This window comes from Gymnoscopelus microlampas (genome assembly GCF_963454915.1).
Source record: "Gymnoscopelus microlampas genome assembly, chromosome: 6".
Classification (NCBI taxonomy): Eukaryota; Metazoa; Chordata; class Actinopteri; order Myctophiformes; family Myctophidae; genus Gymnoscopelus; species Gymnoscopelus microlampas.
The window spans coordinates 47,395,916-47,684,273 of record NC_139943.1 but is presented as its reverse complement, the minus strand read 5'-3'; the positions used below and the strand labels follow the sequence as shown (position 1 = coordinate 47,684,273).

The following is a 288,358-nucleotide window of genomic DNA, read 5'->3' as shown; positions in this document are numbered from 1 at the left end:
CTAAAGTGCATACTGTATGTTCTGTATTCTGCATATTGTATGTTCTGCTTTGTGCTGCTTCTAATTGTATATTTGATCTGATAGATTGTTCTTACTCTGTTGCCTTTTGCCATGATGATGTCTGCTCTTACTTTGTAGTATGGTTTCCTGTCTGCCTTGTTTACTGTTTCCTGTCTTGTCATGCTTACTCTTGATTAGTTATGTTCTCCACTTGTGTCCTGTTGTGCCCCAGCCTATCCCTGTGTTGATTGTAGCTTGTGTCCACCTGTGTCCAGTTAACCCTGTGTCTATATATACTCCCCTGTTTGTTCAGTTCTTTGTCAGGTCGTCATTGAATGTTAGTGTGTTCTGTACTATGTTTTGGCCTCAAGCCATTCTGTATTTTGAGTACTCGTTTTGACTTCCCCATTTTATGGGTTGTCTAAGTTTGGTCAATAAACCTCCAGAACTTTGATTCCTGCCTTGTGTCGTACTGCTTTTGGGTTCTCCGCACTCGCACCCTGACAGTACGACCTGACCCGAAATGGACCCAACGGACGACGTCGCGGAAGAGGAATTAAAGAAGGTGTTGCGATACATCCAGTCAGGTTTGGAGCTCAGTGTGCAGCCCTCCGCCAGCCTTGACCAAAGAATTGAAGCATTGAAAGGGGCTCTCCGAGTGGCTTATTCACGTCCGAGCGTAGCTGATGAACTTGAGGGGACAATTAAGGGGTTGTGGGCTGCTCTGTCCAGTGCACCTGTTGAACTACGAGCTGCTAGCCTCCGGCCTACTTCCCTACCTGCTCCTCAACCAGCCAGCCTGCCTGATGCTAACCATGCCAGCCTTCTGCCTGCTAGCGACCAGCCTGCACCCCAGTCAATCGGGCTAGGGTATGTAGGCCTCCTGCCGGTGTGCACAGGACCCGCCTCTGTCGACCCCGTGTTCCCTGAGCCGCCCTACAGTGAGACTGCATCAGTCCGGAATCCATGGATTGGGTCTCGCTTGGCCATCGTCAGGGGGAACCGGGTGAGGGGGCGGCATCGTCATCGCTCACGCCAACGACCCCCACCGCGGCCCAGCGACGGAGGCGACGTGCCTCCACTGCGGCCCAGCGACGGAGGTGGTGACTGTGAGCCTCCACTGCAGCCCGGCGACCAGCGTGCACCACCGCCCGGCGACCAGCGTGCACCACCGCCCGGCGACCAGCGTGCACCACCGCCCAGCGACCAGCGTGCACCACCGCCTGGCAACCAGCGTGCACCACCGCCCGGCGACCAGCCTGCATCTCTACCCTTCGACGGTGAACCTCCTCAGCTGCCCAGCAACGGTGACGCCGAGTCTCCACTGCTGCTGCCCAGCAACGCCGAGGTACTGCTGGTGCCGAGCGGCGTCCCGCCTTTCCCTGCGCCGGCGAGCCACGCCGACGTTCTGCCTTTCCCTGCGCCGGCGAGCCACGCCGAAGTTCTGCCTTTCCCTGCGCCGGCGAGCCACGCCGACGTTCTGCCTTTCCCTGCGCCGGCGAGGCACGCCGACGTTCTGCCTTTCCCTGCGCCGGCGAGCCATGCCGACGTTCTGCCTTTCCCTGCGCCGGCGAGCCACGCCGACGTTCTGCCTTCCCCTGCGCCGGTGAGCCACGCCGACGTTCTGTCTTCCCCTGCGTCGGCGAGCCACGCTGACGTTCTGTCTCCCCCTCCCCTGCGCCGGCGAGCCACGCTGACGTTCTGCCTTCCCCTGCGCCGGCGAGGTCACGCCGACGTTCTGCTTTCCCCTGCGCCGGCGAGCCACGCCGGCGTTCTGCCTTCCCCTGCACCGGCGAGCCACGCCGACGTTCTGTCCTCCCCTGTATCAGCGAGCTACGCTGATGTTCTGTCAGAAATCGGGTCGGCCGATCCTGCCGACAATCTGTCTGGACTCTGGTCGGCTGTCACTGCTGATGAACTTTCTGTATTGCCACTGTTTGTCGCTGTCGAAACCAACCCAGCACTCCAGCCGTTGGACTCAGGGCCCACACCCCAGTCAGCGGGTCTTGGGCCTGCACTCCAGCGGCCGGACCCTGGGACTGCTCTTCTGTTGCCCGACCCTTGCTCTGCACCGCTGAGGCCGGTCTCTGTCCCCGACCCCAGGTTGGTTCCTAGCCCTGTTGTTAGCCCCATTCCCAACCCTGTTGTTAGGCCCATTCCCAGCCCTGTCTGTAGCCCAGTTCCCCAGCCTAACTCTGTTTTTCCTCCCGTCACCCAGATAGCTGCTCTCCCTATTTGTTTATCTGCTTGTCTCCCCGTATGTGTGTCTGCTAGCATGTCTGCTACTCTGCTCGCCCGTCTATCTAATCCCCCATCCACCAGTTTCCCTTTCGACCCTTTTACCCGCCTGCAGTGTCTAACCGCATGTTGGTCCGCCTGCATGGCTGTCTGTCAATTGATCTGTATGTGTCTCGGTCTGTCTCACCTTTTACCTGTCTGCTTGTCTGTATGTATGTCTGCGTGTCTGCCCTCCTGTCTTTCTATGTGATTCCGGTTGTGTGATTGTGTGTTCTGCTGTCTCTCTGTCTGTCAGTGTTTTCTCGTTCTCTGTCCGGTTTTCAGCATTACAGCTAGCTGTCTGCTCGCCGGCTAGTCTGTGTGATATCTGTTGCCTGTGTTTCTTTGTCTGGTTTGAATGTGCTTGTCTTTGTATTTGTCCTTTTGAATGTCTGTTTTTTGCTCTGTCTGTCTTTTCCTGCTTGTCCCCCTTTCTGCCCGTTCTGTGTTGCCCTGCCCCTTAACGGTCAGTGTTTTTGCCCTTCCCTATCCAGTAGGTTCTGTCCTGCCCTGTACAGTTCTGATGGCCCAGTAATTTTGCCCCTGCCCCAGTCAGTTCTGTTTCCGTTTTTTGCCCTTTTGCTGCCCCAACTTCCCTGCCACTGGCTCCCTCCTCCTGGCCCCCACCACCCACCCTTGCTTGGTAGTCTTGTGGGACGTCTGGAATCCGTCCCTTGGAGGGGGGGTACTGTCACGGTCCGCTCCTCGGGCCGTGGACTTTGACTTTATTATTTAGAGCTTGAATGCCCTTATATGGTCATGGACACTTTAGGCCGGTTAGGCCGACGTTATTATTTAGACCTTGAATGCCCTTATTGGGTCGTGGACACTTTAGGCCGGTTAGGCCTAAAGTGCATACTGTATGTTCTGTATTCTGCATATTGTATGTTCTGCTTTGTGCTGCTTCTAATTGTATATTTGATCTGATAGATTGTTCTTACTCTGTTGCCTTTTGCCATGATGATGTCTGCTCTTACTTTGTAGTATGGTTTCCTGTCTGCCTTGTTTACTGTTTCCTGTCTTGTCATGCTTACTCTTGATTAGTTATGTTCTCCACTTGTGTCCTGTTGTGCCCCAGCCTATCCCTGTGTTGATTGTAGCTTGTGTCCACCTGTGTCCAGTTAACCCTGTGTCTATATATACTCCCCTGTTTGTTCAGTTCTTTGTCAGGTCGTCATTGAATGTTAGTGTGTTCTGTACTATGTTTTGGCCTCAAGCCATTCTGTATTTTGAGTACTCGTTTTGACTTCCCCATTTTATGGGTTGTCTAAGTTTGGTCAATAAACCTCCAGAACTTTGATTCCTGCCTTGTGTCGTACTGCTTTTGGGTTCTCCGCACTCGCACCCTGACAGTTGTCATTGGTAGGCAGGTAGACGGAAATGTCTCAATGCTTTATACAGCCACTATGCTTCATACTGCTGCTGCTGCTGCTGCTACTGCTATTAATTCAGTGCTTATTTAGGGTTCATTGCGTTCCAATGCTTCATACAGCTTGTGGTTTTGCTGCTGCTCCAACGTTTCATTATTTCATACATTTCTCAATGTTTGTCAATATGTCAGTACTTCTGCTTCAATGCCTAGTTGCATTGACCCTCACAATTGCCTCATGCTGTTTTAGTGTAAACCACAGATGCTAGCCCAAGACAAATTCCTTTTCTGTAGGCCTACATAATTGGCCAAATAAGGGGTAAATAAAGAAAGAAACTAGAAAAAGTGCTCCTCGGAGCACAGCTCCTAAACGTGCGTCGCACGGGGCAGACCTGCCATTACGTTAGTTACTGGAGTTACTGTGTAGCTACACATAGTTCTCCACAAGACACACAAGCCCACAAAATACACCATCTACACCATCGACTAACTGAGCAGCAATGTTAACATTCAAACTAACGTTCATTGTTGACAAAGTGATTTCACAGCTGCTTCAGCCATGACAACCACGTTAGCGTTAGCTACATGCTAACGGTAAAAGTAAAAGGGGAGGCATGCGTTAGACAGACCTTTTCTCCGACTATGTGGCATCTGCGTGCGGTTAGGGTTAGGGTGCGGGTTTGGTTCGGGTTTAGTATTGGAAACGTCGGAGCGCTGCGCTGTCGGAGGAATGCGGTGTCGGACTAACGTACTGCACCCAGGCTGCAGTGACCTAAAAGTCTTGACTAATGTAAAGAATGTTTATGTCCACTACTGTGATAGCGTTCGTTGTATTTGAATGATTGGTGCCCAGGGGTGCTTAACATGAGCCGTTAGCATGCGGCTAACGCTAACGGACTAAGGGTGCAATACGTTAGTCCGACAGCGCATTCCTCCGACAGCGCAGTGCTCCGACATTAAACAGTAAACCCGAACCAAACCCGCACCCTAACCCTAACCGCACGCGGATGCCACATAGTCGGAGAAAAGGTCTGTCGGATTAACGCATGCCTCCCGTCCAGCTCAGCTCGCACAACTATCACGGAGCCCTATCGTTGTTGCGTCCGACTGTGATGGCGGCAGCGAGCAGCTGTGTGAGCGAATATTCGATGCTGGCGTCTGGAAACTGCCCTCCGCATCACACGACCAATGAGAGTTAGTGCTTTTTATTAAAAAAAAAGAAAGAAAGAGAGTTAGCGCTTTCGTTGTTGCTAAGATACGGTGTATGGCCCATAGCACGTCTGCCCCATAGCTTGTAGATCTCTCGCACATGATTGGCGTAGCCTGCGTTGCCAGCTTTTTCGAGCACATGATTGGCTGTTAAAAATGTGAGCAGTTTTACGTTTCACGATCAGCCTGGAAGTAAATTGCGAGCTGAAATATATAGCACTTTATGAGCGCTTTCGTTGTTGCTGAGATACGGTGTATGGCCCATAGCACATCTGCCCCATAGCTTGTAGATCTCTCGCACATGATTGGCGTAGCCTGCGTTGCCAGCTTTTTCGAGCACATGATTGGCTGTTAAAAATGTGAGCAGTTTTACGTTTCAGCGTTTCAATTTACTTCAGCCCGGAAGTAAATTGTGAGCTGAAATATATAGCACTTTATGATTATTAGAAAAGGAGACACATGTGAAGGTGGAAAAGAAAGTAGAAGTACTTATATACTTTTGCATGAGCGATCTTTGTACAGTAGCAAGTTGGGAGAGAAGTGGACCAGTGCTTTGGCCGCGAGTTGTACCTAAAGTTTTGGGTTCCAATTACAAAAGGGTCCTCCTCTCTGATTGGTGTGGCAAGATACTTAATCAGACAGAAATACATACACCAGCAGGTAAATAGCCTGGAAACCAGATGAATCTGCCAGTGCAAATCCGCCCCTTGGAAATGCAGGTTCCACACAGAGATTCCAAATATTAGTCTGGACTAGCAGGTACAGTACGTACATGAGGCTAGACATACGTTGCAAGGTGGTAACACTTTGGTGTAGGTCCACATTAGCAGCAGGTCTGTATATGAGATTAGACATTAAGGTGCAAAAGTGTTCACAACACATTGTCCGGGTCACATAGAATGGTATGTTTTGACTCCATTTTTCGGGGCTCTCAAATGGTCGGGGAGGGCATTCCACAGGCGTGGGCCAGTGGAGCAGAATGCCCGGTCGCCCATGTAATGGTGCAGAAGTTTGTTCATGGGGGCAAGGAGAAGGTTGGTGTTGGACGAGCTTCCGAGTGGGGGGTTGTGGTTTGAGAAGTTCTTTGAGGTAGGGGGAGCATTGCCGTGGATGCACTGATGAGTCAGAAGGGAAATCTTGTATTCAGTCCTAAAAGTGATGGGGAGCCGGTGAAGTGAATGGAGTGGGTGTGATGATGTGGTCAAAATGTCGCACTCTCATCAGTTGTGTCAAGCCAGAAACAGGATTGTGTCCAATCTAGACACAGGATCTAAATGTCTCAATAGAAGCAGGGAGAGCAAATGCAACCACAAAGGAGCGTGGAGGAGGAAGCAGTTCAAATCAAATGAAACTTTATGTATAGATTACATTTACATACAACAAAATACGAGTAAAACAGGTAGTTAGTTGAAGCAGAACATATTTTAAAGCAAAATAAAATAATAATAATATGGGCCAAACTCCCTTGTGGTATTTGTCACTGTATATAATAAAAAAAAAAGAAAAGAAAATGAGGCCTGGACTCAAGGCCTGGGACCACTTCCCAGGCAGGCTCTCTAACCAGGGAACATGGAATAGTTTTATGTATATACTTATTTATTTATGAACAAGTACTGTACATGCTGTTTTTCTACAACTGTTGTCCTGTACCTCCATCAAATAAAATGAAATGTAACTAGAAAAAGTGCTCCTCGGAGCACAGGTCTCCGCCAGGTCAGGTAGGTTATTGTGGCCTTCTGGTGGCGCTATAATAGGCCAATGTGAAAAGGTAGTCATTTCTTCTTAGGCCTTGCACGGCAATCGGACACTGCATTCATGATTTGAGGCATTTTGTTCAAAACAATTGTTTTGCTAAATTAGACCTGCTGGTGGCGCTATAACAGGCCAATGTTAAAAGGGTGGCATTTGCTCCTCAACATATTGTGAATGTGGGTGCAAAGTTTGACCGCAATCGGATGCTGCGTTCATGATTTGCGGCATTTTGTTCAAAACAAGCCACTACTGCAAACTTTAGATGTAAATCTTAGCCAATCAGGATGGAATATGAAAAATCTAACACATTCGTCTTGATCACATGACTATAGAGATCATGTGTACCGATGTGCGTGAAATGTGGATAAAATCGGAAGGAGTAATAAGAAAAATCACACCCTGTGTGAAGGAAGCGGTGCCTTTGGGGCGGGGCTTAACTCATTTCAGTTCGTCCCTATTGGTGGTCTGAGTCCACTTACCAAATTTGTACTTGGTAGCATGCTGCAAACTGGAATGATGGCTGTTTAAAGGCCAGCCAATGGGCAGACAGAGGGGGCGGGGCTTAAGTAATTACAGTTCGTCCCTATTGGTGGTTTTAGTCCATGTACAAAATTTGTACTCCGTAGCATGCTGCGAACTTGAGTTATGGCTGTTTAAAGGCCAGCCAATGGGAAGACAGAGGGGGCGGGGCTTCAGCAATTCATGCTCGTCCCGTATTGGTGGTCTAAGTCCACATACCAAATGTGGACTTGGTGGCATGCTGCAAACTGGAATTATAGCTGTTTAAAATCCCGTGCTCATCCCGTGCTCATACGGGCGGACGGACATAACATACGCTGGGGGTCCCTGGACCCCTCTTTGATAACTTCAGCAATTCATGCTCGGCCCTATTGGTGGTCTAAGTCCACATACCAAATGTGGACTTGGTGGCATGCTGCAAACTGGAGTTATAGCTGTTTAAAATCCCGTGCCCTAAACGGGCGGACGGACATAACATACGCGGGGGTCCCTGGACCCCGCTTTGATAACTTCAGCAATTCATGCTCGTCCCTATTGGTGGTGTAAGTCCACATACCAAATTAGGACTTTTTGCCAGGCTTGGAACTGGAGTTATAGCTGTTTAAAATCCCGTGCTCTAAACGGGCGGACGGACATAACATACGCTGGGGGTCCCTGGACCCCGCTTTGATAACTTCAGCAATTCATGCTGGTCCCTATTGGTGGTGTAAGTCCACATACCAAATTTGGACTTGGTGGCATGCTTCAACCTGGAGTTATAGCTGTTTAAAATCCCGTGCTCTAAACGGGCGGACGGACATAACATACGCTGGGGGTCCCTGGACCCCTCTTTGATAACCAGTGGCACGTGTGGCCAATGAGAGGAGAGATGGCATAGGCAATCTCCGAGAGGAGAGATGGCATAGGCAATCTCCAAGTGTGTGTGTGTGTGTGTGTGTGTGCGTGTGTTTGTATGTGTTGCTTCTTTGCCGTGCTGACATAACATACGGACGCTCATACGGACGCTCATACGGACAGAGTCAAGTGTAGAGCGGTTGGCACCGCTAAAAAACATGTTTTACATAAGTCGGCCTCCTGGTGGCGCTATAAAAGGCAGATGTGAAAAATGCAGGGCAAAGGTTTTTCCTTGACCTCTAGGGAGTGTGCATACAAAGTTTTACACAGATCGGTGCAGTTATCTGTAAAAACACGAATCGGCCTGTTATAGCGCCACCATGAGGCTGATTTGAAAAAAAACAAATGGTAGTTCTTCCTCGGCCTAATGGGAATGTGCGTGCAAAATTTCACGGAAATTGCATGCTGTGTTCATGATTTGAGGCATTTTGTTCAAAACGGAGCACTCCTGCAAACTTTGGAAGCCAATCTTAGGCATCAAGCAGAGACATGCGATTGATTATGGGCACATTTCCAAATAATGGTGACTCAACCAGACAAAAATTCGGTACAGTTTCCCTTGAGATTCTAACTCCGATTTCTGTGGAAGTTCTTGACATCTGACACTGGGAATCATATATCATACTGTTTCTCAACTAGTGGACGATAAAATAAAATAAAATACAAATCTTCACTTTCCTACATTACTAAATGCATGGTCAGGGACCACATGCAATACCTTCACCTTAATCTAATGACAGAGGTTATAGTAAGCAAAACAGCCTTTGTTATGAGGTATGTTTGTATTGAATTTATGCCCCTTAAAGGTTTGGGTGTGAAGCAGACAAGATTTAGCTCTATTTCAAGCAAAAGCAAAAGCTAGTGAATAGACTAAGTAATTGTCATTTTCAATAGCAAAATAAATTACGTGAAATGATCTAATTAAATCTACAGTATTGGAATGGAAGTGGAAGATTACTGAGCTACACAAATTGATTTAGAAGTAAAAAAAAACTCCCTCCAAACTCTTTGAATATACTGGATGTGTCAAATGCAGATATCAGCATAAAGTCAGCAGAAAAATGCATCATTACCCCCCCTCCCATTAACCCCAGCCCGCCACCCCACTCTACTTGTGCCGCTCAGAATTTTGGGTTGCATGACACCCCCGCATGGCACCATTCCAGGACCATGTATTGCCCAATGCCCACAGTTCCTGGGAATCAGGTTAAAAGGGCGTTAGGGTTACACCCCTCTCTCTCCTACCATATAAATATGACAGGGAACAGCAGCCTGTACACATCTCTCAACATTACTAGACCTCGACACAAAAAACTCAACTCTAAACCACAACAATGGCAGACTACATTAATCCGGTGAGTAAGCATTTTCCACATCTGTTATCGTTTTTTATATATATATATATATATATATATATATATATATATATATATATATATATATATATATATATATATATATATATATATATATATATATATATATATATTATTGGTATAATATTTATATTATACCACGGTTTTATACCAAGATTTATTTGATTAGACAATAATTATGTGACACAATTCACTCCCCTAAGAAATTGGTGCTATATTACCTAATGTGAGAGGACAACTGAACTGATTATGATGATGATGATGACGATGCTGTTGATGATGATAAATGTGTCATTCCTCATGTGTCCACTAGGGCTTGCCATTCAAAGCCAACATGCCAAGGGGTTTTCCCATTGGCAGCTCCATCTTAATCCAAGGCAAGCCGAACAGCGATGCTGAAAGGTGCATAGATGACATATAAATATCTGTCTGTCTGTCTGTCTGTCTGTCTGTCTGTCTGTCTATCCATCTAGAGATATATAGATGGATAGTCACACTATATTACACATCACCCTTGTGCAATGTTAACAATACCACCTTGTGATTGTGTGAACACTTCTTATCTGCGAGAAACGAGAGATGTTTATGGTATTAAGAAAAAAAGCACTGTCTGTTAACCTCTTTTCCATCTTTTAGAATCGCAATTGAACTTAATTTCACCGGGGGCGTCGCGTTTGTTATCAGCGTGAGGTTCGACGAGGACGTAGTGGTGCGCAACAGTCTGTTGGATGGGAAATGGGGTAAAGAGGAGAGACAAGGACCCATGCCCTTCAAAAGAAACAAGGCATTTTGGATACACTATAGCTTAATACCCAATATTTAATTTGCGCTTGAGCTTGTACATTGGCTATTTTTTGTCCCTGTGACGTTGTGAATAGGGTTGTCCGATATTGGCTTTTTTACCGATAACCGATATACCGATATTGTCCAACTCTTAATTACCGATACCGATATCAACCGATACCGATATATGCGGGGATTATTGTGATTAGGGTAAGCTCAAATTTCATATCACACACACCATATACAGTAAGAACTCCTGTAACTTATTTATAAAGCAAAAAAAAAAAAAAAAAAAGTTTTTTTTTTTTTCCAAAAAACGATACCGATATTTTCCCGATATCAATTTTTATGCTAATATCGGCCGATAATATCGGGAGGCCGATAATATCGGACATCCCTAGTTGTGAACACTAATACCATCATGTGTGTTTTATAGTTGAAAATCAAGGCTGAACTTGAAAGCTTCAGCGTCATGTTCAACAATGTCGAAGTCTTCAACTACCACTACCGCTACCATGAAATGGATCGCATCGACACAGTGGAGGTGCGGGGAGACCTGAAACTTATCTATGTGGATACAGACGCAAACGACCAATCATGATGACATCGTCTACAGGAGTATCATTATAAGCTTTGTTCTATAACTTTGTATGATGCTAAAGTTTTGTTATCATTTCATGATTTTATGAATGGTCAATTTTAGCATAAAATATTAATTGATTCTCAAGAATAAAGTCTATTGCATCAATAATCAATCTTAGAAAGGCTTTTCCCCCCCCTCATCAGACAACAAAATGGGTTATGTGAAATATGTGAAACTGTTTCTGCTTCACTCCTAGAGTGGGTTAGATCTTGACTGAGTTGTTTAGCCCCACCCAGAAAAACTGCTCTCATCAGGAAATGCCCAAAACAGGGCTCTTTATATAGAACAAAGAGTTAAGTATGGAACCAAAAATGTTCTATTCTTTGATACATGTAAGGCAGTGGTTCTCAAAGTGGGGTCTGGGGACCACTAGTTAACACATCGGGTGCCAGCATTTTTTCATAACAACTTACCGTGGGTGCCAGCATTCTCCCCATTGACTGCGCTTTGCTGTTTAACGTGTCCGCGTGCGTTACAAGCAAATCCACGCAAAAAAAAGCATCGATTCATGTTCTGCCATGAGCCTGGCTACAGGCTGGAACCATAACATTACCCTGGCGAGTTACAACGGGGGGGGGGGATCGCGCATCGCGCATGACCGTTTTTCCCCACAGGAAACAGATTCGGAGATATAGGCGTTTCAAAGTAGGAAATAAAAAAAGTGTTTCCGGTGAGCGATCTGGCACTTCCTTCGCAGGATTACAATGGGTGCTCCCAGAGCTGCTCTAGCCCCGCCCGCGTGGAGAAAAACGAAAAAAACAAAAAGACTGAAATCACGGTTCAAACCGTGAACGGCACCGAAGCTTCGGAACCGCCACTATGTAAACACACGGTTCAGACCGTGTTTGGCACCCGATGTGTTAATATATCATCAAAATTGGTTCAAGGTTCAAGGAGTTTTATTGTCATTCCATACAAGTACAGAACAAAATGTGTTACCCAGGTCCTGGTCAAGGCAGAACAAAAATAAACTAGAAAAAGTGCACAGGTCTCCGCCAGGTGGGGTACGTTATTCTGGCCTCCTGGTGCCGCTATAATAGGCCAATGTGAAAAGGGTGCCAACCGTGCCATTTATTCTTAGGCCTTTCACGGCAATCAGAATTTGAGGCATTTTGTTCCAAAAATGTGTTTTGCTAAATTAGACCTGCTGGTGGCGCTATAACAGGCCAATGTGAAAAGGGTGGCATTTCTTCCTCGGCCTAGTGGGAATGTGCGTGTGAAATTTCACGGAAATCGCAAAATGCGTGCATACTTTGAGGCTTTTTGTTCAAAACGGACCAATCCTGCAAACTTTGGAAGCCAACCTTAGGCAATGAGGATGGAATATGGGAAATCGGACAGATCCGTGTTGATCACATGACTGTAGAGATACTGTGTACCGATTTGCATGGCGTTTGGATAAAATCTGTAGGAGTAATATAAAAAAAATGGGTTTTGCACAAATCGACCTCCTGGTGCCGCTATAACAGGCCCATGTGAAAAATATGGGGCAGAGGTTCTGAATTGGCATCCAGGGAGTGTGTGTGCACAGTTTCGGAGCGACCGGGCCAACGGTGCCGGAGATTAGCTGGTAACGCACGGACAGGACACACGGACACACGAACACACGGACACACGGACACACGGACGGACGGACGGACAGACAGACAGACAGACAGACAGGGGGTAAAACATACTCTCTCGCCATGCCTTTCGGAGACAATACAGTAAGTATTCTGGTCCACTTAACAAACATCTTGTGGAGAACGCTGAAGCATTACACACTATGCTGTTCTCTTTTTTTGGTCTTCTTTTTTTCCCCAAGATGAATTTTAGGCATTGGAGCACACTCGGACAATTCAAGCTTTTTTATTCAGAGGATGCAGGCAAACAGAGTGACATTTCGATGTCAAATTATCTTCGTCAGGTCAGCATGACCTTCCTTCTACACATACTGTACCAGTCCTGCTCCTGAGATGCACCGGACCAGCCTGAATTTGGCTTGAGGCGCGGTGGAACCCCTTTGTGCATGAATTTTAGGCATGTCATTTTTACTTTGTCAGGACAAGGAGGAGAGGCAAAAGGAACCTGAGTTTAATTTTACTGAATTGCATTGCATTACATCAAACTGAAGAGAACAGACTTGTAAAATAAACTTGACAATGATAATATTTCCCCCTCGGCCATTTTCCAGCTCAACAGTATATATGTTATTTTAAGGGCCAAATTCCTCACTCTGCTAGAAGAATGCACTGCTACATACTGTACAGTGATGCTTGTATGCCAGTTTGACATTGCATGCTAGAGATGACAGAGGAATTGTTTTAATCACATACGTGGAATGTGATGCATCTTTATCTAACCAACCGTAATGTGTCCCTTTTCTTCTCTGTCGATTCCAGTCTTCATGCACTTGCAATTGTTCATCCATCTCTTTCTCACATTCTCTCTCTCTCTCTCTCTCTCTCTCTCTCTCTCTCTCTCTTTTTGGTCTTTATTAGTGCGATCTGCATCCGACTCGCTGAGTACAACTGCAAAACTATTGCCTTGCCTTTTTTCATGTAAATAAGTACACAGATGTGCACAAATACACACGCACGCACGCACGCACGCACGCACGCACACAGTGAATGAGTCTGGGTCTGAGGTGATTATGTAACTACAATACAGCGGTGGATTCTTACGTCATCTTCCCTGTGTAAGTCATTCATCATCAGGTCCATTCAGCTTCAAACCTATCACTGATTCAGTCACACACACACACACACACCCATGTGATAGTATCCCATATCCTATGTGGTCCTATTAGACCAGGGGTCATGCAACTTTGATGATGGAGAGGGACACTATATTTTCCACACTCACTCCAGAGGGCCACATTGCATATACTGTCGGGCAGACACCTCTTACTCCGTATTTTAACCTTTTTTCGTAAATTAATGGCGTACTTCGCCATTCTATGTCACACCGATCTACAAGCTCTTACAGATCTGCTATTTTTGCTACTTTTGAATTGGAATCCTGATTTTTTTTTTTTTGCCATTTTTGAATTGGAATCCTGAAAAGTTAATTTTTTATTTAATTTCAAATGCATTTAGTTATACTTATGTTAACTTTATGAACTTAATTACAAATACATTGGACATTGAAAAAGACAATAGAATTGTAATACTAGTCATAATAAGCTACTAATATAGACTGTATATATTATATAGAAGTAATTAAAGCGGGTCATGTTTGCATGTTTGGAATTGTAACAGCTGAAATCAATAACATATCAGTATTCCCCGATATTAACCTGCGGGCCGCATTAAGTGAAGGTGGGGGCCGTACGTGGCCCCCGGGCCGCCAGTTGCCCATGTACGTATTAGACAATAGATGTACAGTATGTATGTCATTCTCGGTGGGGAATGGCCTCTGCCAGGGCTGTGCAGTGTCACCTACTCTTGTTTTTGATATTCATGGACAAGATCTCAAGGCGGCAGTTGTGGAAAAGGTACACGGTTCGGTGGGCTGAGGACTACTACATCACTGCTTTTTGCAGATGATGTGGTCCTGATGCCGTTATTGGTCTGTGACCTCCGGCTCTCGCTGTATTTGTTCGCAGCCGAGTGTGAAGCAGCTGGGATGATTATCAGCAGGAAACCGGTGGAATGAGACCCTTCCCCAAGAGAAGGAGTTCGAGTATCTCAGGGTCTTGCTCACGAGTGAGGAGGAGAGGATGGAGCGGAAGATTAGCCAGAGAATTGGAGCAGCAGGAGTGGTATTGTGGTCACTGTACCGCACTGTTGTGATGAAAAGAGTTAGAAGGAAAAGCTCTCGATATACCGGCCAATCTTCGTTTATACTCTCACCTATGGTCATGAAATGTGTGGGTCGTGACCGAAAGAATAAGATTGTGGATACAAGCGGCCAAAATGATTTTTCTCAGGCGGGTGGCTGGCTGCTCCTTCACGTGGAAAGGAGTCAGTTAAGATGGTTTGGAAGTTGGAAGGGGTATTCCATCCAGTTATCATCATGTCAAATCCTCCCCCATCCTTGGACAACATGATGAGATAGATAGTTTGTCAACTAGAGGAACTGGAGGACAGACAACCCCCCCACCCCCCTTAGGAGATCAGAAACGTCTCACATGCTAAGAAGATGTAGAGGGCTTTGCTTTTCGCTGGGTAGCTTAAAAGGGCTAGTGTACCCTGTGGCCACTTTGTCACTTAGGGGGTTACTTAAGGCCGGGGCCTATTCACTAACATCCCCCCCTTACCCTTTGGGTAAACTATCCCTTTTAGCTGCAGATTGTTTACAACATTGTTGTTTACAACATTGACATTCACCGCCTCTGCTTTGCTATTCATCTCTGTCAGAGACAGACACAGACAAACGGACAAAGAGAGTACGCTCTCATCAACATCTCTTGGCTCATATTCATGTCGCGCTCTGTTTCACTTCAAAGACTGCCATGCCATCTGATGTAAAAAAAAAAGGGCTCATGCTCAATTTCGATTCATCACTGTCAAATGAACCGGAATTCCAAATCTAGTACTGAGCCATTTGGTATTTATGGCAGAGGATGAGGATTATGTGATGCTGATCACGGTAATGAAATGTGATACAAAGCAGCTCAAAGTGTTCTACATTAAAGAGTGAAGAAAACAGGAAACATAATCAAAGGAAACAACCATGAAAAACAAAGTACTTTGTATTAGAAAACAAAAACAAAAATTCTTAAGTACAGCACAAGTGGTTCCAAACTTTCTTGGGGGCCAGCACCTCATTATCCAATAACCCCCCCCAACCCCCACCCCATCACACTGACCCAAATTAAATGAGGTAATACCAAAACACACACACAAACACGCACACGCACGCACATGAAAATAGCAGATCTACAAGCTCATACCGTAATGCTCACAACGCAACACATTTGCCTTTGGGTTCTTTAGGGTTCTAAATTCTGGATTAGCAGCAAAAACCTGCCCCAGGTCCCTCCCCAGGAGATTAAGAACAAATTAATATTGATGCCTCCTGATGATACAAACATAACTGACAACATAGAAAACTTTGCAGATTACAGATACATTTGAATGACGGTTTAGATTGATGTGCGTGCGGCTTCTTAGAGACATGCAGACATCATGCATCGTGGTTACATTGTAACATATTGTATTATAAACTGAACACAGCATGGTACTGTATAGTGGCCCATGAAAACATAATACTTTACTGAAGAATAAACATATTTACACATATACCAATTTATGTAATGATTCATGAGGCATCAATATTAATTTGTTCTTAATCTCCTGGGGAGGGACCTGGGGCAGGTTTTTGCTGCTAATCCAGAATTTAGAACCCTAAAGAAAAGATTATCATTGAGACGACCCTCTGCTGGGGCTGATTGGCAGGGTGCAGGTTGCAGGTAGGGGTGTCACGATTCACTTACCTCACGATTCGATTCAAAATCGATTCCTAGGGTGCCGATTCGATTAAAATTGCGATTCTGCGATTAATTGATATTCGATTCTGCGATTTATTGCGATTTTCTACCCCAAATCACTTTGCTTTAATTATACTAGAACATTAGATCATGTCAGGCAGTCTTTCTGACATTGATTTCAGACAAATTGCCAGTGAAAAAGGTACTAACTTATAAAAAATAAATAAAAAAAAAACATTTTTTTTTTCAAAAAATCGATTTTAATATTTTGAATCGATTTTTAAAATCGTGGCATTAAGAATCGCGATTTATTCATGAATTGATTTTTTTTGACAGGCCTAGTTGCAGGGATCGTCAGGGAGAATGGAGCACACCTGGATCTATAAATAGTTGACTTTTTCTCAGCAGGGTGCCTCTGTTCACATGGTTACTCTCTTGGTTAACACCATATAACCTCCATGCTGCTCATACATGTCCATCCACACATTGCTTACACACTGATACTCTCTACATTGACTGATCCTGTGGTTATTTTGAGTTTGCTATACTTTATGGGTTAATAAAGACGTTTTGGTTGTTATGTGTCTCATTGTTATGTGCCTGTGTCTCCCATAAATGTGAACCAGCTTTTCGCTTCCCAGTACACTAGCAAATTAATTCAAGTGCTTTACAGAGAGCGGGGGAACAGATGATTTATTGTCATCGCCTGTCTGATTAAAAAGCGAATGCCTTCGTCTTGTTTTAGCTAAACGTAGGTGACACAAGTTGCAACAGCGTACCATGGTGCTTAGGAACACATAGGAGAAGATCTGCCTCCCTATCGCACGCACGCACGCACGCAGGCACATGCCTGCCTTTAGTAAGTATTCTCATTGTAGCATGGGCTCCTGGACCATTGCGATCTGATTCTATACAACATTGAAAACCTCTTTGCACGCTCCCAGAGGAACAGTGAGCAGATTGGGAGTGGAGTCGCCCAGACAGACTTGCTGTGAACACGTGCATGGTCAGCACCAGATTCAGAACGGTAATACATACAGTAGTTGTCCAACTAAAACCAGTGTGCGCCTGATGTCCCATACTCACAGACGTCCCTTCACATCTTAACAGTGAACCGCAACAAAATAATAGCCTTAAGCTATGTACTGTAGGTCTACACCATAGCAATAGTCGTGACAAACCAAGGACAACACACAACGCTCTACATGCTTCGATTAGTGAATGGGTCAGCCCCACCCCAGATGGAAAGCAACAGGCCATGTGTGTTGCGACCAAGCAGCGTGTCTTTTTTACAGAATAACGTTCACAACAGAAAGTGAAGGAGTGAGACGGGGGAATAGGAGAGAGGGAGGGAGAGAGGGGGGGAGAGAGGAGCTACTGTACCTCAATGCTCCATAAGTTGTTGTTTTTTTCTTGCGTGTTTTTACCCATCTGCTCGAGCCGGATGTATATTTTCTACTGAAGCTTACCCAAACCCGCCCGACCCACGGGATTATGGTTTGTGCTGTGCATCACTACAAGGGACATAACCTATGTGAATGTTAGTGTGTGCATGTGGCGCGGGGCGTGCGCACATGCGTATGTATGCATTTGTGCAATTGTGCAGTATGCTGTACACATGGGTGCTGGTTTAATGTGCAAAGGTGCATAGGTAATGTCTGGGTGTTTATATATGCATGTACAGTATGTGTGTGTGTATGCATGGTCTGACGTGTGTGCGTGCGTGCATGTGTACATGTGTGGTACTTACATTAAGGTTTTGTCCATGCGGCTGCCCATGGAACCTACTATCTCGCCAAGAGTGCAGAATGCCTGGCCCAGAAAGTCCTGCACACACACACGCACGCACGTGCAGGCGCGCGCACACACACACACACACACACACACACACACACACACACACACACACACACACACACAAAGAGATTAGCTCTTTGACTGCCAGATAATAAAACAGTTTGCTAATCCACAGCCAGCGATTTTTAGTTTTCCTTACCTTTTCAACTAGTCACAGAATATTTATCTCCAGTATGATTGATCCCCCGATCGTTGCTAAACACGGAGGGTTTCTCGTTCGCTTGTTATAGGCCGTTCAATATAGCATGTCTCGTCAAAAATGCAGAGGAAATCCAGGGAAGCGAGAAAAAGCTGTTTGTCCAAATCGAATAACAAGGAAGTGAATTGTGGAAGAGATCTTGCGATCTCGTGATCTCCTGGAACTGTGTGGCTGAGAATGAAATGGTCACTCATGTATTAGCTGTATGAGCCAGTCACTCATGTCTAGCGTAAAGAAAACACAAAATCTCGTCATTCTTGTCATTGGCAGTCAAAGAGTTAATGTGAGAAGAAAAACATTCATTATTGTCTCCGCCAGGCCGAAGGCGTGGCCGAGAGACTATGTTTTGCCCCCTGTCCGTCCATGTGTGTGTGTGTGTGTGTGTGTGTGTGTGTCCATCTGTCCGCCTATCTGTCTGTGAACAGAGCAGAACCTCTGCCCTAAATCTTTCACATCGGCCTGTTATAGCGCCACCAGGAGGCCGATTTTTGCATAACACATTTTTTGACATAACTCCTACAGATTTTGTACAAACATCACGCAATCAGAGTGGTATCAGGTGACTTGGAAGCTACAGCCAAGTACTTAATTTGCAGTACTTACTGCAAATTAGATATCTGGAGAGAGTGTGCCACTAAATGTTATCTCAAAGGTTAGGTAAAATGAAACATTGCCAGAATATTTATAATTAGAAGTGCTCTTGAAATATTGGCAGAGGCGCTTGTTTAATATCATTTTGATTACACCTGCATAGGCTGCATATCCTGTACACTAGCATCCCTGAGATATTGAAATTAGTTAAGTTGATCTTAAAACTCCATCCCAGACTACATCTTCATCCTCATTGTATTAGCCTCAATTGGTTCTGAGTGGAGAGAGTACCAGATAAGATATTAAAATAGTTTGCCTCGATTACGATTAGTGAACAATTATTAAAAAAAATAATAATAGTGAAAGTAGCTGATCTACAACACGGTGTGATGTGATGCGTTGTGAGCTTGTAGAAGAAAAGTGTTGATTCATTGATACAAAATCTGCTTCTCAATTAATTTATTTACCTACATACCGAGCAATATTAAGTCTGTTTTTGTTTATGAATACTGGTTTCGATATTGTCGGTTAATTGCCAAGCCCTAAAATGTGTATGCTTATTGTACCCAAATGTCATTGAAATTACTTTTCTGAGGTTCGTGATGTACTACACAGTTATTCCACAGAGGAAGCTTCACTGATGTTGTACCATGTAAATCCTTTTATACTCCTATTCCAATTATGCGGAGTGGGTCGCCCGCGAGCGTTAAGTTAATTAGCTTTATTGTTTAAGTCCTCCATAAATAAGAGCTGGCTGAATAGCAGCTGCACTGCACCTAATCATAAATAGTTGAGTGTAAACAAAGACTCACAACTTTACAAGTGTACCACTTCACTCCACTTAATACATTGTTCTCAAAATATTCATCCAGTCTCTACTGTTGCAAATCCAGCCCAGTGCAGCAGTAACACAACATCACAGTTTGTAATGTGTTAACCCATTTAGACCTGGAAAATATCTGTGCCATTGGATTTCTTTGGCTATTCAAAAATAGCAGATATACAAGCTCATAGCGTGGTATTCTGATCTGCAAAATATTTACTTCCAGGGACCCCCAGAAGCAAAGAATTGAGTTACAAATGTTAACAAATGTTCATGATTTTTCAAAAATAGCAGATCTACAAGCTCATAGCGCGGCACTCGGTGCCGCGCTATGAGCTTGTATATCTACTCTTTTTGAATAGCCAAAGAAATCTTAAAATTACAGAGATGCGTTCCCGGATTGAATGGGTTAAAGGTGCAGTGATATTTTTTGTTAAAATAAGTGTTAAATAGCTCTATATTCTGATAGTAATCATCACCATAGAGTGTTTGTTAAGTAACAGGGGTCTCTCCACCTCTTTAGTAAACAGAAAATTTCAGGTTGAGATACTGCAACAATTTGTTCATAGATAACTCTCTCCTGATTGGATGAAATTGGCAACCCACCTGAAAAATGTAATATCACTTAGCCTACCTTTAACCTATAATGATATGACCCAAATAGGGACGCCAGGGTAAAAGTGGCAACATTGTTCACAATGTGTCACTTGTGAGCCTGTGGCTTAGGCTATTTTCACTATTTGTAGTACAACAAATAGGTTGAAGTGGTTAATTGTCTAGAGAAAAAAACAACACAACCAGGTGCTCACAGGAGAAGTAAGCCTTGCCGAGCCATGTGGCCCATAGGGCAGGGGCCTATCTCCTGTTTCTGTAGCATGAGGCGGCTTGATGTACAAGTATATCCCCCAGCCTGGCCAGCCATGATGTACAAGTACACCCCCTGGACATGACCCTAGTATGTCACAGGGACTTACCCCCCAATCTAACCCTTGATGCTGTGTGCCAAGCAGGGAGGCATTGGGTTCCATTTGTAGTCTTTGGTATGACCCACCCGGGGAATCGAACCCCAACCTCCCAATCTCAGGGCGGACGGACACTCTAACCAAAAGGCCACTGAGCTAAAGAACATTTTTTTTAAATACACTGGGAAGATTTTTTTTAAATGTTTGGTCCCTGAGGCAGACCAAGGACCAGATGGGGGGATTGGGATTTACATCTCCACACTGGCCTGGGAACGCCTCGGGATCCCCCAGGAAGAAGTGGCTAATGTTGCTCAGGAGAGGGAAGGCTGGAGCTCTCTGCTGGAACTGTTGCCCCCGCGACCCGACTCCAGATAAGCGGTTGAAGATGGATGGATGGACATTTCATAGTACATTTTCTAGTTGTAAAACTTAATTATAAGTCTTAATGAACTATAAATCTCCAGCTGGGTGTGTGATATAGTTTTATGCAGGCCTCCTTCAGTTTACGCTAACAGCGTCTGTAAATGGACGAAGTAAACATTTATGTAGTGGTAGATTAGTGCAGTTTTGAAGAGGATGAGGCATGACCTCAACATGTAATTCTTTGTTGCTATTAACATATGGGCCGGCTAAATTCAACACTGAAAATTGTTTCCATATGTCTCATTTGTGCACAGTTAACACAGTAAAATCCCCTGTTTACGTCTAGATTTAAATTAACAGTGAGGATTTTATCTGTGTCTCTAATTAAAAAACAGTGTTCCATTAAGTGAATACAGCGTTTTATGGTAATTTCAGAGGCCTTCAACTATCAGATGAGCAAGATGTGCTGTACAATATGTTAATTAAAGAATACATTTCCAGTATCAACTAGGACTATCAACTAATATGCTGATCATTTGGGAAACGAGAAGAAAGATTAAAACATGATCACCCTAGAGCAGAGGGCTATTTTACAGAACCACATTACCATTGCTTCATTTATACATTGGCAGTGATTTTAACCAGACAAAGACAAGTCTCTGCAGGACATTGGGAAAATACATCAGTGAATATCACTGAATTTCACTGGCGGCTCTACTAGATAGTGCACATGCCGCATACCTTAGGACCAGAGCCAATCATACTGTGGGATAAAATTGGGCTCATTATTTCTTGGCTCTCTTTCTCCATAATTCACATCTCTTTCCTCTATACTAATAGAGCAGGAATTAGTTTAAATAATCCATGAGAATACAAAACTACAATAGAGACGTGAACAGTGTCATGACTTCAAGGGACACACAGTTAACCTCATAGAACCGAGGAGGATCCACAGACCTTAATGAGACCTCACCGGCGCAATCTCTCTCCCTCCGTCTTTCTGAGAGGCTCACATCTTCCCCTGCAGGCATGCGTGTACAGTATCTGCACAGGGTATAGGAACCGTATGTCGGGAGAAGAAACATCTGCTGTTGTGGGAGGACGACGGCATCCTCCGAGCCTTGGAACTTATACAGTAGCTGTCAAGTGAGATACTGTAAACGAATGCATTCATTCGCTTCGTGTTATTTATAGCCAGGATGTGAGAGAGGAGAAAGATCTGTATTCCATATCTCAGATCCCCCACATCCTCGGTGATGACAGGAAGCACCCAAGCGTCCCCCAGTCCTCATTCTGAGAGCAAATCGCTGCACTGACAGTGTTGGTTTGTGCTCAGAGTTAGACCCCAAGGGCATGATGGGTTGGGGTCTTTGACTGAGGGAAAGCAGTATGACTGGGGCTGGCATTGATGATATAATGTATGGGTAACTATATGGATTGAACTCTATATGGGCCAAGGATCAAGTCCTGCAAGGCGGTGTGTGTGTGTGTGTGTGTGTGTGTGTGTGTGTGTGTGTGTGTGTGTGTGTGTGTGTGTGTGTGTGTGTGTGTGTGTGTGTGTGTGTGTGTGTGTGTGTGTGTGTGTGTGTGTGTGTGTGTGTGTGAGTGTGTGTGTGCCTTCTCCTTTTACCAATGTCTTGGGGAAAAACAATGCAATGTGTGGGGAAACTGTATGACCAGAACTTGGCCACTTTCTGTGTGTGCAGAGGTTGAAATCTGATGTCTACAGCTGAAGGTGGTGAAGACAGTGGATAGGAACGGAGATGAGCAGCAAAAAATGGAGCTGGCCAGTAATCATACTCTGGGGCCTGGGGTATTTTGGTGGCTAACAGAGCTACAGTAAGTTGTATGAAGGGAACTTTGAGACATGGCCTCACTGTCACCTTGTTGTGTTTGAAGTGGAAGGGTGGTCTAACGATCAGAACACCTAATCACTCATGTTTACTAATAATAGGCTCTATGCACGGCAGCCATATTGGAAAGAAATTGGGCCTCTTCCTTACTTCCTTCACAAGTGTTACCAATGATACTAATGAAGGCGCTGTTCCATTTAGTGTACAAACCTTTTAAATTTAAAAAACCCCATAACTCTGAGAGTGTACAAATGGGACCAAATAGACCCTTACGGGTCCATTTGGTTCCATTTGTACACTCTCAGAGTTACACACACGTAATTAGGGTCCATTTGGAACCCCCTCAAGGAACCATGAGGGTTCCTTGAGGGGGGTGCAGCTGGAGTTGTTAGTGTGCTTTCTCTGGAGAAGACTTTGGCTCTTTGTCCTCTCCAGACTGGCTGGTTTCATCAGAGAGGCTCTGAACTGTGTCAGCCTGTCTGACAGCTAGCTGTCCCTAATGCCACCTGTCCCCGTGTCTGTAGCACAGCTCTGTCTTTGTGGACCTTTCTGTGTGATGTAGCTTCACATGAACTGGAAACATTCAACAACGTAATGTCACATTAAAATAAACACTAGTCTCTCAACACTAGTGAACACAAATGATGTTTTCTTAAAGTTTTTAAAGCTAATATAAGTTGAAATAGAAAAATATACATATATATATATATATATTACAAATATAATATATGAACCCATTAAGACCTGAGGCCGATTCTACAAATGCCTTCTAAACCAGTAGTTCTCACACTTTCAAGATTTTTCAAAAATGTAAAAAAATAGCAGATGTACAAGCTCGCAGCGCGGCACGAAGTGAGCTTGTATATCTGAACTTGGAGATTATTTTTTTTTTTACATATTTTAAAAAATACCAAATAAGTCTGTAGTACCCCTAAAATGCAAGTTTTCTCTTGTCTCACCCCCTTGGTTGCCAAATTGAATCTCAGATAAAACTGTTAAAATTACATTTAAATCTACTTTCTTTTGCATTATTTTGTTCATAGATGTCTCTTGTAGATGTGGAAACATATGTTTTAATTAACCTAATATTTTAAATAAGTATTATTATGCAAGCAACCTGTGTCCCACAACTTGCATGCAACCCTGTTACCTTAAACCTTTTAGCATGGTAAAAGAAGAAGAAAAGTGTGAGTCACATGACACACTAGAAGTGACATCATCAAACACTTTCCTAACATCATGGGTAGAGCAAAGGCATCTCCTCTCTTCTATTATTCATATTTTTATAACATTGTCAGCCTTACTTGAATGTCTCAACCTACCTCACGCAACCCTGTTATGCATATTTCCAGAATAAGATAAATACTTGACAAAAAAAGATTTACTTATTTATTTATGTGAGTTTGTCCTCTTGGTAAATGCTAACATCTAGCTAAACAGATAGCTTCTATTCCTGAGAAAAAGCTAACATTAGCATAGATTTGCAATCCTGTTACTTGCAGCCCTGTTACTTTTACTTGCAGCCCTGTTACTATAACACATATAAAACATGTAATAAAAAATACCTTTGATGCCTGAGCTGAGCTAATCAAGCTTTTGATAGTATATTAACTATTATTGATGAATATATAACAGAAAATTGTCAAATAGAAGGTTTTTTTCCCAGAAATTCGGAAGCCCAAATGTCCTCCAATTCTGGAATGACCCATATGCAAGCTGAATACATTATAGTGTAATAATAAATATATGCTGTAAAACAGGCTGTATGATTGGTAACACCTTAGTGAACCATCTTATGTATGTGGACGATTTGGCTATACTTTCTCCTGCTGGGTTCCAACAGCTGCTGCATACATATATGCTCTCAGTATGGTGTTGCATCTGATGTGAAATATCATTCTAAAAAGAGTGTTGTTGTGATATTCAGAACGAGAGGGGATAAAGATCGTTCCTTTCTATCTTTTTTATCTGTCAGCCAGGTCAAACGTTGTCAAACAGTGGTGCAGTGGTGATTTTATCTTTGGTGGTACGCTATTTTAATGACGTCACGCGCACGTCGCTTAACACCTACACTACAGGATTTAGCAGGTCACGCAATGGACCAATTGACATACATCCAGGCTCATTCCTACGTTAATTCACAATGGTGACGCTCAGCTCACGCGGCTTTTGTAAGGGTTGTTTTTGATCGATGCATGTGCGCGCAATGAGCAATGCAACACTGGTAACAAAGCTAAGTATCTGGGGCATTTTCTAACAGACCAACTGACTGATGATGATGATGATGATGATCTGTATATACTGTAGGCAGCGCTGTACATTATATGCTCAAGCTAACATGCTGGGTTGAAAATTACACTCTTGTTCAAATGATGTGAAGGTAAACCCAGGGGTGTAGTGGAGGGCAGTGGCGTCCCCGAGATTTACACTTAGGGCAGGCGAGATCCCCCCCCCCCCCCCCCCACCTCTATTACCCCCAAAGAAGACATTTCAACTCAATCGAAAATCGGCGATCGAAAACCGGCGAAAGTGACCGTTTTTCAAGATGTTTTCGCTATTATCTCTGGAACGGAAGGTCCAATCTGCGGTCCAATCTGGTCAGTTCAAAGATTTTTGGATGCGTGACTTTGAGGACATTAAGCACGCAATGACACCTTTTCGGGTTATTTGTTTTTTTTAGGGGAGGCAAGATCTTAGTTGGGCAGGCGACCGCCTACCCTGCCTCTACAGTGGGTACGCCACTGGTGGAGGGGGGACGCGGGAGAGAGGCGCTCCCTCACTTCTCTAACTGCTGAAAAATATATTTTTACATTTTTATGAATTTTTATTTTATTTTTAAAATGTTTAAAGAAACTATTTAAATGTTTTAATGATTTGCACATTTAAAAGCAACTCATTTGTAACAACAGCATAATATTGGGTTGTCCAGGTGAGATTTAGAAAACCCTGTGGGGTTTACAAAGTTAATCTCACCTCATTTAACAAATACAGGTCAAATACATTACACCTAGCGCGGCGCAGAGGGGCGGACGGGGGGCTTCAGAGGTGCGCTCCCCCACTTCCAAAATTAGCACTACAACACTGGGTAAACCTCTTCAGAGCATATTGTACTCCCCTGTACACTGCCCCCCTGTGGGTTAACTTCAGGAAGGCAAGCAGAAATACAAGCTCAAAAATACATGATGACATCATTGCTCCCCCTATAAGCGGTGAGGCTCGGCCTTAGAGCTCCTTCTTACCCCAAGCACTCTTCCTCGCTTATGCAGCCAAAAATGTGTTTCAATGAGTCACACATTATAGGTCAACTATTTGGAAACTCCCATGAATTACCCAGAAGACCATGCAACCAGCCAGCTCTGGAGGCACTGAATTCCCTCTACAAGGGAAAAACTCCCCTATGGGAGTACCCTATACCGGGAGTTCACACTTAGAACCGAATGTGTCAATGAAGGTTGTCAAACCTACAGAAGCGAGCAAAGGCAGCAACTTGCTGCTGCACATAATGTCCTGTACACTGATGCCCTAAAAAAGGGCCCAGGACGTCACCATTCCCCAGCACTTTCATACCCGCGTGTTCCAGAGGCTTGGAGATGACATCTCCAAGCCAACACCAATGGTAAGTCTCTCGAGGGGATCAGATAAAACCGGAGCAACCTATCAGAAGCTTGCTATGGTCTGAAATAGGCGTGAACTACAGTAGGCTTACACACAAAGGTGATGATGCTGTTTCAGATATTTTGTACACACCAAGCACAAAAACGCTAAGAGACAAAACACTATCACTGAATTCAGCATAAGCCTGGAGGGGAGACTGAACCGGTACTTCACATTTCCTAGAGATCATTAGGTCTTACGCCACATATCACCTAAGACCATTATCACCATTACATGATTAAGTACAGTATCATGAGCTATACTGTTACTATATATGAACGTTTCAATACAAACAAATGCAGTTTTTTATTTATCATTATCATTACTTTTTACTTTATTGTAAAGCCTGTATCACTGATTATAAATTAAGCTAAACGCTAACAACACATTTTTCACAGCCACTTATTTCTATGGGTTGTGGCCTTGTGGGACCATAACTTCCAAAACATTGCATCATACTCTGGGGCCTGGGGTATTTTGGTGGCTAACAGAGCTACAGTAAGTTGTATGAAGGGAACTTTGAGACATGGCCTCACTGTCACCTTGTTGTGTTTGAAGTGGAAGGGTGGTCTAACGATCAGAACACCTAATCACTCATGTTTACTAATAATAGGCTCTATGCACGGCAGCCATATTGCAAAGAAATTGGGCCTCTTCCTTACTTCCTTCACAAGTGTTACCAATGATACTAATGAAGGCTCTGTTCCATTTAGTGTACAAACCTTTTAAATTTAAAAACCCCCATAACTCTGAGAGTGTACAAATGGGACCAAATGGACCCTTACGGGTCCATTTGGTTCCATTTGTACACTCTCAGAGTTACACACACGTAATTAGGGTCCATTTGGAACCCCCTCAAGGAACCATGAGGGTTCCTTGAGGGGGGTGCAGCTGGAGTTGTTAGTGTGCTTTCTCTGGAGAAGACTTTGGCTCTTTGTCCTCTCCAGACTGGCTGGTTTCATCAGAGAGGCTCTGAACTGTGTCAGCCTGTCTGACAGCCAGCTGTCCCTAATGCCACCTGTCCCCGTGTCTGTAGCACAGCTCTGTCTTTGTGGACCTTTCTGTGTGATGTAGCTTCACATGAACTGGAAACATTCAACAACGTAATGTCACATTAAAATAAACACTAGTCTCTCAACACTAGTGAACACAAATGATGTTTTCTTAAAGTTTTTAAAGCTAATATAAGTTGAAATAGTTACAAATATAATATATGAACCCATTAAGACCTGAGGCCGATTCTACAAATGCCTTCTAAACCAGTAGTTCTCACACTTTCAAGATTTTTCAAACATGTTAAAACATAGCAGATGTACAAGCTCGCAGCGCGGCACGAAGTGAGCTTGTATATCTGCATTTTTTGAATAGCCAATGCTAAAATCTAAAATTATACAGATTATTTCCCGGTTTTAATGGGTTAATATAAGAAGGGAGACGAGTTTGGTGTTAAAGTATATGCAAGCTGAATACATTATAGTGTAACAATAAATATATGCTGTAAAACAGGCTGTATGATTGGTAACACCTTAGTGAACCATCTTATGTATGTGGACGATTTGGCTATACTTTCTCCTGCTGGGTTCCAACAGCTGCTGCATACATATATGCTCTCAGTATGGTGTTGCATCTGATGTGAAATATCATTCTAAATAGAGTGTTGTTGTGATATTCAGAACGAGAGGGGATAAAGATCGTTCCTTTCTATCTTTTTATCTGTCAGCCAGGTCAAACATTGTCAAACAGTGGCGCAGTGGTGATTTTATCTTTGGTGGTACGCTATTTTAATGACGTCACGCGCACGTCGCTTAACACCTACACTACAGGACTACTACAGTTGGACCAATTGACATACATCCAGGCTCATTCCTACGTTAATTCACAATGGTGACGCTCAGCTCACGCGGCTTTTGTAAGGGTTGTTTTTGATCGATGCATGTGCGTGCAATGAGCAATGCAACACTGGTAACAAAGCTAAGTATCTGGGGCATTTTCTAACAGACCAACTGACTGATGATGATGATGATGATGATCTGTATATACTGTAGGCAGCGCTGTACATTATATGCTCAAGCTAACATGCTGGGTTGAAAATTACACTCTTGTTCAAATGATGTGAAGGTAAACCCAGGGGTGTAGTGGAGGGCAGTGGCGTCCCCGAGATTTACACTTAGGGCAGGCGAGATCCCCCCCCCCCCCCCCACCTCTATTACCCCCAAAGAAGACATTTCAACTCAATCGAAAATCGGCGATCGAAAACCGGCGAAAGTGACCGTTTTTCAAGATGTTTTCGCTATTATCTCTGGAACGGAAGGTCCAATCTGCGGTCCAATCTGGTCAGTTCAAAGATTTTTGGATGCGTGACTTTGAGGACATTAAGCACGCAATGACACCTTTTCGGGTTATTTGTTTTTTTTAGGGGAGGCAAGATCTTAGTTGGGCAGGCGACCGCCTACCCTGCCTCTACAGTGGGTACGCCACTGGTGGAGGGGGGACGCGGGAGAGAGGCGCTCCCTCACTTCTCTAACTGCTGAAAAATATATTTTTACATTTTTATGAATTTTTATTTTATTTTTAAAATGTTTAAAGAAATGATTTAAATGTTTTAATCATTTGCACAATTAAAAGCAACTCATTTGAAACAACAGCATAATATTGGGTTGTCCAGGTGAGATTTAGAAAACCCTGTGGGGTTTACAAAGTTAATCTCACCTCATTTAACAAATACAGGTCAAATACATTACACCTAGCGCTCCCCCACTTCCAAAATTAGCACTACAACACTGGGTAAACCTCTTCAGAGCATATAGTACTCCCCTGTACACTGCCCCCCTGTGGGTTAACTTCAGGAAGGCAAGCAGATATACAAGCTCAAAAATACATGATGACATCATTGCTCCCCCTATAAGCGGTGAGGCTCGGCCTTAGAGCTCCTTCTTACCCCAAGCACTCTTCCTCGCTTATGCAGCCAAAAATGTGTTTCAATGAGTCACACATTATAGGTCAACTATTTGGAAACTCCCATGAATTACCCAGAAGACCATGCAACCAGCCAGCTCTGGAGGCACTGAATTCCCTCTACAAGGGAAAAACTCCCCTATGGGAGTACTCTATACCGGGAGTTCACACTTACAACCGAATGTGTCAATGAAGGTTGGCAAACCTACAGAAGCGAGCAAAGGCAGCAACTTGCTGCTGCACATAATGTCCTGTACACTGATGCCCTAAAAAAGGGCCCAGGACGTCACCATTCCCCAGCACTTTCATACCCGCGTGTTCCAGAGGCTTGAAAGGAGGCTTGGAGATGACATCTCCAAGCCAACACCAATGGTAAGTCTCTCGAGGGGATCAGAAAAACCGGAGCAACCTATCAGAAGCTTGCTATGGTCTGAAATAGGCGTGAACTACAGTAGGCGTACACACAAAGGTGATGATGATGTTTCAGATATTTTGTACACACCAAGCACAAAAACGCTAAGAGACAAAACACTATCACTGAATTCAGCATAAGCCTGGAGGGGAGACTGAACCGGTACTTCACATTTCCTAGAGATCATTAGGTCTTACGCCACATATCACCTAAGACCATTATCACCATTCCATGATTAATTACAGTATCATGAGCTATACTGTTACTATATATGAAAGTTTCAATACAAACAAATGCAGTTTTTTATTTATTATTATCATTACTTTTTACTTTATTGTAAAGCCTGTATCACTGATTATAAATTAAACTAAACGCTAACAACACATCTTTCACAGCCACTTATTTCTATGGGTTGTGGCCTTGTGGGACCATAACTTCCAAAACATTGCATATACAAATTACATCTACTTCCATTCCCTTAGTGACAGTAAAACAAGTAATAACTAGATAAAGTGCTCCTCGGAGCACAGGTCTCCGCCAGGTCAGGTATGTTATTCTGGCCTCCTGGTGGCGCTATAATAGGCCAATGTGAAAAGGGTGCCATTTATTCTTAGTTCTTTCACGGCAATCAGACACAGCATTCATGATTTGAGGCATTTTGTTCCAAAAATGTGTTTAACTAAATCAGACCTGCTGGTGGCGCTATAACAGGCCAATGTGAAAAGGGTGGCATTTCTTCCTCGGCCTAGTGGGAATGTGCGTGTGAAATTTCACGGAAATCGCAAGCTGCGTTCATGGTTTGAGGCAGTTTGTTCAAAACGGACCAATCCTGCAAACTTTGGATGGCAACCTTAACCAATGAGGATGGAATATGGGAAATCGGACAGATCAGGGTTGATCACATGACTATAGAGATACTGTGTACTGATTTGCATGACGTTTGGTTAAAAACTAGGAGTAATGTGAAAAAATGGGTTTTGCACAAATCGGACTCCTGGTGGCGCTATAACAGGCCCATGTGAAGAATTTGAGGCAGAGGTTCTGAATTGGCATCCAGGGAGTGTGTGTGCACAGTTTCGCAGCGACCGGGCCAACGGTGCCGGAGATTTGGTGGTAACACATGGACAGGACGGACGGACGGACACACGGACGGACGGACGGACGGACGGAGGGTAAACTAGAAAAAGTGCTCCTCGGAGCACAGGTCTCCGCCAGGTCACGTACGTTATTCTGGCCTCCTGGTGGCGCTATAATAGGCCAATGTGAAAATGGTGCCATTTATTCTTAAGTCTTTCACGGCAATCAGACACAGCATTCATGATTTGAGGCATTTTGTTCAGGCCAATATAACAGGCCAATGTGAAAAGGGTGGCATTTCTTCCTCGGCCTAGTGGGAATGTGCGTGTGAAATTTCACGGAAATCGCAAGCTGCGTTCATGGTTTGAGGCAGTTTGTTCAAAACGGACCAATCCTGCAAACTTTGGATGGCAACCTTAACCAATGAGGATGGAATATGGGCAATCGGACAGATCAGGGTTGATCACATGACTATAGAGATACTGTGTACCGATTTGCATGACGTTTAGTTAAAAACTGTAGGAGTAATGTGAAAAAATGGGTTTTGCACAAATCGGCCTCCTGGTGGCGCTATAACAGGCCCATGTGAAACATTTCTGAAGGTTCTGAATTGGCATCCAGGGAGTGTGTGTGCACAGTTTCGCAGCGACCGGGCCAGCGGTGCCGGAGATTTGGTGGTAACACACAGAGAGGACGGACGGACGGACGGACGGACGGACGGACGGACGGACGGACGGACGGTAAAACATACTCTCTCATGGGAGTATGCGAGAGAGTATTTGTCTCCGCCAGGCCGCCATGCCTTCGGCCTGGCGGAGACAATAACACTGTTTGTTTACATCTGTGTATAATTTTAAGTACTGTAATGTATAGAACTACATGTGATTTGACTTGCAGAGGAGGCTGGTGCTGAATTCATTCTTGTATGAAACACATACAATCATGAAACTTTTTAGAAAGCGGGGCTTGGGGGTATGATGTGCGATTCAGCTCACACAAAACCTCAGCACATCCTTTCACATTAAAACTTTTATGATGCAGCCAAGATCATTTTGTTCCCACTTGCGTAACTGACACCTCTTAACTGTCAGACTGATGTTGGGATGATGAACAGCAAATCAAGCCTCTATTGGTCTGAAGAAGACAGACTCCTTGGCTGTGTGGTATTTCTGTGAATGTGTTACTGATTAGGGAGCGGCTACTGTATGACACCCCGGCTACACCAAAGAATATAAAGTATGGGTGCCTTGTGCGCAACCCGTGAAAAGATTATCACGCATAAATTCTGCTACACCAGGAAACACAATTGCACACAAGTTGTTGCAGGACTCGAGAAACATTGACCATTTATGAATATGTGTGGGTCTTGATAGGCTATATCATAGCCTTCACATGTTAGTAGGCTATTGATAATAATAAATAATTTGTTCTAATAAATGTAACTTTTATGCAATCAGAGAATCTTTTATAAACATCCCTTGTGCCGTTTAATCACATTCACAATCAAGCAATTTACTGGTTTGGCACTGCATGTTGCTTATTATTTCTTCCTTATTGAGAGAGAGAGGGGGGGGCCTGTCAATTACAGTTTATGGAACACATTTATTTCTGGCGTCCTGATAGACAAGATGATTAGGCTATTACTCCTGTAGAGAATGCTCATGTGATTTGATCAGTTTGGAGTCTATGGTTGGGATGAACTTGGGAGCTTCCCCAGTGTGCAGTTCTCAAGCTGCTTGGCAGAGAGGAGAATGGAGAAAAGCAACAGTTTGCGGGAGCAAAAAGCCTTCATATGAATTAACTAATAAATGAATTAATATCAATTTCAAATTGATTAGGCCGACATCATTTCAGCTTGTTCAGTTAACATTTTGCTCGATGAACAAAGTGATAGTTTGCATTCTGCAGTGTTTGATTCTTCCAATTGTTTTGAGGAGTAGAAACAAAATAGCTTTCCTGACAATGATCCCTGAAAGACATACTGAACTATTCAATATATGTATTTTTGGAAACAATATACGCGCATATGGGGAATACACACTATATAAAATAGACTAAAAATAGGCTCACAATATCTGTGCGTCTATTGTAGCCAGTATCATTGACATCAATTGGAGCTTCCCAAACTCACAGTACGTGTGCAGTAAATTCCACGCATGTACACGCCTTGTGTAGCTCAGCCATTAAGGGAAGAGGAGAGGATACTCACATGTTTAGAAAGATTGTCGCTCTTGGAGTCCAAATCATACCTGGGGAGATAGTAGACAGACAAGGCACAGCATTGATTAGTGTGCGTAATGTTCCTTGTCTTTCTCCATGTGTGCATAATCCTGCTACTGTATGGTACAGTATATGTCTGTTGTATTGTCATACATTATATCCTTACTGCTCTGTATTAGGGGAAATAAGCAATAGTCAATAAAGTAGACCCTAAAGTAAACAAAGCAGACAACCTACCAAAAAAAAACAACTCCACTAAAATCTTGGAATCTAAATTTAACTCCAAACAGCTGTGAGCTCATTTCAAATATCAAAACCAAGAGTCATTATTTACAAAACTTAACAGGGCAGTCGGTCAGTATGCAGCAGTCGGTTCAAACTGACCGACATCTTCAGAGCACCATATTCACCATTTTAAGGGGGGGAGGGAGGTTATTATTAATGCCAGAACTGATTAAATAATGGATTAACAATAATTATTCACTTTAAAATGAAATTAAGCTACAAAGTGATTTTTAACACAGAAGTGGAGACTTTGGCCTACGGGTGGCACTAGAGCAGCGGTCTTCAAAAGGGTGTTCGGGACCCCTAGGGGGTCCTCAGAGTTATTACAGGGGGTCCGCCAAATCTTTGTGTTATAGGATTTTTTTTTACATTAACCACTTGAACACTGGCATCTCTATTCTGAGGCGTTATGAGCTCGTAGATCGGCTATTTTTGGCAAAGAGGTTTGGAGTAGAGGGAAAAAAGAGCTGACTAAGTACAGAGTGATAGGTCAAGTTTAATAAGTATTGACGCTTTAAGTGGTTAATGTCTGAAAATATACATTAATAAAGAAGATACAATCCGTCAGTGTTAGCGACTAACACTAACACTGACGAAGGCCTGCGTGCCGAAACGCGTCTGTTTGGTAAACTGCTGCTGCGGATTACTAAAAAAGACTCCTAAGACTTCTACAGAGAATTTGGATTGTATCTTCTCTATTACGTATTATCCGAATCTCCACCCAGTATATTTTTGAACGTTTCCACTTCCAGACAGTCTTCAAGTTGAGCGAGCCTTTTCCCTTGAAGTGAAAATACACATTAACGTGAATCCAACATACACTGATGATAGAGCTGTCCAACAAGTCTATGAAGCTATCTATGAAATCTATGAAAACATTTAATCTGCAACACAATTGTATGTAGTGGGGGGTTACCTGCTTCATCTCCCTCTCAGCTAAGGGGTCCTTGGCCTGAAAAACCTTGAAGGACCCCTGCACTAGAGTCACCCAAATCAGAAGGGTTCATACTGCAATTAGATCACGAAAGATCTTCTCTGCAAAACTGATAGAGCAACAGGAAAGATCATGGGGTCACTCAAATGCTTAAGGCTAATCTTCCCAGGAGCATGAAAGTGGTCAGAAGGCTTCATAGGAATCTGCCCATTAGATTTGGATTAATCTTGTATGGAAGTGGAACGTGTGGCCTAATGGTACTGTAGTACTAGATGGGTCACCAAAGTCAGTACGGTTCATCCTCCAGGGAGCATAAAAGTGCACAGCAAATTCCAAGGCAATCCAGCCAGTATAGATGTCATAGCTGGGGCTAAACCCCTGAGTACAGGCTTCTACAGTAGATCCTACAGTCATCCACCTGCTTCGGTAGCAAACTCTCGGATCTCCAGGTAGCCTCTGCAAGTACATGCATGCGCTAATCTGTTATGCCTGATTTATACTTGGCAGCGCATTGCCTTGCACCTAGAAAATAGCAGATGTACAAGCTCACTCACATCGCGTCGTTGTATATCTGCTATTTTGGGTGCGCGGCGCGCCACTGGCACGCAACTAAATATAAAAAAACAGGCTTTACTCTCAGCGGTTTCACGTGTGCATTAATGCACCTGCACGAGCGCGAGTGCGCTGACAGTGCAGTGGAGTGTGTAATGCAAGCAAAAAAACAAGCCTGCACTCTTCTCCTTCCACAGACAGCGTGTCATGTAAGATAAGGAGAGATGCTCGCACACTCCGAGACACAACACTGAACACTCCATCGTCGCACTGCCAGATCAAAAGACTGGCGGACGAGTGGAGGGAAGAGTCTGCAGCAAATCCAATCGCATGTTTGCCCACAAATGTACGGTAACTAACTCCACGAGAGCAAGAGAGACGAAGGGGAACACACTTCCTGTTATGCAACCAACCGACGGTGAAGTGGACAGGTGCGCCTCATGTTCCATTCTCCCGGCAGTCTCCTCGTCTTGACTCAGTAACGCCCCAAATGTTCATAAATGATTCATTTAGGCTCGTTTAATAAGACAGAAGATGCACAGGCTCACCCCCCCCCACACACACACAGAAATAAAGACACACTGGAGAGGGCTTAGCAGAGAGCATGTCCCTCGGTGCCGTGTACTGTATAAGTGCACAGTTGTGCCGTGTGTGGGTGGCTGTGTGGGAATGTACCACACACACAACCACTGGGATTCGAATCAGTGTGCATGTGCAAGTGGATGACATAAGCATGCTTATACAGAGGGACAGTCTTGATATCTCTTAGTGTTGTTCTGCGTGTGCGTATACGTGCGTGAGTGAGTGAGTAAGTGAGTGCATGAGTGAGTGCGTGAGTGAGTGAGTGCGTGCGTGAGTGAGTGAGTGAGTGTGTTAAATAAATCGAGCCTCAAATAATTGTCGACTTCGGGAGGGAAGGGGGGCAATACATTGTACATATACGTCTGTATTTGATTAGTAGGTGTGGCTAACACTAATGTCAATTCAACCAAAGCAGTGTGTGCTGACAGTCTTTGATACACCGCTGCGCAGCCTACAGTACACTACGTTACGTCACTTCTGAATGACAGTGACATCACTGCGTCCAGGCCATTTACAAACTGCTATTTTTGAAGGTCGCGGAACTGAGGCACTAGTGGGATTAATGTACCGGTAGGCTACATAAGTCATAATGTCATGTTTGACAACATTCAAGTAGAACTATCAGGAGGCATAATGTCGGTCAAATGATGGGTCACTCTGCAACAGTTTAGCTTTAGTTTTCCACCTGGCCAAGTCAGATGACCTCTGAGATGTGGAATATTAGTTCACATACTCATACTCACATCACCGTAATAATCCTAAAACGGGAGCGAAAATATATTTTTTTTTAAAAGTGGGCCCAGCGGCCCACTGGCCTAGCGGCCCAGCGGCCCAGCGGGCATTTGCCCGGTACGCCAAATGGCCAGTCCGCCGCTGCCGTTTCTAACATTACATACATTATGTGCATCATGTTCTATGTGTAATATTATAACAGTTGAATATAATCGAAAATCGGCCAATGTTTAAGACTGAAATTCTGTTGTAATTTCTGAAACCAGTTGATAGCCCTATAGTGTATGTGTGCGTATTTCTGTGTGTGTGCGTGTGCGCGTGCGTGTGCGTGTGTGTGTGTGTGTGTGTGTGTGTGTGCGTGTGTGCGTGTGTGTGTACATGTGCATGTACAGTATGACATCATTGGACCAGGTATTGTTATGTTCTGTAATGGTAAGGAATCGGTTTGTCTATATAGGCCAATGATGAGTAATGACAGGGAGTGACGTGCACACAGGGACAAGGGGAGAGACAGTCAACAAAGGAGCACAGAATATTGGCACTGGTTCCATTTCCTAAAGGTTTCACAGACACATTGACTGAATGATCAGAGCGGTGTTGTACATGGTTACACAAATCAGTTATGAGCATTGCCAATTACTCATTCTCTAAGGATTACCATTCACTAGAAGACTTTGAAAAGACTTACGTAGGTCTCTATTTTAACAGCGGAACTTTGTGCCATTGTGCCATTGTGCATGGTCTTAACTTGTCTCTGATGTCATCAGTATATGCCCACTCGGATCGGCGGTTCTAGACAACCGGATATGGCCATATAATGCAGTATATGCCCATATACTATATATATATATCTGACTCAATGCCGGGCACCACACTCCCTCTGTGCCTCGCTGATGTCAGTTCTATATATGGGTATACCCATATATGGGCATAGCGGTCGAATTGGTGGTTCTGGACAACCGGTTAACGGCACTGTCAGCCCATTGATAGGACTTGCTATACTGTAGGTGTGGCAGCGAGGCTCGCATTGTGGTGGGACGGAGCCAGCTGACTGCATTTTTGCCCTGGTGTGGCTTTCAGTTTGCGTGGGGGTACGTGCTGGTGAGTTGGGCTAGGGTCTAAACCCCCTTCAAATTCAGATTAATATAATAAGTTAGAAAAAGGCAGAGGCAGATCTTAGGAGTAAACATAAATACAGATACAAAAAGTGTTCGCATCATAGAGTAGACACACATGCCTCCCCCCTTTTTATTGTACATTTTTATATATTTTTAGTTTGAAAGTTGAATTACAGAGGCGGATGCTGGTATACTACCATCTATGTACTTAAGTAGGCCTTCACTTATTGGTATGGATACACCCATTTATTTTTGGTTTATTTTGTTCTAATTTAGTTTATTCTGTTTAATTGTATCACTGGGTGCATACAAGGTGGTTTTAATGTCCCATGAACGAATTGGAATAAAATTGTAAAACAAAAAATTTAAATAAAAACGCCCGTCGCTCAACAGCCTTTATCCCTAAAAACCCTTCAATGGTGTGAGGCTGTTATAAATTCCCTTCTCTTTTGTCTTGAGTTTCATGTTACGTTTGTTTTGTTCAGGCACCATTTTGGGCAGCTAAGTTTTCCACTTCAGTCAGGCCTTTAGTTAGCCCTGCGCGTGTTGGGGTCCTCAGTGTTTACATTGAACTCACGTTGAGACGGTCCGCAGCGTCTCACGTCCCTTTATTTGTATGAGTGCGTTCATGAAGAGTAAGTTACTACTGTATTGCACAACTTGTATTAATGCTTAATGCTGCTATGTATGTGTAGAGAATGTTGTGTAGGGTACATGACGTTTCTGAGGCCATATGTGTGTGCATTTCTGTGCTGCTGAGTTGGTTAGCTCACATGCTAATTTAAGCTAGCCTGGCCAGCTAGTTGTGGTCAGTGGCTATTCTATTAATTGTAAAGTCATTTCATTACCCTGTGAATTGTTTGTACATCTTAACTAAATGTTAATTCATATACATGCTGTACATTATTAGTGATGTAGCTAATTCTTTTATTGTGATAATTATTTCCAGTAGAAATAATTGTACATTTGTTATTTTATTCTGTTTACAGAACTACCACTCAATACAGTCCTTTGCTATTCATATCATCATCCTTCATCCAATCTGCCATTCCCATGTACTGCTGCAATCTTTATATAAAGACAAACAAAGTAATTCTGGAGTCCACGTCTGCTCTTTTACCGGAGTAACTGTCCTGGGTGAAGAGGTCCCAGCAGAAATATTTATAACAAAGAGTAATCTCCAATATTGGTCCTTCGAGCCGGATTATCTTTATCCACGACGGTACCATGGACTCCCAGAGAACATTAACAGCAGCCGGAGATGCAGCACAACTACAGGGAAGACTGCGACAGTTTCCAGCACACCTGCAAGCCTATAAGGTTAGCTTGCCACAGTCCCTCATGCCTAATACTGCCTCTTCTAAAGACGACAGCATGAAGGCCAGCGTACAGCAGCTGCGGTCACTCAGCCTGCAGACCGAGTTTGCAGCTACAGGTGACCAGCTACACACCTCGCCCGGGCCATCTACCTGTCCATCTACAGTAGGAGCAGTCAATAGGACAGGTGAATGGAACATGGCATCATGTGCTATTAACATGTCTAGCCTGCAGAACAGGCATGAGAGACTCCAATCACCAGCCCCCTCAGAACAGAGCTGCTACAGTCAGAGCCTAACCGAACACAGCTTTAATACTAGCAGCTCTGGTTACCCCCAAGCAACAACAGCCTCAATGTCAAGCCAAAGTCAACAGAGCCACATGTTGGCTCAGTCCCCACCGCCTACAATGACCTTTGTACCACTACTCAGAGCAGCACCTACATCGCCACCCCCCACCACAACGAGTATGGTCATGGCGCAGTCTAACTACCAGACAATGCAATCTGTGGGCCACATGGGTCAGTCAATGTCGACAGCTCCAGGGTACCAGCCTGCTTACCAGCCGAACCAGCCTGTGTCACCAACTGCAGACATCACGTGCGGTAGTGCCATGGCGGGCACACAGACTCTATATCAGCCTATGCCAATAACACCTGCACATCCAGCAAGTCACTACGCGGCAACTCTGCCCGCACAATCAGTATACCAGACAGCAACGGCGCTGCACCCCGCACATCAGTCACCCGCTGCTCCTGCCCTCGTGCCAGTAGGTCAGCACCCAGCAGCGACGCCTCAGCAGCATCAGCTCACCCTAGCCATGCCACAGTCACCTGCTGCACATGCCCTTCAGACAGTAAGCCAGCACCCAACAGCTATGCCTGTACAGTACCAACCATCTACCTGGGTAGCAGCACCTTCACCACACCTACCGGCAGCGGCCCTGCAACCAGCGCACCAGTCTTCACCAGTCATCTCTGCACAGCCAGTGTATCAAATGCCTGTGTGCCAACAGAGCTACCAGTCTCAATCGGTGTATCAGCACCAGCCTGCTCCAGTAACACAGGCGACCTATCAGCAGGTGTCTCCAGCATATGGCCCGGTACCGTCCCAATCAGCATTTACCCTGCCAGCTCAGCCAGCCTATCAGCACGTGTCTCCAGCATATGGCTCAGTACCGTCCCAACCTGTATCAGCCCAGCAAGTCCAATATGACTATCATCAGCCCTATCCTGCTCCTGTCCTTCAGCCCCAGCCAGCTCTAGTAACTCAGCGAGCCTACCAGCAACTGTCTTCAGCACCAGGGCCAGCACCGACCCAGCCTGTAGCAGTCCTGCCAGTCCAATATGCCAGTCAGCTAGCCTATCAAATCCATCCTGCTCCAACACCTGGCCCAGTGCCATATCAACCGGTCCAGTATGTTCCTCAACCCTTTTATATGCCACCACAGACGCCATACGACTTCCAGCCCCACAGGCAGCCAGTTCCCATACCGCAACTCCCCAACCTGGTGCATGATAGTGAAAGAGAATTCACTGACCTGAAGATGGCGCTGGACCATCTACTCAACCCCCACACTGAACTCTCTGAACATTACAAGTACCGTGTGCTCATGGAGCACCTGGTTCTGGATGAAGCCAGGCTAATAGCCCAGTCCTGCAGGCATTATGCACAGCCCTACACCGCCGCCATACAGGCCTTACAGCGGCAATATGGGCAGCCACATCAACTCGCACAAAGCGAGATTGCAGCCATCCTGAACTCTCCTGATCTCAAAGCAGGAGACTCCAGTGCCTTCCAGAGCTTTGCCCTTAGTATCGAACTGCTAGTAGCAATGCTGACGTCGCTGGAAGGGCCTAACGGGATGGAAGTGATGTCGACCGGCCATGTCGATCGGCTCCTGAGTAAGCTCCCCAACCAATCGAGGGACAGCTTCGTGGAGCATCTACAAGCTCAAGGTCGCCTGAACACAAGCAGCCTAAACCCGTACAACCTCCGAGACCTCTCAGAATGGCTCAAGGCGAAAGCTGAAGCTCAACGTTTATCTGCAAAAATGGCACAGCGCCATCGGATTGATGTGCCACAACCCCCCAAGAGAGACAAGCAGGTTCCCACACACAGGCCTCACAACCGGCCTGTCTCAGTTTACCACGGTGCTGATGAGCTGGAATCGGACAGCAATCAACCTTCAGAGACATTCAGGTCAGAGGCTAAGCAACAGTGGTCCAAGAGAATGTGTCTGTTCTGTAAGAGCACCGAGCACTACCTCTCAGAGTGTCCAAACATCGGCCAGCACTCACCAGAAGAGGTTGAGAAGTGGATAACAGACGGCAATCGTTGTCGTAAGTGCGGTCGCACCAACCACGAGCAAGACGCCTGCACCCTAAAGAAAGCATGCAGTGAATGCCAGGAGGTTCACCTCAGAGTTCTCCATGCCATAGCCAAGCCAGGTCCCCATGTCTACCTCATCACACCAAAGGATCGTGCCTCACTCACCAACTCCCAGCAAGGGGGGAAGGTGTACCTCAAAGTGGTGCCAATCCTCATAAGCCATGGAAGAAAGTCACTGCACACATACGCAATCCTAGACGATGGGGCTGAGCGCACAATAATACTGCCAGCTGCAGTCCAACGCCTGGGACTTAGAGGCAAAGCTGAGACCCTCTCTCTGCGCACCATCCGCCAAGACGTGGCTTGCCTCACTGGTGCGTCGGTCAACTTCAATGTGGCCTCCCCGATTCAGCCTTCAAAACAGTACCCGGTTAAAGGCGCCTTCACCGCAGGTCGACTGGCCTTGTCAGAGCAATCCTACCCGGTTACTTCACTCCAACAGCGTCACCGTCACCTGCGAGGCCTCCAGCTGCAGAACTTCAGTAACGTGCAGCCGCTACTGCTTATCGGGGCAGATTGTTCCCACCTGATCACAGCCAAGGAGCCTGTCAGGTTCAGCTCCAGAGGTGGACCCGTAGCTGTTCGTACAGCGCTCGGCTGGGCAATCCAGGGTCCGGATGGTCTCCCACCTCATGCTACTTCCTGCTACTTCACATCACTCAAGCCAGCACAAGATGACCTCCACCAACATGATGAAGGTCTCACACAGCTTCAGTGTGAACGCGACCCGCTAGCATTACAGTCCTGTTCAGACCAGGAGATTATGAGCACCCCCGAAGCATGCACCAACGGGGTGAAGGACAGCGATACACTCCGGAATGCCACCACTCTGCTCCGTATTAAGGATGTGGCATTAGTGAGAGCAGCTCCCAAAGCAGTTATGCTCAGGCTCTGCAGTACAGAGAGACAGCTGCTTAAGGACAAAGCCAACACGCAGACCCGCGGCAAGACCCTACCGGAGCTAGCGGCACCGAATCGGTGGCTCCACGGATCACCACTCCCTCGTGATATGCCTGACAAATGGCCATCACTTACCACCTCCACAGAGCCAGAAGATGAGCTTAAACAAAATATCTTCAGCGGCCTCACACAGATAAGTCTGGCACCTCAAATACCAGACGTCACGCAGTCCAAAGGCTGCACAGTCCTGGCCAAAGTAACCCAGCAGTTCCCTCACGGGGCGGCAGCTGAACCCTCCTCACTTCAGTCTAACCTCAGATACAATGCAGTTCCCCTGCCAAAGGCCAGTCGAGTGGACTGCTTTCCAGAAGAGGTACAGCTGCTCAGGGATACGAAACCAGAGATGAATCATGTGACACTGAACAGGCTCCTGATTGGGCGGCGGGACGCCTTCCTGCCACAAGTAACCTACACTCTAGACCCACTCACCAGCACTTACCTGCGACCAGTAGCATACCTGGTTCAATTGCCAGACGTTTTTAAGGACAATTCTGACACAAGGACTGAGGTACCACCTTGAGGAATTTATTTGTCTTTACTTCATAGCCATGCTATTCAGGGGGCGGCTGTTATAAATTCCCTTCTCTTTTGTCTTGAGTTTCATGTTACGTTTGTTTTGTTCAGGCACCATTTTGGGCAGCTAAGTTTTCCACTTCAGTCAGGCCTTTAGTTAGCCCTGCGAGTGTTGGGGTCCTCAGTGTTTACATTGAACTCACGTTGAGACGGTCCGCAGCGTCTCACGTCCCTTTATTTGTATGAGTGCGTTCATGAAGAGTAAGTTACTACTGTATTGCACAACTTGTATTAATGCTTAATGCTGCTATGTATGTGTAGAGAATGTTGTGTAGGGTACATGACGTTTCTGAGGCCATATGTGTGTGCATTTCTGTGCTGCTGAGTTGGTTAGCTCACATGCTAATTTAAGCTAGCCTGGCCAGCTAGTTGTGGTCAGTGGCTATTCTATTAATTGTAAAGTCATTTCATTACCCTGTGAATTGTTTGTACATCTTAACTAAATGTTAATTCATATACATGCTGTACATTATTAGTGATGTAGCTAATTATTTTATTGTGATAATTATTTCCAGTAGAAATAATTGTACATTTGTTATTTTATTCTGTTTACAGAACTACCACTCAATACAGTCCTTTGCTATTCATATCATCATCCTTCATCCAATCTGCCATTCCCATGTACTGCTGCAATCTTTATATAAAGACAAACAAAGTAATTCTGGAGTCCACGTCTGCTCTTTTACCGGAGTAACTGTCCTGGGTGAAGAGGTCCCAGCAGAAATATTTATAACAAAGAGTAATCTCCAATAGAGGCTTTTAAACCACCTCAACTTTCCTCTCCTGAGCACCAGTGGTTGCATATGCTTTGCCCATTGGGAACATTGTACATTTATATATAGGAGGTCTGATCAGTTTGTTTCATGGGCTAAGCCTCATACCGGCAAGCCCATTAGTAACAGCTCTCCCACTGGATTGTGAACACTATTACCTTAGCCTACACCAGCAAGGGGCACTGCACTTTGGGCAATTTGCCTCTCACTCTTACAGGATTTTATTTATTTTTATGTCACTGCGTCATCCCAGGCACATACTGTCCTGAGCATGAGCTCTCAGTGCATTTGGACTTCTTGGGTTGGCAGTCGGTCTTTGAAATAAGCCTCCTTAGCAACATGGGAGTAAGTGTATACCCATAGTGAGGCACAGAAACTGTTTGTGAGAGAACTTAAGCTGTTTTTTTCTATAACCTCAGTTCCGTCAGATAACTCACAAATAAATTAAACCAACATTTTATTACAGAGAGTGAATACAAGTGTGAATATAATATTTTATCTGGGCGTTCAGGCTCTGCTACATTTTTCTCCCTGCTCGGCCACCATAATCAAAAGGATAAGGCAAAAAGGCTTACAACTGGTTTCCATTGCGGTCCTTAAACACAACACACACACACACAGACACACACACACACACACACACACACACACACACACACACACACACACACACACACACACACACACACACACACACACACACACACACACACACACACACACACACACACACACACACACACAACACAGCCACAGCTGCCAACAAAACCACACAACACAAAATGGATGAATGCTTTTTCTTACAGCATTTTGAAAGTCCTCCTTTAGGAACCATCTTAACAATCCACCTTAACAGTAAGACCATTCAACTCATTCTCTCTTAACGGGTCAACGGTCAACTGTGTTTCTTATAAACTCTCTCTCCATCTCCCCAGAGCGAGAGAGAGAGAACATGTGAGCCTGTATATACAATCTCTGCAGTGTAAATAAGTTTGGCTCTTCTGATTGAACTTCAGCCAAGTGACTTAATTAAGTGTGCCTGCCATGCAATGGCAAAACACTTATTGTAATCCGCCATACTTAATAATAATAATAATAATAATATTTATACATACACATACATAAATCATTTATATTACACTAGGGGTTAGGTTTTTAGTTTTATTTCATTTAAAAATATATATTTGTTTTGACCCCGCCAAAATCGACCACCCAAAAAAACAGTTTCAGTCAATTTGGAGTCGATTGGTGGTACTTTGTGGTGACACTATTGGGTCCATAACATTTCACTGAGTTAGGGACTTTAAAAAAATAAATAAAAAGTTATTTTTGTTACCCCTCCCCCCGCCCCCTATTTGGAGGACGCTGAACCGAATGAGCTAGGTCTCGACTTTGTACGATCTTGGGTAAAACAATACATTCATTTATTTGAGCCTACCTCTCGAACACAAGGTTGACCAGACTTAAAGAGCTGCAGGCACACTTAAAACTTCTAAGACATTTTGTTTCTAGTTTGCAATTGAATTGCTCAGAAACAAATAACGGAAAACCTTTTGTGCACGACTCAATTGGTTCATTGATATCTGATTCTGCACACAGGACCTTGTCATGCCCTCAAAATATATTTCCCTTTAGTTGTATTATGCAGATTGATTTATGCTTTATCGCACCGATGCTCACGAGCAACACTGCCGTGCAGTCATAAGTCATGCTTAATTGTTACTCCTTGCGTGCTTGCCGTCAACATCAGAGTGTGAAGGAAATGTATTCAGGTTGATGAAAAGGACAAAAGCCAATAGTCAGGCATGAATAGCACAGCGGATTCTGGGAGGGCCTTTTAAAGGGCTAGTTCACAGAATTCGGGGAATATTATCCCATTTGCCACACTTGGTTAGGCAGCCACTTCACCCAGGGGTTTCCATTGGCTTCACTGAGCATTTAGAGTTATCATTTCAATCTCCTCTTCCTTCAGAGGACGACCTGGAAAGCTGCCAGTTAGGGGGTGAGATTTAACGGGATTTCCAGGCATGAGCAGCTTCCAGGGGAAGGCTTAGTAGCCCGATGTACGGACTGGAGTGGCTTCAGGGAGGGGTGCAGACAGAGGAGGAGAGAAGAGGGAGGCCACTTAATGGGTCAGTAGTTTGTCCAGGAGGTCTGCGGTGCTACATGGAGGCTGGTGCTGACTGGTACTGTCTGTGGATTGCTCCAGGGGGGTGAAGGGCTGACTGGAAGTGCGTGTGCGTGTGCGTGTGCGTGTGTGTGTGTGTGTGTGTGTGTGCGTGTGTGTGCGCGCGTGTGCGTGTGCGTGTGCGTGTGCGTGTGTGTGGAGACATGGCGGCAGTATGGAGTGGTTGTGGGGACATCAGCCCAGGAGATAGTAATAGGCGCTGATGCTCGCCCACTCACAATGAACCCTACAGAAGAGGTTTTCACCGGTCCAAAATGACAGACCAGAACCCTAAAGGATCTGTGAAATTTGTTCAGAGAATAGAGATCCGATTGGATCCCTTTTACTTCTCCTTCTCTTTTTTTTTTTTTGTGTTTGTGCAGTACTGTCTCTGCATCTGGGAAGCACGGGTGAGTGGGAGGGTGAGTGGGAGGACGGGAGGGAAATGAGGGGTACCTATGTATAGAGGATATGCGTGTGACATCATCATCAAACCCGGAAGTTATGCAGGAATGCCTACTGAGTGTCAAAAAAATACTTTCTGGCATTGACAGCCCATGCATCCAAACAGAAAAGTCATATCTGATTGCATTAAACAACATTAAACAATGTTAAACTCACTTTGCATGTTGCTTTGCCACTCGATTTGCCACTCGATGTGCCATTCACTTTAAGCATGCGCATATCCTCTATTACATACTGTACATGCCTACATTTTAAGTTTACAAATGAAGTCCTCACATGGGAGGAAGAAAAAAACCTGTAAAAAAAAACAATACACAGCATTTGATTTGAAAAGGGCCCATTCCTTTAAATATATATATATTTACAGTGCGCCAGTAAATCTATTATTTTGTGCAGGTATAATCTGATCCTATAGGTTTAACCTAATCATCACGCAAGTTACAAAGCTCTTCAAGTGTTTCTCTTCTGACCAACGCTGGTCATGGGTCTTATCTGCGATTCACTTATGTCTACCTACCACTCACTCTCACTGTCTTTCTCTGTCTATCTGCTTTCCCCTATCTGTTCTGGTCTCTCAAACCCATCTGTCTCCCCCCCCTCTCTCTCTCTACCTGTCTCTTACCATTCCTTTCTCTCACTCCCAGTCCTACCCCTCTCTCTCCATCTCTGACAGCCTCTCTCCCTCTGTCTGTCTCTCCCTTTCATTCTCTCTCCATGCATCTCTCTCCATCTATTCACATTTTTATCTTCTAGAACACAAGTAAACACGTGTTTATCACATTCATTGTAGCACGTCCACAATATATGAAACCACAAACACACACACACACACACACACACACACACACACACACACACACACACACACACACACACACACACACACACACACACACACACACACACACACACACACACACACACACACACACACACACACACACACTCAAACAGCAAGCCATCTCTCCTTGACCTAATGTCTGCCCTCCCTCCCTCTGGTCCGCGGCAGTGTTCCTGCTGACAGGCTAACAGCTAAACAAACAAAAGAGCCTATCCATATTTCATGAGTTATTTCTGTGCTCAGCTCAGTGGAGATTATTTAAACCTCCACCTGGAGTGAACCCTGAGATACTGTGAGGAAATCTTGATTACAGTATGGACTTGGTGAGGTAAAAAGATATTGGGGATATTATATGTATACTTTTAGACGTATACATTTAGCTGGCGTTATGGATTTTCTTGAAGATTGAAAACATTTTCACGACGATGGTAACTGAAAACAGTGCACTGTTGTGTTTTGTAAGTAGACAATAATCGCAAATGTAACAATATGTTACATGACATTACAGCTGGGTGCTCCCTCGACCCTGCTTGTCAACAGGAGCCAGTCGTCTATGTAATTGGCGATACAAATCCCTCGCTGAGCCAGCCTCGGTGGACTTTTACACCTGAGGACTGAGAGCCAGTCCGACGGGTAGAACAAAGTATTTGTATTGTCTTCCCCCGAAACCCGAACCTCAGGAATTTCCTGTGGGGTGATATACAGGAATGTGAAAGTATGCGTCCTTGGGATCCACAGAGGTGAAATAATCTCCTGGATGCACCATCTGAAGCAGGGTGGCACACGTCAACGTTTTTACCTTCACACTCGCAGATAGCGATGCAGAGCTCATACTGAAGGTCCAAAAAGGGATGCGGACCGCCTCATTTCTTAGGTACGAGAAAGTACCTCGAGTAGAAACCCACTTGGGTTTGATGAGGACCGGGAAGTATCTCGTCAGCCTCCCTGCTGGCATGAGAGAAGATGGGCTTCGCTGACACCCGCGACATTGCTGCGAATTGCAGTCTGTATCCACTTGATACCAAGGAGACCGTAAGACTGCCACATCTGTTTTCTGTCTGGCAGCGGGCTGAGCGGCTCCCAGGACTTGCCGGGAGGCGCTATTGTGCCTCTAGAGCAGTGGTTCCCAAACTTTTTAGCTCAAGACCCAAAACAGAAATTAGAAGGAAGCTGGCTAACACGTAACCTAGCTTTGAGCAATGAGAAGTTAACCGATGCTAGCAATAGCCTATCAGGTTACAGAGGAAAGAATAAGTTGCTTTTGACAGTGTGAAAATTACTCATTTAAGAACAATGGAACGATGTCGCTGACAAACATTCTACGTCCCAGAAGTTTCCACTAGCCTTCTTAGCAGGACAGTTTAGCTACGCAGCACTGGAATGGTTCTTCTACAAGCACAAGCCATCATGCCAAATGAGCTTGCACCTGGAAGCTGTTATAATGACTGAGAGTTTCAGGTGGGAGTTTTCGCCAGCTCTCGCATACAAACGGGAGGGGCGAGGAACTTCTGGGCTAAAAACCCTGTATTTGTGATGAGTCCCGTAGCAAACAGAGAACCAAGATGCCGTGCCAATAAAGCATAAGAAGCAGGTATGTGCACAGTGCACTTTCGCCTTATCTTATGGTTGGGAATGTCAAAGCTATTGTGTTTGTGTACACCCGGAAGCTAGGATATGAGTTAAGGTGTAGTAAATCAGTTTACATTTTTATTTTTATGTATGTACGGTAAATACGGTATGTACATACGTACATAAATACACATACAATACAGTTAGTCTGTAATACTTACAGACAAACTGATCTAGCCATATAGCCTAAAAGTGACTAATTCTGGAAATTATGCTACTCTGTGCAAAAACAAGCCAGAGCCCCCCCACACGCACACACACACACACACACACACACACACACACACACACACACAGACTGCCAGAGCCAAAGTGAGACATATTTAGCTACTACCGTTTGCGTTCAAAGGGAAATGTTGGCGGAAAGCATGTTATGAAAACTAGTCTTTTATTTAGAAGGGAGAAGACTTTACAGCTCCCCTCAACACAGGCCATGAATATTTCAGTCTCAATGCAACTTTGCACTGCAGATGGCAGCACTATCACCCACGCCTGTCAAACACACACACACACACACACACACACACACACACACACACACACACACACACACACACACACACACACACACACGTGATCACATGCATATAGCCTAACCACATAATCCGGCAGCCCCTGAGGTGGGGTATGAAATTTGGTATGTAGACAATGTTACTATCGATTGCTATCGATAGTTTAAGAGTGGACAGGGAGACCACGCCATTGCTAGATGCAACTGTCTTGTTGGCACTGTATGTGGAAAGCTGTTATGATTATATATTAGTAACCATTATACAGTAACACATTTCCCAAGCCTGCATCATTCATGCATGATTAAATGCTGGGTCATCTGTCATTCACCACTAACTGTAGTTAGTTATTGTGACTGTAGTTAGTTATTGAAATGTGGACTTAAAAAAAAAAAAACATTAATATTTATAAGCCAGTTTTGCCCAAATGAAAATGACTGACATGCTATAAATTGAGTAAAATATTTTGAAGCTTAATTAGTTATTTATTATTCATACATTTCTATCCCCAAATTATTAAAGGTTTAAAAAAAGATATAATCAATTTATCGGAGGGTTGTGTAAATTGTTCTACCATTGGTGGACATCACTGCCGTGCGCCAAAAAACAGATCTACAAATTAACAAAGCAATGCATGGCGATGTGACGATAGCTTGTAGATCTGCCCTTTTGGTCTGGTTTTGATCTGCTGTTTGTTTATCAACAAATATAAACCTATGAAGGGTTTGGTATTCGGGCGGGCACGTAATATAATCGCCACGTATATATAAAGGTAACACTGTCCATCTAAACAACATTGCAATGATGTTTCTTGGTGTAAAACACTGCTTCTTAGTTTTAGCAACCAAACTGTTGCTTGAGTCAAGTCAAATATGTTTTATTTGGTCACGACACAAGTCTCGCGGCTTGTGCGAGTGGAGCTGTGCATAATATGCGCATATTAAAATTATAATTATAATACAGTTGGCTTGGAAATCTTACGGTATCAATACCGTGGCATTTGATACCGTGGTATACCGTACTGTAACCAAGGTTACGGAGATTGTTTCTGTATATCCTAATAATCAATGATAGATTAGCTGGTTCTGGTGAGTTGTCACACTCGGGGTCGATGACGACGAGGGACGGCGAGAGATATATGCTCTCTTGAGTCTCATAATGATAAAGTGAGAAGCCTTCAACGTGAGCAATGATTCATCTGCAATGATTCTTAGGGCACGGTGGTTTATATGCTATGGGTGGTGTCACAAGTGTGACATCACGCTGGCCTCGTGCCTGAATTAGGTGGCTTCAAGCTAGGCATGAGTTACTTCACAACACGTACCATGCTTACTCAGCACCAAGGTCAGCTCACAGTTCATGTTGTTCAGAACCATGGACAGAGCTCACCTATCCACTGTACTACTCATTACAATGGACAGTTCACAGTTCATGTTGTTCAGAACCATGGACAGAGCTCACCTGTCCACTGTACTATTCAGCAACATGGACAGCTCCACTCTGCTCAAATCTAGCACATTGCAACCCACAGTACTATTGTGACTAGAAAAAAGCCCATTCCCCCTCTCTCTCTCTGTCTCTCTCTTTCTCTCCATATACATACATATATATATATATATATATATATATATATATATATATATATATATATATATATATATATATATATACATTTATATACATTTATATATATATATATGTTGTTTATTTTTATTAGTAGTTAGTAGTTTGTTTACAACCAGAATATAGGCTATTATTAATACTGTGCAATGAATGGGCATTGATTTATTCACAGTAGTGGCTGTTGGATATCATAAGCGAACTGTAGTGCAGAAGAGGTTGCTGCAGGCAGCAGTTCTGTGTCTGTCACAGTCAAACAAACTCCGGTGGCCACATCATGTCTTATCCCCGCCAGTCATTTATGCTCGTCTCCTCGACTCGAGTCATCTTGGCAGAAACGAATGCGCTGAAACATGCTCGGCAAGGGGTCACAGACGCACTTCCACACGAGAGAGCGACACAGATAACATTTTTTTTTTAAGAAAACACTGGAACTTGTGCAACGCGAAGCTGCTCTTTAGTTCACTATGGGGACGGGGTTGCCTGCGTGTGACAAAGTTTTGCTCATGTCACATTCTTTGTAGTTATGCTGTGTCCATGCACAGTGCGTGCACGCACACACACACACACACACACACACACACACGCAGGGCCGGACTGGGACAAAAATTCAGCCCTGGCATTTTGGTCCGAACCAGGGCCGTTTTGTCAACGGGGGGGAGGGGGGGGGGGGGTTTCACTACCGGTGTGCTGGATAAATGGACGCGTTACGAATTATAAATGTACGCACACATAAACATGAGCAGATATAAATTCACCCAAAAAAACATCCCCCACCCACACACCAACAGATATAGGCTATCTGTTTACTTACAGGTCAAAGCGTAGATTCTGTCTCTCTTCAAAAAAGTAGTCGAGAATGAATTTACGGACGAAGTCTGGGTTCAGAGTGTTGTCTATGACCTCTGTTCTGCCAAACTAGAAGAACATAAGACAGAGGAGAGACATTTAAACAATGGTTCCATTCAACACTCATTCCACATACATAATACAAAACCTGTGTTCCATGTATTTGTTAAAGGACATATTAACCACTTGAACTCTAGCATCCCTATTCTGGAAGGAACATTTGCCAAAAATAGCTGATATACAAGCTCACAATGTGTCACAGCACAACACATTGTGAGCTTGTAGATCTGCTATTTGTGGCGAAGAGGTTTGGTGTAGAGGAAAGAGCAGACCAAGTAGAGAGCCAAAGGTCAAGTATTGAGGGTTTAAGTGGTTAAATATAATTGAAATAATGAAAATTCACATTAACATGAATCCAAATATTAATAGAAAAGATAATGTGTAAAAAAAATAAACGAAAATATGAATTCATGAAACGCTGATGATAGTGCTGTCAAACAAGTCAATGAAATCTATGATATCTATGAAAAAGTATATCACAGACAAAATATTGTATAAAAACACAATTTTATACAAAATAGTGGCGGTTCATCTTTCTCTCAGCTAAGGGGTCCTTGGCCTGAAAAACGTTGAAGACCCCTGATCTACAGCATTTACCGCACAGGGTCACATATTAAGTTATATACCGGTATTCATTGTTTTTTTTGTTTTGTTTTTATTTTATCCCACGATTTTGTAACCCTTTTTCACCCGGTGCCAATTTTCTAGGTGATCCTGGGCGCTACACTCCCCCCACCAGCCTAGGGAGCCCAGGGCCGAGCTCATGCCTCCTTCAATGCATGAGAGCCAACTGACCTTCTTGGGGGGAGTTTCCCCGGTAGGACATGGCGCGTGGAAGGAACACGTTATTCCAACTAGTTCCATTCCCCTACAACATCAGGCGCCCCGGCTGACCAGGGGGAGGCAGTATAGCGACCAGGATTACTGCATGTTTTTGTGAAGGTATTAACTACCCTACCCTAGGATACACGGGGAGAACATGCAAACTCCACACAGAGTAGGCCCTTTCGCCAACCCCACCTAGGGTATGGGCGCTGATGACGCGGAGGAGAAGACACGCCCCCAGCGTCCCCGGTGGGAATGGAACCCAGGACCTTCTAGCTGTGAGGCGACAGCGCTACCGACTGCGCCACCGTGCCGGTATTCATTGTTGAATATATATATTCATGCAGAGATTAATTGCTGATATTTTGAGCTAAAATATCAAATTATTCTTTTCTTTTATCACTGCCAAGATTTATCACTGCCTTTCCTGGGTTTCAATGTAGAATTTTCCTCCGGGACCAATAAAGGCAAATATCAATAACTTCTTCATGGTGATGTTATTGAATTGTTATGGTGACACTAGCTGAACTACCTTGATCTCGTGCTTAGTCAAAAAGATGACAAACCAGCTTCAGGAAATTACATTCGATTTTACGGCAAAACACTGTGCACATTTTACAGGCGACTGTGGTTTGTGTTAAATTAATTAAACCCCCCCCCCCCCCCCAGCTTCTCTGCTGTACTCACCTCTCTCCACTCCCTGTTGGCTATTCCTTGAGTGTATAGCACACAGACTGTTGAATAAAAGAACAAGAGAGGGAGAAAGTGAGCAAGAGATGGGGAGAGTGGGAAAAAGACACAGAGAGAAGAGACAGAAATAAAGGAGATAATTAGACGGGGGACAGAGCGAGTACAGCGGGAGGGGAGAGAGAGAATGTTATGGAGAGGGAAGAGAGAGAAAAACAGAGGCAGAAAGAGAAACGGGAGGAGAAATAAAGGGGACAGAGACAGAGAGACGAAGGAGAGAAAGAGGGGAAGACATTGATTAAGAAGTAGTTAATAGTGAAACAGACAATGACCCAGAGTGTGGCCTGAGGGCGTGTTCTCTCTCAGAGGTCCAAGAGCAGAGGAAAAACTCTCCTAATTAAATGTCACTACAACTCTGCCTCGCACTGCCATGATATTTGACAAGGAGCTGGAAGGGAGGAAGTAGCACTGAGCTATCAGGGATGAAGAATGGGGGTGGGAAAGCGGAAACGGACTTTAGAGGGGTGTGTGTATGTGTGTGTGTATGTGTATGTGTGTGTGTGTGTGTGTGTGTGTGTGTGTGTGTGTGTGTGTGTGTGTGTGTGTGTGTGTGTGTGTGTGTGTGTGTGTATGTGTATGTGTATGTGTATGCGTATGTGCGTGCATGTGAGAGAGAGCAGTGCTGGTGGGGACTGTGCTGTGTGGATCACGAGGAGGATGTGAGTGTGTAGTGGACATGCTGAAGAGTCTTTCCTATTGACATTCAAGAGCCACAGAGGAAGTGATTTTTTTTTTTGCAAGGGGACACTGGCAAGGACCCAGCAAGGCAATCAGTTGGCACTAAAATGGCATTTTGTTGACTTTCATTTTCATTCATGCAGCCTTCGCTGTATCTGCAGGCATCTGACACATGGTGACAGCTCAGTCTCCTGTGGTTTGCCTCCCTCTTTGAAGTGTTCAGGGGGCTTGGGTCAGTATGGACATGGACATTAATAGTGAGCATGTTGGCTGCTGTAAGGCAGCTGCAACCACGCATTCGTTGTTGTCCTGCGAAAAACAGCCAATAACTACCTCTCATATACTATATCTCTGCTGTCCGGCAGCAACCGGCTAACTCCAAAATGTTCAAAATGTTCAATGATAAGTACAGCTAAATGGACCTCCAGGCTCACAATGAGGTTGGAGGTCAAAAGGGGCCTGGAGTCAGAAAAAACAGCTAACTCCCAGAATCACTTTAATAATACTTTTCATTGATTCAATATCCTGCTACCATAATTGGCGGCCACACTCATGGAGTGTACACGAGTGTATGGGGCCAGTCTCCAAGCAGACACATGGCCCAACTAACTCCACATTTTCCCCCAAAATTCCACAATATTCTGCCTGTAACAACAGCTGCTTCCCATACCGTTACTGTACTTGCACGATGTACAATTAATATGAAACGCATTATGCCCCAATACTTATGCACTTAACTGGGATGCCCATGTGGGCTATAAGTGGGTTCTACCTGGGCCCTATGTGTATTCCAACCAACCAGAGTGCAGTGGCCATCACTCCAAATGTTGTGACGTCAGGGCTCTCAATATTGCACATTGGGGGAGGAGGAGGGGCGCAGGGCGGGCACACAGGTCGCTGTACCAATGGTAGCCCACGGATGTTTTCTCTGGAGATTTAAAATCCGCCCCTCTATGCCACATATCAGACGTGCTACAGGGTCTTTACCTAATGAAAGAAATGCAAAAGCGGAAAAAATTTAGTTAGCTGGTTTCTACCGGACAGCAACGATATGTACTGTAGTGAAGGCTTTGAAGGAAATTCATTGTTTTGTGAGGTCACAGTGACCTTGACCTTTGACCACCTATTTCTAGCCCGTTAATCCTTGAGAGTCCCACTTTGGCCACGCCCCCATCTCAGAAAACGGCTGAACTGAGAGGGCTTTCAGACTGAATAATGTAGTGAAGTGTCAGGCCATTATATGGATGAGTGAGTTCAAGTGCTTAAACGTCAAGCATAAAGTTATTTTTAATCTGTCCTATAAGGGAAACGGATATTTGGATATATAAGTTATAAGTTTACCATACGGTATCTTAGGGGGAAATATTTACATATTTACGTACCGTAATATCAATATGACATAAATGTAAGGTGCTGTAAAGTAATAACATTGTAATTCAGGGGTGCCGTGGATGAAAAAGCTATTTTCAGGTGTGACCTGAGCTAAAAAAGGTTGAGAACCACTGCACTAGACTCACTGTGTAGATGTATGATCATTATTTGACGGTAACTGAATGTAATTACTGTAGAGTAATTGGGAAATGAAAACAGGATACAGCAGTTATTATTCTCTACTGTAAATGCAGCTTGTCAGTAGGACACACGCATTCACTCGCGTGTGTGCACGCACGCACGCACACAGCCACCAAAACCATGCAACACAAATCATGTTTTGTATGGATGCCATGTCTTACAGCATTTTGAAAGTCCTCCTTTGGGAACCATCTTAAAGACGGGGTGCCCGTGGTGGGGTGGTATTATGGTTATAATAGGAGGAAGATTTCTTTTCAAAAAAGTGTACAGAAAGTGTTAAAATTATGTTTTTATGTGGACACGCCTCCAGTTCATTAAGTATACCTGGTTCTCACCTTAGCACCTCCTCCAACACCTTAGCACCACCCACCTGTCCTAGTCCCTCCTCCTCCTCATGCCCACACCTGTTGTGTTATGATAATGAGGGGGAGGGTATAATTTTACTGTGTCATTAAAGTGCTGTTTTTATATTGGCACGTTTGACCCTCAAGGTTTCAGCCTCCAGGAAGAAACTCAAAATAGTCAGATAAGACATAAAACACCATAAAAAAACAGCAGGGGGCTTAATGAAGTTCTATCAACCTCATAGACACATGAAAAACAGAAAAAGTGCAAAACCAATGCACCACCTCTTTAAACATGCACCTTATCAGTAAGACAGTTCAGTTCAGCTAATTCTACTCATTCATTCTAAGTGATAACCTTCACTAACTCTGAGAAGCAGTGCCACCCTTTAGCTGTCCTTGATGTTAGCCGGATTCTCTCAAAAGCATTCACGAGGATGCTTTTGTACAGGTTATGATATGGTTATGTAATTAGATATGAATATCGGGAAATTGGGGAGTTACTTCCTTTTATGATAAAATATTTGATGGTTCCTCAAAATTGTAGCAGCCATAACACCAATGACAAAGAAATAATAAAGAATAACAACAATACCAGGGGTGGGCAACCTTTTGGGGCACACGATCACTTAGATGTTTCCCAAGGCTGGCATGATCACCCAGTGCCAGACAGTGAAAATCACCATTGCTTTTATGTCTTGTTATAGGATTCTAATATGAATAATACAAGCATAGAATAAGTAAATATAGTAAAACATAACAAAGAATGAGTCAATAACGTTATATGAATAATAAGAGTACAATGAATGATAACTCTCTGGGGAGAAAAGTTGGTTGCACATGAAACAATAATGATTAATAATGGCTGTTTTTGATCATCTCAACTGATCACCTCAATAGCCCAATCTGTGCAATTGGTAGATCAATGGTAGATCAGATCTGGTAGATCAAAAAGAGGTGGTTGTCTCTTTTTTGATCCCTTGCTGTATATAGCAGGTGTGTGTGCAACTTGCCTGAGCTCAGCTGTGTGAATGTAATGTATGGGCTTTTATCTTGTGATGAGTCGCTGGATGACACATGGTGTCTGCGTGTTGTGCGGGGGAAAGCAATACATCAATAAGAGTCCTACAAATAGCTACAGAATGTATTCCCTTCGCTCAGGACGCTTGTCTATCCCCACACATGTGCACAAACTCCTTCTATTCATTATATCGATGATGAGTAGAACTGGGGCCTCATGATGGGGTTGCCACCACGACTCTTCTATGGATTATGGCTGTGGACTGTTATTACTGTTGTTATTGTTATTATTATTGTACACACACATTGTTGCTGCTCTCTCTCTCTCTCTCTCTCTCTCTCTCTCTCTCTCTCTCTCTCTCTCTCTCTCAGTGTCGGTGACAAGTCTTTTTACACAGTGCATGTGCATAGCCTACTCTTCTCAGGAGGCTTGTACACTGAATTAGCAAAAGGAACATCCATTTTCCATAAAACATAACACAGCTGCCACGTGGTTGGTTGTAAAACAACCCTGAAACTCTGTTGTTAACCTGATCATCTTTGTGACTTTACATTTGGACATGACTAATAATCATAATGGACTATTATGCAAAATATGATGATACTCAAATAATAATGTTCCATGAATCAAGTAATTATTGTCAATAACACACTAAATAGGCGTAGAAATATACATGAGACCAATTAACTTTCGAATCAATCTAGAGCAAAGCTAGTTATTTCCCTAATTCATGTATTACATTAAAGTTAATATGCACATTGCTTGAAGCATATTTCGATGAATCTCCGAGACTCTAACCACATCTCAAGTTAGCATCTCTACTTTACTGACTTCACTGACAGTACATTATGCTAGCACTAGCATTACATTACATTACAGCCGTTTAGCAGACGCTTTTATCCAAAGCGACTTACAATAAGTGCATTCAACATAGGTAGGGAACGAAACTACTAATCACCAGAAGTATTAAGTGCATTCTCTTCTAAAACAAGCAATTAAGAGTATACCTAGTGCAATATATCAGCTACCTACTTTCATAAACAGATGAGCCAAAATAGGAAAATCAAATGAGCAAGAGCTAAAACAAACTAGACGCGTCGCAATTCCGGGGAAATTGCAAAGTGTGGTTGCGCCGACGCGGTCGGGACTCCAGTGATACGCCGGGAGGAATACCGTCGGAGACTGCGCCAATTACATCGTCGCGTCGCTCCCGAGATCGCCTGCGTTTCATTTTGAGAGGATTGATCCCCCAAAAATCATGTTTTTGCATCAAACGGTTACATTTCGAGCATTCGTGGCGCCCCCTATGGATCAAAGTAGAAATGCTTTTGGGGATTGGTTTAGTATACCACCCTCGACATGTGATTCAAATTTGTGATTGACCGGACGTTTCGTTCGTGATTTGTGGCGTTTTTGGTCAAGCGGGCCCCTCCCGCTAACTTTGGAAGCCATTTACGGACGGACGGTACGGACTATCAAAATTCCGCTTGGACAGGTTTATCGCATGGGTCCATAGATCACGTGTACCGATTTGTGTGAGATTTGGAAAAAAATTGTAGGAAAAGGAGCAAAAAGTGTGTTTTGAAGAAAATTCAAAATGGCGGAAAATCTATCCTGACGCAAATGGGCGTGGCCTATATGGGGAGCTGCGTAATGACCCAAGGAATCTAGGGAAAAAGATATTTTGATTTTACGACCTACGGTTCAAGAGTTATAGGCCAAAAGGTAAAGTGGGCTGTTATAGCGCCACCATGTGGCCGACTGGTGTGATTCTTTTCATAATAATTTTGCAAAAAACTATTAACCTCCCCTCCAAATCTTGTAACTGTAGCCCTTACGGTTTCCGAGAAAAAAATACTTGAATGGGAGTTTTTGCAATTCCCATTAAAGTGGATGGGGAAATTTAATGCACAAATAAATCAATATCAAAAAATCTATCCTGACGCAAATGGGCGTGGCCTATATGGGGAGATGCGTAGTGACCCAAGGAATCCAGGTGAAAAGAAATTTTGATTGTAGGACCTACGGTTCAAGAGTTACAGGCCAAAACGTAAAGGGGGCTGTTATAGCGCCACCATGAGGCCGAATGGTGTGATATTTTTTAAAATAATTTCAGAAAAAATTATGAACCTCCCCTCCAAATGTGGTAACTCTAGCTCTTACGGTTTCTGAGAAAAAAATACTTGAATTTCATTTTTTTCACTTTTCCATTAAAGCGGATGGGGACATTTAATGGCACTAATAAATTAATATAGTCTGGTTGCCCTGTTGGGCAACCACACTAATAAGTGTATTGAATAAACAAGATCCAATAAGACAAGAGCTCGTACAACTCATTGACAACAAGTAGGCAAGGCAAAGAGGAAGGGAAGTGTTTCCTGGAGAGGTGGGTTTTCAGCCTGTGGCGAAAGATGGGTGGAGGAGGAAAGATGCAGTGGGGAGTTCATTCCACCACTGTGGGGCCAAAACAGAAAAAAGCTGTGACGTGTAGATCGGCCAGATCTAGCAGCCATAAACTAACAATTTACAGCTAAGTTATTTGATCATCATCTCTCCTTCCTCTAACAGGCTGATAATCATTATCCTTTCTTTAAACAAAAACACAAAAAAAGAGGATTCTCTTTTTTTGTTGATCTGGGGTACAAGGCTATATTTTTTTTTTATCAGGTGTAAGTGGTTTGTGTTTGTATGTGTATGAATGTGCGTTGTATAATAATAATGTTGTAATAATAATTGTTATGTAATAATGTAGTAATAATGTTGTATAATTAGTGTGTGTGTGTGTGTGTGTGTGTGTGTGTGTGTGTGTGTGTGTGTGTGTGTGTGTGTGTGTGTGTGTGTGTGTGTGTGTGTGTGTGTGTGTGTGTGTGTGTGTGTGTGTGTGTGTAGACCATATGTGTGTGTGTGTGTGTGTGTGTGTGTGTGTGTGTGTGTGTGTGTGTGTGTGTGTGTGTGTGTGTGTGTGTGTGTGTGTGTGTGTGTGTGTGTGTGTGTGTGTATGCATATACAGTATGTGTGTGTGTGCAGTATATCTGTGTGTGTCTGTCTGCTGAGGCAGTCTAATCCTGTGTGACTGGGTCCAGTGCTGTCAGCAGAGCCCAGACATGGTCGCAGCACAAGTGCCTGCTTGGATAAATGTACAGCTGGCCTGGGCCAACCTCTAAAGCTACGTCCCAATAAGATACTGCTGCAATGTACTGTATAGATCACCAATAGGCTCTATGCACAGCAGCCATTTTGGAGAAAAATTGGGCCTCTTCTGACTTCCTACATAAGTGTTACCAATGATACTAATGAAGGCTCTGTTCCATTCTGGTCAAACAGAGTCAGGGTGCTGATATTGTGCATGTTGGCTCACTAGAAATACTAGTGGGTCTCAAAGTGTGGTCCAGGGACCCTCATGGTTCCTTGAGAGGGTGTAACTCTGAGAGTGTACAAAAATGGAACCAAATGGACCCGGGTCCATTTGGTTCCATTTGCGCACTCTCATAGTTATGGGGGTCCTTGAAATTAAAAAGTTTGAGAACCATTGTGCTACACTAAATGGAACAGAGCCTTCATTAGTGTCATTGGTAACACCTGTGAAGGAAGCCAGGAAGGGGCCCAATTTCTGTCCAATATGGCTGCTGTGCATAAAGCCTATTGTAACCATGTTTTGAGTATGAAGAACAACAAAATACTGTATACCTACAAATGCCTGTACCGTATGTATACAAAAATTGTATTTATGATTGTGGTGTTAATGAATACTATTATCCCATAATGCAGATTCATGACAGGAAAAGGTAATTAATCAACTCTTGCCATCAGGAGCGCTGTCTCTGCCGTGTGTCATTTTAGATTTCTTTGGCTAATCAAAAATAGCAGATATACAAGCTCATAGCGCTTCACTTCGTTACCGCACTATGAGCTTGTAGATTTAATTTGTGAAATATATAGTTTAAAAGCGAACATTTTAACTCAAACCTTTGCTTCTGGGGCTCATATACGTTTTGGGGGTCCTTGACATGAAAAGGTTTGAGAACCACTGATATAGTAACATGATTTAGAAGACATTTGTAGAATCGGCCTCAGCCTCCCCTCAACCCACAGCCACTCAACGGCCCAGTGGTGCATCAAAGCCTCCTCCTACGCTCCGTGGACCTGGTGCAGTCCAGGCACCCAGGGGACGTTGTTTTTGCAAGAAAAAAAAGATGCAGACGGGGCAAACACGCATCCAAGAAAAGACACTCAGTTGGACACACAGCTAGCCCAACAAACGGTAATGAATATATCCTATATAAAGAACTGACTAATGATATCACTGTTGTCCAAAGTCCTTTCTTTTCTATCTAAGTAACACTATAGTGGGGTTAACTCTTTTAGCCTAAAGGTAGACCTGTTTGAGCGTTTCCAACAAATTAAATTAAAGCACTTTCTCCTAAAAGCCCTGTATCAACTGGTGCCTCAGTCAATCATTTTAAACCCAAGAGTACCTTTTGCCCTAATGCATCATTCCATTAACACTTTTTTGTAGACTCTTAGAACAGGATATCAATGTTAATGAACAACCCTTTGGGTGTCTAGTCATTTATCTCTGGGAGAGGGGAAAAAAGCCTTTCCTGAACTGCTTAAGGACAAAGGTCTGTTTTTTTAAGCCTGCTCATAAAGGCGGTGACCTAGTGCAGTGGTTCTCAAACTTTTCAATGTCAAGGACCCCCAAAGTAATATGTATTTCGGCCGCGGGCCCCCATCGGAGAATAGTTTGTGCCAGGGAGCAGATGTCCGGCTATACCCGAGGCCACAAATATCGACAAGAAATACGTCTCAGTTGGCAAATTCTATAAAACATTAAAGAATGATCCTATTTTGTCATTTCATAATGAGATTCCCACCCTCATGTGTATGCTCTCTCTCTCACTCACTAACTCAATCGTTCATTCTCTCTCTCTCTCTCTCTCTCCCTCTCCCTCTCCCTCTCCCTCTCTCTCTCTCTCTCTCTCTCTCTCTCTCTCTCTCTCTCTCCATATACAGATCACCTGGTTTCCCTCATTCATGCTGGTGAGGCAGAGATGAGAACTTTGTGACGAATACAACCCCTGGCATATGCAAATGACTCCTGATTCACACATGGACAGTCTGTGTGCAGTGAGAGTGAGAGAGTGAGAGTGTGTGTGTGTGTGTGTGTGAGAGAGAGAGAGAGAGAGAGAGAGAGAGAGAGAGAGAGAGAGAGAGAGAGAGAGAGAGAGAGAGAGAGAGAGAGAGAGAGAGAGAGAGAGAGAGAGAGAGAGAGAGAGAGAGAGAGACAATAGTGTGTTTGAATGTGCACCAAGTGGCTGTGCATGTGTGCTATGTAGTTTGTGTTTGTATGAAGGCATCATACAGCATACGTTTTTCAAACAATGTTTTTTGTGTGCAGCATGCTTGTGTATATGTGTGTGTGTCTGTTACAATGTACTGCATGTGTGAGACTGAAGCACTGTACTGTACACTTATACCGTATGTGTAGTGTGCATTAGAGGTCTACAAGCCTGATGGGCCCCAACCGGGCTCATTACAACTCGTCATCCGTCGCAGAGCGGTATTCACCAGTGAATTGAACCTGATCTACGTTATGTCATTTACGTTAGTTACTTTAGTTTCTGAACATCAGGCTGATTGGGAATGAGATGTGTTTTGTTAGAGGGGGCGAGCGCTCCCCGACGCATAAACAGTGAATGAGGCTCATATAAGGCTCATTAAAGTATATAGTTACCCGATACGCCCATACTGTATATATAGGCAGGACCATGGCCACATCACTCTGACTCAGACATAACCATAAACAAACCTGATATACCCATACATAGGCAGGACCACAGCCATGCAACTCTGACTCAGACATAAGCATAAACAAACCGAATACAGCCATATATAGGCATGTCACTATGACTCAGACATAACCATAAACAAACCCCGGAAATAGGCATGTATGTAGATCCGGTTATCCAGAGCTACAGATCCGACCACAATGCCCATATATGGTCATGTGCATAAATGGGACCAGCCCACTTTAAACTCAGTGAGAGCATCAGAAAGGGTCAGAAAGGACTTGAGGGAATGTGGTGCTGATGCAACCAATGTGCCCATGTATGGCCATGCCAATATACAGGATATGGGCATATACTAATGACATCAGGGATCTCCATATATGGGCACAAAAGGGACACAGACAGAGAGAGAAGTGAGGGCCACGTAGCGGCCCGAACCTCTAGTTTCAGTAAACACAGTCACAATACAGAATATTGAATTAGTAGGTAGGCCTAACATTTTTGGGGGTAACAGAGAGAGCGAGGAAGTGTGTGTGTGTGTGTGTGTGTGTGTGTGTGTGACACTGGCCACACTGAGACAGAACGTTCTCGCTGGCTCTGCGTTCCTTGCAACACAGGGGAGATTTACCCCTCCCCTTGCCACATAAACTTAACTTGCCCTGTGAAAGAGAGAAAAGGGAATCTAACTATGTAAGGAAACTGTCGCAATACATGAAGCGATGGCTCTCAACAGCCTGTAGTGTGGACGGTGGAGGGAACGGCGTGGTGGATGCATCTTGTTGCTACACTGTAGTAAGATACTAAGATCCATAAAAAATATCACACACCTAACACCCCACAGGTATTGTCGACTTCGACCGGCAAGTGAGAAACCCAAAGTGGGCAAGTTTAGGCACAGCTGACAAAGCGGGGGAAATGAATTGATCAGCGCCAATGTGTCTGAGGCTCTGACACACGAAAGCTTGTGAAAGATGTATTACACCAAACCCACATCACGTCGATAAATCAGTGGAATTTTTCAACATGAGAGGTGGAATTGCACTGGGACCAATATCGGTGGCTACTAGAGCTGTGAAGAGGTGCGTATATTTTCCTCTCGGATGCACGGTTCGACTCAAGTGTAAAATGACTCCTCTTGTCAAACCCCCATTTTAGAAAATGTACCTATGATTACAGCCAACGATGAACTAATATACAGTAGCTATATTGTATTTAGTATAGCAGTCTCAGTCGGTATACAGTACGTGCACGCATGTGTTTAGTCAGTGTGCGCACGTGTGTGAGTGTCAGTGTGAGTCGTGACCCGTGAAGGAGGGGGGTCGTGAGCCATGGCCAAGTCTTTTTGGGGTGTCGCTGTCGCCAGCCAAAAAGGTTGAGAACCACTAGCGTATGGGACGTGTGTGTGGCATGCAGCATAGAGTGACGCGCAGAGATGTATGGGTGTGTGTGTGTGTGTGTGTGTGGGCATATAGAACGTGTGCATGCGTGACTCTACAAGCATACATGTCGGCATGGTGTGTGAAACCGAGCCCATCATGTGACAGTAAACATACTTACTTGGGTCCGACTTGGAAAATGTGTCTCTATCCAGGAGGTTTCTGAAAAAGAAAGACAAAAAAACATTATGTAATACCAAATGATTTCACATTTCCATTACCTGCAGTGCTACAGCTTTCACTTTAACATATCACAGAGAATGTATATTGCAAAGTGCTATTCTAAGTCAAAACTGATCACTTCATTAAACGTCACTTAGATTAAGCTTCATTCCCTGTTCACTCCAACTATTGTTTACCCGCCGTTGCGAGTCATTTATGTGTTAACATCAAGCGGACTGTGAAAATCCAAATTAGGGCCCCCATTCATATTTCAAGCATTACAGAGAAAACAGATGGGCTGGGACCTATTTTTCACTCTTCATACTCCCTGGGCACCAGCAGCAGCAGCCGTGGTTGAGGAGAACGCCATCAAATTTACATGACTTCTCCCGGCTTTCAGCAAGAACAAGGCAGAAATGCACCAAGGAGGAATGCCACCGTCGAGCAGATGCCCCACGCCAATGAGACATTTGTGCTGTTAACGAGCATCGGAGGAGATGACATTAAATATTCACACGAATGTGACAGTGTTTGGAGAGCCAGGGGGCTGGGAATCAAGGAATCAAGCTGTTGGGAGGAGTTGGGGGTTGGGGAGGGATTTCAATGCCACCACACCACATCCCGCAAAATGGAGGGGAGCTGGGCCGGATATTGCTTGTGCCGTATGCCCCCCACCAACAAAAGAGAAAAATAAAAATGTAAGTTGAATTGAAATGCAGTATATGCGCCTGACACTCATGACAATTAAATATGACTCTATGCACAATATGTCAAACATTCAGGGTCATTCATACCAGGGTCCCCAAGGGGTTCGCCCTCTCCATTTTCACACCTACACCAAATCTCTTTGCTGAAAATCTATAATCTTATCTACGTGTTGCGTTGTGAGCTTATCTGCAGCTTGTAGATGTGCTATTTTCGCAGAATGTTCACCTATCATGGCTTGCCCAGAATAGGGACGCAAGGATGCATGCGGTTAACCAAATGAATCTATGATGTGCTAGTTGAGTTGTAATAGTTTTGCCGCAGGCTAGATACATTATCATGACACTGTGTGAAATTATATCTGATGTTATGTAAGCTAGTTGGACAGAAAACTGAATATTTTCCCTGGGGACCGGATTTTGGATGAGGATGAGATTGTTGGTGGGCATGGGGATAACACAGTAGGTGAGATTGAATTTATTTGGCATCCTATCTAATGGATGACAACAATTAACTTCCTAGTAGGATAGAAAACCAGCAGTAGTACAAGTTGTTGTTGTTGTTGTTGTTGTTGTTGTTGTTGTTGTTGTTGTTGTTGTTGTTGTTGTTGTTGTTTTTTAACCTGAAGAACAACCCTGGGTTTGATTGACCATACTGTAAGTCTTGTGACTGTAGAGTCACTGGTTACAGATCAGCTGTGAACAGTGGATGAGTCAGGCTAGTACATAATCCATAGATGGTCCAGTGGAGCTGATCTGTGGCTGAACTCTACTAGACAGCTAGACTGCACATGTTGTGCAGGCCTGCTGGAGACACAAAGAGAAACAGAGAGAGATGGAAAGAGGAGGAAGGTTTGCATTCTCATGCTAGCTGACGGGGAGAGCGAGGGTGCTGCTGACAAGCAGCCAGGGTCTTTAGGCGGCTGATGGCTAGCGATGTGTCTGGATCAGGCACCCATGTGGAGCTGATCCCAGCATGCCCCAGATGGTACGCCACTAAGCTCAGCTGGCTGAGGCACGCAGCGACAGCATGTACACCCACCGGCCCTTCCCTGGCTACAGACCTCAAACGTGATAGTAACTAATGGAGCTGCACCCCCGCACGTAAATACTCACATGTGCCGGAATCTCACACACAAACTGAATACAAACACACAAAAAGCTTTAGTACGAGACATGCATTAAAAACTCAGCCTTCAGGTCAGAGTTGTAAATAAGAATAATGGTCTGCCTGGTTAAATAAAAAACACATACAACACATGAATACTAAACACAACCAAACACAACACACTACACACTACACACACACACACACACACACACACACACACACACACACACACACACACACACACACACACACACACACAACCCCTGCCTTAAGACTGGAGAATTATCTGGAGGAGCGTGAAAGTGTGGGAGATGTCTAGCATGTGAAGAGGCCTCTACCTGTCAAATTGTGTGATAATGTTGACAAAAAGACCACATCACCAAAAAATCAAAGGTGAGAGAGTAAAGTTGCAACAAGGAACGGGAGGAGGAGAAAAGCCAGAAAGGAGAGAGTGAGAGAGAGAGAGAGAGAGAGAGAGAGAGAGAGAGAGAGAGAGAATAGGGATCAGTCAATTCTCTTGTGCAATTAAAAGAGACTGCTGAATTTTCAGAGAGAGGGAGAGAAAGAGAAAGAAATTCATTTGAAGCACAGTCAACAGGGTGGCGGGTGGAGAGTGGCGACAGATGTGTGGTATATTCCAAACTAGAGAAGGGTGAGCGGAGGCACCCACGGCAAAGTGGCAAGGTGTGTTGATTGCGCTGGATATATTATCAGTGGGTGTATTACAGGTGAATGCAAACATGACCAAAGGATGCAATGCTGAGCAGGTGGTGTAAAACGATCTTAGGAAGAAATAACAAGCGCAGTGAATACGTTTGACTCTGGTCCTAATGAGTGTTTCTCAGTGTAAATGCAGCCTATTGTTTTTTTTGTTTTTTGGGGGCTTTTTATGCCTTTATTGGTAGTACAGTAGGTAGACAGGAAACAGGGAGAGAGAGATGGGGAGTGACACGCAACAAAGGCTGTCGGGATCGGGACTCGAACCTGCGATGCGCTGTCAGGCTACATTGGAGCCTTGGTCCCCGGACCGCTAGGTCAGCGCCCCAGGCCAATGCGGCCTATTGGATATCTGCAAAATGACTGCTCCTCAGGTCTGCGTGGACATATATGTAAAAGAATAATAATAATCTTGCTGGGGGAATTCATATCTCTCTTTTAACTGTGAAAAATAAGCAAATACTCCATCCACACTCCATCCAAGTTTCCAACACAAGTTATTCCCTTTTCTCTCCAGGCAAGGAAAGCACCATCGAGATGGGAAGGAGCGAACGAGGGATTTGCTACAATGGGTAGTAAAAATTACATTGCCCTGACCTTGTTTACAAATACGGATAGTGCTATAAATTTCAGTTTTATTTAGTTATTATCGTATGTCATTTTATTTAGTGGTACTGGTGATAAAATGACTGCCCCTATATGGTAGACTGCAGACAATCTTCTCACTCCATCTCCAATCCATTGGGCAGCAATGCTGTATCATCCAACCAGTAAGAGATGGTTCGAATGTTAGTGGCCCAATAATAGAGACAGACATTTTAAAGTGACAACCCCCCATTCATTTTAGATTTACAAAGATGAGCTTTGTGTTTTATAATCCCACCCACACGAAAGAAAGAATGGTAGAATCTAACCGTTTGAACAATGCTTTAGTAATAGAAACGGTTATGTTCTGGAATATATATAACAGCCGCGGTTAGAAATACCATCTTTACAGCATTAACCCTCCCCAGCAAAGACAGAGGAAGTGTTCTCCAAAACTGGATAGTATTCGTACATTTATCTATCAGGGGGTCACGTGGACATATAAAGCAGGATTTTGGAGACATCTATGTGCAGGGTGCCACTCCGCCAACTACATGTGCCCCACTATACACCAGTAGACCTGGTCCAAGCAGGCAGGAGGCAGACGGCACAAATCGTTGTCATAAGTGTGATCATTGCGATGGCATCAGGATTGGTTTTCAAAGCAACGGCCGTAGGTTTGTTAGTGCTGATTTTCTCCACTGTTCTAACCCATATATTGAATTTAGATTTCCCCAGACGTATCAGTACCAAGCGGAGATCTAGGCGTCTACATGCATGAGTGCTACATACGTACGTTGTCTGTGTATATATAGCAGCTTTTCCAAAAGCGCTTTACAGTATGCATGACATTCACCCAATCACACGCACATTCTCAGTTACGGGTGTACAGCGTCTTACTCAAGGACACTAAATGCTTGGAGGAGCTGGGATTTAACCCAAGCATCTGTGTCATTTTAGAAAATAGAAGCACATTATGTGCAAATCTTTATATACATTTTTAAAGCAAACATTTTTAACTCAAATCTTTGCTTCTGGGGAACAAAATATTTTGAGATGCGGGTCCGCGGCCAAATACATTACATACAATTTTGAGGGACCTTGACATGAAAAAGTTTGAGAACCACTGATATAGCAACATAGAGCCACAGTTCCAACCGCTATGCACATATATGGTCATGTGCATATATGGGACCGACCGACTTCAAACTCGACTAGCGCAAAGGCAAGGACTCGAGGGACTGCAGTGCCCACAACAGAGTTGTTCGGATATACAGAACCGCAGATCCGACCGATATGTCCATATATGGATATTCAGTTGTCCAGAACTACCTATCAAACCAAAATGACAAAGCCCCCGACACTCAGATCGGCGGTGCGACGTACTGTAGGTGTAAGGGCCGCATAGCGGCCCGAACTCTAATGTGTATGCTATGCAGTAACTATATGTCACTTTTATGGAGACCAGAGAGCTGATAAGATAATGTGATACAGTATGCAGCCCTTGTCAAGTGTTCATTTAAAGCTGCTATCCGTAACTTTACTGTCCTACCCCGAATTAGAATCCTGGTTTCCCGCATGAGAGACCAAACATCTACCGCTCTTCCAAGAAGCAATCCCCACTTGGTCTGGGGAAACATTGAGCTCAGTAGCTTCAGGCAGTACAGTAACAGTAGCATAGGTGCCCTCCCCAACACCAGGGTCTACATTTCTCAATGGAAGAGTAGGGACACCACCTCCAACCACTGCAGATGTGCCAGCTACAGGTATACAGTATATAGTAGGTTATGTTAAAGACGGGGTGCCGTGATTTTCAGTGACCCCCCCCCCCCTAAAACAATCATCAGGTATTATGGTTATACTAGGAGGAAGATTTTTTTCAAAAAAGTGTACAGAAATTGCTAAAATTATGTTTTTATGTAGACACGCCTCCAGTTCATTAAGTATACCTGGTTCTCACCTTAGCACCTCCTCCACCACCTTAGCACCACCCACCTGTCCTAGTCCCTCCTCCTCCTCATGCCCACACCTGTTGTGTTACGATAATGAAGGGGAGGGTATGTTTTTACTATGTCACTAAAGCGCTGTTTCTCTATTGGCACGTTTGACCCTCAAGGTTTCAGCCTCCAGGAAGAAACTCCAAACAGTCAGAGAAGACATAAAACACCACAAAACCACCACCGGGGGGCTTAATGAAGTTCTATCAACCTCATAGACACATGAAAAACAGAAAAAGTGCAAAAACATGGCACCAGCTCTTTAACATAGAGCCACTCTACGATAAAGACTGGTTAAAATTATGTTTTATTCATTAAAATATTATCTGTATAGCAGGTTTTACTCTGATAGCGTAAAATGTACCTGTATTCCTGTAACAATTTCACTTTATGAACACTCAAGATTACTTGTGTTTTCAGTGTGTGAGAGCACAGCTGAGGCAGAAGAAAACCTAACCACCTGCAGACCTTGATGTTTTGCGGCTGAAGGACACACACTCCATTAGCAGTAGTGAGACCTCCAAGCAGAGGGAATTTCATTCCGAAATGATAGCCACATCTTCAGTAACTAATCCTTTTCAGACTTAGAAAGGCTCCTCTTGATCCCACTTCTCTTTTCACAGGTATTTCTTCACTGGCTTTAAATGTGAAGGGAGAATGAGAAATGTACTTTTGGACTAAATCACTTTTGCTGTGGAACTATCGACAGCATGCCAACTCGATAGTCCTCAATTTGTTTTTATTCTGTCAAATCGCTTTTTAAGGACAAACAACTGTGTTGAAATCCGTGACTGGCCTTACTACAGTATGTAGCCTTAGATCTATAGATAGATATTTATTCCCAAAGTCAGTCATGGTTTGACTGTATGCCAAAAAAAAACATTTCTGCTTTATTGTACAGCGAAGTAATAATGATTCATATACTGCAGGTGTCTTCATGGTGCAATACCAGCTGTATTTTCAAGGCCAAGGCTGCAGTCCCTACACCCATATAAGCTTAAAAATAGCCAAAACAGACACATATTCTCCTCCCTCATAAACCTACTCTAAACTATGGTTCAAATGTTTACCTTACATGCATGTTTTTGCTTTTTAAAAATATATATAGGTGCCATTTTAGGTGCCAATATGATTGAAATCCATGCACTGTGGAACCTTATTTTAACAACTTAAACCATATACTGTAGTAACAGAAGAAGTAACCATATAAATGTGTTGTGAGCTTGTACATGTGCTATTTTCGCCGAATGTTCGCCTCAAGAATAGGGATGCCAGGGTTCATTCATGTGAGTTTTAATCAAGGGCCAAACATAGTAATGAAGAGCCTCAATCTACCCGATAGACACATACTACAACCCAGCACAGAACACCCATTCTCCTTACAAATTGAATGGGTCAATTGGCTGGGTCTGACTGAAAGTGATCAATACAAAGTCCTTTGATGGATGTTAGAAAAGTGAGAGACCCACGTTCCCTGTCCCAGGCACTCCTTTCAGACAAGGTGTGCCAGTGCAGTTGTTGTTTTCACCAGGGAAAATAAAAGTAGGTTTTCAATAAATCAGAAGGCAGAGAAATCCATTTCTCTCTCTCTCTACATTAGCGATGTGTTTCTCAGAGCGAGAGGGGAGGCTTAGCAAAGCTGAGACAAAGTCACGACATCAGCGGCGCTCTGTCCCCGCACCACCCCCATTTATTTTGGAGCGTAGAATACTGCACCAAGCAAGGAGCAGAGTTGTAATCTGGATCCTATAATGTCTTGCATGTCTCTTCCCATTTCCCTTTCCTGTCTAAATTAAAAAGCTGATATGATGAACAACCCAGAGTCTTAGGTTTATATAGGGCTTGAGGCTCTTTTGGATGGAATTAATTAAAACATTAGTTATCGCCTTACCGTTACTTGTCTAAAACAACCTCTTCTTTCAACTGTCCATCTAACTAGATCTGTCTCTTGGAAGCTTAATATAACAAAATGTCTTTACATCAGTCACCAAGAAGTCCCACAGCATAGCAGGTAAGATTGGCTGTAGCTTTTGTGTGAAAGTGATGGACCCGATCATCTCTCTGGAGTAACTAGTCAAAGCTACGGTGCCTTCCTGGATCTTTAACTAGGCCAAATTTGTCTTTAAAAACTCATTAGTGCAGCCACTTACCATAACCCCCAGTGGGGACCTCACAGTTATCTCTCAATACAGCCTGGTGGGGGTCCCCATGCGCCCTTATACCGTGGTAACCTGGGAGAATCTGTCCAATTTGTACCTGCCACCTGATGCTGTTGGTTTAATGCTCTCTGCTCCGATTCACTTAAAGGCACATTTCATCAAACAAATAAGCACTTGATTGATGCTCAAAGATAGTGTAGCAGTTATGGATATGGAACCACATATGTACCTCGTTCATCTTGACCTAAATCCTGTTAACAGCTTTCTCACTGCTTTCCGACTCAGTGCCCATGCTGCCTGGCTTAAATAATGAAGGCAAAACCACTATGGGGACAGGACTGTTCGCTTTGAAATAGTTGATTAATTCTGCACATTATCTAACGCATTTCCCAAACCATAAGCTATCTTGAACTAACTCATCCATACAAAAAGAAACCTCAAACATACATTTCCAAGTATGTTTAACAGAGCTTCGTGAGATGATGAATGATGATAAATTACTAAGTTACTTATTACAGTAATTTTAGCTTTTATTAACATTACAACCAAATGTCTAAAGACTGAAGCACTTTACTCTGCAGGGCAGCTTCTTTTTTATTACCCATTGCATCCAATCCGTCATTTTCTCCCTCTAACATGGATGGCTTCTTTAACGCCAGGAAAGAATTAGGTATAGGTAAAATTGCGGTAATATGATCTTTATGTAAAGGGGGCATTTGCATTTTTTGAGCAGCTTTTGCTTTAGGTATTTTAAATCCGGAACTTGGTGAGGGAGTATCTGCCTGGATTTGAAAGGGCAACCCCTGGTAACTGTATGGGTGTTTCAAGCTGTGCGCAGGTTCAGACCAGATAATATCCCTCTTGTATAACAGACTGCAAAGTCTGTGTCACCCAGGTATGACTTGGATAAAATCTGACATTTGGAACTCCAGTTTAGAGCATGTCCATACTTGCACTTTAAATGCTAGACATTGTCTAATCCATTTTAAAGTACTTATATATTAAAAATGTGAGTCTGTCGAAGCTGACCTGCGGCACAGCTTTGCTCTGTGTACCAAGCTACAAGGTTTCTGGGTCGATATCTTCAGCTTCTTCTCAAGAATATCTGAATTACAGATACAACCTGAGACTTAATAATCTTAATAATAATCTAGTTTTAATAATCCTGGGAATATCGTATGTATTGAGATAAAAGACACAGCAACATCTCTTGTCATATGGACTGATTACAGCTAAACTCATTTTAATGTGTTGGAAAGTGAAAGAGGTGCCTTTTGTTTGTTTTTTTAATGTGTCTTGTCTTTTTTTTACCTGGAACTTGTGACCTTTGTACTGTTTATATTTCCATTTCTTTGTATTGAAAATCAATTGAAAATCAAGTCTAAAGACTGAGGAAACGTCAGTCAGAGTTAGCCTAAAGCAAAGAGAAAATATTTTCCATTGTATTTATTAGATTATGGAATCATTGGCGCCTGAAGTAGCATGATAATCTGACAGCCCTTCAGGCAATGTACTGAAACCTCATAAGATGCAACAGTGAACAGAACAGACAGATCTCTGACATTTTAAAAGACAATTCCAACAGGCAGTAATCCAAAGGCAAATAATCTGATTAAGGGCTAAATTACTATGTACTGTATCTCTTACTGTTGGTTTTCCCTCCTACTAAATACCATATGAGTCACATTCACCCTTTCACACACCCATTCATACACTGACAGCAGAGGCAGCCATGCAAGGCACCAACCATATCGGGAACATTAAGGGGTTCAGTATCTTGCTCAAGTATAATGTACATTGTCATTATTATGGGAGGAGCTACTGTAGGATCAAACTGGATAGGACAGTGGTTCTCAAACCTTTTCATGTCAAGAACCCCCAAATTGACACTTATTAACCCGCGGACCCCCATTTGAAAAGATATGCCAGCAGGGACCCCCATAAAAGAAGATCTTTACGGCTCTAGCAGTGATTCTCAACCATTTTAATTTCAAGGACCCCCAGTTTGACATGCATTAGGCTACGGACCCCCATTTAATGATCATTTCTATCTCTGGGACCCCAATTTATATTGTAAAATCAATGTTAATTTAACTCTGAGTGTGTACAAATGGAACCAAATGGACCCGTAGTTACAGACCCATAAGGGTCAGTTTGGTTCCTAACTATCTACCATTTAGCTGGGGACCCCCTGGAACTCCCTCAAGGACCTCTGGGGGTCCCCGGACCCCACTTTAAGAACCAATGAGATGGGCAACTGCTCCACCTCCTGAGCCACTGCCTTCGACTAGGGAGTTCATTAAATTGTCCTTGTCAGCTGTCTATTACACCAGGTGTGTTCGAGCATCTACAGTGTATGTGGGAAGGCAGAAATTCTTCACTACTAGAGGACCCTGAAGAGCAATAAACATTCTGCAGGAGACACGAGGTAGCATATACCTTCCTATGAATCTGTCTCTTTGCTCTCCTTCCTCGAGGAAAGTGAGCTATCCGCCGTGACACATTGACCCATGCCTCTCAGCAGGTCAGCGTCCCGGCTCCAATGCAGTCCCATCGCAACACGAATGGGGAATCTCACTTTCAGCTGAAACAGTGCGACTTGTAGTAGTTTATAATGGCATAGGCTTATATTAGGGTTGTCCGATATTGGCTTTTTTACCGATAACCGATATACCGATATTGTCCAACTCTTAATTACCGATACCGATATCAACCGATACCGATATATGCTGGGATTATTGTGATTAGGGTAAGCTCAAATTTCATATCACACACACCATATACAGTAAGAACTCCTGTAACTTATTTATAAAGCAAAAAAAAAAAAAAACGATACCGATATTTTCCCGATATCAATTTTTATGCTAATATCGGCCGATAATATCGGGAGGCCGATAATATCGGACATCCCTAGCTTATATATCACATTTCCCAAGACATTGCACTTGTAGATAAAAGAAATTAAAAGGCTTTAACAAGTCTTAACTTTATATTCAAGTCGCACTGTTTCAGCTGGAGGTGAAATTCACCATTCTAGTGAATGCAGCACCTTAGAGGGCGGGCCAAAGAGTACACCTTCCATATGTCACTGATCACACGACCCCAACAATCAATTCTAAAGTTCTAGGCAACATAGAAGGGGGGGGGGGGGGGTTCTTATTTCCACACAACAGCTCTAAGGTATATTATGACATGGTTCAATGTTGAGAATGAGTGGTATTCCCCTTTAACCCATCAAAAGGATCCCTGGCTAATAAGCCAAATATGTCTTAATACATTATAATTGCCCTCTATAACTAAAATGTCAAATTAAAAACACCTTAAATATTTTATTTAGTTTAGAAATAGTTAATCTTTCACTCAATAGTTGATGATGTAATTTGTCCTTGTGTAGTCCAGCCCTATGGAATGTATGGAATGCACATGTGCTAATAAAACATATTTAAAATATTGTTTTGATGCTCATACAGTATTAACCTTGGGAAGTATTAAGTTGTTTTTTAGTTATCACATGCATTCCATACTCCACAGGGCTGGACCACACATGGACATATGACATAAATAATAAAGAAAGAAAAACATCACATGGACGGGAGCGGTCCCTATTGAGTGAGAGACAAACTATTTATAAAATAAATAAAATATTTATGTAGGGCAAGTATAATGTATTAAGGCATACAGTATACGTCTTATTAGCCAGGGATCCTCTACAAATGTTTTCTAAATCCTAACAGTTTTCTGAAAAACGTATGTTTTCTATATCAGTGGTGCTCAAACTTTTTCATGTCAAGGACCCCCAAGATTGTATGTACTTGGCCACGGACCCCCGGATGAATATATTACATTTTGCACATATTTTCACGATTTTTCAAAAATAGCAGATCTACAATGAGCTTGTATATCTGCTATTTTCGAATAGCCAAAGTATAAAATATGGCTAAAATAAAAAATTACACAGATGCTTTCCTGGTCTAACTATCTACCGCACGGTGCTAATATATTATGATGACGGCCATGCAGACAATAACTCTAAACATCTTCATGTGTATGCATGTTTCACAGCACAATAATGTCTGCTTTCTTACTGCATCCCATGCACTTGCGCACCACAGTCAAAAAAATATTAAATAATATGAACTGAAATCCGAGACATGTCGGAAATCAAATATCTCTTATAATAGAATATCTGATATTTCTCTCTGATCTATCTGATAGAGCCTGAGTGATTTGTTTGAATGGTGCCTTCCATCTCTGTGTGCAGGCAGAAGGATGGGTAGATGTAGAAAATGAATATCAAGTGCCAATGTACCCAACAAGCTGCCTCAAGCTCTTTGTGTATGTGTATGTGTATGTGTGTGTGGCGTGTGCACGCACAAACAATGACTGGACTTGTAGATTTCCTATTCTGTGTTTTACGCACATCATAATGTCTATGCCAAATGGTTTGACCCACCAAATAAGAAATGTTTTGAAAATCATGAAAATATTTTCTTACAAATTATTAATGTGACTTTTTCGAATACCAACAGCCACAGCACAGTAAATGTAAGATTGATCTTATTGATTCACCTGTCAGCTACAGGTATCCTATTTAAGATGGCTGTGGATGATATAGAATAAAGAATTGTCAAATATCAATAATTCTCCATTATAATGTATTACATGAGATTCATAAAAAAAAAAAAGACTTTGTCATACTGTATGTTGGCAGTATCAAATCCAACAATAACATTTTGTGACCATCACAGACTCATGTGCACTTCAGGACATTACTAAACACCTACAGTAGACAGTACATAACACAGCGGATGAAGACACACACATGCTGCGTGTGCTGGGTGTAATTCCACTCCCTTATTGACCCTGCATAGAAATCACACTGGGTACAGAGGCCCACCTGTAAAGAGCAACTGTTTCTGATTGTTTCTGTTCTAAACTATGCTGCCCCGTGCCCCCACCCCGTTGTCTAGGTCAAACACAATGGGTCATAACGTGATAAACATCAGGGCACCCTGGTAGCTCAGAAAAGTTAGTACACACATAGCCATAATGTCACATTTGCTGCCAATTCTCTAACCCCCTCTATCCTGTCTAGACTCACAAGTCAGTCTTCTCAAAATGCTTTTCTCAATAGAGCGTCGCAGTGATTTTTTTTAATTTTATATTTAATGATATGATATACTATATTTAATAAATACACTTTGTTTTGCCGTTTTCAAAAAAGTTTTTTCACAGAATCAAACGTTTTATGGTCATGATTCACCAGGATCCTGGATAGCTTGATTCTAGGCTTAAATTAATTTATATAAATATCTTTGTAAAAGTCAATGGGAAAAATGCATCGAGTATTTACTTCCGGCACCAGGAAGTGGGCGGGAACTGCAACGCTCTATGGAGAATCTCACATCTTTCGTTGCTAAAAATTATACGTATATAATATACATATATATATATATATATATATATATATATATATATATATATATATATATATATATATCAAAAATGCATTGCAGAAACAATCCAAAGTCCACATGATTGGTTTCCAAAGCAGTGGGCGTAGGTTTGTTAGAGGCTGTAGTAATCTCCATATCGGTAGGCAGAGATCTTCGATTGTCTGGCAATGTGAGGCTATTTCTGTATAGTAGCCACCCCCACAAAGAATGAAAGACGAGAATATGACCCATACAGTATCATATCCTCATATTCTATTCAGCCACACTGTCACACAATCAAATTAAGACTGAGGCTAAGAGCAATAGGTATTACTAAAATATAGACATGGTAAAGTCGGAGCATCATGGTCTACCCACAATATAGTGATGGCTATGTTCACACCCTTTCGCTCCATTCCGATACACCATAGCTGTGCGTGCGTACATACTGTAAGTGTGTGTGTGTGTGGGGGGGGAGGGATGCTCCAGCAGCTGATTGGGGTTATCTCCTCTCATTGATTTACATTATTAGGCTGGAGCTAATCAATCTGTCAGTTCGCTTCCTGCATGAATAACCCCAGGTGACATGTCTGGCAATAAGCCAGGATTTACTGACTAAAATGAGGAGAGTCTTTATCGGAGGAAAAACATCAGGGATTATTTGTGTTCTCATAGATATTATCCACAGAAGACATGGGATTCCCAAGATTACGGTCATTATGATGGCAGAGAATTAGATCCAAGTTGTTTAGAGAAGAGAACCCTGATTGGCAAAGGGTAGTACTACTTTTTGACAGAACAAATCCTATTCAGGCAGCAGGCTACATTAGATGTATTCAATAATTAACTTCAGGCAGGCGCTTGCGTGGTAAAGTGCTGCCCACCCATTGTGGGTTTGGAACCACCGTGGTGCATCCGGCTTTGTCGAGCGTCTATACACGAACACAATTGGCCCGTGTTCGGGGAAGGGATCAAAAGCCGGGCAGGGAGGGTGATATTTGTCTACTGCACGTATTCCTACGGGCTGGGGCGTCACCTGTCAGCAGGGAGTGTTGGGCGGGATGAGTACGTCCTCCTGGTGGGGGCTCCTCTGGCAGGTGAGTCAGTAGGATACAACAGCAGTGACAGTGACAGCAACACGCAAAATGTGTGTGCATGGGGACTGGGGAGGAATCAATTGGCATAACACTAAAAAAAAGGAGATAAAAAAGGGATAAAAAAAAAAGAAGAATTTTATTTGGGGACTGATCTCCTCAGAGGGGTTGTGTGAGTCAGTAGCAAAGATAATGCCTGTAGCCTATATGGTTGAATATTACAGATGAATGTCCTCTCCACTTAAGCCTCACTCGCTTTTTTTACCCTCCCCCATCCATTTTGCATCTATTATTTTTGTGTTCCCAAAGCTATAACAACAGGAGAATAATTTCCTCTTGTTTGAAAAAAAGGGGGGGGGATGGGCTCTCAGTTGGAAGCATGCACCCCGGGCTGGGAACGATGATGTGCACAACGGCGGAGTCTCCGATGATGCACCGCTGCTGGGTACCACTAACCACACTCTGAGAGATGCATTGCAGTTTAAAGCATAAATGATCAGCAGCCTCCCTCTTCACTTTCTCCTCCCTGGCAGTTTGTCTTAACCCATTAAGGCCTATCATTTTAGATTTTTAGCTATATAAATGTAGCACATTGGTTGGCTATTCAAAAATAGCAGATATACAAGCTCGTAGCGCGTCACTTCGTGCCACGCTACGAGCTTGTAGATCTGCTATTTTTTTTTAAACATGAAAATTGGTGCAAATCTTTGAATATATATATTATTTTAAAGCAAGCATTTTCAACTCAAATCTTTGCTTCTGGAACAACATATTTTGAGATGGGATCCACAGCCAAATAGATATGATTTTGGGGGTCCTAGGTCCTTCACATGAACAAGTTTGAGAACCACTGTACTCTGTACTGTAGTGTCCAGTCAGTGCCACTTATTGTATTTGGAGACCATGTACCAGGATGTAAGTCACACAGGTGTATGTGATTAAATGTGATTACATGCAGGCAGGTGTAACTTGATTATTGGAACCTCATACAAGCACAGAGAGTAAAAGGAAGTCCTGTCTCCGAGTCTGTGAATTAATACTTTGGATGTAGAACATTACAACCACTGACATTAGAAACATATGTTTTTCCATATTTTGTCAAATCTGCCTCAGGTTTTAATGTCTTAATTGACGAAGGAAAGGGGACGAGTGGAAACGCCAAAGCTGTCACACAAGACTCACATTCCTTTACTTAACACATGCTGAAGGCAGTGGGACAATAAAGTCTGAGCTACCCTGGCTTTCACCAAAGCGCACGGAATCAACAGCATCCTTATTGTGGGGAAAGCTTTCGCAGAAAATAGCAGACCTACAAGCTCACAACATGTAGCAGGGCAACACGTCGTGAGCTTGTAGATCGGCTATTTTCTGCTAAAGCTTTCCCCACAATAACAGAAAACATAAAATACATTACAATAGAGCCCTAAGGGACTCTGGTCACCCATATGTGTGGGAAACGAATCAGACCAAAGACTAATATGTTGAATGACATCCATTCACAGTCCACAAGCCGCATGCTTACATTCATTCACAAAGCTTATGGTTGCGCGTCACAGCGCATGAATCCCAGACAACATTTTGGCGATCTACTCTTTTTATGAACCGAAGATGATGAATTGAATGAATACACAGGACCCCAATGGAAACAAGCCATAGTGCTTTCTTGGGTTTAATCCTTTTAGCATCCTTTTGTATGGAACTGTATACGGTGCCTTTTTATTTTTGCAAACGGTTCATTAAGAATAATCAAATCAAATCAAATCAACCAATCAATCAATCAATCAATCAATCAATCAATCAATCAAATAAACCAAATCAAATCAAATCAAATCAAATCATATCAATCAAATCGATTATTCAATCAATCAATCAATCAATGGCTACTATACGGTAACTGCTTTTTTTGGCAAACAGTTAATAAAGTAATCAATCAATCATCAATCAATCAATCAATACTAGGTAACTGGACACTTACTCACCTACAAGATACAGAGAGTTCAACTTTGGTGGCAGGTATGGCAGCGGTGAACGGGTCGAAGTCCCCAATACACGCCATATTTATTCAAGGTATCGTCGAATTAAATCTCCCTCTTCTTTGCGGGTCCCGTTTCCAGTGGCATGAGATGGAAGAAATAACGTCTAAAATAACAGTTCTCTCGCTCTGTGTGTCGGAGAGGATTCAGAGGAATACCAATGTGCCTGCTGCGCTCTGCGCGTCTCGCTCCAAGATCAGTGTTGCCAGATTGTGAGAGAGAAACAAGCAACCAGGTCTATGAAAACAAGCCAAAAAGAAGCCACTATAGGCCACATTGGCGCCTAACCCTATACGTCGGCTATTTGATAATAATTGTAATAATAATAATAATTGACAATGAAAATTGTGGAATATTTTCAAATCCAATCTTGTATGGGGGTCTCTGGCACAAAATATTTTCAGAAGGAGGGGTCTTCGGACAAATAGATATTAATTTGGGGGTCCTTCGTCCTTGACATGAAAATGTTTAAGAACCACTAGGAACCATTTAAGAAACAAGCCTAAATAAGGAACAAACAAGGCCAAAAAAACGATTTATAAACCAATAAACCAATATTTACAATCGACTTTACAGAAAAACAAGCCCAAAGTCGCTTATAATAACCAGACGTGGCAACACTGTCCAAGATGCCTCGCGCTCACATGCTTATGCTATAGTGACTGAGTGACGGAGGAGGGAGCTGTGTGTGTGGTGGTTGGCCCATAGTGTTAAAAGGGATGGCCTGGGCTTGTGAGGAATGGAGATAAGAAAAATGTCTTCGTCCATTAATTAACGAAGAAATACTAATGTGTAGCCAATTAAGCCAACAGAGATAGAGAGAGAGAGAGTGTGTGTGTGTGTGTGTGTGTGTGTGTGTGTGTGTGTGTGTGTGTGTGTGTGTGTGTGCATGTGCATGTTTGAGTGTGCATGTTTGTGTGTGCTGTGCATGCATGTGTGTGCATGCTTGCGTGCATGCGCCTGTGCGTGTGCATGCATGCATGCCTGCGCGTGCGTGCGTGTGCGCGCGTGTGTGTGTGTGTGTGTGTGCATAGTCTCCTTCCAGCCTTCTGACATCTGGCCTGGTGAAGACAATAAGCTATTATTAAAATAATAATAGCCTACATCTCGCCTAGGGTAATGGACCATGCATAAATCAGACACAATTATGTAGAAGGATGTAGCTATTGGATTATAGTAATTTTTCATTAGCCTATACAGCAATTTACAGTCATTCCACAACATGTTTAAAAAATAAAGCAGGCGCTTTTCTTAACAATAGCCCCTTCTGACAACAGGGTATTCACCCAACTTCATGTTGGCAGTCTCGAAATGATCGTTGTGTCAGGAGGCAAAGTTGATATTAGTTTAATTTCACGCTAGCTCACTCTCAGTATACCATTGCTGGGGGTTTAGACAGCTGCAAATGTGATGCAACTTAAAGCCAGAAGAGAAAGGGCCACCTGAGCCAACCCCTCAATTAACAAGTGACAGATTCTTGTACCAGGCGTGTGAGTTAAAATAGCCACACCTGCCTGCGTCACCTTATGAGCAATTTAATCGGTCGATCAAGCACCTGTTTGATTAGTTGAGGTACGGTCGATGATCTATCTGTCAGTTTGTGTTCAGAGGGTAACTTGATTGATTAGGTCTGTTAACCCACCATGCACAGATAGACAGCCTGTACAAGCGCCTACCCAGTACCTACCCCCCTACCCCTGCCCTGCCCTGAACTAAAACAAATAATTTAGAAAAGCATCAAGGGAGGCATGCATGATGGTAGCCTCACTGGTAAACCCCCCTCCCTCCGGTGTGTCGCAAGCTTCTTCCATTTGACAGAGTCAGGTTAGCATGATGGCCCTCCCCACCGGATGTTTCAGTCCATTCTATGTTGTCATTTCATGGTTAACTCACTTAACCTCAATCCATCACAACGGCAGGCAGTGGCTATACTGCATGTATTGTTTGCCTTCTTGTTTACATTTAGCTAAATGTTTGATCAACATCAGCATAGCATGTCTGATATAACTTAAACTCAATTAAATGTAATCAGATGTGGTATTCAAATTTAGTTTGAAGTATGTAACATGATGCTATGTGTTGCATGCCAACATAGAATGACTTTGTATAGTCCATTCAGCCTCTGGGCCTCACCTCTCCCGCCGTGACCAAGACACAGTCCCACACATACAGGACCTTTTGGTCCAGGTTGTTGGGAAGGTGATTTGTTTCTAAGGTGGACCTCATCCAAGGCCATCACCCGGCATTGGTTCATCTTTAGGATTTTCCTGTTCCTGTCTGTTCAAATGTCTGCACCTTTCGTCCTCAAGAACATAGTGAAGACTTTCCAGCGACTAATGTATTTTGTGCTCAAAGACCTTGAGGTCCTTTTGGTCTACCTGAATGATATCTTACTCTAGCACCTCTACGATAAAGCATCTATTTATCTTCAGAATTATGTCTCAGTTGTCTCTGCCTTCAAAATGGCAGTTTGGGCTGGTGTTCATTGACTTCCTCTGGCATCGCATCACCAATATGGGGCAATGTAGCTGCTATCAAAAATATCTTCAGTTACGGACTTGCTGAGGCCCGTTAGGACAAGGGATCTCCAGGTTTTTTGGGGGATGTTGAATTTTGAAAAAAGAAAAGAAAAGGGAAAGCGCTTTAGATTGTGATCTCTATAGAGGCCCCTCAACATGCGATTCTAAAAATCTAGTAAGGCATAAATGGCTGTGCCTAAATGGGGAGTTGGGTCATAATCCAAGGAATCCAGGTTTTCTTTATTGTATGACCTACGGTTCAAGAGTTATAGGCCAAAGTGTAAAGTGGCCTGGTATAGCGCTACCATGAGGTGATGGCATCTACTGTATTTGGGATAGTGACTGTCGTTGTACCCAACTTGTATAGTGATGATATTATCACTATGCATTCAGAGACCACTATAAAATGGAGTAGGGAGTGATTTCGGACACAGTCATTGCCTTCATCTCCCAGGCGAAGTAACACCCATAATTACACCTATCGTTGCTGCTGATCAGCAGCTCCATTAATACACAAAGACAGCAATGAAGTGCATAGATCCATGCTTGAAAGATTTTAATGGGGGCACACAGGCTGTTGATAGATTTAATTTAAATGTTTAGTTTTCACTCTGGGTAAACGTTTTACCTAGTTGGCTGACATACCAGATACGGATCATGGGCATACAATCAATGATGCAATACAGCAGGTAAAACAGACTATTTTACCCGCCTTATTGCATCATTGAATTTATAATAGGGTATACTTTCAATACCGTCTATTAAATCTACTGTATTCATTTTACAATTATTGCCACAAGCCTGGAATGGCACTGTTATGTGAACAAAACTTATATCATGAGAAGTTAGAATTAAGTCGATTTACTGTCTATTAAATTCTTTTTTTTTTATTATTTTAATTATTTTTTTTATTATTATTATTATTCCATTAAATATTAAATCTATTTAATGGAAGATAAATATTCAAATTATTGCCTCAAGCCTGGAATAGCAATGCTATGATCAAAACTTAAGTATATTAGAAGTTGGCATAAAGTCCATTGATAAGCTTCACTACTAGCCACCAGCCACAAGCATCTGAATCTCAGCTTAAGTAATAATCAAGATAGCCACACATTCTGAGTCATCCTAATTGGTTCAATACCCCTCTGAACTCTAGCCTCTGGAAGGCAGAAGGCAGGTGTCTGTATGATAGACACGGCATATAAAACCAATATTGACATTCCTTGCACTCTCCCATGGATACTGTGCTTCTCTCTTTCTGTCCTGTTTGTGTGACTGGCAGGCAAAAATCTAAAAATCTAATGGTTGCAGTAACACATTCATGCTCCCCAGAGGTTGAATTCTAAACAGTGGAGTGACCTCATGACCTTTCCTCTACTGTAGCTCCGCCCTCAGGCAACAATTCCAAGTTTTTACACAAGACATCTCAATATAATTGGTCATGGTTGATCGTGGGGACCGGCTGCGAGTGATAATGGTCTCCCATTGGTATTGTCTGCCTCTGTGTCGCTTCTATTAGTATACTGTAGCTTGCTTTCCTCTGTACCCCCCCCCCCCCCCCCCCCCGCCTCTGCATTGGCTAGTGACAGACGTTTCTGTAACAGATTTGATATTCTTTTAGAGTGCAGAATTACTTTTGTTTTACTTTTACCCAACAAAGTTTTCCTGAGGGTATTGCTTTGATATAGTTCAGCGTCTTCTACTTTGAAGTAACAATTATTAATCATGATTAATCATTAATTGGGAGCTTTTAAAACTGCAGTATGCTTTCATTGTAGTTTCCCCAAACCGCTGGGGTTGAATTTGCACTCCAGCTCCAACTTATATTAGAGAGCAGAAACCTGTTGGCTAGCTAGTTGATCTACATGTATGCCATCTTGTGTTAGGTGGCTTTGATTTGGTCTGTTCCAGTAGTATCCATTATTGAAAGATACTGAAAATTCTATTTCATGCATTGGAAACTGATTTGTCAACCAGGGGCTCAAGTAATATCCTTAAAAAAGTACCATCATTTGTGTCATCATATGTTTTATTTTCAGTGATTTTGTGGGAGTAGTGGTCAGATTTTTAAACAGTATATCACTTTTTTTATGTATGTAATAAAAAACAGATCAATCTCAGACCTACCTCAATACTTTCCCCTGCGCTTTCACTAATGTATACCCTTGTAATCATAGCCCACAGCTTCAAGACAGGTCGATAAAACTCATCCAAAGAAAGTCATGAGAGGGTCTCCTGAGACAGGTTTATAAATAACAAAACAAAATCATTAAAAATGTACAGATATGTTTACGTGTTTTAGAGAGCCTTGCATATGAAGGGGCATTACAGTCACAGCAGTAAAGTGGAGGAGGTTTTGAATGATGGCCGTGCATGGCAAATATCCACAAGAGCTGGGCACTCATTTATGGCAAAAACATTTCCTTTCTTCACATGTTCGGGTTGTGAAATGAGTGCAATTCATGCATAACGTAATGTACTCCTGCTGAGTGAGAAAGCAACATGACAGTTTGGCAACTGCACAGAGAAAAAACAAACATCTGATACAGGACTGCCTCCACACACACACACACACGCGCGCACACACACACACACACACACGCACACACACACACACACACACACACACACACACACACACACACACACACACACACACACACACACACACACACACACACACACACACACACACACACACACACACACACACACACACACACACACACACACACACACACACACACACACACCTACTTTTTCTATGATGCCCCAGAGCATCAGCAAAAAAATGGCATAAACTGCCTAGATGCCATGTGTGCATTTAATGCACATGGCATCTTGGCAATTATTCCACTTTTTTGCCAACTGAGAATGTACACTATACTCCATTCTAGTCATGAAGGCAGTCCTAGTATAGGTAATACTTCTGCCATCTTGTGGTCATTGCCACTCACAGCCACAATCTCTTCTGGTCACAGATGTAATAGCATGGATGTCACTTGAAACTGTGGTTCTCAATGCCACTCGTAGTGATCCAACTACAGCTGATTTGCAAGTCCACCAAGTGGTGATTGTGTTCCCAGGTTTAAATTAGTCTGTGATTAGATTGTGGTTTGGCTAGAATGAAACCAGAGGTGCTCTGTATTATATCCCCAGGACTGGAGTTGAACCCCACTGTCGAAAGTCATGTACTTCAGAGTGAGTTTTTAGATAAGAAGCAGTGAATAACAGAAAAGCAGCAAAGGAGCTACAAATTATTTTTTTCAGATTCTGGTAGCAAAAAAATAATAAATTAGCTTCCATGAGGCTAGAATTAGAAAATGCAACACTGACTTTTCATATTGGTACAGGTGCTGCAACATCAGAATTTATTGCTGAGGCTTACCGAAAATGCATACATTAAATAGTTACATCCCATCACATTTACTGGTGCACAAGACTGACAGAACCTTTTGACAGGTGACATTTATTCTCACCAGGCATCTGACATTAGAATCGGTACAGTCAACCATTTTGGAATAGCTGCTAAAACTCCAGAGGGAAAAGAGGGGAAGGTTCATCCAGGATATGTTGAGTAAGTAAGTTAGATCTCAATGATCAAAAGAACAAGATAGGCCATTAAAACATATAGGAAATGTTCTGTTCAAAAGCATCCATCCGTCTCCGTCTCCACCAATTCTGAACCTCTCGGTTCTTGTGCAAGACTGGGGACGGTGATCCCATAAGACATTCACTCAAATATGTGTTCAGTGTTTGTTGAATAAGTACAGTGACGGCAGTCACGGCACACAAACTTAATTAAAGACAATTTTGATTGTCAATTTTAAGCAACTGCTGAACTCAAGGAAGAAGAAACACCATGTACTGTATAAGAGAGAAAATCTTGTGAGTGGCTTCTTTTTCTTTCTACATAAAACCGCTTTTGATATTTTGAAGGGGAAAGGGGACATTGGTTCTGATTAAGTGGCAGAGAAAACAATCCATACAATTACTATGAGATTGGGGTTGTGGAGGCCAGCTACTATGGTAGGAATTGAATGATTGATTGAGAAAATGAGATGGCAGAGAAAATAAGAGTTGAATTTTGTTTTGCATAGATAGCGGGGGTATACCCCGCTCATATATTTAATTCCTTCAAAAGTATGGGTATGTTTTTATCGGTATGTGTTGAATGGTATGCTATAGCACAGCAGCTCAAGCAGCCAGGTCTACGTCAAACAAGCCAAAAAGAAGTGACTTGGCCGCATGATCACACACACAGGGGGCCCCCAGACCCCAGCATAATGTGTTACTATACAGTATCGAAATCAGTTTTAACACTTGAACTCTATATACATCGACTATTTTAAAATCTACCAAGCTCTGGTCTGGACCGATATTTGAAGGGGAAAAGGGAACATTGGGTCTGATTAAAGCGCAGAGAAAACAATCCACTGAGATTGGGGTTGTGGGAGGCCAGATACTAACCCTGCTATATGCAAAAACACACTCAAAATGTCTCAATTCTGGATATGTCACGTATATATATTATACGTACAATGAATAGCTAAAATAGCCACAATAAAAGATCTCCTGCAATGTACAACAGGACCTAGATAAGTCTTCTAGCTTAACATAGTACCCTGTGACCAGAGTTTTCTCAGATCAAAGCCCTCCTATTGAAACTCCAGCGGGACGATAAGAACACCAGCCACTGAGGACACTCCTTAATAAGAGCTGGAGGTGCTGTCCACGTCACCTTCCTGCATGAATGACAATGAAGGGGAGATGCAAAGGGAGGACAAAGACACCTCGTATGATTTCTCTTAAGGGTCCAGCATTATGCATGGCACACTTGAGACTAGAAGCTCTTGTTACAACTGTGCAGAGGCACTTTACACAGTTGTCCTTGGGTTCCTGCATGGTTACTTTTTTGACCAAGACTGTCCGCGAGCGGTGGCTCAGTCTAGTGGAAAGAATGTTATATGGTAGTTCCATACTTTTTTCCATTGGAACCTCGACACTCAAAACACTTCAGCTATATTTTTGTACCCTTTCCCTGATTTGTGTCTCTTTATAATTATGTTTTTATTTCCATGAAAAGGTCGTTGGACTTCATGGTAAAGTAGAACTTATTTGCTGACAACCCAGCTGTTCACTGTTGGACTGTGTGATGTGCCATCCAAAATCATGCCCAATCAAATGACGATTGGTGGACTGTTGAGTGATCTCAAGGACATTTCAAATGAATGTGCATGAAATTGACCTACATGTTGAGTGTTTCATACACCACAGTGTAAAGTGTATTGAAATTATGGGGTCATTTCTTGCAGATCTATGATTAGTCAAAAAAAAAGAAGAAGAAAATGCTAGCGTGCACATGAATACAATTACATGAAATAATAACACAAAATATGAGAAAAAGTCTATTAAAACATTGTTGGAACAAGAGTGCCATTTGTCAAACTTGACACCAAACTGTTTACAATGATGGATTATGGCTTTGTAAATCTCATACCAGGCTTCTGATTGAATGAGATTAAATAATTATACAGTGTAAGCTAATAGAATTGACGTATTTACACTTACACTTTTGTCATTTTTGCTGACACACTTATCCAGAGTGACTTCAGACAAGTACAATAAGAAATGCAAGGTCAAAACCCATTACAAAATGTTAATCACAGGCTCAGATCATGAGAAAATATCAGTAGAAGAAAATGTTCTACATTCAGTAGAACCGTTTTAGGAACGACAAGGAAAATACTGGCATTCTAACCTTGTTTTCATGATTGGTTGGCTACCAGCAGTAGAATACAAAAACAGAGCAAGGACAACAGAAGGCGATTGCTATCGAGAGTACCAATGGAATTTTTACAGTGGATTTTGGATAAGAAAATCAACTGCGTAGCAAACAAAGGCTTACAACTTATCCTGTTCAACAAGATCATCTCCACAAATTAAAACACTTTATACGATATACAGCAATTATTCAATATTTTAAAAAGCATAATGACTTCAAAATTCACAGTGGAGATATTAAACAGTGTAGTTTATGTCACAGAATAAAACGGGATATTCATCAGTGCAGTGCACAGGACAGCAGTGATTTGTCCTTTAGCTACACAGACACACCGTAATGTCCTTGACCGACTGCTCTTAGAGGACACCAATGGGGCTGCATACCTCTGTGTGTGTGTGTGTCTCTCTCTCTCTCTCCAGAGCAAATAGTCATGAGAATAACCTTGTTGAAAGTTAATTCAACAAGGTACCATGAGAACAAGAGTACCATGCAGGCACCACATAAATCACGCACACTTTCACAATCATACACAGTTAGCACATGTAACCCACTTAACCAGTTGGCAGCATGCAGCAAGTCATAACAGAAAAAGATCACTCAAATGGTGCGCAGAAGAGAAGGGTGCAACAGACGTGAACAAAGCCATCCTGATGAAACAAACAGATACACTGAACCAACCCCCTTTGTACCTGGAGCTCCGAGGAGCCTCTCTCATCCAGTCTATACAATAGATTAACACACACAGGAGAAAAGAGGCAGACAGACAGTTCATTGGAAACCAGTGACCTACTGGGAACACTTGTATTCGATACTGTCAAAGGCTGGGTCAATAACAGATTGACTGGTGTTGTCGGCAAATTGGCTCATAGTGTGTGTTATTGAGCTGTGTGTACAATAAGGAAGACATCACTTGACTGTAGCCTGGAAGGGCTGATGAGGGTTACAGCAGGACTGTACCAGTGTCAATCATTGTCTATTATTCACAGCTTCAGCCATAGACAATTACTGTTAATGGCTTCATTTTTAAAGTCCACATTTTGTTTGCATTTTCTCTGAAGTCATTAAAATGTTACTAAACTTGCCAAAATAAATTGAGTCAAAGTAGGCTAAACAGCATGGTGTGGTTATTACGTTTGAATTGTTTTCAAACGAATCCATGCATTAAAGTAACAGCAACATAACATAACATAATAACATAACATAACAAAACATAACATAACCCTCCCATGATTTTACCCTTTCTTTAGCTCTCACTTAGTTTCCATTACATATTGCAATCGCATGAGTTGGGTCTTCCTGTGATAAATGTTTTCTACACGTAACTTCAAGTAAGAGACAGTTCTTTAATGTTTTGTAAACCTCTCCTCCTACACCTAGCCGCCGCCACGAATACACAGCTTTCTGTTGTTATTATCTCTTTATTTATTTATATTATTTATTAATATACTATGTCACTATGTGTTAATGATTCATTCGCGTGTCACATATATAGTAACCTATCAATTATACCTCTCACCTATTATGCAGCTCTTCTGATATTTAGTTATTGTTGCTATATCTTCAACCATTACAAGCATATTACATCCAAAGTCAGGGTCTGTGAGATATTCTGATACTCTTGATACAATTTGCCTGTGTGTCAGACCCAAATTAAAAGGAAACATCCAATTTTGTTCAGTTATTTGGGAATTAGCCAGACAGCCATCTGCCAGTGCCCGTCCGATAGACTTTGAGTGTGACACGCTGCATGTAGAAAAATCTATGCCAGCCTAACATCAATCTCACTTATCTCTGCTCCTTTAATACTCATTCTGCATTGTCACAGTACAGCAGCATACCTCACCTCTCCAAACATTCAGTTGCCACTTAATGACCACTGCAACCAACTTAATGAACCTTCTCTTTTTTTAAACGATTGACAACCTTGTCAACACGATTGATAGCTTGTGTAGCCTATTGTATATTTGTACTATTTTTAGATGTAGACCATAGCTATCCTATAGACAGTATCTCTGCTGTCGGTCAGAAACCAGCTAACTCCAAAATGTTCATTTATGAGGAAATGAAAAAACAAAATATTCTTTTTTCAGGAAATGAAATTGTCGAGGCGCACCGTTACTCTGATCCGCACCAAAGTTGGGGCACGAGGGGCCAACTCAGCAAACTGTGTCAGGGGCCACACATTGTCGAGGCGCACCGTTGCTCCGATCCGCACCACTTCGCACAAACGCTGTCCGTGGGTCTGCCATGAGAATAGGCACACCAGGGGGCCATGTTGTACAACCCAGCTTATTACTGCTGCCAGGCACACGTTGTCGAGGTGCACATACAGTATATAGTTACACCAACAAAAACTAAATTGCACACACATGGGGTGCTACAGCAGTGTTACAGCAGTTTTAAACATTCAAATGGCCTTAACTCGGTGACCATTGCTCTCCGTAGCACAATATAGAACTACATTTGAAGGCCGCATAGCAACCAGAAAATCTAGTACTTATATTATAGGTACTAGATTAGATATGTAAACTAGGTTTACATATTTCCTAATGTAAACCTAGTTCACTTGTTCATCAGTTGTCAATCACCTAAATGATAACCCATGCATGCATGTCCATTGGCAGTGCTGCCACGATTATGGTACTGTATATCTAACAATTTACTGGCTGAACTCTGCTTTCCGCCTGCTCACCATAACCCCATCCAGGGACCACATCACACCAGTCCTCCGTGACTTTCACTGGCTCCCAGTCAAACACAGAATAGATTTCAAGATACTGATCACTACCTACAAGACCCTCGACAACCAGGCTCCCCGCTACCTTACTGAACTCCTCCAACGCCACGCCGCCTCCCGCTCCCTCAGGTCGGGTGATGCCAACCTCCTGGACATCCCCAAGACAAAGAAACGAACCTGGGGTGACAGGGCCTTCTCAGTTGCCCCCCCCCCTCCCTTTGGAACTCAGTCCCAGCTCACATCAAAGATGACCCCACCCTCACCACGTTTAAAACCACACTCAAACCCCACCTTTTCAGACTCACATTCCCTACCTAATCATAATCCTCTTTAGTTTTTGGGTGGTGCAACCGCCCCTACATGTGAGGTTTGGACATCGACCCAATTGCACCCCCCCAACCCTGCGCTGTGATTGGCCACCATTGTACCCCCCTAACCCTGCACCGTGATTGGCCACCATGACTCTATTCAGGACTGTGATTGGCTAGAAACACATGACACATGTGCATAGCCCTATAAATAGGACTATGCACTTAAAAAAACACTTTTATGTTTTTTTTAAGTGAATCACTTCCATCACTGTGATGACCACTGTGACCACACCGCCCACTTCACAACTTTTTTTTTCCCACACTTTTAACCTTTTAACAACTTTTCCCCTGATAAAGTTGTTTTTATTCTGTTTCTGAAAAGCGACTTTGACTACCTAGAAAAGCGCTATATACATTGTATGTATTATTATAATATTATCATTATTATACGGTGTGTGCCTCAGTGTGCCTAAAAGAATGTACTCTCATGTATCTGTACAAAAGATAAAGAACACCTTGAAACTTAAACCGCGAAGTCAGAATCATCAGAGCTTCCCTCCACACCCATCTCCTTCTCTGAACACTGAATAGATTTTTGATCTTTTAGTTCAAGTTTCCTGGCTGTTGTGGATTTTGTTGACAATCTCTGTTGCCCAGAAATGGTTGTGTATTCCCCACTGTAATATTTTTAAAGTGTTTTATTGTGCATTCAAACTGAGACTGAACAAACAGGCTGTCAATCCTACCATATCAGAGTCCTCGCTCTCTCTCTCTCTGTAAGCTCCCTCTTGTCTTCATGGCCATCGCCAGGGACCTCGTGTTTGACAGCGCTGAAAGTTTTAAACATGCTCAGAGTCAACAACATTATCCATCAACTTTCATTGCACAACACAATATGGACACTCATTAATATTTTGCAAGCACAAAACAAGCACAATGGCCTTTGATGTATTTCCAGACACTCTCCATTACTGTGTATGTTGCTCACAGTATTTATGTGAATAATACATAACAGCCTCACACTGTTGCCATCAAAGGAGACTATTTGGAGATTAGCTGAATACTGCAGTGCAAGAAGGTTGTCTGCATTTACCTCTCGGCTCAGTTTTTTTTGCACCACTGTGACTTTTGACATGATAACCTACGTCTGTGGTTTTCAAAATGGGGTCCAGGGACCCCCAGGGGTCCTTGAGGGGGTCCCCAGATAATGATGGATAGTTAGGAACCAAATGGACCGTTATGTTGCTGTAACTCTGAGTGTACAAATGGAACCAAATGGACCCTTACTCTCAGAGTTATGGTGGTCCGTGGTCTAATGCAGGGGCCCTATATACATCAGCTATTTTCAAAAAATCTTGACATTCTTTGAAAATGTTTGAATACTGACATTTTTAACACCACAGATCTTGGCACAAAACCTTTTCAGATGGCGGTCTGCGGCCAAATACACATTAATTCAGGAGTCCTTGACATTGAGAATCACTGACCTGGGTCATACACACCCCCTACACACATAAAAGAGAGCTATAGTGTAAAACGCACACAAAGGTAAAACTATAACTTAATATTCTTGTGGACCAAGCAGTTCCATTGATAATGCACTAATCAAAAGTGACAGTATTCCTTTAACAGAAAAGGGATGGTTTTTAAACATATAAATTATAAGATTCTGCATAAAGCCCATCTCAGCTCTTCTATCTCCCTCCTTGATGTAGCTCTGAATTATGTTAATATCCTCTCACTCCTTCCTTCACCTGCGAGATGAAGCACTAAAGTGGATTACAATTTATAAAACCCATGTAGGCCTACACTTAAAACATTCTTTTAAAAGCATGGCAAGAACGTTTTTTCCCTGCTTTAATTGCTAACTAAGAAACATAAATTAAACATATTATACATAATACAAAGCATATGCATAGCCATAGTATGCATAAAACCCAGCTGTTCACGCATATACGTGCATTCTCAGATCACTTCATCACAAAAGACACTTTTACCTTTTATTTCCTAGACTCTTTTGGCCATGGCTGACACAGAAATCTCCATATACGGGCAATAAAGGGACACAGACAGACAGACAGACAGACAGACAGACAGACAGACAGACAGGTACAACGGGTATCACATAGCTGGCCTGGGTGTGGGGGGTTATGCATTTCCAACTTGCATCGTTCCCACCTTGCATTGTTACCTAGTAGGCCGGTGCCTGTCTAGTCTGTACAAAGTGCTATCATTAGGTCTTCCTTCCTTTCTTTTTTTCTCCTTTGTTTTTGTCTTATATGCATTTCATAGAGCTTTGATTATATTTCCACCATGTTCCTGCTGCACGACCCGACCCATTTCGCCTCAGTAATCAATAAAGTTAATGTGATCCTGTGCATAATTGTTTTCTGTCTGTTCCTGTCTATGTATGTGAATGTTTGTTTAAAATGCAAATAAAAACAGTTTTGAATAATAAGTTAATGTGATCTTATCCTACCTCATATAATCTTATCTACCATCATCTCATTGATTATTATTTGATTAGGCTATATGATTATATTTATATTATATTTTATTGATTATATTTATATTATATTTTATTGTTTACACTGTTTTACTTCTCTAAAATAACACGATTTATTGAGATTTAATTCTGTGCTGCAGAAATGACATCATAGTAGGCTATGTATTGTGTAGTTCAACTGTGTGAGTTTTAGTTTGTATGTATAAAACTAAATAAGGCTTGATTTGACTAACTGATCGTATCTCATGATCTTTTTCTTCATTTGGCTTTCATTGTAATTGTAAGCTATTAATACTTTCTTCTTCCATGCAGTACTGACACAATTTCCCTTTGTGGGTCGATAAAGTAAATATTTAATTGTATCTTGTCTCATATCATATTCTATCTCTTCTTATTTCAACTACTTCCCAAGCTAGTAACTGTCATGTTCCCCCTGAGACATGACATCCTACTACAAAGTAGGCTACCAACAGCACCCCGGACAGCTCAGTAGAAAGTGTTTTTGTTTGTAGCACACACACACACGCACGCACGCACGCGCACACACCAATAACTCCTGCTTTTCATTTGCATTTCAAACAGGTGGTCTGCACAGAATCATACATAATGCATAATGTGGTTCATTGTACTAGTCTATATTGACTAAAAAAATGTAAAAATCTGTACAAATAAACACATGCAATACAACCTATATCGATGAGACACACTTTACATTACTATTACCTTACCCACAGTATACACACACATATTGCACAGTTAGAAAGCAGAGTATTTTGCTGCAAGATTGGGCAACATTTACTTAATGAACACATAGTGCCTCACCACATACAGTATTAATGCGATGTATGTGCTTGAATGGCCCCACATTCCGCTTCAAAGTGGGATTTTCTGTTTATATAGGCCTACTTATATTATACAATAAAGTTTTATCGTTTAACTTATCTTAATCCATAGGGGAAGTTGTGATTTAGTATAGATGCTGGTTAATAGGCCTATTTAAAATGGATTGACATGAACAGTCATAAACAGGCTCGTCAACTTGGAGTCTTGCAGTCACAGAATAATGATGTTGAAGCTGCTGAGGATTAATGATTTTAAACTGATGGGCTAGCACATCTATAAGCATACTTTATAGGCTATCCACTCATCCCTGAATCATCTTTTAAAAGGCCGTCCAGGCGTCCACACCAAGCACTTAAGCTATCTTTAACTATTGTTGTAGTTATAATGTTGTGGGAACTCTTCCATCCACTTGGGTTAGAGAACAATTTTTAATAGTCATAATATCTGGCGTGGACAGCAAATTAAGCTGCAAATGAATGTGCATCAGGTCTATTCATTTGGCCACAGGTTACATTCCATTTATCATGCACTATGGGAAGTGTTTCAATTGGATTCAAGAACCAATCTTTTCACCTTGTAGGCCTACAGTGTATACCTGAATCTCCATACGAACCTGGCCTCTGCATTCCTTTCTAAACCTCCAGTTCAGAGAATGCATCATTGCATTCTCTGCCAGTGTTAAATGAAATATGCAACTATTTATCTGCTGCATGGCATGCTAGAGTTTTATTTAACCACCTGAGTGGGGGGGATATCAAACTCATCACACAGAAATCCTATAGTCTAATTATACAGCATAACACAGTATAACATAGCAGTCTCTAAGAGTACCTTTAGTGCCATCTAGTGTCTATTATACACCAATTTATAAGTAGCCTCGGAAACCCATGCCTTTAATGTATAAGCAGCTTCACAAGCACTAGGAAGTTGAACTAAGGGGATAGTGGGTAAGGTTGATCTGTTGCCTTAAGGACATCATATAACAGTCATTTATGGGGCACTAATTATATTAATAATGTGGTCCAAACTCCTTAAGGGTATTTGTCACTGAATATTTGCGCATATGGTAAAATATGTCCTCTGCACTAACTCTTCCTAAGCATCAGGAGCAGTGTACAACAGTAGTAGCAAACCACTGAAATTACGTAGGCTTAATCGCCATAACAACTAAATTGAAAGAAAAAAGGGGTACAAATAATTGGCTCTACATTAAAATGTATAATAATAATTATTCATCATCATACTTTTTGGAATGTACCATAGAGTGAGCTTGGACAAAGTAGGCATATATTTATACCCAGCACAAATACACAGGGTAGGAAGTTATGTCAATTTAATTTATGTTGCACTTTTCATACACAGTAAACTCAATGTGCTTCACACTGCAATAGCACAAAAGTACCCACAATAATGGTACAGAAAAAGTACAGAGTCAAAGTCATTATGTATTGTACTGTATACAATGGTTACCAGTCGTACAGATAAAAATCACACCTGTGTGAAGGTAGCGGCGCCTTTGATACATTTTGTCATCAATAAGTGTTTATAATGTGTTTATAGCCACGTGTCACGTGAAGCTTGACCAATCACTTTGTTGACGTGTCTGACCAATCAGAACGTTGACGCAAAAGCCAGGTATAGAGGGCTAATATCCGCTCTATACCTAAAGGTATAGAGCGGCTAGCGCCGCTAAAAATGTAATACAAACCAGGAGAAAATACTAGAGAGATGCCTAGTTGCTATGAGTTGGCACAGCAAACAATATCTACAACCTGTTTGTTAAAAATTAACACATCTTAACCAACTGAAATGCTTAGCTGAAAATATCTGGACCATAATAGGATCCTAATAAACATGAACACCTGCCAGCTACACCGGAACTGTTGCTTATATCAGTTCAATTGAGTAATCAGCAGGCTGTATTGGTGTGTAGTACTGAAACTATCCATTATTTTCGTATCGCTTTTTCGTTGATTATTTGTTTCTTTTTTTTTTTTTTTTTTTTTTTTTGAAATTTGAAATTTTAAAACGTCATATATCCACAAAACAACGTAAAAAAACGAATATTGTTTTGGTTGATTAGTTTGATTAACCACTTTGTATAGCTTGTCGATCCGCTATTTTGAAGATTTTACTCGTTTTATATTAAAAGAAAAAGAGCAACATTTCAACATTCCCCCCAAAATTGATACCTCAAATAAAACGATTATTTTGATTAACCGTTACACCCATATTAGTCTGACAAGAATAATAGAAAAATATTTAATATAACCTTAACCTATGGTGCTTTGTTAGAGCCATATCAACGGAATGTATCACATAACGTTTTTGTGTGGCAATGAATGACATGGCTCATGGCTGCACTGGAATGACCTCTTATGGTTTCTGTCCCCAGGACAAAGTCATTCACGCTTGCTTACTGGGTCATCATTACTGGAGCTGCGGAAGTACAGTAAGGACATGAACATACACAATAAAAGGCATACTTCACTCGTTTGCCACATTATAATAAAACGATTAGACCACTTGGACAACCCATTGAATGCACTACTTACAGTTATATAGGCAATGCCACTGTCTGAACCCGTCGCTCCATAGTGCACTTGGCTGAACCCCGGAGACGGCTAGAAAATAGAAGGTTTGTGCAAAATTCTTGCATTCAGGCATTGCAGGGATCATTTCAATAAAAGACACAACTATGGTGCAGATTCTCTCCCAGTGTGTACGCTATAGCAGCAACCCACAACCAAACTTGTGCCTTAACCCATTAAGACCTGAAGCCGATTCTAAAAATGTTTTCTAAATCCTAACAGTTTTTTGAAAAAACAACAAAAAGAAAACATAAAAAATACGTTTTCACATTTTTTTCAAAAATAGCAGATCTACAGATCTTGTTGTATATCTGCTATTTTTGAATATCCAAAGACATCTAAAAATGACACAGATGCGTATACTGAGATTCAAGTGACAACAAACCCTTTAAAAAAAGTCAAATAGTGGAGAAACAAAAGTTGAAATGTTTGTGCTTAAACTCTTAGTGGTCCCTTCATTCCATTACACATCCTTGTTTATATACAGTGATACATTACGCATTGTAAAGCCTAGCAGACAAGTATTACACACTTGTTAGTAAAGTAGGCTACTGTATATCAATGTTCCAGTTCCTATGAGTCAATATACAGCATGTTGTCTGGCCAGACTGGAATATCCCACTCCCTGTTCTTGGCCTTTCATACATGGAGTGACCATGTAATAACATACTGTAGGGTTATGCGGGGACAGTAAATTGCAGGGCATAATGACTGCTTTCTAAGCTCTCTGGAATATGGATTAGTAATGACACAGAGAAAATAGTTGCTTAAAAGACTGACTATCATCTTTAACCCAGACCTGCCAACCTCGGGAAAATGTTTTCTCAGCTGCTCATTAACACTGGAACACCAATCAAACACGCTAGACACCACAAAGTCAAAGCCAGTCATGCATGCATGCACACACAAACTACAGCATCTGATCTTGTGAGCTATGACTTGGTAATAAATGGTTGTTTTCATTTGTTATTGTGGCTTGCTATTATGATATAATTAATCAAAGTAATACCATGCTGATAATTTGTCTGTGCTGATTTAATGGTGTGTGGCTTAATTTTCTCATTCAGCCTAGAGGCAAACTGTTTGCCAGAGAACTGTGCTCTTCTGAGAGCATAGATTAGAGCATGGGTTCCGCAACTTTTCAGCCCGCGACCCCAAAATAACGCAGCCACTGACTCACAACCCCACCTAACCCTGGAGGTAATTTATGCATGTATTAAAATGGTAAAATGGACTATTTGTAATCATTTTTAGATTGTATTTCATCCATTCTGTTGATGACCCAAAATAATTTCGCGACCCCACCGTCAGTGACCCCAACTTTGGGAACCCCTGGATTAGAGTACTGCACAATAAAACTCACAAGGCAAAAGCGTACAGGACAGGTTGGCAGGTCTGCATCTTAGAATTTGTTAGGTTGTGCTACTGATCATTTTGTAAAAGTACTGCAGGTGTTAACTTTTTTCAAATAGTGTGCACAATACTGTGTGTATATAAACCTGACCAGATAGGCAAACATTCTACACGAGGCTAACACCAGAAGGTGTGAGAGACAGTTGAAGAAAGAAACGAAGGGTGATCATTGAAGAGAGGGAACATGCCAACTAGAATTGATCACTGGAGAGGTCCAGGCCTCTTCTGCTGAATGAGAGGTCAACGAGAGGACATTCCTCCCCACGTCAGCATCCTTCTGGATCTTACAGGACAGGAGGATACAGTATCCCCTACCAAAATACCAACAAAAAGTCCCAAGAAAGACTAAAAGGGATAGATTGAACCCCACTCTACTCCACATCAGAGGCATCATTGTCAGAGTGGTGGTAGTTACTGCCTTTTACCCGGATGTACTGAATGTGCCGGTCATCGTCTCGGGAGGAGGTCCCGCAGGAGCACAGCTCTTCGGTGAACAGGTTCTCGATCTCCTCCAGCTGAAGGCCCTGGGTCTCTGGAAGGCAACCCAGGACGAAGAGGAGGCCCAACCCTGCCAGTCCCGCATACAGGAAGAACGCCCCTGGAGGATTGAGATAGATAAAGTATCTATGCATTCTGTCTGATTAATTATAATACTACATTTCTGCTGAAGACATGGAGTGTTCATTTTCACACGACACCTATAAACCAAAGGTCGCGTTAGACAGGTCTTTATCAGTTTTGCTCAAATGCAGTGGTGTAAAGTCACTAAGTACATTTACTCAATGCTGTCAGTGCTGTACTTAAGTACAATTACTTGTGTACACTTTTACTTTACTGGAGTATTTCCAATTTTCAGTACTTTTACTTCTACTCCACTACTCCACTATCTCAGAGGCAAATTAAACTCCACTACAATTATTTGAAAACTTTAGTACTTTGCAGATGAATTATAAAACATACATTAACCACTTTAGCCCTATTTTATACCTATACAAGCTCACAACGCGACGCGTTGTGGCCTTGTAGATCTGCTATTTTCAAACATTTTAGTATTTTAACTTTTGGTGCTTTAAGTACATTTTGATACCAATACTTTTGTATTTTTACTGAAGTAAATTTTGAATTCCGGACTTTTACTTCTACATTGCAGTATTGATACTTTTACTTAAATATTTTTTTTTTTACAATTGTTTCCACCTCTGCTCAAATGCAAGCTGTGCAACGCCTACCTCAAATCAACAACAATACACACTCACAAAGATGATCCATCCAACACAACAGCTGTCCAATAGCTTGCATTTAGATTTATTGCCGGCCAGCTGAGATAATCAACGTTTTTATTCTTAAGTGGCAATTTCTTTGCAGCATCCTTTCTTTGCTCATTATTCTGAGGACAATGTGTTCTAAAAAAAACTAAGGATGCAATCATTATGCATGCTGCAGATTTGAAGAAGAAGCTGTTGGGCTAGTCTCACATTTTAAATTACGGTACTCCTTTAGGTTCAAATTGTTTTAAACCCCAAATATAAGCACTCCACCTATATAGTAATATTATTTATTCCTACCATAGTAAGTGAGATACTCTGCGGCGTGGAGGAAGGTGAGAGACACCAGGACATTGAATGTCCAGTTTACACCAGCTGAACAGGCGTTCCCGGTACTGCGGGCCCACAGAGGGTATATCTCTGAGTTCACCGTCCATGGCATAGGGCCCATACCTGACAGAGTGATATGGACAGAGAAAGAGAGAGAGAGAGAGGGAAAAACAGAAAGAGAGAGATAGATACATGTAGAGTGTGAGAGAGAGAAATGAGACAGAGAGAGAAGACAGACAAGATAGGTGGAGAAAAAGGAAGGAGAGAGACAAACAGAGAAATAGAACAGGGAGATAAATTGACAGTCAAGTACAAATAGAGCATGCGAGAGAAAGAAAGAAAGGTAGACAGACGGGAGAGGGAAAAAACAAGGAACGTAGGTGGAACAGATATAGAGGGAGAACAGGCAAGCAGACACATCTACATTATTACTGTGTATTTGGCTACTTTTATACTAGTGCTCTGCAAAAGCTGCATAAATGCTACCTAACTCAATGAACTACAACAAATATTTAAAACGCAGAACTATCAGATATGGTGGTTGGTAAGTAGTGGGATACAAATTAGGGAAATTAAATAGTCAGAGAACAAGTTAGCATCCGGTAGCATAACATTATGGAAAGGTGTGCATTCAGGGATTAATACAAGTTGTGCGCTCTAATATTAAAGACTAATATAAAGGATAGCCTTACGGACCAGGTGCAAAGCAGGCCAAGTACAGGATGAGACCCAGCAGAACAAGCCAGGAGTACAGGGTGGGACAGTAGTTGTAGGCCCAGAGTGGGCCATCGCTGGCAGCCGTCTGGTTGGAACACCTGGGGGAAATACAGTTTGTTTGTAATGTCCTCTACTTTGGCCTATTTTCCCCCAATGTATTCATTATGACAATTCCCTAATTCCCCAAACACTTGTGTAATCTTGTCACTGCTGACCCCTACTGGTTGGTTTTGGGACTTTTGTTTTATTGAAACCACATGCCGCTTCTATACACATGGAATCACCTGCTGCTTCTTTTGAGCTACAGTACCAGTGAGGAGTCTTCGCTGGAAGGACTTGCGCATGCAGAGGAACACCTTATTCCTTAAAGTTCAACACCCCTTCTGTCAAGACGCCCTTGACCAGCCAGTAGGAGTCACAGGTGCAGCGATAAAGAACACCCTCCCCCGCCAGGATCCAATCCAAAAATAACAGCACACTGTGATGAAAATGACATAATAACACCACACTATGGTGATGAAGGTGACATGAAAACAACAGTCTTCCATAGCTCTCCTCTCGGCCACCATATTATCTACTTTACTCTGTCTCTCTCTCTCCCAACAACACGCTCATACACACACACGCATGCGCACACTCACACACGCACACACACACACAGACAGACCTGCCCCAAGCAGCGTGTTCCGTGGACTCTTTACTGGCAGGTGTGCAGGAGCAGTCGAATACATTGGTGCCATTTTCACGGTAACAAAAGCCACAGTCGGGATCCAAAATGCATAAAGAACAGGACCTGGGGGACACAAAAGAATGCCACACCTCTCAGTATATCTACTACAGCTTACAGTACTTTCATCTTCATCCCCTATGGAACATGAGGCCATAATGAGTTCTATTTGCATTTTGTCCGACACAGCTACTTATATATTATTGTAGTTTTATTACAAGTGGGTATTTAAAGATCCCTACTGGTTGAGTGAAATGTACGTATGTGTTCTGACCCATATAGCGTGCAGGTGGAGTTCACAGGGCCAATGGGGTTCAGGGTGACTGGAGGAGAGTTCTGGGCTGATAACAGGAACCCCACTGCCAGTACCGTCAGACTCAAAACAGTACCTGGACGAGAGGGTGAAAAAACAACTCAGTGATTCCCAAATGGTTTCAAACGTGGCCCAGTCCAAACCCTACACTGTAAATCTTCAGTGTTGGATAAATGAACACTGAAGACTGACAGCGTTTAATCCAAACCCACAGATTCAGAAACACTGTAGTGTCTCATTAGTTCTGAGATAGTATTTAAAGTTATTAAGACAGATTTGGCTGTTGTTTCAGGTAAAAATGGTCATGAAGTAAAGATTGACAAAGTAATACCGTTTAGGCAAAGTAATACTGTATGCAGGCTTGACATTATAGACAGTGTAACACAAATGCAAAAAAGCAGTTCTTAATTCTGTTTTGAAGAATATAAAATATCTATGATGGTCCAACGAATTAACATAAATTTGAATGGCAACGTGATTGTTTTTTCTAAAAGTGAAAATAAATAAAATATTGATTATGTTTCCTTGCTGACTAAATGACAAAGACTATACATGATTGTTTACTCCTAAAGGACGGAGTGCAACTAACAATAAAATATGTGTAAACATCCTCAACAAACCTGAAATGCTGACCAACGTCAGCTTCCTGCGGCCCACCCTCTCCACAAGCCACACCCCCACCAGGGTAAACAGGAAGTTGGTGGCAGCAGTCGCTGCCGCCATCCAGATGGCTTGCTTGTTGTCTCGCACGCCTGCCATCTGGATAATGGTGGCGCTGTAGTACCTGCACATTGGTTAAAGAGGAGACCGTTTACCGAAACCACTTGAACCTCAGCATCCCTATTCTGGGGGAAGGTTTGCGAGAGAGAGAGAGAGATGTGAAAGTCACAAACCAGATTTCAATCCACTAAAACCCAGCGTCTAAAAAAGTAACCAGTGTATGTGACTTTTTCATGGTCCAAAGGTTCGGTATGACAGGAGAAGCAGTAGGCTATAAGGTATTTTCAAATATGGCCCCCTTTGACAACGTTTAAACTAATGTTACATCCATAATTGTCAACTTTAAGAAATGTAATTAATAGTAATCTCTCATACATTTATTCAATGACAACACAGTGGAAAGCAGTAGCAGTTAAAGCTAGATGTACTTTTTATTTAAAGGGTCTACACCATGAATTTAAAAAATAATAATAATATTTAATATCATATTGTTTATGTCCCTCAAACGTTTTTCAAAAGGTTTGAGCCTAAATCAAGCCTCAGATATACTCATTCCAACTAACTTCTCTCTGGCTTATAAAGCACTTTCACCTGCAATACCACATTGTCCTGTTTGGCACGGGGCGCTATTGAGCCAGTTTGTATGCATGTTATCTCCTGGTTCTGTGTGGAAAAAGTAAAAAAAAAAAAAATGAAAAAAATTAGAAAAAAATATATTTTTTTAAAAATATTTTTTTTTTTCTTTGGTTGGAAGTGAAAAACAGGAAGAATTGTTCCCTGACGTGACGTAGGCAGTGGGAACAAATCTGACGGACTGTTTTCAGACCAATTTACATAAAAAACACAGATAGCCTATGAAAGCCTGCATGCGCGAAGTCGGGTATTTTTTGGAACAGAAGAGAGGTGGGGGAGACCAAAAACACACAAAAATTAAGAAAAAGTTAAAATTCATGGTGTAGACCCTTTAAAAGAATAACTACTGGACTCTTATATGAATAGGATTTTATCGGTACCCCGCAATATGGATTTGGTTCACTTAGAAACAAATATTTATACCCGACCTACTTATTCTATCTATTTAGGGATAATTTGTACAAATGAAAATGTGGTCTGTCAGTCAGAACAAAACATGACAATAAAGTGGAAAATGTGAAAATGTCATGGCTGGTGCTAAGAAATAGTAAAACAAATATTATTTATGTGTTAATAATAATGTAGAAATACTGCTATTAGATGATTGTGCTAATGTATAGTAGAAATACCCTATACATTAGCAGACACTGGGATGACCCTTTTGATAGTGTTGACATTAACATAGAGGTTCCTTATAGAAGTCAATAGAGCTACAGTACCTACAGTACATGAATACAATACACATGTTGGAATAACATTGTTCCCTGTGAGAAGACAACAGGAGCACATACATGACAGTGTTGATCCCAGACAGCTGTTGAAACATCTGGAGACCACAGCCCACGGTGAGGGCCCTGCGTGTTGGTGCGTGGCTCAGGATACGCCAGATAATCAGCCCACCTATTGTACAAGTAAGGAAGTCAGATATGAATTTGACTGATTTGATTTTTGTCAGTGGTAATCTGTTTTAATATTTTTATTAGACAAAAAGGTGGACAATACACCACAAGCATGACAGGACAAAGGGTACAGCATAGCCCAACATAACAATACAATAGAGACATAAAAACAAAAGAATAAGACAAATCATAAAGGACTTATTCACACCAAATACAGTATATGATAGTCATCACGATATTGCTGCCAACAACATCTCTCCCATATAGCGCTATCAGTGGTAATCAATTAACACACACAATGACACACACATGAATTTAGGTCTTGTTTTTGAGGCTTCAGCTTCAATTCCCATCAATCATCGATTAAAAAAGAAAAACAAAAGTGCACTTTCACATTAAAATAATGCATAATGAGAACAAGTATACTGAAGCTTGTGAGCATAAAATAATCCCACAAAGAAATGTCATGCCATTTACTCTGATCTCACACTTGTAAGTTGCTCTGGATAAGGGCGTTTGCTAAATGCCTAAAATATAAATTGCAAAACGAAAACATAAATCTTAGTGTATGTAGTAGAACTACAAATATGTGGATATGGTATTTCAAAACACAGTGTTTTAAAGGTGGTTCTGTTGACAAATAGTAACAAAGGCCTATGGGATATAGACATCCTGATTAGTACTACAGGTAAAAGACTGATTCAGTAGTAGAAATAGTATCAGTAGAAGTATGTGGAAGTGATAGTATAGCTAGTTTCAGGGTACTTTACACTCAAACTCATTAGGAAATAAATATCTCTGGAAATAACTATTCAACAGTAACATGATTTGCTCTCTAGTTAGTTACTGTACTGTTACTTTGCTAGCACTTGAAATGTGTCACAACATAATTAAAACCACATAAATGTGTGTCGTTGTTTTTTGGCACCTTTCATTACTCGCCATCTCTTTCTCCTCCTCCTCGACATGTACGCTTGGTTTAAAAAGAAATAAGGATTTTCCGGAAACAGCTCAACATCTCACCTAGAAACAGCTCACCTAAAAACAGCAGTGCCCTGACGCGTGACAGCCAATGACGCCGTGTTTCACAAGTCTCTCATGTGAAGGTATTTTTGTCGAAGCCTCTCACCTGCCCCCGCCTCCTTCTCCTCTTCCTCTATACTGGTCCATATGGTGTCATACTCCTCGTCCATGCTCTGTTCTCCTCTGATGCGGCTCAGGACACGCCTGGCCTCCTGGGTTTTGCCCTTCTGAAGCAGCCAACGCGGGCTCTCCGGCAGGAAGAGGAAGCCGGTGAACTGCAGAATGGCAGGGACCACAGACAGGCCCAGCATGTACCTATACAGTACAGGAAAACCAAACGTTAGAGGAGAGGGAAAGAGTGGGTTGGGAGTGGAGGAGGATGGACAGAGAAAGGGAGAGAAAAAGAGACAATGGGGTGAGCAAGAGGACGGAATGTTTAGAAAGGTAAAAGATGTGACCAGGGATGGTGTGTGTGTGTGTGTGTGTGTGTGTGTGTGTGTGTGTGTGTGTGTGTGTGTGTGTGTGTGTGTGTGTGTGTGTGTGTGTGTGTGTGTGTGTGTGTGTGTGTGTGTGTGTGTCCTACCCAGAGCCCCCCCCCCCCCCCCCCGACGTTCTGCCATTCTGTCTAACTACTAATCGAAGTGTCATCATTGACAGATTTGACACGAATACTGTCACATTAGAAAAGTAACGTGCAACAAGAATAAAACGTCGAAGTGTAAGAATGTTTGACTCCTCTGCTGAGTAGCCCACAAAAGAATGAAAAGGGACAGATAGAATACATACAGGGCAAAGGAAAATGTGAGAAACATGATGAAACTGTGTGAGTGCATAATCATGCTTCATTTACACCACATCTCACATCAACTCATCCATAAGAAATCAACAACCTGCGATTCTCACCCACAAATCACACCTTTGCTCACTCTTTGAATTTGTATTTAGATGTAGCAGCTGGTAAGGGCCTATTGAACACAGGATTTAAATTCATATTCCATGTTCGACATTACAATTGATGGAGAATTAAGCTCTCTTACCATATTATTGGTAGTAGAGGTACTGCATACTGTACAACAGTGCTTTTAGGTAAATGTTTCCAACTAGTTTCATATTGAGTAAAAATAACAGAATACTTGACCAATGATTTTATATTATTCAAGTATATTTATGAGAAAAGGTTTGTGAGCCCGGAATCAGCAGTTTCAATCAATGCATTGACATTCAGGTGTGGGTTGCAGTATATAAAACACACAGTCTGGTTCACAAGTGGTTGTGTTTTGAGATTTATTTCACTTCAACAGAGTTAAAGGTGAAAAAAAGAACCTATCAGCCCCTCGCCCAGGGCATACTGTATAAAGACAAATGATCATTAGGGCCGTGTACTGTAAGTTGTGGGTTGCAACCGTTAGGACCCAAGGAGGCGATGGTGGAAATAGTGTTTCTATGTCGACATATGGTTCAACTTTTGCATTTGTCACACCGCTATGGTCAGAAGTGAAAGCGCTTTGGAGGTGTTCTCTCTATAAAAGGTCCCTCAACAACATCTGATTCCAATTTGGGGCAGACTCAATGTTGCTTTCATGATACTGTATATAGAATAGGCCCAACTAAAGTAGGGGAAAGATAAAGCAAAGGTACTGTAATAACTTGTTTATGCCTTTTTGGAGGAGAATAATACTTGAAATGTACATTTATTGAATGTATTGTAAATTTATTCTGAGGATTTAAACCACAGCATGGGACATGCTGTGGACAGGGACTTTAATACCCCAAACCACACACATTTGCAGTCATGTTTTATCACTGGTAGAAGACACATACATACCTCCAACCATCATGCTGCAGGTAACTGAATGCCCCATCAATAATACTGGCAATGAACTGGCCTCCAGTAATGAAAAGGGTGTTAATGGTAACCAGCTGGCCTCTCAGATGAGGTGGTGACATCTCCGCCATGTAGACAGGCACTGTCATGGAGGCTATACCTGAGGCATAAGAGAGAACACAATCTCTGAGAGCGTAAAAATGGACAATCACTGCAGGTTTATCATTCACTGTGAATAAATTATTGTGGCAAAACATGCCACAATTTGTGCGTAAGTGTTGACTAAAGATTAAGATAAGACTAGGAGGAGCCATGTAAATTAGCCTATCTAATTTTCGCGTCACACTTTTCCAGTGCTATGGCTTTCAAATCAATTTTGACATATGCATAACGATGATAAAGAAGGAATCTCTGAACAAAAAAGCATATTGATGATGTATTTATTTATATACATGTTTTAGTTATAGCGATATATAGCCTAGTCTAGGCTATGCCCCCCAAATCCAGTTAACAAGTGACACTTTACAATAATAGCCTTGCCCTTGGGGCAATCAGTTAGACCTGGTCATGTGCGACTAACAGCTGTAAGGCAACCAGTCAGGTTTGGGAGGTGTGTGTTTATTCATATTAACTTTACATACGCTCTAAGGCTTTTTCCGGGTCCTGTAGCCTACTATTCCAAGACTCAAAGCAATAGCAGCTGCAGCCTATACCCAAATTAGTTTAGCACCTTATGTCTAATCTCATGTCGCCTATACCTTTGGTCACATTAATAATAATAGCCTAATAATAATAATAATGATAATAGCCTAATAATAATAATAATAATAAATAACGCCTCAAATGTGTAGCCTCTATATTGCTTTTCCAAGTACTTGCTTTTATTTATGGGAAAGGGAGAAATAAAGTTTATTAGTTAAAAATCAAAAATGAACACTGAGGATTTTACTGTGTACCTACATAGGGCAGGCTAATGAACGTACCTATACCCAAACCCACTATAATCCTTCCCACCAGTAGGAACCATTTGTTCGGGGCGAAGCCCAGGATGACCCCGCCGACAGTGAAGATCAAGCTGGCGGCCAGGATGCAGACCCTGCGTCCGAACGCCCCGTTCAGCGGCCCGCCAGCCAGCGCGGCCAGCGCGGCGGCTCCCACGGTGCTGGAGACCAGCAGCTCCTGCCACAGGTAGTTCAAGTTCATCTCGCTCTTCAGGAGCAGCATGGCTCCGGACACCACCCCCGTGTCGTACCCGAAGAGAAAGCCCCCCAGGGCGGAGAAAAACGCCAAAACGTAGACGAAACCCGGCGTCCTCCTGTCATTAGGGATGGGACGATAATCGTTCTTATCGTTTATCGTGATAAAAGATATACACTCACAATGTGAGCTTGTAGATCGGCTATTTTAGGTGACCGTTCCCCCTGGATTAGGGGGGTTCAAGTGGTTAACAAAAGTGGCATTTTAAGTTTTAAGCATATTTTGATTATCATGATAATTTCAGCTCATGCGTAGCCTAGAACCTGCGTAGGAGCCTCCACGCAGCTGCGCAGTAGCAACCCTGCTGCGCACTATCTTCGTTAGTAGCAGCTGTGTGTGCCCTACGTGCCATCTAAACTGGCTTCTGGAGACACCATCGTCGTAGGTTCTCAAGCGCACGGCGTTACGTCTGTGCTAAAACTACATTCGGGAGACAGCATGCACGTAAAGACCTCCTGGACGAAGCCTACGTAAAGCCTACGTAAACTACGTAGTGCTGTCCTACTACACAACAGTTTAAACACCCTTTGCGAATATATACATATATATATATATATATACCCCCAAAAAATAGCAAAAATAAAGTCCTTTATCTAAATTACCTTTATATTTATTGGACACTTACATTTTTTTAGGTACATTCTGTAATTTATTAAAATTAATTTTAAGGTGACATTTCAATGCTCTTAAATCAACACAGGCAACAATGGCCGCCGTTCAAAAATGTTCAGAGCAGAGAGGGGGCGTCTCCCTGCATGATTTAGGGCATTAACAGAATAATCGAATATTCGAATATTCGACTATCAAACCGACTATTCGACTATCAAACCACTATTCGATTATTCGATTAAAAAAAAAAAAAAAAAAAAAAGTTTTTTTTTTTTTTTTTTTTAGATTTTTTTTTTTAGTGGCTTTTCTGCAGCAGACACGCAGCTGTGAGCTCTGGTGTGACGTCAACTCGCATTCCTTGAGTCCAGTCATCAATGTCATTGAACAAAAAAAAAACTTTTTATTTTTTTTATTTTTTATTTTTTTATTATTTTATTTTTTATAATCAAATCGATTAATCGAATATTCGAATACTTATAGGTCGAATAATTCGAATACTAAAAATCACTATTCGTGAATGCCCTAGCATGATTGACAGCTTTTAGCACCAATGGGGGGAATTTACTTTAGGAAAGTTTAGGAATATATATATATAGTATATATATATATATATATATATATATATATATATATATATATATATATATATATATATATATATATATATATATATATATACAGTATATATATATATATATATATATATATATATATATATATATATATATATATTGTGTGTGTGTGTGTGTGGTGAGTCTTTTCATAGAACTATTTTGCTACGATGGGTGTTACGAGCCCCAGGGCGCTCGTAACAAACTGCTGCGTAGGACAGCACTCAGGGCTACGCCTCTCCCAGAAGTAGGCGGGGAGTAGGCTACGTGCATGCTGTCTCCCGAATGTAGTTTTAGCAGACACGTAACTCCGTGCACTGGAGAACCTACGACGATGGTGTCTCCCTAAGCCAGTTTAGATGGCACGCAGGGCACCACCTGCTACTAATGAGGGTAGAGCGTAGGTTTCGCCGAGTCCCAGCTGTGTAGGAGGCTCTTACGCAAGCTGCGTAGGCCACGCATGACCTGAAATCTACGTGCCTGCTAAGGTACTGCGCAGCCTGTGACGACACACGTTAGACCCGTCGTAGGAGTCGGACCTGCGCAGCATCTCTACGACAAAGCTCTTTGGGAAACGCGGCCAATATCGTTAATCGCCAACAAATTTGCTACAATAATCGTGACATGTAATTTTCATATTGTTTGAATGATTGAATACTTTATTTAGAAGTTTGCAGAAAAAAGCACATAAATAAAATAAAGAAATAAAAGTCAACTAAATAGGATTAAAAAAACAAAAGCCCATGGCTTGTTTTAATTGGGGTCCTTTGTACTCAATTCATAGTGACATTAAATGACAGACAGATATACACTACCATGCAGAACATCATATAAAAATAGAAATAAGAAAATCAAATAATATATAGAGTATGTCCCATCCCTACCTGTCATATTGGTCCATGACATCTCCTCCGGCAGCAGCAGCAGCGGTGCTGGACACACGGTGGTCCCGGGGCTGGAGGCTGCTGGCCCCGGCATCATGATCGCAGGGAGCTCCTCCGACGAGACTCTGCTCTCCATCATCATCGACTGCTTTCCTCTTCCTGCCGCCCATCAGGTTGCTCATAATCCTCTGAGAGCTGAAGCCATCATGACTCCTGTCTCCTGCTGCCCGGGTTGATGCTGAAGCTGAACAGATGGAGAAGCAGTGTACAGATGATGATAGGTGTCACATCACAGCATGCAGTTCAAAAAGCACGCGCTGGTGCACGGACCACGGTAGATAGATAATCTTGCACATTGATCTCTCCCATGGCGGAGAGATCAATGGCGTGACATAGTAAATAGCCCTAGTAAAGCAATAAACAAAAAACGACTCTCACACCTTTTCACTGTAGTCTGACGGAGAAAAAAAGTATAGGCTCTGGTCCATAGCGTTAGAAGGAGTTATCCTTAATTTGGTCAATGGAATTTTTCTATTGACAAGATCTGTAGGGGGCGCAGTGGAGTAATTTTTCCATCCGGTGGAATATTGACTTTTCTGTCCAAAAAATGTATTTTAGACGTGAGGTGGTATTCCCACAAAGGAAAGTATGCTTTCAACGTCTTAAAACAGTCCTTGTTGGTGAGTAGCGAAAGTGTATTTTTTATTTTTTACTAGAGAAGAGAGGCTGCGCTACCGGTGTGCGGGCAACGGCTAGAAAGTAACATAGCGTCAAGGAGAACTCATTTTTGTTAACCCCGCAGGCTTTGCAAGGACCAACCAATCATCATAGCTGATCATTTCATAAACAGTCTTGTGTCTAAAATTAGGCTACTGAACAAGCTGTAGAACAACTCTCGTAGACGTATTTATGATTCGGACGTTTTCAATCTACGAGAGTTGTAGGGTTCACCCCCCATGGAGACAGGGACTTTCTGCACTATGCCCCGTAGACACTCCAAACATCTACAAATTGAAAATAAAGGTGCTTAACCCCAAGCCCCAAATGTTAACTGTCTCTACGCGGTAGTAGTTTAATGTAATAATACATATCTTTCAATAAAGAAGTGTTGTAATGCCGTCTGTGGCCGAACGCCATTTTTTCCACCCTCGTTTACTTCCCGTTTATATTTAGTGTAATTCCGGGTTTCACCGGATGCGGCACTACCCGTCACTACCGCCTATTGGGAACTTCCGACAGAATCGGCCACAGACGGCATTAAAATACTTCTTTATTGAAAGACATTGATTATTACATTAAACTACTACCCCGTAGCGAGAGTTAACATTTGTGGCGTGGGGGTAAGCACCTTTATTTTCAATTTGTACATGTTTGGAGTGTCTACGGGGTATAGTTCAGAAAGTCCCTGTCTCCATGGGGCGTGAACCCTACAACTCTCGTAGATTGAAAACGTCAGAATCATAAATACGTCTACGAGAGTTGTATTCTACAGCTACTACTGAACAAGAGTGTGTAAAAAAACAACAACTAACTTTTATTCTGCATGCATTTGTGAACCTATTTGTTTCATTGCACAGTAGCGATCATGCAAAGTCATTATTCCTGTCAGCTGTCAGGAGGACTGTCTACGTGCGTCAAAACTGATCTGTAAACACGGTGGAACGACTATATCAGGTCTAGTTACAGACAGGACTCCCTTTAACCTGTCAGCGTTATAAACAAACGACAGGAAACATTGGATAACATCACGTAAAACGACACAGTCGTGTGAAGAAGTAGTGTGTAAAACTCCAGTTTAAATAGATGTGAGAGTATGAGGCTACTATACCTTAAATCATATGAAAGCTGTTGCTTGGAGAAATGATTTATATCCTGATTCCTGAATTGCCTGCTGTGTGTCAGCCTACATCCATACCTACATCAAGCACGCTGACGTAAGGTACCGCTCTGCCGGAAATGGATCGATTCTGCTTTCAAAATAAATGTGTATTTATATTTTTATTATTATAGTGTATATATTATTATTATTATTATTTACAGATACCAAGACTTACTCGGGAGAACAGCAGGATTAATCATTACATGAAGATAGGTTGCCACTTTAAAAGGTAACCTACATAATAACTTTAAAGTGTAGCGGTAAATATATCATAAACATATGAAACCTCAAACATAAAAAAAGAAAAGACAACAAAATCCCCATGCTTTTTATTTTACCAGCTCCATTATTTGACGGTTTTGACCCATGCCATGTCAGCCGGTCCGGGACCTCAGCCATATAGTGTCAGACCTATTTGTGAAAAGATTACCTTGAAAATATGTGTCAGCCCCAGTTAATTGCCTCTGCCAGATCGAAGGACAGGGTGCAATTTTTTTGCACCCTGGGGGAATGAAAGTCATTTCTGTCAATGTTAGATCTTATTGTGAAAACCAGTGATCGGAACTACGAGTTGTACTTGAGCTGCTCTGACGCATGTTGTTGTCTGTCTGCAACATTCCTCCAAACGGGAAACGGGAAGTTGAACTGACTGAAGTGAAGTGAAGTCATATGATATTTTTTTTACAGTGGATCTGACCCATATAACCATAGGAACAACCCAGAAGAACACGCCTGTTGCTGAGAGAATAAGGGACAACGCTTTCTCTCTCAGACCGAAACGACAGGCAAATCTCAGTTGGGGGAAAACCTGTAAAAACAGGAACATGAATCTCGATCGGAGCACATTTAACCACCGGGGAATTATTATCATATCGACTTCAAACTTTGACAGCTGTCTCCTTCCCCAGACTTTGTAGATCATGTCCAGAGTGGCGACCCTGCTGCTTGTTTATTATTCTCATGGAAGTCTGCAAACAAGTTGCCACAAGTCGAGGCGTAATTGAATGAATGTGAAGCTGATTTGGAAGACTATAACTATTACCAAAGATCATGGTAAACAAAGAGGAACTGGGAGAGAGGCTGAAGAAGCTGTTAGTGAGGCTGAATAACTTGCAGGAGGACAGACAGTTGAGCACACTGATTCAGATCATCCAGGATCTGCTGTTCCTGGCGCACACTGACTGTGGTAGGAATCAACTGCACCCATTCATTCATCATCATGTACATCAACTTTCACTCTTTGTCAGTGCTGGAAAAAGTACTCAATTTTTCAAGTAAAAGTATCAATACTGCAATATAGAAATACTGTGTTACAATTAAAAGTCTGGAATTAAACATTTTACTTGAGTAAATGTACAAAAGTATTGGTATAAAAATGTACTTGAAGTACCAAGTACCAAAAGTAAAAGCCATTACACAGAATGGTATTTTCAAATGGCCAGAGTATATATAGGGTTGAAGTGGTTAATGTATGTTTGTAATAATACTTCAAATCTACATAGTAACTAGTAACTAACGTTTTCAAATAATTGTATGAGTAAAAGTATAATATTTGCCTCTGAGATGTAGTGGAGTAGAATTACAAGTGCTGACAATTGGAAATACTTAATTAAAGTAAAAATACATAAACATTGTACTTCAGTATATGTACTTAGTTACTTTACACCACTGTATGTTTACACATGTCACCAAAATGGACCCATCAATCAGAGTAACAAATCAAATGGATCAATGAACACTGAGGAGGAAACTGTCTCTTGATGATTATATTGTAACCTTCAGTTACTTCAGTCATCTCTTAAATATAGCTTGTTAACACGTTTATAAACGGGATTCAAGTAGAGTATTACCCAATTTTCACATTATTGTTGCTGTGCTGTTATTACTCATCTGACTTTTTATGTTTCATAACTTTACCATCACTTTGTCTTTATATGCATCGCATCATCACATTGCATGTCTTTATAACACTCTATTTAGTTTTTCAAAATTTGCTACACAAATGAAGTTCATTATTTATTTTTATATTATTATTATTGTTGTTGTTGTTGTTGTTGTTATTAGACATACTACTGTATCTCCAGACTGATTCCCTAAGCCTTTTTTTTTATTATTAAAAATAAAATGAAGAGCACTGGCTGTTATCATACAGACAGTCCAGAACTTATTTTAATGAATAAAACGTTATTTTAACCAATGTATGGTACAGTATGTGTACAATAGGCTATAACTTTAGCAGAAATGTAGACCCAGGACTAAAATGTAATAGAATAGCCATGCTGCCATCCTTCACTGTCTGTGGCCCTTTGTGTTGTTTGTGCAGCAGCAGAGCTGTTTGAAGATAAAGATGTCCAGGCTCCTCTCATGTTGGTACTGTCCTCCTACATGGGCAGTAGAGGCGTACAGCAGGTAAGGTTTGTGTAAGGCAGTGGTTCTCAAACTTTTTCATGTTAAGGACCCCCAAAATGATATGTATTTGGCCGCAGACCCCCATCTCAAATATTATGTTCCGGGGACCCCGAGAAGCAAAGATTTGAGTTTAAAATGTTCGCTTTAAAAATATATTAATGTGATGCTACATTTGGCTGGGGACCCCCTGGAACGCCCCCACGGACCCCACTTTGAGAACCAATGGTGTAAGGATTCCATTTGTCCCATTACCACTTGCCGTTGTATATTTGCTGTGCATTTGCCGTTGTATATTTGCTATTTGCTATGAATAGGTAGAGGGGAAAAAGGAGCAGACCAAGTACAGAGCCAACCCAGTCAACTAAGTATTAGTTTGCTAAACACTTAATGTGTACTTCTAATTTGAAGCTAAATCCTTTTTCTATTGAGGCCATCTATATCAGCATCCTATCAGCTAGTACTGTAGGTGCTAAATGTTAGTGAACTCTTGTGTATCGTATCTACACGGCCTTCTCGGGAATGATGAAAGCCGGGAATGCATGGACCACCCATTTATTGTAATACCCACTGTACTTGCTGTCCAGTGCGGTACCCAACCCACCACCCTAGCTAGTACTTAGTGGCTATGACGTCAGTACTATGATGTCCATATATATGGGCATATAATTTGGATCTGTGGTTCTGGACAACCAATGATCCAGCTGACTTTGCACCGGACACCGCACTGCCCTCGGGCCCTCGGGTTTGTGCATGCCAAGTTTGATATTGAGTCATGGATGGACAGATACTGTATGGAGATCTCTATACTGTATGTCTGTCTGTCTGCCTGTGTCCCTTTTATGCCCATATGAATATCTCTATATCTGTCTGATCTGTGTACCTTTCATGCTCTTATATGAAGTTCTGTGTCAGCATTAACCAAATATGGAGAGTCCAGGCCAGTCTATAATCTCAGTACTATGATCTCATATGCAGGGTACTCCATGTACGGGGATTTGTGGATTTATCTTTTTTTTTTGGAGAACCGCCGATCCAACTGACTTTCCCATTGCCAATCATTCCTTGTGGTTCTTTGCAATATGCACACTGAGTTTGGTCGGGCGGTTCTCAAGATATGTGGGGGAAACATGGACAGACAGACGCTCACAGAGTTTCCTTGCATTTATAGATTTCTACTGTTTAAGTAACATAAATGTGGGCTGTCCCACAATAGAGTTTTGTGTATCGTGTTTCTTTTCTATTTCTTATTATTATTGCCATTGTTTTATCTTACCATAATATTCTGTAAGAGCATCCTGTATGAATACATGCCTTGGAAATATTCCATCTATGTAGTCATACTGCTATGATTGTGAAACACCTGTGCTTTATCTGGTGTGTAGTCCCGTGACTGCTCAATATAGCAGCTTACAGCATGGGTGGTGAGTGAGATAAGAGCTGGACTGAAAGGAAAATGAAATCTGAGCTAAACTGTCATGGATTTACTGTAAACCTCAATCTGTTCAGTTCCTTTGAGCACCAATCCTTTTTCCATTCAAGTTTTGATTGTTTATTTAGGAAAGTTTGGTTTGCACCCACAGTAATTGCAGTAGGTAAAGAAACATGAGATAAACAAATGACATATTCCATACAGACCAGAGAGGAGTCGGTTGTTGTTAATGCAAAAAAAAAAAAAAAAAAAAGTTCTCAAAGCTCCTTGGCATAACTGACACTACCCCATGCCGGAAGATCCAAGTAAAATCCAAGAAAACAAATGTCATTAACAAACATTTTGTCTTCGAGCTGGACTCCCTGACACTCAACATGTGTCAGGGATTTTGTTTTCTGTTGGAGATAGTTTTCAAGGATTTTGTGGGCACGCAACTTCCGGTCAGTCATGTCTAGCGGATATTCCTGGTTTCCTGCTTTCCTGCTTTCCTGCTACCATTATTTCCTCATATGCTAATTGGGGTCCCTGGGTTATGTACCAACTGGTACATAATAGCACTAACACTGTTAGGGGCAGGAGTTGCATTGCATTCCCTGTTAAAACATAATTAATCTTTATAATTTGTATAGACCCTGTTCTACATACATTGTAGCACACAATGCACAATTTACACTGTTCAGAAATACCTCAAAGGCCCTGTTTAGACTGGCAGCCGAAATCCAGCCAAAATCTAATTTCCTGTCCAGATTGGACTCAGATTGTTTTTATGCAGTCTGAACAAGGCTAAGGAATGTAATAAAATGTGTAAAATCAGTTTCCATGTGGTTTTCTGCTGTTCAGACTGCATAAAAACTACTATATGCGACTCCAATCTGGATAGGCCATAAATCTGATTAGGGATGGATGTGGACTGCCAGTCTAAACAGAGCCTAAACACATTGGTGCATAATGCTAATGCCAGGGTTTGAGCTTCATTCATGGTCATTATGATTATGCATGCACTTCATGGTATCACAACACCTCCAAGGCCCTAAAAACAAGGCTCCAAACATCCCAAAACAAACTTGTAAGGCTACTTCTTGGCCTCAATTACAAAGCCCATCTAACCCATGCCCATTTTGCTAGGCTTGGATGGCTTAGGGTTGAGGACAGAGTACAGCAACTTGCTATGGGCCTGGTCTTCAAGATACACCACAACATTGGGATCCCCCTGTATTTGTCAAAATACTTCCAAAATGTTAATCAAGTCCATGATCATAACACCAGAGGCAGCTCCACAAACCATGTTCAACCCAGATTTGGCACAACAAAGGGAATGAACTCTTTCTCATGCTATTCATCTAAAATGTGGAATGCCCTACCAAAAGGAGTAAAGGAGTGTAAAACCCTACTCACTTTCAAAAATGCCCTAAAGATACACCTTCAGGAGGCTGCAATTCAAAAATGGCCCCTGTCCAAGTCCTAACCTACCCCATGTCCTAACCTAACCTACCCCCCCCCCCCCTCTTTCTTTTTTGTACATATTTTTCACCCTTCATACTTCATACCAGTAACCTGTAAACTGATTGTATGACATTCTGTATAGTAGTGTGTATATCTGTCTGTCTCTTATATGTCAACATGATTTGTGTGCATGGGGATCTCATCTTAAACAAGCTACGTGCTTAACTGAGCTATCCAGTTTAGTAGACCTTGTATTGCGAATTTGTACTTCCATGTACTGTTATGTACTGCCATGTACTGTTCTCATGTCTTACTAAATAAAGTACATCAATCAATCAATCAATTCCCTGGGTAGGTTACTGGGTAGACTTATGACACTGACATGGTTGCAGAGCTCAGTGGGCAGACCAACTGACACAGCCAGGGTTTGGGTTAGCCTGTATGCTAAATGTTTGTGCACAAGGTGCTGTAAGACCCCTTCGATAAAAGGGTTGACTAAAGGGCATCGTATTTAATAAATTAGAGTTCATTTAGACTGGATTGAAAGGAGGGCCTAAGGGGAAGAAGGTGCAATGGTCAATTAATTAGGTGCTTTACGCAGTGGAGTGATTGCACCTGTGATGTACGGTTATCCCTGACATTGTATGAACGATAGTTCACAGTGAGTGTGTGTGGTCCTTGCTACAGGTGGGGTGGTCCCTGCTGTGTCGGCTGATTGAGATATGTCCTGCCACTCTGGACGAGTTGACCAGACCACTGGCAGCTGCCAAGGACTGGGATGTTCTGGGAGTTCACCAGTAAGTACAGACAATCGAACCCAGAACCTTATGGTCTAAAGGCAAGTGCTCTACAGACTGAGCTAAGAGGTGCATTGAGGATGCTGTGACCTGCCTGTATACCTCCTCCTTCAGCACTTGGATTCCCCAGGCACCTTTGCCAGGACACTCCATCTGACCCATCCCATGCACAAGTTCCTCAGTGACAGTCGGCACAACCACATCACCCGCACTCACCACTAACACCGGAGCGCCCATACCTGTACACGCTTTGCAACAACAACGACTGCACCAGTCACAACAAGACACAGATGTTAACGGAAACTGATTGGCGGAGGCATACAGTATAACCATAATGTGGTATTTCTCGTTTAACATGTTATCCCGCCTTACCCGGGCAAAACTGACATGCATAGCCAACACTGCTACCAGGATAATTGGTTTTCCCACGCCTAACCTCACAGAACTAAACAACAAAGCCATTGCACACATTTCTCAATATCACAGGACTTCACACACCCACTCAATAGGGCTGTCAACTTTCCTCAGAAATTATATTCGAATATTGGTCTTAAAAATTGGCAGATATTCGAATATATTCGAAAAATATATATATTAATTTAAAAAATAAAATAAAATAATATATATTTTTTTGACAGAAACGGTACAAAAAACAATGTATCGATAATTTTCATATTTGAATATACATATTTTCCCAATATTCGAATAATATTCAAATATCGAATATTCGTTTGACAGCCCTACCACTCAATCACCACCTTACCCTAATACCCAGCTCCGGGCACTGGTATAGATCATTGAGGAAAAGGGCTTCCTTTGGGAAAAGCCTGATACCTGCAGTCAGCCTTCTTAACCACTTGAACCCTAGCATCCCTATTTTGGGGCCAACTTTCCGCAAAAATAGCAGATCTACAAGCTCTCAATCCATCACAACACGTCCGTGATGCATTATGAGCTTGTAGTTCAAAGATATTTAGTATAGAGCGAAAAAAGGGGGCCTAGTATAGAGCCCTTGGGAATCTGGTCAACTAAGTATAGGGTTTTAAATAAGTGTTGCAGACTGCAAACTGAGTTTGTACTGCTGTCTGTCATTTTCTGTTAGTATTGCTAAAAGGAATTTCCCCTTGTGGGACAATAAAGTCTGAATATAATTCTCATCATTCTGACATTCTCACCATACTTAGCATATCAACAAAGCATAGTAAAATGTCTAAGGAGATATTTGGATTTTGAATTGGTTGGTGGTCGCTTTGTGGAAACTGCAAAGTGCTTGGAAGACCTTGACTGTGGACTTTGATTGTGCTTAAGATGTACTCAAATTGGATTTTACAAAATCTTTACACAGCCCTTTTTTTTTAAGATAGATAGATAGATAGATAGATGGGTCTTTAATTTATTGATCCAATAAGGGAAATGTAGTCGCCATGGCAGTTTACAGTAGTCATACAAAAGAAAAGAAAAAGAACAGATAAGAACGCTGCAGGTAAGAAAGATAAGACGCTCAAGAATGCACACTATTCTGAAAGTGAAAGTGGTTACGTCCTTCTGTCAATATGTAACTAATGAGAAGTATTAACAAGAGCTTGTGACCAAGTAAAAAAAGGCATGGGTTTCCGAGGCTAGTGACCAAGTAATAATTACAGTGGGTGCTGAAATGTGACGGGTTTGGACATTTGCAACATTATGTACTTCCAATGAATTTCTGTTTACATGTGTTGTGTCTGCAGACAGATCCTGAAGGTGTTGGCCCAGTACAGTGCAGACTGCAAGGTGACCATGGTTGGACTCAGGGCCCTGGCTCTGCTGCTTACATCAGGTACTGTATACCAATGGTTCTCAACATGGGGTCCTTGTTGTGGTCCTTGAAGGGGTTCCACGGGGTCTCCTGAACTATCTAACTATATAAATGGCGAGCGACTTCCGCACCCTAGGTGCGACACCCCACAGCTCTGTTATCGAATAAACAACGCACCGCCAGACCACATGTCGCCAACTGACTCGCCACGGCGGCCGCGCTGAATTTACGCGTCGCGTAGGGGACCTCTCATTGCTCACTACACCTTTTCCACCGCGCAACATAATTAATTCTACTCACCAAATGTCGGACAAAACGGAAGGGGAGGCAGCTTCGTACCGTTTACCGTGCGCACCACCGACACCGCACGGCGACGGGTTTCGCCGAAACAACACGAGCGGCCGCCATTGCACTCTGCCCATGTCCTCCACAACAGCACACACACAGCTCCTTTGCTTCAACCCCCCCCCCCTTCTTACGTACCTCCTTTGTTCCACCCAGGCCGTTACTTTCACTTCACTCATGTCTCGATCACAATATGTCCGTCCTTCACGTGCAATGTTCATCCCAAACACAAAAACAAACAGCCACCGCCACAGCACAGCACGTTTCCCAGGCTAATGTGGTAAACAAACCTGCCTAGGTTCATGACACCACAGGACTCGACAGTGATGTCATCATTATGCAACCCGGAAGTACAAATACCAAGGATAGGTCAGTGATGTCAGTCGGGTTGCCAAGTTTGCTGCCAGGTTTTAAAAAACAAGCGACAGAAACAAGCAAACCGTGCATGAAAAAAAAAAAAATGCCGAAGGTGTCCGCCATGTTCCAGGGGGGTCCCCGGGGGTCCCAACACTCACAGGGGTCGGCGGACCACTAGGGGGTCCGCGGACCACCAAAGTAACAATCACTATTAACATTTTTTCCAAATTTTCTTTTTTTTTTTTTTTTCCCTTTTTGGACACTTTTACTCCGGCGATTTGGGTACCCCAATATACACGCACCCACGCTGGGCCCCGTGCGCGGCTGGGGTTGAGGGGGGCGTAGCCCCCCGAAACTCTAGTTAGTTAATATAGCATCAGAGTCAGTTTAACCTCTTTAACCTTATGTTATACTTTGGCTATTAAATAATAGCTGATCTACAAGCTCACTGCTATTTTTGAAAAAGTCTAAAAGATCTTGCAAATTGCAAATTTGGAATAATCATCTCTTCTATGGGTCCCTGCCACAAGATGGGGGTCACAGCCAAATAAATCAATTTGGGGATCTTTGAAATGAAAATGTTTGTAGGGACAGTTATGCCTTCACATGGGCAATTGGCATGCATAAGATATGCAATTTTCTTTTAAAGACAATCACCTCTTTTTCACAAGTATTTTGACAAGGAAAAGAGTGCAAAATAATAGATTAATGAAGCAGGTAAAGACAAATAGGTACAGTCCATAACTGGCTATAAACCTCTATTGTAGCTGTTATTACATCTTTTTTGTGCATGTATACAATACATTGTATCAATGGATAATATATCGACTGTAAAAGTCCACTTCTTCTTTGTTGGGAGTGTGGGGTAGGGGGTTACGTAATCTTATCTCAAAAACACTGTTTATATTTGACATGTCTTCGCTCATGAGATGAAGAGGTTATTTCAGGTTTTTACTATAGCATGTACTGTATATATATATCACATCATAAGCAGTTGATGTGGAGTGGCTGAGAATGCAGGAGATTCAATTAAGACCACTGGTCACATGGTGTCCTTCCCGCCGTTATCAGTCAATGGAAGTACAGTATAGGCCGAACAGTACGAGGAGAAAATCTGCAAGGCTGCTACTTCCCAGCCATGACCATGAGGAGCCTTTTGTTTCACATGTTTACGAGTTCAGGATAAAGAGCTTACCTGTTCTGACTGAAAGGTCACGGTGCAATTACATAGTCTTGGAGTTTTATGATTCTATAGAAGACAGACAATGAAAGGATTATCCGCACTCTCTTCAGTTATTTCTACATTTATTTTTTAATAGGTTCACAGCAGCAGCAGTGAACCTATTAACCTAGAGAAACGGACGTGTTTCAGTTTAAAACGCTGAGGAAGGCCGACGTGCCGAAGCGTCCGTTTCTCTAGATGGACTGCTGCTGCTGTGAAGCTATTAAAAAAGAAATTAAGAAATAACTGAAGAGAGTGCGGATAATCCTTTCATTGTATGTATCCTCAAGAATCTGCACCCAGTTAAACTATAAGAGACTATTCCTCAAGACTCCCCTTGAGTAGAGCACGCCTTCTCCTCGCGGTTTTGATAAAGTAGGAGAGTTGCCTTCTATAGAAGACAGTACACATGTTTTCTCCTTTCTTTCACTCTTTTCTCAACTCTTCCTCTTCAATTTAAATCTATTTTAGATTTGAAATGATAGTCGTTAGGTCATAAATTGAAATTAAAATGACATTGATGTGGTGGAATAAATGGAGGACATGAAAACGGCAGTTTTCCTAAAACAGTTGGGATGCAAGATATATTTCAACAAGAATTATATTTTATATAGTTTCATGTGCACATACCTGTACTTATCTGTGCATTAATTAATCGTGTGTGTGTGTGTGTGTGTGTGTGTGTGTGTGTGTGTGTGTGTGTGTGTGTGTGTGTGTGTGTGTGTGTGTGTGTGTGTGTGTGTGTGTGTGTGTGTGTGTTGCAGACAAGCTGCTGCAGTGTCTCCTGGATGAAGAGGAGGAGGATGTGTTTGGGCTGGTGGTGGTGGGGATGAAGACCTTCCCGACCAGTGAGGAGGTGCAGCTCCAAGGCTGCAGCGCCCTGCAGCTTCTCCTGGAGAGAGGTACAATACATACTGTAACCACACAGTCACACTAATACTTGAGCTTGGCGACAGAAATTACATTTTGTTAAGTTGACTAGACCGGCACCGGCCTATTCTGGAACGATGCAGGGTTGGAATTGCATGCCCCACCTGATTATGCAATACCCGTTTTCAGAGTATCCGTTGTACCTGTCTGTCTGTTCATACAGAACACACATAACTCCATATATGGGCATAAAATGGACACAGACAGACGGGTACAACGTGTATTGCATATCTGGGTGGGGCATGCAACTTGGCATTTACAACTTGCATCGTTCCCGACTTGCATCGTCCCTGAGTAGGCCATTGAAAATAACTATAAATGAACACACATATAACACATTCATACTTTACCTGTTTATTTCTCTTGGAAGTGAATGGTAGTGCAACTTCTGTAAAACGTCTATTGGCATTTACATAACCATAACAATCTCACATTTATATAATTATCTACCCTTTTAAGCCTTATTTCATATCCCAACACCTTGCACTCTTTCTGTGAAATGTCTTCAATGCAATGCACACCTCTATAAGGAACTTGTCTGTCTGTCTGTCTGTCTGTCTGTCTGTCTGTCTGTCTGTATGTCTGTCTGTCTGTCTGTCTGTCTGTCTGTCTGTCTATCTATCTGTTGGTCTGTCTGTCTGTCTGTCTGTCATGTCTGTCTTCAGTGAGTGATGAGCACCTGGTGGAGTTTGTGGAGAACCAGGATCACGCTGTAGTCCTGGCAGCCCTGCAGAGATTTCAGGACAGCCCTGACCTGCTCCTCCAGGGCATGAAAGTGCTGCTCCCCCTGGCCAGCCCTGGTAAGGCCATGCGTTGAACCCTGAGCCCATCACAAAAGGCTGAATAATGCTTGTAAAGGAAATGGAGAGAAGTAGGAGTGGAAAAGGGTGATGTGCGTTTTATAATACTGGTTGCTAATGTAATGGATCTACGAGTTGAAGCTCATTCTGCGGTTGCACTTGCTGGAAGTCACTCTGAATCAAATCTGTCTGAAAGTGAAATGACTGGAAAGGAATCGGGCATACAGTAATATGTCTTGGAGGCAAAGGGCTAGAAAAATGTGACTGAGGCATTCAACCCTTAATAATAATAATAATAACTTTATTTGTATAGCATTTTTCAAAACAGGAGTTATAAAGTGCTGAACAGCAATTGGAGCATAAAATATATAAATAAAGTAAAATAAAACAAAGTTTAAAAGCCAATGGCTAAGGGAATAACATAGTTAACACAAGTCCTGACAAGCAAAAAGACACATTTTAGCTAACTAAGAGGAGACCAAAAGAAATACAATTGGCCACCCGAAACGCAGTTTAAGTGCAGACATGTGCACACATCAACAAACAAACAAATACCAACATTACACAAACACAACGCAGCACTGGGCACTTCATAGATGTAAAACATTAGCATTTGCCCGCTCCACAAAAACCTTATGTGGATAAATAAACATTTAAACTATACTGTTGATAATTGTCTAAGGCCACGTCCGGCCAGTGTTAAGTGAGGACGTAGCTGATCTGTGTGTCTTGTTTATGTTTATGTTTAAATGTATGCCCTCAGATTCTGTTTATGCACGCTGCCAGAAGAACGCATAAACTTGGCCTAGTTTAACAGCGATAGGTCACAGGCCATTACATCATTCACCTCATCACGCTTCTAAGAAACAGGCATTCATCACAAAGGCGAACACAAAGCACACTGACTTAACTCCCTCTTTGATCCACATTTATTTCCTTGCCTGCTCTAAGGACACTAGGATACCATCTCTGCACAAATCTGATTATGCTGCAAACCGGGGGGGGGGGGGTTATGTTTTGTATTGAACACAGCATAATCACATTGAAGGTGCTTTCAACATTTCTCCCAAAAAGTATTTTTCTTGTTTTTGGAAAAGGCAACACTGACTGGCTGTAATTGGAAGGCGCATTGCTTTGATTTGATTTATTGTAGGGAAGAACTGTGTTTTGCTGTGAACAACGTTTGTAGACACATCTGAAACATTTGGGAAATTACATTTATTGGTTGCTGGAATTTCTGTGGGGACTACACAAAAAGTGTGGGGAAAACATTACTTTATGTCACACACTGAACATTTACTGTGGAATAATGCCAAACTATTAAGTGTCATAGGCTAGTTGCTGATCACTATCACCACATGTAAAATCTTGACCAAATCTTAAAGTCAACTCATTTTCTTTGTCCAATAAAGGAACGAGAAAATAAAATGTCAAGAACATAATGGAATTAAAAACAATATTTCAAATTTGGTCCAAAAGTAGACCAGCAAAGTAAATATAGCAACAAAAAAAAGTACAAATTCAACGCAAGGGACACAGTCTAAATGAACTCCTTTGTGTTCCTCTCCCAGGCAGTAACGTTGAGGTGCTGATGTCAGGGGGAGCCAGGTGTTACAGCATGCTCATCACTGCCATGGACTCGTTCCCTGAAGTGGAGGACCTCCAGGAGACCGCCTGCTGTCTGTTCCGGAAGTTCATGTCAGGTTAGGATTTATACCTTGGTGGTCCCAATGGTCCTACCAGGGACATTTGTCTGGGTATAGTCACAAAAGATAATTTGGCTCCTCATCCCTGTTGTAAAAAAAAGTTACGAAAAAGAGAATATTACTATTTATTTATGTATCATCTTTGAAATCCCACCCAGCCAGTGTTCTGTTCTGGAATTTTCATGCAGCAGTGGCATGTGGAGTGTCTTTTTGTGGTTGTTACGGAGGTTGTGCTTAATCATTTAGTGATTTTCTTAAAGCAGATGTAGTTCCCTTGTGTCAGTGGCATCATGCCACTTCCCCCAGTCTTGCTTGAATTGATCTTCTTGGTGGTTAAATGGGTAATGTTGTGACAGCGACATACTAGAAATGTCTCCAAAGGAGCCAATGTGATGGTACACTTGTATACTTGGAGGTAATTCACACACTTTTCCTTTGCTCTGTCTCTCTCCACACTGTTTCCACACAGCTTGGGTTCATTTGTGGCTTCCCAACAAATCTCATGGGGGAAGTGGTTCCCATGTGCGGTATATTAAACTAGAATACATCTAAAGGAATCATATTCTATATATTGGTGAATCCTTTCACCCATCTGTCAATTTATCAATCGTTTCATTATTTTACTGTACTTATCCTCTTAAACCCTATATACATTGTTGTACGTCAAAATATCTACAAGTTCACAACACATCACAACGTGACGTATTGTGAGCTTGTAGATCTGCTATTTGTGTTCGCCTATCTTCACCAACTGTTCGCCTATCTTTGCCAAATGTTCTCCTAATAAGACATGCCCTGAATAGGGATACTAAGGACTAATAAGGATGCTGTTGACTTCAGCTCGGCCGTCAACACAATAATTCCTGCAATACTCTAAAAGGAAGCTCAAAGACCTAAGCCTGCACCCAACCATGTGCAGCTGGATATTGGATTTCTGTCAAGCCATCACATGGATCTGAAATATGACATCTGACCCCACTCCCTGTACACACACATGACTGTATGACCACACACGACTGCAATGTCATCATTAAGCACTACACTCATGGGGCTGATCACCAACGCCATTGAGACGGCCTGTAGAGAGACGAGGTCAATACACTGGCACATTGGTGCCAGGGGAATAACCTCGCTCTCAACGCTGGAAAGACTAAGGAAGGAGCTGATCGTGGACTTCAGGAGGCCAGCAAGTGTCATCTTAGTCTTGACAGCTGCACCAAAAGACTGTGGAGTACTTTTTATTTGTCCGCCATCAGCCAGATGAATAAGCACTGAGCTGATATACTGCCCAGACAACATGGCTACTTGCCCGTGGCTACTGTAAACGGACCTATGACAGACTTATGTTTACCTATACTGTTATGCTGTTTTGCACTTGAAGCTATGTATGCCTGCTATCTATGCTGACCGAAGCCATTATTCACTTTCATGTAGTTCTAGATGTTTCTATTATTTTGTATTTTTACATTTTATTTATGTAGTTTCAGATTGAGGTTTGAACACTGAGTTGTAATGTTTATCTCTTTGCTCTTTTATCTTCCTGAGACTGTAGTTGTGGGTGTTGATCCAGGCTGCGTTTGTTTCGTCTTTTCGTAGAGAGTTACTACAACATCCTGGTGCTGAATGGAGTCCAGAGGGTGGCAGTAAGAGCCTGTCAGACGTTCCCTGACAACACCACACTGCAAGCTGCTGCACTGTCCTGTCTGGCTCTGCTAAGTGAGCATACACACACGTACTCATGCACGCGCGGTCGCGCGCGCACACACACACACACACACACACACACACACACGCACACGCACACGCATACACACACACGCATACACACACACACTTCTCACCTAGCGCACCGTACTATAATTTTCTCTGAGTCTATTTCTGAAACACACGCATGCAAACACAGTACATTAGCTTATTACAAGCATGTTCCTAATTAAATCTTATTCTCTCTCACATACAGTACAGTCCACACCACGGACACACAAACAAACACACAATCACTTCCTTTGTAGTACTGACTTACCCACTCAATGTTCATCTAACACAAAATTAAAACGCCACCATGTTACACAAATGTATTAACTGTGCTTTCACATGCGGAAGGGGATATTCACAACATGTAACATACAATGCCACATATTGTCCCCAAGGCAAATTCCGTTGTCATGGGAAGGAAAGAGGAAAGACTGGACACAAACCACTTAAACCCCAGCATCCGTATTCTGGACAAAACTTTTGCAGAAAAATAGTAGATCTACGGGCATACAAGATTGTGTGCTAGTAGATATTATGTGCTAATAGGCTATTTGCAGCTGAGCTATTTAATGTAGAGCGAAAACTGAAAAGTCACTTTTCTGAGGGACTCCGGTCAACCAAGTATAGTATAGATTTTAATTGGTTAACAGGCAAAGAGCCAGGACAACATACAACAAAACCTCTATGTGCTACAATTGTGTGAAGCATTTTGTGATAAGGGGTGGGGCATTCCAACTTTGAGGAGACACATGAACATACCGCTAATCTGTCAAAACATCATCAAACAACAGAAATACAGACTATTTATACAGAGATTATTGTCACAGGACGTCCTGTTGGGGAATTCCTAGAATTCTTTCCTTACAGATATAGAACATGCTCTCAAAGTCAATGGTGATGTGGACAACAGGACACACATTAATGAGTTTGTTAGATGTCCTTATTAGACATTACATTACATTACAGTCATTTAGCAGATGCTTTTATCCAAAGCGACTTACATTAAGTGCATTCAACATAGGTAGGCAAGAAAACTACTAATCACCGGAAGTCTTAAGTGCATTCTCTTCTAAAACAAGCAACTACAGTAAGAGTATACCTAGCGCTAAGGTAAAAGTGCACAGTAACACAGTGGTTCTCAACCTGTGGGTCGGGACCCCAGATGATTTGCTTAATATGCAACATTGTTTTTCTTTTGATACCTCTAAAAAATAAAAAGAGATCATTACTGCATCAAAAGTAACCAACAAACTATGCTATAAAAATGGTCAAACATTGGCCAAATTGTCAAATATTACCTAAGACAGAGGCTAATAAAACTCCTACATTCCAAGTGCTTGTCAGGGTGGGGGGTCCCCAGTTCAAATTTGATTATTTTGGGGGGGTCGCGGCCTGAAAAGGTTGAGAACCACTCCAGTAACACAAACTACTGTACACTTTGCATAGCTGCTGTGCTAAATAGCACAAGAGATAGTTACAACAGAACCACTGTATTGGTAATGGCTACTCATTTTAGCCCTACTAGGGGTGGGGTTCTAAGGATGGAAATGTTGATTGTTCCTGGTGTCCATCCATCCTAAACAAGATATCTTGCAAACTACTGGCAGTAGTTTGATTTCTGTAAACCTTGCTAACAATAGGATGGACACTAGCGTTACACAAAATAGTTTTTCTATGAATTCTATGCTGTGACTTTCTCCTCTCCCACAGCTGAGACCATCGTGCAGAGCAAGGCGGTGGCAGAACGGGGCCTGGAGGATGGCGAGGCAGAGGAGAACCGGGGGAAGGAGGAGGTGGATGACCTGGGTCTGGAGTGGATGGAGGTCTGCTGCACCGCACTGGAGCTCCATGCTGCAGAGCCTCATGTACAGGTCAGTCAGACTAACAGACATCTCTCAGACAGGTTCAGTTTGGGTTTGGTGTGAGCTTAGTTGAGGTTAGTTTAGCCTAGTTTACTAGAGTTTACTTTAGGTAAACTCATCAACGTTCCCAGTCAACGTACCAGGGATTCTCATCTGATGGGACCTGGATTTTCAGGATCCATGTCAGGATCCATGACTACTAACGTTCTTCTTGGTCCATGACCTGTCAGAACATAATGGAATAACGTTGGTTCCCAGCACAACTGTTGAGAAACACTGCTTTACACTAAACAAATCGTGTCAGCTTTCAGCACTGTCCCATTTGACACAACGTTCGGTTTTCTAATCTTCATGAACCTTTTGCTTTCCCCCAGGAAGCCGCGTGTTGGGCGATTCACAGCCTGTTGTTACATGGAGATGGACTGAACCATTCAGCAGAGGAGCAGGAGGAAAGGTATGATTATGATGATATACTTTATTAACCCATTAAAAACGTGTATTCATCTGTGTCATTTTTATATTTCTTTGGATATAAAAAAATAGCAGATATACAAGCTCATCCGTGACGTGCTATGAACTCTGTAAAACGTAAAAAAATATCAGAAATCTGAAAGTTTGCCTATAATGACGTCCAAAATAGGGACATCAGGTTAAAAGTGTCTAACAAACACGTGGAAAAATTAGATTTTAATAGCTAGCGTAATAGAGCAAGATCAAAGAACGCATACGCATCCAAACCCTTTTGAAGGCGAACAAAGATCAAAGGCAAAGAAATAAGGTCTGCACACTGCTCCCTTAAGTGACTTGTCTCATTTAGGCATCCAATGAGGAAACCACTCATTGTCATAATTGAGTTTAGTTGTGATTATGTGTTTGTTCTCAGAACTCCCGTCCACAGACAGCTGATGGCATCCATGTTGCTCCACTCCTCCTCTCCCAGAGTGTTCAGCGCTGCTACCAGTGCCTTATGCACGCTCATCACACACAACCGTGAGAAACGTACTGCACATTAACATGTATTGACACCTGTGAATGTCATGTGGATGTACTTTATGGCCAAGTGGAAGAAAACATGAATAAACAGAATGATGGGGCACAGTATGTATTTGTCCCCTGACCCCTGCTCATACTGTAGGTTCCCTTTCAAACCAGGTATTTTTTAGATTGTCTGCAGTCACAGTAATGACATCTTTTGTATTTTTTTTATTTTTGTCATCACGTGACCTGTGTTGAAAGTTTTGACTCTATGCTGTTTACTGTGTACTGTATATTATAGTATGGGTCTATGGGAACTCTACCTTACTGACGGAGAACTGATAGTATCCGGTCCCACTGTGATAAAACACCCCCATTTGGTGCTCAAAATAATATATTTTATAGATTCACACGTTACTGTTTGTGTACTGTAGGTAAAATGCGTTCTCTGCTGCTGTCCAATGGCCTCCATGTGAACTTGGTGGAGATGATGAAGAGGCATGCCACTTCACTGGAGGTTTCCACCAGTGCCTGCAGACTTCTCCATCTCCTGTTCCAGGGCAGGTGAGGGGTCCACCCAGGCTTTCCTAACATGCTACTCTATGGAGTGGGGTGTGACGTATTGAGAGCAAGGTCTCACCGTCTCATACCAGTATCTGCACCCTATTGCCTATTCTTATGAATGGTTACAATACAAACTATGTGTGAACTCTTGATGTTGATGTTGTAGAGATTAAGACACACTTATCCGTGTTCGTGTCAACTCTGAAGCTCTTTTTGAGTATTAGACAAATAAATCTCACCTGAGGCCCCTATAGGCCGTGGTACTCTCGAGTTTTATGGCAATCTGCCCATTGAGATATCTTCTTTGCAAGTATAAACTTTAGCCTAAGGGCTATGCTAAAGGAAACGACACATCAGCTATATTTAGGTTTAGCTGGAAAATCTTATATTGTATATGAATATCTACACATTCTAATGTATAAACATCTTTAAATTAGCACCCTTTCCATTGGTTAAAGAATTGCAAACCCCCCATAAACATTGTGTTTTTGAAAATAAAATAGAAAAATAAATTTGAAAAAAAGAGAAAGAAATGGGTGGAGGGGGGTGCAATTTTGGCGCTCCCACCAGCAGGTGGCACCCTAGGCATCTGCCTAGTTTGCCTATGCCTAGAATGCCCCTGGGCGGAAGCATTTGAAAATTGTGGGAGCCAACACATCTGTCTCGAGGGACAAGGTGCACAGCTAAATCATGGCAATCCAACCAGTCAGGATCTATTTTTTGGGACCAAAGTGTTGGACAGACAGACTGACATTGTATCCCCACCGCTAGCAGGGCAAGAAAATGCTATATTTGTTCTGTTTGAGGAAACGTGTTCTTGTGTGTCTTATGCAGGACGGCCAGTCTGGATGAGTTGAATATGGCCATGAGTCAAATCCTGAAAGCCATGAAGATCCACAATTTTGAACCAGATCTCCAAATGGAGGCCCTACAGGCCAGTCTCACCTTCCTCTGCCCAGGTGTGTGTGTGTGTGTGTGTGTGTGTGTGTGTGTGTGTGTGTGTGTGTGTGTGTGTGTGTGTGCGTGTGCGTGTGCGTGTGCGCGTGCGTGCGTGCGTGCGTGCGTGCGTGCGTGCGTGCGTGCGTGTGTGACAGAGAGAGTGTGACAGAGAGAGTGTGACAGAGAGAGAGAGACAGAGAGAGAGAGACAGAGAGAGAGAGAGACAGACAGAGAGAGAGAGACAGAGAGAAACAGAGAGAAACAGAGAGACAGAGACAGAGAGAGAGAGAGAAACAGAGAGAGAAACAGAGAGAGAGAAACAGAGAGAGAGACAGAGAGAAACAGAGAGAGAGAGACAGAGAGAAACAGAGAGACAGAGAGAGAGAAAGAGACAGAGAGAGAGAGAGAGAAAGAGACAGAGACAGAGAGAGAGAGAGAGAGAGAGAGAGAGAGAGAAAGAGACAGAGAGAGAGGGTGATACCATCTCCACCCTGCTCTAAAATTAAATGTAATGAGATTAAAATAACTTTATTTATATATAGTACCTTTCGAAAACAAGTTACAAATTGCTTTACAATAACAACAGTAAATATACAATAAAGATCAGAAATTGCATAACTAGTACAACAGTTCATAAATTATGAAATAGATGTGCAATAGAGGTGAGTTTTTAGAAGAGATATGAAAGAGGACACTGAGGTTGCCTGCCTGAGATCCCCAGCCAGTGAGTTCCACAGCCGAGGGGCAAAAAGCCCATTGTGACAAGGCGAGACTTTGGAACCGTCAATAAGGCCCTGCTGGATGATCTCAGGCAGATTGTTTTGGTGCATTCAGATCACCAATAATTAGGACAATATGTAGAATAAGCCTTCTGTAGAGGATATCCTGAATAAACACTTTAATTAGATTGGTTAAATTAGATTTGTGTGTGTGTGCGCGCATGCACACTTACAAAGTAGACTTAAATAGATGGGCCATTATGAATATATCCTTGGCAGGGAGTGTAAACTTCATAAAAATGAAAAATGTTCTGCCCCATTTTTGTATACCTGTTCCATGGTTTGCCAATTTTCATTCCTTTTTTTGCTTCAAATTAGATAAACTAACCTCCTCATTTATATGGGGAGGAAAAGCTATGGGAATCAAAAAAGACTATCTACAAAGACCTAGATCTGACAGTGGACTAGTTGTACCCAATTTGAAGTGTTATCGCCGGTCTGCTAATATTTCTAAATTAGTCTGTTGGGTTCAGAACCCCGAGTTGGATTGGAGCAAAAATGAAGCCAACTTAAACTTGTGCCCCCTGTCTATCTTTATTTATCTTTATTGGCCTTAATCACATCCAGCCTATCTCTCCCAATCGGTATTCCTCTTCTGTTGTGAACTCTTGACAAACATGGTCTCAGTTTAAATCCTTTTTTCGGCCTCTGTGAATTAGGCTCGGACTCAATAGATTAAGGTTGTACTTATTTTATTATAATGATCAGACCATTGTAAGCTTCTTGTGAGCGTATTGATCTCTAGTGATCTTGAACATGTCATTCTCAGACAGGAGTCTGCAGGAACACGGCGGCTCAGTGGCAGACCCGGACACTGTGGACATATCACTGAAGGTCCTGAAGAACCAGTGTGTCGTGGAAGGGGCTCACACTGTCTACCTGGAGGTCCTCAACAGGGTAGGGACTCTACAGAGAACCTCTCACAAACGCCACACCCGGGAAGGGACAGTAAGCAGCAGAATACAGCAGTAGTAGCTGTTGGGGGGTCATCCTTTGCTAGTTTACTGTGACCCCATTTACGCCTGGCATTTAGTGACACTCATCACTTACTTATCCTCAGGGTGTGGCTTGTAATGCATTATACAACAGGTAGTTCCGACCAAGCAATCTGATAGGCTCTCTCTACCCGGGCTCAAACGAGCATGACAGCACACCTAATCATTTGTGCTGCTCAGACACAGTCTCGCAGAGCAGAGCCGGCTAAGTATCTAGGCTAGATACTTAGCATGGGAAGTTTAAATCTGTCATTACAAAATGTGGAATTTCTATCGAATATCTTAATTGCAGGGAGTTTTGTTTCTCTGTGTGTTCAGTTTTGGAAAAGTTCTCTAGTGCACAGCCATCTCAATGTTGGGTCTGTACTGGCTGAGTAAACAGAGACTCAGACTCCATGTATTTCCAGGATAACACAGAGACAACACTCGCAGAAAGGTTGTTATTTTGAGAGCGAAATGCCCCACAATATGAATACATTTGTATACGTTTTATTTTGATGGTAACTGTTGTATAATCGCAATATTACACTCAAGGGTGGCTATACTGTGATTATTGGCACTTCAGTGCTCCGCCTCGTTCCTGACCCCATCATTGTCGTTCCAATAATCACGATAGCGCACACCCTCTCGTGTAATATTGCTGGATTTGGTCGCATCAGTAATAAAGTATAAATGCAATGTGTCTCCAATCCACATACAGTAACAACGTTGCGAAAGAAATATGAACAGATACAACTAGGAAGTACACATAAAGTAAAAATGATAACAGGCTGCTCGGATGTTAAGTTAAACCTGGAGCAGGGGACTTTTAAAATAGTGACTAAAATAGTAACAAATGACTCAGTGAGGAAAGCAGTGAGTATTGTTGTCAACAAGAAAACAAGATCTGCTAAAACAAAAGACACATTCAGAATCAGAAAATGATCTAGGACGTGGCAATACGATGCCTGATATTATGTTTGGAATGTTATGTAATGTAATAAAATTAATTATGTACCTGACAAACACAAATAGAAACGGTGGTTAAAAAAAGAAAAAGAAAAGAAAAAGAAAAAAAGCCAATAGCAAAAGGAAGCCAATTGATCGTGTGTGTGTGTGTGTGTGTGTGTGTGTGTGTGTCTATCTGTCCATGTGTGCATGTGGGTGTGCGTGTAGTTTATCAGCAGTGTGTACATACAGGAGTGTGGTCTGAAAGTGTTGTCTTTTCTGGCGGACTGCTCTGGTGCAGTGGACCTCCTCTGCCAGCAGGGGGCGATAGACACTGTGCTACACACGCTACAGATGTTCCCAAGGGAACGAGGTAGGTACTGTTGGGATATGACGGTACATAGCCCCTCATTATGTGTTCTTATAGTGCAATTATTTATTCTCAATGCTGTTTTTAAGGCCCAGACAATGGTCAACGTAATCCATTCTTAGTCTCAAGGATTGTGTGATTTTGGTAGAATGAACGTCACATTTGTCCCTTACTGTCAGGGCTAACATGATTAATGATTAAGTTACTAGTGGTGACATTACTCACTTCCTGGTGTCCCACAGAGATCCACTACTGGGGCTTGACCCTGCTCTACTACCTCGTGTCCAAGAAGAAGCTGTCCAGAATGATCGTACCAGTTCTGGCCTCAGTTCTGGTCACCTCCCTGGTCCAGTACAAAGAGGACCCGGAGATGCTACTGAAGGTGACCTGGATGTGTGGCTTTGATGTTGATACCATTCTGTCATGGACAATATCTCTCACAATGTGAGGTCGCAGTTCCTCAGTCCATTGTGTATAATACCTCATTATTATAACCTATGTTAGGTATAATGTATTCAAGAGGTGCCGTGATACAGACTTGAATAACTAGCTGTTCCTTTGATCTACAGAGAAATATCAGCAAATGATACATGTGGTGTGCAATTAGATACTATTAGCTGATCTGTTATAACTGTTATCAAACACTTTCCAAAACTTTACATGGAGTACATGGTCTTTTGAAGAAATGCAACCATTTTTTCTTGGCACACACCTGAGAGTGGTCAACATTTCAGTGCAGCATGAAAGAGATACAGTAAATAGCTGTGCCATGCTATATTATGTTTAGACTGAACAGGCACCCAAACAACATATTTTAATGGATAACACAACTGAAATGCTCAAATATCTGAAATTGTATAATCTTTGGTAGCACTCCTGGTCACCAGGTAAGGCTGGTAACCATGGCAATTTGTCCACACCTTTGTACCATTGATATATAAAGATGTAATTTCCTGTTCTTGTGCTAACTTGAAAAAGACGGCAAGGTCGAAACGTCGTTCTGTTGCTGCTGTGAAAAAGTTTGAGCATTTTATAAGTGAGTTGCGAGCCCCCTTTCTTGTTTAACACAACTGAACAGACATCAAATGGTGTGGCACAGATTGCATAGCAAGCATTCACCCATTAGCAGTACATCCCATACAACAATGCTAACTGCAATTTGCACCCCATTGTGTTGAGTACAAGTTCACAGTGAATTAAAACAAACTGAAAAACAGGAAATCTTTATCCCATATCATGTTTCTGTAGGGATTCCAGGTGGCTCTGAGGATGTTAGATGCGTGTTCAGGAGCTGCTGCTGAGCTGCAGAGAGAAGATTTTGACAGACTGATCTTTACACAGCTCAGAGAAGACACTCCTGATCAGAGCAACAACCCAGTAAGATGTTGGCACTGTAAAAATCATCAGTGCTCATTTAACTCTGAGTGTGTGTGTGTACATTGCATGGAAACTTTCAACACCAAGATTGTTTGGGCTACTGCCCAGTGCAGCCTTATCAGTCATTGATTGTAACAGAAAATGTTGCATGGCTCCCAATTTGTGCAAGGTTTCAGCCCAATCCGAGCCCCCTCTTTGGAGCCACGCTGTAAAAGCTTATTAGGTCAAATAGGAATCCCCCTTTTCCTTTCCTCTCCTTGCCTCTCGGTGAATACAAATAGGCTCTATGCACAGCAGCCATATTGGAACTAAACTGGGCCTCTTCTTACTTCCTTCACAAGTGTTATCAATGATACTAATGATACTAATGTATAATTTGATACTCTGTTCCATTCTGGTCAAACAGAGTCAGGGTGCTGATATTGTGCATGTTGGCTCACTGGAAACATTTGCTACACCAGTGGGTCTCAAAGTGTGGTCCAGGGACCCTCGTGGTTCCCTGAGGGGTTTCCAAATGGCCTCTTACGGATGTGTAACTCTGAGAGTGTACAAATGGAAGGGTCCATTTGGTTCCATTTGTACACTCTATAAGAGTTATGGGGGTCCTTGAAATGAAAACGTTTGAGAACCACTGTGCTACACTAAATGGAACAGAGCCTTCATTTGTATCATTGGTAACACCTGTGAAGGAAGGAAGTAAGGAAGAGGCCCAATTTCACTCCAAAAATGGCTGCTGTGCATAGAGCCTATTACACTGCTGAGGGACTTTTATTATGTACATACTCAATCAAAATCAAACACAACTCTACTCTCTGTGTTTGTTTGTGTGTGTGTGTGTGTGTGTGTGTGTGTGTGTGTGTGTGTGTGTGTGTGTGTGTGTGTGTGTGTGTGTGTGTGTGTGTGTGTGTCTCCCAGCTCCGCAGGTCAGCGTGTCTGGCTCTGTCTAAGATGTGGTGTGACACTGAGCTGCGTTACAGCATGCTGGAGAAGGCCTGCGAGGATGGAGACGCACTGATAGCCGAGTGTCTCATCCAGATGGGAGCCGACATCAACAGGAAGACCAAGACAGAGTCCCTCATCTACCAGGTGAGAGACAGAGTTCGCTGGACCTCATACATCACGGTCAGGGCTCTACCAATGCTGATTGGATTTCGGGACTGATGGCAGCCTGATTTATGTATACCTCGTAGTGCAATGCATTGTGAGCTTGTAGATCGGCTATTTTGTATTACGTGTATGTAAGTAACATTTAGTCGGGTGATTGTTCTTATGAGCGAGAGGTTGCTGTGCCATGTCTTAACCCATTAAGACCGGGAACGCATCTGTGTGTCATTTTAAGATTTCTTTGGGATATTGTAGCTTGTAGATCTGCTATTTTTGAATAGCCAAAGAAATCTAAAAATGACACAGATGCGTTCCCGGTCTTAATGGGTTAAATCTGTGTGCTTTTACTTATTGCATATTGGTATCAGGAGATTTCCTACATTTCTTACTGAGAGCTCTGTATCATCATTGGATTACGAATCGATTTTCTGCCCCTTCTCACGAATGGAAAAAAAATAAATCAGATCACTATAATAGAGAAATGCACATTATATCTCAGTCATTTCAGGCAAGTGACGTCAAACTAAAGGTCTATTATGTTGTATGGTATGGTTCAAGCCGAGGTCGAAAGGAATTAGCCGGAGGGGCCTGTAACTCCTCAAGGGTCAGGCGGAGGACTCATTCTTTTAGCCATATTCTTTACTCACAAATGTATCGTGTCATTTAAAAAGCTGGCTTTTGTTTAAATCTAACTCAACTCAAGATATTGCTTCATTTAATTTTGAAACTAGAAGTGTCCATTGTTTTTGTATCCCTTGACACATCTTATACATACTGTCCTGTATACTTTGACATCTAAATATATCTATTATAATATGTTTCTGAACTGGTAATATGGAGTTAAATGTACCTGTACTATCCATTGTTTCAAATGGAGAAAAGAAAAATGCAGGTTTAAGAGTTTTGTCTGAACGCCTACAATATAAAAAAGTGATCATGAATCTTCTCTTACTGGTGTTTTGTTAGGTGTGTGAGAAGGGAGGACCATTGGAGCTGGTGGAGCTGTTGCTCAGCAAGGGGGTCCATGAGCAGCACCTTCGCAGTGCGCTGGCGGTGAGCGTCAAGCGAGGCGATGGGCCCGCCGTCATCCAGCTGCTGGGACGTCTGGGCCTGGACCTCAACAACTCTGCCCTCTGCCTGGGGGGCTTTCGCCTCGGCCACCTTGACGCCGCCTGGCTGGGACCCCTGCTGGCCGACCGAGGAAGATCCCCCAGTTTCCGAACCAACAACAGTAAGGAGAAAAATAAATACCATTAACACACAAATCCATAAGCAATGTTCTTGTTCTAGTTGTTCTTGGTCTATGTACTGCACTGTGTTTTGTGTCCTCAGGTAAAGGGGCGTTGCTGGCCCGCTACGTACAGTCCCTCCAGAGGTCAAAGAGCACCGCAGGTCCTCCCAGGTCCCTGGGTGACCCCTGCCTGACCTCCGGCTACATGTCGGACGAGAGTGATGAGAGCTCCAGCTTTAGCTTCAGCTTCGTATCTATGGATGATGGCCTGTTCCTCAACGATGACCTGGAGAGTGATGGTGAGTCTCACTCAAACCAGTGAGACCAGTGCAATTTTCAGATAGCCATTATAGAAATTACACTTTTCACTGCATGCTTTAGGGAGGTTTTAATATTGCACTTTCTGTGCATGGAAGTGGAATTGTCTGGAAGAAGCAGATGAGAAGCCTTACAAGCGTGGTTTGAACCAACTGACACTGTCATTCTTTAAGCCTCAGTAGTGGGGATAAAAATCAGAAAAAGGAACTATGCGCTATTAGTACCAGGACTTAGTTCTCTAAAAATATAGAACCAAACAAAAAAAACACCAACATAGCAATTAGTTATATCGTATCAACATACTCTGCCATACAGATTGGTTAAAATACAAACGTGTTCACAAAAAAAAGTTATTGATTGCAGCTTTAACTTTATGTGCTTTTACTTTTGTAGGAAGTGACTCTCTGTCACTCACCTTGTCTCCCATGTCCCATAACAACTCTACGGAGGAGTTGAGGGGAAGCAAGAGGAAGCAAGGACGCCGCAGGCATGCTAGTGCAGAGGTGTGACCCTCCATCCACCATGTGGCGCGTTCCCTGTGTTTGGGTTTTGAAGGTTCCGCTGTTGCTCTCTCTCATTGTTTACTTTTTTGTCTTTCTTAATTCCAGAGTGGCCAAAATGATATGGAACTTAATGAGCCTCTACAGAGGAGACATGGCAGGATTGGCCACAACCAAAAAGGTAGATACTGTATAAAACATTTGACATGCAATTTACAATTGTAGGCATGGTCTGCAGATGCTGGTACCCAATTTTTGGTAATTAGCTGTAATTTATTAATCATTGCTATCCGCTCATAAAAGAAAGGGGGGGGGGACCACACATAAAGTAGATGTAGATCACAGGAAAAACTTCACTAGCAACTTGTTTTCTGAATCTGAGGTGAATCCTATATGAATTAAAATTGGAACCCATTCAAATTGTGTAAAGCCATCTTCCAGAGAGTTTATATTTTTTTAAAGATGTACATTTGCATCCAATGGCATGTACTATATTCCTCCTCAGGTATCTACTCCCCAGTCCTGGGTTCCGGGGAGATCTCCACCCCCTTGACCGCGGACAGGGAGAGAATCCGTCTCCTGGACCTGTCAGGGAATGAGCTGGACACTCTGAGCTGTTTGATGGATGAGGGCTCTGTCCAGCAAAACCTGGAGCACCTGGCCCGCTTGGACCTGAGCCACAACAACCTGCTGGACTTCCCCTCAGCGCTGTGTCAGGTAGGTTGACCTGTAACTGTATGTTTAACCCATTGAGACCTGAAGCCGATTCTACATGTCTCCTAAATCCCAACAGTTTTCTGAAAAACGTTATGTTTCTATATCAGTGGTGCTCAATCTTTTTCATGTCAAGGACCCCCTAAATTATATGTATTTGGCCGCGGACCCCCATCAAAATATTTTGTTCCAGGGACCCCCAGAAGCAACGATTTGAGTTAAAAGTGTTTGTTTTAAAAATATATATATTCAAAGATTTGCACACATTTTCACGATTTTTCAAAAATAGCAGATCTACAAGCTCGTAGCGCGGCACTCGGTGCCGCGCTATGAGCTTGTATATCTGCTATTTTTGAATAGCCCAAAGTGTAAAATAATGCTTTTTAGCTCAAATCTAAAAATGGCACAGTTCCAGGTCTTAATGGGTTAACTGATTTAATTCAATTTGCAATTACATACAGTATGAGACCACTCTCGGTCTAATAGATGTCTGCAACACTTTATGTGTTGGTGTGGATTCCCTAGTGTCAGTGCATCAATTAAGTCATTTTAAGATTTAAACACTCAAATGTAACTATATTTGACACCTTTTATTTTAGGAATGTTAAATCACTGCACTTTATCGATTACCCCATAGTTTCACAGTCATCCGTTTGTTTTCATTACATCAGAGCTTTAAGAGTTTGACTCGGCTGGATCTCCAAGGCAACCATCTCCAGTCTCTGCCAGCGGAGCTGCTGTGTCTGCCCTCGCTGAGCACGCTCAACGTCTCCCGCAACTCTGTGGGCCCGCTGCTGACCCTCGAGCCCACCGTCTCCTGCCCGTCGCTACGACAAATCAACCTGTCTTTCAACCAGATCACCACCTTCCCACACCAGCTGGGCCAGGCCATGAATGGACTGGAGGAGCTGTCCATGGAGGGGTAGGATGCTGGGATATTCATTTTTCATGATGGAGCATCATCCTTTTTCCTTGACAATAACTGACTGTCAAAGCTAGCTAAGATTGGTGATAAGACTGAATGGAACTGGCAACACCTTGCGAAAGAATCAAGATATATGATTAAAAACCTTTTTAAAACGGTCCTGTACACAATACAGTTAACCATGTCCATAAGTACTCAAAATAAATGTGCCGTTTTCTTTGTCATGTAAGCTCCCGCCATTGTTCATTTTCTAATAATGAAGGTTTGACATGATCAATCTCCTCAGTAAATTGTTGTCAATATGTTCTGCTAGTTCACACTGCTGCACTTTTTTATACTCAACATTCTAAAACTGTTTCATGTTGTTGCAATTCTTACATCTGAACTAGTTTTTAAAGTACTCTAGAGCAAATTAGGAAAAGTTAGTGCTTCTGTAGTTCTGTTTGCTAATCAGTGAATTCTAAAGGTGATGTTGTCTGTGCATTTCTGTGTTCAGCAATAGAATGACTGAGCTGTGTGCTCTTCTCTGTCTGCCTGAGATGAAGATGCTTGATGTGAGTAAGAACAGTTTGGAGAACATCTCCCCTGACTTTCTGACCGGCTGTCCCAAACTAGAGACCTTCAGTGCCTCCATGAACAAACTCAGTAAGGATTGCTGCATTACTTGAATGAATTCGACAACTCAGCTGTTGTGTTTTCCCAATCTTATGTATGTTTGGGATAGTCATGATGTGAAGAAATATCAAATGTTTTCTTTTATAGGCTCTCTGTCCTATCTGCCATCCAAGGTAGCAACACTGAAATTGGCCTGCAACAGTTTCAGTTGCATTCCTCCGGCTGTACTTGATTTAGTAAAGTAAGTATTGGGTGGTTTTGTAAAAGTAATTCTCGCTAAGGAACGTGAGGCTACATTCTTGGTAATGATGATAGGAATGTGAGGCTTTACATTGCAAGAGTTTTGAAACTGTTTGGTAACAAAGAATTGAAATGTGCTTTAAGTCCTTACTGTAGTATAACACTGACATCGCCTACCCATACCCCCATAATGTTTCAGTGTTTTGTGTATTGTCAGGACCACATTTGAAACAAGTGTTTCATTACGCTTTAACCCATTGAGACCTGGAACTGTCTCATTTTTAGATTTGAGCTAAAAAGCATTATTTTACACTTTGGGCTATTCAAAAATAGCAGATATACAAGCTCATAGCGCGGCACCGAGTGCCGCGCTACGAGCTTGTATATCTGCTATTTTTTTTAAATCGTGAAAATGTGTGCAAATCTTTGAATATATATATCTTTAAAGCGAACATTTTGAACTCAAATCGTTGCTTCTGGGGGTCCCTGGAACAAAATATTTTGATGGGGGCCCGCCCAAATACATATAATTTTGGGGGTCCTTGACATGAAAAAGATTGAGCACCACTGATATAGAAACAAACGTTTTTCAGAAAACTGTTGAGATTTAGGAGACATGTAGAATCGGCTTCAGGTCTCAATGGGTTAATGTGTTATCCTGGGTTGAAGTTATATTGTGATTTTACTTGTATATCTTTTACCAAAATGAAATAAAATAAAATCATCAGCTGGTTCATCAGCCATCTGCATTTGACAGTACACAAATTGATCACCCATTCCTAAAGCTTATTTATGTTGTTCAGTTTGCGTTCAGTAGACATGAAAACCAATGCTATTGACTTCCTGCCGGGCCCCGTGTCATGGGCATCCGTGAACCTGCGAGAACTGGTGTTCGGTCAGAACCGGATCGCATCTCTTGATCTGAGTGGACCCATCTACAAATGGGCCAGGTTGGAAAAACTCCACCTGAGTGACAACAAGCTCTCTGAGGTACAGCATTAAGTCTGCACACTTGAATATTCACAGGACTGATAATATTTAATTTAATTTAATGGCTGTTGTCATTAACATGTGTTTCATTAACAATGTTATTTTTCACTCACTCAGTGTCTTTCTCACTTAAACTGCAGAACAAGAAACCTACAGAAAACTGTTATGTAACACATGTAAACTAAAACTGTGACAAAAATATCTGTATATTATGGTGTAAATCAAATGCCTTTAACCACTCAACCCCTACAGTATGTATACTTTGTTGACCAGAGTCTCTCAATAGGGGTGTTGGAAAAAATCGATTCGAATACGAATCGCGATTCTACTGTTGGACGATTCAGAATCGATTCTCATTTTTTTTTAAATCGATTTTCAAAAAAAGAAAAAAGAAAAAAAAACGTTTAGTTTTTTTTGGAGGATCTTGGATTTACCTTTGTGCGTTTACATTATTATCAGTTGATAAAACCTTTACAATTATAAATGTACTCTGTTCTCATGCCAGCAGATTGGAGTAGATCCTGAAATCCTATGTTTTGAATCAAGAATCGATTTTGAATCGAGAATTGTTTGTTTTGAAAAAATCGTTAAAAATCGGAATCGTGACCCCAAGAATCGGAATCGAATCGAATCGTGAGATAGCAGACGATTCACAGCCCTATCTCTCAATGGTGTATACTTGGTCCCCTCCTTTTTCCCTCTGCACCAAACCTCTTCGCCCCAAAATAGCTGACCTACAGTACAAGCTCACAATGCAGGGCGCTGCAACTGGTTGCCCCAGAGTAGGGATGCTAGGGTTCATGTGGTTAATTGTAAGTCACCGTGCTCTGTCTTCAGATTCCTCCTCAGATTGGGCTTCTGCAGGAGCTGACGTCCCTGGACGTTAGCCGTAACGCCGGCCTGCGCTCCTTCCCCGATGAGATGGGGAAGCTGGTGAGACTGTGGGACCTGCCCCTGGACGGCTTGCGCCTCCAGCTGGACCTGAAGCACATCGGCAGCAAGACCAAAGACATTGTCAGGTTAGGGTGTGAAATTTAAAAAATGTTCACATTGTCGTGATATACGGTACCCTTTTACCCCCAGAAGCCATGCAGTCTACAGCAGGGGTCTTCAACAGGGGGCCCGGGACCCCTAGGGGGTCCTCAGAGCTACTATAGGGTGTCCGCCAAATCTTTGTGTGATAGGGTGTAGTTTTTTTACATTAACCACTTGAACCCTAGAATTCCTTTTCTGAGGGGAACATTAGCCGAAAATAGCAGATCTACAAGCTCTCAACGCCTCGCGCTGCGAGACGTTGAGAGCTTGTAGATCGGCTATTTTTGGCATTCTTTTTTTAGGTGTAGAGGGAAAAAAGAGCAGACTAAGTAAAAAAAAAATCTGAAACACAATTTTATGCAATATAGAGTAGGGGGTCCCTGCTTCATCTCTCTCTCAGCTAGGGGGTCCTTGGCCTGAAAAGGTTGAAGACCCCTGGTCTACAGCAACACAGAACTTAGAAGCTCTTTATTGCCAAGCAAGCAATATTTTCAGGAACAACTAGAGTTCTCAATGGGCCTGAAAATTAAGGCCCGGCCCTAACTGGGCTGAACCGAACAGGGCCCGGCCAGAACAATTACCAACATTTTTGGCCCGAAAACCCGAACCCCCCCTCAAATAGAAAAACTAAAGATCGCCAGTAGGCAGCGCAGGCTCGGCTCGGCCCAACTAATAAGCATACATTTTCGTCCCGGCCCAAAAACGTTGGTTCGGGTCAGGCAGAATTTGAGAACTCTAGGAACAACACACACCTCTCCGCGCTGATGGGATATTTTGTGAAGAAAACACTACGAGGGGGTAGTTAACGCCATTGCACTGCCCTCAAACTAGAGCCCATTGTGTGTTGTTTGTTGTGTAAATACTAAATAAATTCCCATCCGTATTAATATCATTTCCATGTATCTTCTCTTTTCTTACAGGTTCCTGCGGCAACGTCTAAAGAAGGCTGTTCCCTACAATAGGATGAAGCTCATCGTGGTAGGGAATGCGGGCAGTGGGAAGACCACCCTGATCCAACAGCTGATGAAGCGGAAGCGATCGCAGTGGTACACGGAAAGGACCACCGTTGGCATTGACGTCAGGGACTGGATCATCAGGGAGAGGGACAAGAAGAACATGGTGCTCAACGTGTGGGACTTTTCAGGTGCGTCAGGACACGGTGGTAGATACAACATGATGGAATCATGGTGTATCAAAAGCAATTCACACTGGCCCTGGGATATGAAGGACTGTCTAATGAAGAGCTGTCTATTGAATTAGAGATTCATCATTAATTAAATAGAATGATGACATGATTGCTGCCATGAAAATAAAATGTAATGAATGTTTTTGCATTTAAAATGAATGATCTGCTCATAGGATTTTATTTAGAAAAAATATATGAAAATGTATAATTAGGGATGTGCATTAAATGAAACTTGTTAATGATTAATTAACCGGATAAGAAAATGCACTATTTCCAATGGATGAAAGTCTGCTGTGACCCCATATTTCTTTTTTTTACAATACAATAAATGTTGTTTTCAAGGTGGTTTATTTTGATATGCGCATTAGAGGCTATAAACGAGAGGATTCGAACATCGAAGGCTATAAGTAGGCTTATGTGGATTGTTGCTTAATCAAAATACGCCTTGATAGGGTCGATTTCTAATCTTGGATATCTGCTTAGGACAGCCCATATCTGCTGAATTTCTTGAAAGAAAACATGGGAGGCTGCTCCTGAAAATAATTAATCTACACAAGTACACACTACATTAAGTTGCATTTCACTATTTTCTGTCGACAGGTGAAGAAGAGTTCAGTGTCTCCCACCCTCACTTCCTAACTCCAAGGGCTCTCTATCTGGTGGTGTATGACCTCAGTAAAGGAGCCAGCCAGGTGGATGCCCTCAAACCTTGGCTCTTCAACATCAAAGTAAGAGACAAACATTCATACTTTGTGTGTACTCACCATTTTATGGGTATGTTACTATACAATGTGTATCGAGGGAATAGATAAGTAGCCTTGCCGAGCCATGTGGCCCACAGGGTAGGATTCTATCTCTGGTTTCTGTAGCATGAGGCGGCTTACATCCCTTGGACATGACTAGTATGTTGCAGGGACTTACTACAATCCAACCCTTGATGCTGAGTGCCAAGCAGGGAGGCATTGGGTCCTATTTCCATAGTCTTTGGTATGACCCGGCCGGGGGTTGAAACCCAACCTCCCAGTTTCAGGGAAGATAGTCTAACCCCAAGGCCACCGAGCTGGTCGAGAGTATGGTATATATTATAAATGGACATAGGCGAAAGGTTACTGCCTGCCTTCATAATTTGTCTCTCTTGTTGGATTGTTTTACATTATTTGTATAAAAGTGAAGTGACAAAGATGTATGTTGTATGTTTTCCCCCTATAAGACAAAAAACATGTTTTGGAGTGGAGGAGTGGACCTCATGTTCTTGTATATCTGTGGTATAATCATGGCCTGTAGGCAGCAGCTCCGCTGTCCCCGGTCATCCTGGTGGGGACACACACAGATGTGATCGAGGAGCCCCAGCTCCAGGCCTGCTTGGCCAAGATCAGAGAAGAGCTGTTGAACCACCAGGGCTTCCCAGCCATCAAGGACTACCACATGGTGTCGGCGCACGAGGACTCGGACACCGTGGCCAAGCTACGCAAGGCCATCGCGAGGGAGGTCACCAGCTTCAAGGTGAGGAGAGTGTGCGGTTGTCAAGTCATGATCGCAGCGTTTGTGATGCCATGTTCGGACTGGCAGGCCAAATCACATTTTTGGAATATCCAGATTGGAGTCGGATTGCTTTTTATTAAGTCTGAACAGCAAAAATGAAATATCAATTATAAATATTATATTTGTGTCCCAATTTGGACAGTATAGTCACTCAAATCATATCTGTCTATTATGTCACTGTTAACGTTCACGCTATCGTTCATGCCCCCCATCCCCCCCGCCCGTACACAGGACGGGAGGGCAGGCTGAGGGCAGGACGTAATAATAACGCTTCCGCGATGGTGTTTTTCACTCGAAAATAGCGCCACTGAACGAGAACGTGAACGAATCATTTGAACGAATCATTGCCGCGAACAAAATCGTTCGTTTGCTGAAATGAACGTTTTTTTCCCACCACTACTGGACAGAGGGACAAATTACCTGTCTACTTCTGCTACTGTAGCACTTTTGGGGGGATGCCTCATTGCCTCAGTAAAGGTGAAGCTTGAAAGAACTTACAGGAACAAGACCATATATCAAGACGTAGAAGGTCATGGGTGCAGTGCCAGAGGGAAATCAAATAATTAACGTCTAAACCAGGGGTCTTCAACGTTTTCAGGCCAAGGACCCCCTAGCTAAGAGAGAGATGAAGCAGGGATCCCCTCTATATTGTATAAAATTGTGTTTCAGATAAACTTTTGCTGCTCTTTTTTCCCTCTACACCTATAACTCTTAGCCAAAAATAGCAGATCTACAAGCTCACAACGCCTCGCAGCGCGAGGCGTTGTGAGCTTGTAGATCTGCTATTTTTGGCTAAAGTTCTCCTCAGAAAAGGGATGCTAGGGTTCAAGTGGTTAATGTAAAAAATAAAAAATAAATCCTATCACACAAAGATTTGGCGGACCCCCTGTAGTAGCTCTGAGGACCCCCTAGGGGTCCCGGACCCCCTGTTGAAGACCCCTGGTCTAAACATAAGGAGATAAAAGACAGTAACAACAAAAGCCAGGCAGAACTAAACCGTTTCCCAGTTGAGCTGATGGACAACATACAGTCCTTGGCGACAAACGAAGCGCTGCACCGCAAAATAAGGACCTGAGAGTGTGAAAATGTAAACAAATGCACACTCTCACTAGAGTTAAATGAACCCGGAGGATTTGACTGTGAAGCAGAAATCCCATCACAATGTCATCTCGTTCTCGTTCAACCTCTTTCCTCTATATTTCCCCACATCCCTCGCCTCCATTCTGCTTCCAGATCCAGGGTCAGCCTGTGATGGGGCAGCTGGTGCCAGAGAGTTATGTGGAGCTGGAGCGCAGGGTTCTTCAGGAGAGAGCCAGTGTTCCTCCAGAGTTCCCCGTCCTCACACACCACGAGCTGCTTCAGGTCATCCAGGACAACCAGCTTCAGCTGGACGAAGCCGAGCTCCCACATGCTGTCCACTTCCTCAGTGAAGCTGGTAAGATGGAGCTATGACTGAGTCGTATTAGGGGTTTTAGCGCTTGAAGTTGAAATGAGTTAAATTATACAATAGAGCACATTGTATTCTATTAAATATTATGTCCTATTTTTGACAAAAAAAGGGGGGAAAAAGTAAGAAACGTGCATGTGTGTGTGTGTGTGTGTGTGTGTGTGTGTGTGTGTGTGTGTGTGTGTGTGTGTGTGTGTGTGTGTGTGTGTGTGTGTGTGTGTGTGTGTGTGTGTGTGTGTGTGTGTGTGTGTGTGTGTGTGTGTGCGCGCGCGTGTTACATTTACAGTTAACATACTGTGTATCTCTGTAGGTGTTCTGTTCCACTATGACGACCCTGCACTTCAGCTCCAGGAACTCTACTTCATTGATCCACAGTGGCTCTGCAACATCATATCACAGGTCTGAGCCTCATGGGCATTAAAGACAATCTGTCTAAATCCATCTACATACTGTGTAATACACTGGGAAATCCTCAATGTTCATTTAACACTGAGAGTATTCAAATTAGAGTTCTCAACGGGCTCCGCCCTAACTGGGCCGGCCCGAACAATTACCATAATGTTAGGCCCAAAAACCCGAAATGGAACCCGAGGCACTGATAATTAGCATACATCTTCGTAGAGTCGGGTAGAATTTGAGAACTCTAATTCAAATGTAATCTTACATTTTGTACACTCACAATTAGATCAATTATACTGAGTTATGTACTGTGTTCTTTTGTATATAGAAACTGGTGTTGACGAGCTGTGGTTCATGGGAGCACCCTAAAGGAGTGGTGCAGCGCTCGGCACTGGAACGCTTCCTGTTTGAGAGCAAGTGTTTCCCCAAGAGCCGCCTGACCCAGTTCTTCAAACTGCTGGAGAAGTTCCAGGTGGCATTGCCGATTGGGGAGGACCAGCTGCTTGTACCTAGCAGGTGCCTTACACATGTGACTTTTGTATTGGCTTATATTTATCAGTATGACCCTTACGGGTCCATTTGGTTCCATTTGTACACTCTCAAGAGTTGAATTAACATTCAGGATTTTACAATGCTCACTTCTCCTTCCACAGTCTGTCCAAGCACAGGCCGGGGATAGAGCTGCCCCACTGTGAGAACTCCGAGGTCATAGTGCGTCTCTACGAGATGCCCTATTTCCCCATGGGCTACTGGTCCCGACAGATCAACCGTCTCCTGGAGGTGTCCCCCTACTTGCTCTGTGGAAGAGGTGACATAGCCACTAACCCATGCACTGTCAGCAGTAAAGCTGCATGATAAGAGACAGTTAGCATTGAAAAGAATAAGATGCATTGCTAATGGGAGGGCGGACCTCTGACGTCACTCTGACTCCCCTTGTTAACCTGTGACCGTTGTACACAGACAGGTACAATGGGTACTCTGAAAAAGCCCCCAACACTATGACTCAGACATAATTGGTCGGATCGGCAGTGCGACGTATAGGTGTGAGGGCCGCATAGAGGCCTGAACTCTAGATTTTTGGGCAGAACCTCTAGTTGCTGAAAATAGCCCGATCTGGTCATATCAAAATAGGCAAACATTTGGTAAAAATAGGCAAGTATTTGCAGAAAAAAACAGAACAGGGATGCTAGGGTTCATGTGGTTAGTATTATTATAGATGTGTTTGTGCTGTTCTGTTACCCAGAGAAAGTGCTGCGTCCCATCCGTAAGTACTGGAGGAGGGGTGTGTACCTGAGCTGGTCTCCAGAGGCCTACTGCCTGGTGGAGGCTGCCTCCGTAGAGGACAACCCTGCTAGCTTTGTGAAGATCACTGTGCCGTGCTCACGTAAAGGTAAGACTACTGCTAAACTATATTTGTTTTAACCTCTCTCATAGACGTAGAATTTAGCCAGAGGTGCTTCACAGTACAGAGAAATGCAATACGAAGCGATATAAAGAAATGTGCCAAAGGTTGACAGAAGTACAGTGAGAACAGCTGCTCACGCAGTGTTGATTTTGACAGCAAATTTTGATTTAGTTTTAGTCATAGTCTTTTGAATAAAATTCCATATAGTTTTAGTCATATTTTAGTCACCTGAAATATTTTTGTCTAGTTTTAGTCGACTAAATATCATAAGATTATAGTCGTCTAAATCTACAGTTGATTTAGGTGACTAAAATGTATTTTTGCGGTGCCTTGATGGCGTCGTAATGCCTGATTTTACTGGCTGAAAATAGCCGATCTACAAGCTCACAATGCGCCGCGCTGCGACGCGTTCTGAGCTTGTAGATCTGCTATTTTCACACCCGAGCACAACCAAACATAAAATGTCTTTTAGTTCTACTGGATCTCTTCTCTAATGGTCCCTCCCTAATATTTTAGTCTAGTTTTTATTTGTTGACGAAATTGTCAATATATTTAGTCTTAGTTTTAGTCATTATACCTTAGTTTTTATTTAGTTTTCGTCAGTGAAAAATGGTAGTCGACGAACACTTTTTGTCATAGTTTTAGTCGACGAAATCAACACAGCTCACATGCTAATAAGCACGTCATTGAGAGACTGTGCACGAGAGCATAAGGGATGGCTATGAACACTGGTTAGGATAAGGGGAAAAGGGTGTGTGTACACAGTAAAATCCTCACAGTGTACACTGTGTTAATTTATCCATGTGTAGCTCTGAGACTGTACAAAATAAATGTAACCAAATGGACCCCTACGAACCATTACTGTAGTTATGTGTGGAGACTAGTGCTTGTGAGTGTTGGGGTCGGTAGGGAGATTGGTGGAGTTTGTTTATGTACTTATACTTAGAAAATGATATGATCACAGTCATGTTGAAAGAGGAGAAACTGACAATCATTTGAGTAGGAGCAGAGCGCTGCCTCATATCCATCTTCTTCAGCAGTTTACAGTACATTACAGTCAGATAACAGGGTATTAACTGTAAATTGTAGTACTAGCTACATGTAAGTAAACCATAGCCCCTAGGAAATTGTGCTTTGAATATACTGTAAGTATTTAGAATAGGATTGCTGTGTATAGAAATAATAATCTTGATATCATTCACACACAAACACAGAGTTGAATAAATGTAGTGTTTCAGATTCAGATGGTTGTGATGGTGATAATGATAAGCTTATGGCCATTCATTACCATGATGACCATGGTAGGTGTGCTTTGGTGAAAGAAAGATAATAGATGGAGCTATATATAAATATATAAAAATATGGATATATATATACACCTGGATGCAGGTTATTTCCCCTTGTAGTTGAGGACATAATTAAAAATAGAGTCTCTCTCTCTCTCTCTCTCTCTCTCTCTCTCTCTCTCTCTCTCTCTCTCTCTCTCTCTCTCTCTCTCTCTCTCTCTCTCTCTCTCTCTCTCTCTCTCTCTCTCTCTCTCTCTCTCTCTCTCTCTCTCTCTCTCTCTCTCTCTCTCTCTCTCTCTCTCTCTCTCTGTGTGTGTGTGTTGCTTGAATAGCAACAATAGCCAATCCACAAGTTCCCAACACGTTATGAGCTTGTAAAGAAACATAGAGGCATGTTCAATTCTGTCATTAAGGAAGCGAGAACATGGAATATGGATGTTTGGTCTGTAAACATTTTTACGTTTTAGCACTAACTCTAGGCTAAGTATAGTCCTGATGATTGGTGGTAATAATTATGACATGTCGTGTTGATGCTGATGAATGCTCTCCTTTCCCCCAGGTCGGATGTTGCTGGGTCAAGTGGTGGACCACATCGACTCCCTGCTGGAGGAGTGGTTTCCAGGCCTCCTCAACACAGACATGCACGGCACCGGGGAGGCACTGCTCAAGAAATGGGCTCTCTACAGCTTCGAGGACGGCCAGGACTGGAGCAAGATTCTGTTGGAGGACCTCTTTAAGCATATTGATCAAGGTCTGTACTGTGGTGGCCTTCATTAGAATGACGCTAACACTGTCAGGATCAAGGATATATGTCTCCATTGTGCATTTTTTTATATGGCATTATCATATTACACCTGATAAGCTATTATTACATTGTATTAACCACTTTCAACTTGGCATCCCTATTTTGGTCATGTCATTATAGGCGTAACATCTAAAAAAAAAAATCCAAACTTGTCAAAAATAGCAGATTTACAAGCTCACAACGCATCACGATACAACGTGTTGTAAGCGTGTAGATCGGGTGACAAAGTGTATAGGGAAAAAAGTTTCCGAAACAGGTAAAAGTTGTAAAATGTCTCCTTATATTCACGGTTGTTTCCTTAATTGCTTTATCTACTTCAGATTGCCTGCTGGTGAACCCAGAAGATGCCCGCTGTACACTACCCATCTCTCAGATCGCGCCTGACCTGATCCTAAGTGACCAACCTGCTGGGATCATACTGGACAGTGAGGAGCTGCACATGGACCTCTCCAAGGAGAACCTATTGGGTATGTAAGGTTTTGTGAATACTTTTTCCTTGGGTATTTATCATTCAAGGCACCTAACAAGTACGTTACATTTCCCCTGTCCTGATTTCACGAAACCAAGCAAGCTTAGTAGGTTCATCTATCTCATCTGTCTCCTTGCTTGGGCTGCTCATCAATATTTTCGTCAAGAATGTATATTATATCGTCGGTGTCCAGGACGAACCAGCTAACTCCCTTTTCATCTTTTTTTTTTTTTTTCATAAATCAACGCTATTGAACACCCTTTAGGTCTGTGTAAAAAATCAAAACATTTGAACCAATGAAAAGTATTAAAAAGCGCCTCTGACGAAAACTCCCAACTCCATTGGATCCTCAAACTGTCCGTCAAAAACAAACAACCCCCCCCTCTCCTCTACAGCGCTGCCTTATAACAGCATGAGTAGTGCGCACTGCGCAGTGAACGAGGAGGAGGACCACGTAAACAAACTCCCCGCAGTCTGTTAAAACTATGCAGTGTACCTGTTTATCAAACTTAGCACTGACGCTAATGTTATGAAAACAAGTAATTATATTTCTAAAATCTATGAAGTGTTTAATGAGGAGAGCAATGTGACAAGAAGAAAGGCGTTCATAGCATTTCTGTCGGCTAGTTCTACTACCTCATTGCAGAAGTTATTGTAATATTTAAAGTCCTGTTTATTATTGTAGGCCTAAATAATAAGTGTCATGAAGCATCAGGGCATTAATTCACACGTTGTTGTGATGCATTGTGAGCTTGGAGATCCATTGTTAGCTTTTGAGAATTTGTACCCTTTTGAAACCTCCCTCAGCAGCGAGTGGAGCTATTGTTGTTTGGACACCTAACTCCACTTCAGCTTGATTTCTGCTCGTCTGAAACTACTAACTCCACTTGCGCTCGGTAAAGTGTTGATTTACCCGCGATTTGGGTACAGTGTTGATAATATAATGACACATACAAGTATCTGACAATATATAAAGTCACTATACCAACTTTGATGAGGCACTAGGCAGTATTGCTTTGTTTTAAAAATATAAGGTTTTCTTCATTTCCTGAAAAACGTATATTTTGTTTTTTCGTTTCCTGAACAATGAGCGTTTTGGAGTTAGCAGTTTCGCGCTGGACAGCAGAGATATATTATATTATATTTATAAAAGAAAGCAGTAAACCAGTGTGAGTGTGTTCACAGGGGATGGCGGTTTTGGGACTGTCTATCGAGGAGTGTACAAAGATGAAGAGGTCGCTGTGAAGATATTCAACAAGCATGCATCTGAGCTTTACATCCACAGGCTCCTTCGACAGGTAATTGTACTTCCTGCCGTTCTATTTGTATATAATAGTATGTAGCCACTAAGATTGAAATAGTTTTTTCACTTTTCATTCTGAACTGAAAGTATAAGTCTCAGATGAAGAAAGTTCCACTTGAGCTCATAGAGATTTAGTGTCATACTCAAAGGCACCTAAACTCATTTAATGGCCTCCCCTCTCCTCTGGCTTTCGTCTCCAGGAGTTGGCAGTGTTGGGTCGCCTCCACCACCCTAGTCTGGTGGGCCTATTGGCAGCAGGCTCAGGTCCTGTTTACCAGGTCCTGGTAATGGAGCTGGCTCCTCGGGGGTCACTGGACTCTCTGTTTGAGCACGAGAATGGCAGCCTCAACCCCAAGCTCCAGCACAGGATAGCCCTGCAAGTTGCTGACGGACTCAGGTACAATCACATTTGACAATTTCTCAGGGGTGGGAAGGGGGGGTCAAAATAAAGTAATCAACAGGAAGATGGGCTATGTGTATGTTAGGCTGAAGTTGTGAATAAACTAGGACATTTATTTATGCCTGATGTGATGACGTGTATTTATGTTTAAAACAGTTTGAATGTTGCTGTTCAAGTGATTAAGACCTCCACCTCGGGAGCCTCAGCCTTTAGCTGGTATGGGATAAATTCCCAACTGTGTCTTCCTAGTGTAACTCTCCCTATACAAAGGGACTTGAAAAAAGCTCATAATTACATGATCATTACTCTTCAACCACTTGGCCCAGTGATTGTGTCCCATTTTCACAAACAGGTACTTGCACTCATCCATGATCATCTACCGGGACCTGAAGCCCCACAACATACTGCTGTTCAACCTGAAAACCAACTCTGAGATCATCGCCAAGATGTCTGACTATGGAATAGCCCAGTACTGCTGTAGCATGGGAGTCAGGAGCTCTGAGGGCACACCTGGTAAGAGAAGCCTAAAGCCTGAGTTGTACTTGGTTGCGCACGGGTGTTGCGCACCACCGCGCAACTGAGTATAAATCAGACATGTCTCAATCCTAGACATAATCTTTCCTGCTCACTTCTCGGTCCAGATCTAGGCCTGTCACAATTATTACATAATCGTCAATTATTTGAGATAATCGCAATTATATTTGCATAATCGTCATAATCGTTTCCATGTTGAAATTTTGTCACACATTTTCAAATAGTAAAATTGTAGATCAGCTATTGCTGCTATTTTTACATGCATACAATTATTAAAAATGCCAATAATTTATTTTCATATTTCAGTTATTTGTCATATCTGCCCTGTGCAATCTCTGATTACGAAGTCTAAAAGGCTTCATAATGTTTCATTGTTCAATACCAAACACACAATGAAATCGTTAATCGCAATTATTTGAGTGACACTTAATCGTCAACTTAAATTTGTAATCGTGACAGCCCTATCCAGATCCTGGAGAACCTCCAGGTTGCAAACAATGGTTGTTAAAACATGTAATGACTTTGCCATGTCTCTACTTGCCATGTCTCTATTTGCCATTTCTCTACTTGCATAATCCAAAATGCCTCAAATCAATATTGATCTGTTCAGGCCCACACATCAGCAAATACAAGCTATAATTTTAACATTTAGCTGATATTCATATGTGGACCTACTGTACCAACATTTAGCTGATCCTCTTATGTGGAGCTACTGTACCAAGATTCATGATTTGTAGTGCAAATGTGCAGTAGTTAAGATTTTGATCGTCTGATCAAATTAGGGTTGCTTACTCTAAGGCTCTATTAGAGACTCTATTACTCTAAGGCATTCATATCCTGTAGCATACAACCCTTCACATTTAAGACACATTGTACAGAGGGGTAACCTATTGGTCAGTTCATAATCCCAAATCTGATTAAGTAAGATGTTTGCAAGTACAGTATGTTTGTATATTGGACAGGTTTTATAATTATCATCTTATCTTCGCAAATGTGGCTTACTGTATCACTTCAGCTACGACATATTCCATTGTGTATGCCTGTGATCTGTGTATTTGTCAGGTTTTCGTGCACCAGAGGTAGCCCGTGGTAATGTGATCTACAACCAGCAGGCCGATATCTTCTCCTTCGGCCTGCTGCTGTACGACCTTCTGACCTGTGGAGAGCGCATCTCAGATGGCATGAAGTTCCCCAGCGAGTTTGACGAGATCGCTGTCCGGGGGAAACTGCCAGGTAATGTTTGTTCCTGTCTCTTCCCGTCTTGCTCAGATCGGCTGTGTGGGTAAGGTACTTATACTTGGGAAATATACTTTACATTACATTTGATGTGTTGAATATTCACCTAAGCACTTTAAGCTTATCTTTACATAAAAGCACCACGCAGAAATTAGAACTTACCACATGCCCTCCTAGACAAACTTTGTCTCCTGGCGTTTTAACAGAATAAAATGTTATCCATTTCTATGATGCGTCTCATCCACACAGACCCAGTCAAGCATTATGGTTGTGCTCCATGGCCTGGCTTCCAAGCCCTGATGAAGGAATGCATGCGGGAGAGCCCTCAGGATCGGCCAACTTCTGCTCAGGTAACAAGCTGGTCTGTTAGTTAACAGATCAACTGTGCTTATGCCGACTCAAAATAAGCAAACCCCATGTTAAAAGGCTGATTCTCTATATCTCTGCTGTCCGGCAGAAACCAGCTAACTCCAAAATGTTCATTTTCCAGGAAATGACAAAAACAAAACAAAAAGTGGAGTTAGGAGTTTTTGTTCATCATTGATAAGAACAGCTGAATGGACCTCAAAGCTCACAATGAGGTTGGAGGTCAAAAGGGGGTGGAGCCTGGAGTCATCAAAACCAGCTAACTCCACCCCCCTTTGGTGGAGTTAGCTGGTTTAGCTGAAAGTTTGAGGATCCAATGGAGTTAGCTGGTTTTGTCAGAAGCGCTTTTTAATACTTTTCACTGGTTCAATATTTTTTTAATCAACACACAGATGTAAAGGGTGTTCAACAGCACTGATTTATGGGGAAAAAATGACTAATGGAGTTAGCTGGTTTCTGCCGGACAGCAACGATATCATGTTACTACATTGTGAGCTATTTTTGCTACTTTTGTGTGACTGTAGTATGACGAATTACGGTTGATTTGTAAAAAAAACTAGAAAAAAAACAGGTTTCCGACAGCAACGATACATACAGCGTATGTTTCATCATGTCATGTGATGCTCTTTTATACGTTTAGGTGTTTGACAGGCTGAACTCGGGGCCGATGCTGTGTCTTATGAGGGAGCTGGTGTTTCCCAGGGCTCCCGGTGCTGAGTGTTTCACACTGGGTAGCAGCAGCAGTGACGGTCCCAGTCCCTGTCCCAGGGTGTGGCTGGGAGGAGGCAGCACCACTCAGAAACTGGGCTCTGTCACTGCCGTGGACCTGGACACTGAGACTGTCACCACACAGGTACACAGTCAAATCCCGGTGCTCATTTAACTCAGAAGAGTGTACAAATGGAACCAATTTGACCCGTAAGGTCAATGTGTAGTCTCTCCCACAAAGGCCAGTCACAGAACGGTTGGAGAGTTGGTTGTCAGTAAATAGAGGTGTAAGAACCGACAAAGCTCACTATGGATTAGGCAAGGCAAGAGTATTTGTATACCCCATTTCAACAGCAAGGCAATTCAATGGGCTTTACTTAAAACATTAAGCAAATGAAAGACATTATAACAGGACATTTTAATTTAAAAAGTTGAACACGTATCTCCTTAACACATTGACTGCCTAGATCGAATTAATTCGATATTAGCTTATCATCACTTGCCTGCCAAGATCGAATGAATTCGATTTTAGCAAAAAAATATTTTTTCAAAAAAAATTCAATTTTTTTTTTTTTTTGACCCAAAAGACCAAGGAGAAAAATCTCTGGCATGAATAACAATAGGCAGTGAAAATAATTCAGGCAGTCAATGTGTTAATAGGAAACACCTATTCTGGACACAGAGCAAAAAAACACAATATAAAATAACATTTGGATATGATAAAAATGAAAGAAGTAAAAACGAAATAGAAAAATGAGAGAGTAAAATTACAGTGCAGAAGAATAAGGAAAGAAATCTCATTAAAAGGCTGCGGTAAACAAACGTTTTTACCTTGTTGTAGCAGACCTGCAATTTTCTTATTACTATACGTCTCTGGGAACCTATTGAGGAAAATAGTACAGAGTGAAACTCAGATTTGTACATTTCAGTTCCGCAAGTTTGTTTTATTTGCTTTGTAGCAATACCTTCGAGGTATTGTTTCTTGCCCCTTGTCCAGGGAGATGCACTGAAGACGGTACACTTTACATTTTATCCTTGAGAAAACAATGAACAAACACATTTTTTGACCCAAAAGACCAAGGAGAAAAATCTCTGGCATGAATAACAATAGGCAGTGAAAATAATTCAGGCAGTCAATGTGTTAATAGGAAACACCTATTCTGGACACAGAGCAAAAAAACACAATATAAAATAACATTTGGATATGATAAAAATGAAAGAAGTAAAAACGAAATAGAAAAATGAGAGAGTAAAATTACAGTGCAGAAGAATAAGGAAAGAAATCTCATTAAAAGGCTGCGGTAAACAAACGTTTTTACCTTGTTGTAGCAGACCTGCAATTTTCTTATTACTATACGTCTCTGGGAACCTATTGAGGAAAATAGTACAGAGTGAAACTCAGATTTGTACATTTCAGTTCCGCAAGTTTGTTTTATTTGCTTTGTAGCAATACCTTCGAGGTATTGTTTCTTGCCCCTTGTCCAGGGAGATGCACTGAAGACGGTACACTTTACATTTTATCCTTGAGAAAACAATGAACAAACATCTTCCTAGTAAATCTCCAGTCCTTATTTTTTGACAGTATGCTGGTTCCCTAGTTTTCTATATTGTAGATCCTCAGAATGTCCAGGGGTTTGACATCAAAACCTATCCCGTGGTTATTCATGTCCGTTCCCTCCCACCAACAGGAGATTGACACCAGTCCTGTCCTATGCCTGGTGACTGCCCAGGTCCAAGACGAGGCCTGTGTCTGGCTGGTGGCGGGCACTCAGTCCGGCTCCTTAGTGGTCATCAACAGTCAGGACCTGTCGTCATGGCACCAGCTGCAGAGTGTCTCAGATGCTGTCACATCCCTGTTCTTTCACACGTACCCTCGTCGCAGGTAGGACGCTAATCCCAACTGAACATGAATAATACCCTCCTTCAACAGCTACGTGTAAATGCCTTTTCATCCCTCAATACTCTAGTGGAGCTACTAACCAAAGATTGCTGTTGTACTGGACAGCTACCTTGTCAGTGTGGGCCATGTGTGTAACCTTTCTATTCCTGTAACTACAATCCTAAAAGACAGGAGAGATGCCCATGCATGATTATATTGAGTTTTTTCATAGTTGTTGATGTATACAAGTATACTGTATCTGTACTGTATTTAAAGCTGCTGATACACTACAATGACTACATTATTATAATGCATCGACAATTTGACAATGTATTCAAATCTTTCACCTGGATCTCTTTCCTTTAATTTCAGCCAAAGAAGGAGCTACCTGCTAGTTGGAAGTGCAGATGGAGTTCTTACTGTTTATGAGGACATTGTTCTAAAGGTACTTGAGTTTAAATAACATCTGCTGTTACTGTAACATCAATTGTTACTGTAAATATAACACCTAAAACCGTTGGTATCTGCACTATGCTGGCTTGGCATGTTATTTGTTGTTTATCCATATATCTAAAATATAACAAATAGCTGTTAAAATATAGTTAACAGCTATTCTATCCGGGGTTCTGAAACAAACATTATGAATATTAGACTTAGTACAAGAGTACATGACTAATGTTTGAACTCAACCATAGTAAGATGAATTCAGACGCATCCAAATGTCTTTTATTCATTTTTTTTTTATTATTTTGCAGGAGGAGAACGGCCAGCCAGTCAAAACGCTCTCCGTTGGGAACGCCCACACGCCTGTGATGTGCCTGGGTCAGTCTGGACACTCACTGGACAGGAGCACGGTGTGGGCGGGCTGCGGGTCCAGGATCCTCTCCTTCTCGGCCGACTACGATGTGTGGAAGGCCATCGACACCAGACCCAACCACATCTTCCAGTGAGTTCATGACAAAGGCTTGACTGTGTGCTCCGAAAGGCTGAAGGGGTGCTATTTCAAAGCACCTCTCTCCTTTCTCCATGTATTATTACGGGGCCAGGCTTCCAGCAAGGACGAGCGTTCCGTTTTCCACCTGGTTGCCGTTTTTTTTTTTTTTGCTCTGAGAGGGGGAAAAAAGCGTGAGAAATGGCAAATGTGGCGTGAGGCGTGAGAACAGGTTAAATTGCGTGACTCTCACTCTCAAAGGGTGAGAGTTGGCAGCTCTGTAATTATTACTGTTGTTGTGTTCAGCTGTTAAACATACAGGTTCAATGCCATTTGTTCCCATGAGATTTGACTAGGCTATGTTTACCAGGTGTGTCCGTTGCGTTTGCAAATGGAGAGTGGGGAGGAGAGATTCCCCGGGTCCATTTGGTTCCATTTATTTTGAACACACATCCTACTGCCAAAAAACTGATGTTTGGATTCAATTTTGTCTTTATTAATAAGTTGTGTCCGTGTGGGTGCGGCTAGGTGGCGGATCTATATCTCAGAGAAATAATGAATTCCCAAAATAATTGGCCAAACACAAAGATCGTATTGATGATATAACCCATCCATCTGCCGTGTTAAGTGGTCAGATAGGTGGGCCGAGATTTTTAAGTGGGCCCTGATCCAGTAAAGGTTGGTAACCGCTGCTCTACGTTTAATATTAGCTGAAAAGACACAATAATTCACGTCCAGATTGGGTAACAGACAGTATTTACAAAATAAGAAGCAAACATTTGTTGTATAAAAAAATGTGATAAAACTGAAAGGAGACAATCTCGTTTAACCCATTAAGACCAGGAACGCATCTGTCATTTTCAGATGTCTCTGGCTATTCAAAAATAGCAGATATACAAGCTCATAGTGCGGCACCGAGTGCTATTTTTGAAAAATCGTGAGAATGTGCAAATCTATGTATTTTTTAAAGCAAACATTTGTAAATGGAAAAAAAATATAGCAGATCTACAAGCTCATAGCGCAGCACTCTGTGCCATGCTATGCTATGAGCTTGTACATCCGCTATTTTTGAATAGCTAAAGAAATCTAAAAATGACAGATGCGTTCCCGGCCTTAATGGATTAAACGTCCAAATTGATTTCAACTTCATCAGACTAATTTGAGCGGAGCGCCGTCCATCCGTCCGTCCGTCCATCCGTCCGTCCGTCCGTCCGTCCGTCTGGCGAGAAACGTGAAGGACGGCACTGCATGCTGTGTGTGGGGGGGGGGGGACCCTTTACGATTCCTCACGACACCATGGGACTCTCTGTCCCCTCAAACATCTTGGGGAGGTTCAGAAAACCTTCTGGCTTCCGTTGTCGTCGCTCGTCGGGGCCAGAAACCTTGTATCTCCATCCATATTTCATCTTTTGACGTTATTCCCGTAAATTAATGCCCTACGGAGAGTGTTGAACAAAAGTAGTGAAAATAGCAAATCTACAAGCTCATGATCTCATGATCATATAGATTAGCTATTACCGTTTGTTTTGTGATACATTTTGTGAAAGATGTCAAGTGTGTGTGTGGGGGTGTTTCATGAATATTTATGTTTTTTTGTAATATAATGTTAATTATTAAGAGTTTGTGATTAAATGATAACTACATTGGATCCATTGGAACACAGGATTCTGGACATACAAAGTTTTCCGCCCAAAAGTGACGATATGAATGTTCACAGGACGTGTACTATTACCGTCTCTGTCGGGTGAAAACCTCATACGTCAAAAACTGTTACTGTTCAGGATTCAAATAAAAAAAATATTTAAGAGTAGCAGATCTACAAGCTCAAAACGTGACGCGAAGCGACGCGCTTCGAGCTTGTAGATCTGCTACTTTTGATGCTTTTGTGTGACACTGTAGGATGATCAAGTAGGCAGGGCATTCATTTACGAAAAAACACAAATTAGAATATGGACATAAGAGGTTTCTGCCCGACAGCAACGATATGGAGGTTTACAGGAGCTTCTGGCTTACATAAGGATCCTGTTTTTGAGTGGTGCTAGCCACTCCAAGGACTGACTTTGTCCGTGTGTCTGTCCGTATGTTATATCCGTCCATCCGTCCGTCCGTATGAGCACGGCCTCTCTGTATGTTTGAGCACAGCCTCAACAGCTGCGGCTGATTGCAACACAAAGATGCAACCAGTTACACTAATTATACACACACACACACACACACACACACACACACACACACACACACACACACACACACACACACACACGCACACTTTTGAGTAAAAATACTTAAAATGAGTAAAAATACTTAAAATGAGTAAAAAATACTTAAAATGAGTAAAAAATACTTAAAAGATGTTAAAATTAGTAAAAACACGTAAAAATCTGTAAAAACATTTTAAAGTACTTAAATTGAGTAAAAATACTTTGAAGTCATCAAAGTCTGTAAAAAGTAACTAATGAAATGAACTCATGAAAGGCACCACTCTCTTCACACTGGGTGTGATTTTTTGTCTCCGCCAGGCCGAAAGGCATGGCGAGAGAGTATGTTTTACCCCCTGTCTGTCCGTCCGTCCGTGTGTGTCCGTCCGTGTGTGTCCGTGTGTCCGTCCGTCCGTCTGTGAACAGCTAATTTCCCGCACCGTTGGCTTGATCGCAGTGAAACTGTGCACACACACTCCCTGGATACCAATTCAGAACCTCTGCCCCAATTTTTTCACATGGGCCTGTTATAGCGCCACCAGGAGGCCGCTTTTTGCAAAACACATTTTTTCACAGTACTCCTACAGATTTTGTCCAAACATCACGCAAATCGGTATACAGTATCTCTATAGTCATTAAACTAAACTGGTCATTCAGATTTTTCATATTCCATCCTGATTGGCTAAAAATGGCTTCCAAAGTTTGCAGGACTGCTCCGTATTGAACAAAATGCCTCAAATTATGCACACAGCATGAAATTTCCGTGAAACTTTGCGCGCACATTCCCACTAGGCCGAGGAAGAAATGCCACTTGAAAATGTTCTAATCAGCCTCATGGTGGCGCTATAACAGGCCGATTCGTGTTTTTACTTATAACTGCACCGATCTGTGTAAAACTGGACAGTATATGCACTCCCTAGAGGTCAAGTAAAAAACCTTTGCCCTGCATTTTTCACATCTGCCTTTTATAGCGCCACCAAGAGGCCGACTGAAGTAAAACATATTTCTTTATATTACTCCTTCCGATTTTATCCAAATTTCACGCGAATCAGTACACATGATCTCTATAGTCATGAGATCAAAACAGATCTGTTTCATTTTTCATATTCCATCCTGATTGGCTAAGATTCACATCTAAAGTTTGCAGTAGTGGCTTGTTTTGAACAAAATGCTGCAAATCATGAACACAATGTCCGATTGCGGTCAAACTTTGCACACACATTCACACTGTTGAGGAACAAATGCTACCCTTTTAACATTGGCCTGTTATAGCGCCACCAGCAGGTCTTATTTAGCAAAACAATTAACAATTATTTTTAACAAAATGCCTCAAATCATGAATGCAATGTCCGATTGCCGTGCAAGGCCTATGAAGAAATGGCACCCTTTTCACATTGGCCTATTATAGTGCCACCAGGAGGCCACAATAACCTACCTGACCTGGTGGAGACCTGTAGCCTGACACTCAGCCTGAATTTTCATTTCGTTTCACTCCATTATTCAGTCTGAAAGCCCTCTCAATGCAGCCGATTGCTGAGATGGGGGCGTGGCCAAAGTTTTTTTTTTTTCAAATACTCTTTGGCGATTGGTTCATACTGGATTATCCCGATCCCGATTCGTCGAACAGATTTTCAACCGAGGCTGAGACCTCCTATGAGAGCGTCACCAGACCAGAATCGCCTGAACATATTTTTTTAATGTGCGTGGCTAGCGATTCACGGGCTAGGAGACCTGTGCTCCGAGGAGCACTTTTTCTAGTTTTCCATATGAAGGCTCCTGTGTTTTCTTTCAATATGAAGGTTCCTGTGTTGTTTATATGAAGGTGAAGTCAGCTCTTGGCTTGTTTTCTCCTCAGCACCAGTTCAGCTATAGCAGCTTGTATCTGATCATACAGTCCTCATGTACTGTAGAAAGAACACAGACAGAAAGCGGCTTAGAAAAGACTCATTACTGTTAGATCTCCATACAGGCACGTGACTCACATGTGTGACTCAACTTTTCTCCACTAATGCAGACCAAACCGAAACCAAAGACTCAAGTTGTGTGTCGGGATCTTTTCATCACTAATTAAAAAATAGCAAAAGTAGCAGATCTACAAGCTCAAAACGCGGGGCGAATCGAGCTTGTACATCTGCTATTGAAGTGATGACTTTTTGTGTGACGCTGACGCTGTACCTATCATCAAGTAGGGCATTCATTTACAAAAAAAACCAACCAATTAGAGTATGGAGAAAGAGGTTTCTTATTATATGATTAGATTATTATATGATTAGATGATTATATATGGACATGGGGGTGTGTGATGACTATTGGACATGGGGGTGTGTGTGATGACTATATATGGACATGGGTGTGGGTTCTTAACTTTTCAACTAGTCACAGAATATTTATTTCCAGTATGATCATTCTCCTCCTGACTGATACACTCACCATCTCAGGTATTTGAAAGGTGGCCCATGCAAATTTAGGGGGGAGAGACATACCATTTCACAATCGACTGACACCTCAACCATCTACAAAGTTACATCATTAAAAGTCAAAGTAATAGTAATGAATAGTAATAGTTATTAGTCATAAAGTAAATGAAGGTCCCTTTACTGATCTACACTTGAATCCAATGGGATTAGGTGTTTAGGAAAATTACTGAGGTGAGATGAACTTGCAACCTTATATCTGGATGTGTGCGTGTGCAAGACTTTCTTTATATGAGTACAATAAGTGCATTTATTGTGTGTCTCCTACATCCTGTTGGTTGTATGTACTGTACCATGTTATATCATCACTTTCCTATTCAGCCCTTCATCCATTGTATGTCTATGATAATACATTGGCAAGAAAGATGACAAACAGCATCTCCTGGGTTGTCGTGAGCTTGTACAGTAAAATGAGATATTGAACTGATGATAATAACGTAAATGCCAGATACAAAACAACTTTGCGACAAGCGTCCACTTTCTTTGTTTCGCTTTTTTAGACGTGTAAACCTGTGGTGTGACAATACATTTGAAGTTGAGAATGTGTAGCTATGCCTTATCATGTACTTGGCAAACAGTTTCACCTGAATTAAAATGTTGTGTATTATGTTTCTTTGGAAGTTTTTTGATTTCCTCGTCGGACCAGTGCCATGTTACCTTCCTCATACCGAATGAGGAAACAAAAAACGTCCAAAACAACAACTCAAACACACCCCACATTCAGGCCCGGCCCCACAGGGTTGGGTGCAGGAGGGGGCCTGGCACCCTCAGTCTAATTTCCCACGTACGTGTAATTTCAAAAGAATAATTCAAAGACCTCTCAATTACATTATTACACACCCACATTATCTAATCCATCAAACACATTATTTCCTGGTTCATAAATGTATATATTGTCATGTTTGCCCGCTGTGGTGACATTCTCCCTGAAGAGTTGATGACAACAAGATGCTGTCTCTGCCTCTATATCTCATCCTTCTGACAGGTAAGAACAATTCAGTCTTATTCTGTTATTAGAATTAGAATTCAGCTTCCCTTTTATAATGGTGAATCCTTAATCATTTCAGATTATTCCCAAAGAACCAGATATATTACAGTGAGACAGAAGAAGATGATTGTTGATGACTAGCAAAAAAAATGACCGTAGAAAAAGAAAATTAGTGACCAAATTAGGATCTTTATCTTTAAGAAAGTGCAAATGTGCAAATGTTTTATTTTGGAATTCGAATTGTTTTTTTATTATATATTATGTTATTTATTATGTTAATGAATTCGTTTTTAGTTTTCACATTTTATTATTTAATAGCATTTTAAACAAACTTGTTTTGTTTTGTTTTGCTTTGCTTTGCTTTTATAAATGTGTTAATTGCCGGTATGTGTCTTGTGATTGTGATGTCTCTTCAACTGTAATGATTTATTTTCACACATACCAAGTAATGGTTAGCAATATCGGTATCGGTATCAGTTTTGAGAAAATTGGCATCGGTATCGTATCAAATAAAAAACAATATATATATTGCACAACACACATTTTTGGATGTTTTCATAAAAAATTGGGCTCTTGAATTTGTAACAGATTTTGGGCTCTGTTAAAACACTTTTACAACATTTTAAACGTTTAAAGTGTAAGGTGGACTGTATGTGAGGACACTGAGACTTAAAAACCAATGTGAATATTATGTGGTGATAAAGCCACTTAATTATTTAGCAAAACAAGGTAGATTTTTCACCGTAAGTAAACGTGTATGAATGAGACATATCAGGATAATAGTTTGATTAGCCACATTTTTATTTTATTCGTCACACTCTCGTGACTTTGAGAATGTCACACTGGAAAACTGTCTTCTTAAAACATACTTTAATGAGACAGACTTTTAATCAATCGTCTCTGAAACATTTCTCCTTGTTGTTTACAGTTGGAGAAAGAGTGACAGCATGGGACAACGAATGGGACCAACGTTTGAATCGTGAATGTCCAATGGGCCAAGCTGTTTCCTACGTCTCAAGGTACAGAAATAAATAAATAAATGAGGACACACGCACACACACACACACACACACACACACACACACACACACACACACACACACACACACACACACATTTGAATCATCATGTCATTGTTAATAATATCAATCATTGCATCACTTTCATTTGTTTCCAAGTCAACACCACAACGGTCATGAAGATCGACGCTGGACTGTCAAATGCAGGGCAGCTGTGATCTTCACACAGTGTTACTGGTCAGGCTTCGTCAACAATTTTGATCGTCCCATGAACTTCAAATGTCACGACAACTTTGTCATCACTGGGATGTACAGTTATCACCACAATGGGCACGAAGACAGACGGTAAGAACAATGCAAACCTATTGTCATGAAAAGGTGACTTGAAATCATGAAATATAAAGCATTAGCATTAGGTGTGTGTGTGTGTGTGTGTGTGTGTGTGTGTGTGTGTGTGTGTGTGTGTGTGTGTGTGTGTGGGGGGGGGGGGGGGGGGGGGGGGGGGGGGTAGGGATGAGTAGGTGCAGAAATGTGTGGGGAGGGATCATTGGCATAATTACTAGAGAAAAAAGGGGTACCTCCAAATAGCCTACAAAAAAGTAAAGAATGGCATGGAAGGACAACCCCCCAAAGTCACACAGTGCCAATGTTGCAGGCTAGGGCTTCAAGATCATTTGTCCCTACAAGTATAGGACCCCTGAACAAACAGGCCCCATCTCAGTTCTGTGCGTAAAATGTAATGTGATGCCTCTTGAACCATGACTGGTGGCCTTGCCTAGTTTGTATGTATTTTGTAATTATGTTATGTGTTTGTGATTTTTTGTATCCTGATGGCTCCTTGGCACAAAATGAATTTCCGCAAGGACAAATAAAGTATCTATCTATCTATCTATCTAAGTCACCTCGAATAAATGAATGAATGAATGAATGAATGAATGAATGAATGAATGAATGAATGAATGAATGAATGAATAAATGAATAAATAAATAAATAAAATGCATGCATACATACATACATACATACATAAAACATTAATATATAATTTCAGATGGAAGTTAAAGTGCTGTACGTCCCCTCGACTGGAAACACATGGGTGCCAAGAAACCTACTATGTGAACGACTGGGACCAGTACTTCTACTGGACTGTTCCTGGAGGAAACTACATGACAGGCATGAGAAGCCACCACAGTAATGGAAAAGAGTAAGTACAGTCACAGCCACGTTGTTTTTCTCTTTGTCTCTGTAACTTTAATGTTATTCTTTATTATTTATTATTACATTATACATATTCTATTATGTAGTTTCCCCTACCATTATATTGCTCTTATTTTATATAGCACCAAATCACAGCATAAGTCATTTAAGGTCACCTTTCATTATAGATGAGGTCTAGTTTGTGACACACACGCACGCAGGCACGCACGTACGCACACGCAAACGCACACGCACAGATCTACATGTGTTTTGTGAACGTTAAATTAGATTAAATAAAATAAAACCCAACTGATAAATCATGTTACATCGACCCCAACCATCTGCAAAGTAAGCAAAGATATCCAAACTCTGCTTCTACGACAATAACTTGCAACTTGATACGAATCATTGTTGTGGACTGGGCTGAACAATTACAAGAGCAAGATAGTGGACTGTCACTCTTCCCTGATGTTACGCATACATAAACATTGTAGTTAAGTTTAAGTGTGATCATCACACTATTCACCTTTCATACGGATTCACATGAGCTAAATGTCTTTAGAAGAGTCATTGAATTTACTATGCTGTGTTTTCTATTGGCAGGGATCGTCGCTTCCGTTTCAAGTACTGCCAGGGACGTATCCACTGAAGACCAAGACTGTGGCAGCAATAAATTCTATGATTGTCTGTCATTTACTTTCAGCTTCATTCTCATGACTGTATAGAGTTGGTTCATTATAATCTCACATTGTTATGAATATGAATGGGTGTTGTAGCAGAGACAGTAAACAGGCTGATCGAAAGCACACCTGTGTAGTGCTCATAGCAATGAGGAATGTAACAGAGCCTAAACACTGTATCAGGTCACCCAATACCTATGTTCTCATCCCATGGAATGGGAAATCTTAGACTTTCTCATCAACATAGAATACCCTGATAAATATTCGTATCATAAATATTAATAGAAAATGTTATTTCCCTGTACTGTCTTCACTGTTGTTAATCAATGTCACTATAAAGCCTGACATCCATGCTGCCATATTTTTATAAGGATATAGCAAATAATAGACCAGATAAATTAACACTTTATTATATTATAGAATTTAAAACATTCTGGACATAGTCATTCAAAATGTAAAATCACACCCTGTGTGAAGGAAGCGGTGCCTTTGGGGCGGGGCTTAACTAATTTCAGTTCGTCCCTATTGGTGGTCTTAGTCCACATACCAAATTTGGACTTGGTGGCATGCTGCAAACTGGACTTACGGCTGTTTAAAGCCCAGCCAATAGGAAGACAGAGGGGGCGGGGCTTAATTAATTTCAGTTCGTCCCTATTGGTGGTTTTAGTCCATGTACAAAATTTGTACTCCGTAGCATGCTGCGAACTGGAGTTATAGCTGTTTAAATGCCGTGCTCATACGCCGTGCTCATACGGACGTCAAGTGTGTGTGTGCGTGTGTGCGCATGTGTGCAGAATTGGCTTACCCTGTTCTCTCCTGCCATATGATTATTAAGAATGCATTAAAATAAACTAACCAGCTCAACATCGTCTACCATCTAGCAAAAAAATTATAATCCCACTGCTGAAAATACTTGTAGGAGAGAACAGGGTAAGATGAGCCAATGGGTAAATTGAACCACCCTCTTTATCTAGAAAACTAGGAAACTGTGTTGTCATGTGACTGTAAATCTAGTAAACATCCATCATTTACACCTGGCTGTGAAATTGGGAAGCACCTGGGGAAAGATATGTACCATGTTTTACTTACCGCACAATCTCCTTTATTTATGTAATTTCATTGATTTTATGTTGTTACTTTGTTTGTTGTTTATGTCATAATTGTAATTGTGCTTTGGAAACACTCATGCCAATAAAGCCTGTTGAATTGAATTGGAGCTTCTTAATCATATTTCATCAATTCTTTAAGACAGGGATAACAAACCAGTCGATTACGATCTACTGGTAGATCATCAAAGCCTTCTAAGTCGATCGCGGGGTGGGCCCGGTGGCAGACGAGCAGCCATCGACAGTGGTGGCTTATCCAACGGGCTTGAGGTGCTGAAGCACAGGGCACCAACCTTGGGGCGCGCAGCATGGAGCACTCCTTGCAGGAGTGCTCCATTTTGAACAAAATGCCTCAAATCATGAACATAGCATGCAATTTCCGTCAAGTTTTGCGCGCAAATTCCCATTAGGCTGAGGAAGAAATACCATTTGACATTTTTCAAATCAGCCTCATATTGGCGCTATAACAGGCCGATTCGTGTTTTTACCTATAACTGCACCGATCTGTGTAAAACTTTGTATGCACACTCCCTAGAGGTCAAGGAAAAACCTTTGCCCTGCATTTTTCACATCTGCCTTTTATAGCGCCACCAGGAGGCCGACTTATGTAAAACACATTATTTTATACTACAACTTCCAATTTTATCCAAATTTCACGCAAATCGGTACACATGATCTCTATAGTCATGTGATCAAGACGTATGTGTTTCATTTTTCATATTCCATCCTGATTGGCTAAGATTGACATCTAAATTTGCATTATTGGCTTGTTTTGAATAAAATTTCGCAAATCATGTCCGATTGCGGTCAAACTTTGCACGCACATTCACACTATGTTGAGGCACAAATGTCACCCTTTTAACATTGGCCTGTTATAGCGCCACCAGCAGGTCTAATTTAGCAAAACAAATGTTTTTAACAAAATGCCTCAAATCATGAATGCAGTGTCCGATTGTCGTGAATTATTATGAAAAAGTTTTGAAACATGCTGTAACTCATTCACTGTGATTCCTCTTCCTGCGCCGAGTAGCGTGCGGAGCACACACGGGTTGAATGCGGGGTCTGTCGCCCTAAAACACAATCGCCCCGGGTCAAAATCCAGCGACCATGGAGCAGCCGTGGATGGCCCGCTCAAAAGGTGCGTGGTGCGGGGTGTTTTGGGACGACCGTTCCGGCTTCCCATGTAATGAATTGATGAAGTAAAACTCATCTGTTTTCGCTGCAGCTGCGCCCTAATAATGTTGTTTTCATTCATTTTTGTTCACGTATGCTATTAAAATAATGCAGCTATTGCAGTATTGGGCCTTAACACGTGATTAAAATGTATATGTATTTGGCCCCTCATATATAAAATAAATACAAATAATAAAATAAAATCTGATTTAAAATTGAAACTTGCAGCTGATCAATGCGTTTCTGCGTTTACGTGTGGACAGGGATTTAAAAAAAAAATCTTTGTCATGTGGCCAGGGATTCTTTTTAAAAACTGAGGACTAAAATACCCGTTTAGAAAAAGGCTTATTAAATGACGCTATAGAATAGAATCATTCATTTTATCCCGCAGGAACGAGCGCTTCTCAGCACCAACCGTGGCCGAATTAGAGATTTGATAGGTCATTTTTGGACAATTCAAACATGCGCAAAGGAATGCATGTATTCCAAACAGAGAGAAGCATTCGGAATAAAGTGTTTATATGGTCAATTCCGATTGGTATATCCCGATTCAAACGGTCTATACCACCCGTCCAAACCCGAATGAAAATTCATTCGGGTCAGACTGGAATGGAATATTCTATTCCAATTGACGTGTTTACATGAGCATTTCTATTCTGAATGAATTCATCCATGCATTCATTCCGAATAGAAGTGTATTCATTCCGAATGAAACTGTCCATGTAACAGCAGCCACTGAGTGGTGATTTTAGGAAAAGTCTTCCAGCAGCGCACAGGTATGTCAGCTAGAAAGTATGTATGTAGGTTTTTGTACAGTGTGTGTACTGACGATACCACTGGAGGTTATAATTACAGGACAAGGATAACTAGGGATCAACCCACACTTTGAACCAATGATCTTTACGGGGCCAGGCTTCCAGCATGGACCCGTTTTGTTATTGGCATTATTCCATTTCTTCTTCTTCTTATGCCGTTTTTGCCAGTTCTGGCTGAACCGTGCATACGCTTTTTATGAAACTCGGCCATATGATAGATGGTCATGAAAAACTATCAAGAAATAAATCTCACAATCTTTCGTCAAAAGGTGGCGCTATAGCACTCAGTTGAAAATGCCAACTTTGAACAGGTACAACTCATGCCCTGTTTGACCTACAGCCATAAAACTTCAATACACACATGCATCTCCTCATGATGAACAACTTTCACACTCTGACTTTTGACCTCTGACCTTTAGATCTCCCACCATTTTGAATTACATGAAAAGCTGTTAAAATCTATCTCCTCCGGGGTTTTTCGAGCAATCTGCACGAAACGTTTTACACATGAACTTTGGACCTATGCCGACCAAACGGTGCAAGCGGATTTTTTCTAAGTGAAAAAATGAAGCTTTAATGAGCCAATGAATCTTGCAGTTTTATGACAATTATTCATCTGCCCCTACCACATACATGCAGACTCTCATTTCTTTGAAAATTTGCAGTAATGTACAGGGTCATTCCAAATATCACTGAAACCAATCTTACTCCAATTGGTCAAAGGGGGGCGCTATAGCAATTTTTTGAAAATGCAAACTTTAAACAGGCAAAAGTCATGCCTCGTTTGGCCGACAGCCATTAAACCTGCTTACACATGTGCCTTGACTCATGAGGAACACATGTATCACTTTTACCAGTAAGCTCCGCCCTTAGATTGTCCGCAATTTTGAGCAGTTTGAAAAACACTTAAACCCAGGATTTTCAGCTATTTGCGTGAAATTGTATCATCTGTCTGACCTCCGTTTTCACTAGATCAGGTCTGTTGGTCCAATGGCTTCCCGCTTAAGTGAATGTCTCACAACATCAAAGTAGCCGGTTCAAGCCTCACTTGGTGCAGACTTCATTTAAAGTGCATTGCAAACAACAAGACTGTATCAATGAACACATGTGCAATTGATAAAGATAACATGAAATGCTTATTTGAGAGGGTATGTTTTTGCAATGTATGACATACTTCATTCTGAAAATAGCCGATCTACAATCTCAAAACTTTTCAGATAGCAACGTGTTTCTGAGCTTGTAGATCGGCTGCTTTCACTGGTTCACTTTTATCTTCAACAGACAACCTCAGCCTGGACAAAGCTATAGCACTATAGGTAGTGTTGCAGCCTGTCAATCCGAAGGTTGAGGGTTCGATTCCTGTTAATGGCAATGTGTTGAGATGTCCAATCAATCCAATCTGCTTCCATCTCTCTTCAATCTATTCCCCCCCTCTCTCTCTCTCTCTCTCTCTCTCTCTCTCTCTCTCTCTCTCTCGGTGAGAGGTGGCATTGCAAAAAACATAACCTTAAGCTCAGTCTTCTATGGCTTATTGTGCATATTACTTATAGTTTTGTCTCTCTTTTAATGTATGATATACTTCATTTTGAAAATAGCCGATCTACAACCTCACAACTTTTCAGATAGCAACGTTTTGTGAACTTGTAGATCGGCTACTTTCACTAGTTTTCGTTCTGAGGAGACACAAAAATGCCTTTATTGGTAAATGGTTTGTGAACCAGTGATCTAGAGTAGTTCGGGACACAGAGGCCTGGTTCAAAATGAACGGAAATACTTATAAATATCAACAGACACTATCAGGGAGGCCATATATCTAGCTCAATGAGAAGAAAGGCAGTCTTGGAGTCCGTAGGTTGCTGGTTCGATCCCTGTCCACGACAATGTATTGAGGTGATCATGATTTGGCATTATTCGGATAACACATAGTGTGTCTTGAGGATAGGCTTAGGTGTTGTTTTACTGAGGTTAGGGTTAGTGAGGGTTTAAAATCCTCATGTTAATTGCATGGTCTTCTTTCTCTCAAGTTCAGTATTCTATGTTTCAACGGCTTATTGTGCATATTACTTATCATTGCTTCTTTCTTTTTTCTCTCTTCATTACCTGGCCCCGTATTATCGCTGCTTGCAGCTATATTTGTTTAATTATTATTCTTATCAAGTGTCAATATGATGAGATATTGTAACACATCTTTTAATTGCCTTATTAAATAGGGAGATTATGTTTTCACTCCTGTCCGTCTGTGTGCGTGTGCGTGTGCTCGTCTGTGTGTGTGTGTGTGTGTGTGTGTGTGTGTGTGTGTGTGTGTGTGTGCGTGCGCGCACCCACCCTTTAGGCAGCAGCGGGCGGTGAGCTGTGAGGCGTGTGTTTCTCGAATGGTTGTGGACAAACTCGTGTACCTGAGTAAAGCTGGGGGACAGACTGTGGAGGTTTGGGACAAGAGGAGTGAAAAGATGGTGGACTGCATCGACTGTGCTCAGATAATCAGGTACACACAGACACACACAGATAATTTAATCAGCTCCATATTAAAGGAAATGGATGTCTGCATGCTGGATTTACAGCTCCCAATACTGGCAAATCAGCTATATGCACACAGATCACCATACACATTAATCAGGTACGTGTACGAACCCTTAGACAGGTTAAAGAGAAAGCAATGAAGTGGTGATAAATTGGGTGAATTAATGCCCTCTTACACTGTTGAAGGATGCAGTGAAAACAGTATACATCTTATACATTTTTTATGATTTCTTATTTTTATAGCGTTCATCAAAAAACATCATGAAATGAAACCCAACCCTACTTATCAGTTTTTTTTCCCAGTTTGTTTAGCCAGCGAACCATAATGTCTCCCCAATTTACCTCTCTTCCCTTCAGACAAGACTCAGGCTGGAGGTCTAGGACGGGCAAGACGACCGAGGCCCCCGCAGAGACGGAAGCTTCTATGTGGGCCACCGTCAAGGCCCTGCTGGTCCACAACGGTGCTACGCTCTGGATCGGCACCAGAGGGGGCTTTGTCATCCTGCTGGAGCTCTCCAAACACCAGCTGCTGCAGGTCATCGGCCCCCACTGTCAGTCCATCCGCGCCATCGGCTCTGCACTTATAGGTTGGGTAACATTGCTTTTTAATTGTAGCGCTGAATCACCTCATTGAGACTTAATTGTGATGAATCGTAATGAACCGTGGCCGACCGTTACTTTAACTTGACACTCGAATAGCAGTTGTTAAAAGAGAAGATTAAAGATAAGCGATGAGAAGTGAAGTACCTAAAACCAGAACATGTACTTTGGAACGAACGGCACCATGAGGCCGATTTGAAACATTTAGGGTGGCGGTTATTCCTTGGCCTAGTGGAAAGGTGCGTGCAAAATTTCACGGTAATTGGATGCTGCGTTCATTACTTGTGCCATTTTGTGTAAAAAAAAAGGGCCACCCTCACAACCTTTGGAAGCCAGTTGTAGCCAATTATGACAGATACATCTTGATCACAGGACTATAGAGTTAATGTGTACCGATTTGCATGAGGTTAGGACAAAATCTGTAGGAGTAGTAGAAACAAATGTGTTTTGCTTGATCGGCCTCATGGTGCCGCTATATACACATTTGGGGTGGAGGTTCTTCCTTGGCTTCCTGGGAGTGTACAAAATTTCACGCAGATCGGTCCAACGTTGCCCAAGATCGGCTGTTCACCGACGGACAGACAGACAGACAGAGTGCGTCCCTAAATTGCAATGGCCTGAATTTGAGTCTGACATGGGACCTGACTCTCTCCACTGTCCCGGTCAAATACAGCAGGAAGGCCTTAAAATAATCTCAAAGATTGTCTGTCCATATCATGCTGATTTCCTGTCTATTGTACTATTGTACTTCCCCTGTACTCGGCTGTAGTAGACTGTGTTATTTCATGTTTTTGTGAGGTTGTTCTTAAAAAGATTTATTTCCACAACAGAAACACTGAACAGGAAGAATGTGGTGTTGGTGCTGGGAAGAAGGTTTCGCCAGGACAAGACTCATATTGGTGAGAGTGAGATCTCATTCATTTCATTTCCCAGCTTTATATATAAGGATTTATTTTTCTTTGTTTCATGGTCCTTTGTACAGTTTGTTGCGTGTTGTTCTATGTCTCAAGGTGGACCTTGATTCTATGATGACCCAATGTTATTCTCCATAGCGAAATTACTTTACGAACCTGGGGATGAACGAGTGAAGTCTGGACTTCGGTGGTCTATTCTATCTATCTATTTCTTTAGTAGACTGAACTTGAAATAGTTGTATTGCCATTTCATTTTTTTCTTAATATTTATATTTTTAGCATGTGTGTCAATGTGTGCGGTCAAGTATTTTCATTTACATGTTTTGTACTACTATGTTTTCTCATTGGCAGGTAAATAAGTAATGTGTGTGTTTCCTCTCATTCCTCTCAGATGAGGAGTCCGTATTGATGGTGTGGAACAGTGACCTGCCGTCGGAGGTGAAGGACTTGAACAAACACTGTGAGTTGAGAGAGGAGATTACCACGAAGCTGAGAGAGCAGCACCATGACTGAACATCCACAGTTCAACGTTGTTGGCCCCAGTATGTGCTGTTCATGTGTTCGTGGTTTTTAAGGTGACACATTAATGTATCGCCAGTCATCGGCAGATTTACAGAGCTCACATGACATGACTTAATGATGTTTTCTAAACTGATGCCCCACACTCATAATTTCGGTGTGACTCCAATCTACAAAGCAGCACTTCATGGTGTCATTTGGTGGACATTTTTAAAAGTGGGTGGAATGGGGACTGATAACTACGAACCATGAAATGCCATGAACACGACAACACAAAATACCATCCTAGAAATATTTTCACAATATTGTGGTGATGTGTGAAAGCATGACTGCCACTGACATGGACCGAGTTTGTTCTTCATTTTTCTCAGACAATAAGGGAACAAAGGTCCTGTGGACTGATACGCGTCGGCAGTATACCTTAAAGGAGAAGGCATACCTCGTTGATTTTTCAGCCATACTTTCCAGCGCACTGACCCCTATAGACCAAGAACTGACAATTGTTTATTTTATTTTTTACGATGAGCTCTTATAAAATAAGTTGCCACATTTTACTATAATGTGGTAATCTCTTAATCACAATGTGGTTGTTTTATATACAGTATATATTTACAAAAACATATTTTCTTTTTTAAAAAGGGACACATGGCTTGATTTGTGATGTTGTATCATTGCCTACGGTTTTCAGCCATTACATAAACTTATCTCAAGTTTATCTACTGTATGGAACTCCACAGTACCAAGGCATATCCTACTTGATTTGCTAGCAGACCAGGGACTTGAACAACTACTAAGCCAAAGGAAGAGGCTCCTTGCCTCTTAAAGGCCATATTTGATTATTTATTCTCATTTCTGTGTTTTGTTTACCAGTGGCCATTCACTCAAGCACATTTGTTTCGATAAAAGCCAAACAGGCACAACTGACATCAGCACTTAAACAGAGAATAGAAATAGAATTATATGTAAGTTTCTCTCAAAAATGTGATAAAAAATGATTGATGTTACAAAAGTGATAAAGAAAAATATTCTGTGTTTAGCTGTGTTTATAAATTATTTAGTCTAATCCCAGGTTGGATTAACCTGGGATTAAACAAGTAGTCCGGGTGGCACCAAATAACATTTGTTTCATCAAATACATACCGTGTGAGCCGCAGGTGAGAAGCCAGTAGGGGAGGGTGAATTCTGTCTCTGCACTAGCGACTCCGGGGGGGCCTGTTCAGCGGGGAGTGGGACTTGGAGGGACTGTGTTACACCCTTCTGGTAACACTCCTCACTGTCAGGTGAAATGAAGTGACTGGTGACTGTATATCAGATGAGACAGGCTTTGGCATTGACATGGACTATACAAACGGGGGAATTGACAAAGACTCATTTGGGGAGGGGAAGAAATAAGTAATTACTGCTGTTTGCTTTTGTAGGGCAGAGTGGACAGACTTTTTGTTTGATTTTTTGTCCGTCTACATTGGGCATGGTTTTTATGTCATTTCATTCAACGGTATAGGTCAGTGTCATGCGGTGAATTTCATCACCAGATCGTATTATTCAATTCTATGTACAATATCTCAGCAGTTCTATGTGCAAATTGTCAGATGAAATGCTTCCGAACTAAGTGAATAAAATAATCTGTGACTTTGTAGTATGGCTGTGTTTTCCACTATGATCTGTGAATCTTTCAAACTAGAAACCAAACACTGTTTCTGAAGGAAATTCGGCGATATATGCCAGGTTTTAAGTTGATTACTGTTCTCAATATATGCGGAGCGGAGGACACATGGACAGACACACACGCACACACGCACACACGCACACACGCACACACACACACACGCACTCTGCACATTTATTGATGATCTTCTGATTGGTAAGTTTAAAGTCATTTCATTCATAGATGATGTACGTTCTTATGGTTTTTAAATGTTGATCCTGACTGAATGATGATTCCACATTGATGAGTCTACATTCTGCATGTCTGAGAAAACCAGAAAAACAAATGACAAGTGCCCAGTCTGGAACATGTTTGTTCTTTAATCCTGACAGGAAAAAAAGACAGCATTTGAAGCACTTTCATGAAAAAAAAACAAAAATATTTACAAGGACTCCCTCGTATACATTGACAGCACATTAGTAAACAAAACAAAAAAAAGAATATTAAGAAAGAGAGACCAGCGTTAAGGATTTTGGAGCACTTCTCAACCATATAAACACTGTTCTTGATATCCAAACTATTCAGATAAATATATTTATAATATTTATATATTATATTTACAGAATACCGTAAATATACAACGTCCACCATGTATTCTATAAACAAATATAAATGATTTAGGCACACTTCTTGAGAACAATCATGGGAGTGGTTTTCAATGTCATCCTTTCGCTGTTTCAAACTAAGTCAAAACGCCATCCAAAGCGGCTACAGTGCTAGTAATCTCTTTACTTTTTAGACCAGCAAGGCGGGGGAGGGGGGGATCGTGAGCTACACAGCCATTTTACAGTTCACCCAGCTTGCCCTCAGCAGATGCACAAAAGCCCCACTTCCAAACTGATCTCTTAGTCCAGTGGTTCTCGACCTTTTCAGGCCGCGAACCCCCCAAAATAACCCCAAAATAAGCATTATTTGAACTGGGGACCCCCTCACTTGTTTGACTCGGTTCCACATAAATATTGTGAAAATAACAGATCTACAAGCTCACAACGCCTCGCTTTGGCGTTTTGAGCTTGTAGATCGGCTATTTTCAAACATTTTGCCTCTTTCTTCTATGATGGCCGTTTGTATAGTATAGTTTTTTGATTACTTCTCTTTTCTTTCTTATGTATTAAAAAGGTCTTAAAAGTCCTTAAATTGTCACTTCACTGTCATCTGAGGAGCCCGCCCCACCGCCCCAAAATCATGTGGGGACCCCCCTGGGGTTGAGAACCACTGTCTTAGTCCATTAACTCGCTACTTTATGAATTCCACTTCAGGGAGGTCTTGTTCAAGTAGGCTTAGTGGAGGGTCCACCTTATTGCTTTACACACCCATTCTAACCTGTGACGCCTACGAGGTGGAGTGAGCAAGGGTTGTAAAAGGGTAATAAGGGTGCAAGAGATCAGTTTGGAACTCAGCTAAGCGATGGAGAGGGTGGGGGGTGGACATGTGGTGAACAGGGTGATGACGTTATATTTAAAACGTCTTTTTAAAGGTACAATACGTGGGTTCAGAGACGACGTAATGAAGAGCAGCTAAGATATCTACAAAGAATATACATTACAATGGTCAAATAATACGCATGACTTCCAACGACTAAACGCACATGGGGGGGGGGGGTGGAGAGGAGGGGGTTGTCCAGTCGGGTACACGGCAGGTTTGGAGGCAGAACAGGGGCTTCCAGTCATCCTTTACAAGTCTGACTCTGGCATGTCCGGCATGTCGGCCATCAGATAGCCAATACCATAGCGGCCGTTGGGTGCGGTGTCCACATCGCTGCCTCCGCCACCCCCGCCCCCACCCCCGCCCCCGCCGCCACTCTGCAGGCGGTAGATACTGTTGCCGGGCATGGGCGAGGGCATTACGCTGGGCGCCTTGCCGCGGATGAGGCTTTCGTCGTCGCCGTCGTCGTCCCCGGGGCAATTGCTGTCTTTGATGATGCGCGCCTTCTTGTAGGCGACGGAGGACAGGGCGCCGGCTTTCTCGTCTATGATGTTGAAGTAGCGCAGGCAGAACACCACGGGCACGGGCAGGATGGCTGTCACCACCAGGCTGATGCACACTATGATGCCCCACAGAGGGTAGCTCTGGGACTGCTCCACGGCCTGCGGAGACGGGGTAAAAAAATATGATGCAAAGCAGGCTTCTTGCTGTGTTTTAATAATCACAGAGGCACTTTGCCTCCCAAATGAGTTGTTTTTCTGTCATGAAGGCAGCAAAGCGTTTCATTGTCTTTAATGGTACTAATTATCTCCATATGGTATTGTTTTCTTTCATTCTGGAAGGTTGACCCTTTTTGAACACAAAGCATTATATTGTTCAACACATTTGTGATGAGTTCTAATTTCTAAAGGAGGATATAACAGACTACACTACCACGTTTGGGCTCATTTTAAGGTCTACTTTGGCTTTTGTGAGCACCCCAGACAGTTTGTAAGTTGCTTGATTCAGTATTTAGACATTTAATATTCATTTTATCAGACACCCCCCCGTCCTATACATTTTAATCATGTTATATTAATTGAAAACACCCGTCCTTGGTTCTGGTGACCAATATTTGCCTTCTAATACGTGAGGGGGCCGTGTTTTATCAATTACTTTTTTCATTCCTTTTTTATAATTTTTGGAGAAAATGAAAGAAATAAAATAAAATAAAATAAATGTAAAAAGTAATTGAAAAAACACAGCCCCCTCACACATTAAAAGGACAACATCAATCACCAATACCAAGGACGGGTGTTTTCGATGAATCTATATTGTATCTCATTGTTTTAAGCTTTTGAAATGACAATAATATGGCAGCCCTGTCTATTATCCATTCCTTATGCAGAATATTAATGATGGGATTACATTTGACAAATTATTAAATTTGCCTTTTTTGAATTATTAGTAAAAAAGCATAATTAGTTAGATAATGATGCTTTTTACATGAATTCCATTCATAAATATATATTGTCTAATACAATCTGATTACTTCAATACACTTGGAACAATTGCTCCTCCTCATTCTCTTGGAAGTGATAAAACAGGTCGATGGCCTTGAATGTCGGCTCGGCAGACTAAACATCCTCTCGTTCTTCCAGGTTAAAAGAAAGCGCATTTAGCAGGCTCACACACATTATTTTTCACCTCCCCTTAATCTTTAGCCAACGCCTCACTTCCTTTCAACCCTGTCCTTTTCTTTAGAGCTATTTCAGGGAAACTACAGAGCCCCCAGGTCGCAGCAGGTGGACAGAGAGGCAGAAACAGTGACTCACCAGTTCCTGTATCCAGGCACTGTAGGAGGGCGGGGTCATGGCCAGCTGGATTAAGCTGGATCCCAGCAGCACCAGCAGCAGGACCGGCGTGATGTACTTCCACATGTAGTAGTAGAAACGGTACGGAGTGAAGCCCAGCATGTCCTTCAGGTCTTCAAAGAATCTACAGGAGAGAGAGAGAGGGAGACACAGAGAGACGGAGAGAAAGACGGGAGAGGATGGGGGAGACAGGAGGTGAGATGGTGGGGAGCAGTGATGGAAGAAGTGCTCACATGTTTTACTTAAGCGGAAGTATCGATACTGCAATGTAGATATACTCCGTCACAAGTAAAAGTCACGGACTTGAGCAATGTCAAAGACAAAGCCGTTTCATTTTTTTCAGTTGGGCTCATACCTTTCTTAAATATGTACAATCTTTCAAATGATTTTTTTTTTACTATAGGTCGGTGACAAGAACATGGATCGCAGTATGTCCCATTGTAGGTTTTCAAAGAATGTGAGAGAGGAAAATGGGAGGGGAGTCGGAACATAGCGATGCTGTGTAAGATCAAATACAGGTAACAAGGAAACATTGTATTTACACTTCAGTGGATTGATGTTTCATGAATCAAGGACCTTTGCCTGTTCTCATGGGACCCCATGGGTCAGGAGTCTATCTCTTGTTGCTTTAGCGTGAGGCAGCTTGATGTACAAGAACACCCCCCTGGACATGATGCTGGTATGTTGTTGCTTGTTCTCATGGTTTGAGGAAATGTGTTATCTTGTATGTTTACTACAAGCTTGTACTGTAACTGAAATAATTCTCTTTCTTTGTTCCATATAGATTTAAGAAAATAAAACCCACAATGTCCCGAGTGGGAGCAATGTAAAAACATTGCAACTTTACAGGAGTTTGGTTTAGAAAATGGAGGTAAAGAAAAATGCCATTGTGCATTTTTCTTTGATGATTCATAAACCCAATAGCCTTTGCATATCCTCCATAGCTTTGTTGGTCCTTAAAATTCAAGGATATTCAAACAGAGGTAAAATAAAAGAAAAGAAAAAGAAAGGTTTCAATCTACAGTAGTACAATAAAGCTACTGAAAGTATAAAGGCAAATTCTCTACCTTCCCATACTGTAGCTATGATACACAGCAGTGGGTTATGAGATACAGTGTACATACTTATCAGTTCCATAGACCCAGGCGATGGCCACGTTCTCCAGTAGGACCACAATGAGCAGAGGCAGGGTGGCAGAGTAGTCATCAAACATGGCCACAAAGTAGTTCCCTGAACGCTGGACAAACAGCAGACCAATGAAGAAAGCCAACAGGCAGCATCCCACTGCAGGAGAAGAAAGGGCTTGTTTTAGTTTTAAACTAGGGTTTTACTGTGTACACACAAACATACTGATGACGTGTACTGTAGCACAGCAGCGATCTAGAGCAATGGTTCTCAACCTTTTCAGGCACCCCCCCCCCCCTCCCCAAATAATCATATTTGAACTGGTATCATTGCTTATCAGGGAATCATTCCCTGATATTTTTCATCACCCAATTATGGGTTCCAAGTCATACATTGCAGTGCAGTACATTATTCTTGCTTCTATCTATTGTAAAGCACTTTGTAAAGCACTTTGTGATTGCTTTGATAAGTGCTATATGAATAACATAGCCTATATTAGCCTATAACTAATATAATTAATATTCTAATTTGAGATGTGCATGAAAATGGTCCATTACTCAGCTAGTTACATTTGAGCCACTAGCAGCAGCATGCAGGCTAGGTAACATATATTTGGCTGGCTATATGATAACAAACCCTGAATAAGCACATTTGAGCTGAGGTTAATTGGAGAACCTGATACTTGTGATAAGCAACTAAACAGAATGAACCATATCCTGTTGATTGAAATCACAGGGAAAGTCTGAAATGCTGACTTTAAGTATCAGGTACACAGTAAAAATCCTCACTGTTCATTTGAAAATGGTGTTAAGTAATATTGTTTGCAAAATAAACTATATATCACCACGTTTAACATTGAGAGTTCTTACTTGTTCTTAGATTTACAGTGTCGACAATACGACATATACTGTAACTTTCTATGCCACTGATGATGCCAGCACCAACATTAACCCATTCAATCCGGGGACGCATCTGTGTCATTCTTAGATTTCTTTGGCTTTTTTTTTTTTTTTTTGAAAAATCGTGAAAATCTTTGAATATATATATTTATAAAGCGAACATTTGTAACTCAAATCTTTGCTTCTGGGGGTCCCTGGAACAAAATATTTTACAAATATTCGCTTGAAAAAAATATATTTTTTCAAAAATAGCAGATCTACAAGCACATAGCACGGCACTCGGTGCCGCGCTATGAGCTTGTATATCTGCTATTTTTGAATAGCCAAATAAATCTAAAATTTAATGGGTTAACTTAAAATAAATAAATGTGTTTGTAAGAAGCAACCCAGTAAGGATCCACTCTCCACATCAGCTGCGGAGATTAAACCCAATCCCTCCAGGCCACTCACTCGGGCGTTCTAACAAACCTGTTAGGAACTCTTTGCGAACTTTGAAGGTGTCAACCAGTGGGGTGAGGATGCCCTCAATGGTGCCGAACATGCTGCCCAGGCCCAAGTTGACCAACATGAGGAAGAACATGACGGACCAGAACGGAGAGGCCGGGAAATGTGTCATGGCCTCCGTGAACGCAATGAACGCCAGGCCCGTTCCTTGAACCGCCTACAGGGGAAGAGCAAGGAAGACTGAGGAAGTGATATGGGTTTATACAGAATGGTAAATAATTTATTACTGCACCTTTCAGCCAAAGCACTTCAATGTGCATTACTTTCACCCATAGATACACCATGCGAGACCATGCAAGGCAACAATTATGTGAACAAAATGATTATTTTAGTAAATAATTAAATTCCCTATGCTTCTCATTATAAAATAGTTATTTAAGATTCCATATATTGTTATGGTCATTACCACTGTGATCAATACAGCGCTGAGGGAAATGGGTTGTTGACATTTTTACGCTCATTGATGTTTTAACCACAAGTCCTCAGGTGTCCATCAACTTGTGTGCAGTGTGTGGTGTTTCTGTTCACAGTATATCAGCTGTTGCTACTCTTGTCTCTGTTGTATTACTATAGTTCCTGAGGGCCAATACTTCATCTATTATTCAAACTACTTTGGACTACACTCAATGTAACACTACAGGAATAGAAGTGCACAAAAATAGCCCTCTGAAAACAGATAGGAGTCAATGGTGGACTTCCTTGAAAACATCTTCATGACTGAAGTGTTTTGTTTGTGTGTTTTTCTTTCATATGGTCTTACTATATTAGTTATGCGTTTACATATTGCTGTTGTCACATGAAAACCTTTCTCCCAATTTTTGCAGCCGTTCCATTTTTACTTGCTTTGAGGATTACATAACATTAGATTTTTCTGGGTTGAAATGTTATGACCCTTTAGTTTATGAACATCTTTCAAAATCCACTGTATATAGCATTCAATCCAAAATATATATTTTTTTTTACCCAAAATAATTTTGCGACCCCACCGTTAGTGTCCCGCGTGGCGACCCCAACTTTGGGAACCCCTGTACTTGATCACTTTGGGGACCACGCAAGTTGGGGACGAAGTAAGTCGTGACCGATGCAAGTTTGGAATGCCTGCCCCACCCAGTTATGGGTGTGGCAGGGTGGACACACATGCCAAGTTTGAAGTCAATCGGTCGGATGGTGTCCGAGTTATACCCGGGACAGTCAGATAGATAGACACACACGCACGCACACACACACAGGTTTTGTGAATTTAGATGTGTGGCATCTGTCAATGTCACAACTTATCTTCCCATCATTATGTACTGTACCTTGTTGAGTTCAGCTTCGATGGTGCAGGAGTCCAGTCCTAGTCGAGCGTAATCACCCTCCATCACTCCTTTGAAACTGTCTGTCATCTGTTCGTAGTCCTCAGCACTGACAGTATGACTTAAATTAATGTGGTGCGGGATCAGTTCGGGGCTAATTCCATTTCCCAGTAAGGCCACAATCTTCTTAGTGTTCCTGGAAAATGGTCAAAAGGTATACTCAGTTTTATGCTAATACAGGACTTGTTTAAATGAGTAGGAATGTCTGGCTTCATCAGACACTTGAGCCCAATCCCAATGTCCACACTGACTTCGAGGCGCATTCCCGCTAATTACGCACATACCCGCTAATTCACACATTCTGCAAATCCACATTACTGAACACATTTGACCGGGAACGCATCTCTGTCATTTTTTTTTGTTAGGGCTATTAAAAAATAGCAGATATACAAGCTCATAGTGTGGCACTGAGTGCCGCGCTATGAGCTTGTAGATCTGTTTTTTTTCTTGGAAAATGTGTCTTGGAAAATGTGTGCAAAAGTGAACATTTGTAACTCAAATCTTTGCTTCTGGGGGGATTCTACAAATGTGTTCTAAATCCTTACAGTTTTTTTGAAAAAAGGTATGTTGCTATAATATCAGTGGTTCTCAAAAATGATATTATTTGGCCGTGGCCCCCCAAAATGTTTTGTTCCAGGGACCCTCAGAAGTTGTAACAGAGTTTAAAATGTTGGCTTTGAAAAAAATACATATTCAAAGATTTGCACAAATGTTCCACGCTCTGAGCTCGTATATCTGCTATTTTTGAATAGCCAAAGAAATCTTAAAATGACACAGATGCGTTACCGGTCTTAAAGGGTTTAAACTGACTGTACTACAGACTCAAGAGCAGGAAAGAGTACTCACAGTGTGACACACTTGATGTTCATGATGTTGGCTTTGAAGCCGAGCACGGCGAAAACCACCAGGGTGGCGAGCACGGAGGTGAAGAAGTTGATGAAGGACACCATCACGGCGTCAAAGTGACAATTGTTGTCCCGCTTGTTGTAGCTGGAGAAGGCAATGACGCCGCCGAAGCCCAGGCCGAGTGCGAAGAAGACCTGCGTGGCTGCCTCGCGCCACACTTTGGGCTCCAACATGATCTCCAGCTAGAGAGGAGACACAGCAGGACAGGAAACTTCAGTCTGAAGAACCCCTTTCCCTTGTCTTTCCATTTGTTTTTTTATTCATGCAATGCAATGATAAGACCAGGGGTCTTGAATGTTTTTCAGGCCAAGGACCCCTTAGTTGAGACAGAGATGAAGCGGGGACCGCCACTACATTGTAGGCTATACACTTGTTCATAGATTTCATAGCTTATAGATTTAATTGACAGTTAAATCACTAATCATCACTGTTGTGTAAATTGATGTTTTTTTTCTGTTTATTTCAGACATTTAAGCACTTAACCCTAGCCTGGTAAACCCCCCTCCCTCCCGGAAATCTCATTTGCATTTGATTTCAGGAAGGAGTCTGGGATTGCTCATGGCGCAAAGCTGCCCGGTCCGCTGCGTGTTAGAACCAATCAACGGCTGCTAGGGGCGGGATCATCCAATCACCTGCCAAGTAGCTTGAAAAAATGAAAACGCCGAGTCTCAGATGGAAGTAGGCTGTGAAACAAAATGTGTGTCGCAAGCTTCCATTTGACGGAGTCAGGTTACTTAAACCCTTAATACTTAGTAAACTTTACATTTGGCTCTGTACTTTGGTCCAGAGCCTTTTTCTTTGGTCCTTTTTAATTTTACACCTAAACTTCTTTGCCGAAAATAGAAGATCTACAAGCTCACAACGCCTCGCAGCGCGAGGCGTTGTGAGCTTGTAGATCTGCTATTTTCGGCTAATGTTCCTCAGAATATGCTAGTGTTCAAGTGGTTAATGTTAATGTAACAAAAATCACACAAAGATGTGGTGGCCCACCTGTAGTAACTCTGAGGACCCCTAGGGGTCAGGGACCCCCTGTTGAAGACCCCTGGTATAGACATTATTGACTACAAAAGTGTGCTCCTCGGAGCGTATCTCTGCTAGGCCGCTGGGTTGACAAATCACGTCTGCAGACAAACAGTGATTTGTAGCATTTGTGGTGCCCTGCCCTCTATGGGTGGAATTGTGAAATTGCATTGTTTAGAGGCCCATCAATGTGTGATAAAAAAAATTGGGGCAGATCGGATCAGTTCATGATCTCATTTGGAAACTAAACTGTTCGGGCAGATTGTATCAGATTCATGTGATGTTCAGCTGTATGTGTGACAGCTTGGTCCAGTTTCACCAAATCAACATAATCTTTCACTGTTGTTCATCGACATTTACAAATCAAAACACCTATATGCTGTGATGATCCTGTATTTGTTCAAGGGTTCATTTCAGTTTTTTCCACACCGGCTTTCCACACAGCAGCATGTCAAGATGATATCGACAACGACACAGTAGCTTTACAGACACTGGTGCTCTTCTCCAAATAGGGTCTTCCACACAGGGTTCACTGCTAAGATGACTCTGCACACGCTGAGTCAAGGGTTATTGAGGTCATAAAGATGATATGGTAATAATGTACAAGGCACACTGATTCACAGAGTTACTGCTCTTTGTTGAGGCTCATTAAATACATTCTGGCTTATTTCTAGATGTCTGAGGCTTGTTATTGGCTATATTTCTGCACCGACTGATTTAAGACACAATCCTTTATTTTAATGTGGTGTAAGTGTAACACAGTAATATCCTCCATTTGTGTAGCCATTTATCAATTTGTGTACACATTTTTGACACACTCAGAGTTAAATGAACACTTTTGGATTTGACTGTATACCTTTGGAGTGAACATGTGCCGGATGCCATCTATGGATCCCTTGAGGAGAAGAGCCCGAACCAGGAAGCAGATCAGTACGACGTACGGGAACAGGGAACTGAAGTACATCACCTGCAGCCAATGAGAACAGCACAGTTCATTACACTATTGTTGCTGTCCGGCAAAAAACAGCTAACTCATGTTGACGCTTTTGCATTTTTTTCCCATAAATCAGGGCCATTGAACACCCTTTACGTCTGTGTGTTGGTAAAAAAAAATATTGAACCAATGAAAAGCATTAAAAAGCGCTTCTGACAAAACTAGCTAACTCCATTGGATCCTCAAATGTTCTGCTAAACCAGTGAAGTCCACCGGAGTAAGCTGGTTTAGCTGACTCCAGGCTCCACCCCCTTTTGACCTCCAACCAGTGGCCACGGTTACATGGACACTTGTATTCGGAATGAATACACTTCTATTCGGAATGGATGAATGGATGAATTCATTCCGAATAGATTTGCTCATGTAAACACCCCAATTGGAATAGAATATTCCATTCCAGTCTGACCCGAATGCATTTTCATTCGGAATAGGAGGGGTGGTATAGACCGTTTGAATCGGGTTAAATCAATCGGAATTGACCATGTAAACACTTTATTCCAAACGCTCCTGTCTGTTTGGAATACATGCATTCCTTTGCGCATGTCCGTGCTTAGTAGGGCTGTCAGAATTGTCCAAAAATGACCTATCAAATCTCTAATTCAGCCACGGTTGGTGCTGAGAAGCGCTCGCTCCTGCGGGATAAAATTAATGATTCTAATAGCGTCATGTAATAAGCCTGTAATGGTTAAGCCCAGACTTGTCCAGGAGAACGGACGCTCCGAGGATTGCTGGCCTAGGCTACACTTATATGGATCTTTTTCTAAACAGATATTTTAGTCCTCAGTTTTTAAAAAGAATCCCTGGCCACATGGCAAAGATTTTTTTTTGTAATCCCTGTCCACACGTAAACGCAGAAACGCATTGATCAGCATGCAAGTTTCAATTTTAAATCAGATTTAATTTTATTATTTGTATTTATTTTATATATGAGGGGCCAAATACATATACATTTTTAATCGCATGTTAAGGCCCAATACTGCAATAGCTGCATTATTTTAATAGCATACATTGAACAAAAATAAATGAAAACAACATTATAAGGGCTCATCAATTCATTACATGGGCAGCCGGAACGGTCGCCCCAAAACACCCCGCCCCACGCACCTTTTGAGCGGGCCATCCACTGCTGCTCCATGGTGGCTGGATTTTGACCCGGGGCGATTGTGTTTTAGGGCGACAGACCCGTTATATTATACCTCTATGGACAGAACCGTGTGCGCACCGCGCGCTACTCGGCGCAGAAAGAGGATTTTCGTCACAGTGAATGAGTTACAGCATGTTTCAAAGCTTTTTCATAATAATACAATAAAACGTGACACTCGGCATAATGAGTAGCTTATACTTTCTACTTAAGTGTATATTTTGATGCCAATACTTTTGTATTTTTGCCATAAATGAGCGTGCCTTGTTTCATAGACTGTAGTGTCGCGCTCTCTCTCTCTCTCTCTCTCTCTCTCTCTCTCTCTCTCTCTCTCTCTCTCTCTCTCTCTCTTTCTCTCTCTCTCTCTCTCTCTCCATTTATTATTATAATGACCATGTGCGAATGCGCGATGACATCATCGTACGGTACCTACATGAGAAATGTGACAAATACTATAGGCTAGCCTACGTTTTACCGTGTCTGGTACCAATACAAAAAAAGAAACTGGTCTGAACTTGTAGATCTGCTACTTTTGCATTAAAACGGCGATGACAAAGGAACACAGGTTTGCACCGCATACAACGCTGCCTGGTGCGTTGCTTCCGGGCCTGCCTACGACCGATAGACCTCCGCCGCGGAGGCACAAGGGGGCTATTGCCTCCTCCCATGCCCACCAGGGGAAGCTCTGCTCCGGGTAGTGGCCCCTGGTCCATGCCCGGGCGTAGGCGGGAACCACTTTGCGCATGTCAAAAGTTATATTCTGAATGAATGCTTTGGTCATGTAAACGAGGAATACTTTTATTCAGGTCCCATGTAAACAGGTGAGTGGATCAGATTCCTCTATTCAGAATGAGTTCATTCGGAATGAATTCATTCTGAATGAATACATGAGTGTCCATGTAACCGTGGCCATTGTGAGCTTGGAGGTCCATTCAACTGTTCTTATCAATGATGAACAAAACCTCCTAACTCCACTTTTTTTTAATTTCCTGAAAAATGAACATTTTGGCGTTAGCTGGTTCCAGCAGAGATATACTAGCAGTCATGTTCAAGTGTACAACACTTTTTCCTGTATACCCACCTACCTACAGTACCTACCTACCTACCTAAAAAAAAATAATACATGAATAAATGAATAGTATATTTATGTAGTACTGACTCCTTTTTTTAACTGCCAAAAGGCCACTCTGACACCTCACATTTGGCCACAATACACAAGGTTCTGTATTGTGGCCAAATGTGAGGTGTCAGAGTGACTCAGGACACTGACATCAATCATTTAGCTGCATCATCACATCTCTAATTGATTACCATGGACACGGTCTACCAGAGACCAAGAGAAGAAATCAACCGTGCCGTGGTCACGTACGCCAAGCACTATAACTATAACTATAAATACATTATGCAGCACTGCCCCTTTAAGAGGAGGGCATAAAAGGGGTGACCAGGTTTGCGGCCTTCCTTTGGGCCCAAAGCCTGCATTTGAGTGTTTGGGGAAAGACTTGGAGGCTTGGGGATATTCAATCTAAAACTGGGCAAGGAAACTTGTGAACCAATGTTATTGCTTTTGTAATTCATTTTGGCAATATGGTGACGTGTTTTAATAAGCTGTGTTCTATATCCCCTTTACAGAGTTTGGCAAGTGTGGCAGTTTGTGAGGGGGACGAATCAGAACATGGTAAGATGTATTTTTTCTAGAGAGTTTTAATAACTTTGTTAGGCCTATTGTTAATGTATTGTTTCTATAGCCTCCAGGTCCCTCAAATGGTTAGCTCAATTCCAGGGTCCTGTGGGAAGAAGGAGCTTAGCAAATCAGTATTTATAACATTAGAAGAGGATCTATTCTACCAGAAATAATGTGCATTGATCATGTGTGCTACAGCAGTGGTTCTCAAACTTTTTCACGTCAAGGACCCCCAACGTGACACTTATTAGCCCGTGGACCCCCATTTGAAAAGATAAGCCAGGGACCCCCATAAGAAAAGATTTAATTCCAAGGACGCCCACTTGCACGAGGCTACGGACCCCCATTTAATGGCATTTCTATGGGACCCCAATTTATATTGTTAAAACAATGTTAATTTAACTCTGAGAGTGTACAGTGTTCAGTGTCTGAGAGTGTACAGTGTTCAGTGTCTGAGAGTGTACAGTGTTCAGTGTCTGAGAGTGTACAGTGTACAATGTTAATTTAACTTTGAGAGTGTACACTCTCAGAGTTACAGACCCATAAGGGTCCGTTTGGTTCCTGACTATCCATCATTTAGCTGGGGACCCCCTGGAACTCCCTCAAGGACCCTTGGGGGTCCCCTGACCCCACTTTGAGAACCAATGTGCCACAGAGTCAGGCCTTATGAGGAAGCACCACTCAGGTGCTTCTGTTGCCAGGAGGACGGGTGTACAGAGGAGACCGTAAGTGTGGGAGATGTGGGAAGAAAGAGAGAGAAGGCAGTGTGAATAACAGCAAGAACCTGCCAAATAGTAACTGTCAGGGAAACCATCATGCAGGAGCAGCGCAATGTCCTCAAAGAATAATGGAAGACGATGTGAAAAGGATCAGGAAAGAAAAGAGAATGTCGTATGCGGAAGCAGTGAGGAGACTGGAGGGGAATGAAACCCAAGTGGCTGTGCAAAATAAAAAAGGGGGAAAAGGGAACGCTACTGTCCAAAAAAAAAGGGGAAAGGTCGGGGACATGCTGGGGGCAGGGCGGGGGAGGGGTGACATCATGACGTTCACTGTCAGTTTTGGTGTAGCGCCGAAGTGTATACAAATGGACTCCTCGGAATATAATTAACTAACTATAAGCACTATAGCTCTGGATAAAGAACAGATTGTAAATGTTAAAGTAATTGTCAGACTTTCTATTTAAAGGAAATTCAAGCTTCCATGAAACATTGCATTTCTATTAACACGAGTAATAAGGAAGTCAGAATAAACACGGAACATTAGATTATATATTATACACATGGAGCTCTTCACAGGTTCAAAATGACGGACCCAAACCCTAATGGAACCTGAAATTGGTTCCGAGATCCGAATGGAGCAGACTAAAAAAAAAAAGAAAGACGCACCTGAACGGCAAGCTCACGCGACGTGTCGCATTGTGAGCTTGTCGATCTGCTATTTTCAGCAAAAGCTTTCCCCACAATACGGATGCTGTTTAAGAGGCTAAGGATCTATTTTGACTGGGTACGTTGTGTTATTTTGCAGTTGTATTTTGGTTATATCTGGGATGACTCTGCGTTGAGGGGTAACCAGATGTTTCTTGTTTTATGTGTGGTTTTAGTGTAGGAAGGAGGACAAGCCTTTCATTGTTTTTTCCCCACCCATGCCATATTTTATATTGGAGACTGAGTTGTCAATGATTGTATGTCGAGTCATGACAAGCCGAGTCATGGTGTATTATACTGGGTCATCATTAATTAATTTCGCTTTTGGATTTTGCGTTTGCTGTGTAGGTTTATGTTATGTTTAGTAGGCCCTGAAGCCTTCGCCCCTCTTATTGCCTAGTTGCCCAGCTTTTAATAACCGCCTATCCTGTTTTATTAGTACATAGATTTTATACAGCCTTTGTGGTTTTAATGGAAAATTGTTGAATAAACTTGATAAATCCGGTAATTCTGAGCCCATACCTAATTGGGGACCCTTACTGTGTGTGTGTGTGTGTGTGTGTGTGTGTGTGTGTGTGTGTGTGTGTGTGTGTGTGTGTGTGTGTGTGTGTGTGTGTGTGTGTGTGTGTGTGTGTGTGTGTGTGTGTGTGTGTGTGTGTGTGTGTGTGTGTGTGTGTGTGTGTGTGTGTGGGGGGGGGGGGGGTTTTAAAAAATTATTCCAACTCAAGTGGGCGGCAGAGTTCACACAACACAACTACAGAGTAACAATGGTGGTGGCCCGGACGGCTGTCGTAGCGGTCCGGGCACCTAAGCTCCAAAATAGCCTGACAGCGCATTGCGGGTTCGAGTCCCGTTCCTGATGACCTTTGCTGCATGTCTCTCCCCATCTCTCTCTCTCCCTGTTCCCTGTTCTACTGTAAAACTATAAATAACCAAAAAGTTATACAGATAGTTATTTGTTAGTTATTGTAGTTGTATAGTGCTTGGTGTGGACGGCCCTTTCGACCATGAAAATGATGTCACTCACACAGAGGTGGACGAAGTACTCGACCCCAGTACTTGAGTAAGAGTGTATACTCTTGGTCAAATTTACTCCACTACAAGTACAACTATCTGATGTTTCAGAGAAGTACTGTAACTCTCTCAAACCACCAGCATGTGCTTTCTTGTAGAAGATGTACTAAAGAGGCGAGCGGAGGGGGAAGCCAGAAACACGGCTAGTGTGAGAGCAGAAGTTAGGCCGATTGCATTATAGGGAAGAAAAAAAACAGCCAACCTATAGGCCAAACCGCACCAATGCAACTAGTCGCAACTCCTTGCAACAAAACCGTTTTAAGGTCAACCGGGTCAAAACCATGCAACTCCTTGCAACTGCCATTGGGGATAATGGTTGCAAGTAGTTGCATGTTGCAAGGAGTTGCATGGCGAATCATTGGTGTGGATGTGGAGTAGGCTTAAAAGTACTAAAAGTTAAAAAGTAAAATATTTGTCTTGGAAACGTAATCAAGTAAAGTACAGATCCTCAGAATCATGACATCATGACGTTAACTGTCAGTTTTGGTGTAGCGCCGAAGTGTATACAAATGTAACCAAATGGACTCCTCGGAATATAATTAACTAACTATAAGCACTATAGCTCTGGATAAAGAACAGATTGTAAATGTTAAAGTAATTGTCAGACTTTCTATTTAAAGGAAATGCAAGCTTCCATGAAACATTGCATTTCAATAAACATTAGTAATAAGGAAGTCAGAATAAATAGGGAACATTAGATTATATATTATACACAGTGTGAGAGCAGAAGTTAGGCCGATTGCATTATAGGGAAGAAAAAAAACAGCCAACCTATAGGCCAAACAGCACCAATGCAACTAGTCGCAACTCCTTGCTACAAAACCGTTTTAAGGTCAACTGGGTCAAAACTAGCCTGGTTAAACCCTCCCTCCAGAAATCTCATTTCCATTTGATTTCTGGAGTGAGTCTGGCCTGATCGCCCATTCTGCAATATTGGCTGTGGGCTGGAGTTGGGCGGGAGTAATACCGTTGACTGACAACCCCTTCAGCCAATGATCGTTTTTCCCCTTCAGCCAATCAGCAGTTCATTTTTACCACCTCCAGACTATGTGACGCAACGGGACTTTTGAGACGGCCATGCCCAAAATAGGTTGCCTTATTGGGATACTCCCCGCACCTGCCGGTTCTCTAAATTTATATTTTTAAATAGGCTCTGTCATGATTAATTGACCACATATATGAAGTTAAACAACTAAATTCTATCCAAACGCTATCTTAATAGTAAATTCCGTGCCTCAAAAAAGAAGTTTGAGACCGTTTTAAAAACGAAAGTAAGAAGTGAAGGCACTCGGACAACAACAACGGCTGCCGTTCGTCGTTTGTCGGCTGCACTCAGGCTGCACTCGGCTTCATTCGGGCTCACTCGAACTCGCCACCTGATTGGCCAACTGTCGCTGTCAATCACAGAACGATGAGCGACGACGCTGATAGGCTCGTTCATTTGGTGAACGGGCTAGAAACGCCCAGGCAAGCCTTCAGGCCAGACTCCTTCCAGAAATCAAATGTACCGTAAATTTCGGACTATAAGCCGTGACTTTTTTCCCATTTTTCGACCCTGCGGCTTATATAACGGTGCGGCTTATCTATGGATTTTTATAGCTAACGGCCACTAGGGGACCTCCTAAATCTAGGGATTTTACACCAGCGGCTTATAGTCCAGTGCGGCTTATATATGTACAAATCATTCAATTTAGCTGCTGTGGCTTATATTCAGGTGCGGCTTATAGTGCGAAAATTACGATAAATGAGATTTCTGGAGGGAGGGTACCAGGCTAGGTCAAAACCATGCAACTCCTCGCAACTGCCATTGGGGATAATGGTTGCAAGTAGTTGCATGTTGCAGGGAGTTGCATGGCGAATCATTGGTGTGGATGTGGAGTAGGCTTAAAAGTACTAAAAGTTAAAAAGTAAAATATTTGTCTTGGAAACGTACTCAAGTAAAGAACAGATCCTCAGAATCTGTACTCAAGTACAGTACTCAAGTACATTTACTCTGTTACTGTCCACCACAGCTAGGCCAAGGGAGCCCACACAAGTACTTACTTGCTTTTGTCCCATTGCTGTGCTAATTTGACAGTGGGCCTCTTTTCTTTATGCACACTGCTATGGGGCATTATCTCAGGATCTGTCCTGGGTTGGTGAGGTGGCATTGGAAGACAGCCCCCCCCCCCCACACACACACGCACACGCACACGCACACGCACACGCACACACACACACACACTGACAAGAGGGTTTATGGGCTTTGGTAACGGGGTGTGGATTCAGACGATGGGGGAAGTTTTGGGGTTGAGTCATAAGCAGAGCTGATGATTCAGACGTTGTGTCCCCGTGAAAAGCTTAACATCTTGTCTTAAAGGGATGGGTTCTCCCTAACACTAAATACATATATTTGAAAGATACCTCACAATTCAGTGAATATTTGTGAACTTAGAAAGCAATTGCAGTATGTCCCATGCTACTATAGAAACCAGAGACTCCTGTCTAGCCCGTGAACTCAGGAAAACCTATTTTTTTCCTTTGATTATGAATAGCAGTCTGTCAGAGTTACTACAGGGGGTCCGTCAAATCTTTGCGTGATATATATCCTTACCATAACCACTTGAACCCTAGCAACTTTAGCCAAAAAATAGCAGATCTAGAGCTTGTAGATCTACTATTTTTGGCAAAGAGGTTTAGGCGTAGAGGGAAAAAAGAGCAGACCAAGTAAACAAAAAAAGTTTAATCTGAAACACAATTTTATACAACATAGAGGGGGTCCCTGCTTCATCTCTCTCTCAGCTGGGGGTCCTTGGCCTGAAAACGTTGAAGACCCCTGCAGTAGTCTACTATCATGTGCATGTAGTGCTGAAATTCTAGAAGCAGAAAAAGTGTCCCAAGCCACTGAACAACCTAAACAACGTGTTGCTCAAACTCGGTGACATCACAGTAGTATTGTCATGGTGGTCTGCTGTAACCGTTCTGCAATCTGATGCAATCTCTGTGCTACTCTGCATGAGCTCGTGGCAACGCATGCAGCAACCTGGTTTTGGATGTTGGATGCCAGCGGGCGGGTGAGGATGGGTGCGTCATGGCAGGCTGCGGGGATCACCCCATCCCACACCCTAGATAGATATTAGAGCGCCTTGTTAATATTCACAAATCCAGATTAACCTGGCTAAGAATGCGGAAGCAACGTGACATGAATTCTGTGCTAGGGTGGATTTTTCTGTTTAAAATTCCATGATTGATTGCCCATTGCTCAAGTAAATGCTGTTTATTCAGGTATGATGCTCAACCTGAAATGAAAATGAAATCTCATTACATGTCAAGCATCATATTTAGAATATATATCATGGCCATTTTTTTCTCTACCCTGGGACTGAACATTTTTGTGTGTTGCATGTCTGACAACCTCATAACTTGGTTCTTAATTAAGAAAACAAACAAAACCTTGGTCAAATTGAGGCTAAGAAGACTGTCTGGCTGATAAGTTGTTATCTGTTCCTCTGCAGCTTCTCTCCAACAAGCTATAAAAGGTATTTTTTTTTATTTTGAAAGGTTATGTTTGGAATTAGATAGCATGTGCTTTTTGCAAAGGTCATGTTCTGAGAGTTACGCTGTTATCTCTGTAACAAATAATACAAAAATTTCAAGATGTCTTTTGCAGAGATTATAGACCGTAATAAAACTCACTATTATCACATTACATTACAGTCATTTAGCAGACGCTTTTATCCAAAGCGACTAACTGCATTCAACATAGGTAGGGAAGGAAAATACTAATCACCAAAAGTGCATTCTCTTCTAAAACAAGCAACTAAGAGTATACCTAGCGCACTATGAAAATTTTACTGATTTAATAATGTGCCACTGTACTTATCCAACATATTGAGGACTTGTTATTAGAATTTGTGATGGAACATTTTAGATTCATTTAAGCATAACAGGTTGTTTCAATCATGTGCCAGCGTGATGGGCCTTTTCTCTCTCACGGTCATAAACCAAAAATGTCTCCTTTCCTCCTTTTCACCACATTCTTGACAAATCAAGCCAAGAAAAAGAGCGCGCGGAACCATGGCAACCAAAAAACGGTTGCTTTCACACCCGCCCATACAGAGCATTGGGAGAGAAATGCAGATCACAGTAGGGATATTCCTTGGAATAGGCTTTTGTAAAGCATGGGTGGATAGGCCATTAATATTCTTTTGAATGGCATAGCTCTGATTAAGCTTCAAAGGCATTGGACAGTGGCCCCTTCAGTGAAGTGAAGAAAAAAAAAGTTCACGTCTGCTTCCACTCTGCCAACTGAAAAGGCCATGTAGACAGAGAGACTGGCTGGTGGAGGTCCATCTGGCCTTTACAGTACAGCTAACCACCAGCCTGGGTGGCTTTGTCTTTCACTGATGCGCTAATCTGTTCACTTACAACAGGAGTAGCTACTAGGGTTTGTCAGACACATTAGTAATTTGCAAATTTTAATTATTCTATTAGTTCATAATACACAGCAAAATACCAGTGGTGGAAAAAGTACTCACATGTTTTACTTAAGTAAAAGTATCAATACTGCAAAGTATAAGTCCGGAATAAAATATACTTGAGTAAAAGTACAGAAGTATTGGTATCAAAATGTGAAAGTACTAAAATGTTTGAAAATAGCAGATCTACAAGCTTACAACGCGTCGCATCGCGACACATGAGCTTGAAGATCGCTATTTCAAATAGCCTAGGTATAAAATAGGGCTAAAGTGGTTAAGGTACGTTTTATAATGTAATTATTTATATCTGAAAAGTAATTAGTAAGTAAAGTTTTCAAATAATTGTAGTGGAGTAAAAGTACAATATTTGCCTCTGAGATGTAGTGGAGTAGAAGTAAAAGTATAGACAATTGGAAATACTCCAGTAAAGTAAAAGTATCTAAAAATTGTACTTAAGTACAGTAGTTGAGTAAATGTACTTAGTTACTTTACACCACTGTAAAATACTCAATGTTAGTTTAAATCGTAAAAAGAAAGAAATGTTAACACTGAGGATTTAACTTTGTATAATCAAGAAGACACTATAATCTCAATGAAGGGAAGGACATTCTGACAGCAGAATATATATATATATTTTCCCCCAGCGCTGTGAACCTTGACGGCATGGCAGTTATGGAGATAATGATAATGATGTGCCTATCAGTGAGATTTCACACTAAGGCCTGCAGCGAATGGCAGGGGTTTGTGTGGCAGGAGACTGTGTGTCTGCACATCACCATGGCAGTGGACCAAGATTAAAGCACAACTGCTGCAGATGAAGGCATCCATCTTGTTTTGTCTGTGTCCACTGTGGTGAAAGCAGAGCACAGCGGAAGACAAGGATTCAATGGAGCCAAGCAAACACCAGACAGCTGTTGGGATAAGAACTGAACTGGTGACAATGCCTGGATCAAATGAGAAACTCTCATTTAGAGGGCTAGCAGACAGCTATGTTCTGTAGGAAGCCTCTACAGGCATGGCTATATAGCTCGAGGAACCGTTCAATGGAGTTCAATGGACAGGTAGCGCCACCTTGGGAGGTTTTCGCTATTACTTTCAATGGGGTGACGTCACATTTTCTTTCTGGATCCTGGCTCATTGCAAGCGGAATTTGGCATAACTTTCTCCCATTATTAATATAACTAACCTCATGAGAGCACTCATGCCTGCCTTGCATTTCCGAAATAGAGATATGAATTCATATTAGAAATCATTGACTTATGTATATATATATATATATATATATGGAAATATGTATAGTTAGGCAGGAACATATGATGTGCAAACATGTTGTTAATGCATTTTAATCATGGCAACCAGAACACATGTATTAACATGCAATTTCAGGAGGAACTGTATAGCCAATAATAACAGCCCTGTAACTGTTATATCAGATTCATAATGTGATGTTCAGTACAGTATACGTATCCCAGCTCTCTGGTGTGATTACACTTGTAGGTGTAGGTAACAAATCTGGTAAACAGTGACGACACTGGATACCAGCAGTAACAGTACTGTGGAAGTTGGATAAATATTCTTTGGACCCAATTCATGCCTCAGAGAGCATGCAAGGGTAACACCAAAAATCAAATGTAATTTCACTGTCACAGTGAGCTCTGTAAAGATTAATAACTGCCAGCAGTTCACCAATTAACACAACCTTGACTCTGACTTTGGAAGTGCACCGACTAATGCTTGTCATGTGAAATGAGAAAACGTGGAAGGATAAAGATGACCAGGAGGGAAAAAAAAGGGAAGTAGCTGGGTGAGTTTGCAAGCAAATGCAAGCATTTAGCCTTGCGGGTTAAGCCATCCAGATGCTAGTCACGCTATTGTCAACTCTGCTCCACTAATCTTGGTCAGAAGTAAGCTCAGCTAGAAATCTGAGAGATCACATGAGCTTCCAGGCATCATATATCATTAGAGAAATTAATCAGCTAACATTACAGTAGTCACACAGTGTAGTATTGACGCAACATGCACTCATTCAGGATGTCGTCTATTAGAAGCGTGATTAATAGGTGCGTGGCTGCGTGCACATCCAGGGGACAAGCCTGGATAGTGGATACCATCTTTTTCTTGACATTGCACAGTAGTAGACTCGTGATATGATTGCTGCTGTTCAGCGTAAAGTTAGCTTTCAAACAACTTCTTGCCCACAAATCAGAAAAAGGCCATGTCAGAAGCATCCATGTCCAGAGTGGTCCCATGTCAGTTATCTATTATCTTAGTAAGTAAGTACATCTAAGATGTATGTGATATTCCATGCACAACACATTCAAAGTGCATTCGTTAAGTCACCTCTGTATCCGTTCTTCCAATCAAAGTCAGACAGTATGATTGGGAATCGCCAACACCCAGCTTAGTCTGCATGGGTTTTCATTTACTTTAAAGCTATACAATCTGCAAGTTTTATGTCCTATGTCCTGACAGTAAGAGGCATATGTTCACGCTCTCGATAAGAGCGTGTGCTAAATTGTAATTGCGATTGCAACTGTAACACCCGGAACTCAGGTCTCCGACGTGCGAAACAAAACCTCTACAAATCTCATCTTAAAGGTTGAAAAGTCTTATTTTACTCACCTTCCCTGAGGACTGGATTCCCTTGATCATGGCGAGACAGACCATGGACCAGGCAGCCAGCAGGCAGACTGTCATCTTCCAGTTGAGACCTCCACCCTCATTGATACTGTCGGAGATGTCCAAGGCCACGCGGTACCAGTAGTACGTGGTGGCTGAGCTCTTCTCACACTCTGGAACCACATCTAAGGACAACATTGCAGGAGTCAGCGGACCGATCACCTTATTTCACACTAATTTACCATAGCAGGCATTCGCACACAAATTGTTCCCAAAGTGCTTCATGGATAAAACAGAAGGATATAGTTGAAATTATGAACAGGGAAATCCATGAGTAATAAATCAAGCTAAGGTAGGAATTAAGGATGATTATAGGCTATACAGAATAAGTGCTCTCTGAGTCTGGCTAATATGCATTTTGAAACTGTGCATAATATAATAACCACTTAAACCACTTATATGGACTGACCGGTCCTCCAGGGGTCTATGCTTGGCCCATCCTTTTTTCCCTCTACACCAAATCTCTTTGTCCAAGACAGACGATCTACAAGCTCACATCTTGTGAGCTTGTAGATCTGCTATTTTTGCCGAACGTTTGGCCGATTTTCACAGTATTTTTTTTTAACGTTTGGCCGATTTTCACAGTATTTTCGCCTATTAAGGCATGCCCAGAATAGGGACACCAGGGTTCATGTGGTAAATTTGCATAATATGGCTATTATTTCTGTTCATTTCTATAGCACGTTTAATTCAAAGTAAACTCAAAGTGCTTCACATTAAAGGACAAAAGGATTCGCAAAGTACAGAGTACCCCCCTAACACACACATAAAAGTACATGGCGCACACACACACACACACACACACACACACACACACACACACACACACACACACACACACACACACACACACACACACACACACACACACACACACACACACACACACACACACACACACACACACACACACTCCCCTCATTTTCTTCTGGTGTGTCTTACATGTACTGCCACTGGTCTTATTCTTGATGAGTGGACACTCATGCCATGGCAGAGGTTGCTGGAAGGACTGGGAGAAGTAGAAGAAACTCCAGCCAATGATCACATTGTAGTAGAGCGCCACAAAGAAACACACCTGCAGGAAGGACAGTACAAAACATCAGCCACAGAGAAACAGGATTTGGATTAAAGGAAACCAATATCAGTTCCTTCCTCCTAAGGAGTTGGATGGTATCAAGATACTCGTACATGTGTTTTTTGTTTTTGTTTGTTTCTTGGAATGCTTCATTGCATTCAGTCAAAGTATACAGTCAGAAAGGCCACCCCATGGCTGAAAATGAAAATGAGTACTGGTTTATACTCCAAATCCATCCAGTATAAATGAAAGCTACTGTATATAATGCATCAATATTGCTGATGATTTCCCTAATTGGAGGTGTGACAAATGCCTTGTGGTGAGCTACGCACAACTGCAGATTTTTATGGAAGAACCCAAAATAGAAGATCTTATAATAGATGAGGATTTCATTGGGAGTATTTGATGAATCATGACATGTGCTCCCATTTCACTTTCATTCAGAGAGAAAGTGGTCACAGTATTGGGACTCGCCGCTCAGCGAGTGCACATAAATAGAACTGGTAATCATACCAACTCATTTTCATACTCTCATGTATAGCGGTCCGGGTACCTAGGCTACAAAGTAGTCTGGCAACGCATTGTGGAGTTCGAGTCCCGATCCCGACGGCCTTTGCTGCATGTCACTCCCCATCTCTCTCCCCATTTCCTGTCCTACTATCCTATCAATAAAGGCATAAAAAGCCCCCAAAACGAGCCTTTTCAGGCCACGACCCCCCAAAATAATTATATTTTGAACTGGGAACCCTGACAAGTGCTTGGAAATGTAGGGGTTGAGGCATTACGTTATGTTTGACTTGGTTCCACAGATATATATTATGAAAATAGCCGATCTACAAGTTCTATTTTCATAATTTTTGCCTCTTTCTTATTTGCCAATTTGGCCAACGTTTGACCAGTTTTTATAGTGTAGTTTGTTGTTACTTTTGATGCAGTAATGGTCTTTTTTCTCTTGTTTCTTTGTAGGTATTAAAAGGGTCTTAAAAGTCCTTAAATTGTCACTTCACTGTCATCTGGGGAGCCCCACAAAAATAATGTGAGAACCATTGACCTACAGCAGAACACTGGTTGTCATGGTACGGTCGAGGAACCTCAGGGATCCTTGAGGGTGTTCCAGTGGTCACCATCTAAATAACTGATAGTTAAGAACCAAATGGACCTACACTCTCAGTGTAGTGTAGATTGGGGTCTCAGAGATAAAATCATATCAAATGGGGGTCCATGGCCTAATGCATATCCTGTACTCACCACACAGCTGGCGAAGCCGATGCCTCCCAGACGAGGGCTGATGAAGTTCCAGACCCCGATGCTGCCCCTGCGGATCCTCTGTCCCACAGCGAGCTCCAGGAAGAACAGGGGGATGCCGATCAGGATCAACAGGATCAGATAGGGCACCAGGTACGCTCCTGTCCAGTGACACACACATCGCATTCAATGAGTTACATACTGTACAGTCAGGGGTCATCAATATGTCCGTACACGGACAAATGTGTCCACGGCAAAGACTTGTCCTTGTCCGTCGCAGATTTAGTGTTTACATAACATTATAATGTTCTATTTTGATCATAAGACCCAATTACTGAATGTCAGTCTCCAGGTTTTCCTCAGAATATGTATGACACTTATTTACTATGACCCTATTGCACATTATGAGTCTTCTTGTACCAGTGGTTCTCAAATGTTTCATTTGCAAGGACCCCCATAACTCTGAGTGTGTACAAATGGAACCAAATGGACCCGTGAGGGTCCATTTGGTTCGATTTGTACACTCTCATAGTTACAGACATGTATGGTCCTTCAGGGTTAGCTGTTAGCTCTTTATGTGTTTCTGGTAATATTATTGTCCACTCATTTTGCATGTCCATGGCAAAAATATAATTTTGACAGAATTGTCCACCACAAGCCAGCATGGCGATGACACCTGTGTACAGTACAAGTTAGTTATACTGCAGTTGAGTCAAATGGGCATTTTACTCATCATATCATACTTCAGTGGTGGGAAACCAGGGCACATACAGTATGGATCCAATCCAATCGGGGCCATTGACCCAAATCTTAGGCCCACATGCAGCGCGGCTGGTTTAGGATCTAATCATGCTAGTGTGTACTCTACATGAGTATATGTACAGAGTATATGTGTAGAGTATACACTGTCAAATCCCGCGACACAAACAAGCCAAAAGGCTTGTTTCCTTTGTGGTCCATATTAAACATTCAGCACTCAAACAACTGGACAAACAGCAGTGCGACAAACAACGATGCAAAATCTAAATACCAAAAACATATTCTAAGCAATTCATGATAATTAACACTGAGGATTTCACAGTGTACCTTCCCTACAACATCTCCTTGTTGACTTTCACTTTCATTCTGTCTCAATAAAAGAAATGCTACTGACGCTCTCTTTTAACACATGGACACATTTACTTCCCGTTAGGCCAATATTCCCAATAATTCTTAGAAATATAAATATTTCTAAATATTTCTCATATTATATTCATGTCATAAGATCACATGAAATGCTAAACAGTAGTGTATATTACTGCAACATATTCAAAGCAAGACAAGGTATACGCAAAGCTCAACATCAGATTATTGTGCGACCATGCGACTTCCTGGAAACAATCACAAAACTTCAACTTTCTCGCTCTCTCACTCACTCTCTCTCTCTCTCTCTCTCTCTCTCTCTCTCTCTCTCTCTCTCTCTCTCTCTCTCTCTCTCTCTCTCTCTCTCTCTCTCTCTCTCTCTCTCTCTCTCTCTCTCTCTCTCTCTCTCTCTCTCTCTCTCACAGACACACACGCGCACGCACTCACACACACGCACACACACACCAAGCATTCTCTTTAATTGTATCTGCTCTCTATCCACTACGCCTCTCATGGTGTGTGGTGCAATCAAACAATTCTGGAAACCAGGAAAGACACCGCAGTCTAAAATTAACAAAATTACAGTGGACCGCAGCAGAGGCATTCCTTTGTGCAATTACAGCCTGGGGGGTGAATGAGTAAGACGACAGACAAACCATTACAGGAGTGGCATATTAGAATACAGAGCGGGCACGGTGCTTCTGATAGTCTGGTGGCATCTGAGAGTATACAGACAGAGTGCACATGAGCCAAATGGCTGCCAGCAGACTCATGATGTTAGTGTGAGAGGAAAGAGACAGTAGGCCTATTACTGTGATAGCCTTTGTTCAGCGGATGTGGCTTTTCTTATTTCCTGTTTCAATATTACAGGACGTGTGGTAACGTTATTATTGCGAGTATTGAAGAGATGCTGACACTACTCCACACATGCAGAAAGACTTAATTAGACTGCTGAAGGGGTGCTGCAGTCCTTAGACTTACAATAAATTACAAACAAAAAGAAAGCGTATCGGGTACGTAGAATAATCCGCAATGTTAATTCATCCATTTATCCAGTCTGAGAGTGTACAGTCATTTTATATTTCAAGGTTCAAGGCTCTGAGGTGAGAAGTTGGGAAGTTCCAAGTCAGAACTGCTTGGCATGAACGCAACATTAAAGGGTAATTATGGACCACGGTTTTCTTACCTTTTCTATGATGTTATGATATCTTATCTTATCTCTAGCGAGACTTCCATTTTTTTTTTCTCGCTTAGAACATCATAGAAAAGGTAAGAAAACCGTGGTCCAAAATTCCCCTTTAAGCCTAGAGAGCAACTGAGTTAATGTTTTCCGATTCACTGATTCATTTATTACTGTAAATTCAAAACTGTAAGGAATTTCATATTGATTGATTGATTGATTGAATACTTTATTAGCAAGATTGGAAAAACAGTACAGCAGTTTAAAAGCTGTGCGAAAAGGATAACATATATAGCGATCCATATCCATATGTCAATGTCTAGCCATATCCTCATTAACAAACAGTTTTCAATCGAAAAACTCTACTGAAGAGAAGGGGGAGGCCATCAAAGTGTTAATCCTAAATACAACTTTTATATCATTCACTGATATGATGGACACAAAGAAGAAGTCAAACTTATATAATGCAATTAAGGCCATTAATGCCTCTTAGAACAAATTCAAGATGGTCTGCCAACTGTCATGCCTCACAGGTGACAACATCTGGAAACACCAATACGAGGTGCATTGTCTAAATGTTAGTTTCATTACTGTTCCCACACCGTTAATAGTTTCCTTTTAGTGTGTGTGTGTGTGTGTGTGTGTGTGTGTGTGTGTGTGTGTGTGTGTGTGTGTGTGTGTGTGTGTGTGTGTGTGTGTGTGTGTGTGCGTGCGTGCGTGCGTGCGTGTGTGTGAGCACGTGCGTGTGTGTGTGCTGAGAGTGATATTAAAATATCTAATTCTAGCTCATTGTGTGCTCACAAAACATTTGCGGGAATAGATGTTGACATCAAATAACATCAAAACACACCCAGCCTCCATTGTTTTTCTCCAAAACCTTAGACTGTCTCCCTTGAACACTTTTATGTAACTCTAGAACAGCAAACAGGGACAGCTGGACACAGCAGGGGTTGCCTAGTGGTTTGAGAGAATGCAGGTTTGATTCCTGTCACAGCCTGTTTTAGTGGGTTAATAACTTGATGAATCATCCAGTTTGGGGAATACCACAGAGGATGCCATGATTCAAATATCACTGGTAAAACTAAAACCACATGTAAAGCTAGGCCTACAGTCATACTGTAGTAAATGGCAAACAAACACAGGATGTACCGTAGGTTTGGACTTAGTTACTGCAAGCTGTGCCACGTGGCAGACAATAACAAAGACGTATGGCAGTCAGACAGGCTCAAGTAACACTATAAACAATAAATAAACTAGCCACTGAATCAAAGGGGGAGATACGATGAGATATCATGGAAGACAAGACAAAACAAACTTTCAAACTGCAAACACAAACACAGTAACACATAATACAGACAGCCATGAAAGATACTGGAGTGTGTGTATTTGTGTTTGCAGTTTTGAAATTATTTTTCTCACACACACACACACACACACACACACACACACACACACACACACACACACACACACACACACACACACACACACACACACACACACACACACACACAGTTGTCTAGCCAGCCAGGATATTGACAGAGTAGCAGAACCTCAGACCTACCATTTTAATCTAATTACAGCTGAACGCAGCAGTGCCACCAGAGCCTTTTAAAACAGACCTGGAAACATCATTGAGACTGCCGCCTCCACCCACACACACACACACACACACACACACACACACACACACACACACACACACACACACACACACACACACACACACACACACACACACACACACACACACACACACACACACAGGAGATGTGACATGTAATCTCCCTCACTTGACACACACACACACACAACACACAATCAAATATTTGTTTAGTCCTCTTCAGCATGCGACGTGTTATGATGTATTTGAACTGTAAAGAGATTATCTGCACTCTAGGGAGGAAAGAATAAGTGGGCCATATTTTCATTCAGCAGAATGATGGGAAATGTGGTATTACATATATCATCATATTGATTCATCTCTTTGCGGTTGTCCTCTTGGTGACCACCATGAAAGTAGTCGTGTTGTGTAGTGAACTTTTTAATTTCAAGGGACCCCTGACCCATAACTCTGAGTGTACAATAATTGGAACCCAAATTGAATTTTGTACACCAGAGATACAGACATGTGAGGGTCCCTGGACCCCACTTTGTGAACCACTGTCTGGTGTAGTCTGATCTCAGCATTAGACTCAAGAGCACACTATGTGTTAAAAAGGATGTTATTCTGTATTTATGTGGCTGCTCTGGTATGGTGACTGGCATGTGGTGAACATCGATTGTCTGTCAAGCTGAAATATGCCTTCAATCATTGCAAAGGTCATTGAGCTAAGTCTGTTTTGACAAAAGACAGGGGAAGGTCTCTCTGTCTCTCTTCCTCTCTTACTCTAGCAACTGCTATACACACACACATGCAAATGCACGTGCATGCATACGCGCAACCCCCCCCCCCCCCCCCCCCCCCGCCCCACACACACACACACACACACACACACACACACACACACACACACACACACACACACACACACACACACACACACACACACACACACAAAGAATCATTTTGAGACACAAAAACTAATTCACCCACATACTGTAAGGCCCTTGAGTCTATTACAGGCATTTGCTATGGGCTTAGTTCATAACTCAAGTTAAGGATTTATCAATGGGGCATGTTGTACCATCAGCTCCCAGGACTTACTGCACAACTTAGTAACCCAAGCCAACTCATATGCTGAATTGGCGGTACATGGGATCGAACCCAGAGCGTTGTGCTCCAAAGACGAGTGCTCTACCGACTGAACTACCCGGACCCTTTAATAAAAGGTCAGGGTAAAAGGGTCAATATTTATTCCATACCAGTAGACCAACTGAGCTGGTGCTCTTATACAGAGCACCTCACAACAAGTGAACATGATTGTAAGGGCTTCAGAGTCTTGCTCAATTACATTTTAGGTCTTGTCACTTGGGGCTTGAAAAGGTCTCCGCCACGCCCACTCAGCCATTAGAGCTGAGATGAGAGAGCACAGATGCTAACACTTGTGGCCTTCTAAAAAACCTGACATGGTCCCACTAAACCAGTAGGCAAAGCATACAATAGTGCTGTCAGAATGAATTTCGGGATTGGAAAATAATTAGAATGTACATTTTTTTATCACATTTGAATGCAGAAATTGCCATTTGAATGTAGTTTTTTTTTATATTTAATTATTCATTTCATTTTATTTATTTGTAACAATCAACAATAAAGTTTGAGTGCATAGACTGCACAGAGAAAGTTGCCATCCCACCCAATGTGTCTGTGTTGTGCATGCTCGGCCGCACACGCGCGTGTGTGTGTGTGTGTGTGTGTGTGTGTCTGGTCACACTGAGACACACAGTTGGTTCAGCATAGAGGCAGGCAAGACTCCTCCCTCCCTCCTTTTCAATAAAGCATTGAAATTCGAATGGGATTATAGAGGAGAACTGACAGCACTAGCGTACAAGTGTTCATGCGACACCAACATCATGATTCCACTGCTGCAGTGCCTATTCGGGCTGTGCGGCTGCCGTTCGGAACACGTGCCCGTATGAAGCGTGCATGACCCGGAGAACCGCTCACCTGATCAACTTCACACCTGATACTGCACTTCCTTGGATCCTTAGCAATAAACCCAACAGGTGTGAAGTTGGATGAACGGTTCTTGAGAGTTATACTCTAAGGACGGACAGACAGACAGACAGACAGACAGGCAGGCAGACAGACAGACAGACAGACAGACAGACCTTTAAATTGATGCTGTTGCTTATAATTCACCCTTTCCCTTCGTTGTTTCCATTGTAGAGTCAGTAACTCCTCCTGGTACAAACCAGCATGAAATAGCCAATTTTACACTGAGGTGCCCAGATGTCACTATAGTGCCCACCTATCCTGTTACCACTCAACCGGGTAAGTGGTTCAGTGCCTTGCTCTAGACCGACTGCTATAGGCTCTATGCACAGCAGCAGTGGTGCGGGAAGGGGGGGGCTACGGGGGCTGCAGCCCCCCTGGTTATTGGAAGGGATTTAAAAAAAAGTTTTTTTATTACATTTAAATTTAATTAAAATAATTAAATAACGTAACCCTAACCTAACCCTAACCCTAACCCTAAAACCGAAATAAAGTAAAGGAAATAAAGTGCCAAAACCCACCCAAACCCGCACATTTTTCGACCCAAACTCGCAAAAAAATCGCGGACGGGACGCATGCACGCGCGCTGCGCGCGCGTGCATGCGTCAAGCGGATTCCCCCGACGCTCAGCCCCCCTGGCTATTAAGTACTTCCCGCGCGCCTGCACAGCAGCCATATTGGAAAGAAATTGGGCCCCTTCCTTACTTCCTTCACAGGTGTTACCAATGATACTAATGAAGGCTCTGTTCCATTCTGGTCAGACTCCATTTTGGTTCCCAAATGGCCCCTTATGGTGGGTGTGTAACTCTGAGAGTGTACAAATGGAACCAAATGGACCCGTACGGGTCCATTTGGTTCCATTTGTACACTCTCAGAGTTATGGGGGTCCTTGAAAATAAGATAACCACTATGCCACACTAAATGGAACAGAGCTTTAATTAGTATCATTGGTAACACCTGTGAAGGAAGTAAGGAAGGGGTCCAATAAATTCCCAATATGGCTGCTGTGCATAGAGCCTATTGTTATACATGTTTGGCTACTAACGCAATCAAACCTGTCACCGGCTCCCACCATAATTATGATAACTCACCCCCTCCATTCTTCTGGCAGAGATAAGGGAACCTCCAGACATTGCCCAGGCCTACAGAGAAGCCCACCTGGGCCAGGATGTACTGGAGCTTGCTGTTCCAAGCGGGCCTAGTGTCCTCGGCATCCGAGCCCCCCTCCTCCACATCGCAGTCCTCTTTCCCCTCCCCGCCGTCATGGCCGTTGACAATCAGAGAGCTCTTCTTGAAGGAACCGTCGCAGGCGTCCTCATTGGAAAGCAGGTCCTTGGCTGACTCCGTGACATCGTCGTCAAGCTCTCTCTTGACGGCCTTGCTGTTTTTGGGCATTTGATAAAGCAAACCAGGGCAAGGGTCGGAATGTCTTTTTTAAATGTTGTTCCGGAGTCGCGGTTGTTACTGCTGCAAGGGCAGGGGCAGGGGTCCCTTAGGGAAAAGGTCACTTGTGCTAGGTTCTTCTGACCCGTGTAAGCAGCGAGTTTTTTGAGGTATTTATGTTTTTGACAGGGACGTGGGATGGGAAAACAGTTTGTAGAGAATGAGCGATGAGGAGGTTTTTATTTCTTCATTATCACCAAATGTCTGGAGGGGTAGAGAGGACACAGAGATGCAGTGAGTGAAACATGTTAGCTCAGATAGTTTGTCAATAATATCAGTTATCAATATCAATAACATCAATATCAACAAATAACAAAAAGGACAAGACCCCAATAATACTTTTAAGAGTATCTCTCTTGTTTCTTTCCAGTCTGTCCCTCTTGTTTCAGTCCCATGCAGTGAACTTTGCCAATCTAAAACTGATGGCTGCTCAGATGGTTATGGCAGTTAAGGTTAAGTGGTCTGCTCAGGAACACTTCAACACAAGACCAGGGCCAGGAGGCCAACCGGTGACCATCTGATTACCAAACTGCCTCTACTCACTAAGCTATGGCCGCCCCCAGTTTGTATTGTTTATTTGTATTTTCCTACAATGTTTGTAACCTTGTCTGTAGGATTTCTTGTGTGTGTGTGTGTGTGTGTGTGTGTGTGTGTGTGTGTGTGTGTGTGTGTGTGTGTGTGTGTGTGTGTGTGTGTGTGTGTGTGTGTGTGTGTGTGTGTGTGTGTGTGTGTGTGTGTGTGTGTGTGTGTGTGTGTGTGTGTGTGTGTGTGTGTGTGTGTGTGTGTGTGTGCGTGCGTGCGTGCGTGCGTGCGCGTATCTGTGTGTGTATGTATTTAATTATTTCTCTCTCTCTCTCTCATTGCAATTTCATTGAAATGTCTGGCCATTAATGTTAATGCAAAAATGTACAGCTATAGACATCATTTCAGTAGCCTTTATAATCTAATCTATAAACACACTAGCCTACTTGCAAAAACTGCCCAAATAGCTATCTAATCTAATTAATCCTTCTAATGTTATTGTTATCTAAGATTAATTACTATTTAAGACTTTCAAGAATAGCCTATACAAGTAGGCCAGTACTTTCTAAGAATATTTCAGTCTAAGGGGAAGCATTGTTTCAGTGTGACAACACAGTGAGTGCATAGAGAGAAATAAGCTATTTTCTCACAAGGTGAATCACATGACTGTGACTGTGTGGCACCTAAATCTATGCAGTGGTGGAAAAGTACTCACATTTTTTACTTGAGTAAAATCTGTATAATATGTATCAATACTGCAATGTAGAAATACTCTGTTACAAGTAAAAGTCCAGAATAAAAAAAACATATTTGAGTAGAAGTGCAAAAGCTTTGGCATCAAAATATACTTAAAGTACCAAAAGTAAAAGTAGGCTACCCATTATGCAGAATGTCCCATTTCACAACAAGTTGCAAGCTTGTAGATCGACTTATTTATTTTATCGACTAAATAGCCTAAATATATATAGAGAGCTTAAGTGGTTAATGTATGTTTAGTAACTAACGTTTTCAAATAATTGCAGTGGAGTAAATATACAATATTTTCCTCTGAGATATAGTGGAGTAGAAGTAAAAATACAGTACTGCTTGAGTAAATGTACTTAGTTACTTTACAGCACTGAATCTATGAATGGCAAATCATTTATAATTCATAGTTTGGAAAAGCCCAGCATGATGATGCTTTGGAAAGGGAACTGTGTGCAATGACGGGTCGGCTCAGTTTTATGGACTATCAGTTTCAACGCGTCTGAATAATTTAATGGCCGACGCAGAACACGAGGTGATTTGCATACGAACCCAAACACGCAATTTCCCCGGCGCACTTGAGGCTAGTGTTGCCATGTCCGCTTATTATACGCGACTTTGGGCTTGTTTTCCCGTACAGTTGCTTGTAAATAATTGGTGTTATTTTTGGGGTTGTTTTCTAAAGTGTTTGCTTGTTTACTAATGTTGTTTAAACCAGTGGCTCTATAACATTTTCATGACAAGGAGTCAAGGACCCCCAAATTAATATGTAGGGTAATTTGTGCTCATGTGGCCTATATACTAGTCTTTCTTTTGGGCTTGTTTTCCTAGACCTGGTTGCTTGTTTCTCTCACAGGATCTGGCAACGCTGACGAGAAGCGCACAAATGAAATAGAGCAATAAGACACAAAACGAACCTATAGGCCTGGCTGGCTGTAGCCTATAATTAGGCTATAGGCTACTTCGTATATCATTCGGGCATTTAATCATAACTCAACCTCTAAAAAATGAAATGCTGCCATAATATAAAAAGCTGCCTATATCGCCTTACACCAACAGGATTAAGTGATTAAATGCATTTCCTTTGCCACTTCTAATAGATTTAGCCTGGTTTAGTCTCTAAAACAAAGGGCGTCAGTTCATAATCTATTAAACAGCCTGGGGATGCTGAACGATGCACCCTCAAGTTGTGTGAATTATAACAATGTATAGGCCTATTATTACTCCATATTATACAATTATGAGACGATCAGATATATTACAACGGAAAGGTGTTGTAGAGGCTTACATTAACTTGATCGAAACACGGGGAAATTGGGAAAATAGGCTATTTTGCTGAATACCTCAAAAAAATCTTCTGTTTTGCTCTACATTGCACATGACTCAGTAAATAGGATAGCCTTGGATCAAGACTATCATGTATTTTATCGAGTCTGTCTTTTACTTTCGTATCTATGCAAATGTCAGAATCGATCAAATACATCTATGATGGTCTTGATCCAAGGCTATAAATAGGCCTAGATGTGTATTGTGTGTATGTATGTGTATGTATGTATATATATATATATATATATATATATATATATATATATATATATATATATATATATATATATATATATATATATATATATATATATATATATATATATATATATATATATATATATATATATATATATATATACACATACATACATACATACATACATACATACATACATACATTAATATAGGCTATGATGTAAACATATTATAGCCTATATATTTTGAATACATGCTCTATATAGGCTATGGTCTAAACATATATATATATATATTTTAAAAAAAATATGCTCTATATAGGCTATGATCTAAATATATTAAATATATGTTTTAATATAGGCCCTATATAAGCTATGATCTAAACATGAACAGGCTATAACATGGGGGGGTCAATAAACGCGAGAGACGCACGTGGCATGCGGTGTATTGTGTATTCAGGGGGACAATTTGTTCCATATAGGATGCACATAAATTAATTTCATCCCGCCCGCCCATCCCGATCCTGCCATGCCATCCATGTGGGGTATTTCATCATACTAGTATCCACATCCTGCGCACTGGGTAGCCTGATGATCACACACATTCCTTCATATTCTAAAGATAAATAAATAGACACAAATAAAAATCGCTTACCGGTTTTAACAGCAGATCCTTTTCTTTAAATGATGATCAAGGAATGAAATTGTGAGAGCACATGCACGGGGCAGACATTATCACTTGCTTGGTTTTGGGTCCAGTGTTGTATAGCCGGTAGAGTCTGTGGATGTGGAGCTCCTGCTCTTATATCTATCGCTCAATCAATGGAGCGACTGACACAAGCGCCTTGCCTTGTCTAGAGTGGATGTGTAAGAACCCATAACCGGGAGGGACAGTCTGCCGGCCCGGGCGTAATGTGATTGGCTGTTGTTGGTTGTCAGGGCAACTCGCAAAGTTGGTCCATCGACCATATACCATGGCAGGACAATAAATGGATGTGACATAACAATTTGTATTGGATAGCCTATCTGAACATATAGCCTAGTAGCTAATACTAACTATTAATAATAATAATAATTATTATTATATAAAAATGCCTAATGGGTGGGTTCACTATGCTCAGACATGTAGTCACTATGACTCAGACAGACATAACCATATATAGAGTTACAGCTACACCCAAATATGGCATGTGTCAGGCTGACTGACAGCATGACATCAGACCCAAACAAACTGTGTCATAAAAGGGACAAGCACTGACTGGTTAGAGATCTCTATATGGGCATGCCCTATATGGGCATATATAGCCTACTTGTGATCAGAGAGTCCACGATCATAACACCAGAGGCGGCTAGACGGACCACGGATCATGTTCAACCCAGATTTGGCTCAGCAAAGGGAATGAACTTGCTCTCATGCTATTCAACAAAAATGTTGAATGCCCTACCAAAAGGAGTAAAGGAGTGTAAAACCCTGAGCAAGAGCTAAAACCAATAAGTGTATCAAAATAAGATCCAATAAAATAAGTGCTTGTACAAATAATTGACAACAAGTAGGCAAGGCTAAGTAGAAGGGTCAGGGTAATGTTTCCTGAAGAGGTGGTTTTCAGCCTGTGGCGAAAGATGCGTTGTGACTCTGCTGTCCTGACATCAGTGGGGAGTTCATTCCACCACTGTGGGGCCAGAACAGAAAAAAACTGTGACCGCGTAGATCGGCCAGAAGGACCACTGAGCGATGGAGAGACCAGTCGCCCCGTGGCAGCAGACCGAAGTGGTCGGGCAGGGGTGTAAGCCTCGACCATAGCCCGGCGGTAAGAAGGAGCTGTTCCTTTCACTGCTCTATAGGCTAGCACCAGGGTTTTAAACTGGATGCGAGCGCTACGGGGAGCCAGTGTAGAGAACGAAGAAGGAGAGTTGTGTGGGAGAACTTGGGGCGGTTGAACACCAGACGAGCCGCAGCTTTCTGAACAAGCTCCAGAGGTCTGATGGCAGACGCCGGGGAACCAGCAAGGAGGGAGTTGCAGTAGTCCTGGCGGGAGATGGCGAGAACCTGGATGAGCACCTGCGCTGCCTTCTCAGTGAGGAAGGGGCGAATCCTCCTGATGTTGTAGAGGAGGAATCTGCAGGGCCGCGTCACTGATGCAATGTTTGCCGAGAACGACAGTCGTCGTCCAGGGTCACACCCAGATTCCTCGCAGTCCGAGTTGACGTCACCACAGCATTATCAATGGTGAGGCCAGGTCTCGGTGTGGACAGCCCTTCCCCGGGAGGAACATCAGCTCGGTCTTGTCCAGGTTGAGCTTCAGGTGGTGCATCGACATCCACTCTGAGATGTCAGCCAGACGAGCAGCAATGCGTGCCTCCACTTGTGTGTCAGAGGGGGGAATGATCAGCTGGGTGTCATCGGCATAGCAGTGGTAGGAAAAGTCATGGGAGTGGATAACAGCGCCAAGAGATGTAGTGTAGAGAAAGAAAAGAAGAGGACCCAGACCGAGCCTTGCGGGACCCCAGTAGTGAGTTTGCGTGGTTCTGACACAGACCCTCTCACCTGGTAGGAGCGACCCGTCAGGTAGGATGCAAACAAGGAGAGTGCAGAGCCTGAGATCCCATCCCAGTCGGCTTGACAAAGTTGCCTGTTGCCTTTGTTCGCCTACGTTCGCCTACGCACCACTTCAACTGATTGCTAATTGTCTGCCAGGAGTGATTGGCCTTCTCCCAGACACTTAGCAAGGCAAATGATTGGGCTAGCCTACTTAACTGCTCAACTGCTTTAAGCCTACTGCTTCAAACACAAATACTAATACAAATACAACTAATACAAACTAACAACAGCCTACTGCTTCAAGCACTAATATACTTAGGCACTTAAAGTACAACTAATACCAACCTGTTAGATAAGAAAATCCTATACTTACACTACACCAGATGAGTTCAGTAGCTCAGGTCAGACAAAGACACAGACACCAACACAAACACATAGACAACACAAGGACACAGACAGACACTGTAACATATCAAAGTTATTGCATTTTAATAAAAAAAAATACTGATGTTTTACTGGTGTTACACTGAATGACATTTTGTTACCCTGTATGACATATCACTACAGCCCACAAATATTGATTAAATGTGATTTCTTCACATTTAATGATTCCATGAACTTTTATTACTAGCAGCAATAATATTTCCCATTAGCTATTTTTAAGTAATACATCTCTCTGTAAATCAAGCATGCATCAAGCATTTTGAACATCTTATCTTGTTATTGTGCATAGTTTTTATAACTGAAAACAATAGGTAAAAGAGAAAGAATAGTGTTGTTATTAATAATAGTTTATAGGGCCATTATTGCTGAAGGAATAACATTTAATCAGTATTTATGGGCTGTAGTGTTATGTGTTATTCATGTAACTATAACAAGATAGTCATTCAGTGTAACGCTAACATTTAAATAATAATAATAATAATAATACAATAACTTTGTTTTCGATGGACAAAAACAAATCTCAAAGGATGAAGTCAGGCATTTTTGTAACAGACCTTCAACAACTTGTGCACCCGTGACACATCAAATATGTGGTCCACAAACGTTGGGATAAAGGATGTTTAGTAGACGGTAGGCCTATCATAGGGTTATAATCTAGAGGGCGGACTGCCCCCCCCCCCAACCTATTAATTTCAATGAAAGTTGCTCACAAGCGCATGAAGCACACAGAAGTACCTCTACTTCCTGGATAGGCTCCAATTTTGATATATAGAGCAGGCGCACTAGTGTTTCAGACGATAGAAGCATGCGCAGTAGCATCTCAAATGCAAAAGTCCTGCAATACCAAATGTATCCACCATTCAGTCTCTGCGGTTCTGGGAGCTCGAGTGCTATATGCTATGTAAAAGCACAGATTGGTGGTTTTAAGCCAATCACAGCGTGAACGCCACTCTGAACCATGGGACCGGTGCAGGGAAAGGGGCGGTACTTTACGCTGCCCGATGAATCAAATTCTTTCCTTGAAGTGATGAAGTGATTCAAAGTAGCTCAAGAAATATGTACTCTAGGCAGGTAGGAAAAGACTGGTGATGCGAGGTTACTAGGCAGGCACTGGTGGAAAAAGTAGGCTACTCAAATGTTTTATTTAAGTAAGAGTATCAATACTGTCATGTAGAAATATACTCTGTTACAAGTAAAAGTCCGGAATTAAAAATGTACTTGAGTAAAAGTAGCTACAAAAGTATATTGGTATCAAAATGTACTTAAAGTACCAAAAGTAGAAAGTAATCATTAAGCAGAATGTCCCATTTCACAAGTTTTCAAATGTATAAAATGTATTAAAATCTTTTGAAAATAGCAGAACTACGAGCTCACAATGCATTGCAATGTGATGCATTGTGAGCTTGTAGATCTGCTATTTTCAAATGGCCGAAATGTATATAGGCTTAGGGCTGAAGTGGTTACTGTATGTTTTGTAATAATAATACAAAATCTACAAAGTAACTAGTAGGCTAAGGAAGTTTTCAAATAATTGTAATTGTAAAACTACAATATTTGCCTCTGAGAAGTACAACTACAGACAATTGGAGATACTCCTGTAAAGTAAAGAAATACCTCAAAATTGTACAGTTTGAAGTAAATGTACTTAGTTACTTTCCACCACTGCATGTAGGCTACAGGTTATTCCACCCCCCTCTCTGTCTATCTGTCTCTCCTTGATGTTATTGTTCTGATCCATGATTTTCTCACTCAAGGCAAGCCAATAACAGCCATGACAACAACAGTTGTTTTGAGAGAAAGCGAGCTCTTTATTACGGTAAATACATACGCCAACCCAAAAGCACCTGAAAAAGCAATGCTTCACAGGGAGAGGGTGATACACATGTAACATGTGTATCACTCTCTCCCTATGTGAGGCATTGCTTTTTCAGGTGCTTTTGAGTTGGCATATGACATGTTTGTATTCCAGCTGGAACCCACACAGGCAGCAGGCAACAAAAATTAACAAATGGATGACATGTTCATCATTATGACACATATACATTTCCCATAACACAATATCAATATTTACACAAGAAGAATATGTGTAAACATTTTCAGAGGGTAGTTAAATCATAACTGCAACTTTTTTAGGCTGTAAAACTAAATCTAGTAAAGTTGCATCTTCCTGCACGACCTGGGATAGGTATTGGGCAAATCACAATTTGAGAGATTTGTTTAAAGATATTATAATTTCTGATGAATATAATATTGTTAATCAAATCATAATAGATTATTTTTCAATATTTTCAAATCAATAAAACAAACCACTACTAGGGGCTACAGCAAGCCAACATTTTGTATTGTATCGCGTTAACCATTGGTCAGCTACTATGTTATTGTGTTAGCAAAGACGAACCAAGGCTTCGTCTGTAAAAAAAATCACACTTGCACATCTAAAAAAAGTTGTATTTTTGTTCAAGCTTAAGTGTATATTTTCCTGGTTACACTAATTGTGCATCATAACACACAAAATCAAGGCATAATATCGGTATCCGCTTCTCCTTCATGAAAGAGTTTGTGATTGGTCAATTAGATCAGTGATCAGTGATTCTCAAACATTTTCATGTCAAGGACCATAAATCAATACATATACTGTAGCGGACCCATGGGTTTGTAAATATGGGTTTGTAAATATTTGGTGGCAGGGACCCATACGATCTTAGCTATTAGATTAGATTAAGTACAGAATTCTACAACTGTCTATACTATGGGTGGGAGAGAGAACCCTATTTTCTCATTCTATTACCTTCTAGCTGGTGAAATTATATAAAAATTAACCACTTTCAACCTGGTGTCCCTATTTTGTCCCTATTTTGTGCATGTCAGGTAAATATTTTTGAAAAAATATAGCAATTTAGAAGCTTGTTGTGAGCTTGTAGATTGGCTAATTTATCTATTTGTGAAATAGGACCTAATTGTTTCAACTGTTCCTCATTTTGCTGGGGACCCCCTCAAGGACTTTGAGAACCACTGATTTAGATTATTCCTGTAGGCAACTGCCAGTGTCTGTTTGTCTCATCACAGGACATCATTGAACCAAAGTGTTTGTTGCATGGATGGACGGTATACTGTCTCTGCAGACTTTCCCCTTTCACAGTCCAGTGCGCTGGAATCATATTCAGAGCGTATGAAATGGGTTGGATGGGCATTCCTGGGCATCCTGCTTCCCCCAGGATTAAACCCTATTACACAGCCCTCACCTGAGGGGTTCCACTGTCCAAAGTAACCCACTTAAGTACAACACAATGTCCTGTGACTTTGGTTGATGGCTGGCATGTGAATCATGTCTGTTTAGCCACTGCCCAATGCAATATACTATGAATAAGAGCTGAAAATATCAATATACTGTATGGGTGTATAAAAGAGGAAACATTTATAAATTCAAATCACAGAATACCATAAAATAACAGCAGGTGACAATGTACACAGATTTCAGTTTAGTGTCTGTTCGTGGCATAGACTTTAGTCTGTATATAAACAGTAAGCCTAGTGGGAAGGAGAAACCAAGGTCACCCACAAACCTCCTTGTCCTCAGTTACCCTGGCACCTGCCTGTTCTATGGCCTGTTAGCTGCATCAAGGACAGCACTGTACAATTCACATTGAAGTAAGCGCGCGCGCGTGCGTGTGTGTTAATTTGTCAGTGCATGTGTGTGTAATGTCTTGGTGTGGTTGTGTATTGAACATGTGTGGCAGTGATCAGGTTTGAGAAATGCAGATGTGGGCCAGCAGCTTACAGTCACATAGAGTGTCAGCACCATCCACATGATGTCTCACCTGCACATGAGACTATTTGCACAAAGTTCTATGTTCCATACCTGTTACTATTCTATTTCTGCGACAAAATATACAGTATCTGCTGATATGTTAACCTTACGTACATGTTAATATGTATGCTATTGCTATTTCTTTGAACCATGCACCCAAAGTTTGTTTGCAATATACGTATCTTACTATACTATACTAATATCAGGGATATGGAATATCTGACCTGCTTATTGTATATATATTTCTCTGACCTGATTTGCTTGCTTGTTCTTTCTTTGGTCTAGCTCTATTCCTCTTCCCTTTTCTGAAAACCACAATTGATTTACTTGCACAAAACATAATTTCACACAATATTTTACACCTGTAAGCCATAGAAAGGACAAGCTCAGCTACAAAGAGCTAACAGCCGAGGCTAAAGCAGTGAGCCAGAGAGTCCCTCCTGTGAAAGTTGGATTTGTGGATGCAGTGGATTTGTGTGTGTGTGTGTGTGTGTGTGTGTGTGTGTGTGTGTGTGTGTGTGTGTGTGTGTGTGTGTGTGTGTGTGTGTGTGTGTGTGTGTGTGTGTGTGTGTGTGTGTGTGTGTGTGTGTGTGTGTGTGTGTGTGTGTGTGTGTGTGTGTGTGTCCGTGCGTGAGAAAGAGTGGGAGAGAGTGCGTGAGAGTGTGTGTGTGATAGAAAGAGTGGGACAGAGTGCGTGTGAGTGTGAGAGAAAGAGTGGGAGAGAGTGCGTGAGAGAGAGAGAGAGAGAGAGTGAGAGAGTGTGTGTGTGTGTGTGTGTGTCACAGGAGAGTACGATTTGTGGGCTTTGTGCATGCTTGTACTTGTGTACACTCATGATCCTGCGTAAGTGTACTGTAGGTAGCAATGGGGTAGGGTCAAACACAGCCTCCAGGAAGTCTGTGACGTAATGTGAAGAATGCCCTCTTCTTCCTGGATACGTCTGGTGACTCCACTCGTGAGACACTCACACTTTATGTGTGATGTCAGCCTTCCAAGTTCAACCTTAGAAAGGTTCCATGAGAACAGCACATAGAGTACTAGTTCAGCCAGGGGTCCCAAATTGTTTTCCTGCCAAGGAATAGCCATGGCATAGCCTCAGCTGCTGTTCCCCTATTGCCAAATTGCATTATAGTGAGAATAGCTGAATGGGGAGGCCAGGTTGAACGTGATTAAACTGGCAGAGGACTTTCAGAGCCCTTACGGTGGACATGGTCAAAAAACAACTGCAATAATCTTGAACAGCTAGCTGCTCAAAATGTTACTTGGACAGTGTACATAGACAAGTGAAATGCTTGTTCTGTATAGGTTTGTTAGGTTCTGAATAGGAAAGTAAAAGAGGGAAACTCAAAGTATCTGTTGTTCAAGGCCATCTCTCCATCTACAGGAGATGATGTGACAATGTTTGAGCTAGTCTTTTATTTTGTATGCTCATTTCCTCAAGGATCTTTTTATTTTGGTTTTATATAAGCATGACTCACTTTTCTGACTCACATGGTTGTAGTCTAATGCATTGTCATCTCTTCTATAGTCTACTGAACACTCATGAAGTATGCTGCCACTGTATTTAAAAATGGAATTATATTTCCATCCCTCAATGTTGTACCATTGCTGCCAGATATCATCATTCATTTATTTTATAGGTTAATTTCATTTTCCGTCAGTCTCGAGAGACTACAGTATGGAGTCGCGCGCTGGATAGGGGTTCTACTGCGTTTGGTGCAGCGTCGGGTGTGGCTGAATAGACCTATGCGGGAATTGCATTCCCTTCCACACTTCACACAGGGGAAGACTGATGCTGGTCTGTCTGTCTGGCTTTGGGCCTCATTCTCTTGCCTCAGTCTCTTTGCCACAGACTGCTGGGCAAGCTTCTCTTCGAACTTGGAGAGACCGTCCTGAATGGTCCGTCTCCATGCCGTTCGATCTGATGCTGCCGCTTCCCAGGTGTCCAGATCGATGTTCAGGGCCTTCAGGTCTCTCCTGCAGATGTCTTTGACGTTTTCCCTGGACTAATTCTCCATAGAGGAGATCCCTGGGAATCCGTTCGTCATCCATCCTCACCACATGACCGAGCCAGTGCATGCGTCTCTGTTTCAGAGTGCTGTACTCTCCAGGACGGTGTTGTTTGGCACTTTGTCTTGCCAGGTGATGTCCATAATGCGTCTATAAGGCAGCGCATGTGGAAGACATTAAGTCTACGTTCCTGTAATGTCCAGGACTCACTGCCATACAGGAGGGAGCTCATGACACATGCTTTGTAGACCTGGATCTTGGTTTGCTGTGTCAGCGTACTATTGGTCCACACCCTGTTTGTAAGTCTGGACATGGTGGTAACTGCCTTGCCGATGCGCTTGTTGAGCTCCCGGTCAATACAGAGGGAGTCTGAGATTGTTGAACCCAGGTACACAAAGTCGTGGACAACCTCCAATAAATACATAGTTGGAGATCCTGATGGTGCTGAGTCCACATCCTGTCCCATGACCTGCATTTTTTTTTCAGGCTGATTGTAAGTCCGAAGTTGTGGCATGCCTCGCTGAAGCGGCTCATGAGCTGCTGTAACTCTTCAGCTGAGCGGGTGGTGATTGCTGCATCATCTGCGAAGAGGAACTCTCTCAGGCATTTCACCTTAACTTTGGACTTTGCTCTTAATCTGGAAAGGTTAAAGAGCTTTCCATCTGTCCTGTCCGGAGATAGATGCCCTCTGAGGCAGATCCGAAGGCTTGCCTCAGCAGGACAGAGAAGAAGATCCCGAACAGTGTGGGCACGAGGACGCAGCCTGGTCTCACTCCACCTCGGATGTCGAAAGCATCTGATGTTGAGCCGTCAAAGACCACTGAGAGACAACAAGAATTCACTCATATTGTAAAGCATCTACAGCATTACACACACTTTCTCACGCTCTCTCTCACACTCACTCTCTCTCTCTATCTCCCTCTCTCACTCACACACACACACACACACACACACACACACACACACACACACACACACACACACACACACACACACACACACACACACACACACACACACACACACACACACACACACACACACACACACACACACTAATCCACTGCATCCACAAATCCAACTTTCACAGGAGGGCCTCTCTGGCTCACTGCTTTTAGTGCTTTAGCCTCGGCTGTTAGCTCTGTGTAGCTGAGCCACTTCTTTCTATGGCTTACGGGTGTCAAATATTGGGTGATTGATTTTTTCGCACAAATAAATCAATTATAATTTTCAGGAAAGGTAAGAAGATTAAAAGAAAGAACAAGCAAGAAAATCAGGTCAGATATAAAAAATCACACCCAGTGTGAAGTGGGCGGTGTGTGGTCATCACAACATGACTCACTTTAAAAAAAGGATAAATGACTTTTTTTAAAGTCCATACTGCTATTCATAGGGCTGCACATGTGTCATGTGTTTCGCTAGCCAATCACAGTCCTGAATTTGCAAAGTCAGCCAATCACATTACAGTTAGTGGTGATGACACTAGCTGTAATGTGATTGGCTGATATGAAAAAAGTATCGATTTGCATTAACAATGGAAGGGTTAGGGGGTACACACATTTTTTGGTCGGTGTCCAAAACTCACTTATAGGGGGCGGCTACACCGCCCCAAAAATATTCCTGATATGAGTAGAGTGAAATATATAGGCTATACAAGCATGTCAGATATCCCATATTCCTGATATTAGTATAGTATTGTAAGATACGTATATATAGATTGAACTATGCCTCATGCATGGTTCAATCCCGCAGGTATAGGAATTAACTTCTATGCTTGGTCTTCAGGTTTGGCATCCAGGTTTGATCTTATGTTGGTGAACTCAAACCAGGTCATCCACAGATGGCAGCTTCCCATGCCTACCTGCTGAATACTTCATGGCCCTCGCCCTGACATTGGAAACATGATGCCCTCACGAGGTTGTTCCTCCTCCCCCAAACCTCTCTTGGAAAGTTAAGGCATTGACTTTCACCACGTCATAAAGTCACATGCTGGTATTACCTCAGTGGCCAATGTTAAATCATGCTGAGAGCCAGAGGGAACAAGGGAGCCACACAGTGATTTCCTATTTGTTCAACTTTTTTATTAAAGCATTTTCCTTTTTTGTTTTCCTTCATCCATGTCAGGGTTTAATGTAAAAAATGAAGGCCTGATCTCACCTCCCAAACTCTCCTGCTTCCAACCCCTCAACCTCAAATAAAACTAAATAAAACTAAAGGAAACAACAACAAAAAACAAAAAAAAGAAAAGTGTGCATCTTGAGCGCAGATCTCCGCCAGGCCTGGTTGTCTACCCAGGGCTGTGTGAGTTGTGGGGTACAGCCGGAAGGGAAGGGACACAAGGAAGTGAAAGTGGTTTTGAAGATGCACTCTATAGAGGCCCCTCAACCTGCCAATTTTCCAATTTGGGTATGATTGGAGGTTGTGTGCATGATATATCATGACCATTAAATGGTTTCATGAGTCATTTGACAATTCTTCCCTCCGAATTGAGAGATTCTTTGCTCCTTTAGCTTTTTTGATACTTAAGCAAGGCTTCATTTTCCAGTGGAGGAACATGTTGTTCTTTTAAACTGTAATAAAACATGCAATCAATCAACAAAGAGAAAGAAAAAAGGAAAGAAAGAAAGAAAAAAAAACTACATGAAATTAAGTAAGGAGCTGTCTATTCTTTCTTCAAAAGTCAACTACTAGCCTATACAAATTATTATGGTGAGTGAGTGCTTATTATATTATGGTTATCATACAGATGCCTGGCTTTACAATGGAGGACAGGGTTACTTGAGGACAGGAGGAGATCAAATTCTACCAACTAAACTAAGTCCATTAAGGTGACAGATATTCTATGTTGATGAGATTGGTGGGAAACTTTGCATGGTACTCCCAATAGGCCTCCACCCCAAGTGTTTCAGCCTCATGACGGCGCTATAACAGGTCGCTTCACAATTTGACCTATAACTATAATCTAAATATTTGTATATGCACTAATACTACTTCCAAAAGTAGTTGAGTACAGTACGTAAACAAAACTCAAGTTTGAAAGTAGAATTTCAGACTTTAAGATGAAAGAAGTCCATTGCGGTGCATGGGTGGATGGTTAGTGCAACCATTTGCTTGTACAACATATCTCGATAAGACGTTCTCCATATGAAGTCGGATATTCTCTAGTGGAGATAAGTGCTCCTCTTTGACTGCACCTTTCTAGTTCTATCCTAGTTTCCCATATCTGTCCCAGATCCAAATTCGTTTGAATTGTGGCCCTTGAACTCTTGTCAACTGCTGTATAAAATGTTGTGGCTTTTCCATTCTTCAGTCTTAATCGTTTTTTGGGGCAAGCACAAATAGCACAAAGACAAAAGGTAGATCTTATAATCTCACGGGTTAAAGTTTCAGCTTCCCCCAGCTGATGACTGCTCAGATGGTTATGATAAATACTCAGAGGGCTAGCTGTTAGGGGTTAACTGTCCTGTTCAGCAGGGACAATTCGACAGTACTGGGTGAACTGGGGGGCGAGCCAGTGACCTTCTGATTACCATACGACCTCTCCACCCACTAAGCTATGGCCGCCGCGTAGTGAGGTGAGTTTGTAAATATCCAAAGAAGATATCGTGGGGAACTCAAATATGTTCCTTAGGTCAATAGTACTGATGCAAATACTTGCATCCTACTATTGGCAGAGAGACGAGAACTGCATTGGCATCTGTTCTTATATAAAGCCATACTTGGAGATTGTCCTAGCTACATCTCATCATTTTTGGAATGGGCCCCCGCTGGACCCTATCACACCCGTTCAAGTAGTTTTCTCACATTTAAGGTGCCCAAGGTCAACTCTGAATTTGGTAGATCTGCTTTTAGCTTCTGTGGTCCTACCACATGGAATGACCTGCAAACTACATTGAAATTAACCACTCTAGTACCTTTCAGTCGTTTTAGAACTCTGGTGACCAAACAGGTCACCACAATGTGTAATTGTTTTTAGAACTCTGAAAAATGCTGTCTTGATTTCTTTTTGTAACTTTTTTATATCTCACATGTACTGTATGCTTTTTTTTCTCATTTTCAATTCCCAGATGTAATGTATTTTTAAAACTGTGATGTTGTTGAATTTGCACTGTATTGTATTACTCGACGACACTGCAAATGAGTTTAATTACTCAGTGTAATTTCGAGAATAAATAAATCTTGAATGAATGAATGAATAATTCTAGTAACCTCTGTCTGGTGAGTGAGTAGGTGAAGCTACCCGGTTCTCCTCAGTGGCTGGACCCAGAGCCTTCTATTAGAGAGTTGCGCCAATGAGGGGTCATAAACAGCGTCGGTCACGTGGTTCATGTAGCTGGAAATAGTGACAAGGAGCCGTCGACTTCAATGCATTCCATGAACTTCCGGTTTAGGGATTTGTCACTATTCGCCAATGTATGTGTATGTAGAAGACCTGGCCCGAAGAAGTGAACGGAGTTGGCGTAACTCTCTAATAGATGGCACTGGCTGGACCAATTGCTCTGATTTTGCACACAGCCATTGACCATTACCATCTGAACTTAACTGTAAAACCCGTTTTTCGTTATCACCAAATCTCAGCTTCTTATTAGTGGTTACACTGTCGCCATGGTTACGGGGCTGCCCAGCTATGGGACGAACTGCCTCCCGGGTTGCCAGATCATGTGCGCATATCCCCCCACGGATGCGTCGACCGGGTATGGTCTAGTTAGTTTAATTAAAGTAAGGTCTCACTGATCTTTTACCTTTTGTACCAGATCCAGCATAAATACTGAAAATACTTGTACATTCTCGGAGGAAATTCCTGGAAGTCACACACTCAAACACTAACACCAGGTCACTATCAGTGTCATTATATTAAAATAATGTTTAATTCCCTATAACTCAGCTCAAATGTCTCTGCTATATTGGAAATAAACGTTGCTGTTTCTTTTTGCTGAGATAGTCAGTGAAACCTACTTTGATGAAACAAAAGGAAAACACTCACTGGGTGGTGTCTTAACAGTGACATCAGGCCCGGCGGGCAGCCTTGATAGCACTCGAGTGAGTTTTTTTCTTCGCCCGCTGAAGACGAGTCAAAATAAAGGAGCCTGAGAAGAACGCTGATGGCTGGAGGCCGGTAGATGAATGAAATAAGGAAAGAAACATTAGCTTGTGATAAATGCTATCTGCTCCCAGCATGTTATGATTGAGTCATAGTGTTCTTTTTGTATTTGGGGCATATCTCATCTCTGACCATTTTGCTGCCATGTGATGGACCTGCTTTAAAAAAGCCACCATGATATGCAGAACAAGAGACTGAATGAACCCATGAATGAACCCATCCCGCAGTTCATGTACAGTATTTCAGTGTCTATTTGGATTGGAATATTTCCCAGTTTTTAAAACTCATACATCCTGGTAATAACATATTGTCTTCCCGGATAGCCAGCAGGCTTTTTACCCTTTCAAAGTCGGAAGTTCCCTTCAAAGTCATACAACACAATTAAGGAAATGGATTAAGGCAAGTTATCCCGGGATCCTAATTCCTAGAGTTCAAGCGTCTGTCTTGGGTTCTGTCTCACTTACACAGTACGCTTTTTTTCTCTCTCTGTACTTTTCTGTCTGTCTGTCTGTTTGTCTCCCCAATCTCTTGCTCTCTTTGTCTGTCTCTTTATGTCTGTCTGTCTCTCTTTCTCTCTCTCTCTCTCTCTCTGGCCTGTGTAGGAGATGCTTTTTCAAAGAAAGGATTAAGCACAGCAAATCCTCTCCAGGAACTGGCCAAACCCCAGTCATGAGACCCCCGAGGGTACAAGAACTCACTTCAGATCAGACCTGAGGAAAATAGCATCAATACAAATGTCCATATATATATATACTTAACTGAGAAAATTGTATGTATGTATGTATGTATGTATGTATGTATGTATGTATGTATGTATGTATGTATGTATGTATGTATGTATGTATGTATGTATGTATGTGTGTGTGTGTGTGTGTGTGTGTGTGTGTGTGTGTGTGTGTGTGTGTGTGTGTGTGTGTCCGACACCGTTCGATCGATCAGCGTGAAACTTAGCACGCACACTCCCAGTAGGTCAAGGAAGAAGAACCACTGCTGTACATTTTCCAATTGGTCTCATGGTGACGCTATAACAGGGCACTTCACATTTTGGCCTATAACTCTTGAACCGTAGATCGTACAGTCAAGCTTTTCGAATCGGTACACAAAGTCTGTGGTCACATGATCAAGATGTATCTGACAATGGATTATTTCATATTCTATTATACATAGCCTACCTCAACTATCACCTGTATTATTATACCCAGGTGTGTGTGAGAGAAATAGGTTGCCACAAAGCCACCAAAACAGATTTCTTTGCATTTATTGCATCTTATTTTGCAGTCAACCCGTCTCGCCTCAACAGCCTGTAAACACTAGAGTCATTCTGTATCAACACACTAGACCTCTTTACATGGAGCGTGCCTCAACACAAAGTGTTACGTGTAACGATATGGACCCTTAAGGGTCCATTTGGTTACATTGTGTACACTCTCAGAGTTACAAATGGATAAATTAACAGGATTTTACTGTGTATTTGCTACAAAGAATATAGCTGCAAGGGTAGTTTGAATTCTGTGAATCACCAAGATTAGAATCATGTAGAAATCAGCAGGACTTGCAGGCATTGGTGTAGTGACAGCAGACAGAGAAGTACAATACATGGCATACTGTAATACTCACATGGTAAAAGGATAAGAGGACCTCACATGCAGTGCAAGGGGACCATGCAGGACATTGATACAATTACAGACATTATGACACTGTTATGACCCTGGTACCATGATCTGTACATTCTCTGACTGTACGGTCTTTGTAGTAGTGAGTGGATGCATTTCTTTAGTACACACAGGAAGACCAATTTCATGCCTTTCATCTCTTTCATGAAATTGGTCTGAAGCCTTTCAGTGCACAGCAGAATTCTTTCATCTTTGTATACATTAGTAATTCCTGGACTAACCAACACCATGAGAAAAGCACTGTTGTGCACAGAGCATCCATGTCATGACCTCAGATCTATTATCGTACATCAGTGAAACCTCCTGGCCTCTTATGCGCGAACCAGTACAACCCCTCAACTCACATGAGAAAAAGGCTTCTGAATGTTTGTTATTACCAATTACAAGATTATTGGTTTTATACAATAAGCAACCTCAGTCATTTCATAGAAACCCTTATTTTTTTTAAATATATTCTTTTGCCTTTTTCTACCTTTTATTAGATAATATACAGTCAGGAAATGGGGAGAGAGATGGGGAGTGACACGCAGCAAAGGTCGTCGGGATCGGCATTCGAACTCGCAACATGTTGTCAGGCTGCTGATGCAGCCTAGGTGCCCGGAACGCTACCCTAGCCGTCCCGTCCCATAGAAAGCCTTCTAACATGGATTTAGCTTGGTTAACACAATTGGCAAGGCACACCATTTTCAGTCTTGAGTGCAGAACAAATGAATAAACTTGCATTGGCAAAGCTAAAAAAAAACTCTCTATTTTCTTTCTTTCTTTATTTCAGAGAAGAGAATGTAGAGAGAGAGAGGAGACATGCGAGAAATGACAGGAGTTAGACTCCAGAGGCTAAACTCAGGTCCCTGTGGCGACTCACAATGAGCTTGTGGTTCATTCACTGTTGTTATATCATCACCTCATTGAAAGACAGATAATCTCCTTTCAGAGACTGGTGGTGAGAATGGTGAGGTGGGAGAACTGCACCAATATGGACTCATTTTGTGTAGATTTGATGTGGGAACTTTGCTCCAGCAAGAACCTGATTTGTCAGCTGATAATTGCAAGAATGTAACCTAAGAATGTGTTTCCATTTCCTGTCCTGTGCCATTTGTTGAGTATTAGAATGGCTAAATATGTGCCCCCTCACGTGCACATATCTTTAAAATACCATTAGGCCTAACTGCAAGCATTCTTAGAAGGCTGTAATCTGGATCAGTGCCTTGAAAGGAGTCATCAGCTTTCGGTACTGGGGTTTGAAGTGTCAGCTTGAGTTCATTATAGTAAATATACTTTATGGGTGTCATTTTCATTTGTTGTTCACAAAGTGATCAGGTCAATGATATGCTAAAAGCAGGGATATGCAAATATAATATTCACCAACTTCATATTCATATACTGCACACAGCTAGAACACACCTTTAGGATAAATCTTATGTGGTTTCTTAATTCAGATTTTATAGCTTGTCCACATAGCACGCACAGCAAGAGAGAGACCAAAGTAGACAACAATGTTACAGCAGGCATTGCCATGTTTTACCTACCAGCACCATTGATTGATTGATTGAATACTAGTCAGAACTAGGCTACCAATAGTAATGTAAACAGCACGTGGTACAGTCAGACATTAAAGACACATAAAAGTCCTGGCGACTTGTTTCCATTGTGGTCCTATATGTATTCAATTCATCACCCACCTACCTCGTCACCACCACCACCACCTCCATCTCCCACCTACAGAACCCCACCAGCACCACCAACAACACATTTTCGTCCCCTAAAATCGCCACATAAAGTAGAAAAGATTGGCTCGATAGATAGGCCTGGTAGGCCCACATGGCTGCCAAGATAATGGCTACAGTCGAGTAACAGAATACCCTTAGTAGTGTAAACACACAGCTGCTATCTAAACCGCTGCTCCGTTTGGACCGGAGCCGCCATTGACAAGCGTAATCTGCTGTGTAAATCTGCAGCTTGGGCCTGTCTGGCCTCTGTCTGGCCCCTGTCTGGGTTCTGTGCCCCCGGACAAAAGCGATGGACACCTTGCCCACCAACAAAGGACCCGGCCCTAATCGGAGTGGACACGGCCTGCTGATGGGGCCTTTTTGACCAATTGAACTTGGTCAATGCTTCTTAGAGGACCTAATGAAACATGGGCTGCCAGGCAGTTTGACTCCAACAACAGGGGCTGCAATAAACTGTCCCCTTTTTACCCATCGGCCGCGGATACTGAAGCCACGCCGTGACCCATAATGACCCCCCCATGAAAGCTTGGCTGTGCGAAAACCTGTGGAAATTGAAATAGCGTTGACCTCGCAGGTCATATAAGTATAGTAGGTGTTCATAAATGCATTCATTGTCACTGTGGAATTTGGTGTTGGTCTTTGAAGGGAAAGTCGTGTCTGATGTGGCGCCACATTCTGTTGTTTTGTTTAGCTCTCGCCAAAGTCACGGGGATGGAGAACAGGCCTTGGTGTGTCTCCGGAGAGCACAGTTTTTGGGGACGGAGGGGGACACGCTATTCTTCAGTGAAACTTTCAGGAAGGAGACTGGGTCCCTTGTAGAGAGTCCCCTGGGAATGTGTACAGTGTGGTCTGTGTGGGCCCGTCTGGAATCTTCTCAAAGGGATAGAGTTGAAGTGCGGCGCTTTCATCACGGGAGAGAGGAACAATGTCGTGAGACAATGGACAATGTCAACAAGGAAAATGTCATGGAGAGAGTGTGCATTGTTCCGAGTCCCCCACACTGGTCCTTGTGCCTCACCTTACGAGGTTGTGGGGCCGCGTGGACCTCTCCTCCAGTTGGCTACCAAACACCCACACATTGTCACCCAATAGGCTCTATGCACAGCAGCCATATTCCGTACTTCCTTCACAGGTTTTACCAATGATACTAATGGAGGCTTTGTTCCATTTCATGTACAGTGGTTCTCACACCTTTTAATTTCAAGGACCCCCATAACTCTGAGAGTGACCCTTACGGGTCCATTTGGTTTCATTTGTACACTCAGAGTTACACACCTTTTCTAAAATAGCCGATCTACAAACTCACAATGCGTCACGATGCAACACATTGTGAGCTTGTAGATCTGCTATTTTCAAAAGTTTTTAATACATTTTATACATTTGAAAGTTGTGAAATGGGACATTCTGCATAATGAGTACTTTCTACTTTTGGTACTTTAAGTACAAATGATACCCATACTTTCCTCTGTACTTTTACTCATGTAAATTTAGAATTCCGGACACACACACACACTGACACTTAACAGCGGGCAACTCTGGGCGATGCCGGGCGACATCGCCCAAAAAGATAAAGAAAATCCATCTTTCATCGCCCCCCCGCCCACTTCGCCCGATCGCCGGCTCTCATAGACTTTCATTATATTTTGGGCGATGTTGCCCGGCATCGCCCGAGAGTTGCCCGCTGTTAAAACGCACTGTCGACGGTGCGTTTTAACAGCGGGCAACTCTGGGCGATGCCGGGCGATATCGCCCAAAAAGATAAAGAAAATCCATCTTTCATCGCCCCCCCGCCCACTTCGCCCGATCGCCGGCTCTCATAGACTTTCATTATATTTTGGGCGATGTTGCCCGGCATCGCCCGAGAGTTGCCCGCTGTTAAAACGCCAGAGGCGTGTGATGTACACAAGGCTAGCTTTAGTGAGGAGCCTTGAAGACCTGATTGATTGATTGATTGATTGATTGAATTCTTTATTTAGAAGTTTGCAGAGAAAAAAGCACATGGAAGTACAGTTCAAAACACAAGGTCAATCAATGTAATAGGATTGAAAAGGCCAAAAAGGCCACTGGCTTGTTTCAATGGACCCTTCGCTAAGCCCCACCCACTCCACTCTGTGACTGGTGGTGCGGAGTTAGTCACACCCAGGCCTGGCAGCGCCTGGCAAACTTTGCTTCTCACCCATTGACTTGCATGTTAAATGACGGCTTTTCCCCTTAAAAATAATCGATCGTTTCAGCAGCAAGAGCTTCAAAATCTCTTCTAAATCTAGTCAACAAGGCCTGCAGTAGGCTATGCACTGGACAAATGTGCATGACATTATTTCAATAAACTAAAAACACGGGAAATGTTAGAGGGAGTAATAGCCATGGATACACGACGGTCGACTGTCTCGACCGTCATGGATGAACTTCAACCTGGTGTTTGCACTTTCTCCATTTACGGCCCGTACATCTACAGAAACGTTCATATTTCAAATATAAAGTGCTTATCCCATGGCCACGGATGTTACATTTATGTACGGGTTCTCAAAAAGTACCCGTATCATCCGTATTGTTCAATAAAAAGCATTTTAATCTGATCGGTGGCCATTTTCTCCATATGCGTTCAACTAAGCGATCCTATCGGTTGGTAGGTGTATTGCACTCTGATACATTATAACTCTATGAGAAAATGGCCACCGATCGGATTAAAATGCTTTTTATTGAACAACACAGAATATACGGGTACTTTTGAGAGTCCCGTGCATAATTTTAACATCCGTGGCCATAGCATAAGCAATTTATATTTTGAAATCTGAACGTTTATATAGATGTACGGACCGTAAATGGAGAAAGTGCAAACACCAGGTTGAAGTTCATCCATGACTGTAACAGGAGTTTTCATGTACCGCAGGATAAGACTACAGTAGCAGTTAATAAATAGACGAACAAATTAATGAATATACTTTAACGTGCGGAATTCGAAACAGGCAGCGCTGGGATTCTGAATTGTGTTACGATTACGGTGATTAGTATCATTGACACCACCTGGGCGAGTGAGTCGTGTAACTTTCCCAACGTTAAGCTGTGTTCAACAACACAGTCACAGCCATAGCCTTCCAGTTTAAGCGCAGATTTCAGCTTGGGAAAACAACCCAGTTGTGGGTAAGTGGAATCTGTTGCTGGTTCATAGTCACCATTGCGTTATCGTGGTATTCCTGTTCTTGCTATTATGTTGCAAATGATTGTGTGTGTGTGCGGGCGAAATAACATTGACAGCTATGGCAGGTGACGAAAGTTTGCCAGACCTGTGCCAGGCTAACAACGGTTGCTAAGCTGGCATTGGACAATCGCTTTTGGGGTGGGGTTTAGCGAAGGGTCCATTGGGGTCCTCACGTACTCAATTCATGGAGACACTAAATGACAGACAGATCACTACTATGCATGCAGAAAAAAAAAGATTTATCTTGCATTGGCCGGGAATCGAACCCGGGCCTCCCGCGTGGCAGGCGAGAATTCTACCACTGAACCACCAATGCATACTGCCACAACGCGGCAACGGTTCTATTTGTCCTCAGTGCCTTTCCGTCGTGCATGGTGTGGTTTCCATGGAGACCGGTGTTCCACATAGACGCGGATGGAAGTTATTTTGACGTTTCCCCAGCATGTTAGCTATTAATAGTACGATCTAGTAGGCTATAAGAAATATATGTCAGCTACTTCTATATACATACAGTAGCAATCAGCTAGTGAAGAGCAATAGCTTATTCACGATCACGGATTCAAAACACATGTTGCGCTTTGTTTGGGGAGGCATAGATCAGTGGCGTTACATTTGAAAATAGCCAATCTACAAGTCGTGTTGTGAGCATGTAGATCTTCTATTTTCTAAATATTGTTTTTTATAAATGTTATACATTTGAAACCTGTGAAATGGGACATTCTGCATAATGGCTACTTACCTTTAAGTATATTTTGATGCCAATACTTTTGTCTGAACCATGACGGATCCTGATGAAATATACGAGGCCATGATGAAGGAGTTGGACGAGCTGACAATCACTGCTGGTGGACTGGAAAATAAAGAAGAAGAAGAAGAAGACATGTGTTTATCTCAGGAACAGGAAAACAAGGTTGAAAGGATTCACTTTATGTCATTTTACGTGTGTAAAAACAACGCCTGCACTGCAGGTCGAGCCTCGAGGCCTGAGACCTTCTGATCGAGGCTAGTAAAGATAGCAGCCATATTGGAAAGAATTGGGCCACTTCCTTCACAGGTGTCACCAATGATTCTAATGAAGGCTCTGTTCCATTTAGTGTAGCACAGTGGTTCTCAAACCTTTTAATTTCAAGGACCCCCATAACTGAGAGTGTACACATGGAACCAAATGGACCCATTTGGTTCCATGTGTACACTCTCAGAGTTACAAACCCGCAAGAGGCCATTTGAGGCCTCTCAAGGAACCATGAGGGTCCCTGGACCACACTCTGTTTGACCAGAATGGAACAGAGCCTTCATTAGTATCATTGGTAACACCTGTGAAGGAAGTAAGAAGAGGCCCAATTTCTTTCCAATATGGCTGCTGTGCATAGAGCCTTTTCTTGTTAACCCATTTCTCCTAGCAGCTAACAGCAGCTAATTGACACACGATAACACCTGCTAAATGTGTTCCTGCCTCTTTGTAGAGTTTAATTATAAATGTTTGACTATACCCCAGTGGTGGGAAAAAGTACTGTCATTTTTTACTGAACTAAAAGTATCAATACTGCAATCAAAATGTACTTGAGTAATGTACAAAAGTATTGGTATCAAAATGTACTTAAAGTACCAAAAGTAGAAAGTACCTCTTTTTACAGAATGTCCCATTTCACACGTTTTCACAATTCCATCTACCAGCTCACAATGCATCTCATTGCAACCCATTGTGAGCTTGTAGATCTGCTATTTTCAAATGGCCGAAATATATAGGGTTGAGGTGGTTAGTGTGGTTTGTAATAATAATCAAAATCTAAAAGTAAGGACAATAGGAAATACTCCAGTAAAGTTGAAATACCTCAACATTGTACTTAAGTACAGTACTTGAGTAAATGTACTTAGTTACTTTCCACCACTGCCTGTTTGTAGAGTTTCATATATTTGTAGCTATTGCCGTGCATGTTCTGACAGCAGTGTGTCAGTGGTCTACTGTATATACTATGTTATGTGATAATGTAGGCATATGTGTTGCTGCTCTGCTGCAGTGTGTATCTGTTGCTGCATCATTGTTGTCATATTCCTGTCCAATGTCCATGTATTGTACGTTACAAATGGTGATTCTGATTCAGTCTTTCTGTCATTAGGTTACAGGTGAAATCCATCTCTCCTTGCTCCCTTATATTGAAGCCTCAAAAAGCAAAACTGTTGCTTATGAAAAGCTCATCCTCCAAGACCTTGAAGGTAAATGATATGTCTCTTGAATTGAAAATGATGCAACTGGCCCAGGCATTCAGAGTCTGTCATTATTTTCGATCAACTTTGTACAATAGATTGTAACAGGTTCATGCTATTAGAAAAATGGCCTTGCTGTTACCTGTTAATGTCTGATGCCTGGCCTTTCTTTGGGATTTCAGATGTCACTGTACTGCATTGCATTGAGGAATTTTCAAAGGACTTTGCTACTGACTTTGATGACAACCCGGTCAAGTTGAATGAGCAGGTGATGTACCTTTGTCTTGGCTATAAAGACCTTGCTGATATCATCCCCCATAACATGTAACACACAGCGTGGCCTACGAGTCCTAGTCTAAAGATTGTGTTTGTTTTATCCAGGCTATTCCTGAGATAGGTGAGCAAAGCCACTCATCCACTGTTCCCAGCCTTCCTCCTGCTCTCACAGAGACAGAGGCACGCTTCACTAACGACGAGTCAGCGTGCCTCAACAATAAAGGTACAGTTCATAATTCAGTCTAGAAAAGTGTCCTCTTTTGTAGTATACGCTCAAATCATATTAACCCATTAAGACCTGAAGCTGATTCCAAAAACGTCTTCTAAATCCTATAATATATATTTATAAAGCCTAGATGTTTCTATATCAGTGGTTCTCAATCTTTTTCATGTCAAGGACCCCCAAAATTGGTATGTATTTGGCCGCGGACCCCCATCTCAAAATATGTTGGTCCAGGGACCCCCATAAGCAAAGATTTGAGTTAAAAATGTTCGCTTTAAAAAATATATATATTCAAAGATTTGCAAACCTTTTCATGATTTTTCAAAAATAGCAGATTTACAAGCTCATAGCTTGGCGCTATGAGCTTGTATATCTGCTATTTTTGAATAGCCGAAGTATGAAATAATGGTTGAAGTGGTTACACAGATGCGTTCCCGGTTTGAATAAGTTAAACATTACTAAAGGAGCTTTGCTTTTTCAACCATATACTGTATGTCCAGTAGAGGTCACCGTTTCCATAATTGAGGGGAAGCACAATAATGTCAATGTACACAGTATTTGTTCTCTGTTACTTTTCCTGTGTTATCAAAGGTGGCTTCAGATGGTTTCACGCTGGAATGTTCTCAAAGGGACAGAGCTTTCATTGCGTGAGAGAGGAATCCGCCCGGCTTTGTAGTCAAAAAATGTTATGGAGAGGGTGTGCTGTGCATTCTTCATGTCCCTTCACATTTGTGTTGTTGTGGCCTAGTGCCTCAACTACAAGGTCATGGACCTGTTGACCTCTTCCCCAGTTGGTTGGGAAATACATACAAGTGTGTATTGGACACTGGTTTCTTGAACCATACATGTCACATGTATGGTTCAATCCATATTTAAAAAAAAGGAATAGAGTCTGCACACTGGTAATGATGCAAAAAGCTCCGCTTTGTATTTATTGCATTCGTCAACGTTTCGGCCTGTTCAGACCTTCATCAGGACATATACAATGGAAAAGGGCAAGTGAGGTCACAGCCAACTCAACCTCCTGTTGAGTTGACAGTGACCTCACTTACCCTATTGGGGTGAGCCTATCAGTGCGTAGATGTACCCTATATAAACGTGTGTATATGCCCTGTAATAATCAATATGTTGATTATTTCAGGCAACATATTGATGCGTTTTGTGCAGATTTGATTATTAAAATGTTTCTATATAAAAGCTTCATTGAGGCAGAGGAAAAGAAGCGCACACCTAACTGGTAGTTCGCTTTTCTTTCTCCTGGTATCAGCCAACCAGCTGTATCTATATATGTATAATATATATAATATATTATTGTGTGTGTATGTATATATATATACATACACACACAAAAATAAATAAAATTAAAATAGCTACAAGTGCGCACACACACACACACACACACACACACACACACACACACACACACACACACACACACACACACACACACACACACACACACACACACACACACACACACACACACCATACCAGCTCTCTGCAGGTCCTGAACATGTTTTAATGCCTTGTATTTTCTAAATTCCAGTCAGTAAAGGGTCACACACAGCAAACGCAAAAACCTCAAATCCAGTCTCAGAGGCCTTTAAAGAACACATGAGTTCCCCAGAGGTTTAACACAGACTTGCATTCTATTGGTCTTAAATGTAACACGCTAAAACACGCAGACAACCCATGTTAGCCCACTGAAGCCCATTTCACATCACTTGTTGAAAATAACAGATTTGCGAGCAGTGACACCGACAGCAGGGTTTGCAGTCACAGAGGAACTGGAAGGAGACGACTATCTGGACTGTGAAAGGCGTCTGTTGCTGGAGCTGAGAGCCCTGGAGTCTGCACAGAGAGAGCAGGAGGAGAGGACAGCCACCGGTCAGCGGGCGGAGCGAGAGAAGCGACAGCTCGAGCAGAGGGAGAAGGAGGACAGCAGGAGGCTCAGGGAGCGACACGTGGAGGATCAGCTGAGGAGGAGAGAGGAGGCGGAAAAGGTGATATATACTGTCAGTTCCACGTGTTCTTTGTCCATCTCGCCTCCCACGTTGCTTCATGTGTGTCTTCATTCACACACACAGTGTTAATGTAACTCAGAGAGTGTGCAAATGGACCCAAAATGGTCCATTTGGTTCCATTTGTACACTCTCAGAGTTAGATTACATTTTCCATTACATTACATTTTACTGTGCATTTGTTTTCAAAGAGTTTATTGTTATTATTATAATAAGTATAATTATAATTATAATTATAATTATAATTATACTTTTATAATTATAATTATAATTATAATTATAATTATAATTTCTACTACGGGGTGGCAGTGGCTCAGGAGGTAGAGCTGCCGCCTGAGAATTGGAATGTACGTTGGTGCCTGGTTTCCTGGGTGAATGTAATGCACATTCATTGTAAAGTGCTTTGGATAAAGGCACTATATAAAAGCAAAATTTACCATTGTAAACATATTATTGAATTATTGTACATTATTGTATGTTATTATGATACGGTATGTCAATTTGTACTGCTCTATATTTATTACCAGATTCTTCTGGAAGATCTTGAGATGACAAAGAGGGCAGCAGAAGAAAAACTTGCACTGGAATTGCACCGGCAACAGGTGTGTTAGAATATATTTGCTCCACTGATACATAAAAGTTAAGGCACCACATTAATACATAATATTACCTTTAAGTAAGGCTTCTGGGTACTTTATTTATCAATTACCAATTACCAATTTCTCTCTACCCCGCTATTGCTGAGTGTATACCTAAGATAAAGAGGTAGTGTGGGACATTACATTAGTCAGATGCTACTGTACTTCCTGTCTGTCACGATGAGCATGCATGCATGCAGAAAACTCAAGTAGCACCTCCTCACCTCAGTCACGTTTTAAGCTCCATGGTTGGTCTTTATTGTTACGTCTTGTGTATACGTACACTCGCTCTAGCTGCTGTTGCTTCCCTGCTGCCACATTTGGTGCTGCTAATTGCTATCAGACCCACACCCACCCCAGCATCCACCTGTTGGCTCTGTTTCACTTCAGTTTCCCTGGGGGTTTAGCCATTGATCACTGCTTCCTTGTTGGCCATCTGTTTCACGCTCAGTGATGAGCATCAGAGCCAGTGACGTCTTTATTAACCCATTTAGACTGGGAAAGAATCTGTGTCATTTTTACATTTCTTTGGCTATTCAAAAATAGCAGATATACAAGCTCATAGCGCGGCACCGAGTGCCGCGCTATGAGCTTGTAGATCTGCTATTTTTTGGAAAAATCGTGACAATTTGTGCAAATCTTTATATATATATTTTTTTTAAAGGGAGCATTTGTGAAGTATTTTGTTCCAGGGACCTCCCGAAGCAAAGATTTGAGTTACAATATATATTCAAAGATTTGCACACATTTTCACGATTTTTCAAAACGTTGCAGATCTACAAGCTCATAGCGCGGCAGGGCGCTACGAGCTTGCATATCTGCTATTTATGAATAGCCAAAGACATTTAAAAATGACACGGATGCGTCAGATTGAATGGGTTAAATGCATTACCATTTGGGTTGTCTGACTGAACATTTCTCACTTGTCTGTCTGTATTTAAAACAACCGTTTTTTGCTTCTTTGTTTGTAAATGAATTCATTAACCAGGCGGTGATTAGCAACCTACAAAAACAGGTGGAGGAGGAGAGAAGAGCGTTTGAGGAGGAGAGGAGGAGCACAGAGTTGTTACGCCACAGAGCGGCCGCATCTCTCCAGGCCGCCGCTAGAGGCCTCCTGGCCCGACGGCGGGCCAAAGCCGAACTACGGCGCCGAAGGGAGGAGCAGGGGAAGCGCGAGGAGCAGCTGAAGAGAACGAGGGAGGCGGAGGAGAGTCGCACGAGGGAGCGGGAGGAGGAGGCCAGGAGGAGAGAAGAGGAAGCACAGGAGCGCGAGGTCCGGAGAGCCGAGTACGAGAGAGCCAAGCAGGAGGAGCGAGCTCGTCTGGAGAGGGAGGAGGAGGAGAGGAGGAAACAAGAGGAGGAGGAGAAGAGGAGGGAAGAGGAAGCACAGGAGCGCGAGGTCCGGAGAGCCGAGTACGAGAGAGCCAAGCAGGAGGAGCGAGCTCGTCTGGAGAGGGAGGAGGAGGAGAGGAGGAAACAAGAGGAAGGGAAGAGGAAGAAAGAGGAAGAAAAGAGGAAGAGCGTAGAGGAAGAGAGGAGGAGACAAGAGGAGGAGAAACGAAAGGTGGAAGAACATAAGAGATGGATGGAGGAGCAGAAGAGAAAGATGGAGGGAGAGAGAGAGAAGGAAGCAGAGGAAAGGAGAAAGGAGGAGGAGGAGGAGGAGAGAAGGAAGAAGGCAGATGAGGAGCAGAACAGAAAGACGGGAGGCTTGGAAGACGAAGAGGGGAAGAAAGTGTCGGAAGGGGAGAACAAGAAAGGTGCTGAGGAAACAAAACGCAGGGCAAAAGAGGTGGAGAGAGAGTTAACTGAGGAAGAGAAGGAACGTGAAGAAGGAGAGAGGAGAGCAAACGACCTGCAAAGGAAGGAGAGAGAACGAGAACGAGAAACTCAGAGCGATGAAAAGGCCAGAGACGATGAAGGTCCATCGACTGGAACCAGTAACAATCCCAACCCTTATACCAGTCTGACCCCCACTGACCCCAGATCTTCACTAATTGAACCCAGCATCACTCAAACTACAGAAGAAGTTACTGAACATTATAATAAGTCTAAAGACAACACTGAACTCACTCCCAATAGCACAACCATCGGTGGAGAATACCTGACGGTGAGCCCCTCCACCACTAGCCCTGACCTCAGGCCTCCTGACCTCCTCCCCTTGTGCCTCCCGGAGCACACCGAAGAGAAGAGACTGTCCTGGATGAGGGACTGTGTCCCCTGGTCCAAGCTGGCCCTGCAGAACCGGAGGAAGCAGAGGGGCACCGGCACCCAGAGCCGGAGAGGGTTGAGGAGGAGGGGCACCGAGGTCGGCGGTCTGCCTCCGCTCTGCCCGGAGACCCTGCTTCAGGCTGGGGGATGGACGTCTCTGGAAGAGGTACTGTAGTATCAAGAGCAACAAGTCAAATTTCACAGTACTCTGTCTGTGTCTCACAGGTGTTACCAATGATACTAATGAAGGCTCTGTTCCATTTAGTGTAGCACACTGTAGTTCTCAGACCTTTTCATTTCCACGACCCCAATAACTCTGAGAGTGTACAAATGGAACCAAATGGACCCTTACGGGTCCATTTGGTTCCATTTGTACACTCTCAGAGTTACACATTTGGAACCCCCTCAAGGAACCATGAGGGTCCCTGGACACCAACTTTAGACCCACTGGTGTAACAGTGTTTCCAGTGAGCCAACATGCACAATATCAGCACCCTGACTCTGTTTGACCAGAATGGAACAGAGCCTTCATTAGTATCATTGGCAACACCTGAGAATTTCTTCACAATATGGCTGCTGTGCATAGAGCCTATTGTTCTCGCGTTTATACAAATCTAAATATGAAATCTTGTTTGAAACCCCCACCCACCTGCCTAACGATGATGTCACTGGTAGGCAGGTTTCTGAAGTGTCCGCAGCCCTCCTTTGAGACACAGACCGAGTATATATATATATATATTTTTTTACAATTTTATCATGAGTGTTAGTGAGGAAGAAACACATGGTCCTGGGTCTCTGTAATTCAAAGAACAACCAGATAGGGCTCATTGACTGGCATTTACAGTCTGACAGCCCAGCTGATTCCATTGACTGCTGCACTGGAGCGCCATCCTGTGGCTCTCTGCTTGCAGGAGACAACAAGCCACAATTCATATTTGTTTTGATTGATCGATTGAATACTTTATTAACAAGACTAATAACAGTACAGGAAGTACAGTCAAACATTACGCTAAAAGGATAACACAAAAAGCCCCAGGTGCTTTTTTCCATTTTGGTCCACTGTACTCAATCAGTAATACATGTAGTACATACATTATAATACAATAAAAAACATTGGGATTCTACTATCAGGGCCACAATGAGACAGACTTTATAAGAAGATGTATGCAAAACATTTCCTCTATTTGGTGTTCTCTGCAGAATATACATTTGATCAGAGGCAATGTACAGTTGTTCATTCACTGAATAATGACGTAATAATTAAATCATAGATGCTACCTACTAACTAATGTCTGCTATTTAACCACCTCACTAAACGCGGTTTACTAAAATATGATATTTACTGTTCGTCTGTGTCTTATGAATCAGTTTGTGTTACTTTTTTGTCTTCAGGTCATGTCCCGATGTCCTTATATATTGCCTTCTAAATGGTCTTGTGGCATCCATGTGCAAAACGAACCCTTGTCCCCTACCTTTCTTCTCTCTAAGCTTCCCGAAAAGCCAGGAAAAGCCTAACCCTGACCCTAGCGCCGACTATTAACCCTAAACATAACTCTAACCTAACCCTGACCCCATAGGCGTTTCAAGCTAATGCATCTTTAAGCCTACCTCTGAACCCTGACATTCTCACATCACTTCCTCTGTGGTAGGTAACCACGGTGATCCTGGAGGACTTGCCCGGCTGTAGCCTGTCAACACTGGCCCAGTGTGCTCGACTCCAGTCCCTCACCCTGACACGCTGTGGCCTCAAAGCCCTGGATGGCTTCAGCCAGTGTTCACAGCTCTGCTACATCGATGTGCAGGTGGTTGCTACATATATGTCAACCTATAATAGAATGCATAGAATTGTACTACATTCTTAAAGGACAACTTCACACATTTTCAACCTATCTTCATATTATTGAGTGCCACGCTATGAGCTTGTAGATCTGCTATTTTTGAAAAATTGTGAACATTTTTGGAAGTCTTTGAATGTATATTTTTTAAAGCAAACGTTTGTAAAATATGTTGTTCCAGGGACCCCCCAGAAGCAAAGATTTGACTTACAAATGTTCGCTTAAAAAAAAAAAATATATATATATATATTCAAACACATGAATGCACACATTTTCGTGATTTTTCAAAAAATAGCAGATCTACAAGCTCATAGCGTGGCACTCGGTGCCGCGCTATGAGATTGTATATCTGGTATTTTTGAATAGCCAAAGACATCTTAAAATGACACAGATGCATTCCCTTCCCAGTCTTAGTGGGTTCAAATTGATCTGCGCACAATGAGAAACCATGAAATAGTTTTTTTTAAAGAAAGCATGGATGACACAGTGCTAGTGAGCCGGTGAAGTTGAAACCCAACATAGTACTTACTACGCTTAAGAACACATTACTTCATTGATGAGCATGCTGTACTTACATCATTGTGAATCCCAAGTATTTGTATTTGTTAATTTTCTTAAAGGGATAGTTCACACAAAAAAAACTTTTTTTCTATCGATTAGTCACCCCATGGAGACTTGAATTCATGGAATTCTTTTTGTTTTTGTCGCATTCCTAAGCCAATAATTTGATGACCAGCGGACCGTATAGGCAGCGGTTCCGGTAAGAGACACAAAGGAGACTTTTTGTGTCTCCTAGCGGAACCGCCGCCGGTCATCAAATTATTGGCTTAGGAATGCGTCAAAAACAAAAAAATATCCATGAATTCAAGTTTCCATGTGGTGACTAATCGATAGAAAAAGAAAATTGGTAATTTTGGGGGTGACCTATCCCTTTAAATACCATCACTTATGCTTGACAGTGTTGCTGACAACCAGAAATAAAAAGGGATTGAACCTTTGTGTGTCCTAAAAACCCCTGCATTACTTTCTTGACAGGAAAATGAGATTACGTTCGTGGACTGTGAAAAACTGTCCAACTTGCGGATTCTTCGGCTCGGCCACAACCGCCTGACGTCCGTCCATGGTTTGGGTGGGACTGTCAATTTGGACGTGCTGGAGCTCTCGTATAACTCCATTACACGCATTGGTGAGCCCTGCCCCTTGCCAAAAAACGACATTTCTTGTCTTGTAAAATGTACTTTGATATTTGGCAAATGAACTTTGCGAGTCCCAGTATGAGTATTAAATATCGAAAGTGCTCTGTCACCAGCGAATTTATATACACAAACACGTGACTGTTACAAATTGTAAAACACATGAGATCATCAGGAAAACGTTGCGAACATTTCAGCCAATGTCACTGTAAAGTGATTACTTCTTATGTTAACCCATTCAGTCCGGGGACGCGTCTGTGTCATTTTTAGATTTCTTTGGCTATTCAAAAATAGCAGATCTACAAGCTCATAGCGCGGCACTCGGTGCCGCGCTATGAGCTTGTAGATCTGCTATTTTTCAAAAAATAGCAGATTTACAAGCTCATAGCGCGGCACTCGGTGCCGCGCTATGAGCTTGTAAATCTGCTATTTTTTGGATTTGTTTTGAAAATGTCTGCGAATCTTTGAATATATATACTTTTAAAGCGAACATTTGAACTCAAATATTTGCTTTTGGGGGATTCTGCAAATGTCTTCTAAATCCTAACCTCAAGTTTAAAAAAAAATACTTGTGTTGCTATAATATCAGTGGTTCTCAAACTTTTTTCATGTCAAGGACCCCCAAAATGATATGTAGCCTATTTATCCGCGGATGTATTTGCCCCATCTCAAAATATGTTGTTCCAGGGACCCCAAGTAGCAAATATTTGAGTTAAAATATATATATATATTCAAAGATTTGCACACATTTTCACGATTTCTTTTTCAAAAATAGCAGATCTACAAGCTCATAGTGTGGCAAGTGCCATGCTATGAGCTTGTACATCTGCTATTTTTGAAAAGCCAAAGAAATCTAAAAATGACACACAGATGCGTTCCCACTTCCCAGTCTTAATGGGTTAACTATATATATATATATATATATACATATTGCACATAGCTTACGTACTCTGACAAATACCTGATTTGTTAGTGTGCTTGGAGTTTCTCTAGGCTGAGGAGGGTCTTCAACATACCACAAGAGGGCAGCATCCGTCTTGTTTTTCCAGCCCCACGCTCCTTTGACTACAGTGCAATATGTATTGAAATGTGACTTAGTTACTGTGAATACGCAACCCGCGCTGTGCCTGGGGTTAAAGTCATGAATACATATTGCCCAGGGTAGGGATAGGATAAACACATTCACCCTGGGACCTTCAGCCCTCACTAAAACACTTTGTCTCAGTCATTCTCCCCCATAATCGAATCATCAAGTCATATCATATGTATCAGAACCCTTTTTAGGCCATCACATCCTGACGTGCCTCTTGATGATGTATATGCGTATACCCTCTCAGTATGCAATTTATATGCAGAGTCACACTGCAATGAAGAATTGACTATGGCAGGTTTATCTTCATATATCTGCAGCTGGCCAGTGGTGTAAAGTAACTAAGTACTCTCAAGTACTGTACTTAAGTACAATTTTGAGGTATTTTTTTACTTTACTGGAGTATTTCCGATTTTCAATACTTTTATTTCTACTCCTCTTACATCTCACAGGCAAATATTATACTTTTACTCCACTACAATTATTTGAAAACTTAAGTTACTACTAGTTAATTTGCAGATATAAATTATTATATTATAAAACATACATTTACCACTTTAGCCCTATTTTATACCTAGGCTATTTTCCAGACATTTTAGTACTTTAAGTACATTTTTATACCAATACTTACTTTAGAATTCCGGACTTTTACATGAGTATTTCTACTTTGCAGTATTGATACGTTTACTTAAGTAAGTAAAACATTTGAGTACTTTTTCCACCACTGTCTGCAGCTGGCCTGGAGTCTCTGAAGAGGCTGCAGAGGTTATGCGTGGATCACAACCAGCTGATCAGCACCAGAGGACTGAGAGAGGTGTACACGCTCCTACACCTGGACGTGTCACACAACCACCTGAACCGGGTGGAGGGGCTGGAGAACTGTGCGCTCCTCAATACGCTGGACCTGAGGGCCAACAACCTCACCGAGGTACAGACAGCAGCCAGGTCGTTACATGCTTTGTTGGTTACTGTATGTAATTTAACTGTGGACCCTTACAGGTCCACGGTTAGATTACATAAAGGGACCAGTTAACCAGTTAGGGTCCACTTGGTTATATTTGCAGTGGTGTAAAGTAACTAAGTACATTTACTCAAGTACTGTTAAGCACAATTTTGAGGTATTTTTGCTTTACTGGAGTATTTCCAATTGTCTATACTTTTACTTCAACTCCACTACATCTCAGAGGCAAATGTTGTACTTCTACTCCACTACAATTATTTGAAAACTTGAGTTACTAGTTACTTTGCAGATATAAATTATTACATTATAAAACAAGCTCACAACGCGTCTCATCGCAACGCGTTGTGAGCTTGTAGATCTGCTATTTGCAGATCTGTCCTTTAACTTTTGGTACTTTAAGTACATTTTGATGCCAATACTTTTGTACTTTTAGTCAAGTAAATTTTGAATTCTGGACTTTTACTTGTAACAGAGTATTTCTATATTGCAGTATTGGTACTTTTACTTAAGTAAAGAATTTGAGTACTTTTTCCACCCTTTCAGGTCCACAGTTAAATTACATAAGGGGACCAGTTAGGGTCCATTTGGTTATATTTGTACATTCTCTGAATTACAAATGGATAAATGAACACTGTTTTTTACTGTGTACTTGTCTAACCTGTATGTTAATTGCTCATAAACGCTTGTTATTTACAATGAGTGTCTATTTTAAAACTGCTGAATGAGCAATATTTAAGGTAATAGCCTCACAGAGACTTATATCTTGGCAAGAAGTTAAAGAGTTTTATACTGTGAATTGTTAAAGTTATGAAGTTCAACATTTTCACCATGTACATGGCCATTTCAAGATTCAAATATGTGACTTTTTAGTTGTGATTTACTGGTAGAATCCAAATCCAAAGTGTTAATTTATCTCTGAAGGACTGTCCACACCAAGCTCTATATCTATAAAGATATTGTTTTACAAACCTCAACTATAACCATGTCAATGGTAAACAATATAAATAGTAATAGTTACAGTTACAGTGCTTGGTGTGGACGGCCTTTAACCCATTCAATCCGGGAACGCATCTGTGTCATTTTAGATGTCTTTGGCTATTCAAAAATAGCAGATATACAAGCTCATAGAGCGTGGCACAGAGTGCCGCGCTATGATTTTTGAAAATGTTTGCAAATCTTTGAATATATATATTTTTAAAGCGAACATTTGCAACTCAAATCTTTGCTTCATGGGGGTCCCTGGAACAAAATGTTTTACAAATGTTCACTTTAAAAAAATATGTATTTTAAGATTTGCACAATTTTTCACGATTTTTCAAAAAATAGCAGATCTACAAGCTCATAGCGCGGCACTCAGTGCCGTGCTATGAGCTTGTATATCTGCTATTTTTGAATAGCCCAAAGAAATCTAAAAATGACAGAGATGCGTTCCCCGGATTGAATGGGCCAAGCGTCCATTTGGTTACATTAGTACACTCTCAGGTAGGGATGTCCGATATTATCGGCCGATATTAGCATAAAAATCGATATCGGGAAAATATCGGTATCGGTTTTTGGAAAAAAAAAAAAAAAAATCTTTTTTTTTTCTTGTGCTTTATAAATAAGTTACAGGAGTTTTTACTGTATATGGTGTGTGTGATATGAAATTTAAGCTTACCCTAATCACAGTAATCCCCGCATATATCGGTATCGGTTGATATCGGTATCGGTAATTAAGAGTTGGACAATATCGGTATATCGGTTATCGGTAAAAAAGCCAATATCGGACAACCCTACTCTCAGGGTTAAATGAACACTCAACATGTAGTGTAGAAAGCTAGCAGTAATGTGCTGTCAGAAGCGGAGCTGAGGACCACTGCAGGAGTCAGTCCACCCCTGCTGGCCCTGTCATCAGCCCAGCCTGACATTTCCATAGGCAATAGTGGAGCCCAGCAGAGCTGTACTTGTGTTCAACACTACAGTCAACTCTAAACACAGCAGGTCTAAAACCACTGACAGTGACAAATGGTCCCATTTTACCCCTGGCTGCAACAGCTGCTGTAGAAGTACCACTTTATATTTCTCTTCTTTTTTCTTCTTCTCCTCCATTCACCCAGGTACTGTAATAAAAGCTTTAGAAGATACATATTAAAAGTTGGTCAACTATTTGACCAGATAGCCATCTTCATACATATCTTTTATGTGCTGTATTGTTTACAAGCCTCAAACTGTATGTGTCATACAGTATATAATTTATGTGCACCATGAATTATAATTTAAGTCAGTTTTGCCCTCATTTAGCACTGCAATTGTTTTTTGCAGTGCATAACGTGTGATTCAGTATAGGTGCATAAGGAGGGACTTAGACATTATATTATATTTTTCTTAGACATTTTTGTCTCCGCCAGGCCGAAGGCGTGTCGCCGAGACTATGTTTTCGACCCTGTCCGTCTGCCAGTCCGTCCTTGTGTGTGTTTGTCCGTCTGTCTGTGGACAGCTAATCTCCGGCACCGTTGACCCGATCGGCGTGAAACTGTGCACAGACTGCACACATACTCCCTGGATGCCAAGCAGAACCTCTGCCCAAAATGTTTCACATCGGCCGGATTTTGCAACACAATTTTTTTATATTACTCTTATATTTTGTCTGAACATCACACCAGTCACATTATCTCTATAATCATGTGATCAAGATTCTATCCTGATTGGCTAAGATTGGCTTCCAAAGTTTGCAGGAACCCGTTTTGAACAAAATGCCTCAAATCATCAACGCAGCGTCCGATTGCTGTGAAACATTGCTGGTCCACAATAAGCTACCTGCCCTGGCGGAGACCTGTGCTCCGAGGAGCACATTTTTCTAGTTGTCAATATTTTGGTCAAGTGTGACTTAAAATAAGTAAGTGCGCAGTTAGTGGTTCATGAGATGCTGTCTCTTTGACTGGTCACAAAGCAGTGGATCGATGTTACAAAACGGTCACTCTCACACAACGTTTCACTACAGTGCCATCGGGTTTGGGACCCGGCTCCTCTGTCAGGGTCGTAGACAAAAGAACAACTAAACAACCAAATATTGTGTTGTAATATTTATTGGGTCCAGGCTTTCATGGTCAACAAAAAAAAAGAAAATTGGATCCCAGCGTGAAAGCGTTTGAAAACCACTTATCTCACCACATTTCAAATCTAACGACTTCTGTCTGTCCCTCAGCCCCCTTGTCTGAGCAACCAGGTCCTTCTCAGACAGCTGCTTCTGGATGACAACAGCCTCTCATCTCTGGACGGCCTCACAGACTGCTGGTTACCCCTCCTGCAGGAGCTCTCTGGGGCTCAAAACAGGTACGGTACCTGTACCGGTACCACATTCCTTAACCACTTAAACCCATTAAGACCGGGAAAGCATCTGTGTCACTTTAGATTTCTTTGGCTATTCAAAAATAGCAGATGTACAAGCCCTATGAGCTTATATATCTGCTATTTTTGAATAGCCCAAATAAATCAAAAAAATGACACAGATGCGTTCCCGGTCTCAATGGATTAAACCCTATACAGTACTTTGTTGACAGGGGTCCCCTAGGGATCTGTACTTGGCCCCCTCCTTTTTCCCCTCTCTCTACATCAAATCTCTACGCAGAAAGTAGCTGATCTGCAAGCTCACAATGTGTCACGTTGCGACCTGTTTTGAGCTTGTACAATAGAGCTTCTATTTTCCTTTGTGCCTATTCTCGCAGAATGTTTGCCTATTATGACATGTCCACCCCAAAAGAAAACTTTTTTTCCTATCTTAATACTCACCCCATGAAGCCTTGTATTCAAGGAAATTTGTTTTGTTTTTTTCATGTTCCTGATCCATTATTCCAATATTTTTTATTAATTGAAGTAAATGGGAGGGCAAATACTATAAAAAGAATATATATATAATCCTTCATAAACTCCAAAACAACTTTCGTGTAATCACCATGGAGGCCTACTACTGACCAGGTTATTATAAGCAAATGCTTTAAACATAGTATTACTCTTGTTAAGATTGGCCTCCTGTACGTTTTGGGGTGAACTACCCCTTTAGTTAAGCTTAGTTTAATGCTGGATTCAATCATTAAATTGATAATAAAACAACCAATACATATTTTTGCATAAGAGCTAAACCTACAATACATTTAAATGTAGCAAATTAAAAGGGACATTTAAGACAAGAAGACTCTGGCAGTTGGTGAATGTCATTCTTTCCCCATCTTCCTCAGCATTACCCAGCTGTCATGTTTGTCTAACTGTGTGTCACTAGAGAGCCTGGATATCAGTCACAACTGCCTCTCAGGTATGTATGCATTCATTTTATTTATAAAAGTGTTTGTGCATTGTAAACACTATTCTCAAAATAATGGCATACTCAGATATTTGACAATGTTTACATTCAGATCCGAGAATATATAAGGGTCAATGTGTAAAGATTAAACTGATCACAATCAAAAGCAAAACAATTATTGATATACCTTTACTCTCTGTGTTGCTGGCTTTCATTTCAGTTGTTTCTAAAACAGTGTTCAGAACATTGAGGTTTAAGTCCATGCATTACTGCATTCCATCTGTATTCACACAGGCCGTCTCTCTTACTCTACTCGGTTCCATATTGGTTTCACTTAATATATGCTTCTCCCAAAGATATTGCAATAGCCGTAAATTTACATGAGCATAACCGCATTTAGGCATAAACGTGCACATTTCCACCTTTTTCCATTGACTTGACCCGGACGATTTCATTGTGGCTCCTGGCCAAGCAGTCAAGGCAAAAAAAACACCTTGGAAAGAATATGCAAAGTGGATCATCTTCATTTGATCCATTGAATTGAATGCCCCCTCGCCCTCAGTCCATAACGAGATAAGCCATTGGTGGATGTGAGGAATGGGCTTGAAAATAGACAATGACAATGGGAAAGTTATTGTTCTTCTTTCTTCTGTCACAGAGCTGAGGAACGTGTGTGAAAGCCTGAGGGGATGTCCGCTACTGCGACAGGTCCATCTTAGTGGGAACCCTCTTCTGCAGGAGAGCAACTGGAGGTGAGGATGGGTTCACTGCAGTGGTTGGAAAAAGTACTCAAATGTTTTACTTAAGTAAAAGTATCAATACTGCAATGTAGAAGTACTCTGTTACAAGTAAACGTCCGGAATTCAAAATGTACTTGAGTAAAAGTACAAAAGTATTGGTATCAAAATGTACTTAAAGTACCAAAAGTAAAAGTACTAAAATGTTTGAAAATAGCAGATCTACAGATCTGCTATTTCTGTAGATCTACAGCTCACAACGCGTCGCGATGCGACAGTCATTTCAGATTTAATGGTGAAGGTACCGTAAGAATTGAAATTGTCTAAAAGGGTGAGATGAGTCACACGCAATGGTCATAACATCTTTTCCTATTCATTCATTTCAAGGTCCTACAAGGAATTCACTCCCATTTAAGTTGTTTTGTTTTGTTATATGATCATTCTGCAATTCTGTCCACTGGGCGTGACATTTCAGAATCATGAAAGCCAACTTGAATACACCCGCAATTCTTTCCTTTTCTTTTTAATTACTATTCCAAGGTTCAACATGAGCTCAGCTGTGATAGCATAGAACAAATAACAGGTATACTGTAAGTTGGATATGAGACATGGTTATACGAAATGCTCGCATGATACAACTCAGTATAGTCCTATGTGTTGGAGAAAAGCATAGCACTAATGTCCATAAGCTTTTATTTGGAATGTCACTTAGATGTGACAGCTGTTCGGTGGAACGCAATTTAACCCATTAAGACCTGAAGCCGATTCTACAAATGTCTTCTAAATCCCAACAGTATTCTGAAAAAAGTATGTTTCTATATCAGTAGTGCTCAAACTTTTTCATGTCAAGGACCCACAAAATTATATGTATTTGGCAGCGGACCCCTATCTCAAAATATGTTGTTCCAGGGACCCACAGAAGCAAAGATTTGAGTTACAAATGTTCGCTTTAAAATAATATAAATATATTAATTTGCACAAATTTTCTTGATTTTTCAAAAATAGCAGATCTACAAGCTCATAGCTTGTAGATCTGAGCTTTTAGATCTGCTATTTTTGAATAGCCAAATTGTAAAATAATGCTTTTTAGCTCAAATCAAAAAATGACACTGATGCGTTCCCGGTCTTAATGGGTTAAAAACCGTGACAGATCCAATGGCGGACCACCGGAAAATAGCAGACCTGCAAACGCACGACCCGCTGCGTCCACGACGCGTCGCGCGGCTGTAGGTCTGCTGTTTTCGACGGGCTCCACCGCCATACCGCGAAGTGCAAATCAGGCTGAAGCATTCCAGCTGAACATGGGGCCTTCCTGTCCACTTCCTTGGATTAGCGTTTTGATCCCCGTCTGCTATTGGATTACGACGACGTGCCACGACAATCCGCGAGCATGTATGCCGCACAGAGGAGTCTAAAATTCCCCCAAATATTGATTCAGCGCAAAAAATTCATTATCTCTCCAGTGTCAATTTGCTCACTCACTTACAGTCATCCCCACCCATTTTAACCAAGATATAACTTTTTCAAGTTATATCTAAAATATGGAGAGTTGCTGTTGCCCCCAGTCGTTATATAAATGGAAATGCCCCGCCAAAAAGCTAACGTTTGTATTCTTTGCATCCCCATGTTTTTGTTTGTATACATGTCTTTATAATGTGATTCAGGACATCACATTTATGACGCCTGAAATTGAAATTGGCCATATCAGAAGTTATGATCATTGCTGTTTAAACTCACACATGTCTATGTCCGTGTCAGGTGTTAAAGGAGTAGTTCACCCCAAAAATGACTTATTTTCTATCAATTACACACCCCATGAAGCATTGAATTCATGGAGATTTTTTTGTTATTTATCGCATTCCTAAGCCAATAATTTGATAACCAGCGGTCTGTCCGGTAGGAGACACAAAGAGTCTCCTTTGTGTCTCCTACCGGATACATTAGCATCTTTATTATTATCATCAAATTATTGGTTCAGGAATGTGACAAAAACTAAAAAGTCTCCATGAATTCAATGCTTCATGGGGTGTGTAATTAATAGAAAATAAGTAATTATTTGGGTGAACTACTCCTTTAACTGAGTCTTGCATTTTTGCACTGTTGACAATACTGAGTGTTCAAACAACTTGAAGACACTAAACGGGTACACCAAAAATATCTGCCGCCCTCAATTGAATTCACGTTATTTCGCCTAATATCTTTTCCATAATAGTTACAATTGATGAATTCAGTTGTACAGTATTTAAACACTCTACCACATGGGTCACTTAATCTGCAGAATTCTTCCCTCTATACCTCCTTAATCTTTTACCAAAATACAATCTAAATATTTCATTGAACTTTACCTAACCTCCTATGCCAACAGTAGAATTAACCCCTAGTATTTCCCCTGGCCCTGGTCCCGGGCCCTTTCATCCCTGGCCAGTGATAACACGGGCTAAATTAAAGCACCAAGAGGGTAACGCTAAGAACGACATTCACCGTGAGCCAGTCATGATCCAGGAGAAGTGGTGAGGGAGGTGAGAAAGAAGAAGAAAGCACTGGGGCTGATTAATCTGCTCTCTTTAACCCATTGAGACCGGGAACGCATCTGACTGTGTCATTTTTAGATTTCTTTGGCTATTCAAAAATAGCAGTTATACAAGCTCATAGCGGCACCGAGTGCCCGGCTATGAGCTTGTAGATCTGCTATTTTTGGAAAATCGTGATGATGTGTGCAAATCTTTGAATATATATATTTTTTAAAGCGAACATTTGTAACTCAAATCTTTGCTTCTGGGGGATTCTACATATGTCTTCCAAATCGTAACAGTTTGTTTTTAAAACTTATGTTGCTATCGTATCAGTGGTTCTCAAACTTTTTTCATGTCAAGGACCCCCAAAATGATGGCCGTGGACCCCCATCTCAAAATATGTTCCAGAAGCAAAGATTTGAGTAAAAATGTTTCGCTTAAAAAATAAAAAAGTATACAGTATATTCAAAGATTTGCACAATTTTTCAAAAATAGCAGATCTACAAGCTCATAGAGCGGCACTCGTTGCCACACTATGAATATCTGCTATTTTTGAATAGCCAACGTATATAGAATAATGGTTAAAGTGGTTACACAGATGCGTTCCCGGTCTAAAAGGGTTAAGAGGTTGTGTTTTGAAGGAAGTCTTCACTAAATGAAATATGGGCCCTATGCGTCCTAGCAGGCATGAAGAAGTGGTACGTACGCAGCTGAAGGGGAGAGTGCCAAGAGCTTTATTTCCCACTAGCAGAGGGGCCGTAATTTATTTCAATCTTGGGGAAAAAAGGTTCAGATAAAAGGCGCGCTGTAGGCAATGTAGATATACTGTGTTGTAACAGTAGACCTGCAAGGAACGACAATGTTTGAGAGCATCTCTACTCAAAAACTGTGTTTTTTTAAATTATTTTTTTTACATGCTACACTACAGTATACACTGTCTACTTAAAAGAACATTTGACAAAATACTGACGTATCCAATTGCTCGGCTAGAATTTGTGACAGCACTAAATTTGTTAAACGCTCCACAAATTTGCAGTTTAATAACATGTTAGCAGAAGAAATATGTCGGGGTAAGTAGATAACAAGGTATCAAGATATGTTGTCTCTACGGAAGACACAGTATGCTGGGGGTACAGAGTCCACGATATACCGCCAGAAGAGCCAAATCCGTCATTTTTTGACATCATTGAAACTCATTTCCCACATTCTTTAATTAGAATCAACGTCACCGCCAAACGTCAGAAACGCACGGCACCTGATTAACTTGTGTAGGTCTGTTCTGTTGCCCTCCCAAGTGTATTTAAGTAGCGTCCATTTCTGAATGCAATTACGCTGTGCCCCCCCCCCCCCCCCCCCCCATCCTCCCACCTCAATAAGATCAGATGACGATCAAAAGTTCCTATTTGGGTTTGGCGCTTCGTTGGAAAGAGGGTCGGCCAGACAACAGGCCCATAGGGGTGGAATCCAATCTGGATCCATGTCTGATGGACCAAGTCGGCCACGGCACTCTACAGGACCATAGTCCAAAGCAGTCATTTCTGCATTTGAATGGCGGTGGGGTTCATGCATATTCTGCATGTGCCTGTCATGTCTCTGCATTGAGATGTGGTATTTGAAATGTTACACTACACAAGGGCCAAAATGCAGAGGTTAGTAAGTACATGCCCCCATTGGCCATATTCACACGGTGGCCATTTTGCTCTTACGTCATGGGATGGGGAAGCCCCGCCCTGACAGTGCATGATGTAAGAGAAAACTCTCAGCTTTGTGAATTATGATTAGTTATTGCATTGTTGATGTCTTTTTCATTGACTTTGAAGACTGGGTTCTTGCTCAAAATAATTGACAGAGCTCACGATACAAGGGTTGACATTACAGTATAAGAAAACTAAACAAGAGTTTAAAATGTTGTTTATTCATTTGAGCTTCACTTCATTTATTTGATACAAATCTTTTTAACCAAACTAACAATTTCACACATCGTGAAATCGATGTGAAAGAAAAACTACTTTTTTAGCGTTCACTCCAGTCAAAAGTGTTATCCTCCTTTGGTGACTCTGGAGACCTGATTCTTTTCATCTCTTTAATTTTTGTAACAAGATTTAAGATCCCGGGGCACTCCATCCGTTAACGTTAAAATTCCCTGTTGTTTGGAATGTTTAAAAACAACTTTGTAGCCTGAAGATCTCTCTCCCTCTTTTTCTCCCTCTCTCTCTCTCTCTCTCTCTCTCTCTCTAGCTCTCTCTCACTTTACTCAGATTTTTATTATTGTCTCTAGCTGAGGTCCCCTGGCCTTTGCTGTTCCACATTTTCCCACTGAATGTGGACCGCATTTGGCCAATGCTTCGTTCTTCGTCTGTTTCTCTGGCAGATAGTTGGGATTCTTCAGTTTGGACATCCTTAGCCTTAGGCAGTGGTTACCTCTCCCCCAGACTCACTAAAACAGACCTCCTCTCTCTTAAGGGCTATTGCTACCTCTCTGTGTGTTTATCGAACGCCTCAGCAAGTGGACTTGGTGACGCATAGGGGCAGGGGGGGGATTCTGAGATCAGTCTTTTGAAGGACTCTTAAACTCCATGTTTTTAATTTACTAAATGTTCATTTAGTGGCATTTTCCCCAGATAGGACAGGAAAGTGAGGGCAGTGTGCAAGGATAATATGCAACGCAGGGCTCAAACAGAACATTTAACAAAAGAGATTGCAGTGATGTGGTTGACACAGCAACTAGATGAGCCACCTGGGTGAGCCTAGGTATTATTTGCGATGAGAATGTGACAGGCTAGTGTCCGACGATACAACAGACAAATTAACACCAATTTGTGTAATGTTTGTCTCTGTAAAATAGACAGAAATTATATCTTATATAGAACTTATTTATACTTTATAATGAATGTTAAATGTTTGACTTTGCTATTACATGGTTGTATTATTCTGCTTCCGAGGAGCCATGCCTTTAACCACATTTGTTTAAGACTGTTCTTGGCCAATTCCGCTCGGTCTTTCACAGCAGAAAAGCTTTGCTCACGTCTATCTTAATCCCAAGCCGCCACGAACTAAACCTGAGCGATCGCAGAAAGAAGGGATGGCTGGCATCTTGCTGGGCAGCAGCTGCATGCCAAGGCCCCACAGGCTTCAGCTCTTTTCTCCAGGTCTTTGATCCTCGGCTCAACATATCGTCACATTCCTCTGCCCTGAGAGAATATCACGCACGCTAACCAGAGCCCCTCGTCTCACATGCAGGCACATTTCTCCCTGTCTCCGGCGGGTCTAGGATGTCAACCTCCATTTTGTGTCCCTTTCCCCATTCCTCCCAAGGGGCATTCATCTTCATTGAATAATACTTGTTGTTTAGAAAAATGATTCAACAGTGTGCTTGTATTCATTCACAATGGCGTGCAGCACACTGTAGATTAGATTGGATTTTAACGTTTTGACAGGGGTTGTCGTGGTACACATGATTAACATGAAAGATTATGCAAGGCAAATATTTCCCTTGTGGTTCAACGCGTTGAGAAATGTCAAATGCCCCCTAAAACATCTTTAAATTCAATACAGAATTTCAGATGGGCACGGGTTGCACAGCTTTACGTACAGTTACTAATTGCTCTCCACTTAATATCACAAATCTAGTGCAACATTGTTAAGGTCAGGGGTACTTGCCAGCTTCCAGGGTTTAAATAGCCGATGTTTTAGAAATGTATTCAATACCTCTTTCACTTAATTTATGTTACAAGCAGTAATACACCAAAATAAAGTCCAGAGCAGTTGTTCTCAACCTTTTCAGGCCGCGACCCCCCAAAATAATCTTATTTGAACTGGGGACGCCCCACCCAGATTCCACAGATAAATATTGTGAAAATAGCTGATCTACAAGCTCACAACGCCTCGCAATGCGAAGCGTTGTGAGCTTGTAGATCAAATTTCAAATTTGTTATATTATACTAGAGTTTCGGGGGGCTACGCCCCCCTCAACCCCAGCCGCGCACGGGGCCCAGCGTGGGTGCGTGTATATTGGGGTACCCAAATCGCCGGAGTAAAAGTGTCCAAAAGAAAAAAAAAAAAAAAAAAGGAAAAAATGTTAATAGTGATTGTTACTTTGGTGGTCCGCGGACCCCCTGGTCCGCCGACCCCTGTGAGTGTTGGGACCCCCGGGGACCCCCCTGGAACATGGCGGACCCCTTCGGCAGTTTTTTTTTTTTTCATGCACGGTTTGCTTGTTTCTGTCGCTTGTTTTTTAAAACCTGGCAGCAAACTTGGCAACCCGACTGACATCACTGACCTATCCTTGGTATTTGTACTTCCGGGTTGCATAATGATGACATCACTGTCGAGTCCTGTGGTGTCATGAACCTAGGCAGGTTTGTTTACCAGATTACCCTGGGCAGCGTGCTGTTCTGTGGCCGTGGCTGTTTGTTTTTGTGTTTGGGATGAACATGGCACGTGAAGGACGGACATATTGTGATCGAGACATGAGTGAAGTGAAAGTAACGGCCTGGGTGGAACAAAGGAGGTACGTAAGAAGGGGGGGGGGGGTTGAAGCAAAGGAGCTGTGTGTGTGGTGTTGTGGAGGACATGGGCAGAGTGCAATGGCGGCCGCTCGTGTTGTTTCGGCGAAACCTGTCGCCGTGCGGTGTCGGTGGTGTGCACGGTAATCGGTACGAAGCTGCCTCCCCTTCCGTTTTGTCCGACATTTGGTGAGTAGAATTAATGATGTTGCGCGGTGGAAAAGGTGTAGTGAGCAATGAGATGTCCCCTACGCGACGCGTAAATTCAGCGCGGCCGCCGTGGCGAGTCAGTTGGCGACATGTGGTCTGGCGGTGCGTTGTTTATTCGATAACAGAGCTGTGGGGTGTCGCCACCGAGGGTGCGGAAGTCGCTCGCCATTTATATAGTTAGATTATTGTATATATTATTTGACAATTTGGCCAATGTTTGGCCAGGTTTTAGTACAGTTTGTTGATTACTTTTGATGCAGTAATGCCATCTTTTTTCAGTTCATTACATTTTTTTCTAGGTATTAAAAAGTCCTTAATTTGTCACTTTACTGGGACCCCCCCCCCCTCCAAAATCGTGTGGAGATCCTCCTGGGGGTCCCGACCCACAGGTTGAGAACCACTGGTCCAGAGATTTGATGCAAATTCCTATACATATATACTGTATGTGGTATTTAACCCAGCATGCTCTCCTTCACAGAGCCACTCTGCTAAGGGCAGTGCCTGGCCTGAGAGCCACCTGCGGACAGGAGTCAGATACCCCTCCATCGCCACCTGCTGGTCACCGTGGCACCTTGTCTCCAGGAAGCTTTCTGGCTTTATGCCATGCTCAGCTCCAGCAGACACATCATCTACAGCAACAGCAGATCGTGAAGCTCAGGTGAGAATGTTGTTAGAGGTGTCTGTAGCTGGGCTTCTGAGAAGGAAGTATGTTACTTGCTACTAGGGTAAAAGCTGCACTGGAGAATGTTCACCAGTCATATACGTCATATATGTATCACATTATTACATCATGTTTTAAATCGCACTGGTCGTACCAGACCTCTGAAGCTCATTGAGGCAAATATACATTTTAAATGGGAGAGATGTGCTATTTTTTAAATTAATTATCAATACCCTCACACAGTTTAAGTTGTTTTGTTTATGGGTCAAATACTTTTTCATTTTCAAGGTATGTATTTTTTTAAACTGCAGCTAAAATACCCTAAACAGGTTTTTTATGTTCATTGGAGTGTCACCTACTGTATGCCCTAATATTATTTATATTCGAGAATACATGCAATTATTATATTTTATTGTCATTCATATGAAAATATAAAATTGGCTTACGGGAGGACCGGCTGGGGCTCATGTCACTATGACTCAGCCATAACCATGTAGTTCCCAATGCAGCTACGCCCAAATATGGAGTGTGTTGTCTAACCTCTGTCATCATGGCATCAGGCGCAAGCAAATCAGTCACCGAATGACAGAACCACTCACATAAACATATTCAACAGGCAATTCTTTGGCCACCTACTGTATATACATAAATTACCTTGACCTATAGAGATTATCCTTACTTTTCACAGTTACACCGAATGACATTTTGACACTTTAGAGCTGAATAACAAAATCAAATTGATAGTTTGCAATATACATATTCCTGGGTCAAAAGAAAGGTATGAGTTGAATTATTTAATATTATATTTATCCATATGTTTTTCTGCTTTTTTTTGTTGGCTTCTTGACAACAAATTTGCACGTCTCGTGTTTGACCCTTTTACGAACTTTTGGCATCTTGCATCTTACAAATCTTGCTTAGATCAGCTGTATTGGCATTTGCGTGTTTTCTCAAGTATACATTGGACCCTGAGTAGAGGGCTTGAATAAAAAACAGCCTAGGTCCCCAGGACCAGAATTAAGAACCACTGGCCAAAATAAAAAATTCTCTCTTTCCTTAGGGTAAGTGCTTTTCAATAACACATGATGATTCTAGGATTACATTAGTTGCATACTGTGTTGTCTAGAAGACCACTTACGGATGCTTTTCTTGGGATGTTTATCTCTTTGTGTTATAATTCAGTCTTTCATTTTGGTCATTACAAGTTTTAAACATTTTCCAAAGATCTGACATATTTCTGCAGTTGAGGCAGACTGACAAACAGAGAATGGAACAGAGGTGTGTCATATATGTTGAAGGACTCGGGAGATAGAGAGATGAGCGCGACAGGAATGTCAGTCATCTTCATGTTATGTCTGATACACAGCACGCGGTGAGCTTAAAGACAACTCCCCGCTATTTTCACAAGTCCTTCGATGTCACTGGCCTCCACACACACACACACACACACACACACACACATACACACACACACACACACGCACACGCACACGCACACGCACACAGACACGCCCCAGACCACCAACATTTTAAAACAGTGGTCAGTTCTCTGCTTGTCCCTGTGACCCTTCCAAATTACGTAGCACAAAAGATGAAACGTGGCAGCGTGTACCCGCGCGGGTCACTCCGAGGACTCCTATGGCTCGGGGGACGGGGTTAGTATACAGCGCTCCCCTCATTTTACCCCTCGCCGTGTGCCCTCCTTCTCTGACCCCCCCCCCCGCCCCACCCCACCCCCCGTCGTGGGCCAGTGGGACAATGGGCCATTCTGGGGGCTTAGCAGGGACCAACGTAGCCATTTAACCCCCTGGCCTGACCTATGTGTCAGGCTGAGGTTTTGGGGAGGTGAGGCGAGTGTGGTGAGACAGCCTGCCTGTGGCTGTGAGGTGGGGACGGTGTGGGCTTTACTGGGAGTATGAGGTTTCACAACATTTCTCAATAGAACAGTAGGGTGTGTAGGAGGGAGGTGCACAGTAAAATCTGTTAATTTAGTAAAGAAAAATAGTAAAAATATACCACTTAAGCCCTGTTTTCAACAACAACATCAACAACAAAAGTCAAAATCATCTCCACTTTTTCAATACTTCTTGAACTTTTTATTGATGGAAGTTAATGGGGCTGTGATCGCGCTGAAACCTTGCCCAAAGTTGGAGCCATACGTCATAGATACAGTATGTGTCATATATCATATCTGATGTCGTAGATAACTGATGTCACAGGCTAGTCACATGAAGTCCGATATTCACATTGGATAAACTGGGTTTATGTGTATCCCGACTCGAGATTCACATAATTTCTTAGTTTTTCCAAAAATAGGCGATGCGACGTGTTGTGATCTTGTACTGTAGATCTGCTATTTTTAACTTCTCTTTGAAAATGTTCACCGATAATGACCAAAATAAAACGCCAGGGTTTATTGTGTATTGTTCCACACAGAAAGGCCAGGCCAGCACAAGTTTAACTCCCTGGGGTAGTACTAGTAAAGTAGTATTATTTGGAGAGTCTGTATATAATTGTTTTGAGACAGACAGACAGACAGACAGACAGACAGACAGACAGACAGACAGACAGACAGACAGACAGACAGACAGACAGACAGACAGACAGACAGGAGAAAGGCTGCTAGAGAGACATCATACGGGAGGCACAGGACACATAGGGCTTTGATGGAATTTGATCTCTGACCAACAGGTTAAAGTTCAACGTGAGCATTGTGTGTCCCTTTATTAAAAAGCAGGAATCACTACAGCGCCAGAGGTAGACCGTGAAATGGTACAATGTTTGTCTTTAGCCTAACCACAAGTAATAATAATCCATGACAAATTGCATTTCAATCCTTCAGTGCCATAATTTGCTTGGATATCAGTAAACTTGCATACCCTTAATGCATTTCTCTGAACAGATTTTTGGCCTTTCCTCAGACATTTTATTTTAAAATGCTGCTCAGACTGCGGAAGAAAAAGTTACCCATAGTTTAGTTTAGTTTAGTTTAGTTTAGTTTAGTTTAGTTTAGTTTAGTTTAGTTTAGTTTAGTTCGATCATCTAGTTTATTTCGATCATCTTCTCCAGTAACTATAACATCACAAACAGCATCAAACTGTTACATAGTTTGAGGTGATCGAAAAGGAAGCTAAAAGCTTATACAGATGCCTATCCTACGTACACATGCATATAATTTTGTTTGGCAAAAAGCAGTTGCAACTAGAAAAAGTGCTCCTTGGAGCACAAGTCTCCACCAGGTCAGGTACAGGGTGCAAAACATACTCTCTCGCCATGCCTTTTGGCCTGCGGAGACAATGAATGTAAATCAACGGTAAACAAGCCAAACAAACAAAAAAAAGTTCCAGATTTAAGTACATAAAACATTATTTATTATTATTTAAACAGACAGACCTTAGATGCCAGTGGGGAAATGCAGGTGCTGTAGCAGCAACAGCAGAAAGCAAGGACAGATACTGTACAGGTACAGGTGAGAATAGACAAGAATAAGATACGATTGAATAAATAATAAACAAACAAACAAAAAACTATAAAATAAAAAAAATCTAGTAATCAAGTCTAACCCTAGATTATGTTAACTCAGTCTGACTCCTGGTTTGACGTAATAATAAGTTATCATGATATTATATCAATAAATGTAGGTATAATGTACAGTCTTTCAATCGTAAATATGAACATTCATCTATCGTCTATGAATGAATATATGTACAGACTTGCATCAGTGGGTACCCACTGACGATAATCTGTATTTATATATAGTCTGTATGCAATATATATTATGCACAGTTTACCAGGCAACGGTTATGGTGCTGTAACAAGCACTTGTTAAAGTAGGTAAAAATAACAGCCTCATTCTTTTCCAAATCGTCTGACTTTAGGGCAAAGTGGAATATGTAATATATTTTTTATATTTAACCACTTAAGCCCTATATATACTTTGTTGTATGAGGAATTGCAAAAATAGCCCATAAGCTCACAACATGTGGCATCACATTATGTATTTCAGCTATTGTCAATATTTTGGGCACTGTTGAAAATCCTGAAAGTTTGGGCAAATTTCCACCTATAGGGACATCACACATCAGGTTGAAAGTGGTTGATCATCTCTAACTATTTTCCATCTCCCTCCTGCCCTCCTCCACATGCATCATCACACACACCTTCAGGGTGACCCTGTGGTGAACCAGCAGGTAGACAGAGGGCAGGACAGAGGGGTCACTCTCTCCTTTAGACCTCTCTGCCCTATTCTCTCACCCCGTCCCACTGAGGACACATAGCCAAGCCATTGTGGGGAGAAGGCTGTGGTACCTAAGGCTACTGCCTTGCCCACCAGGCCGACTAGGGTCTACACAAGTCATTCTGCCCCCTCAGGGGTGAAGGCAGTGGGGCAGGGAGGAGGGGAGGCGAGCGGAACCAAGTACTGCTAATAGACTCATTAGGTTTCTTTTGAGGTGGCTTTGCACTGACTTAATCCCCTCTATGAAAGAGACATTATATGGGATTAGAAAGCGGGCAGGCACAGGCAAGGAGGCCAGGCTGGCAGATAGGCGTGCACACACACCACACACACACACACACACACACACACACACACACACACACACACACACACACACACACACACACACACACACGCACACGCACAGTACACAGCACACACAAGTAGAAGTATCATGCTCACATTGCTGTGCCTCACCTCATACCGACTAGTCACAAGTCAGCGCTTACTCAGAACATAATTGGATCTTCCATTAATTCAATATTCCAGTCTTTTTTGTGGTGCAGGGGAATAAATAGAACTGCACAGCGAAGTAAGCGTGTCAAATTCAGTTTCACTAATACTGTTTTATTACAGCCTACTTCCACATGAAACCACACATTGCTGTGTTGGAGTTAGACAAGAGGTTAATACGTTCGCATTTCTGTGGCTTTACAAGTGGTTTTTATTTCTTCATTTTATCAGGCTCAGGTGATTTAATATGTTATTTACTGTGCCTACTTACAGTATGCGGTTATACTTTGTGTGACAGAGAGAGAGAGACACGAATACCCTTGAACTACTGGCTATGAGATGCCTGTAATGTAGGACAACAAGGTAACTGATGAACCTATTAACCGCTTTCAACCTGGTATTGTACATCTTCTATTTTAGCAAATTTTGAAATAAGGCTTAGGTTGTTGAGGGTGCTATGATCTGTGAGCTGTGTTCTTGTTTTATTCAGTACATGTGTGTCTTGGAATCGATCAAAACTCCAGATTTTGCTGTGTGTGTTTGTTCCTCCTTTAGTGGGGCATCCTCTCCCCTGGCTGTCCTGAAGCTGTGGTGTCATCACCACACAGAGGCCCTGCGTCTGGCCGAGGAGCAGCGATACGCCCACGAATACGGCGACACCGGCCTTTCAGACGAATGCAGAGCCACCACCACCCTCTTCGCACCGGAACCAATACCTGACGCAGCACCTGAGCTGGGCATTACTGACACCGAAAGCATGAATACTTGCCTTGAGAGGGAATCCTCAGGAAACATGGAATCCCACAGTGCTCCACCACTCAGCCCGATATCTGACAGTGATGCCATTCTGAATGTTGTATGGGAGGAGAGTGACGCTCTGGAGAGTGGAACCGGAGTAAACCCAGGATGCTCCACCTTTCTGCGTGCGGCAGAGAAGCAAAAAACGACTCCCCCAGAATCCAGAGAGGAGCCCACCCCTGACCCTCTAACGGCGGACCTCAAAAAGTAAAGCCCAAACTTTATTAGTTTCTCCTGTGGTGCATTTGTCATCATCGCCGCACCGTTCCCCCCACCCCGTGTGATTTACGGCACAAGATGTTAAAATGTCTTATTCACTTTAACACGTAGCTTCATCATTAACACAGCGCTATCTCTGAGGAGGCCCATCCATCTTTGATATGGAGGGTGGCTCCCGACAGGCAGGTCTCCTCCACAGCCATGCTCTCCAGATGTTTGGGGGGAGAGAGAGAGAGAGAGAGAGAGAGAGAGAGAGAGAGAGAGAGAGAGAGAGAGAGAGAGAGAGAGAGAGAGAGAGAGAGAGAGAGAGAGAGAGAGAGAGAGAGAGAGAGAGAGAGAGAGAGAGAGAGAGAGAGAGAGAGAGAGAGAGAGAGAGAGAGAGAGAGAGAGAGAGAGAGAGAGTGCGTGTGTGTCCATCTTGGAAATGATGTCTATAAAGGCATTTTGACATTCTGTGTAATGCTCAGAGTGCGTGTGTGTGTGCGTGTGTGTCTTTGTTGTTACTGTGTGTGTGTGTGTGTGTGTGTGTGTGTGTGCGCGTGTGTCTCTAAGTTGCAGACAGGAGCACGTGAACGCCCCCAGCTCCCTCACAGAGACAGACGAGAGAGGAGGTGAGGGTGGAGGGGATGGGAGACCCACCCATACAGAGCAGAGTGTGTTCAACCCAGACCGTGCAGCAACGGCCATCCAGGTAAAAGAATAGCTTTGTTGGACTCTGGAGCAATGGTGTTCTACTGATGACATCTTTTTGTAGGCCACATATATGCCTATCTGCCTCTATGGCAGATTTTGCATTGGGTTTTGGATAAATGACTAAATCAAGTTTTGTAGCAAAAAAAGGTTAATGATATTCATACATTTTTGTTCAACAAGATAATCAAAAAGATAAAGTCAACACTTTTTTTTCTTTTACAATTGCCCCCGCTACCTTTTTCCCCCCTAATTGTGGTGTTCTACCAATTCCCAATCCCCCTTGTACTGTAGTCCCTAGTCACTGCTGACCTAGTTTAACCCTATTTTCAGTCCCCGAAACCGGGACTTTTAAATGAATGTGCACGGAATTTATGCATGTGCACGCCCTTTCATGCACGTTCACATGTATACATGTATACGCACCAAAACATAAACAACGCTAGTTGTTCGTGTTTTGTGATTTTCATGAACAGAACATGATGAACATCTGTGCAACTGCTGAAAACAACTATTATCATTGTAGTTGTGAGAACCGGGACGATTTGGTAATGAATGTCGAAAACTGGGACCTAGATTAGTGTGAGATATCAGTCGGACACAGCTTAAAATCGGGACAATCCCAGACCCATACTGGTTGGTTTGGATGGGAGGGCGTAGATTAGAATAGACTTGTCCATACCCGGTCGACGCATCCGTGGGGGGATATGCGCACATGATCTGGCAACCCGGGAGGCAGTTCGTCCCATTAGCTGGGTAGCCCCGTAACCACGGCGACAATGTTTTACACCAAAACGCTAATAAACAGCTGAGATTTGGTGATATCGAAAAACGGGCTTTGCAGTTCCGTTGGCATGGTAATGGTCAATGGCTGTGTGCAAATCCAGACCAATTGCTCCAGCCACTGAGGAGAACCGGGCAGACAGCTTTGGGTTCACCACCGACAACCCACCACAGAGGTTTGTCAAATTATAGGAGGATGGACACGTGTCCCCTCCAATACACATGTCAGCAGCTGCTTCTTTTCACTTGACAGTGTGCGGTTTCACAGCGAGGACGTTATGCGTGTGGAGGAGGAACACGCTATTCCTCTCAGTTCAACTCCCCATTGTACAGGGCAGGCGTTCTGACCAAAACCTGTAGGAGTCATTTGTTCAGTGACAGAGACCGCCCAGCATCGCTCCTGCAAACGTGGCCAATTGTGTTTGTTGGAACACCCAACCTCATTATTAATATGAGTAACAAAAAAAAGCACATAACAGCTTTCAAATTTGCGGTTGAGATATTAAAAGGTTTAAATTATGTTGTAAATCAAAAGGTGAAACTCTCTTAGGCTTGTGTTAACCACAGACCTTTTTTTCAGCATAAATCCAAAAGATTATGGGATGAGGTGAGGTGGGCGCAGGAACATTTTCAGTCAAGATGCTTGCCTCTGGAACCATGAGTCCAGGAACAAGGCTTTGGATGAATTCCACCACAATCCTCTTGCAATGGCTACATTACCATGCACAACAAAATCCCTTTAATAGGTGGGATACTCAAATACAATATTCTGTTAATACGCTAGTGCATGTACTGTAAAGTTATCTTCATATCTTATTTGCATTAACATGTATTATTTATAAGCTCTTACTTCAGCAATGAGAAGTTATAAGGTACCTTGAATATGCTGATATTTTTCGAGGATACTGAACCATGGAAATATGCAATCCCATTTACTTTTTGCTTTGTCAGCAACTGCTAAAAGTTGAATAAGATAAGATAAGATACATTGAAATAAGATAACTCTTTATTAATATCTGGGAAATTCAAATAGCAACAACGACAGTGACAATTAGGTACATTATAGCTAACACGAGAGCAAAGATGGGCATAGCGCCTGTTAACTGGTGGGCAAATGGAAAGAGAGATATTAGAAAACAGGTAATTTAAGGTCCACGTTTCCCCCAAATAATAAAACATTTATATAGATATTTGCTACAGATTGCGCCTTGTTTGCATTCATTTATGTTTTTTCATGCAAATAAGAGTGACTGGAGAGAAAGAGCAGGCGAAAAAAAAACACAATTTGGCAGGCCCTCTTACAAAACACAGGAGAACTGATGAAGATGATTGACCATATTTGGACGTGCAGTATATATGGCCAGATACTGTAGCTATACAACACAAGGTTCTATCAAAGTTCAACATCACTTGAAATCCTAACTAAGCTAGCCACATGATAATCTGTTTTTACAGAGCCAGTTGTGAAAGGCAAGCGGCTCAGCCTATAGTGTTACATGTGAGCTGGCCAAAGTTTGTCTACCCTTCCCCTGAATGTTGTATTAAAATACTGAAAAAGATATTCTTTGAGTTCTGAACCTTTCCTCTATTGATATCCACATTCTTGCCAAACACAAGAAATCATGTGGACGGCATATTATCCACATGACTTTTATTAGATATTCAAGGAGGTATTTCTAGTTACAGCTGTCAACGATTAGTTTGATGATTTGAGGAGCAAGACTGAAATCATGGATGCCACCCACTTCTGTTCTGAGTTGCACCACCTCACACTAAGTTAAAACTTAGCCTAGTTATAGCTTAAATGGCTTTTAAAAAGCCATTTAAGCTATAACTAGGCTAAGTTTGAACTTAGTGTGAGGTGGTGCAACTGGCTCCAGGAGAACAACAGAATAAGCATAAGATAGTTTTGCTGTCAAAATGGATGTCATGCTCTCTTTATGCATAACTGATTTTCTTTCTTTTTTTGGTACATTATTCATTATGTATTGAGATCCAATAACAGATCTGATTGGTCTCATTTTTGCCTCTGTACAATTTGTACAATACTTATCAAACATGTTGATAAGTCAGAAAGTTCCAATCAGCTCTTCTGATTTGTTACCCAGCTGAACTTTTATTTTCTGTTTACTAAAGGGCTGGAGACATGGGGAGACCCCTGTTACTGAACAAACACTGTTAACACTCTATTTGCATACTATTGGAATATAGAGTTTTGACTTTTTAACAATACATTTTACATTTTTGATTGAAATACTTACAGCACCTTTAATTATCTTATTCTATCTTTGCGTTATTCAAATTAGCAGCCTATGATAAGACTTAAAAGAGGTTTTCGCTATCTGTTTGGCTGGTGATGGTTGGAAAAGGGCAAAGTAGGTATGATTCCCCAAAAGGTTCCGAATGGCAGGGACATTTTCTGAGCACCTTGTACTTTTTGGTTGCTTGTAATGGTGTTGATCTTGGAGTTGAAGCTCATACTTTTGTCAGCTGGGGTCCTATAAATCCTCGCAAAGTACTATAAGTATCACAAAATTTCACATAAAAACAGACTCCAATTTGTGGCACCATTTTGGCCCAGTTGTGGTAAATTGTGGTGCTTTGTGGTGATTAGTAGGCCTATAACCCGTTAAATGTCTAAAGAGTACACAATCAATCCTTGACTCATGTGACAACAATGTCATCGGGTAAAAGAAGCTGAACTTTGTACCACTTTGGAACAATTATGTTCTTTGATCACGGGCATGAATCCAGTCAGTCAAACTCCATGTGCTTTACTTGGTAAGAATGATTTATGAACTTAAATCTTCCAATGAGACTGAGACCATTAGAGTTACATCCAAAGCTCCAGACAGTAATTCCACAGTGAATTGAGAGTTTCACCGTGTTCATCTTTCACCTCCGGAACATCCGTCTTCTGGTCACTTTACGTGCTTACTTGGTTAACGCTAGACTCACAGTTTTAAGCTGCTGCCGTGAAAAACATGCTACTCAACATGTCTCCCCAAAACCCCTCCACTGCTTCTCTTCTCCTCTGAAAAGTGTTTGATGGGCCCTTTAGGGCCATTCTAAGGTAGTGGGGGGGTGGTGGTGTGCACGTGTGTGAAGTGCGTGCGGTCCAGCAAGAAATTGCGCGTGTGTGTGTGTGTGTGTGTGTGTGTGTGTGTGTGTGTGTGTGTGTGTGTGTGTGTGTGTGTGTGTGTGTGTGTGTGTGTGTGTGTGTGTGTGTGTGTGTGTGTGTGTGTGTGTGTGAGAGAGTATGCATCCCACAGGGAATAGCGAGGATTTAGAGGCACGGCTGAAGTCCCATTTGTCTCTGGGCTGCAGCGTGGCCCCAGAGTCACGCAGAGTTCAGACAACAGATCGCTCAGCAATTAAAAAGTAGAGCTGCAGTGTGCTTTATCCCCCTAATGGGATAACACACAATATTTACGTTTGCCTCTCTGATTCATGACGACTTCTCTTTTTTTCCCCCTCTCTTCTGTCTTTCTTCTCTTCTTTGGGGTACTGTTGTACCTGCAGGCGCTTTGGAGGGGCCACCTTTTGAGGAAGCGACTGGCTTCTGCTCTGGCCTCGGCCATCGCAGAGTGCTCCGACGCTGAGGAGGATGATGACTTGGAGGGGCTGGACATGGATGAATTTGTTTTTGATGAGGTATGGAGTGTGTGCGTGCGTGTGTGTGGGTGCGTTTGTGTGTCTGTGTGTTCTTACCTTGAGTGGTTCACTGTTGCCCCTGGCAATATTTCACATACTTACACATGCAGATACAGTTGTGTATGCGTGTGTGTGTGTGTACAGTATATACATGCGTATACATATGTGTCACACACACACACACACACACACACACACACACACACACACACACACACACACACACACACACACACACACACACACACACACACACACACACACACACACACACACACACACACACACACACACACACTTGTTGCATTCACCCACATCTCCTGTGGAAGTGTAAAGCTCCCTCCAAACAGAGAATGGCCAGTAGCGATCATCGTGACCTGCTCTTGACTTGGAACAACTCACTTCAGCTCACAGGGGGAAATCCAGATGGAGAAATGTGAAGACAGATTGCTTTGTTGCTCTTTGTTGTTACTGTGTGTGTGTGTGTGTGTGTGTGTGTGTGTGTGTGTGTGTGTGTCTATAAGTGACCTACACACAGTCATTGCATGTCGATACTGGATTCGATACTGCAGAAAAATTCCCTAAAACATGAATAAACAATTAATTTTTAAAATTCCTTAAAAACATTGAAAGTAACTCATATTTGATAAGAGCAAAAAGAGAAAACAGCAAATCCTGAAACAAAACATGTTATTAAATAAATTACAGCAGTGAATAAATGCTCATTATGCTAATGCACATTAATTAATGAAGTTTGACATTTTTTAAAGGACGATATAAAATTGTATTATCAGACAGAACTTGAGACAGACTGGCTGCCACTGGTGACAGAAGACACCCTTCCCAGATGTCCTCCTGTCTCATCCCAGAAATCATGTCCAAAGGTAAGTGCATATTTAGAGATGAGCATCTGCAGTGTCAGTTTAACTCTCACTTAAATTAACACGCTCACACTTAACACTGACCCTGGTATTTATGCCAGCTGTCTGATTTAGTATACTGTATATTCTGCAATATGTGATTGCAATGTGAGTGTACGTAAGACAGTGGTTGACATTCATACTGTATAAAGTTACTGACCTGAACACTGAAACTACTGTCCCGTTCACAAATCACCACATTTTGATAGAGCCAGTTTACCAATCCACTTTCGCCATGTCTAAGTTGTAATGTTTGATTAATGGTTGCCATCAGCAATGTAGTGAACCACTCACATATCTGGTTAGCTTGAAATTATTTTTGTAGTCTCACACAAAAACAGATTCACGTTTTGGCCTATAACTCTTGAACCGTAGATCTTTCCTTGCAAAACAAATAAACTACAGTACTACTTTGTCCAAACCTCACCCAAATTGGTACACCATATCTCTGTAGTCATGTGATCAATATGCATCTGTCAGATTGTTCGGATTCCATTCCTACGTCCATGACTACGATTGGCTTTCAAGGAGGGGCCCATTTTGCACGAAATCCCACAAGCACTGCTGGATCGATTGATGAGAAACTTTAAACGTACACTCCCAGTAGGCCAAGGAAGAACCTCCACTCCATTGGACACAAAAAAAAGACAGGTTGCCACAGGCTAAATTAAAATAAACTTTGTGCCAGCCACTGTGCCATTTTTTAGTGTTTTATTGAAAAGTATTAAAAGTGGTTGTAGTTGTGTAGTGAATTTGTGAGTTTGCCTAGCTACCAGTCTATCTTTTAGTCAGCTGTTGGAGGACTGGTGGTACTGTGGATGTACCTTCCCCTGTGGCCTGTAGACAGTAAAGTTACTTCCCTGCCTGGTCCCTCATTCCTCCCACTTGTCGCTCCCTCCAGGGCCCTGTCTCCATTTCCATTATTAATCTTCAAATTTATTCTCTTCGAAAAACACAATTATTTCCTGGAGGGCCTCGAGCTTCCTCTGCACCAGCAGATGTAATTTTTCACACCGTTACAACTGTCCTTCCACTAGCCCCCCCCCAACCACGACCCCCCCTCCACCCACCTCCAACCCCCCAGCCCCCCTTCGCTTACCTCCAACTGGTTCTTTTCTTTGGAGCGCTCCTCACGCCGTACATCATAGGCTGTAGGCTGGCGGTACGGCTAGCTGATGCGTTGCAGCTGCCGCCATGGCCCACCTAGTGGCGTTGACGCTGACGCGCAACATCAAAGAGGGAGGATGAACAATTTAGCACTTCCATGGCAGAGAAAATGTAATCTTGAGAGTCATTAACCCTTTTAGACCGGGAACGCATCTGTGTGTCATTTTAAGATTTCTTTGGCTATTCAAAAATAGCAGATCTACAAGCTCATAGTGCCGCGCTATGAACTTGTCGATCTGCTATTTTTGAAAAATCGTGAACATTTGTGCAAATCTTTGAAAATATATTTTTTAAAGCGAACATTTTTAACTCAAATCTTTGCTTCTGGGGGTCCCTGGAACAAAATATTATGAGATGGGGGTCCGCGGCCAAATGCATATAATTTATGTCCTTGACATAATAAAGTTTGAGAACCACTGATATTATAGACAACATAAGTAAAAAGAAGAAAAAAAACACTGTTAGGATTTAGAAGACTTGTAGAATCTCCCAGAAGCAAAGATTTGAGTTACAAATGTTCGCTTAAAAAAAAATATATATTAATTTTTTTTGCACACGTTTGCACGATATTTCAAAAATAGCAGATCTACAAGCTCATATCGCGGCACTCGGTGTCGCGCTATGAACTTGTATATCTGCTATTTTTGAGTAGCCAAAGAAATCAAAGAAAAAATGACACAGATGCGTTCCCGGTCTCAATGGGTTAAGCTGTTTTAAGTTTTGACTTATGAACATTCTTTCGGAATACGAAAACATCATCGTGCAATTGGGTGCGACGTGACTGGACGTTACGCGTAGTATTTCACTCTCCTGCGAGGTGGGCTGTGGGATTTTGCATATGTCTAGACAGAGAGCAAACTGCGCTGTCCCATCTAATTCTCTCATCAAAGTCCATGCATCCTGACCAGAGCTGGAAGGAGTTCTGAAATATTTGACTCAACTCAAGCTCTGTAACTTCAATTAAGCATGTACTCAAGTCAGAGTATGAGCACTTGTGTGTAATGAATTCCATCAGATAAAGTAAAAGAGTAGCGTATTGAAAAGTACTCAGCTGGTTTACTGTAATGAAAACCATTACGTTTTTAGACACATTTCGACCCTTCCCCTTCCAATAATAGCCTGTACTGTATGACAAATCTCCTTATGCTGTGATACTCCTGTGTTAGAAAATAAGTCTCTCACGTAAAATGTACAGTAAGTTCTTAAAATAAATAAATAAATATTCATGCAGAAATAAAAGTACACTGCTAAAATGTAATGCATAAACTACGATGACAGTTTTAGCATCTTCCCTCCCAGGACAGACTCCCGCCACCTGTGCCCACATGGAGGCTCAGACAAGCTTGGGTTGCTGGGGAGGAGATGGAGCCTCCTGGACAGAGAGTTTCCGCAGAGAAAACCAACAGGTACTGTACATTACTGTAGGAAGCAATACTGTAGACATTTTTTACAATAACCAAAACAGAAGCCTGAAATCATACTTTGTAGATTCTCTGTTGAGTCACAATCTCCTGATTGTGTTTATTGGTGTCACTGAGCCCATTTCATTGCTTCTGTTGTGGTTTTCATAAGGTAAGAGTAATTTAAATGAGCATCAAGCATGAAATGAATCAGATGCTGATGTTGTGGGTGTCCTTTCGCAACAACATGGTGATGCAGAGGGAAGGTTCATTTACTGTTCTCTATTGCCTGTCGGTATGCAACTTGAACATCGCTGAGTCGGCTGAAGCAGGCTTTAGTTTAGTACAAAATGTAATGCCTCAACTCCTACAATTCCAAGTCAGGGTGGGGGTCCTCAGTTCTGATATGATTATTTTGGGGGTTCGCGGCCTGAAAAGGTTGAGAACCACTATAGACGCTCGACAAACCCTAGTGCACTGCGGTGAATTCAAACCCCTAGACTCCTCAGTGATGGGCAGGTACTTACTCCACCGAGTGCCCCTTTTTTAAAGATCTTACTGTGAAGAACAATTACACTGAAATTGGTGTAAAGGGCTGTCCATACAGAGAATGATAACTATATGATGACTATTAAAATAACTATAACGATCATGATGAGAGCATCCACACTGAAGAACAAAAAGCTTTTTGTAAACATGTTGAACGTGAGTGATATGTTGAACGTGGCCCTCCCCTCCCTGTAAATTTGGTTGGATTTAAATTGCCTGTCAGTGTTTCTGTCATTCATGAATTCACTTTGAAAGTGATCCCAACGATATTGTTCCCCACTGTCTTCATTATAGTTGTGTGGTGTGGACTACAGCATCCAAAGCCCAATGTAGAGCAGGTGTAGCAGATGTTTCTTTTAGAATGGAGTAACTCCATGTTGTCTGTCACTGCACAGGGACAAACCGGGTTAATTTGTCTCAGTGTATGGAACCAGATCCATTTTCCAAATGTACACTTTTCTGAGTTGAATTAACAGGGTTTTACTGTGTGCTGCAATAATTACACTCAATTCTTAGCGGAAGCAGATTACTCACAGAATTTCTTTACAAAAAAAGAAACACACACAATGTTACTGTATATGTTGAGACTTTAACATGTATTTATTGTCTACTCTCATCTGTCTTGATCAGCAGTTAATGTTGTAGCCCATGATGGGTCTGCTTTACTGTAGATTTTAACCACTTAAGACCTGTATCGTTGTTGTTTTGAACTTGTAGATCTGCTATTTTTGAAAAACTACAAAATTCTCAACTGAAAACTACAAAACTAACTAAATATTTTGAAAATGCCCCAAATAGTAACACCAGGGTTAATGTGGTATATTTGCTCATGTGTCCTTTGGTGAATGTCTTCATGATGACAGGATCAAATCTCCAGCCTCTTCATCAGTTCCCGATGGTCTCTCTGAAAGATCAGAGAAGATACTGGAAGAATGGTGAATATTCTAATTAAATGTTGGCTTTTTTCAATATTGCTTGCCTGTCACAGGATCATTGCACAGGATATTTACACTTTGGGTTCTTATTTTGTATGATTTACTAGTGTCAGTAATAGCACAGTAAGTGCAATACATATTATATTGAAATTCAGCTAGAAAAGGACAAAATAAATTGATATGATCAATGATCAATCTACTTGAAAAATAAAGTTTTTCATTTAGATAGAATCATAGCCATTGCTTATCATGGTCAATGCAAAGAAATGAGACTGAATATCTAAAACTAGTGTCATTGTTGTCCCAGGGGCTTCAGTGACAGTCACACGGCCCTGATGATGCTCAAAAGGGCCCAAAGGATGACGTCAAAGAAACCACAGCAGAAGAAACTAATGGGTGAGTGAAAAAAACTAAACATCCATCACACAATATTGTACTGTATTGGAATACATCATTACATGAAATAATACATTTATATTCATGTGTATTCTTTCAAGAGGAGCAATATCGTGTTCATTCTGTACATCTTCTTATTTATCATGAAAGGTTTGATGCGTATGGATATACCTACATAAGGACACATGACGCTCACAAGTGTTACCAGAGTAACTGTGCCAACCACTCAAGCCTTACTTCATCGTATGATGGCGTTGCGCAGCGAAAGTAGCCAATCTACAAGCTCACAACGTATCATGAAGCGTTGAGAGCTTGTAGATAAAAATGTACTTAAAGTACCAAAAGTAGAAAGTACTCATTATGCAGAATATGCCATTTCACAACTTTTCAAATGTGTAAAAGGTATAAAAAAAATAGCAATTTTTAAATATTATTTCAGTCACTGTAATGTCCATTAATATTTCCAGATGGATAACCGTTGCGTTTAGTGGAAAAGTGGAAAAATAAGATCTACAAGCTCAAATGCTCTTAACCACTCAACCCTCTAGTCTTATTAAAAATTACCTGTGCTACAATTGTACTTGGATTGCTTTTTTTCCGTCTGCACCAAATCTCTTCACCAAAAAAAGACGATCTACAAGCTCAAAACGCGAACTTGTAGATTGACTATTTTTGCCAAATGTGGGGGTTAGTGGATACGTGCATACAGTTTTAGAATTTGGGGTCCCTATGGGATTCAGACTTCCAACTCTTAGTAGTGTATTGTGTCAGTGCCATTCACCATTGAGCTACATAGCCCAAGGAAATGGATCGTCCAACTCTGACTTTAGTACCTCGGTCTACCATTGAGCTACATAATTCATGTTCTGTTATCCCACCCTGACCAAAGAGCTTCATTCCTAATCTTTGAATACAAAAAAATCCCTGTTCCCACATTATATCAAGGGGATACAAAAACACCACTAACTTTCTTCTCTGTCCTGTCTTCGTTCATCGGTGGTCGGTCGTGCCCCGGTCGAACGCGAACCCTTCCAACCTGAGTACGTTAACAAGCCATTACAGACAGCAGAAGCCAGGCCCTGTCGGTTCCTATTGGACCCCATCTGAGAGCCCTCGCAGGAAGTAACCGCTGCCAAGCAGCTGCTTGGGGAAAAAAAAACGCCCTGAGACGACTTTGATTTCATTGTTGTGGCGCGGCTGCGGCTACGGAGATAGGTGACCTCACCTCCGGGTGCCGTCCAAGAAAACGGTAGCCTTGCCACGCTCCTTGTGCCGTGGTCATGTTAGACAGAGGCTTCTCTTTGATCAGAATTACCAAAGCATGATTCTAATAGTCATCACTCTGCACCGACTAACAGGCCCTCTGTTGGATGTAAACTCCAAGTGGCGTCTGTCTCAGTGGAACCAGAGCGCTGTTCTAACCCATTAAGAACGGGAACACGACCGTGTCATTTTAAGATTTATTTGGCTATTTTTTGAAAAATCTGGGAAACTTTATGCAAATCTTTGAATATACGTTTTAAAACGAAAACATTTTACTCCGATCTGTCCTTCTGGGGGGTCCCCGGCACAACATATTTTGAGATGGGGGTCCGCGGCCAAATACATATAATTTTGGGTGGTCCTTGACATGGAAAAGTTTGAGAACCACTCATAAAGCGACATACGTTTTTCAGAAAACTGAAAACAGGATTTAGAAGACATTTGCAGAATTCCCAGAAGCAGAAAATTGAGTTACAAATGTTCGCTTTAAAAATATGTATATCTTCAAAGATTTGCACACATTTTCATGATTTCTTTTCAAAAATAGCAAGAGCTTGTATATCTGCTATTTTGGAATAGCCAAAGAAATCTAAAAATGACACAGATTCTTTCCCGGTCTTAATGGGCTAATAGTTTCCTGAAAGTTCTGGGTTCTGCTATTCTGTGCCCTGGCGTCCATGATCTCTGCCTCATCCCTTTTTCTCTGTCTGTCTCCATCACACACAGACCCAATGGTTCGCCTGGACATTTTCAGGAACTGCGCTAACCATTGCGGTCCGGTGGAAGCACGAAAGAGGCCCTTGGCAGACAAGAGGGACTTCTTGAAAGGTAGGACTCAGAATTAACCTAGAGGGCCTTCCTTGTTCTGAAAACGTTGGAATTGTTTTGGCAGCTTCACTCACACGTGTAATAAATAGGACATACTTGTGGAGGGACTATACGAAAAACTGGACACCGAGCCCTCAAACATCAAGAGTGTCTCAAAATACAGATCCTGTTTAAAAGTATGTGTAAAAAACCCTTTTCACATAAGAAACTCAGTCTGTTCCTGCTTTATGTATGCAGTAAAGAAATAAGCATCCCAGCCACATTATATGTTGTGACTTTCTTGTGTGAAAGGTTGCATTCTGCTATTGCCAGCGCCAAAGACACGCACCAAGAAACCAATGGTTTTAAGTTTACTGGATCCACTGTATTAAAGCTTTGCGTTCGTGCAGACAGCACACTGCCATAGATATGCATGGCGTACATAGTAACCCAATAGCAAGTTCTGTAAATATCGCAGAATGAAATGAATTATCTCTGCCGGTCTATATAATCTGCACTAGCTATCAAAAATACCCCCCCATCCCTATTTATTTCATGTCATGTTGTGTTTTGTCTATGTGTCTCCTTATCCAGGAAAATGTTGCAAAGCGTTCAAGAGAATCAAGTTAAAATTTGCATGCCATTTACAGAGTGGAACAGCGGAATCGGACCATAACCGTAATCTGACGATCCTATAACGCTGTGTTTTTTGAAGGGTGCAGAATGACTTGGATGTTCAAGCCCCCCCCCCTGCCCACCACCACACGGGCCCCCGAGTGATTTTGACTGCTGCTCACGGAACCGTGCTTTCACCATGTTTCCTTTGAGCATGCCATGTTTCTTAGAGCGCAGGCCTCTCTCGCGGGAGAAAGGCAACCGCCAAGATGAGAGATAAATAAAACCGCCCCGAGAGTATGGGGTGAAATTGAACGCACATGAACGGTGGTAAATGGGCTGACGTTAAGTTGTTTTGGATGATGGATGGTAAACAAGATGATTCTGTTTCGGGCCAGGCCTTTGTAGATGACTCGATGTGTGAAATCAAGTTAAGTGCCGGGGAGGTAGAACACAGAGGGGATCCATGCTGAAAAAAACAAGAAAGTGGAAAAATAAGAAATAACCAAAAAAGGGGGAAAAAGTCTTCTTGTCCTTCCAACATGACGAGTGTTGTATATTGTGTGTGTGTGTGTGTGTGTGCGTGCGTGCGTGCGCGTGTGTGAGTGTGAGTGTGAGTGTGAGTGTGTGTGCGTGCGTGTGTGTGTCAGGATAGGAGCTTAGTTTGCATGGCAGAGGGGTGGACCAGTAAGTAAGAGGGAGTGGGGTCATGGGGGGTGTTAGTGTGCGTGAGTGGCTGAGTGAAAGATGATGGCAGAAAGTAAAAGTCACAGGAAGGTGTTGAGAGGAGGTGTATACTGTTGTTCTCCGTTCAACATCTGCTCCAGACAATAGAGATCAAAAACAGGACGGGGGGGAAAAATAAATGACAATAAGCCGAACGAATGTAAACCCAGTATCACAACATTTAGGTAATTTACCTGAATAAATCACTTATCTGCAAGCCATTGTGCCGTTGAAATTAACATCTATTAAGAAGAGCAAGAATAAGAGCAAGAAGGGCTCCTTAAACTTGTATCTGTATGTGTAAAAAAAAAAGAAGTTGGGAAGTGTATTCTAATATTTTCTGCCTTAAAAGATGTTTGTGGTGGCTATGCTTCTCTCTCTCTCTCTCTCTCTCTCTCTCTCTCTCTCTCTCTCTCTCTCTCTCTCTCTCTCTCTCTCTCTCTCTCTCTCTCTCTCTCCCCCTCCCTCCCTCTCCCTCCCTCCCTCTCTCTCTCTCTCTCTCTCTCCCTCTCTCCCCCTCCCTCCCTCTCTCTCTCTCTCTCCCCGGGTATGTAAGCCGATACCCATTTCAAGTGGGTTACTCATGTCCAGCAACATCCACACAAAGAGCCCGGATAAAATAAACACGCCGCGTTGGATATCTCGGAAAGAATCTGTCATGGGTTTGGGGCTAATCACCTCCAGAAGGGGCTTGACTCCAGGCCTGAAACGTTAGCCCCTGCCGGGGAGCAAACTGGGCTGGGCCGGGCCCTGGCCCTGGCTAGGCCCCGGGCGCTATAGGGATGACTCTGAGGGGGGTGGGATGCGGGGGTGGGGTGCCTTCCACAGGTCAAGACCAGAGGGGAGCAGAATGAGAAGAGATGAGGAAAGGGCAGGGCCATCTTGACTGCATGCCATGGGCCCTACTTGTGGAGAACCAGGATCTCTGAATACCTATTTATTTAAACATTATTTATCCCGTTCAATCCGGGAACGCATCTGTGTCATTTTAGATTTCAGGTATTTTCTTTCAAAAATAGGTGATATACAAGCTCATAGCTTGTAGATCTGCCATTTTTTAAAAGATCGTGAAACTTTGTGCAAATCTTTGAATATATATATTTTTATAGCTAACATTTGTAAAATGCTTTGTACAAGGGACCTCCAGAAGCAAAGATTTTAGACAAATGTTCCAAGATTTGCACAACTGTTCAAGATTTTTCTAAAATAGCCAAAGTTTAAAACAATGGTTATATAGCTCAAATCTAAAATGACACAGATGCGTTCCCGGTCTTAATGGGTTAAAATAATATGCAGTTATGTAAATATATGTAAACATATGTGCATGCAGTATGTATGGTGCAGTCAGGAAACAGAGGGTAGAGAGAGAGGGGACAGCCTCCTGACGGAGGCCATGAACTTGATTCGAAACGCCATGATGTCACGTTTAGACCTGCTGTGTCCAGTGCGTGGTGTAAGCAAAAGTAACTGGTAATAACCAGCTACGCCCCACAGCAGGACGACCCGAATCTTAAGACCTGTCGTTGCATGCCAAACACCACAATCCCACCGTCATGCACACAGTCGCCATTCCGTCACCTTGTTAAAAGACAGCAGGGTTGGTCTCCTCCAGTACTGTTGGCTTCGGGTTTCAAATTTTACAGGTCAGTCAGCTCAGGGAAACCTGCTGAGGGCACGGGGCATTAAGCATAAAGGGAGACGGGGGGGACGTCCAAGCCTCTGACCTCAGTTTACCAGCTGATACTAGCTGCTTCACTTCATTACTCCACAGAGCTCTTGCAAAGACCAGGCCTTGTTTTAATGAATGATCAAGACGAGGGTGGAGAGAGGGAGATAAGGAAACTGAAAAGAAAAGCTGGAAGTAGGCTACCGCTGTACGGCAATAGGCTGTTTTATTTTAGATGGATCTTGGGTTGTCCTCAAATGCCAGTTGGACAACTTATCCAAAGAGTTATCGTGCTCAGAGAAGATTGAGAAGAATCCTGATGCTGGAAGCCTGAAATAATTCACCTGCCGTTCAAAATAAGCATGTGATGAAATAACTGTTGTCACGCGACTCACACTTAACCCGTTTTGGGGCCTTCAGTATGCAGGAAAATGTGGATTTCTTTACCAGTTGACACAAACTGGTCAAATTGTGTTGCTACTAAGTATGTATAATTGGCTAGCCAGTAGCCAGTAGCCACACTGTCAGTAAACACAAGTCATTTAGAGTTCCTATTGTATTCTAAAAAACTACAGTAGCTGTAAACTTGTGCAGCTGACTGCACTGTAAGCTGTAGAGGAAAATGACACATGCATCCAATCAGAATCACTGTTATTAAACACATATATATGTATGTGTTTAATAACAAGGTGGGGAATGGAGTCGGGGTTCATTCTAGTTAAGTTCCCTGGTTCAGCCAATGGGCCATGGGTGGAGTTGGGATAAAGTTATGTTAACATGGGAAAAAGTAGATTCCTCCACAGACAATAATTTGGTATTTCATGCATATAGCCAAATTGGACTTACATGGGTAGGACCATGGAGTTCAGAGACCTGGCTTCTGCCAAAACTGTTTGTATAGTGTGTGATTGGGAGCCTGTGTGTGTGTGTGTGTGTGTGTGTGTGTGTGTGTGTGTGTGTGTGTGTGTGTGTGTGTGTGTGTGTGTGTGTGTGTGTGTGTGTGTGTGTGTGTGTGTGTGTGTGTGTGTGTGTGTGCGTGCGTGCGTGCGTGTTAGAGGGTGCGCGCGCGTGTGTGTGTGAGAGTTGGAGGATGCGTGTGTGTGGGTGTGTGAGAGTTGGAGGGTGCGTGTGGGTGTGTGCAGACGTTGCCTGCTAGATGACCGCAAGCAGCCCATTCTCAGACTAAGGCCTTGACCCTCCTGAAGGTGGGGGCTGGGCAGACTAAAGTAGGAGACAGGCCCTTATGATAAAAGTTGACCTTCCCCCCCTTTATATACATCCTGCAACCCCCTCCTCGCCCTCTAGAGCCTTTCCTTTAAAGTCTGCCTGTGGAAGTCACAATGCCAAATCATCCCTACACCTCAGGGCAAGGGCAGAAGGCCATGATAGAGAGACAGAGAGAGAGAGAGATGAAGGCAGAGATTAGCTTGTGTCCGTTCGATCAGACAATTCGTGACTTATTACGATCGTACCGCGTCAACTTCTCGAGGCCCCCAAAGTTGCCTTTCCTCTGAAGTAGCTGCTTTCGCTCAATTCTGATGTGGTTTAACTACCGTTCCCCTGACACAGTTCCTTTTGCCGTCGTCTTTTCAGTTTCTCAAAATATCCACAATAGAATAAAGCTACAATCCACAACTCACGTTAATGAATAAAACATTATTTTAATCAATCTTTAAGATTATGCTATGTACCTCTCTATTTCCCCCTCTCCCTTTATTGTGTTACGTGCTGATATTGCTACTGCTGAGGTTTCTTCTTATCTTAGTTTATTTTTATTTTTATCATTGTTATCGTTATGTTGTTGTGGAACAGTATTTTTTTGCTGACCTCACATATTTGCATTTTGCTGCTTGTACACGTATGAATAGTGACGCATACACCTTCTTGATTCTTAATAGGCTCTATGCACAACAGCCATATTGGAAAGAAATTGGGCCTCTTCTTACTTCCTTCACAGGTGTTACCAATGATACTAATGAAGGCTCTGTACCTTTCTGGTCAAACAGAGTCAGGGTGCTGATATTGTGCATGTTGACTCACTGGAAACACTCTGCTACACCAGTGGTTCTCAAAGTGTGGTCCAGGGACCCTCATGGTTCCTTGAGGGGGGTTCCAATTGGCCCCTTACGGGTGTGTAACTCTGAGAGTGTACAAATGGAACCAAATGGACCCGTAAGGGTCCATTTGTGATTTGGTTCAAATCCTGGATAGGACATACAAGTTACGGATCGCAGCTTTAACGTGCGACAAAAAAAATATAGCCATGTGGGACACATGGGAATGGCAGCACGCCAAGACTTACAAAAAGAGTCTAAGACTCTCAGTTACAGAATGCTATATTTGTGTTAATGGGTACATCAGGTGAAGTGCGTTTCGGTATAAACCAGACACTGTAAAATAAAGTGTACGGGGTTAAGGTCTCCATTGATCTTTGCCCGGTCGCTGACCTCAGCTTGTTGTTTGTTTCGTTGCTGAAGTAGAAAGTTTAGGAGGGGAAGGGGAGGCGGGCCCCCCTAACAGGCTCTAAAGTGCCAGCGTTGTGTCTCCCCTTTAGCTTGTTGGCAGCTGCAGGCTATGACCCGCCTATACATCCCCCCTTCCTTTCCTTCTCCTCCATCCCCCCACCTTCACCTCTCCACCTTCACCATACCTCTCCCAGCCCCATGGCCAGAAGAAGACACGTTCTCTGATAATGTGACGTGAACCTCCTCGAACCACAACACACGCCATGCACTCACACACGTACTGAAAGTATATTTCTACATAGAGACCGGTGTATCTAATATGCTTAAGATCCTCCACTTAACCACTTTACATCCTGGACCTTCCTATATTCGGGGCATGAACAGCAGATCTATCACACATCGCAAAGATTGGCTACTTTCAGCTTATTGTCGTACATCAAACTAAGCAGTGTTGATTTTGTCGACTAAAACTATGTCGAACATTTTTCGTCGACTACCTTTTTTCACTGAAGAAAATGTAATAAAACTACGCTGCTATGACTAAAACTAAGACTAAATGGGGGGGTTGTGGATGGTGAACGTAGGGTGCATGGGGGGAGGAGGCAGGGTAGTGGTGGAGTGAGTTTCTCTCAATGCTACTGGACTGCAACATGAACGTTAACCTCGTTCTGGTTCAGCTGCAATGTTGCACTGCCTCTGACCTTGTCATTGTGACCAAATGGATCCATCTCCAGGGGGTTTGTGGGGTTTCTGTTCAGTGGTCCTGGTTGCTGTTGTGGTCTGTGTTGTGTATTGCGGTAACTGTTTGAGTCATGATAATGAGTGGTACTGTATTTGACATGTTTTATTCCTCCCCCCCAAAAAATGCATCTTGATATTTCCAAAGTATTCAGTAGCTAATTTTATTTTGATGCCAGTTTGAAAATGGTGGACTTTTCTCATTTAACAATTTTATAGTGAGCTTTATTTTGTATGTGAGCGAGTGGTTAAATATAAAGGAGGCGTTGCATGTTTTTCCTGAATATTGTGGAGTGTGTCGGTTTGTATATTCAGCTTTAGGAAGTGAGAGTAGTCATTTCCTGGCCTCTTCTTTGCCGCCCCGAGGGAAGCATCCATCACTTGACATTTTTAGTGGGACTTCTCAATTAACCCATGACAACTATAAACCTTTTCTCCCCTCTAGTGCTCAGCAAATAGCATGAAAATGACTTGAACAAATGCATCATTAGTTCCAGCGTCAGGCTGTCAAAATTCATTATCAATTCACACTTGTCCGTGGCTGCATTACTGTCGGCGCAACATAAATGTTTACTTTGAATTACTGCCTTATTATGGGGTGTCAGTGCCGGTCGTAAATCAAGCCCCCCCCCCTCCTCAACCTTCTGAACACATTTTGGAACGTTGTTCCAAAGTTTTGCAAAGACCCCCCCCCAACTCCCGCAGACAGAAAAAAAAAGCCAAGCTTCTCCTGTTGCGTCATTCAGCAACTTTGAGTTTATTACAGCAGAGCCCCTTGAGTCGTCCAAACAAATACACCGGCTTAAGACCAAGCATAAACATTGACAGGAGCTTTAGCCACTCATCTCATATACAGCTCTTCTCAAAGCTGTGCGTCTCCAATTGCAGTGGCACGTGTCCAACTTTGCAAAAAGAAAAAAAGAGACATGTGATTGGTTTATTTGTTGAGGTCGTTAAGTTGGTGAGCATCTGTTAACAGAGGTATTGATTTTACTACCTGTTATTGGGGAAACATGTCACCTTTGTAACAGTACACTGTAACTGGGGAACTCAATACAAACTGTACCAAAAGAGAAATGAACTGCTCACCACTTCACACATACATTAAATGTACAGTACGGTGTAAAGGTTCTGCAAAAAAAAAATGCTTCAGGGAGGTAACATTCATGACTAGGCACCGCAGTTAAAGATTTAATTGTCCCAAAGGTTTGCAACAGGTTTCGTATGCAATACGTATTCACAATCCCATTCACAGAAACACACCAGACACATTAAACAACAACATGCAGTGTAATGGTTGATAGACAGTGGTTGTGTTACATGTAGAATGCAGGCAGGCGTAACAAAGAAAACCTCTGTGCTTCTGTACCATTGCCAAGCAGGCAAAGTTTTAACCACCTTCAACCTGGCGCCCCTATTTTAGGCAATAAAAAAAAAATCATTAAACATGTTTCAAAATGTTTCTATAATTTTAAAACAATGTCAAACATAGCTATATTTGAAAGTATTTGAATAGCGCTCAAGTGGTTCATAGTCTGACATTTTAATTGATATTTCCTGTCAGGTGCAGATGGGGAAGCTGAGCCGGGCCTTGCGGAGCAGATGAGTGTAAACCAAGAACGTACTCAACAGTGGCTTCACAGCCAGCATGCACACTCTGAGAGGTGAGGCTCACACACAGTCATACTGCCTGACAGAGGCTGGAGTTGAACTTGGTGGTTGCTCTCACACCTGTACCTACATAATCATAACGTGACAGTACATGTACTTGTTATTTGCAAAAGGACCACAATGGAAATAAGTCCTGGACGTATCCTTGATTGATTATAGCTTGTTATTATTTTTCAACTAAACTAAAGAATTGTGCAAAAACAAAAGTGTACAAAATACTATATTTTTTTGTGATTTGAGAAATCTGGCATGGGTGGGAAAAACATACTTTTAAGTCTTGCAGGGCTTTTGTGTAAAAAAGAAAGAAAGAAAGAAATATAAATGATATACTGTATACTCAGGTTTTTACGTTACTTGAATTTTGAATTGGGAAATTTCATGATCAAGGATTTTTTTAAATTGCATTGCACAAAATGTTAAGAACAGCTGTCACATCTGTGTACATGACCTAAACATGTAGAATTATGAAAATTGAAGGATCTTGTATAAAAAGTACAAGATCATGACTACATTATTATTTTTAACAAATTTTTTTGACCATTCAATTCAAAACGAATTACATTTTCTTGGGAACGTTTTATTAAATGTTACCATTTGTATAATGTTAACCTTATGTTCAAGGGTTAGGGTTAGGGTTATCCATCCTTGAAATCTAAATTCTAAATACAGTTGAATGTATTCACCTTAAATTATTATTTTACTATTTATTATTATCTTTAATTCAAATTATTTATGGAGCTTGTAAGGAGTTGAGGTAGATATTTTAGAACAGCCTTAGAAAACATTCATGACATTATCAGTCTCAAGTATAGTTGTTCTCCAGTAAAATCAAGTCAAGATTTATTAAAATCCCAATAGTAGTTTTCATTTAAGAAAAAATAGTCTGAAACACAATAAGAACCGACTGACCTTCTCCTCCATTTAACCCCCTCAGCCCTAAATAAGCGTATCTACTTTAGATTTTTTCTGAAATATTGTTTACCATTTATTTACATTTTAGAAAATGTGCTCAAAATAGGGATGCCAGGGTTTATGTAGTTAATATTCCCTGCTTTGATAAAAGAAAGCTAAACCCACCAGCAGAGCAGAGTACCACTCAGTCAGTACCCTTCCCTCTTCCCTCCACATAACAAATAGACATTAGGATCAGCGCACATGTCATCCTGTTCTACCTCAGATGTCTGGGTCGGACACAGTCGGAGGTAATTGCGTTGACGTGAACGGGGGGAAACCGCTGAATTGAAAAGACCAAGGCCCAGCGACCACTAACAGACTCCAACATGTCCCTATCCTCCATATCTTCTTGTTTCCAGTGAACATTTCCTACCGGAGATCGATGCAGACGTTCTGATTGGAGGCAGGGTGCAGCTTGTGGTAAGTATGGCCATATATTTTTGCGCACAAACACACACGCATGCACGTACACGTACATACAGTACAGACACACGCGCACACACACACACACACGCACGCACGCACACACACATATACATACAGTACAGGCACGCACACACACGCACGTACATACAGTACAGGCACACACACGCACGCATGCACGCACACACAACACGACACGCACACATACAGTACAGGCACGCACACACCAACATACTCTGGAGCAAACACCCAGATGTACAGATACATTGCGCTGGCGCACGCACCCACCCACACACACACACACACACACACACACACACACACACACACACACACACACACACACACACACACACACACACACACACACACACAGACTACTCGTTCACACATACATTAAATGTATGTGTTCACAGATACATTAAATTACCTCCAGTGAATAATTGTCTCTTGTTTTAAATCTTGTTAGGGGGTTAGTTGGGAGTAGATGGAGGAGACGTTAAAGTATATGAAAGAATGTATAGTTTACATTCCTCAGTCACAAGTCTCAAGTCAACCACCACACTGTTGTTTCCCCTCTCCGGGAGTCTGTGTGTGCGTGTGTGTGTGCGTGCGCGTGCATGTGTAGGTTCTAGCTCCGGTTGCAGTGACACATTCAATTGGATCAACTAGCGTCAATTTCTCCATTTCACTTGTAGAAGCTGCCGTGTCACTGCAGTGCGGTTTCAGCCAGGCCCCTCGTGAACCCCACCGATGCTCATGTGAGGCCTTTGAAGTCGGAAACCGCAGGTCTCCCATTATATAAAAAACATTTGAATTACGATCGCTGGCAAAAAACAAAAAAGAATGAGCCCACCCCGCCCATCCAGACAATATGCATTGCACCGCTTTCTTTGATATGTAAAGGGAAGGATATACTTTGTGGCGTGCGGTGTCGCACTCCAAGAATAGCAGGTCCACACGCTCGCAACACGTCACGCTGCGAGTCATTGTAGAGCTTGTAGATCAGATATTTTCAGTGCACGACACTAGCGCGCAGCTAATTATGAATTTGGGATTAGGCATCTAGAATTTCATTGTTGAATGTTTTTCAAAATACCGGCATGCTTTGTGGGAGACGTGATGTGAAAAAAATGTATTTCCTTCTCTCGTGTGTGTGTGTGTGTGTGTGTGTGTGTGTGTGTGTGTGTGTGTGTGTGTGTGTGTGTGTGTGTGTGTGTGTGTGTGTGTGTGTGTGTGTGTGTGTGTGTATGTGTGTATCTGCATGTATTTATGTCTACTGTATGTCTCGTGTGTGTGTGCATGCGTGTGTGTGTGTTGCATGCGTGTGTGTTGCGTGCAGGCCAGCCCAGGATACAGGCGATTATGGGGCCAGACCGTTGGATTGTGGGCCAACAACAGTTCTCCGGTCTCCCAGCCTCGAAAAGAACGCAGTCCTCCTCACAGGAACTCTTGGGGACACGCAAGTGAGTCTCTTTCGTGTTTACGCCAAACTTAACAACAAACTTCCCTGCCATTTTCTCTCAGCCAAACTCAGTAGGTGTTCGTTGGGTCCGACTGACTGGCGTGTTTTTGCCAGTTTAAAAATATTGCTTACTGAGTTACTGGGACATTTTCAGTTGAGGTCAGGATTAATGCAGAATACTCTTACAATGATCTGAAACTGAGCAGACAGTTGTGCTCCTGGAGGAAATAATTTGCATCACTTTGCGATTCTGTGCACAACTTTGTGTCATGCGATATTGCTGAAAAGGGGAATGGTGACTGAGTTAAAGACTATTGTTTGCTATCCTCTTTTTTTCATGATTTACTTAATGTTTTTGGAGCTACTGCAGGACTTTGGGCCATTGCCATTTTAACAGACAATATGCATTGCGTCGCAAGAAAAGCGTAACGTAAACTTAACAATTTGATGACCAAAGTTCATGACCAAAACAATATAATACTGTATTATGTACAACTACTGTGCTCTTGTACACTCATTTTAAAATTAAAGGAACGTATTGAAGAAAGCTAGTTGCAGATAACCCTAATAATTAATGATTTCTAATTAAACAGCGATTACT

General features: G+C 42.2%; 5 protein-coding genes and 1 long non-coding RNA gene across 16 annotated transcripts in view; 3 read left to right on the top strand and 3 right to left on the bottom strand.

The window, feature by feature from the left end:
- The window catches only part of LOC311047359 (copine-8-like), a gene marked incomplete at both ends in the record, with an annotated part of 105,666 nt that extends 25,677 nt beyond the window's left edge, over nucleotides 1-79,989 (bottom strand). Inside the window, 6 exons of the mRNA XM_084060049.1 lie at nucleotides 17,986-18,062; nucleotides 33,191-33,230; nucleotides 51,463-51,566; nucleotides 53,070-53,116; nucleotides 64,091-64,131; nucleotides 79,913-79,989. Coding sequence (XP_083916175.1) covers nucleotides 17,986-18,062; nucleotides 33,191-33,230; nucleotides 51,463-51,566; nucleotides 53,070-53,116; nucleotides 64,091-64,131; nucleotides 79,913-79,989 — 386 coding nt within the window. The remainder of the gene's footprint in view (nucleotides 1-17,985; nucleotides 18,063-33,190; nucleotides 33,231-51,462; nucleotides 51,567-53,069; nucleotides 53,117-64,090; nucleotides 64,132-79,912) is intronic.
- Nucleotides 9,282-10,913, top strand: LOC311048066. Its single transcript, XR_014601061.1, has 3 exons — nucleotides 9,282-9,375; nucleotides 9,710-9,798; nucleotides 10,616-10,913. It is a non-coding gene; the product is annotated as an uncharacterized lncRNA (long non-coding RNA).
- A 15,999-nt stretch (nucleotides 79,990-95,988) lies between the features above and the next one.
- LOC311047808 (proton myo-inositol cotransporter-like) lies at nucleotides 95,989-112,413 on the bottom strand. 6 transcript variants are annotated; one of them, XR_014601049.1, is made up of 14 exons: nucleotides 112,316-112,413; nucleotides 110,488-110,731; nucleotides 108,110-108,441; nucleotides 107,127-107,286; nucleotides 105,408-105,616; nucleotides 104,171-104,279; nucleotides 102,647-102,810; nucleotides 101,988-102,102; nucleotides 101,654-101,779; nucleotides 100,966-101,084; nucleotides 100,240-100,392; nucleotides 97,625-99,272; nucleotides 97,226-97,444; nucleotides 95,989-97,109 (listed from the first exon to the last, which is right to left on the bottom strand). XR_014601049.1 is itself a non-coding variant. In XM_084060709.1 (14 exons), the coding sequence occupies exons 2-14, from the start codon at nucleotides 110,667-110,669 to the stop codon at nucleotides 97,101-97,103; spliced, it is 1,920 nt and encodes a 639-aa protein (XP_083916835.1). In that variant the 5' UTR covers nucleotides 110,670-110,731; nucleotides 112,316-112,413; the 3' UTR covers nucleotides 95,989-97,100. The 6 variants fall into 6 exon arrangements, 3 of the variants coding, with proteins under 3 accessions (XP_083916835.1, XP_083916834.1, XP_083916836.1); XM_084060709.1 differs by having other exon boundaries at nucleotides 97,226-97,294; nucleotides 99,100-99,272; XR_014601051.1 differs by lacking the exon at nucleotides 95,989-97,109 and having other exon boundaries at nucleotides 97,153-97,444; nucleotides 97,625-98,398; nucleotides 98,621-99,272.
- Nucleotides 112,414-113,023: 610 nt separating this feature from the next.
- lrrk2 (leucine-rich repeat kinase 2) lies at nucleotides 113,024-177,520 on the top strand. Of its 6 annotated transcripts, none has more exons than XM_084059202.1 (51): nucleotides 113,024-113,552; nucleotides 114,693-114,775; nucleotides 118,335-118,444; nucleotides 120,172-120,260; nucleotides 122,928-123,065; nucleotides 123,759-123,893; nucleotides 125,465-125,596; nucleotides 127,196-127,315; nucleotides 129,065-129,225; nucleotides 129,591-129,670; nucleotides 130,076-130,215; nucleotides 130,626-130,755; nucleotides 131,590-131,714; nucleotides 133,243-133,370; nucleotides 134,624-134,768; nucleotides 135,008-135,147; nucleotides 136,014-136,142; nucleotides 137,058-137,228; nucleotides 138,213-138,477; nucleotides 138,579-138,776; nucleotides 139,189-139,298; nucleotides 139,404-139,476; nucleotides 139,801-140,012; nucleotides 140,681-140,931; nucleotides 141,431-141,579; nucleotides 141,697-141,790; nucleotides 142,593-142,779; nucleotides 143,617-143,798; nucleotides 144,735-144,958; nucleotides 145,601-145,728; nucleotides 146,285-146,503; nucleotides 147,776-147,977; nucleotides 148,300-148,388; nucleotides 148,717-148,904; nucleotides 149,042-149,196; nucleotides 149,632-149,778; nucleotides 151,639-151,830; nucleotides 152,205-152,351; nucleotides 153,539-153,651; nucleotides 153,857-154,053; nucleotides 154,409-154,569; nucleotides 155,653-155,823; nucleotides 156,076-156,176; nucleotides 156,833-157,045; nucleotides 158,589-158,782; nucleotides 159,152-159,224; nucleotides 159,535-159,725; nucleotides 173,691-173,843; nucleotides 174,236-174,465; nucleotides 175,309-175,377; nucleotides 175,784-177,520. In XM_084059202.1, the coding sequence occupies exons 1-51, from the start codon at nucleotides 113,417-113,419 to the stop codon at nucleotides 175,903-175,905; spliced, it is 7,692 nt and encodes a 2,563-aa protein (XP_083915328.1). In that variant the 5' UTR covers nucleotides 113,024-113,416; the 3' UTR covers nucleotides 175,906-177,520. The 6 variants fall into 6 exon arrangements, with proteins under 6 accessions (XP_083915328.1, XP_083915331.1, XP_083915330.1 ...); XM_084059205.1 differs by having other exon boundaries at nucleotides 114,690-114,775; nucleotides 130,100-130,206; XM_084059204.1 differs by having other exon boundaries at nucleotides 114,690-114,775; nucleotides 130,100-130,215.
- On the top strand, nucleotides 165,327-168,289 carry LOC311046705 (hemagglutinin/amebocyte aggregation factor-like). The gene is made up of 5 exons (XM_084059209.1): nucleotides 165,327-165,367; nucleotides 166,299-166,389; nucleotides 166,549-166,734; nucleotides 167,439-167,591; nucleotides 168,188-168,289. Exons 1-5 carry the CDS (start codon nucleotides 165,331-165,333, stop codon nucleotides 168,231-168,233), a joined length of 513 nt encoding a protein of 170 aa, XP_083915335.1. The 5' UTR covers nucleotides 165,327-165,330; the 3' UTR covers nucleotides 168,234-168,289.
- A 395-nt stretch (nucleotides 177,521-177,915) lies between the features above and the next one.
- Nucleotides 177,916-213,472, bottom strand: slc6a15 (solute carrier family 6 member 15). Its single transcript, XM_084060438.1, has 12 exons — nucleotides 213,321-213,472; nucleotides 209,525-210,080; nucleotides 202,480-202,637; nucleotides 201,099-201,231; nucleotides 200,100-200,281; nucleotides 187,560-187,670; nucleotides 185,624-185,865; nucleotides 184,721-184,913; nucleotides 183,387-183,579; nucleotides 182,019-182,178; nucleotides 180,856-181,018; nucleotides 177,916-179,703 (listed from the first exon to the last, which is right to left on the bottom strand). The coding sequence occupies exons 2-12, from the start codon at nucleotides 209,826-209,828 to the stop codon at nucleotides 179,290-179,292; spliced, it is 2,253 nt and encodes a 750-aa protein (XP_083916564.1). The 5' UTR covers nucleotides 209,829-210,080; nucleotides 213,321-213,472; the 3' UTR covers nucleotides 177,916-179,289.
- Nucleotides 213,473-288,358: the final 74,886 nt, after the last annotated feature.

Coding starts and splice junctions, on each gene's coding strand:
- lrrk2 (XM_084059201.1), top strand. CDS start 113,417: ATGGTAAACAAAGAGGAACTGGGAGAGAGGCTGAAGAAGCTGTTAGTG. Junction 130,216..130,625: donor CACACACAACCGTGAGAAAC/GTACTGCACATT, acceptor TGTGTACTGTAG/GTAAAATGCGTTCTCTGCTG. Junction 149,197..149,631: donor CTACTTGCTCTGTGGAAGAG/GTGACATAGCCA, acceptor TCTGTTACCCAG/AGAAAGTGCTGCGTCCCATC.
- slc6a15 (XM_084060438.1), bottom strand. CDS start 209,828: ATGCCCAAAAACAGCAAGGCCGTCAAGAGAGAGCTTGACGACGATGTC. Junction 200,282..201,098: donor TAAGACCAGTGGCAGTACAT/GTAAGACACACC, acceptor TGTTGTCCTTAG/ATGTGGTTCCAGAGTGTGAG. Junction 181,019..182,018: donor TGGGTCTATGGAACTGATAA/GTATGTACACTG, acceptor TCTCTCCTGTAG/ATTCTTTGAAGACCTGAAGG.
- LOC311047808 (XM_084060708.1), bottom strand. CDS start 110,669: ATGAGCAACCTGATGGGCGGCAGGAAGAGGAAAGCAGTCGATGATGAT. Junction 108,442..110,487: donor GTCATGGACCAATATGACAG/GTAGGGATGGGA, acceptor CCCTAATGACAG/GAGGACGCCGGGTTTCGTCT. Junction 107,287..108,109: donor TATAGTGGGTTTGGGTATAG/GTACGTTCATTA, acceptor CTTATGCCTCAG/GTATAGCCTCCATGACAGTG.
- LOC311046705 (XM_084059209.1), top strand. CDS start 165,331: ATGCTGTCTCTGCCTCTATATCTCATCCTTCTGACAG. Junction 166,735..167,438: donor AATGGGCACGAAGACAGACG/GTAAGAACAATG, acceptor ATATAATTTCAG/ATGGAAGTTAAAGTGCTGTA. Junction 167,592..168,187: donor CACCACAGTAATGGAAAAGA/GTAAGTACAGTC, acceptor TTCTATTGGCAG/GGATCGTCGCTTCCGTTTCA.